This window comes from Furipterus horrens, unplaced genomic scaffold, assembly GCF_987537825.1.
Source record: "Furipterus horrens unplaced genomic scaffold, mFurHor1.1.pri manual_scaffold_1, whole genome shotgun sequence".
Classification (NCBI taxonomy): Eukaryota; Metazoa; Chordata; class Mammalia; order Chiroptera; family Furipteridae; genus Furipterus; species Furipterus horrens.
Genome location: NW_028327171.1, coordinates 196,884,725 through 197,138,997, shown reverse-complemented (window position 1 = coordinate 197,138,997; position 254,273 = coordinate 196,884,725). Strand labels below are relative to the sequence as shown.

The 254,273-nt window shown below is 36.8% G+C and overlaps 1 long non-coding RNA gene and 1 other non-coding gene across 3 annotated transcripts; one reads left to right on the top strand and one right to left on the bottom strand.

Annotated features, from left to right (window-relative positions):
* Positions 1–25,435: 25,435 nt before the first annotated feature.
* LOC150022593 (uncharacterized) lies at positions 25,436–190,687 on the bottom strand. Of its 2 annotated transcripts, none has more exons than XR_016509642.1 (4): positions 190,412–190,687; positions 125,499–125,548; positions 60,455–60,525; positions 25,436–25,506 (listed from the first exon to the last, which is right to left on the bottom strand). It is a non-coding gene; the product is annotated as an uncharacterized LOC150022593 (long non-coding RNA). The 2 variants fall into 2 exon arrangements; XR_016509640.1 differs by having other exon boundaries at positions 60,455–60,522.
* On the top strand, positions 37,292–37,387 carry LOC150022594 (small nucleolar RNA SNORD16). Its single transcript, XR_016513617.1, has one exon. It is a non-coding gene; the product is annotated as a small nucleolar RNA SNORD16 (small nucleolar RNA).
* Positions 190,688–254,273: the final 63,586 nt, after the last annotated feature.

The window sequence follows — 254,273 nt, the reverse complement described above, 5'->3', positions numbered from 1 at the left end:
TTAGCCTTTCCCCTGAAGAGGTATGCCGCAAGGCAGCGGAGGTTTTTTGGAGTCAGAGTTTTCCTTCTCTGATGTGCCCTGACTGGAAGATCGAACCAGCGACACTTAGCTCGCAGGCCGACGCTCAATCCACTGAGCCAAACCAGCCAGGGGAATATTATACTATTATTTTTACCCAACTCTCTCTGAAAACTGTTAATGTGGGATTAAAGAGGATAAGAAAGCTGATAGAGGCAACCCCCTCCAAATCTATGAGAGCGAACTATGAGGTACAAAGAACCTCAGCATTCCATTCTTGTAATGAGAAAGACTCTCCTCTCTCCATATCGCAAAAGATCACAAATTCTAACTGCTGAAGAGCTGGAGATCTGCCACACAATCTTCTGATTTGATAAAGCAAGTAAGAACCTTCCAAAACTTTTTCCTCTCCCCCTCCAAAAAGCCTAGCTTGCTACTGGGAGCAAGGAATTCCTGAGTAAGTTTTACAAAAACACTAAGTCCAAGACATTGATTTAGAATTTATAATAAATTACAATGAAATCTGATCTATTAGGGCTAAACAGAAATGCCAATATAAATGAGGATACAGTTACTTTTAATATGGATTTTTTTTAAGTCCAAAAAGTTTAAATTTCTATTGATATCAGAATGAGACATTTCATTTGACTTTACCATATCATGGTTATTTTGCTGCGTATTATAGGGCCCCAGTATTCTTCCCCAAAAGATATATGGTTGGGAAAAATTGTAAGAGAAGATCTTGTGCCACTAAATTGAACTTCAATCTTTGCTATGCTTAATAATCAAACAATTTTCTTTTGGTATTTGAAAGTTCTCTAAGGATAGAGTTATTTCTTCTTTCATCAGAATTCCAGCTTTTAAAATTCAAGTTCTTAAAATTCCAGCTTTTCCCTTCAATAAGCCTCCTCTCAATCTAATGCCCCTTTCTAAGAGTTGTTGAATCACTGCACAATGTTACACTTTAATTAATTTTACTGATGAGCAATTTCATAAGATGTAAGATTCTTTAATGTTTGGCAATCTGACATTAACCTCTGATTCCAATGACATGAGCCAAACCATATGACTTGGCATTGATCAGATTTTTAACTTGAATATTCAACCTGTATGATCTTATACCATCATAATAAAACTGCTATGACCAGAATGAAAACAGTAGTTCCACAGATTAAACTCCAAGTCTAAATGGTATACAGATTAATTCTTTGTCTATTTAAAATCTATAAAATTCCTCAGTTTTCTTTTCAGGTAGATTTAATGTATACATGTTTAATATTGTAAAGTAAAATTAGTTCTTTTCCCATATTGATTAGAAGGTTTTAGTACCGTGAATCAGGAGCCTTACAAATAGTTAAATCTCTTAGATAATTCTAGTTAAGAAATACCACAAAAGAGAAGAAAGCAAACAAGTAAAAGAGTGAAAGAAACAACAAGTACAAAAAGAAAGAACAGAATAAAGGAAATATCCAGTTCAACAGAAAATATGGCTATCAGGTCAAAACTCAATTCATGGTTTGGGACAGATATATTCTAATTTTCAATTACTTACTAAAAAATTTCTTATCTAAGATGATAATTTGTAGCTTATTGATAGTTCTGTCAATCAGTACTATTATTGTTTATAAGATTTCTAGAATACTAATTATTAGTAGTATTTTTAGAATACTAATTAGATTTCTATTATATTGAGATTCTCTTGTATTTAAATGCACCTTCCTTAAATTTTTTTCAAACCTAAAACTATAACGCTCCATGTTTCAGAACTCTATAATTTCACTTGAGTACCTGCTCAAGTAAATAAGTTCATACTTTTTTGTGTTTAAGAACAAATTTGGACTTGCCTAGAGGCAACACAAAATAGTACCTCCAAATCTGCAAGACAACTCTTGAAAACATTGTCCTTTGTGATATGATTGTCCCTTGCATGAGATGTATACAATAAATTATTCTGTGTTAGAATTCAGAAATAAGTTAAAATGTATTTTGCTGATTTTTAATATTTCTTAGATAAGCCAGTAGTAATACAGCTGTTCCCATATTTTCCCTTAATTACTAGAGACCTAACTGTAGTATTTATCTCATTCTAAGTTTTTTAAAAAATTATTTATTTGTTTGTTGTTTTGTTTATTTATTTATTTTTAGAGAGGGGAAAGGAGAAAGAGAAGGAGAGAAACATAACTCTTTGGTTGCCTCTCACTTGCGCCCCCATCTGGGGATCTGACGTGCAACCGAGTCATGATTCCTGACTGGGAATCGAACCAGTGACACCTGGCTCGCAGGCCGACGCTCAATCCACTGAGCCATAGCAGCCAGGTCATTCTAAGTCTTTAGTACTGCATTCTGTTACTTATCTTATATATAATTTAATTGCAAAGCATCAAGATTTTTCTCAAAGCAGGCAGAGTATATATTATAAATAACTATACCTACTGCCTTCTAACATTTTACTTTAGAGTATCATTCTTTGAGAAAATTATATATTATTTAGCATATAACTACTTTCATGTTTTAAGCCCTGGCTGGTTTGGCTCAGTGGATTGAGCATCGGCCTGCGAGCTAAGTGTCGCTGGTTCGATCTTCCAGTCAGGGCACATCAGAGAAGGAAAACTCTGACTCCAAAAAACCTCCGCTGCCTTGCGGCATACCTCTTCAGGGGAAAGGCTAAGGGAGTAAACCCCGACAGAAAATCCGGAGCCGGAGTCCCTAAGGCGGTTTGACGTTGTAGTCAACACCGGCAACTCCTGCGGCGCACCTGAAGCCAAGCTGTATTGACTCCGTCTTTCCCTTGGACCCTTCAGCTGCGAAGAGAGGGGGGGTCTGCTGCATGGGCAACAGCAGACCCTCCATATCACCCTGCCCAGGCTCTGTAGCTTCAGCTTCACTGGAGGGGACACTCCAGCGTCATCGCAAGATGTCGATTCAACATGGGAGGAGACAGATACCGTGTCACTCCCGAGTCGGACTGCACAGCCATTCTCGGCGGTGCAGATAGACTCTTAAGAAGCTACACCATCGTCTCTCGAGACGGACGGCTGCCGCCGCCGCCGCCGCCGCCGACGACTTTCATGTTTTATATCTCTCTCTCTCTCTCTCTCTCTCTTTCTATATATATATATATGTATATATATATATATATATATAAAATAAAATACAAAACAGGCATCAATCTTTTCCACACAAAGCATTTTATAAAACTTCACATAATATTCTAGATCTTTCAAATAAGTTATAGATTAACAAACCCTAATAAAAACATAATTTCTTGAAAAACTAACATCACTTAGTTTTTTTAAAAAAGTATTACTCCTTTATCCATCTTCCCTAGAAGACTTCTAATTTACCATCCAAGCAAATGTTTCTAAAAAACAAATGTAACTTTAAAATGACAACTGACTTTTTGAAGGTGGCCAAATAACACACTTCTGTTGGTTTTCCCTAAAGGTTATAAAATCATATGTGCACATTAAAATTTAATGTGCTTTAAGTCTAGTTAAAAAAGAGAAGCTCTGACAGTTCCTGCATTTCCTGTTCTTTAAATCAAGTAATGAGGAGACATACTTGTTGAAGTGTACCAAACAGAAGTTCCTGAGCACATGTGCCCTGAGGGCTTGTAGATCCAAAAAAAAAAAATTAATAAGGTACAGCTGTCACATTTCCTTCATTATTCAAAGGGAAGAAATAAGTAAGCAGAAATACTCAGAAGAAAATGTCCCCGACAGCTCTGCTGTTCTTTGAGCTACTAAAGAATTTGTTTTCTCAGGGCAAATCCAGGGCTGAGGGTGTAAAATGGAAATATATGTTATTGAAAGTAAACCGTTTTCTAATTTTCTGTCTACTTAAAGTTTTCATTTTTTCCTTCAGCATATGAAAAGGCTTATGCAAAAGTAAGATGCACATGATAGTACTACACAAACTGACTGAAGCACCATGTAGCTATAAGGTGGGTTTCAAATATTTGTTGAATGTTGAATGACTAATTGACCAAGCGCCTTCCTCCAGATAAGCACAGGGAAAAGATTCTGTTGGCTATAAATGCTTGGCCAACACTAGCTCCATCAGTGAGAGGAGGATGGTTTGAAACCTAAATTTCAGGCATAGTAGGAGAACTGGGCCTGAAGTTATAACTCCATTAGGAGCACATGAAGAACACCACCAAGTAGAACAAACTACTAGACCTGAACAAAACTTAGTATACATAATACAGAGCATGTGACATGCAGATGTAAAGATACCTTTAAGATAAACTATTTCATCTTATCTCAGAAAAGGTTTTAAAATCTTTAAACTGGAAACACTCCTTGGTGATCATTCACTTCCAGTATATCTTAAAGTGTTTTCAGCCAATTACCTCCAACATCAATCTAATAAATCAGAATTTCTGGGTAAGGGCCTTGGAAATTGGTATTTTAAAAAGTTCACCAGGTGATTCTGAGACACTCAAGTTTGAAGACTCATGCTTTGTAAGCCTGCTGCACAGGACTTCAGAAAAGAATGGAGTGACAGAAATCCACACGTAAAACACTCTTGTAGAAGACTTGGCATCTTTAAAGGGATGAAGCAATGATCTTTTGATACACCATATAATCATTCTTACAAATAGAAACTGAACCTTTTACTTCCTCAGACCAGGATATTTATGAAGAGGCAGTGGACTGCAATCATGGGATGAACTGCTTTAATTCAGTTCCCTGGGAATATGCCAGTTCTCTGTTGTATCCAATCCTATTCAAAGGAGGCAGACATATCTCAGAAGAAGGTATAAAATTACCCATTGTCCATGGTATAATCCTACTTTATGTTGTGAAAACAATGATTAACCTTTGCTCAGTCTATCCACATCTTCAAATTCTTTAGAATATTTATTTTAAATACTCCTTGGTATTTATTAATAGTTTATGACAAAAGTATACTTGTTTAAAGTATCAAATCAAGTTACAATTTTTTTTTTACCTGTTAGATCATCTTGGGGATGGAGGTGGGTAATAGATAGGGTGTGAATGTGTGACAGATAATTCTGAGCCAGTAAAGCTCTCAAAGAAGTAAATCAGTGATTTCACATCTGGATAATTGAGACGTGCTGAAAAGTGTCATTTAGGAGAATGGAAATTTTTCTCTCGGGATTCCCCACTAACTGCAAACTTCATTGTTTTTCTTTGGATTATAATATTAGAAAGACCACAAAGCACAGAAAGAATCCCTGATTATAGTTATTATGAAGCAGCTTTAAATACCCTTAAAAATTGGCAAAAGGAGGAAAAATAATGGCTTGAAAAAACTAAAAAACACACTGTGTGCCCGATAGGCATGTCTCCATTTTCACAATGCGCTGGGCACCGACAGTTCTAGAATGTTTTCTATGACATGTTTTGCCCTGTCATCATGTAATGTGCCAGTTCAATAAAAACACTGGGATCATAATTTTGTTCTGCTACACATGCAAAGACTAACAAAGAGTAAAACAGCCAGTTATATAAGACAATTAATGACATGAATATTATTTCCCTTTTCCAAGTAAGCTTGATTATGTCTATTATTACTATCCTATGTATACCAGTACTAAAAATTAGAAACTTTTGTTTTAGTCCTTAACAATAGTGGAAGTATTGTAGAATCTATATATTTACTTATCAAGGCTGACAAATTTCTAAGCTTAAATAGTTGTTGACTATAACTAACTATAATGCTATATTCCTTCTCTTTGTCCTCTATGCAAAACTAAGACAAAAGTGCTTGATCACAGGATAAAGTTAAGCTAAAAATCCAGGTATTTGTTCCATGCCTTCTCTGTTCTTTTCAAGTTGATTGTAAACAAACTGTAAGAACGACTCATTCTCCGTCAAGCCTCATGACTAATAAGCAATTCATATGAAGAGAGTTGGTGGGTGAATAATTAGTTTTGAAAATGATGGACACACAGTACACAGCAAGCCAGTGTTAGGTGGTTGGTAGAATTATATAATACAAATAAAGCACAATTCCAGGCAAGCTGGAAGCACTCAAAAGTGCTACCCATTATTGGTAATTTTATGACGTTTATTTGAACACTTTTAGAGATAGGAGTCAGTGCATGGTTTGCCCCATACTGAACAACTGAGGCCAGAAAGAGTAAATTACTTGACCAAGTTAGACATTTCCAGGCAGATCTGGAATAAGACACCAAACCCACTAACATCCATTCATTGCTTGCTCTTTTACGAAGCAGGGAGACTGGTGGGGATGGGGCTGGTACTAGAAAGAGAACCCAATCCATTGTCCTTTACAAGATTACAAAGGGTCCTAATATTTGAGAGGGGGGGGATAGTTAATTTTTATGAACCAGGGGTATGGACTTGGGGGGGATTGCTGGGGGAGGGGGGTGCTGGGTGGAGGGGAACAAGGGGGAGAAAATTGGAACTGTTGTAACAATATAATCAATAAAAAACATTAAAAAAAAAAAAAAAAAAAAAAGAGAACCCAATCCAGATTAGGATTGGAACTCCATAAACCTGTTCCATTAATAACAATCTACCATTTTAAATGGGTAAGGTGCTTTATGAGACAGCTGTGTATGATTTCTGAGCCCTTTTTCACATTATCCAAAAGGGCTAATAAACACCCTGTACACATATCAGAAATAAGTATGTAAAATGCTCTAATGCTTTAGGCTCTGATGTTATTTAACTAAGGACCTGAACTTGGGTACTGAAGCTATAGTAGAATAAGTAATATTGAATAGATAACAAGAAAATCAGGGTTGAATCCTGGGGTCTCCCACTTCCTAGATATACAAACTTAAACACGACACTAAATATGAGTGTTAGTTTTATAAACATGTAACTCACTACTGAGCTATTTAACTGATACATTTTAACCCACAACCTATATACAGTAGTCCCTCTCTATATCGTGGTTCACTTATCACCATCTCACTGTATCGCGGGATTTTAAAAAATATTATATTTAATTATTTATTGCAGATTTTTCACTATATCATGGGATTTTGCGGTACTGTATACGTATGTTGTTAGTTACGTAGGTTTAAGAGTGTAAAATAAACGTAAGATTCCTACTTCGTGGGGGGGGATGTCTAGAACGTAATACCCGTGATAAGTGAGGGAATACTGTATTTCTTTTACTATATAAGGAGACCTTTAATCATAATAACTTTAATAAAATTTTTCTTAAATAAGTATAAGTTTAAGCATCAAGACAAAAAGCTTGAAAGGGAAATTGTAATTTGGATTTTGACAATTGATTTTTTTTTAAACTTTTCCAGTTTTGACTCCAGACATGTCAGATTTTGTCGCATGTCACATAACAGAACACCGTAGAAGTAAATAGACTTCAGGTACAAATCTGAGGAATTTTCTATAAAATTACAAATATTAAAAAAAAATTTGGTCATCATAATTTAATGGCCCACCATCAAATGAAAATTCTTAGTCCCAGACTCCTGCGATCCACATTATAGGGAAGGTACTGGCTGGGCATTAAAGTGATATAATCTAAAAATGATAGTCAGTACTTGAGGACAAGATGCTTTAGAGATTTCTTTGTAAAAGGTGAGAACCAGGCTATGACCCAGGTGAACTTGGAGGCTATACTATATATCACAAAATAAGATGCTAGAATTAGAAACAAACAAAACCCAGGAAGTTGAAGAAAATGGTGGGATGGAGAATAAGTCAAGGATATATACAGCATACATTTAAAAACTACTTTAGGTTTTCCATGAATGGAATCTGCTTTTAGCTATTTAAGAGAGAAGGAAGAATGAAGTCCTAGGGAATTATAAACAAAATAATATTTTGACCTGTTTCCTGCCACTTTACCTGATCTGTACATTCCCTTTGTCTTTTGATGAACAATTCTCTCTCCACAAATGTAAGCCACGTGACCAAAGCTCTGCCTCTTCACATGTTCAGATTAAAAAATCTTATTTCAAACACGGTAAGTGTATATAGACTTACAACATAATCAGTCATAGCATTTGATTTCTGTATTTCTTTGAACTTAATGCACTCTTTGTGAGCAGAGCGAGAGGCTGAATGTCTGTCTGGTCCTGAACATTATAAAATCAATGGGATACTGGCCTACATGACTGCTAAAATGCCTTCCAACTCTAAGATTACAAATCTTAATTCATTTATTGTTTGATAAATGTCTCCAAAACATTAATGAAAAGGCTCTATGTATCATAGGGAATGCACTGGGGACACAAGAAAAAATATACAGATTTTATGCTGAAGGAGCTCCCAGACAAACCAATAGCAAAAATATAGTGTGGTACACGCCGTGATGCAGATAAGGACAGGGAGCTATGGAGGCACAGGAACAGCTCTTACCACACAGGGAAGTCAATCAATACTTCCTGGATGAGGTAATATCTGAGTTGGGTTTAAAGGACAAGTAGTGATTAATCAAAAAAGGAAGGGAAACTCCATAGAAAGAGCGAGCGTGAATGACCACCTCCTGTGCTACTTTCACGTGGACCGGGCAACACCTTCCAGGAATAGTATACCATCGTGAGTACTCATTCATCATCCCAAAACTCCAGTTTTCACTCTGTGCTAGGCACTGCTTCCTATTGTCTGATTTCCTCAGAAGACTGTGCGCTCTTAGAGGAAGAGCTAGATTCATTTCACCTCCAGCAGCCAGTGCAGTGTGTGGCAAGAACAGACTCAACAGCAAGTCTTTACTAAATAAATGAATAAGGAACATGTGAAAAGCTCAAGATTGTCCACTATGGGCCAGAAGTGACGTGGGACATGGGGACATGAGGCTGACAGACAGGCAAGGGTGGAATAGTAAAGGGAGGTAGTAATCCATGCCTAGCGGCACAGTCAAGTTTATTTTTTAGAACGATTGCTCCAGCAACGGTACTATTAAAAGTGAATTGGAAGGAAACATGACTAAATATGAAAGCACCTCTTAGTTGCATGAAGAAAGAAACAGGGAGACCTGGACTATGTAGTGTGATTAGGATTCAAACTAGGCTAGACTCTATGTTCAAAAACTTAATTAACTAAAACAAAGCCTAACCCTTTTCTTTGAACAGACTGCCATATAACATTTCTCTTTTTATTTTATCTATCCGTCGGCAGCCGTCCGTCTCGAGAGACGATGGTGTAGCTTCTTAAGAGTCTATCTGCACCGCCGAGAATGGCTGTGCAGTCCGACTCGGGAGTGACACGGTATCTGTCTCCTCCCATGTTGAATCGACATCTTGCGATGACGCTGGAGTGTCCTCTCCAGTGAAGCTGAAGCTACAGAGCCTGGGCAGGGTGATATGGAGGGTCTGCTGTTGCCCATGCAGCAGACCCCCCTCTCTTCGCAGCTGAAGGGTCCAAGGGAAAGACGGAGTCAATACAGCTTGGCTTCAGGTGCGCCGCAGGAGTTGCCGGTGTTGACTACAACGTCAAACCGCCTTAGGGACTCCGGCTCCGGATTTTCTGTCGGGGTTTACTCCCTTAGCCTTTCCCCTGAAGAGGTATGCCGCAAGGCAGCGGAGGTTTTTTGGAGTCAGAGTTTTCCTTCTCTGATGTGCCCTGACTGGAAGATCGAACCAGCGACACTTAGCTCGCAGGCCGACGCTCAATCCACTGAGCCAAACCAGCCAGGGTCTATTTTATCTATAATGTACTACTAACATACCTTAATTTCCATCTGTTCATTGTGAGAAAGGGGGTGATAAAGTATGAGGTTTTATATATTTTGACAGGTATTTACTTCATTATTTTCTTGAGTTCAGTGTGTGGTGCAGTCACGTGCCATATTCTGAAGAGCAAATTTCATTAAAACTATATGGTGTTAGAGAATATTTTACTTTACTTTTGATGAACCAGGTAAGACGAAAAGTTTTTGTTTTGTTCTATGTTTGTTCAGTGTGAGACCCATGAGGTTCTTTTAGATGCCCTTTTTCTTTTGAGATATGACATCAGATTACAGAGATACTTGAACCTGGTCAGATCTGCATTTGTCAAATGAGATGTGGTGGCAAGAAATGGAGAATGTTGAGATAAAGGCAGATAGCCCAAATGTCTTAGAATTGGACTTTTCCTTAAGAGGCGCTACAGGCACTCCTCGATGCAGAAAGAGGTCGCTTCCCAATTAACCAATCGTAAATTGCAAGTATCATACGTCAAAATGCATTTAATACATTTAACCTACTGGACATCATAGCTTAGCCTGGCTGACATTAAATATGTGCAGAACACCATAGACCAGAAACGCTGGCAACACGGAACAGTACAGAGTATCCGCTGTTTGTCTTTGTGATTGCGTGCCTGAGTGGGAGCTGCAGCTCACAATCAGGGCCTAGCATCATGAGAGAGTATCATGCCACATATTGCTAACCTGGGAAAAGATCAAAATTCAAAATTCCAAGTATGGTTCCTAGTGAATGCATATATATCGTTTTCATACCATCATAAATTTGATAAATTGTTAGTTGGGAACCGTTTGTATTTATACATTGTTTTAACAAGCATGTATCGAGCCTTCATTTAATTTCAGATCATTATCAATGATTTATTTATTTATTATGCTTTCTAAAATTTTTTCAACAAACGTTTATTAAATACTAGCTTTAAACCAAGAATTCTGATAGGCACTAGGAATACAATGATGATTAAGATACAGATTCTGGCCACAAATAGCTCACACTTTCCTGAGAAAGACAAGATGTGTTTGAGAAAAGCAAGATAACATGTAAATGCAGTAACAGAGTAAACCACAGGTGTTATATGAATACAAACCTTCTGAATCATATATATTTTTAAAGTAAAAAAAAAAAAGGATGGATGCCAAATATTTGCATTACATCCATTTTTAAATATACTAAACAATACATGTATGGGGAGTGCAAAATCTAGTTAATTAAATACTAATTTTCTTCTAGAGAAAGATAAAATATGAGTCATGTAAAAGTAAAGTTTGAGAAAACAGATCAATTTCCTTTTCGGACATAGGGCAGGCTGTGTGCTATGCTGTGCTGTGCCACTGCCGGCTGTAATGGTGACTCAGGGGAATTCTGAGTCAAGTTGAAAGTAGTCTTATTCGCTCCATCAGTTGAGTTAGGCCAAAAAGGAAACAAGCAGAATTCTTATCATTTGGAATTCCCTCATAACTCAGGTCTATTCAATTGGATCAGTCTTCACATACTGTTTACCTTATTTCATTGAGCAGATACATCTTTGTGTACCCTGGAGTGAATTCTAGAAATCAAGTCAAGTTTTTATGGCTTGCTACTTAAATGCTGCTAAACTTTGAGCATGATATTTTGTGGCACGAATTTGCTAAATTCTCCAGGCTTGAAATACTTACTGATCTGAGAGAGATAGAGAGTAGGGGCGGGGTGTAGAGGAGGGGGGATGGGGGAGAGAGAGAGAGAGAGACATCAATTTGTTGTTTCATTATTTATGCATTCATTGGTTGATTCTTGTATATGTCCTGGCCAGAGATCAAACAAGCAAACTTGATATATGGGGACAATAATCTAACCAACTGAGCTACTGGGCTAGGGCCTGAAATATATACAATTATTCTGTTTTTGAGATGGTAAAAAATTGAGCTGGAAAAAATATTCAGGTAAACAAATACCCACAGTGATTAAGTTTTCTACAGAGACAAATATTCCAATCTAATATGTAAAAGACAATGAAAGTACAGGCACAGATGTGATAATATTATATGGTGGGCCCATAGGTAAAAATATTTTGATATAAAAATAGACCTATAGACAAGAAGGCAAATAGATGCTGCCAAGAGCAAATAAAAACATGATTTGAAATGTCAAAAATGTTGAATAAATTAATTAAAAAAAAAAACATTTATAGGAAGGCCAAAAAATTTGAAGAGGCATATTATTTTTTTAAATATATTTGCTTCTTTGATTTTTTATTTTATATTAGCTAAATGAGGAGGTATATCAAGGTAAGGAAATTCTGAAAATTCATGTTAGGAAGTTCAGAGCTGTGTTATGTAAAAAAAATGTGGACTGAAGATGGGATCATGAAAGAGTATCCTAGATAACTACTTTTCCCCAAGAAAATGACCATAAACAACTGCCATTGACCTTTGTATGAGATCCTATTTCCAGTGAGCACTTGGGTTGAGAATTTCTAAGCAGCAAGATTTAATTTCACCTTTATTACCTTTTTCTCTGTTTCATCTTCGAAAAATACACTAGAATAAACTGATAACATCAAGACTATATCAAGTCTCTGGTATTTTAATCACAGAGGCAAAGGAAAATATACTTTCAGTTGAATATAGTGTTTCTTGGTAAACTCAGGACAGTGCAAATTATGAGGTATAGCTACATCTCCTTTGAGTCACCCTAGACCTTAAGTATAAAGGATACCAATTTTCTTAGGAAAGAATAAAAGTCTTTTCAGAAATAATTTATAAGCAAGCTAGGGACTTAACTAAAGAAAAGAAAAAGTGAGACAGTGTCTTAAGCATGAGCACAAGAGAAAAATGTGAGATTAGAAAATTTTATCTTCCGGTGGTGAAATATGACATTTAATGAACACTTATAATGTGTTGGGCATGTTTCTAGATGCTGAGGATATGTAAATACTAGAAAGATTCAGTTTTTGGTTTTAAGAAGTTATTGAGAGATGCCAACAGGTGACAATATTATAAATGCTTCAGTGGAGGTATAAAGGGATTCTATATAAGTTTCTAAGAAATAAAAAAAATTCATAAGAAACTTCAAGGGCAAGAGTTGCTTACAATCTTGAAGGGCATAAACGGTGGACAAAAGCATGATTACACACACACACACACACACACACACACACACACACAGAGTTACACAAAGGCATGCGGGTATAAAAGAACTGGAAACATCAAGAATGCCCAAAACAGGAGCAGAGGAAAATGCTGCAGAGAGGCAGGTATCCAGATGATGAAGTATCTTGTTTGTCAGGCTGTGTAATATAAATTTTATCATTATTAATAGCATACCACTGAGAAACACTGGGCACATGAATGACAAGATGAGCCAGAGAAAGAACTGTAGAAGGTTATGATCAGAAACAGCAAAAGTAGACAAATGGTCAATAATGCAATAATCGATGAGAAAGCATATTAAGAATTTGAATTAAGGTGGTAGTAGTGGGATTGGTGATGGTGGAAAAATATAAGCCATTTATTTTGAGACACAGGGACAAATTCCTATCCTCATAAAAGCTGCATTTTAATGAGGTAATTATACAGAAACTGAGCACCTAATTAAAATATATAAAATATTTAATATGAGACTATTAATTTTATATTTAATATTAAATTATTGAACTTAATGTTTGGTATTCAATATACTTAGTATAAAATTTAAAATGAGAAGGCTATAGCAAGGCATGAGAAAGGCACTATTTTCAAGGAGTTGAGCCCAGAAAAGAGACTTAAATGGCGCAGAGGGTGCTAGCTAAGCAAAGAGCTGGGGTAAGAAAGTTACAGGAAGGAAAGCTGCTGGGGAGGGAATGAGCTCTGTGTGTCTGAGGCTGACTTGCAGTAAGATATAGGAAGAGTGCCGTGAAAGGTGTGCAAAGCCAGGCCGTGGAGAATGTGGTCAAGAGTTTGGACTTATTTCTAAGTAGGATGGAAAAGGGGGCAATAGGGATATGCTGGTCAAGGATATAAACTTCCAGTTATAATACCAGTAAATTCTGGGGATCAGTGTACAGACTGGTGATTGTAGTTAATAAGACTGCATTATAGACTTGTAAGTTGGCAATGGAGTAGATCTAAACGTCCTCACCATAACAAAGTAATGGTAAGTATGTGACATGACGGAGGTGATAGCTAATGCTATGGTGGTGATCATTTTGCAATATCTAAGTGCATGAAATCAACACCCTGTACATCTGAAACATACACAATGTTATATGTCAAGTATATCTCAATGAAGCTGGAATAATGTCTAATGAGAAATCCTGTCAGGATTTTGAGCAGGGTGGTAATAACTGTTGAAAGACCATATGGTTGCTGTGTGAAAAACAGAGCACCGGGGGGCAAGGCTGGAAGCAGAGTTCAGACAGGCTTCTCCAGGTGTCAGCAGAGAGATGAAGGCAGCTCTGACCACAGGCGTGCTGAGAGGATTAGAAATCAGTGGACTCTGAATGCCAGAAACTATAGTTACAGCATAAGCTTGTCGTGACTTAAAACCATTGTGAGAAATATCAGTTAGAAGAGTTTCCTATATATTTTCTATGCACTAATATTTTAAACAGTGTATTACAGTGACTCAGCTCTGCAGTAAGAAAATTACATACAAATTATACACCAGTATGTACTTCCCTACAGAGCTTCATTGAAGAACTAATTTTCCTGCCCTCATGTTCCCTTCAAGTAACACATTTGCAGTGCTTTTATATTTAAATGATCTGTAGATATGTGTGTATGAATATATTATATATGTGTGTATGTATAGGATATTATATTACCTTCTATTACTATATTTCTCAACTCCTCTTGATTTAAAAAGTTCCCTTTAGAATTCTCAGGTTCCAAAAACAAGACCCACTCCAGTTGCAAACATATGCCAGAAGGGAATAGACAAGCCAAAGCAGAAAGGTCACACACTGCTTCCCAGAAGCAGGAATCTTCTACTGCCCCAGCAGTCTCTCTAGGACAAAGGTCTTGCTGATTGTTTTTGGCACTTCACTCTTGATTCAGGATTGATTATTACCAGATCTTTCCTAGAGTCCTGTTCAAAATAGTTTTAAATGACTCAGGCTTTGACACCCCCTCACTGAAGTATTTGCTTTAGTGAGTTCTAAATTTCACTTACAGAGACACAACTGTCTCAGAGTCAAACTGCCTTCTGTAGCAATTACTAAGCATGTGATAGGACTGGAGTCCTTGGAATTCATTATGAAAAAGTGCAAGGGGTGGGTGAGGAAAAAAAGAGTAAAAAAAATTAACCGCAAGAAATTATCAATAGTGGTTCAAGTAAGTCCTGGTACCTACTTCTCAGGAAGAAAGATCTGCCAGAGGCAGTGAAAGGTATCAGACTCCAGGTTCGGCTATGATGGATTTTTTCTCATTGCCTTTCATTCTGTTCAAATAGGCTGACACATCAAACTGCCTTTTCTTATGCAGAAAAGGCCAGTTTTACTGGGGGTTATTCATTTTAAAATGCTCTCAGATGCCATGAGAACTTGAATATATTGCTACTCCCTCTCAAAGGGAAAGGATTTTAACCTGCAAGGAAAAACCGGCAAGCAGACACTCACTGCAATGCAGTATTTTCATGAAAACCCAAGCCTTCTGCTGTCACAGGAAACTGAAACTCAGTGACAGAATGATTTAGCAAAAAAGTTGATTTTGTAGACTATTTGGCTGATATAATGGCTTTGAGTCAACACTGACACAATATTCTAGACGTATAAAATAATAAGAGGTACTGCTACTCTCCATGGAAATAGCAATGTTTACCATCATCCGAACAAACAGTACAGATACAGCAAATACATGATGCAAGGTCTACATATGATTATTTGTGAGTTTATCGAAAACCACAATTCTTTTTTTTTTTTTTTTTTTTTTGGTTTTTCAATTACAGTTGTCCCCTTTTCCCCTAATTTCTCTCCCCCACCCAACCCACCCCCTCTCCCGCAATCATATCCCTCCCCGTTGTCCATGTCCATGAGTCTTTTATACACGTTCTTTGACTAAACCCTTCCCTTACTTATCCCCCTTCTCTCCCTCTCCCCTTCCCCCTATTGACTGCTATTCTGCTCTTTGTTCTATTTAGTTCCTTTGTTTGTGTTGTTCTTTAGTTTCCTGTATTGGGTGATATCATATGGTATTTTGCTTTCTTTGCCTGGCTTATTTCACTAAGCATAATTCTCTCTAGTTCCACCCATGTTGTTGCAAATGGCAGGAGTTCCTTCTTTCTTTCTGCTGCATAGTATTCCATTGTGTAAATGTACCACAGTTTTTTGATCCACTCATCTACAGATGGGCACTTAGGTTGTTTCCAGCACTTAGCTATTGTAAACAGGGCTGCAATGAACATAGGAGTGCATAGGTTCTTTTGAATTGGTGTTTCAAGATTCTTCGGGTATAATCCTAGTAGTGGAGTCGCTGGTTCAAAAGGCAGTTCCATTTTTAATCTTTTGAGGTAATTCCATACTGTTCTCCATAGTGGCTGCACCAGTCTGCATTCCCACCAACAGTGCAGTAGGGTTCCCGTTTCTCCACATCCTCGCCAGCACTTGTTGCTTGTTGATTTGTTGATGATGGCCATTCTGACTGTTGTAAAATGGTATCTCATTGTGGTTTTTATTTGCATCTCCCTGATGGCTAATGATGTTGAGCATTTTTTCATGTGTCTATGGACCTTCTGTATGTCCTCTTCGGAGAAGTGTTTGTTCAGGTCCCTTGCCCATTTTTTAATTGGGTTGTTTGTTTTCTTGATGTTGAGTCGTATCAGCTCTTTATATATTTTGGAAATCAGTCCCCTGTCTGTGATGTCATTGGCAAATATGTTTTCCCATATGGTCGGTTTCCTTTTCATCTTGCTGATGTTTTCTTTTGCTGAGCAGAAACTCTTCAGTTTGATGTAATCCCATTTATTTATTTTTTCCTTTATTTCTCTTGCTTTAGGAGATGTATCCGTGAAGAGATTGTTACGTGAGATATCTGATATTTTCTTGCCTATGTTTTCCTCTAGGACTTTTATGGTGTCACGGCTTACATTTAAGTCTTTGATCCATCTTGAGTTTATTCTCGTGTGTGGTGTAAGTTGGTGGTCTAGTTTCATTTTTTTGCAGGTCCCTATCCAGTTCTCCCAGCACCATTTGTTAAAGAGGCTCTTCTCACTCCATTTTATGTTCTTTCCTCCTTTATCAAAGATTAGTTGACCATAGAGGCCTGGGTTTATTTCTGGACTCTCTATTCTGTTCCACTGATCTATATGTCTGTTCTTATGCCAGTACCATACTGTTTTGATTACAGTGGCTTTGTAGTATTGTTTGATATCTGGTGTTGTGATTCCTCCTGCTGTGTTCTTCTGTCTCAAGATTGCTTTTGCTATTCGGGGTCTTTTTTGGTTCCATATGAATTTATGGAGTATTTGTTCTAGGTCTGTGAAATATGTCATTGGTATTTTAATAGGGATTGCATTGAATCTGTAAATTGCTTTGGGTAGTATGGCCATTTTGATGATGTTGATTCTTCCCATCCAACAACATGGTATTTGCTTCCATTTATTTGTTTCTTCCTTAATTTCTTTCTTCAATGTTATGTAATTTTCAGAGTACAGGTCTTTTATCTCTTTGGTTAAGTTTACTCCTAGGTACTTTATTTTTCTTGTTACTATAGTAAATGGTATTTTCTTTTTTGTCTCTGTCTCTGCTATTTTATTGTTGGTGTACAGAAATGCCTTAGATTTCTGTATATTTATTTTGTACCCTGCGATTTTGCCAAATTCACTTATTATATCGAGTAGTCTTTTAGTGGAGTTTATAGGATTTTCTAGGTATACTATCATGTCATCTGCATATAATGAAAGTTTTACTTCCTCTTTCCCAATTTGGATGCCTTTTATTTCTTTTTCTTGTCTGATTGCTGTGTCTAGGACTTCCAACACTTTGTTGAAAAGGAGTGGAGAGAGTGGACAACCTTGTCTAGTTCCTGAGTTCAGGGGGAATGCTTTCAGTTTTTGTCCGTTGAGTATGATGTTGGCCTCAGGCTTCTCATATATAGCCTTAATTATGTTAAGATATGCTCCCTTTATTCCCATTTTGTTGAGTGTTTTCATCATAAATGGTGTTGTACGAAAACCACAATTCTTTTAAAATCTTTGCAAAAGTAGCAAATGTGCAATTTTCTTCAATATTTAAACTTAACTTATTTTTCTTTAAAAGGGCATGTACTTCAGTTCAAAATGAGTTTAGCTCATTCTAATTCATGTCTTTTTATAACGAATTTTAGAAATTTATTAAAGTATAAATACTTTTTCCCCCTAAGGAAGATCTCTGCATCTATTAATTAATGAATTGATTAATTTAGCAAGAAATTACTGATGAAAACTACAAGCAGTAATAGGAACTATATATTTTTGTCATTATCCGTTTGGACATAATGCTTATTTCTATAAGGAGGGTTTTAAAAATGTCTTATTTCAGTGTTATTATAACAATTAACTTTGATAAACTGATGTATCAAATACATTCACTATTTTAACCTGGCAATAAAATTATAATTCACAGTTTTATATCTATGGTGTGACTGGTATCTACTCTGCCAGGACTTGCACTATTTGATCCAAACGCTCCAATGTATTAATTCTGTAGACAGATGCATAACAGAGGCTGCTAGCTGTTTACCAAAACCTCTTTCCTCTTTTTCCCAAGCACATAGCAGGAGTACCTCTCCTAACCTCCCTTCCTTGTGGTTGGGTGTGGTCATGCGACCCAGCTCCAACCAACGGATGTGAACAGAAGTGATATGTCCGCCTCTAGGCTTGGCTCACATACAACTCTCATATGCTCCTCACTGGTCTTTGCCCTTCAACCAACTGAATGGAGCCAGAGACAAGGTAAAACCACAAGTGCAAGAGTTCAGGATCCCTGGTTGACCATGAAGAGAGTAGACAGCTTGCCTCCTACCCCAAACACTCACTCAGGACTATTCAATGAGCCAGAAATAAAGTTATGACACATTTCTGGATCTATCTGTATCAGCAACTAGCCAGTCCTCACTAATATACCTAGTTTGAAGAAAAGTGTAATGACATTTTTTAAAAAATGATGAGACTAACAGAAGTCATAGATTTAAATTTAAAAAAATGTAAGTAACTACCCCCAATGAACTGCCTACACACTACGTCCTGACAGCAGTTAGAACAGCCTGCGGTTGTGGGAGTGGGAGACGTGAGATGCAAAGAGGAAAGGGCATTTCCTGCAGCTCCTCTTAAATCACCCTCTTCATGCCCCTCTTGTTGTCTGGTATGGATGCAGCAAAGATGGCCCAGCATTCCGGCTGGTCCTCTTGTCACCCCTGCTTTGTGGCCAAGACAGATTTTGTAATCACTTTCAGGGAAGGTAGGGACTGTGTGATGTTTGGCAAGGACAAAGTGGAAACTCTGCCTTTCTTGAGAAGGTAGAAACCAGAAGCCTTTCCAAGGCCAACTTTCAGCCTTCCGAGTCCCTCTCCAACCTCCCTCATTGTCTTCACTTTTCTTTGGAGAAATAGGTGGCCCTCATTTTTATTAATATTAATCTCTCTATTTGTTCTTTAGCATATCTTTTCCTGCCTCCTCCAAAGCTTTGTTTCCTGAAACATCCCCTTGTGGTCTCACAGCGCCAGCTTCTTCCTTCCCTTACTTTCCGACTATAAACACACTTTTTTTTCCTATCCAGAACAAACACACAACCACACACACAAAAGAAAAAAAAATAAAACAACCACCACTATAAAACTTACTTTGTAATTCTGCTACCTAGGGCTACAGCTCATTTATTTTTCACCTCTGTAATTCCTCATTTATTTACCACTTACACTTTCAATCTATGTACTAATTATTTATTATTATCAACTATTAACATTTTTAAAAAATACTGTTTTCCTCTCAAATCTAATAACATGGTTCTGGAGGCACAAATATGGAAAAGACAAAACTTTTGCCTCTGAGGACTTCATAGAGCTGAGGAGAAAGAGATGAAAATAATTACAGACCAAAATGATGTTTTGGTCATCTAGGGATGGATGTTTAAAAGATTATGAAAGCCCCTTCTCCCCAAAGATACAATGAATACCATTTGGGGGGCTGGACAAGGAAGCTTCCTAGAAGAAGTGACATTTGAATTGAGCAGACACAGGCTTTTGTAAATCAGACATGGGGGAGACGGGTATTTAGGTAGAAGTTGCAGATATAACAAGACAATGGTAATGAGAAAAACATGGCATACAAAGAGAAATAATTAAGCTTACGAAGCAAAAAGGAGTCTTCTGTGGTTAGAATGAAGGAAAAGCCCATTGAATAACCGGGAGGGCTTTGAGGTTGTCCAGAAATGGTTGCTTGGAGCCCTGTTTTTGAAAGTCCTTAAATGAGTCTGAACCTTTGAACTACGGGGAAATTGTAAGTAGCACTAAGGAATGATCTGCTGTATATTAAAAATCACATGGTGCCAGCATGTCGGAGAGTTGGGTTATAAAGGAGTCAGGATAAAGTATACTCTCCACAGGCCACTGAAACATACAGGTAAATATACTGGAGACCTAGGCTGAAGGTGGAAGAGTGCCCAGCCCTTGGGTTATAAGGTACCTCAGTAACCATATAATTTTCCATCTTCTACTTAAGCAAAAAGCAGATTTCTACTGGCCTCAATGCCTTCCCCAAATTGATTAAGATAAGGTGTACAGAATTTTCTGAAAGCAAACATCCAGCCAAATTTGACTTTTAAGACTTCCCATAGTAAGCACCCCCCCTCTTTAAGTGACTTATATTTGTGGCCAATAAAAGAACTAAAGGCATAATAACTATACCTGGACTACCACTCAGTTATTCTAAGGATTAGAAAACCTTAAGCTCATCAGCACCGAATTTTTATCTTTTTCTATCTCCATTTGGCCAAACTGTTAAAAGGCAAGACTTAATAACAGCACCCTTCTAACAAGAACTACAGCCTTTTGCAGCAGGTGGTGCCCACCTCTGCCTACAGATTTGCAGCCTAAACAATCTGCTCGGAATTGCCAAGAAATCAGTAGAATGTGCTTCTGACTCAGCCAGTTAAGTAGGAGGACTGTTATTGTTATTTTAACTCCTGCTGGAGTATGTGGGCAATTCTCCTTCTTTCTGTCTCTAGTTTACCATGAGACATCCCTCTTCCAAACCTCACCCCTGGAATAGGGAGCCAGAACAGTTTGAGGTCTGGGTACGACTACCAGCTGATAGTACAGATTAGGATAGACTTTCATAAAGAAACCATCTGATATCCTAATTTACCAGAGTTTATTTTTAGAATGTTAAATCTGCCTTTAAAATTATTCACATAGAGTGCCATGGACCAGAACTGATTGCTGATGAGATAGTAATCAGCACAAGTCAAGGTACTTATTTTCGGCAAGCATGGTGAAAATACCAGGTTTTCTTTCTCTCTTCCTTAATCGTTGGGGTTTTGTGCTCCTACTGTTTGTCTTTCTCTTGCCAAATATTCTCAACATTGTGAACACTCATCAAGTACTGTTCCTAAGGAATATTGTAAAAATAAAAACAAAAAGCCCTGGCTAGTGTGGCTCAGTAGATTGAGCACCAGCCTGTGAACCAAAGGGTTGTTGGGTCGAAGCCCTGTTATGGCACATGCCTGGGTTGTGAGCCAGGTCCCCAGTTGGGGGCGCGCAAGAGACAACCACACATTGATGTTTCTCTCCCTTTCTTTCTCCCTCCCTACCCCTCTCTCTAACAATAAATAAAATCTTTAAAAAGATAAAAATAAAACAAAAAACATCTTATTTTATAGAAATTGTCTTAAAGGCTAAACTTCATTCCTCTATGAATGATGTAAAATATAAATCTATTCTGAAAATAAAACAAAACTTAAGCAACATCAAGTTGTAGTGAATTTTATTGCAGGAATAATATTTTTTTTGTTCTTTTAAAAGGGTTTTCTCATTTCTACCTCACTAATTTGTCTCTAATTTGTGTTTTTGGTACTATAAATTAAATTCAAGGTTACATACTAGTAGAATAAAGTTTTGTCATGATACTATAAAATCATATGTCAAAAACACCCACAAAAGCTTTTCAGCATTTCAGAATCGCTACACTCTATTAAGACAAATTGAACGAATCTTTGGAAAGGCAACAACCATCACTGATGTACATTAAGGATATTGTGTGTACTTAGCATCATTTCCAGTTGGCTTTGCGTACCTATTCAGTCCAGCAAGCAAGGGTCCACCAAGATAAAGACACTACTCTAGACACAGCTCAGAACATCATAGTCTCTGCTCTCAGCGGGAGGAGAGAATATTGAGATGATGTCGGGGAGGCAGAGGATGGTTTAAATAGCACTTTGCTGGTCACAGTAGGGGCGTGGGCATCATTCTGACTGTTATGGATAGCCATTGTGAATTTTGAACAAGTGTCCTACCAATGCATTAAGATCTATTAGAGATTACACAAGGTGAACAACAGATTAGAGATCAGCATGACTGAACACAGGAGGCTACTGCAGTCATTAGGGTGAGAGAGTGGCTTTCAATCATTTAGGTAGAGATAATGAGAAACATCAAATTCTGGACAGGCTTGACTTTCGTACTATTATCTGCTAGGCTTAAGGAAGTTAAATAATATGTCCCCAGCCGATGGTGGAGACTGGAATGAAACTAGCTGTCTGGGCTTTTTACTACACTGTAATGTTTACATGGGGCTCTTGTGTGAAAGAGATGCTGATATATCAATCTTTACATTTAGAATTTAATGTATTATGCTTGAAATTTTTAATTCTAAATTTTATAGAATAATTAGCAACATTAGCAAATGACTACGGAGACTTGATCTGTTACAAAGCATTTTCATTCCTGTTACTCCATTCAATTTAATCTAATTGGCATGGTTAGATGATTGCAAATCTAAACAATGTCAGGATAACAAAGCAAAATGTAGATATCTAATAACATAGTCTCATTTATGGTATCACTGAATGAATCGTTGTGTTCCCAATAGTCTGTTTTCTCACTCTAGGTAGATATTGTGTCTTCTTTGCTTTTCTAACATCAGTCTCCTCAACTTACATCAAAGAATCCAAGGAAATTTTGGTGGAATGAATTAAACTGCTATGTTTCTGTCAAATAGTCTAGGTGTTCCCAATCCTTTCCCTGGTAGGCAGTATAGCTTTGGAGTCAGAGAGCAATGACTTTGACTTCAGGTCCTGCAATTACTATATGATCTTGCATAAGTTACCTGACATATTTGGGCTTCGATTTCCTCACCTGCAAAATTGCAATGCACTTCTGACCTGTGATGCTTACATAATATCTTGCTTTATCCATATTTGCCCAGCAAAGGTTAGTTTATCTCTTTTTTCCTCCCCCAATTTTACCAGAGTAGTAATTTACTCCCTTTAGAAAATAAAAACAATTGTGAGAGATTCTGTATCTATAAATCTTACTACTATTTACTGACATTTCTTTTACCTTAAATTCTAGAATTAACTGTGTTAAAAAATTTAGAAAAATATTTTTTAAAAGGGTTCCTCATGGTTCTTGAAAGGAATATGAGCAATCAACCTGAAGTAAATAAGACTTAATTCTTTTAAGTATCTTTTCATTTCAAAGCTAGCCAGTATTTCCTATATGGTGAAAATAGATTTCGATTATTGTGTTATGACAAAATCACTGAATCAAGAGTCCCATTAGTTAGCAAGATCCTAACAGCCAATAAAAAAGCATTTCTCTAAGGAGCAAAAACAAAACATAAACCAAATTGGCATGATATCACATATTAAGAACTTTGGGTTTCTTATACACAAATCCTAAAGATGCTTTGATAGCCATGCTTAAACCATTTTAACATTAAATCTTCAAAATGATGAAAGCTATTTACAAGTAATATTAAATAATTCATGTAAGCTTTTAAAATGTAAGTGACTATATGGCATATTGTTCAAACACATGTCATTAAAGTATAGAACACACAAAGTAAAGGTAATGTCATCTTCAGGACTGTGCACTTTTTAGAGAGAAAGGAAAGGGAGCAGAGTGAGCTTTTGCTCTTTCTGTGGTGATTTATTTCTTTAGAAGAGATTTGACCATACATGGTAATCACTTCATAAAGTATATAAATGTCTAATCACTATGTTTTGAACCTGAAAATAATATAATACAATATATCAACTATAATAAAAAATAAATTTTAAAAAGATTTGAACAAAGCTGACTGTTAGGATTGGCTGAGTCCATGAGCTTGATACTTAGTATAATAAATTTTCTATATTTCTCTTTGAAATTTTGTAAATTTTTTGATTAAAAATAACATAATAAATAAAAACAGTAAAGCAAATATTGTCATGGTTGATTAAGATGGGATATTCTGTACCTCTAATAAAAAGAAATTAAATTGAAATGCATCCTTCATTCCCTACAATAAAAAATTATCCATTTCTCTTCTTTCTGTAATATTATTCTGCCTTTATTATAGGAATTTTGAGTTTAAAGAAAGATGTAAAATAAAGGAAAATATTCTTTATGCTTGTAAACTGAGCTAAGTGTATACATTTCTTTAGTTAGTCATACAACAATGATAAAGTAACAAATACAAACCTAAAATAAACGTTTGCCTGTGATGGCTTTTTCAGTAAGTGCATTATATATTATTTCTTCCATAAATTCAGATAGAACCAACTCAAAACAGGTGAATCTGATTGCTAGACTTTTCTACCACAACATGAAACCACTGTTACAGTAACAGCTGGGGCTGGTGTTCTTTCCAGCATCTGCTGCTCCTGACCTGTGTATACAACCTTGGGTGAACTATATTTACCAGCTTCCTCTCCCTTGGCCGCTTGCCCTTGATATGTACAATGGGAGTGATTCTCTGTTATTTACTCAGGGTTGTTGTAAGGTTTAAATGATTTAACTTGTACAAAGTAAGTCACACAGTAAATGTTGAGAAAATACTATTGGTATTGTTAGCCATAATAGTATGACAGACTTAGTTCAATCCTCATTTCAGAAAAAAACTATTTTCATTCATTTACTATTAAATCATTCAAAACATTAAGTGCTATTTTAATGATCTAACTCTATTAACTGTAGGATTCATGTGTACAAGGAGGGAGCCCCCTAAAAAAAATGAAATGATCTGCCTCAGAGTGGGTTCCTTGTAGCACAGGCTTCCTCACTAGGTGAGTGTTCTAGGAACCCATCTGTATCAGTGTACGAGCTGGCGTTGGTCTGAGAACTATGTTTGGCTTCAGTGGATTTTTTTTTGAAGACTCAACACAATTGTCCATTTCATGGTAGGTGATTTACAAGTGTACCTGCCCACACCAAGCTGAGTGTTCAGCAGTTTTTGACCAAAAAACAGCAAGACCTCATGCCCTGGCCCTCCCTATTCACCCGATCTCGCCCCAAGCAACTTTTTTTGTTTCCCCAGATGAAAAAAGTCCATAAAGAAAAAAGTTTTGAGGATGTGAAAGAGGTGAAACAAAAACCAGCAGAAGCACTAAAAGGCCTCAAAATTGACATGCTCAAAAACTGTTTTGAGCAGTGGAAAAAATTTCCCAATAGGTGTACCGCATCAAATGGGGAGTACTTTAAAGGTGATTGAAGTTTAAACATGTAAGAATAAATACACAATTTTTATAAGTAAAAACTTAATATTTATTTAATATAGATTTTTAAAAAAGATTGTTAACAGTTATTTTTCAAAATTGTGGGCAATTTTTCATATAGAGAGGATGAAACTTACCTATTCAAGGAAGTAGTAAAATGGAAATTTTGTTATGTTGTGTTCTCAAAGGGTTAATAATAGGTTCTGGCTTCTTCCTGTAAAAAAAACAATAGGAAATCAATAACTTACTCTCTGATCCATGTACATTAATTATATCATGTAAATAAATACCAAATTCAACCCGTGTCTTTCTCTTTTCATATTGGATAACTGTGAGTCCATGAGATAAATGTCATGGTGGTTCTTTATAGCCATAACACTGAGTGTTTACAATCTGCGAGGCACTCTTTCAGGTACTTGGAATAGAGCGATAAAAATGCTAATTGTTGCATACTTTTTCTCACTTTTCAGCTTCACTCCAGTGAAGTCATAAGTATTATAACCAAGAAAAATTAAAATTTTAAATTGCTTAAATTGTTTTCAGCTAATAAGTAGCAGGAATTTGTATTCTCTCCCAAGAGAATATATTCTTCCTGGTAAATTGTTAATTATACCCAGTAAACTTTAAATGACTGGGCTGCTAGCCCAGTGTGTACTGACTCTCCCTAGCACAGAATGGAGAGGTCTTTTTTTTTTAATGAATTAAATTTTCTCTATAGGTACGAAACTTATTTTGACATTCAGAATCCTAAAAATCATTCTGAATTAGTACTTCTGCTTAGAAATTCCACTAGACCAATACAGAACACATCTTATTAATATGGTACCTAGAAAAACACACAATTACTGGGAGGCACTGGGCTTTTTTTGTACTTCATAAGCCATTCAGGTGTTATCATCTTAATCTACACAGGACAAACCATACATAATTGTCCTAAATGCAAGGGGCACAATTGAGACCTGTTTTGAAGTCCTGCTGTCTAATAGTAGGTCTCTAAATCTACATATCCCCTTGTGTTTTCACCAGGGCTTGTGCAATTTCAGCCCATGTAGGGCAGACACCATCATATCCTCTAGGAAGATGTTACTTTACAAGAAGGAGCCCTACGACTCAAAATGTGACTGATAGCTATTAATTCTTCTTCAAGACCCAGGAGGAAATGTTAACTTGGTAAGGCAATAGCAGGTTACTCAGTTCTCCTCCATGACTTTTCCAAGAACAATGTGTGTATGGATATGAGCAGACAAGGGTCTGATTCAAAAATAACAAACATTGACTGCCTCAGGTCCTCTATTAAGTCCTTTTACATGTAATTAGCTTATTTAATCTCTAAGCAGTCACACACGATGTGCAGCAGAGAATAAGTCTGTTAATACATATTAAAGGTAGAAAGGCTTAACATTTTTGAAAAATAAAAATATTCTGTAAGGCAAGAAGAAACACAGTAAAATTCTCCATTCCCTAAAATAGTTTGATAGCTATTTTAGAAAAACTACTTGGCCCTCTGAACACAGGTTTTTTGTTCATTTGTTTTGTTTTTCCCACTTAGTCCAGCTCAGTGGTCCTCGAATTTGGAATATATTTATAAATGACATTATAAATTTATCAATTTACATGACATATTTACATGATATTATTATACATAACAAGAATACTTAAAAATTTTTAAGAATAGTTTTTATTAAAAGCAAATTAAACCTTATAGGTTGATTTTAAAACAAATAAAATGGTGGACCTTGGTTCTAATAAAAAGAGTCTTTGGGTACTTAACCAACGAGTACTGAATAAAATATCATGCTTTATATCCTCTTTAAATTCTTTGTTTTTCTTAAATACCTTAATATGTATATTTTTGCACTTCATTTTCATGGTTTTATAGCATACATGTGTTTAAGTGTGCAAGTACAGATTACATATGTATGCATGTATCATTTACCCTAGTAAAAATAAGAAAAAAGAAAGGAATTCTATATAACAGAAGTCAGCAAACAGTGGACCATACACCAGCTCCATCTTCCCGCTGTCTGTTTTTCTAAACACAGTTTGTCAGCACGCAAACCATGTCCGTCCACTTCATGTTGCCTGTGGCTGCATTCTAGATACACTGCCAGAGTGAGGAGCGGTGACAGGGACTGTATGGCCCTTTATGTTCATGCGTGACGCAGAATATTTACTCTCTGGCCCTCTACAAAACATTCACTGATACCTATTAACAAAGAACATGTCCCTCATTTGAGTAAAATTAAAAACAATATTTAAAGGTAATATCCTATTGTTTACATTCTTTCCAAAATTAACTTTATAATTATATATGAATGAAAGTAAAATTTCGGCCTTAAACACGTAAAGGCTAATTTCATTCCCACAGAATTTAAAAATTATTGGGCAAAGAATGAAATGAAAATAGAGAGTACCAATCAGTCATAAAAATAATGACCTATTTACCCATCATCCTGACTCTGTCAGATAAACTAAACACTGAGATGCTTGAAGTTGCTGGAATCCTGAACAGCTGAAGGCCACCCTTCACCTCATGGGCTAGCATCAGCCTCCTCGATGAGCTCTCAAATAAACGACCGCATTGTTCTTTACCTCCTCTATCAATCTGCTCTAAGAGATTTTGAACAGTTTGTGTGATTCAGTGCACTTGTCCAGGATAACAAGATTTCAGCTACTGAGAAATGAAATGCCAGTACTCACGGGAAACTACCCACCATCCAAGCAGTCTTTAAATAGAACAGTGGCCAACATAAAATAATGTAGTGTAATGTGCTACTGTACCACTTCTAGTCCCTAATAGGTTTAGACAAATTTCATTATCACTACTTATTTGTTAGTAGCTGAAAGGCACAGTGAGCCAAAAATACTGATAGTTGAACAGAGAGATATTCCCTTCTTGGAGTTTCTTTGTAGGAGAATGTTATGTTTCCTGCCAAAGAAACATACTTCAAACTATACAGTTGAAAGAATAAAGGACAGTTAACAAACTCCATATTCAAAACATAGGATCTCAAGTTGACCAAAGAGAATCTAGTAAACAGTAAGAGTGTTCCCTTTCATCCTCAGAACAGCTATTTCAGGCTATTACAGAGGACTAGCAGATTGGGTTAAGCCGATTTAGTAAAAATAATCCAGTCTTGTTCGAAGCATCTCAACATAGTTCAAGGCTGTAAAAAGGGATGCAAATAGGTGAAGGATAAAGGACTGAATTAATCAGAAAATTCAGGTTTAAGTCTCAGAGTCTTTAAGGTTTATGTCTTGTTCATACAAATCCTGATAGGAGTAGGGTCATTTTCCAGCCCACCTTTCTTTCCCCCATGCAGTCGCCCAGCAATCAGGGTATTTTTTTTCTTGTGGCTCAGCTCAGGGCCTCCAGGATTACTGCAGGAAGGAAGACACCCAGAGGGTTGTGTGTAAGCTGTCTAAGTATACACATCACCACCTCCCATAGCTGCCTGCACTGAACCAACCACATGGCTCTGCTTAAAGGCAAAGGATGGAGAAAGATGTAGAATAAATGGAGATTTGTTCAGCAATAAAAATCTCTATTGCGAGAGTGAAAGAGGCACGCGATGTCCAGTGGCTACTTTAGGGTCATATTTAGGTTCATTACTTTTTGAAGAGTGAAAAGAAATAATGCTCAGAAACATCAGCTAAAAACTTTTTATGTATGTATGTATGTATTATTTTTAGAGAGAGGGGAAGAAAGGGAGAAAGAGAGAGAGAGAAACATCGATGTGCAAGAGAAACATTGATCATTTGCCTCTTGTATGTGCCCCAACTGGGCACCAGGCCTGTAACTCCCGTATGTGCCCTGACCAGGAATGGAACCAGGGAACTTTCGCTTTGTAGGATGATGCACAACCAACTGAGCACACCACTCAGGGCTAAAAACTTACTTTGCTAAATTGTTAATACATAATGACTCTGAAGATATATAAGTATAAATAAATATTTTATTTTACAAATGAATTGGCACTGCAATATAAAGAACTTTGCACAGAAAGGGGCTACCTGCATCAGTGTTATTTATATGTTACACTGCCGTTTTCTGCTCAGATTCAGAATATATATGAAGAAATAACACATCTTTGCTTGACAGATTTCCATCTGTTCATTGGTTTCTAACAAATTTTCATACAAACTCACCACTTTTAAAATGGGAGAATAAGTTAATGCAGATATGCAGGTTCATGTAGGGTGAGCAGAAGAACTAAGGACGGGCAGAATAAGGAAGTCACAAAACTTAATTTAAAAAACTGAATTTCTAGGCTAAGCCTTAAGGGCTTCTATACCATGACTGGACCCTACTTTTCCAACTTTGTCCCTGACCTCTACCACCACAAACTGTCCCATGTTTTTTGACAAGTTGTTTTGTAGCCCTATTGCCCGTTTCATTTCATCTTCATATTTATCTTCTCTCCTTCTGCAAAGTCCTCTTCTTTCCCTTTTTCTCCTCTTCCTCTTTCCCGTCTCCCCCTCCCCCCATCTTCCTCCTCCTGCTTTGTCAGCTTCTAGTTGAACTGAAGCTCTTTTCTCAATGACGTCTCACCAATTACCTCTAGAAATGTCTCTCTCTGTCCACTTGTGTATAACTTTTGTTTTTATCATGTATTTGGCATTCACATGAACTACCATGTGTTATTAATTAAGGTTCATTGAAATGGAAAGAAATACACACCCATGACCTTTTTTACTATTTTATTTCAATCCTAGAAGCCACTGGTGTCTATCAAATACATGAATCTTTTATATTCCATCGCACTTAGAATTCAAAATGAATACAAATGAAAGACAGAAAATATTAAGCCACATAAGAGTCTATAATGCACTTCCAATAAGCCTGCCATATTATCAAATTTTCTCTAGAAGTATGAGTAATTTATACTACCATCACTGTCTAATTCCCTGTACTAACATTAGTACTGTGTATTATTTGTTTCTTTAATGTCCGCCCCATCCCAGCTAATCTGTAAACTCTAGAAGGGCAAGGCCATTTTCTTTTGGGTTTACTGCTGCATTCCCTGTCTGATAGCACTTGTTCAATAACTATTCATCAAATGAATCAAAAATTGAGGTATGTACTACAGAACATGGAAAAGTGCGCTGATGCTTTAACTGTGTGTACATGAATTCCTTTGTTCCAAGCAATGAAATCATCTTAACTACCTGGCTTACTATTTCCCTGACTTGAAAGTTGGTGTGAGATTTCCCTTATAGAGGTCCTGCAAGAATAAACAAAATCATCTGTAGAAAAGCGCTCTGACAATTATGGAAAACTGTGATGTGTCAATACCAGTCTTCAAATAGTATTCTTGAACCACTTGGCACTACTCTATATCCCCATGAGGAGACTATGTATTATTGACTTGAGCAGAGTTCATGCCAATACATGGTTTCTTAGCTTCGATTCTTCTCTTTAGTTTTGTTTAGCAGCAAAATACCTTTTGTAAGTTCTCAGGACATAGAGTGTCTTTGAGAAGGATTGTGCCAGAAAAAGAGAGCATCTCATTCACTCAGAGCCCCAAGGATACCTGCTGGGAGCCATCTGTGAACCTGCAGTAGCACACAGAGATTTCACCTAGAAGGCATTAGGCTGAACCGGGGTGACGGAGCACCAGGCTCTCTTTGAGGTCAATGTGAGCACTCAAACTCCAGCTGTGGTCCAAGGAAGCAAGCAGCTGACTGATGCTGTTCTTCACCTGGGTTCCCACACTCCCTGAGGAATACATTCCTGCTTCCTGACTGCTGGATAATTGGAAAAGGCACGCATATAGAAAAGAGAACCCCACCGGGGAGAGGAAAGTACATGCTGTGTTGCAGTCATCTGACCGGAAAAATGAAATTCTAGCAAATCTACTTTTAGCCTGAAGAGCTAAAAGCTCTAGAAGCAGAGGGATTTTATCAACTCACTGGGGAGCAGTTTACAATTAAGGGTGAGCTCCAGCTGATTCAGGTCCTTCATCTTTAACTGGGTATTGTTGAAAAGACAACGTATGATAACTTAATTAGCACGGTGGGGACTAAGTTGGCACCTACCCCTCCTCCTGGTAATGCTAATTTGAAATATCTCTGCTCCTCCCCAAGTTATTTTCTTTACAGTGGCAGCCAACATTTTATTACTAAAGAAATTGCCGGTAATGACCCATTTTAAGAAGTGGAGGTTTCTTAGTTGAGTGAGAACATCACTAGCTGGCTGAGAGGATAGTCAAAGTAAAAGCTAGCCTTGAAATATATCTAAATCCACTATTTTAGCACTCCCAGGTGCTCTGGAAATTCCATAACAATATATATGCATGCATGATACAATAATTCTCCCTTCAGTGGCTTAGAAATATTAAGACACACAAGAATATATCATTAAGATTTCACCAAACAAAAAGGGAGGACTTGGCATAGACCTACTGGTAACAACAACAACAAAAAAAAATAGCCTGCCTCCATATAAACAGGAGGCAAAGGAGGAGGCAGCTGTCTGCTGGGGAGCTCTTTAAAATGTTTTTCCTCTCTTCTATTATTCTGTCGGTGGCCATGAAATTCCCCTCCTGTGTGCTCTTTCCAGAATGGTGCTTTATGATTATGCTTTATTTAATTGGCTTAGATTTAAGCAAACAGACCCCACTGGGATTCAGGGCAGTGGGAGTGGAGGAAGGAGGAGTGCAGGTACCAACACAGGCGGGGCACAGGGAGGGAGCCTGAAGCCAGCGGCCAGAGGACCCAGAGCGCTGCATGTTCTTCCACAGGCGTTTCTCTAAAGCTCCTAGTGGCCACTTAACATCTATAATCAAGCCGCATGTGTCTGATTTATATAAAAACACATGAAAATAAGATTAAAGTCTAACCTTAAAAAAAAAAAAAAAGCCCAGCAAGTAAGCCAAGGAGGTTGCAAACATTCCAGCTGCTCTAATTACTGTTGTGCCAAAGGCATGTAAGGGCTGCTGACGCCTTGCTTGGGCTCCTCCGGCCTCCCCTGGGCTCCCCTGGGACAATGTCAGCCACATTTGGTATTTGCAGACACAAAAGTTTGCTTCAGAGGTAAGGTTTGACCTTCATACTCAGAGAATGGTTTTTACAGCTACTCTGGGCCAATGAACAGTCAACAGTCTTTAAACAGAATTACTGCAACTTAAAAAATGTAAAATTTTTAAAAATTGTGACTCCCAGTAATTACATACAAAAAATTCCATTTGGGGTCTTAAAGTGATCTAATTTCACCTCTGGGGCTACGCTCCCTCACTCCCAGGATCGCCCCTGTCTGTCTGTCTGGGATCTCCCGGTGGCGAGGCCGACAGCCAGCTCCCCAGCTGTCCCCTGCTTCTAACGACTTGCATTATTTCACCTTTCGCGGGGTCTTCGACATCATGGTTTTAGAAGCACCTTCTCTGTGAGGGAGCACAGATCCTGCAGGTCAGTGGTTTTGCTTTGCTTTGCTTAATGAATGTATGATTTTAGTTCTCCGTCTCACATCTTTCCTATTGTTAAAGCAATGCCAAGTAGACTCAATCAGATAAAAGCAAACTCATGTAGCTAAAGAAAAAAAATAGTGAAAAAGAAGGGACTGGAAGCCATTTCTGACTTTTTCTTTGCCTCACGTCTCAGGGGCTCTATCTAGTTAGCACGAACCGCCTAAGCTCTCCCTCTGCATAGCAAGTCTGCTTCAGGCCCTTACACTACTCCTTTGGAAGTCCTCTGGTGACTGGGAGACTGGGTGGGGATGGGATGATGACACTCTGGTCTAACAGAAGTTCATCTTACCAATACCTCTGGAAACTGATTGGAAGCCATTCCAGTAAGGTATAGATTCATGAGATCCGGATATATCTTTAAAATAACACTAAAATTGGGAATATGGATTTCTACTAAACTGTTCATAGGAAAACACATATAACTCTGCTGCTAGACCAAAAGATAAGAACCTTTAACTGTCAGAAGACAGTTATAAGCTCCTGTGTCCTTAAATAAGACTCTCTGAAACTTGTTCTGATATGATGTTTTCCATGCCTTAAAGGAGCCCATGCACTATAATCACAAAAGACAGCTACCATTCATGTCTCACCATGTTCTCAAATACAGTATTGGCTCTGGGTAGCATCATCTAATCGTCTCTGAAGTTTCAGTGTAAGTATACATGTCAATTTAACAGTTCATTCATTTAACAAATTACTTGCTATAGTTGCCTGCTGAAAGCACAGTCCGTTTCCAATGGGGACCACAAGGAATAGCATTTATGCCATTAGATGGCAGCTGAAAAGCTCAGTCACAACAGACCCGGGGGAAATTTCTGGTTTCCAATTTCCCAGAGAATTTGTTTTGAGCATTAGACAAATGAGCAGTCATACCTCTTAAATAATTAATGAAATAGTTAAGATCCTTTTGCTCAAAAAGAAATAATCTGTTAAGATTGTTTAAAATAAATTATTGTTATTATAATTAAGCCTCCTTAATAGTTAAATTTCTTGATATGATGACTGCATAACAGAAATGCAAACATTTAAAACATACAACTAGAGTAATAACTATAAAATGAGTTTTATTGTCATTTGCAAAACTGCAAGAATTGTTTATATTTTACTGGCAAAAGGTTTAACCTGTTTTCAAGTAAAAACCTATAAAATAGAGATGGTTGCCAGGATGTTTTTTAATTGAGAAAGTTTATTCTTAGTGCCCAGTGACATATTGAATGAAATGAAGCATAATTCAAATGATAGAGCACACATACCCCCTCTCTCTGCTAGGCAAAATTCTTGTAAAAACTCGTGTTTTTAAAAAGTCCAATAGACCTGTCTTCCAGTCCCTTTACAGTTACTCAGAGCTTTTTTCTTTTTTGGTGGAAGAGGAGAGGAATAATGATACAGATTGGGAGATTTGGGGGTCATTTTTTGGTTGTCCTCTACATTCTTGACTTGTTAAATTGTTAACAACTGGAAGCAATTTTCTCAGTCACACCATTCCTGCCTGCAAAGTGTTACCTCCTGAAGCTTTTTAAAGAAAAGCGTCAGACAGTTGTGCTTAGCAAAAGAGGCTCATCTATTATCCTTTGCTCATGACCATGGATGCTGACTGACGCTGTTAGACTCATGTATAATGAATATTTGTTACAATGGGGAACCACGATAGTGGTTATTGTAAGAGGCTGCTGAACAAAGAGACAGAAAGATTTCGGAGCCAACCAGACCTCTGTGTAGCAAGTTATTTAATTTCATAGGGCCATAATTTCTTCAGCTATAAATTATGGATCATAATATTAACTTCCTTATAGAACAATTTTCCACTGAGCTAAACCACTTAGCTCAGTGGATTGAGCGTCGGCCTGCGAGCTAAGTGTCGCTGGTTCGATCTTCCAGTCAGGGCACATCAGAGAAGGAAAACTCTGACTCCAAAAAACCTCCGCTGCCTTGCGGCATACCTCTTCAGTGGAAGGGCTAAGGGAGTAAACCCCGACAGAAAATCCGGAGCCGGAGTCCCTAAGGCGGTTTGACGTTGTAGTCAACACCGGCAACTCCTGCGGCGCACCTGAACCCAAGCTGTATCGACTCCGTCTTTCCCTTGGACCCTTCAGCTGCGAAGAGAGGGGGGGTCTGCTGCATGGGCAACAGCAGACCCTCCATATTACCCTGCCCAGGCTCTGTAGCTTCAGTGTCATCGCAAGATGTCGATTCAACACGGGAGGAGACAGATACCGTGTCACTCCCGAGTCGGACTGCACAGCCATTCTCGGCGATGCAGATAGACTCTTGAGAAGCTACACCATCGTCTCTCGAGACGGACGGCTGCCGACGACGACGATAGAACAATTTTAAGGAACACGAATAGGTTAGACGAAGCTTCTTACCTGGGTCTGACAAACATTCAGTATTTGTTACATGGTACTAATATTATTATACAACTCTACAAATTGGGTATGGATGCTCTGTCAAAAATATTCAACAGAGAAAAATTGTTGTCATTTATTATGTTCTATAGCACTTTCCAGACATGGGCAGACATCATAATCATCTGGGATTTTGGTTAAAAATTCAGAGTCCTGGATTCCAATCCAGGGATTCTGATTGTAGAGGTCTGGAGTGGGTCTTGGAATCTACTTCTTCACAAGCACTCAATATGATCCCTAAGAGGGTGATCTGAGGATCATAGCTACAGAAATAACTGCACTGTAATATATAATTAATCCTATTGGTGTAATCGTGATTATTTTGACTGTCACTATATTATTTTTTACAAAACAAGAAAATTATTCTCAAGATACTTGCTAAGTGATAGCTGTTAGTTTAAATGTTGTTGTTTTAACTGCATAGGTTTAAACCTCCATAAGTGATACAGAATAAGCCCAAATATTTTTCCCAGTGAGTTATGGATTGTTTCTCTTCTCAGAAACCCTGGTTTTTAGCTGTGTGTGTGTATGCGTGTTAGACTCTTTATAAAACTTAATGCAAGTATGCTTTTGATTCATTCCCATGAAGCCTTGACCTTTATTTGTACAAAGCTGGATCCCACTCATATATTGCTTGGGCGCCAAAGAACCTCAAGTTAAAATCATTTGGGCTAAAGAATTGGGTATTCACCATTTGCAGTTTAGAGAACTATTTTTAACATGGTGATTGTGCAATGAAAAAAAGCCACCTTTACCTGTATTTATTTACTAGTTCTCAAATAGCTTTGATTGCTTCTTCTGTAGGAGGGCTGGAAAGACTAGTTCTTTACAAAATTGAATAGGAGAATTCTAATAAGGAGTTGTTTATTCTGTGAAAATAAGACAGGTTTCTACTTTAGAGAGCAAGGAATTCAGTAAAAGCAAACTTTAAATGCCACAGATTCTATCTACCACAAATTTTGGCAAAAAAGATATACATTTCCCTTCAAGTTGTACCTTATTTAATGTATCTAAGCCCTGAGAGAGAAATGTAAGGCAATGCACATTTTCTTTATGCTTATATTACCCCTGGGATTAAAATACTTAAAAAAATCCAATGTTCTAAAAAAAAGACAAAAACCATTTTCTTTTCCTGAAAGACTCCATCTTACCTGGCTTTATTTATCCCTCCAGCCTCATTCTATACCATGCTCCCCTTACCCTCCACTCTCCTGTTACGCTGGTCCCCTGGTAGTTAGCCCCCCCTTATATGATATGATCCTATAGCCACAGGGCCTTTGCATGTGCTTTTGATCCACCTGGGATACTCTTCTCCACCCCTTTTGCCTATGACTGACTTACTAGATCACAGTTAAATGTTCCTCCCTGACAAAATCAATTCCTGAATCTCTCCTTTATGACCTTTTCCATAGTTCTAATTTTGCCTTTATTTATGTGATTATCTGATTAAAAGCTTATTTCCCACTAGATTGTGAGCTTCATAAAAACAAGGACCATAATTGTTGCTACCAAGACCATTAGAACTCTGTGCTCTATGACTATTAATTAAACTATATAAAAGAATGAATGAATGTTTACATCATATTGTATCAACCATTCTTCTGCAATATCATAAGAAATTCGATAATTGTCTAGTTAAAATAAAGTTCTAGAAACACATTGTTGAGCTTCAGTTTCACATGCATATGAGGATGTTTGAGAAAAAAATCACTGCATTCCTCAACGGTTTTAAAAATCAGTGATTCAATAACCCAAATGTTTACCAACTAATAAAAAGATTAATAAAAAATGGCATATTTATTTGGTGAAATGTTTTTCAGTTATAAAAAGCAATAAAGTAATGATACTTGCTACAACATAGATGAACCCTGGAAATAATTATGCTGAGTGAAAGTAGCCTTTCACAAAAGGCCACATATTGTATTACTTCATTTATATGAACTCTACAGAAGAGGCAAATCCTTAGAGATAGAAACTAAGTTGGTTGCCTATAGTTCATATACTGTGAAAATGGGGAGTGACTGCTAATGGGTATGGGATTTCTTTTCGGGGTGGGTAGGTGATGAAAATATTCTGAAATTAGTTGAAATGGCTGCCTTTGTGAATATATTAAAAATCACTGAATTATTGCAATGATGTCGTAATTTGCGTCCTATTCTGTTCTCAGTGACAGCTGCCTGCTGTCAGTAAGCTGGTTCAGAAGGGTGACAAAAATTCTTGAAAAAAAAAAATCACTGAATTGTATCTGGCAAAGGGTGAATTTTGTATATGCATTCTATCTCAATATAGATGAAACTAAAAACAAAACAAAACAAAAAAACAAACAAAAGAAAACAATGACCTAGTGACTATGTCAACTAATTCATGGTGTTAATACTAAAATCTAAATTAATTTGATAAATATTAATTTTTTATAGAACTTTACATTTTCAAAAGGATTAAGGCTAAGCAGTGGGAAAACCTTCCTATAATGGACCAGAATAATTCAGAATATTTACTCTGAATATCTCTTTATTTGTTGCTATATATTAGACACTAAATTATACAGTCAGTTGTGGGTGGCAGAGTTAAGACTGAAATCAAGTATTCAATATTATTTCTACTGCATCATTGCTGTGCAAAAGGGAAGTCATTCAACATAAAAGCTAAGGAGCAACCACTGAATTTTTAAATAAGATTAGCACAGATCTCTCAAGAAACATTTTCAGCCAGTGGTAGGGTAAAAAAGAAATCTAGTAAAATGCTAAGAAGAAAATGGGACAGGTAAAAAATGGAGCAACGAGTGGAGTGTATATGTTAGGCAGATTGCAAAGGGAATAAAAAGGTGACAGCTAGAAATAAAAACAGGCTTACGCAGTTAAATAGAAGGGCACCAGAATGATCAGGATCCAGCGGTGGAGCTCGCCCTCTGCATACGGCAGCTGCATGGTATTACACTGAAGACTTGGAAGGGGGGGAATAATTTATCATTTCTAAATATGTTTGGTATGGATTGACTCTGGGATCAAATTTTGTATTATCTCTTCTCTAATTCATCTTAGTCAATAAAACAGTTGTTTCTCCCTGTATGTATCTCTTAAGAACCTGGAAAAAAGGCATTAAATATTCAGAACATCCCTCAACTTTTGAAAATGTTTTAAATGTCAAATTGTATCCAATATTTATATAGTTTCTAACTATTTGAAAGTAGAATGCCACCTACTTAGAAATGCACCTTGGATATGCATAGTGTAACATAGGGAATGTTGGTGAGAGGATGAGTTTTGCGATTATTATTTTATTATATTACCTGGCAGATACTATTAGTTTTTCTGATCATTAAAAATAAAAATAAAACTTCAAAATATTTAAGGTTAATAAATATTTCTGCTAGAGTTCAATATGAATACAACAATAAATGATATATTAATATCCTAATGCTGTAAGTTTACTGTTGTGTCCTCTTAAAATAAAATATCAGTCCTTCTTTACCATGCTAACTTGAGTGAACATTTGGCTTTTTGATGTTATTATTTCTCCTTTAAAAGGCAATTTAATTATGCAGTTACTCAGCTTCAAAAAAGATAGCCTCATAAATGCAAAAGCAAATGACTCATAGACATGATCTCAACTATCAAATGTCATAATTATTAAATCAAAGTGATGTCATCAAACCAAAGGAAGTGATTTGTACAGATTTTCCTGAAGCTTCTCCAGATATGCCCAACTTAATAGACAGATGCTAATTAACAAGTGTCTGATTAGATTGGGTTCACAAAGTGAATCTACTATATTTTTTAACATCTGTTTCCTTATTTTTTCTTCACATATTAGTGCCAAGAGGAACATCCTGCCCTTTCACCGTGTCTGAAAACTAAATCGGTAACAATTCATTTCTTTTATAGTTTTTTCCATGGACATGTATTTTGAAAGTCTTCAAGCCATTTTCTGAAAGAGCCACAAATCAAAACCACTGAACAACTTATTATTAATAATTTTCTGTGGTGCTGTCAAGCAAATGGATGCTCCCTAAAAGAGAAGGCTTGATATATGATTTTGAGTGAGAAGAGTATTTTATAAATTTGGAAAATTTCTTTTTATAAAATGTGTCCACTTGGACACCCATCCATTCCCTGGTTAACATTAGCTTCTGTCCCCTCTCAAAAAATCAAGGTCTTTGCTCGTTAGTTAATTCCCAAATGACTGTCTAAACATGTTAATATCTGGCAACACAACACATATATGATACCATTTAACTGCAAATTGAAATAATAAGTCTTGCAAAAGATGCAGGTTCTTTTTGAAAGAGCATGAAATCAATGTTGGAGAATGCTCACGTAACAGAAAAATGAAGATCTGGTATGGTTAGACCAGTTACCTATAGAGCAGGGAAAATCCATAAGGATGAGGATATAATAGTCACTTTATTCATATGGTACAATGTTATAAAGGAATTGGAAATATAGATTAAGCCCTTGAATTTTTACAAAAACAGCCTTTTTAAGGAGCATGTTGAAGAAGTCAAATGTGGCATAAAGGATGTAGAACAGTTCTCTACAAAATTTGTGGGTAACTTATTCTCAAAAAAAACAAAGGACACTTGATTCATTCCTTTTTCTTAGAATTGGCATATAGTTGCAACTATAATGTAAATATTTCTATGATGTGCATCTATTATAAAATTATTTTATAACATTTAATTTTTTCAAACTAAAGATTGCTTCACACTTTTCACTCCACTTTTAATGAAATTTTATCTGTATTTGCAGAAGAGTCACTTTAAATGTTTCCTTCTATGAGACCAATTATTGTCAGATGACGTCTTCTTGTACATGTTTAATGAAAAAGATCTAATTTTAAATGAATCTATTTCCATGTGCTGCCTAAAAGTAATACAAACTAAGATACTAAATTGAGTCTCATCAAAATATTTTGTGGGAAGACTACTAATGAATAACAGCTAGAAGAAACTGCATTTTTAAAAGTGTTTTCTTAGAATAGTCCAATTACTGCTATCCATAGATTTTCCTCTCAGAGAGTATTCATTCACTTCTGCATTCATTGAGAGAGAGAGAGAGAGAGAGAGAGAAAGATACACAATTAGTGGGAAATTCTTGACTAAGTTTAAAATCCCGATCTCTCTGATTATATAGAATATGCCATAAGCATATCATCTCACTCAGCTCCTGATGTTTTTAGGACTTCTGTGGGGAAGCCGTTAGATGTAGGGGTTTATTTCAGTCTGCGGAAGCATTCTGTTTGGGGATTTGCTGACACCAACACTTTGTCTTTCCTGTCCCCTTACACAACATGCCCGGAAAACTAGAATTCTTAGTTTTTATTTTTTACAGCAGGATAATTATTTGTTACTTTCGCTTAAGTAATAAAAGAGCCTACCAGTGTCCTTCCAACAAACAAGGCGCATGTGAACAGGGTTACAGGCCTGCCTGTCCGCACGATATGGAAACATCGCAACTGTTCTGCATGAAACAGGCTGCCATTGCAAGTACTCCAATGACATACCCAAGACAAGTTTATGAAAATCCTTTACAAAAAGCTGCCAACACGAAGCCAGAGAGTCAGTCACATGCAGGAAGATCTCCCCTCTCTTAGTTCCAATTCTGTCTCGTTAAAATGAATATTGGTTAAGTTTCTTAAGGCCAGGAGCCAAAACCTCTTTGCTACCGTTTATGGTTATGTAGATACAGCACTGAACTCCCTGGGTGACAGTCATTTTTGTTAACTCAAGGACCAAACTACCAAATTAGCTCATCTGGATTAGGGCCGATTAAGACAGGGATTTGTATAGCGTTCTTGGTGCAAGGACACAGGGCACAGACAACGAATACCTCAGTGTCTGCTAGGAATACTCAAGGGAACCTATGATAAAAGAAATTGCAATTATGCTAAAAGTCTGTTTGTCTTGCTTGCTCTCTACCCTAAGCTACAGCCTCCTTCTGGTGCCTCTCCTTCACGCTGGACAGAGCAGGAAACCACAGAGGTAAATCAGCGCAAACTGGTGAATGCACAGGATTTGTAAAACAAAATCTTCCAGCAGACCACGTGACCTGCCACAGCTCAGCAAAGCAAAACCCTTAGTTCACAGGAATGTGTAACACGTCCCCCCGGGGCAATTACACATTCCTCTGATCAGAAAAGCAGGACATCTGTGGCTTTACCTTGGCACTATACAAACTTTATTAAATCTGTGTTTTTGCCCCTTGAGTCCACACAACTCTTTGATGGTTAGATAACTTTGAAACTAATAATGGTAAGTGTGGGTCGTTCCACTGATGGAAACATCAGGACAGTTAACTAAAATAAAGGGTTCTCTTACAGCATGATAGTTATTCCAAAGATTGAGATTCTGTCATAGACATGTAAAACTGGCTATTCTAGTATGTGGCCAAAAATGGAGGCTACAAAGAGATAAGAAGAGATTAAATAGGGATTGAAGTGGGAGTAACTCTTCTTCCCACTTATTTATTAAAACTGAGCCAAAGGAGCTGCCTGCCAAAGCAGAATAGCTTTGAAAATGCACCCTTCAATGTTTACTCTGTGCCTTTCCTCTGCTGCATATAAAAGCTTCACAGAACATCACTAGAGAGGATATTGTTCCTGTGCATCCTGCCCCTTGCTTGTGCTAAGGCCAGCTTTCAAGTTTCTATATCCAATGAGAAAATAACTACGAAGACACACTGTGGGTGCTAAAGCTCTCCCTGTTGATGATCAATTAGTGAAAAGGTCTTCGTAAGCATTCATCATGGGCAACATGCTAGGTTAAAAAAAAAATGGCCACGCTATATTCCAATTTCCACACTGTATTTTAGCCTTAAATAAACCAAGGGGTTTATTTTTCCCCAAAACTTCTAGGCTTCAAGTCTGTTTGAACAGAGAATTCTATTCAACCAACCGTTTTGTCCCCAAGCTTGAAGGCAGCTTGTCTCTGGAGTTAAATGAGAAAATGGCTATCCATAGCTAGTGATCAGCTTTCTTAAGGATGTCTTATCTTTCTTTGATTTTAAGGTTAATCAGTTTCTGTCATAAATAGGTTCAGTTCAAGCTCCTGATTTTTGAACTTGAGATGTCTGCATAAATCATTAACCTCCCTCTTAGGGTTCCCAGAGAGACGTGGTCACCAGAGTATTTCTCACCAGCTGCTTCCTATTTCCAGAAAACGGGGCAAATTATGAGCCATTTTAAGGTTTGGTAGTAAATTTCCAAAGTGTAATATTTACTTTAGAGAAGTGGCATCAAGCCCCATTCTTCATGCTTACAAAAAAATCCCACTGGAGACTGAGTCCGGTTTTTTGGCTTGCTCAGAATCCACTACGGTTCTTCCAAGAACCTAAGTCTTCTTGGTCTTCTTCATGAATTATTGGGAGAGCTGCTTCCTGTTCTATGAGTTCATTAAAAAAGATTCCCCGTGTGAGTACGTACTTTTATTGGTACTGGGTATTAATTATTAATACCAGTAGTAGAAGTTTAGGGTTTATTTCTGTATTCATCTCTAATTTATACTGTCTCTTCAAAGTGCTGGGATTCTGATCCAGGGGGTTTACAAAAGGTTCCATCCTTCTGACAACTAAGGGAAGTCAAGATGGCTCCGGGCCTGGCTGAAGGAGCGCATGTGAAATAAAGAGCTAACAGTGTTCAGCAGCATTTAATTTATCACTGAACAGGCAGCCCACTGCCCCTTTGCATTCTTTGATAATTCTATCTAAAAGTACCTGAAGAAAAAAATTTCCTAGTGGTTTTTTAGATTTGTTTTAAGTCAATGATATCTTAACCTCAATTGTCAATGAAATCTGGCAGCTTTTATTTTTTTAACTGAGAGTTGATTTGTTTCATTTGGGGAGAATATAAAAAGAAGATAAATACCTGATACCTGTTTGAGAAGGTAATGCATATCGATCAATCTTCTTTTCATACTAGATAAAATTCAAAAGATGAATAAATAGTTTAGAAAAGCCAGACTTTCAAATGCTTGAGCCAGATGTTTGGGAGAGTTTTCACGCAAAGCGTTTGTGAAAAGAGTGATTTATGATGCTGAACCTTAAATCTTGGATGAGTTTATGCATGTCACAAAGGTAAACAACCTTCTCCTTAAATGTCATTAAGCAGAGTCTGTTTTACAATTTAATTTTAGTTTATAGAAACAAAGTGTACATCTTTGAAAATTAAGATTTTATAAGCACTGCTACTTCAAAAGAGACTTAGATGCTTAATATCCATTATTTTTTCCTTATATACAGGTCCTACGTAGCAGAAAGTCACATTGCTAGCCAAGTGTGATTTAACCTTCCAGAACTGATTTGAAGTAAACTCAGAAATCATTATTGATGAATCCCAGAATTAATCTGCATTTTTATCATTTACATACATGGTTAGTTATTAGTGACACAAAGGGAAAAAACATTGAAGAAAAACTCCCAAGAGCATACCTTTATAGTATATTAACTTCCAAACTCACTGTATTTTGAACATAGTTCATAAAAATTCTCTTTATAAATTAACGGCTCTTTATCTTTCTATAAAGCAATGTTTTACATGTCAAAGATTATTATCTATCTTATGAAAATAAATAGAATTTCCCCCTCTAGATTCAAAATTTCATTTTCCTGATGCATGAAACATGGTTAGAGTTACACCTAAAAAGGAAATAATTTTTCATGTAAGACACAAAAATGAATGAAATACCTCTAAATGAAAATGTTCTGAAGATAAAATTCTACATTATTACGACTGAAAAAAGAAAGAAAAAAACTAAAAAAGATTAATAAACTACCTTTGACTAGTGCTTGTCACTAAATACAAATACAAATAAAAATAATTGGAACACCAGCCGCCATTTATTGACCATATCTAAGTACTGATTTGTAGCAGCGTTAGACTTTTATTATCTAACTTGTAGATACAAAGTATACGACATGAAAAATTAAGACTAAGTCCTTCACAATCTTGCTAAGTACTTCACAATCAATATGACATTTATTCCTCCCAACTCAGCAATATGCATTACTGAAATTACGGTGAGAAATCTATCCCAATAGAGTAACTGGCCAAGAGCACATAGCCGTCAGCGGGAGAAGCCTCAACCTGAACTGACCTGAGCATCAGCCTCACAACAGGCCTGCTTAGTCATAGAAAACTCAAGCATGAACCTGTGCAGGTAGGTCAAGCCTCACCTTAACCTGCAGGAAAGGTTGCATAGTCCGATTCCTGGCCCAACTGACAGAGTTCTGCAGAGAGGGAGCAAGAGCATGGCAGCACTCGGACCAAGGGAAGCCTGCAAACTCCAGGCTGCCGCCTCCAGGCTCAGGCAGGGTGCCCTGGCTCCACCCGCCATAAAAGGAGGTGTGCCACTCTTAACTCTGCAACAGGGACCGACAGAGAGCTCCTGCGAAAGACAACATCTATAAGGCAAGAGGCGGGGAGCAGAAAATAATTGCTCTCAAATTTACCTTTCTTTGAATAAGGCAAAATGGACCATTACAACTTTGGGGACTGGAAGGGATTTTGATAGAAGTTAGAAGGGGGAGAAAAAGTCCTCTATCTGGAAAATGTTCTGGTGGTGGACAACCCTCGAAGCAGACTACAGAGAAGATAAATCTTACTAAGCCAGCTGGGGGGACTGAGAACAGCTGGTGGCTTTGGAGGCACAAGTAGCTAGGAAAGGCTCAGAAAAATCTACATTGCAGATAAGCCTCCTGGGAGACAGCTGAACTCTTAACATCTCCGCAAACCAGTTTCTCTCCTGAGAGCAGAGTGGCCGCAGGTGGTGTAATTTAGAATGTGAATAATTTCCAAGCCTTTCTGGTGACCTTGGGTGATTTAACACAATTCCATCTTTTATCTTGCTGCTTTTCACCAGTCAATGTGTGTGTGGGAGGGGTGCGGGGGGGGGGGGATGGAGAGGGCAGAAATCACGAATGGGACACAATAAACAAAATTGTGTAGTATCTTTAACGCTTCCTTTATAGGTTTATCTACCTTTCATTTAGTGTTAGGCTTGATTTTTATTCAACTTGGAGGACCCAGCTTCAAAACAACATAAAGAAAGAACTGAACACCTACCTTGACTATTAAGAAGGGGGTGGAGAAATATAAATTTGGAAAGTCATAATAATCACTACCAATTATAGAGCTTCTGCTATGTAAATGATCTGCATTGAGGTTGATCTTATTCCTGTTCTGTACAACTGAGGCTTTATAAAGTCCCAATTTTTCACAGCTGATAAGGGCCAGAAACTAGATTTGAACCCAAGGATATCTAACTTCAAAGAATGCACTTACTCCACTACATTATAGCCCAGTGTCTGTTGAATGCCTTTTATGTGCCAAATATTCTGCTTACAAAAGGCAATAATGGCCAGAGCCTCCAGAAATTCCTCCTTCCTTGGGATAAAGACAATTATAATAAATAAGTTTATAAATAGAGGCCGTTATTTTTAAAAATTTGCTAAAAAGACTTCATATTTTCTAGAATGTGTTCCCAAATAGTAATTTAGGATTCTACTAAAAAACACACACACACACTGTAATTAAAATCTACTGTATGATGACAAGAAAAGTAACTGTGGGGGATAAGAGATGACAAAGTGGAGCACAGGATTTTAAAGGCAATGACAGTTCTCTGTAGGATATCATATATGTCATTATACATTTGTCAAACTCATTGAGTGAACACCCACAGTGAGCCCTAAGGTAAACTATGTACTTTGGATGATTGTGATCTGTCAATGCTCATCCCTGATGAAAAATGTACCATTTTGGTGACAGATGCTGATGATAGGGGAGGTTATGCATGTGTGGGGGACAGGAATATGTGGGAAGTTTCTGTATCTCCCTCTCAATTTTGTTATAAACCTAAAACTGCTCTAAAAATAATGTCTTTTAAAAAGGGGTGTATAGCACAAGAGCAGAATGGACTTCTTGGATACCTCTGACAATCCAATATGGGGTCACTGTTGGCCATGACAGTTATGTCAAATTTTATGTCAAGACTGAGGTCACAGGGTCTAACAAGAATGCCCTTAGAAGGGGCCCCAAAACCCAAAACTACAAGTCTGGACGTTTGGATAAGGACTCTGTCTGGACACTGATATGAGTGGGACCTATGGCCCTGGTAGGCTGTAAGAACTCAAAGCTCTGACCACATGACATCTGAGCTTAGCTGTTCTGTGGGTCACACTTGCAGCCCTGCCGGATTTCCATTCCATACGATGCATGCCACCACTGCAGCCATCTGCTTGAGACCAACACCTGCTTCTCCATCTGCAGATGCCAGTGACCAGGACTTCTTGCCAGACACTCTCTCTGCTCACTTTTGTCATGGAAGCTCCTTACCCTCCACCATGTGTAACCTGCATGAAACCTATTGGCTTATTAGAGAGGTCTCCCCTAATAAGTCTGGCACTGTGGAAAGACACAAACATGTGTGAGCGACTCCTTTTGGGGACACTACCTTGTTCACAAGGGGGAAAATAGAAAAGTAAATACCTAATTAAAGGGAGTGCACATACATGGTTTGATGATCTAGAAGGTGGATAAAATTTTGATAAATGGAACTTCGGTTGAGATGCCAGTTAGGTATGCTTTTTAGGGAAAGAGAACAGAATAAAAAATCAATCCATCAGTCAGTCAACATCTTTTTTGAGCAACTACTCTGTACTAGTCCCTGCAGTAGGTTTTGGAGTTCCAGTTAGAAATAGGGCAAATACTCATGAAGGTTCCGGTCTCATGGGACAGACTTGCATGAAGCTGATAAACAGTGAGACAAGTGCAGAGTGCTATGGAATATGTAACAGCAGGCCTATTTTAGACCAGAGTCTGAGAGAAGGCTTAACCATGAAATCTGAGACCTAACCAATGAGCAGGACTTGAGTAAGTGGAGGGGCAGGGGAGGTGGGAGTGGGGTGGGAAGAGTAGTGTAGAGAGTGCTCCAGGCAAAGAGAAAAAAAAAAATATGTGCAAGAGCCCCAAGACAATAAACTTAAAATGGTCCTAGAGAGTGACAGAAGCCCAATCATGAATGGCCATGAAGCACAATTTATAGATTACCGACTTTGTGCATGTTACGGAAAGTATTGAAAGATTTTAAACACACGAATATCATAATTAGATTGTATTTTTAAAAGACTGAGCAAGAGTTGATGCAGGAAGCTGTGTGATTTTCAAGATCACAGATGATGAGAGATTAACAGGATCCTTGGGGATAGAGAAATAAATGAATTAGAAAAATGTTTAGAAAGTAGAACTGACAGGACTTGGTAATTGATTAGACTAGTATATTTTAGGTAAAAATTTTAATATCAATGTTACTTATATAAATAACAATGATAGTTAATAAAATGACATTTCGGAGCCTTTGAAAGTGTATATAAAGTTATAAAGTTGTTATACAAATGATGAGGGTAGATTGTAATGAAAAAATCCCAATAACAGTGACTTCAACACAACAGAAATTCATTATAAGATTATCTCATACTCAAAATGGCTGCTGAAGATCCAGCCATTTAGTCTAAATTCCCAACAGCAGAAAGATGTAGTAATGATGACAAGTAGTTGACCTAAGTTTCACACACAACCTGTATTCATACCTTACTGGCCAGAATTAGTCAAATGGTCACATCTACTTGCAAAGGAGGCTGGAATTTTAGATCTCATTCTAAGTTGCCATGGGCCCATGAATACCCAAAAAGCAGGGATCCCATTATTACTGGGGGAGAAAGATATCATTGATATTGGGGACAAAAGTAATCTGCATATTAATTATGAGCTAAGGCCTTAGGTATAAATTGCAAAAAAAAAACAAACCCAACAACTTATAAATTGTACCAGGCCTTTACAACAACATAAGATTAGAACCCAATGAAATGCACTCACTTTGAAGTAACACCACCCATTTGCCTAAGACTCTGAGTACACACATTTTTTAACCTCAGTTACCATCTAGATGGGCTCAGTAAGTCCAACAGTTTCTCTATCAATAAACATGGTTTTACACTGCTACAAAGCAGCCCCAGCTACACCAGTCGTTAAGTATAGTTGTTCATTATTTCATTTTCTTTATTTTTAATAGCAACCATAAAAAGCCAAACTAATGCTTTTTATTTACATTCCTTAGTATGAGGGCTTGAGTTTAAATTATGTTATGTTACTAGATCCATTAACATTTAACTAGGTCTGGTAATTTAACCTCTACAAACATTCAACTTTAGAATGTAATAACTTGGTGCAGAAGACTTGAATTACTAGCAGTCAGTGAGTGCTATATGCATTACTCAGCACACAGTCACACTGATTTATTTTACACTTTGTCTCATTGATGTGTTTTCAGTTTGTTTCTAAGACTAAAGGCTACCAATAAGATACTGGGTTTGAATAATTTAGGGAAAATACTCTTGGCATCCACAAATGATCCCCAGTGTGTTGAAGTCAAAGGCCAGTGTGACTCCTAACTTTCCTTTCAACGTTTCTTTAACTTTTATAATTGAGCCACTTTCCTGTTATTCTCATTTTCTTTATGTTCATTTTACTGGGTGTTTCACATCCCAAACTCACAATAGAACAGAAACCTTTAATTAAAGTAAGTCATATAAAATCAATAATAGTATTGTGGCAGCTAATTAGTCACATTAAATTATACTGATTATTAACATAAATATTCACATTCTTAATTTTGCCAAGCAAAGTATTACACATTAAGTCATATATTCTATCAGTTAAATTAATATACATTCACTTTTTTTACTCTGATAGTATATTAACTATATACTTGGTCTCCTTATCTTATTATTTCTACTCTGGGTCTTTATATTGCATATAGTTTCTGTTATCTGTACTTAGGGTTACCTTGTAATCCTACTGGGTAGGAAAGTAGTTTTCCTGCAACTATGGCTAATCTCTAGGTTTGCATTTATTTGTTACTCTGGTCTAATGTATAAAGACATCCTATATTTACATTCTATTCTTTTAATTTTTATTTTTTTATTGTTTTTCTCTTAGAGTTGTCCCATCCCCCCCCCCCATTGCTCTCTCCTGCCCCTCCCACCTCCCCCTTCTCCCATAGTCGATCCTCACCTTTTTGTCCATGTCCATGGGTCATTTATACTAGTTCCTTGACTAGACCCTCCCCCATATTTCCCCTCTTTTCCCCTTCCCTGCTCCCCTCTCATCAGTGTCAGTCTGTTCCTTGTTTACATGCCTCTGTTTCTATTTTGCTCATTTGTTTGTTTTGTTCATTAAGTTCCTGTATTAGGTGAGATCATACTAGCCATCAGAAAGATACAAATTAAAACTATAATGGGATATCAGTTCACACCTGTCAGAATGGCCATCATTAAACAAATCAACAAACAACAAGTGCTGGAGAGGATGTGGAGAAAAGGGAACCGTGGTGCACAGTTGGTTGGAATGCAAACTGGTGCAGCCACTGTGGAAAACAGTATAGAATTACCTCAAAAAACTAAAAATAGAACTGCCTTTTGATCCAGTGATTCCACTGCAAGGATTATACCCGAAGAATCCTGAAACACCATCTCAGAAGAACCTATGCACCTCTATGTTCATAGCAGCTCTATTAACAATAGCCAAGTGCTGGAAACAACCTAAATACCCATCAGTAGATGAGTGGATCAAAAAAAACTGTGGTACATTTACACAATGGAATACTATGCAGCAGAAAGAAAGAAGGAACTTCTACCTTTTGCAACAACATGGATGGAACTGGAGAGTATTATGTTTAGTGAAATAAGCCAGGCAGCAAAAGACAAATACATTCTATTTTTGAGCTTACAATATGTATTTAGATGTGTACAATCACAGAGGAAACTTACAACAGCTATCTATGATCCTTAGTCTAGTTCTTTATTCATCAAAACAAAGAAATAAACAAACACAAACAAACAAACAAACAGAAAAACCCTCCAAATCAATCTGAAGAACACCAGGAGCTGAACAAGAAAAATACCTGGAAAAAAACAGAAGACTTGGAGGACATAGAAATAGTCTAGGGAACGACAGAGAATTTAGGACTCTTAGAATATTGCGTACTTCAAAAATAAACTTCCTTCCAAAAAATAAAATTATGGAAAAATATGAGCCACAGAATAAGAATTCCTAGAAACTAACACATGATTTCTTAAATAAGTAATTCATTAAACTGAAAAAACAGAATCAGTAGGACCAAAGGCAAATAATTCATCTGAGAAGAAGAAGAAGAAAAAAAACTCTTAGCATGTAGAAAAAATGTGGGGGATTTAAAAAATATGTGAGAGAAGAGACATGACAATCAATCCGGGAAGTCCAACATTTACCTACAGTAATCCTCTCAATATAGAATAGAGGTGGGGATAGCAAGAAAAATCAAAGGAAACAGAGAAAAGTTTCCCTCAGTTCAAAAGATATAATCTAAAGTGGTCAGATTACCGAATGGGATAAATGATAAGACTTTTATCTAGGCACACCCTTTTCATATTGCACATAACTCCGAAAACCTACTAGACAGAAAAAAAATCAAGGTTATTCACTGAAGAATGAGAATCTGACTGAGATCAGATTTTTTTATCAATAAGACTGGATGCTTAAAATAAAATGATATTCGAATGAACTATAAAGAACAAAACTGAAAATGGAGGCAGAAAGGGAGAGACAGATGTGGTGTGCAAAATTCCTCGTTTTTATTGTAGGAAGTCAACAGATCATTTTTAAAGTTTAGAAACAACTACTGTTTAAAATCAAAATGGCAATCCGGAGATCTCTTAGAGAGCAGCAATTATTAAAATAGTTTTCACTGGGATATGAGATTGAGATGGATTTAAGGAAAAAGATTTGTATTTTATTTTGGTCCCTTTGGCTTTTTTTTTTTTTTTTTTTGGTACCACGTGCAGCTACCAATTTCCACGTGCAGCTACCAATTTAATTAAACAGTAATAAAATCACCATTCATTCAAAAAAAGATTTCAAGGCTCTGGAGAAATACCAAAAGTAGCAGACAAACCAAAGTTACCACACTTTTAGACTTTACATTCTTGTGGGAGAAGATAGAAAAAAAACCCAACACACACACACAAAACTTTGCCACTATTGACGTTTTGAGCCAGATAATTCTTTGTTGCAAAGATTGTCCACTGTAGGATCCTTGGCAGCATCCTTGGTCTCTACTTATTCGATGTTGGTTGCTCTTGCCCAGTATGATCATCAAAAATGTCTCCAGATGTTTCCAAATGACCCCTGGCAGAGGGGGCAAGCTGCCCCTGGTTAAGAACAACTGGTATAGGGCTTCACTTTAGGGCCAGACACCCTGGGTTTTACCTCAAGCACCACCAATTATTAGCTCTTTATCTTTGAGGAATATATTTCACATCACTAAACCTCATTTCCTCTTCTGTAAAATGGGGCTAAAAAACTATTTTGCAGGGTTTTATCCTCCACTTCCTCCTCCTTCCCCTCTTTCTTTTTAAAGAACCACATGAGAAAATGTATGTACTTGGCACATAATATGCATTACATAAATAAGAACTAATATTATTTTAATTTTAATTGTAGTAACAATGATGAGGAAGAAAAGGAGAGAAGTCTGTGGAGTAAAGGGTGTTCACCAAGGGTTAGTGAGGGATAAGAAGTTTTTGTAGTCCTTGAAAGTTTGGGTAAGGGGTCTGGTTAATGCTCCAGAATGGCACTCTCCAATAAAACATTGTGACTATGGAAAGGTAATATAATATGAAATGTTCTATAGAATGTAATGTTCTATGAAAATAACATGGCTATAAGTACGGCTAGTATGACCAAGAAAGTGAAACAGTAATTATTTTTTGTTTTGAACAACTTAAGTAGTTGCACAGGGTTAGGTGCTACCATATTTACTGGCCAGCACAGCTCAAGAGAGAAAACAAGAGCCACTGAAGGGAGAAAAATGGAAACTACAAAGAAGGGTGTTACAGTTTGTCTGGGAGATTAATGGGCTGATGGTGTTCAGGGGAAAGAAACCAAGTAAAAGCATTTCTGTAACCCTGACATGTTATAATGAGTCTGGATGAGGGTGGTAGGAAGGAGAATTTAGGGAAGAGGTGGACCAGCCAAACAAGAATGTCCTCAGTGGACCCATTCTCTGCCTTGAGCCACCTAACCTCAACCCAAACCCTACTCAATGGTCTCTGAGGATGTTAATTTCTTTATATATGCTACCCTTCCGTCTATACCTGAGATCAGAACTAGGATTCACAGCTTCCAGCTCAAAGTTCTTCTTTATATGCTTTTATAATTATACTAATAGGCAGATCACAATGCCTGCTTTATAAAATGTTTCTCCATAAAAATCTGACTTCCTGGAGCTATAATGACTTTCTTTGCTATCTTGGGCTCTCACTGAGTTATTTACCCCTTGCTTAAAATTCTGTGAAACTTAGAACTAAATAGTGGATTCTTATTATTAATCTACCCTCCTTCAAATGCTTTTAAGTCAGTGAGACTACACTTTCTATGATATATTTAGCCTATCTCTTTTGCATATTGAAAAGTTTAAAACTATTTCAGTAGTAACTATTATTTTCACTAGTATTTACTGAGCTCCATGCCACACTATTTTAGGACTCTAAATGCTGGAATCTTTTGAGAGAGCAGGGCAATCCTCTCAGTGAAGGTCATGGCTACCTTAGAATGGGTTCTTTAATTTAGCAATCAAGTACCTTATTCAAATTGTACAGATTTAAGACAATATATTCATTTATCTGCTTTGACTGCATAGTAGTTGAAAGCAAAAAGCTTTGGAGTCAAAAGAAAGATATGAGCCCCAGGTTTACCATTTTTTAGTGGGGTGATTTGGATGGACCATTTGTAGTCTTCTAACCTTAGTTTTCTCATCCGTAATAAATATAACAAAATCTGCCATTCCCATACCAGCCATCATTGTGAGCTTTGGGATGTCATGTATTAGAAAATGCTTTCTATCACCTAAAAAATGGTACAGAATGTTTGTTTGTTTTTTCCTTAAAGTATAAATACAACTTAACTGGTCACGTTGTTCTAAAAACGTTATAATCCAAAGTCCACATCCTAGTTCTTTTTGTGAGCATAATATACAATGCAGAACTAAAAATGCTCGCACACATTAAGCTATATATTACATTTATTATTTCCCTTGATCTACTGGACTATCCACCACCTTGTAGAGGAAAAGTACAGCAGTCTGACCAGAGTTATTTATATGCATCACACTGGCCCATGAGTTCTAAGCAGGATTTTCAAAATTTTTTCATTGTTAGATCTCAAGTACCAAGGTAACCTTGTAAACTCAATAATATCAAGTCTTTCTGTCCCCACTGTTTAAAGTATAGGCGGTCTAGTTTTGTTTTGTTTTTTTGAGATTATAGAATATCACAAATTCACTGCAATATGCTCAAAATCATGCTAACAAGTTGCTTTTAGGCAATGTGTGAAAAGAATTTTAATGCCTCTGTGTTGCATCTTATTCTGTATATATAACTATGAAATCTTACCATGAGAAAATCCTACAATAAGCAAGAAAATATTTTTAAAGAAAACTAAATATAAACATTGTTAACCTTGGAAGTAAAATATAAGATCTTCCTGGAAAAAAAAAATCATTTCCTAAGTTCTTACACAACATAAAGAAATATATTTTGGTTTTAATGTGTTAAATGAAGTAGCTTTGTTTTAACAATTGCCAGATGTGGATCAAGGTACTTCTGGCTGCTTCAAATGGTCATAATCCAGAGTCATTAACACCAGGAGAGAATCTGAAGAAAGGTTAATTCAAACCATCCGAGGCAGACTCAAAGGAAATATACATCACACACACACACACACACACACACACACACACACACATGACTGGCTTAGACTTTTTTTTTTAGAGACAGGGATAATTTGTGTCAGAAAGACCAGAAGTTATCCTGTGCTAATCTCAGACTCTTAACTATTGAACATAGGGCTAAAGAGAATAGGCATGGTATCAAAATTCTGGAAATTTTACCAGTTTCAGTTCGACAGTACAAAGGAGACAGGCATGATCCACTACAGAAAAACTCAAGTCACACACTCACACACACTCACACACAACACTCATTTTCTCAGCTTCAATTTGGCAGATGCAACAAGGGCATTCTCTACGTAGACAACATCGGGAGTACTCAGATGCCTACGACATGATTTCTCTCCTCAAGGACATTTTCTAAATGTTCTCCTTGAAGAAGTATGGTTATCAATTTAAACTGACTTCTGCTCACATAAACTAATTTGATATTTCACTGGCATTTTACATTTAAAGTTCCTAACGACACTGCTCATGCCTACTTGGCTGTTTAAACAAACACCAAATGATAAAATGACTGCGATAAGGTCCAGAGATCCAGACCTGGACGTAGAAGCAGCCCTTTAAACAAAGGATAAATACTAGTAAGTACAAGAGCATCACAGATGTTTCATATGCACTTAAGCTGTTTTTCCTTGATGGATGAGTAAGCCGTATTTATTGAACTTTTTATTTTTTTATTTTACAGCTGCAAAGTGTGGTGTAGGAGGAATCAAACAGGTAAATGTTTCCAAGTTCCTGTAACTACCAAGGAGCGTTAAAGTTACAGCCTGGCAGCGGAGGCAGAAAGACAACCGCCTTCCAGACAGAATCTGCCAAGACTTTTTGTGAACACTTGGCCCTTGCGAACACTCTAACTGTCTATAAACATGTGCATCTTTCCTTCAGAAGAAAGCAGGTGCTGTCATCAACCAAAACAGTCCTCCAAAAAGAAACAATTCTGTTAAAAAAAAAAAAAATGCATTCCTTAAATCAGAGACTGTCCTCCAAAGTTCCCCATGGCTTTAAGCTGAGATCCCCAAAACTTGTATTAAGATGTTAGTGGCCAGAAGACAACACATGGAGACCCAGAAGCCTCGCTACTAAGCACAGAGGAACGTGACAGATGTCAAGTGCTAGGGGGACAGATAATTCAGTAGGGCAGTACTATGCTAACACCCAGGCAGAGAGGAGTCCAAAGAAAAGTCCAAAGAAATCATGAAGCAGGGAACAGAATTGGAGTTAAGAAACTGGGAGAGAATTATGTGCAATTGCATTCCTAAACCCGAGCCACAAGGACTCGTTATATGGCATAATAAGCATTGAGTGTTGGCAGGATGAATGAAATGTCAGTAGCTCCTTAGGGCTGGTTTAATGGATCTTTCATAAAACAACTGGCTGGAATTGAAACAACTCAGAAGAGAAACAATTCTCTCTCTCACCATCAAAGAGGTTGAAAAGTATGTAGTACTCACTGCTGCAGGAAGAGAAGGGCTCAGATTTGACTTGCTTGTAACAACATCTCCAGTCATTTTTAATTTTTATCTGAACATTCACCTCTCAACCTCTAATCCAGTGGTTCTCAACCTTCCTAATGTTGCGACCCTTTAATACAGTTCCTCATGTTGTGGTGACCCCCAAGCGTAACTAAAGCCTGGTGATTAATCACAAAAAGAATATGTAATTATATATGTGTTTTCCGATGGTCTTAGGTGAACCCTGTGAAAGGGTCGTTTGACCCCCCAAGGGGTCGCGACCCACAGGTTGAGAACCGCTGCTCTAATGACAGCCTGGTCCACAGACAGCAGCAGCAACATCACCTGGGAGCTTGTTAAAGAATCTCAGGCCTGTCCTCAGACCAACTGATTCTGAATCTGCATCTTAGAAAGATCTCAGTGGGCTCCTCTCTGCTGTCAAGTTTGGAAAGCTTATCTCCCAGCATCTCTTCTTACCCCCTTATCATCCATTCTCTGCACAACTGCCTGAGTAATCTTTTAATTAATCTGTTTACCCATTTATTATTGCCCCCCTCTAGAAGGAAAGTTCCACAAGGGCAGGAACAGGGCTTGGGATGTACCCCACTAATTCAGCCAGCATTTATTGTCTACTACCTATGGAGCAGTCTGCTAGAGACCCGGGATACAAAAATAAAAAAGGGCTTCTTTCCTCAAGTAGCTTTTAGCTACCTTTCCCCATTCACTTTTCCACTTATCAAATTCATACATTAGAGTCGCCATTGAGTCCTTCTGCTTTTCATTGCTCCTACCAATCAAGAACTGGCTCTTCTCCATATATAAGTTTAAGCTCAAAGACTTCTCTCATTGTCATGACCTCTTGTTTCATGTTCACAATCAACAGTCTCTTTGAGCCTTTGTTTTTTCCTGAATTATCCTATGACAGCTTTCAAAGTGATGTTTTCTTCCGCAAGCTCACACAACTCTAATTTAGCCCACACAGCTATAAAAAAGTCATCTGAAAATGCAGCTGAGATAATAATTTTATTCAATATACACTCAATAGCTTCCTATTGAATACTGAAAAAAACTCCTCAACTTGACATGTAAGGTCCCTTGTCAATGTATTAGATTGAACTGAATAAAATTTTAATATTATAGTTCAAAAAGAGAATATTATCCATTTCATATGGTGCAACGTAATCGTATTCATGTACCTTTCCACCCTTATTGTCTAAGAATCCCCCTCTGTCCTGCACTCTAGAATACAAATGAGGTCGGTCTACACTTCCCAAGCATGTTCACTTCCTCTGGTTCCTTTGCTAATGTTTGTTCTTCTTGGAGCTCCTCCATGCATTATCTCTCCCTTGAATACTTCTATTCATCCCTAAGATCCATCTCAGAAGACTCATCCTCTATGATGTATTTCCTGTTCAGTCCCCTCTCAGTTGTCAGTAACCCTGCCATGCAATGAAGTCCCTTAAGAAATTATTCATGTGTCTCTTACAGTCCACCAGTGAGCATGGGAGCTACTTCCTCTCTTATTCAGCTGTACCCATTGAGCTCCAAAACTGTTTTGCTATATATATTCCTTTGCAAGCAGAACATCTTAATACATATTTGTGCGATTGTTAGTGCCCTCGGGTTGTTTTCTGGGTTACTAAGTTTTACTTAAGTTTGAATGTGGAATTTTCTCCCTGTTCATGATACTGTTCCCTGCTTGTTTATTATTTTAGTCATTTGTAACGTCTTTTGTCATTATTTAAATTACAAAAAAAAAAATAAATAAAACCTTTGCAAAATATGCTATCTGTTATGCTATTTAGCACCTGAATTCTCTGGCTAATTTTCTTATATAAATTACACGGTTCAATAATGTAACTTTATTGTAATCATATAGGAGATACTTTATTAATTCATTTATTTTAAAACTTCCTCATTTATTTCTCACATTACCCCTTAAAGAAGAAAGTTCCTCGGGTCACATAGAAAATATATATTAAAAATATGCCAGAGCTTGAATTAAAGTGAAGTATTTGAAAATATATTTACCTATTTGTTATGTATATAAAAATAAGAATCTACAAGCATACCATTTTAACCTTATTGCAGCAACATACATATCATGTGCATAGATGAAACATTAAAACAATGACTATGAGCCAGTCAGTAGAAGAAAATGCCATGTGTTGTGGTTAATATGAAGGACTCTGGGCCAGTCTTCTTTTGGCTGCCCAGCTGGAATCCCAGTTCATTCCTTGGTAAAATGGACACCATGACTTACTTCCCAGGATTGTGGTGAGAGGGAAAATGAGGTGACATGTACTAAGGGCTTAGAATATTATCTGGTACATTGTCAACAAGAATTATAATTTTATTAATAGAGATAATAACAAAAAGAAAGAATAGATTCTTCTAAAGCTATTACAATTCTAGAAGTTTCTTTATAGATTCCTTAAATATATATGTATAAGATGATGTCATACTTAAGTAGCCATAATGAGCACGAACATGTTTAAGGAGACTATGACATCATTTCTAGTGTTACATTTAGAAAGAGAGCGAGAGGACAGGCCTCCTCCCCTCTGCTGCAGCAAAATCTTGGCTGAAGCCATGGAGAGCAGTAAACAATGTCAAGCCCGGGATATTTAGGAAGTGTCCATAAAGCAAAACTCATGCTGCAGTTTGGCCTCTTTCCCCAACTGATGAAAGTGAAAGGGAAATTGCAAAAATTCGTTCTATCTTAACCTAAAACCAGAAAAATTCTTTTCCATAGACCGTGGAGAAACTTTACATGTGGTTTGCCTGCTTTTCTACCTAGTGTTATCTAATTAGATAGCATAAATTAGGGATTTATAATGAACATTTTGGGTAACAAAAAATGTGTTAAATGTCTGTTTTGCAGTGCATAATCTCATGAGAAACAAGAACAAAAAAGTAATGTGGGAAAGTGCAGATTTTCCCATCAAATTTATTATCCATCAGATACTTAAATAAATACCTATTGAACTACTGTGGTTAAGACATGCTATATGCTGAAGGTACAAGTGAAAAATCAATAAAGGAATTTAGTGCCAAAACTAATGCCCAGAGAGACATTGTTGGTTAGAAAAACCGTGATCCAGATCCCTGACTCTCTTAAGAGTCCAGTGTTCAAACTCTATTCTGATTTGACAACATAAAAGACTATTTGAATAAACTCTGGTTTATTACACAAAATCTGTCAACAGACATTTAGATGAATTTTTAACTGGTGCTAGAAAACATAGGGACCAAGAGACTATTGGTAAGGCAACGTGCCACTTTTCTAGTTCTAGTTCTTCTTGACAATATAGTGAAGACTGTTTTTTCTGGGTTTTTTTTTTTTTTTTTTGGTGGGTAAATAATAACTTCATCCTTTTCCAATTCATCTAAATACCCAAATCATCTAATGATTTCCTAAATGAGTCTGAAGATTTGGATACAGATTCTCATATGAAATATGTACTGTATGTATTTAGTTAAGACAGGAAAACGGCAAAAAAGAGAGGATTGTTAACCAAACATAAAATATTTTCACTCACTGTGAGTAAAACTCCAAAATAGTATGGTCCTAAGGGTTTTACAATATTCAGGAGAAAGAGCGAGTCCTGTTTGGGGATTTCATACGTGATTTCACTGAGTAATCTCTGAGAAGACGGTGCAATGTAGTTCCTGTATCTCTGAATACATGAAATGAACCTAGTAGTCTATTAGATTTTGTTCAATATCTGCAATAATGCAATTTCCTTTTTTGAGAGCACAGTGATTTATTTTAACAAATTCATTTTCTTGGGCAAAAAATAGTCTATGATGCTGCCTACACTTCGGAAGGGTGGTGACAGTGACAGCTGCCCCTTTCCCCTCTCCCACAATAACCACCCACAGAAGCAAGGCTTTTACAAAGTGTTTGTGAAATGAATAAATTAAGTTTCCATAATTAGACATTGCCAAGAAAATTAAGCAAGGACAATGCATTAGTCTCTAACTGCTGCAATTATTCATGCTCACAGGTGTAAACTCACTTCTTATAATTCAGTATCTATAGTTGAACATTAGCTATTTTTTAAATATAGTTAAAAAAAAACCCTAACCTGACTGCGTAAAATATTTTAGACAGATAGTCTTAGGAGAAAACATTATGTGAATGCCAAGGAAAGGCTTAAATGACGTTATTGATCTTCTTGGCAATTCAGAAAATGTCTTCCATTTTTTTAAAGCCAAATTACAAATAAAGGTTTTATTGACATGAGTATACATTAAAGTAAAAGATAATCTTAAAGAATTTTTTTTAAAAACGTAATACCCATACCTGCCATCTCTAATTAATATACATCCTGATACTGAATTTGAAAATTAATATTTTCCCATAAGGCATAAGGCCCTAGTTCAATGGATTAAACTGCTTTCACGGCAAGGCAAGACGAAGGATTACTTTCTCATGCTGTCAATGCAAAATAAAGTGTATGTAAAACCAGTTCTTTTAATAACTAAAAACATCAGCCTTTGAATATATCTGTTTCTAAAGCATCCGTGAAGAAGCTACAATCTTTTATTTGCAAAACCCAACAATACTGAGTCATTCCTGGGTTTTCTTCTCTAGCACTCATTCTACCTGGGAAGGGCAAGCCATTTCATTCAGCTACTTAAAAGAAATCACTTCTTAGCAGGATTTCCTCACATAAAACCAATACTTGGTAATTTTCCTTAAATTCAAATTATTGAATTTTTATTAACATAGAGAATTTTGTACACTTAGCCATTATGAAAAAAATCAACGTAAGTCAGACATAGTAATATCTGTTAATAACTTACAAGACAGGCAAAAGACACAATTCTTTAAATGTCTAATAAAATAGCCTTGGATAAGAGCATTCTCTGCCCAGGAAATCATACATTCTATAAACAATGATCAATGCAGGCTTAAGGATAAAAGACCAGCCACAGAGAGATTATTTCAAATAAAAACATTCCAATTTCTCCTTCATTTTCCTTCATTTAAACATCCAAACGAAACATGTGGTACCTTTTAATTTTCTGAATGAGTGTTTCCCAATCAATGTTTCCTCGGTCAGAGACAACAAACTGAAGAATCTACTGAAACAAAACAAAAGGAAAAAAAATACATATATAGATAGATCTGTTAACTACGTATTGAAAATTAAAACTTACCAGTAAGCAAATGCATTCTTTATATCCAGACAATAAATCTAATTTCTTGAGATCTGTAGTGCAAACAATGCAGTACTTGAATTTTTAAGAAGCTCGGTAATGAATTTTAAAGCATTTTACTTTGAGATTACAGAAAGCAGATCCCTTGGAAAACATATTAAAAATAAAATAAAAATTACCACCCACCCCCCGTCCCCCGCCCCAAACCATTACCAGTGCTTATGCCGCGATACCACCCAAGGCTAGCCCTTCAGGACTGCTGCAGAATCCTTCTCCGGGAGCATTATCTCACAGGCTGGCTCTAGCCCTGGCTCTCTAGCTCCAGACAGACTGCAGTCTGCAAGCCACCAGCTCCTGCCTGCGTGTATCAGGGAAAGGGGAGCTGCGAATTAGTAAAAGTCCCCGCAGTGGCGAAAAGGAAAATAAGGCGAGTGGGAGAGGGAGAGAGAGCTCACTAGCCTCAGAATTTTCGAGAATGATGACAAGCCACCCAGCTCCGCCATCATTCAGTGACAATAAGGTGCAGCCCTGGCTTATGATTCAGTGGTTTGCCGTAGGGGCTTCTGGTACCAAATGCCTGATGGGCATTTTAATTGCCTCCATCCAAGTGTGTCCCCAGGAGTCCAGTCTATAAGCATCATCTGGTCTCCTTTGTGCTAGCGCCACACACACACACACACACACACACACACACACACACACACACACACACACACACACACACAGTTTAAGCAGAGAGGCAGTTTTCCGGCATATAGGATTACAAATAAGTTAGGCTCTACAAACTGGATGCGAGTAAATGACAGTTTATGGGAATTTTTATTATCTGCATCAATGACAGCAGTTTCTTTAATGTTTTGTCATTGGCAGATAACTACAATATTTTAAAACTGAGTATTGCATATTGTTTATTTATATTCCAAAATAAATAACCATGCTCATTAGAAAAATGTGTATAGTTACGTATATTTTCTTAGGAAAAAAATCAGTCCCCTTGTAATTGTGATAATTACGCACATGGAAATGTCTTCCTTACAAGGGAGAATGCAGCAAAAAACAGAGTATTAGAAAACCGAGGTTGATCTGTAATTTCTGTGGGCAATCAATTTTATTCTGTTTACACACAAAAGGAAAAGAAGGTGGCAACCAGTTTTAGCCCTGGGACCTGGGACTTTACAGTCCCTGAGGGCCAAGGCAGGGAATTGAATCTCTGGCATAATCAGTATCCCCTTTCTGTTAACAACTGAAATTAAACAGTTGAATATCCCTGTTTTACAGTGCCCCTTATGTAGGGAGGTTATATGTGAAATAAGTCTCTGTATTTATTTCCTGGTCAAAATGAATGGGGAAAATGTTAATAAATTAATTAATCTGTGCAGCATTGTTAGCTCCCTGCATCAGTGAATAAAAGCAAATTCAATGTGTACCAAAAGGGCCAGCTGTGAGAAAGGTTGCTGGGAGGGTGCATCACCATGGTTACTAGAAACAAAAAAGATGGAGAAAAATAAGGAGATGATAGAAAAAAGATATAGCGGAGTCAATTTAGAGACCTTTGATATGCTTCATTCCTTTTCTTCTGGAAAGAATTCTCAGATTTATATTACATTTCAAATGTATTAGAATAAATTTGCATTCTCCATTAGCCACCTTTTTTCTCCTTGTTTTAGTCATTAGCTAACTTTGCTTTCATAAATATTCAAATTGTGGTTCTTTTGTAGGAGATAGATTCTGCTTCTCCAGGTCTGTACATATTCTGGATTCATGACCACTCAAGTCTATACCACACCCTTTGTTTCACCGGAGAGAAAGCTGAGGCCCAGAGAATCTGACCAAGGCCACAAAGCTGAGTGGAGATCCAGCAGAGACACTATCCCAGGTTCCTGACTCAGGCCTCCTACTTTTTTTCTATCACTAAGTGGCTTTCTTTCCATGCTCTCTCTCACCCTGTTTGCAAACAAAACAAATTCTAGAAATATCTTCTGTCTTTGATATTGCAATCTTTCTTTTACTTGCTAAAGCAGATCTTCCTCTCTAAGTGCTTCGTACTCATTCTGGGAACTAGCTTTGTTTAGTGTCTGTGCGGAATGTACAAGAGGTCTGAAGAATGTGGGGTGATTATGTCACTGCTTTTCTGTCATTTCCAGTCTGGCAATCAGATGTATCAAGCATGACTGCCCTTCTGTGACCCGATTCTGTTGAACCTGAACTTAATGATCATATAGTAGGCATTATATCATCCCGGGCATCATTCTTTCTGCAAGCATGAAACTGGGCAATTGCATCAGAAAAGATGAAATACTGCTATTTGCAACGACATGGATGAATCTGGAGAATATCATGCTAAGTGAAGCAAGTCAGATGGAAAATGTCAAGAAACCATATGATTTCACTCATGTGTAGAATATAAAACTGAAATCAACAAACAAAAACTCATAGACTCAGACAACTGTGTGGTGGTTATTTGAGGGGGAAAAGGGGATGGGGAAGAGGTAGGAAGAGTAAAGGGGATCAAATATACAGTGATGGGGGGAGACTTGACTTTGAATGGTGCACACAATGCAATATACAGATGATGTATTATAGAATTGCACACTTGAAACTATATAATTTTAATAATCGATGTCACCACAATTAATTTAATAAAATTTAAAAAAAAAAATCAGACAAATGAATTGAGTTGGCCTCCCAAGGTTCCCCCTAGTTATAAATAATGTGAACCTTCCTAGGGTTACCCAAAACAATGAAGCCAGAAAATTAGAAGCCCAGGTAAAAATTTTTTTAAATCATTCATAAACCACCACTGGGGGGTGCAATATTTGTTAAAATCTTCTTGAGCTACTCAATAAAAATTACAACTAGGATTTTGACCTTGATGTTTTACTGTTTTTGTTTCCTTTCTAAAGTATTTTTCGATATTCAATTCTTATGACTCATCTCCAGGTCAGGCCATATTTCCTCTTTTTATGTCTCAAACACAGTTGTTGCCACCACTACTATTCTCGGCCCCCAGCTATAGAACAAATCAATCGCATTTTTAGATATGACTACCCTAGGTAACAATTACAAAAGATTTCAGGTTTCAGTGAATCTGAATGCTGGTTAGAATATCCCTCTCCTGTAAACATGTCCCTTTAAATAGATAATTCTGTTAAATTTCTATTTTTCTTAAGTGATTTTAAACACTAAGCTTATTTTTCAAAGCAAATGGTTTGTTTTAATATACTGTCATCTGTTGCTCACTTCTAAGCACAAAAAAATGATGCATATGACTGTCATTTCTTAAAACATGAGTCACATTTTATTAAGATCTCATAAAGCACACATACTAGTTCTGGTGAGTCTAAAAAAATAGCACAACTTCCAAAAGTATTTAATAGTCTTGGGAGCCATTTAACATGTGGGATACCTAGTTCATTCAATGAGAATGTGTTGGCATATTCTTTTTTCTTTTTCCCATTTGTTAGTGATGAACTATTACTTTAACATCTCCATTGTAAAATAACCATAATATGTAAAATATAATTCCTGCCTTTAAGCACGTTATATCCTAAGAACATAAGATGATAGATAACTGAGACTTTCATGATTTTTTTGGATTATTCATATTTATGCATGAGAGTAAACTGTAGTCTTTTCTTACTCTTTCTCTCTGACAATATTCTAGATGTTGGCTTAGCACGATTCATCAGCTCATTTGCCCAGTTTTGATGACCCACCGACATATATTTCAGACATCTGATAGGTTCTAGGAATTGGGATAAAAGGAAACAAAACTTCTTCCATTGGGAAACTTTCAGTTGTAGTGGCGGGAACATAGAAGTGAACAGAAATGAACTTCGCACTTCTTGTTCTCACTTTGCTGAGACACAAGGTCTCCGCTCCTCCGTTGAGAGCTGCTTCCTCTCAGATCCTGGTCTGTAAGAATCTGATTTAACTATGTCCCCGAATTCAGTTAGCTTACTCTGGTGGCTCTTCCGGAAGAGCTTGTATTCATCCCCTAAATGCATTGGTCTGTGTGTCTGCATATCACTCTTTAAACACTTTAGGAGCACATGATGGAGGTCTATCTCTTTTACCTCCACGAAGCCTCTGGCCACACATCACCTTCCCAGCCAGGGCCTCGTGGACTACCACGGGGAGAACTGCATCCATGTCCCTTCCACGGCCCCGCACCCCTGCTCCATTTCCCCTTTGTCCCATCGCACTTACCACTTAGTATCGTACTGTATCGTATTTATTATGTGTTCATGCCTCACTCTGCTAGTTCCATAAAGGAAGACATCTTTACATGTTGGGGACACCGATGTATCCAAAGCACCTAAAACAGTGCCTGGAAATTACAAGCACTCAAAAATATTTTTTAAAGGAAAGAATGTGAAAATTATATTAGTCAATGAATTGGAGTGTTTAAGCACAAGGGAAGTTTCTGTACTCCATACTGATTTCCGTGTTTTATATGTGGGGTGCGGCAAAAGTGGGTTCACAGTACGCAAAACACAAACTTTATTCTTGTATTGTATTTATTAATTATTGTATTGTTTTTCCATACAAACAACTGTAAACCTACTTCTGTCCCACCTTGCATTAGTCTGAACTGTATGAGGCTGAAATTCTATTACCTTTTACCTACAAAATGGTAACTTCATATGGTTTAGCCTAATACCTGAAGAAACTATAAAGGATGTAAAACTGAGTGGGAAGAGTTATATAAAATGTGTCAATCTCCATGCAAGGCAAGTGTTTAATGGCAGCTGATTAAACTATGATAAGTTTCAAATTCAATTTATGGCACCTTCCAGAATATTACAAATTATTAGAAGCACAGCTCCAAAAGCTATTGATTTTTTAAAAGCCATTATGCTCTATAATTCATTTAAAGATCTAGAAATCTCTTAAGAATTATTTCTTGAATTCCTTTAAAAATTCAATAATAGGCCTTTAAATATCATTCATTTTAAATTTGTATGAGAAAATGAATTCAACATAATATCATCAATGAAAGAAACATGCTCCAGAGGTTCCCTGATTACTGAAATAAATAATAACTGTCCAGGAATGAAAAGAAAATCACCCAGATAATAAATTTATGTAAATTATTCATGTGGTTTTCTTTTGTTTTTCATAGCAAAGTACAAACTTAACCACACACCATCGACAAAGCTAAATTATTCATGATAAAAATAATGTTGAAAAACTCAAGTAAATAATTTTGAAAGTGATAATGAACAAATTTATTAGCAAAGGACAAAAATCCAACCCCTCCCAAAAAATTCCTGGAATCACTTGCCTCGTGCCCCAAATTTCTCTTGACATGGTTGAAGAAGACAGACTACATTCATTAGCTTATTGTGTACTTTATATTTGATTTACTTTTACTAGATTTTCTGTGCTACTGAGCTGGACTATTTATTTATTTAAAGTTTCAAAATAGATCGGTATTATCCAGGCCCCAAATCCTACAATTATTTGCCTTTATATCTATTTTAACTGGCTTTTACACATCTAACACAGTAAAAAATATTTTAAGCCAAAATATTCAGTGTCTCCATGGAACTTAGATGAGAAATGAACCAGAAATAAGTAACTTTATAAAGGAGCAAAGAGCATACTGACGCAGGGGCCACCTGTTGTCATCTTTGACATCTTCGCTGTGATTCTGACTTAACTTGGCCTGGAGGGGGAAGAATGAACGTATTCTAACCAAGCAGGATGAGGAATAAAGCAAGATACCTGGACCACTTTCCGACTGCTCTTGAATCATGCTTTAATGCTTCTGAGTCATACTCAGAGTCTGGCTTCCCAATTTCATTTAAATCTTAGTGTGGTGATTGTCTCTAAAGATCAGTTCCAGTCTTCTCCAAATTTAAGGACAAAATATATTTCACCTTATTTTTGGATATAACTCAAATTATTTTTGGATTATGAACCATTTTGTACCTCAGAGAGATTCATCAGTGTTTTTATTTCATTTATCAAGGTGAAGCCAGAAAGATGATGTAAATGGAGAGAGAGGGAGAGCGGGGAGAGAGGTTTTTCTTTTTGTCAGTTCTCAAAATAAACTTTGACTGCAATTTAGTGAAATAGCTAGCACAGAGGCCACATTTAGGCTTTGTATGCCATTAACGATCTAGGCTTAGACTATGATATTAACCAAAGTTCTGTTCTCACATACTTTCACCAGAGTAAACTAAACCAAACTTCCTTTTTAAAAGTTCTTTTTTAAACAGTGTCACTGAACTGCAATTATGAAAAATAATTGCTACTCCAACTCATCAAATCATAATCTCATTATGCTTGAAGAATCATGTTGAGAATAAAAAGCTACCCAGATGTTGGTAAGGAAACTCTAATTGAAGACCAAATGAAACATTGCTGGTGGGGGTGTACATTAGTATGAACACCTTTGAAAACTGTGTGGCAATACCTAGTAAAGCTAAATGTACCTGCACCCTATGAACCAGCAATTCCACTTCTATACCCAAGAGAACTGAGTACATGTGTCCACCTGAACACATTTACAAAATGTTCTCAGTAGCTTTATTCATAATTCCAAAAGATTGGAATCTATTCAAATGCTCATAAACAGTAGAATGGACTGTGGTATATTCATTATAATATATTACTACACAGAAAAACAAAGAGTGAATGAAAAACAATTACTGTTACAAGCAACTATACAGATGACTCTCACAGGCATAATGAGTGAAAGAAGCAGGCACAAGAGTGCACACTGTATTATTCCATATATATGAAGTTCAAGAACAGATGAACCTAATATTCAGAGACAGAAGTCAGAGGAATGACAGGAATGTTTACCTCTTTGGGATCAAGATGGAGGATGGTACTGACTAGGAAGAAGTATATGTCTTTTTGACATGGGACATATAATTAAGATAATAATTATATAAATAATATAATTATGGTATGTTATAGTTCAGTAATTAATAGTAATAATATAATATTATGGTGCCATTGATTTAGAAACTCTATTCAAAACAAATATTTGGATCTGTAGTGAATATTATTCCAAAGAGTTCTGGTATGAACACACATCTTGCAAATGTGACATGTAACTATGGCTACATACATGAAGGCCTCATGATGATTATGAATTTGCTAAATAAACAAATTGTAAGGAGATATTTTCCTTAGAAGGGAGAGAACATTTTACATGGGCTTTTAATAAATAGGCAACTGTGAAGTAAGATATGTCTCTTGAGAATACCTTAACACATGAAAGTACTTATTTGTAGCTACACTTACTGAACCACAAAAGGATGGTGCAATACTGTTCCTTTCACACAAACCCCCTGCCCGTTGGTGTGGACCATAATCATCAGTTTATTTCAGCAATCATCTGCTTCTCTTCCTCCAATGCAAATCTTACACTTTCTTTTGGTCCATTTAAAGTTCTGCCCACTTTTATAAGGACTTCTAGAACTCCCCCAGTGCACCGTGTCACAAAGCTCTTTCCCTTCTCAGAGTGACCATAATACCAAAAAGAAAAAAAAATCATCATGATACTATGATGCCTAACATTATATATGGCCTGGGACTGGTCTTTAGTTCATATTCAGTTATTTATTTTTAATATTGACCCATTAAAGAAGCATAAAAATGATTTCATATAAATAAGTAAATACCTATAATGTGTCTGCCTCTCTGAACACAGTATTTTATTCAACAACTCTGAGAGTTATGAACATCCATTTCACAGTTGAGAAAATAGGCCTGGTTAGGTTTAGCTATTGCCAAGAACACACAGCTGAAAAGTGGTGGAGCAGAAATTCAATCCCTGGACTTATGAGGTAATTAGTTTGTAATTCAGCCTAACACTTCTAAGGTATCAGAAGAAGTGATAAATTAAATAGAATTAAGAATGTTCCATTTTTCTTGGACAGGTTCTTTAAACAGACTACTTATTACTCTAGGTATGCATGAAAGAGATAGTATTAGAAATAAAATTTTTTACTTTCAGAATTACTTCAGAGTCCATCAGCTCATATTTAAATGATGTGTGTGTGTGAACACAAGCATTCCCATAATTGAGGAAGACATTGTTTTACTTACTATCTAGCTGGTCTACTTTTGGCTGAGAACACAGTCATAGTTGTTGAGTTATATGCTTACGTGTTCTTAAAGAACTTGGTTGTTTGACAATTTGTGTTTATTGTGTACGCTTTTTAAACATTTGTTGAAATTAACCCATGTCTTAGAAGTATAGATTATACATAGTAAATCACTACCTTTGTTTTATAATGTCAAGTTGGAAATAATCAAATATCATGAGGAACCTTAAAGGTTACAACAGAAAACATTATGTCAATACCATATTATATAATGCATATTTTGTTTGAATTAATTTATATTTATTTATAGTTAAATTCTGGATGTAGGACACTTTTCTTCCAAATAACTCCATACCCACCACCAAATCTTTTCTCAAATTTTGTCTTCTCCATGAGGCTTAACCTGACCATCTTATTTAATATTGCAATCTATAGTTTCCACCCCTAATCTCCTTTAACTTATTTTACACAATAATTATTGTTTTCTAATGTACTATATAATTTGCTTATTTATTTTGTTTGTTCTTTATTGTTTGCCTTTCCCCATTCACTTTTACTTTCAATGAAGGCAAAATTTTGTTTTGTTCACCAATATATTCTAGATACCTAGAATTAAGCCTGGCGCACAATAAATATTCACTGAAATCTCACATGCCCGAATGAATAACTGAAATTATAACACTAAAATTCATATAAAAAGCATGAGTTCTCCCTTTATAAAATTCTGAATTCTGAGCTCAAACAGCTGAATAAATTAAATTTCAGAAATCACCAGGCAAAACACTTGTTATAAGCATTTCATTTAATTTGAGTCTTGGTTGACTATTTAAATATACAACTTTTAAGCTTTCTATGTTCAACATATTTATAGCCATTTGAGACATCTTCCCCTTTCTTAGGCTTTTAAAAAGTTATTTATGTGCTTACTTTTTTTTATAAAATTCTTCTAGCAATTCTTCCTACATGTTTATGAATCCTTAGTTATAACTTGCATGTCTATTTGTATTCTTCCAATCAACTATAAGTAATATAAAATGCTTTCTTTCACTATTAGATATAGAACCAGCCTATAAGAAAAACATCTTTACATGAGCAATGGGCAGATCCTAATGGAAAATTAGGAGAATTAGAGTGAAGGAATTCTCATTCAATACAATTTTCATTTCCTAGTCAGTCATCTTCAGAAGTCACGAATTTCTTGGCTGATCTTCCTGGACTCAGAAAATGAACCTTCATTTTATCGAATGTCTCCACAAATTGGAACATGACAACTTAATGAAAGACTAGATAATGGCACAAAATTAAATGTTACATTGCATGACATTAGATTTAAATTTCTAATTTCTTTTTGAAAAATGCTGTTAGTTTGTTTACCGCTTTTCAAGCTTAGAAGATGAAGTGATCTCAATATTCTCCACCTTTGTTCATTCCTTCAGCACTCATTAATGTCATAGAACCGGAAAGTGCGCAGCACTCCAGAGGGTGCCTCATGCCATTCCATGTGAATTAGGTAGTCTTAACCTTAGCATTACCAGATTATCCTGAAAAGGCTGAAATTCTGCAATCTCACCCAGCATTTTCTTTCAATGTAATGTTTCTAATTCAAATCATAAAACATCTACTGCAATGACTTAATGAATGCAATGTCATATATGGAAAACTTTCTAAAAGTTTGTGAATAGCTGAAATCCACATATAACATAGTTATGACACCCACACTTATTTTGTCTGCTGTGTAGGGCAGGTATATCCTTTGGTGATAGCCACTAAAAATTACATATGAAGTTTCTTAGTCCCTATTGTTCCAGTTCCTCTAATCCTTGTACCAGGGGTGCATCAAAGATGGGGGAGAGGTTTAGCTAGGCAGATATTTACTTATAGATATTTTAAATAAAACAGTCTGTCCAAAGTACAACACACTTTGAATATTTAGCTCATGTTCTGTGATACACCTTAATGTGCACTGAAGTCCTAAACCCTCCTATTGATAAAAACCAAAGAATACAGATGATGGATATGAAATCTCTGGTGTGAAAAGAAAGGTGACATGTGATGGAGAATGGGAGCACTTCGGTGTTTCACTCTATCACATCAGATTTCTAAGCTACAAAGGCTCTAGATAAAAGACACATTGGCTGTTAAATTAAAAGGAAATATTACACATGATTAATGTCTATATGAATATTCTTTCTCAATAGTACCATCTAATTATCTAGAAAAAGGTCATGCCTTAAGTTGCATTATAGTATTTATGTAATTTTTCATATTTTTGTGGCTCTTTTCCTTTTTTGCTTCTAAAACTAACATGTAATCGAAGAAATAACAGTGTTTTATATAATAGTTGGAAAAATAATTCAAAAATTTTTTTCTAGACATTGCCCATCTATTGTGACTCATATTTCAAATGGATTGTGAAGATAAGCTCTTTGCAAAATGTAGCCATTGTAAGTATCGGGCCAATGAATTTGTCTGGGAAAGAAACTTCCACTCTAAGGCCACTAGCTTCTTCTTAGACTGCCACATTCTTTGTGTGCTTTTTATTATCTTCTTATCGCATAGATACTAATAGCCTGGCAGCAGATCCCCCACCCCCGGACAAGATGCCAACAGGAGGAAGCATTACTCTGAGCACGAGCAAAGCTAGTGAGACAACTGGGTAGGGGAGAAAGCCCTCCTACCCCCTTCTGGTACCTGATTGGGGTTGGGGCCAGGGGAAGGCAGGCACGTGCACCATAGAGGTAAAGATGACAGCGGGGGAGGTGCTGTGTGGAAGAAACCTGTTAGTCCAGCCTAGGAAAAGAAGGGATTGGTTGGAGGCTGGACCCTCCTGAGCAGGTAGAAGTTTGGGCTAAGAAAAGCACCTGGCCCAGCCCACTTAGGAAACTAATATAAACCCAGGGGAAGGACGGAATGCTCTCTCTATTGCCCACCTGGCAGAATGTACTGGCTGGTGTGTTTGTGGGACTTCTGATCCTGGAAGCCAAGTGGCCAATGGTCGCACTGGACCCATATGCGGGTTCTGAGGAGCGAGAGCCTGAGGCCTGCTTGGATGACCACTTAGTGGCCACCTATGACTCTCAAGGGACAGTACTTAGGAGATGAATCTGGATGCTGCCTTTGATTTTGGTCTGGTTGAGGATGGCTGGGCTTTCCCCTGGGTTTCGGGAAGGGATGGGCTTTTGAGACAAGAGCCTGCCATTCTCCCAGATGTGTGCAGCATTTAAATAAAGACCTCTTTCCCTTCTCACCAACCTCTGCCTCCAGAATTTGCCTATTGGTGGCGGCAGGCAGCTTAACCGCCACTTTGGTTCGGTAACACCATTCCCTAGGCTTTGCTTGTCTCTTTCCAACTCTTCCTTTTCCTTTTTTACTGCACCATCATGAGAAGCATGGTCAAGGAAACAGAAAAATATTTAAGAAATCATTTAGACAGACTTTCTTCTACAAAGGTCTTAGGTTTTATGTCAGTAGATGGGGAACTGCATGAGTTTTATACCAGTTTCTCTTCCTACAATACTTGGTAGACTCTTTTTGCACTGATGCACAATAAATAATGTTAATTTGTTTTATGGATGTTGACTTAGAAAAAATGGAATTGGAAATAGGGAGAAAAATATTCTGTTACTGTGGTCTTTGTATCTATTTATTTTAAATACAGTAGAATTAAAAAAAACAAAGAAAAGGGAGTAGAATTCTAAGCTTACAGATGCCTTCTGTTAAAAGGCCTGTGAGCACGTAGGTGCCATATTAAAAAATAGCAGAAGGTACCTCAATGACAGGTTTTTCTAGGTGGTAAGAGCTGCTTATAAATGTCTTATAATTTCATATTTTAATTTGGAGGTGCTCAAAATGTATGATTGATTAGCTAATGAGAAAAAGGGGACATAAAGCTTGTGTAAAATGCACAAAGAATGCATAAAAAGAAACCTTGAGAAATTGGCAGTCAGGACATCCAGTTAAAAGCCAAGGGCAATGAAAGAATATTTTATTTTACAACAGAGAAACACTTTTTTTCTAATAGGGGGTGATGAGTGAAGGTGTAAAAAAGGATAGAAACACTAAAATTGGCCCAGAGCTATTTGTGCATCAGCTGAAGAAAAGCAGTAAATGAAAACTGATGGCAGGTGGTAGGAGGTTTAAGACACTCGAATCAGAAGGAAAAGTAAGCACATGGGAGGACAGAAAGGAGCTGGAGGATCAAGAGCTTTGGAAGCAAACAGGGTTTCATTTATAAACCAGTGAGCCAATCTGACAGGTGAGGCGGGCTGAGGCACTTGAAAGATCTTATTCAGTGGCTGGCATTACTGAATGCCCAGCTGGGGCGGAACAAGAGGAGTTTTAAACAGAGACATTGTTCCACAGAAATCTTAAGTTTCATGTGCCCTCCAATACGGCCTTATAAACCTTGAAGAGCGTCAATATTCACCAACCACCTGCAATCAGCGCTACTGCAGAATTTGCTAGACACAGCAAGTCCTTGACAGGGAATATTTCAATCTGGATGGCTGGCCCTCTGCTCAGAACTTATGTGTATTGATGATATGCAAATCAGCTCAGTTCAGTTCAGTCCCATCAACAGCATAAATTAAGTGCATCTATCATGAGGATTATCTTGGAAAGAGAGAATGTCAACCTCAATATGCCCATGGCCTGGAGGTGAACAGTCAGCAGCCTCTGAGTGAGGGAAAGTGAAAAACGGACAAAGAGTATTTCATCCTTAGTGACTGACTGGCTGCAGTCCTTCCTTAGGTTAAATACTTGGTGACTTACACAAAATATCTTGGCTCAGAATAATTTTCTTTTTAACCTGTAGCATAGGACACTTGTTTTTACCAGTGAAGATGGACTTGTGACTTTCTGTCACACATTCTAAGTAGCTTACAGTTAGTAAATAAAAGAGCTAAAGGACGCAGGGAGAAAGATCACAAAATTGTATGACAAATATGAGAAAAAAAATGGGCGATTAGGATGCACTCGATGCTGATATTTTTAAGAATTATAAGTCACATCTGAAAATAGCTGATTAAAGGAAATCCAGATATAACTCATTCTACAATGTAATTTGAAGACATTTTTAAATGAGTTTGTACTTTCTCCCAATAGATGCTATCCAGCCTGCTTATTAAGACACCATCAGTGAAAAATAATTTTTAAAGCCTGGATTTGATAACATAAAGGAAAATGGTGAGTGTATTCTTGTGTCCTGATTACAAGTAAACTCACTGGTCAAGTGGTGAGACTAGGTGAGGTGGTCGAAGTTATTTTTCATGATAGGAGCTGAAGACAACTGAGGTGCTCACAGTGAGGGGTGTGGACAAGGCCAAGGTGGCAGGAGGAGTCCTGGAGTCCTGCACAATTGTTAGGAGCTTTGAATTAAGTCAACATATGTATGTATTAAGTGAAAAAGGCATACAAAGAATGACATCTCTCCCAAGGACAGATACGCATCAAGCATATTACAATGAGGATATGTAGAAGTTGGGGAAATGGAAATACAGGTCAGAGATAAAAGAAAATAATTAAAATAACGTGAAGCAAAAAAAGGAACTTTCATATTCTGTTGATCATGCTCCAGCCCCAAAAGAAGAATATAAAGAACTCAATTCTTTGCACCTCTGGTTTAGAACATTACTGCCACCGCCACCAACACCACCACCAACAAAAGATTATGAAATGAGACCCAGAAAAGTTATGAACTGACCCCTGCCATCACTGCCCCAGTACCACCTATAGGAGAAAGATGGAAGGCGGAGGCGGGGCCCTGTCCCTTACTATTTCTAATAAACTCCAGGGAGCTGTTCCAAAATGCTTCGCTTCAGCTCTGCGTGATTCAGTTCAGATGGCCAGGAGTGGCCCACGAGGCTGCTGCACGGTTACTGAGCATCCCAGCTGATTGTGGTGCCACTGGTTCATGGAATACACTTTGAGGAAACTACTAAGGTGGATTTAAAAACTGGATTAAATTGTTCACTCACCAAATGCAAAGGTATTCACCTCTTATGCCAACGAAGCCAACAGGGGTTCCAAAAAAGAGCGGTAAGGGGATCAAACTATTCATGAATATGAATTTGTGCCAGAAACAGGTACTGTGAATTGCTACAATGTCTTTATGATGAAAGATTATATTAAAATTAAAAATTTATTTTAAAACATGACTTATTTTGTTTCCTTTTATTTTTCTGCTGCTTGTTTTTCCTTTTCTATTGCCCACTTCTTCATTAGCTACAATTAGTAATAACAGGTTATTATCTAGAAAAAACAAATTGCTCTAATCAAGGACATTTTCAGATTAACTGACTTTTCATTTCACATTTACTGTTAAGAGCCATATAAAGATGCAAGCAGGATTCCAAGGCTGTATTTATGACATATACTTTAAGTTAAATCTACAAATGCTGATCATAAAATTATAAAATTGTCTCTACCATTCTTGACGTAGTTCATGACCTAGTACAAGTTTTGTACTTGATGCTTGTGAACTGGAAGCCATGGAATAAAGATGACTCTTTTCTCTGCAAAGCAACTATAAGGTGATTTAGTTTCAGTAAGGAGTCTGAGGAATTCCACTAAGAGCTAGTGAAGGACTATTTTGCGATGGGATGAGGAGGTCAGCAGGGTGGGCAGGTGTCTTTAACCCTAAACTGGATTAGGTTGGCCTCTGAAGAAGGATTGTTTCCATGGGCCTCTAGATAATAAAGAAAAACTTTTATCAGGAGCTTACTAAGGAATAGGCACTTTTTTGAGCATTCATTTATATTAGCTCCTTTAATCTGCACAGCAGCTCTGTGAGGTAGTTACTATTGCTATCCTCATATTATAAAGAAGGAACCAGCATACAGGTGGATTGAACCACTGGCTATGAACTCAGTTAATAAGTGGCTGCAGGTATACTTTTAAAACTGCATTCTAAAAGAAATACTAGACATTTTACTACTCTATATTTTTACAATATGTATTTTATATGTCATCTGAGGTGTTCCTGTAACAGGGAGATGGTTAAAGGCCTTCGAGAGATTAACGTTCAGCATCCCAGTCCTCTGCTGGCAATTCTGACAATAGGGCTGCATCAGTAATACACACAATATGAATAATCTGGTACCTGGGGAGCAATGGAATACCTAAAGACAATTTTTGGCAACTTATTTCTTAGTCTTTTAATTTTCTGAGATGTGTGCATAACATTAAAAATTCTATTTTTTAAAATGAAACCTGTCCTAAACTTTTAACAACTGCCTTATATCTTAAGGCTGGTTGAGGAACCAAGAAACAAAGACCTCTGTGTTTTGGCATCTGAGCCAGTGTAGAATCACTGCTGGTCTTCTGAGGCAGTGATTTCAGTTTTTTGGTGCTTCATATAGATGCTGTTTGCATCAACCCTTTTTTGAACATGGAGACTCCTCCAGTGCATAGATACCTTTGAGGATCATGTGCACTGGCTGAAAGAGGAAAGTGATATTTTATTCCTTTAAATTATAAGATGCCAAGGAGCGATCAATAAATTAGTGGTACTTCAGGCCTTGGACATTATGATACATTTCAAAATACAATCTTCAGAATCACATCATTTGTTGATGGTTGCTTTAAAGTTAAAGTATACTTTCTTAAAAACATTTCTAGTTACTCAGCAAAGTTATTTGATATTTTCATTTTGGAAAGTTCATTGCAGCTTTGTTACTTTGGGGAAGCATCTGCTCATTCTTCATGATTCTGAAGTATAAAGGAATTCCTTAATTTTCTCAAGTTTACACCTTCATTGTATCTTGCCATGGTCATTATCAAACCAAATGACATTTCATTGTTCATACTAAAGTCTGTCCCACCCGAGCGAGCCACTGGGGACAAGTACAGTGATCCTTCACTAATCACGGGTATTACGTTCTAGACCCCCCCGCAAAAGGTGAAAATCCGTGAAGTAGGAACCTTACATTTATTTTAGTATTTACTGTACAGTACCACAAAATCCTGTGATATAGCAAAAAAATTCATGATAAATAATTAAATATAATATTTTTAAAAATCCCTCGATACAGTGAGGCCACATAAAGTAGCACCTTATAAAGAAGATCCTTTTATTACTTCTATTTTATAGGTGGGTAAGTTGGGACACAGAGGTTAAGTCACCTCCCCAAAGACAAACTGTTAGTAAACTGAAGAGCTTTTATGAACCAATCTAGTATGAGTTTCTCCAAGAGCCTAAGCATCTCTGCACGTAATTTTGAATTTTTTATTGGAGTAGCCCATTCTTTTCAGTTTTGAAAAATGAGGAATTTTTGACACAGTTGAAACAGCACTACCAAACCAAATCACTTTCCTCACTTAGCCCAGCCTGCCCAACAAACACACAGACATTCAACATCCCTTCATCTGACTTATATATAAAACCAAAAACAGAGAAATAAAGGACATTTCAACATAGAGTATACAATCCATGTCCTCTGTTCTTCTCCAGGTTACCCTGGTTTCCTATGCAAATAAGACTTGGAAAACCACTGGGTCTCTGTGAGTGTGTCTTCCTTACTCCATCCTCAGCCCTCCCTTTGCCATCATAGTCAGTCCTAGCAAAGATAAAAGAATAAAAAATTGCTGTGTCCTGGACATCTGGGCCATTTTGCTTTCCTTCCCTACAATTAATGAGATGCTAAGCATCACCTGGTTACTGATTGCTATCCTCTGTCCAATTTATCACAGTCTATGGTCTCATAGGGGAATGTTATTTAAAAGTTTTAATTTAAGAGTATGAAGAGATGCAGCACAAGCAGGAGAGTGTCAAAATTAAATTAAGTGGCATCTCAAAGATTAAATTATAGTCAAATAGCTATGCTCTTTATTTGTAATAAAGTCCCAGGAAGCAAAACCCACAATTCATTTGCCCACAAAGAAACTAAAAAATGCTCCCACATTAACTCCTTCAATTAAATCCTCCACTAGGGAAAATAAAAGAAGTCCATGCTTACTTTTTTTTAAATCCCAGAATTCTTAAAGTTATACTGTTCATTTAGCACCTACTTAATAAATGTAAAAAAGGTAAAAACAGAAAAAAACACACATTTCATAATTTTTCAGATATTTCCCTTTTAAAAACATTTACAATTGATTAACAAAATAAAATAGTTCATTCTTTCTTATCTGAACTATTAAGTAATAAGCAACTTTGGGAAAAATTGAGAATATAGTCCACAGTCTTATCTTTTGTACTATTTATTGTCTTAGAGTCATATGACAGGATTCATACAGTCTTGAGACAAAGATAGCTGATTTTTCCCCTCCTCCCCACGAGTCCTGTGTCTTCCACTTACTCTCTAAACACAGAGAGACTCATAATGATGCTGTTCTTCAGCATTGCTCCCAACCAGCTGAATGCTTCTTTGACAACACTAGCAACAATGATAGTATAGTTCATTTTGCCCTGGAAGCAATGAGAACCCAGTCTTGGTTTCTAAATACCACTTACAAACCACATAAAAACTTCTTGGAAAGAAGTGGGTGACCTCAGGTCTGGAACAGGGCAAGCACAGAGTGCCTGGAATCTTGTTGTACCAGAAAGCAGGGAAGTGCTGCAGGGTTAATGGGGTTGGCCAAAAAGACACCACTACTGTCACAGAGGGTTTACCAGTGGCCAAATTTGAGACAATTTATGCATCAAATATAATATTATGACAGTAGATTATAAGACACTGGAGAAAACAAAATATGTTCAGTTCTGTAAGAAACTTGCAAGCTGCCTTCCAAAGTGACTATACCATTCTGCACTCCCCAGTGATGAGGGCTCATGTTGCTTCAGTATTGTGTTGTCAGTGTTCCAGATTTTGGCATTCTAACAGGTATGCAGTGAAATTTCATTGTTGTTTTAATTTGTATTCTTCCAATGACATATGATAGGGACCATCTGTGTATATATTTTGGAGAGGTCTCTGTTAAAATCTTAGGCCCATTTTTTAATCAGATTGCTTATTTTCTTATTTTTGAATTAATAGTTTTTTTTGTATGTTTTGGATAATAGTCCTTTATCAGACATGTCTTTTGAAAATATTTTTATCCAGCCCCTGACTTGCCGTCTCATTCACCTGACATTGTATTCCACAGAGCTTAATATTGTTTTGGCTCTTCTGGGTCATTTGCCTCTCCATGTGAACTCCAGAATCAGTTTGTCAATATCCACGAAATAAGTTGCTGAGATTTTGATTGTAATTTATTGAATCTATAGATCAAGCTGGGAAGAGCTGACATCTTGACAATACTAAGTCTTCCTATCTAAGCACATGAAATATCTCTCCATTTATTTAGAGCTCTGATTTTGTTCACCTGTGTTTTGCAGTTTTCCTTGTATAGCTCTTGCACATATTTTGTTCGTTTTATATCTATTTCATTTTTTGAATGTTAATGCAAATAGTTTGTATTTTATTTCCAAACTCCACTTCTTCATTCCTAGTATATAGAAAACCAATTGGATTTTGTATATTAACTTAGAATCTTACTACCATGCTACTAGTCCAGTCAGATTTTTTTGTTGATTCTTTTGAAATTTCTACATAAATAATAAAATCTGTAAACAAAGACAGATTTATTTTTCTTCCCAACTGTACGACTTTTCTTCTTGTTTCTTTACTTTTCTTTTCTTGTTATATGAGCCAGAACCTTCAGCACAATGATGAAAAGAAGTGGTGAGAACATCCTTGCCTTGTAGCTGACTTTAGTGGGAAAGCTTCAAGTTCCTCACCGTTAAGCATGGTGTTAGCTGTATGCTTTTCATAGATAGTCTTCATCAAGTTGAGGATATTATATTATTTTTAATAGTTTAAAAGAAAGGAAAATATCTTTTGTTAAACTAGAAGATGGAAGAGATATTCACTTCCTCATCTGGAAGGCCTCAGTAACAGTGCCTACAGCTCCTTTATTGATCTGAATAATCTATAATTCTAATCTACATGTATAGCGACTAACTCTGTATCCCCTTAGGAGAAAGGATGAGCATTACACTTATATCCTTCTTTGCACTGCTTAATTTTTTTTTAATCTCAGCATTAGAGGCATAATTTTGTTTTATATCTGGCTTATACTGATTGCATTTACCTTTAAGAATTTTTGGAAAGCATGCTAAAACATTTGTGGGCTATATTAATGTGGGATACAACTACTATACATAGGCTATAGTAGTTGTATGTTAGGTTATCTGCAGCTAAAATATTTATTTCTGTTTTGATTATTTCTTCCATTGTGTTTACCTATTTTAAAATAAATCAGATTACATTGGCGTGTGTGCAGTATGCATGGGGGGTAGAGGGACTATGTATCAGGTTGAGACGTGGTGCCATTTTTGGTTTCTATGTTTCTCTCTAAGCAGTAGAGGGCAGAATTATTGTACTTACTATGTGCCAGACAGTGTGCTCAGCACTTTATAAGACTCACATAATATTTACAAATTTAGGAAGCAGGTGCTATTATTATCTCCATTTCACGGATACTGAAACTGAAGCACATAAAGTTAAGTACATTGCCCAAAAAAACAATAAATAGTAGAACCACAAATCACCAAAAGAAAACATTCTTTAAATCCACTTTCTCTTTCCAATTTCTTCTCAAGCAGAAAACCTAGCTTCCCCAAAACTAACACCGTCAGTAGAACAGTTAGAAGACAACCGCTAAACCTGGCCTGCTTACAACGGACATGTGTTAGACTTCAGAAGTTGAGGCTGTGCCTAGATTGTTTATTTTGTTCTTGAGTGAAGAACGTGAGAGGAAGGTCGGCATTCCCCAGCTTATGGAAAATATTACATATTACTTGGGTTTCCTCACAGGCCCACAGAAATCTACTTAACCCATAATGTGGTTGAATCATAGTACATATCTGAGATGACAGTACTTTGGGGGAACACTATGACTGGAAAACTCGAACAGCTTCACAAATGCTGAATGAAAGAATAAAAGAGAGAAATTTGGGTTGAAAGTATAAAAATAAAGCTGAGTTTCTGTTTTACTCATCTGTAGTGAAAATTTACAGATAGGAGTCTTTGTTATCAGTAAATTAAAATCTTTTTGTAGTTTTCAATGCTAATTTACCTCACCCACAGTCCAGCTATAAGCCCTCACCTCAGTAGGAAGCCCATTCAGGTCTTCCCAGAATTTTCCATAATACAAAACTGCCTAGCTCTCAGTCCATTAAAACTCTCCCCCACAACAGATTCTACCTGGAGGATTAAGATAAACAAACAAAAAAACAAACAAACAAATAAATAAATAACTGAACTGAGTGGATGTTTGCAAGCATCTTAGCTTTCTGAGAATATATGCATTTATTAAAGGGAAATAAATCTTTATCAGATGTGTTCTATCAAATGAACCTCCACGATGGAATTCTACAAAATAACATAGAATCCAACAAAAAAAACAGATATAAGATCATAAAATTGAGGATAATCATGAGTATGATTAACACTCTTTTTCTGTCTTCCTGTACAAAATATCTGTATATTCTAGGTATTTAGTTAGGAGCCCTGTGAACCGGGACTGTGTAACTGTATCTGTGCATTCAAAGGCTAACCTTAAATTCTTTCTGACACTTTAAATCATTTCTGAAAAAAGGCAAAGAATAAGTAAACAGGTAGGTAAATAATTGTGTGTGTATATATATGTGTCCATATTGGCACTCTGTAGTTCAGTGTGTCCATGAGATTTACCAGGGACAACCAAAACACACAGTCCCAATTTTACTATATACAATGGATCAAGCAAACGTCAAATAAGTTTCTGGGAGATCAATCTATCTATCCATACACACACATATATAATTATCAATTATTGCTCACTTTAATATTTAAATCCTATGGCCTTAGTTTACTTGCTATTAAAAATAATCTAAAATTGAACCATAAATATGACTTTAGACTTTCCTTCTTCACTCTGCTACCCAGTATTCATACTAACTGATGATGGTTATACCTGTCTGGATCTTGCAGCCTTGGGGAGAGGGACAGAGCTAGAACGTAAGACACTTGTGGTCAGAGTGGTGGCCTTATTTGGGAGGCAACAGTATAAGAGCATAAGATTCCTCACGGAGACAACCTGACTACCAACTAAGGGTCTCGTGGGGAGAATTCAGATTTAAATACCCAAAGACTGAATTTAAATGCTCCATTAGACTAGAATTATGTATTGAGGTATAAGTCAAAGAGCCAAAAGATCATCACCTGGATAGAGCCATACACTTTTGTCCATGCTTTTGTTGTCACTAAGTTCTACTGTGAAGCAGGTACCTTGAAGCTGTCACCTTGCACACACAACCATCTGACCCCAGGTCCGTGGTGAGTGCTTTGGACCTGGCTCCTACCTGCTCACAAGAGCCAGTCATGTGCATCTCTTGCCAACTCTGTAGTCAATGACATCTTGATGGCAGTTTGAATTGTCAACAGGGGACATATTTATTTACACACAGAAATCTGACTATCAATCAGGGCTGTTTTCTTTCTGCATTACCTCCCTCCCCTTGAGAGCCAGCACACAACTAGAATATTTGAGACTCCTCCTCTTTTGACATAATTTTTACATGTCTTTAGGCAGGGATCACATTTCCAAATACCTCACTTAAGGATGAGGACAAAGTAATTAAAGGTGGTAGGGACAGTCCAAAAATAAGAGTACTAGAGGCATAAAAATAGGAAAAATTACTTGAAATGACTTGTTGCACTTCAGCTGAGTAGCTTTCCGATGACTTTAATCATCACTATTGAGGAGTGGGACTAATAACAGCAACAGAGCACTCACAATGTATTGTTCACCAAGCTTTTTCCTGCATGTTATCTCATACATTCTTCATGAACACCTTGTAAAGGTGTTGGGTCTAAGAATTGCTTTATTCCCATTGATACATTCAAAAGTCAAACATCAGGTTTCTGGAGAAGACAACACCAGGACCCATGTTACATGGTTTCCAGTATTGGTCTCTGCTCACTCAACCTCTTAAAAACAAATGCACACGTGATTGGGTTTTGGGCTTTTTTGTTTGTTTGGTTTTGTATGTTTTAACTTTGCTTTTGTGATGACTCTACTCTCTCACAGTGTTAGAGTCTCAAAAGTCTTCCAAGTTAATTTTAATTTTAGGTAATTTTAAAAGCAAGTTTTAGTCACACCCATAGGACTTTTAAAAGAAGAGATTATATAGGGGAAAAATGACAGCAGGGACACACGACTGCAAAAAAAGTAGGTTCGAGCCGGTGGATTGTATACTTCACTCTATATTCTGATGTTATTAAGAGCATAAATTCAACGTTATTTAAATATATTATGTTCCTGGTACTGTGCTAAGTCTGTCCCTAAATCCCAACATTTAAAAATAGAAGAAGTAGGTGGAATGGCTTCAGGAAGTCGTTATGAGTGAAGTTTGCAAGTGGCCTGGGAGACATTGTTCAGAGTAGGTTAGGGCCTGACAACTTTACAGTGAGTTAGAATCAGTAAAAACAGCTATGTCTGTCTATAAGGAAACCTGATTTCATTATAAATATTTTATTTATAAAAGTTCCTAGCTGATTTCATAGTGGGGAAAAAATTTTAGAATATATGCTCTTAATAAACTCTTATGCAACTTTTTGCCTCCTGTGCCATGATTCTATAGCAAGTAATTCATCATATCCAAAAGTGTATTTATTCACTTTGAGCCATTTAATCTAACTGGCGGCATGGTATACTGAGTGGTATGTGGCTTTGAAATGAGTCAAGTTTAAAATTGAGTTCTGTAATTTGCTAGCTATAAAGCCTTGGGGAAATTAAGTAGCCTAGACTTAACAAATCCCTAATTCACAAGATCATTATGTGAAATAAATAATTTGATGTGTACAAAGTAACAGCACATTTTACCCACCCAATAAAGTTAGTCCCCTTTCTTTCTTAATAGGCCTCACCATGCTCTGGTTTTCCTAGAAAGCAAATCATTTATGAATTCCACAGAGAGAGCCTTTCAGTTCATGTAAATTTGCTCAGGCTTCCTCTACCAGACTGCCAGTCTTTAAAATAGAAATTCTTACTTAAATTGGAAAAAAAAATTTTGAAAATAAATACCATATGCATTTTGCCTACATTAACTCTGCCTATAATAAATTATCAAAATGTTTTCTAAGATCGAACAAGTACTCAGAATTCTTTGGGCTCTATGCAAGGATCAGATAAGCACATTTAAGAATTAAACACTTTTGAATAATTATGACATTTACCTTATCAAGGGAACACAATGAGCTTCCCAGAAAAAGTATGCAATATAAAAGAATATTTTAAGTGATGATAATTTATGCATGCTACATTTTAAAGCAACTAAATGGCAAATGATAAATTAAACTGGTAAAAGTAATTTATCCAAAATAAAGACCGAGGAAGAAGTGCACCATCAGAATAACACCTTTTTTTTTTTAACTTGGTTGATGCTTTCTAACAGATACCTATACAAAATCTGTTTCTATGTAATAACAGGTAAGTCCCTCTTTTTGTAGGCCTCAATTTTCCATTAATTAAAAAGGATGAATTGTATTTTTTTCTACTTAGCCCTTTAACTTTGTACCCAATCAAACCTTTACTTCCTATCTGAATAGAGAGTTAGTGGCATGGCAACATGGAATCCTGTGCAGGATGTTCCTTACGGTGTCTGAAACTGCATGGCATTGACATGATATACCTCCTGATTATGAGAATGCTATGGGAAGGGATAAAAGAAAGTATCGGGGGGGAACTTCCTCATATGTCTAAGACATTCTACCTACATTAAAATCCCTCATTCAAGCTACATACACAATTTAGCATTTGTTTTGGGGAAACTGAGATAACTCAACTTGGTGAAGTTTTAGTACTTAATTATATTAAATCAAGCAGAAGTACATTATGAGAACTGTGACAAGTAGGAAGTGTTTCCAGAATTATTTTATCCATGATAAAACCTTCTGAATATTACAACTGTTAGAGCCTTTTAGATAATTGCAATAACTAACCTTGATTATTTATTGATCACCTAAAAATTCCCTCCTGTGACATTTCCTCAAGGTTCTAACTATATCTGATTAACTCTGGCTTAGAAATTAAGAAATACTATCCAGGAGTCTGTTTCATATTCATCATCAATATTTCAGAAGTATTGTTTAAGGTTCAGAGAAAATGTCAAGTGTAGAGATTAGAATCAGAGAAAGACATCTTGTGGAAGAATATGCAACAAACTTCTGATATCTCTGAATCTTGAAATTCACTTTCCTAACTGGACCTAATAACACAATTTTAATGCAGCCTTTAGTAACAGTCTACTGCTGACATTTAGAGTAAATATTACTTTATAAAGTAGGACATATTTTATTTCTTCAATCATAAACATATGGACTCTCTTAACATTCCTTTTCTCCATCAAACAGATATTGTGAACAGCTTTAATATTTTGAGTATGGTTTGATAGTCTCAGAGGAGAAGAGGGAGACAGTAGAGGCTGTTTGTAAATACGGCATTTTATTAAGTACCTAATTCAAATAGCAATCACATTTTAAACGTTGCTAATGTAAAATACAAAGCTGACTAATTCACCACTACAATTTCCACTGCATTTGACAATAACTGAGTTAACCTACAGTTTGTTTCCTTTCTCTAAACCATTAAAAGCTCATTTTAAAAAATTATGGGAAGATCTACAAACAGATTACGTTGGAACTTTGTGTTATAATGAATCAGCATCTTTTCTGGCATTTGAAGTAACATAAAATCAAAAGTTATTAAAAAGTGCCCTGGTAGCCTTCTCTGCATAATGTCAACAGACGAAATATGCAATTAAGATGAGTTCGCTTTGCCCACCACCAATTGTAAAGAAGCATAAAACCTGTAGTTCCCAAAAGGTCAGAAAGAGAAGCTAAATACATGGAAGCTGCTTTTAAAGTGTTCAACAAGGCAGAAACTGAAACGGATGTGCCACAAACCGATATCCATTACCACAAAGTGATTGCTAAATCCTCTTGTAAAATAGCTCTCAGCTGGCCTATTCAGCATCGTCCCATTATAGCTAAAAAGAGCATCCAACTTGTGATTGTTACCGTGAAAATAGCAGGCAGCAGAATATACAGTAGCTGCAGAGAAGAAAACAATATGCTTCAAGAAATTTTCTGACAGATTTAAATCTCTATCAGTTCTTATAAAGGCCTAAGAAATAGAAATATCTCTTTAAAAAGTATTTTTTTACAGACATTCAGTATGGTGATTTATCCATATACTATAGATTTCTAATTATCCCATAAAGACAATGAAAATGGATTTTCAGAAATAATAATGCAGTTCTTGAGAGGATTCCAATGAACACTTGGTTGATCAACAGAAGGTGGAAGCCACCAGAGCCAACCAGTTTTGCAGCAGCATTTTCCTGCCCGAGACTTTTCTCTGAAGCTCGCAGTGAAACTTATGCAAATCTGTTCTGGGGAATAGACTTTGGTTTTCTTGCTGGTGGAAGAAAGTAGCAGCAGACACTCCAGCCTCTTTCCTTGCCCAGTGTTTGGGTTGGAGAAATGGTCTGGTTCTGGCTAATAAAATATAAGAGAAAATCTCTTGGAGGGAGCCTTTCCTCCTAAGTCAAAACACAAATCTCTGGGAGGAGAAAGCCAAAAGGCTTTTACTATTCTTTTATTTTACTGCCTGGAACAGAAACTATCTTTGAAGGTGTAGCAGCCATCTTGAAACCATGAGGCAGAGTATGACTGAAAAAAACTAAGCATTCTAAAAATATAGAAAGATGTAAAAAGATGTACATACACTAAAGCTAATAGTATCACTGAACAATTGATTGTTATTTTGATGGATGTTTCTGACTTTTGTACTTACATCATTTCTGTATTTTGTACTTATATCATTTCTATGACATCTGGAAAAGCTTCTCTCCAAATATGCCAAAATAATTTATAAAGTTATGTATGGATCCAGCCAAAAGAATAAGCTCTACTATTTGTTTAGCAATGTGTATATATATATATCGTTCGTTCGTTCGGCAGCCGTCCGTCTCGAGAGACGATGGTGTAGCTTCTTAAGAGTCTATCTGCACCGCCGAGAATGGCTGTGCAGTCCGACTCGGGAGTGACACGGTATCTGTCTCCTCCCGTGTTGAATCGACATCTTGCGATGACGCTGGAGTGTCCTCTCCAGTGAAGCTGAAGCTACAGAGCCTGGGCAGGGTGATATGGAGGGTCTGCTGTTGCCCATGCAGCAGACCCCCCCCTTTCTTCGCAGCTGAAGGGTCCAAGGGAAAGACGGAGTCTATACAGCTTGGCTTCAGGTGCGCCGCAGGAGTTGCCGGTGTTGACTACAACGTCAAACCGCCTTAGGGACTCCGGCTCCGGATTTTCTGTCGGGGTTTACTCCCTTAGCCTTTCCCCTGAAGAGGTATGCCGCAAGGCAGCGGAGGTTTTTTGGAGTCAGAGTTTTCCTTCTCTGATGTGCCCTGACTGGAAGATCGAACCAGCGACACTTAGCTCGCAGGCTGACGCTCAATCTACTGAGCCAAACCAGCCAGGAAGGTATATATATATATATATATGATAATATATATGTGATAATATATATAAATATATATAAATGTATATAAATATATGATTGTATATATAAATATATATAAATATATGATTATATATATATATATATATATATATATATATATATGGGCTAAATGGTCTGGTAAGTAGCAGCAAGCAGAGGACAAATTTAAAAATGCAAAGCCTTTCTAAGAAAGCTGTCATCTTGTTTGTCCCTCTGAATACAAACCAATTGTACCTAGATTAAAACATGAAGTTCCTGCAACTCTTCACTATCCCTACCAAAGCTAAGTGATTTGTTCCTTATAGGACTGCCTTAGAAATTTTTATTACTATAAGGTATACTCATTTGGTTAAGCTACTCAGGAAATATTTTCCTGTTGATGCTTGGATCTCGAGTCTGATTTAGTTTGGAATGTTGAGTAATTTACATGTCTAGATGAACTGAAGCTATTGGGACATTGTGTCCAGATAATAAACAGCAGTCAATTTATTTATGGTGCTTTATTGAAAAAAGCACTATATAAGGCTTAACTGTTTGAGTAAAAAAAAAAAATAAATGGGTAAAGTTCTTCTTTCTTTTCTTTCTTCCATTTAAAGACTATTGCACAATGAATATCATTTTTGGTAAAAAGACCAACTACATTGTCGTATTATAAGTGTGAGAGAATTCTAGCCTTTCAAGCACATTCATGAGTTTGGTTCTATGGAATAAAACTGATAGAAATTACTGCAACAACTAATCCTAATTTTAAGTTCACTGTGCTAAGTGTTTTATATGGATTTCTCATTTAATCCTTATGCCATTCTTATACCTACTATGAAGTTAGTGATTTTATTTTTCCCATTTAACAAAAGGAACTTAGGCAAAGAGAGGTTAAGTAACATGTTTCAAGACACACAGCAAATAAGTGGTACAGTAGTCACAGGTGATGTGACTACAGAATCTTCAATATTAATGTAAAATACAGCTATTTTTGTTACCACACCACTTACTTCTTTAGGATGTTTGGGCTTTAAAATCTGCTGTTGTTTTTAAAGCATTGCTAACAAGTTGATTATTTGGAGCTCACTTACCTTGAAAGTGGTGATGACTAAAATTTACAATGTGTGAGGAACTTAAGAACTGAGTGTAGGAGGTGGTCTGGGCACTTTTACATTGATAAAACAAACAGATCGCTTTTAGGTCAAATGAATGGTTAGTGAGGGAAGGATGGCTCTGGGTGAAGACTGGGAGGGGGGAAAATAGAGTGCCAGCCCTCTACGCTCTTGCTCCAGAGCCGCCTTTGCTCACTGGTAATTGCTTCTGGAAGCATATTTCATTACATGATCTCCACACTGGTCAACATGAGCATTTTACAGGGAAGGATGCAGTTATGCCCATTTATAGTATCTAAAAAAAAGGCTATGTAGCACATACATAATTGGAGTAATTTTCTCAGTTGGATAAGTAAAATGAGTATTTCAAATACTTTATTTCAAAGCACGTATCAAATTTAAAGTTTTTTTCTCAATATGTTGACTCACCGGAAAGTCATGTGTGCTCCACGTTTGAAGCACTAGCCTCTGGACTACCGAACTCCATAATTTCATGTTATAGTCAATCTTTCTCTCTTACTCAAAGACCAGACCAGTGAAAAATAAAAGGAGGAGAGTTTTAGTTACTTAATTCTTCTAAAATCAGCATTATTTGGAAAATTGTTATATAATAATGTCATAGATAATGCCTTCTAATTTGGGGCAATCGCATGGATTTGCAAGCCAAGCATATCATATTCTTTATCTCATTTTAAACAAAGTATGTTCTTTTGAGACTCAGACAAACGCTGTATTTCTGCATTCCTAGGTGAAGGTCAACTAACTCTGAAAGCCCGACAGCTCCAGGATCAGTGCCTGACACATTTCATATCGTCTCACTCACTTTTCACAGGTAGCCTTTGTGATATGCATTATGGATGAAGCAACTGGGGTTTAAAGAGATGAAAAAACTGTATAAGCAGTGAGGGGCAGACCCTGTTGAAATCTGGCTTTCTATGACTCTATAGATCAACCATGTTTTTGTCTAGGACAACACTGATAATACATAATTGTATAATCATTTGACTTTTAGATGTAGCGTTAAAGATATTGTCACATAGAAATAGATGCATATGCGCATATAAAGATAGTCATACATACATATATTTCATTGTGTAACTCAATATATGTATACCAATATATTTATACTGTATACATACAGGGTGGGGCAAATGTGGTTTTACAGTCATGAGTATGTAAAACACAGTTTATTCTTATAATATTATTTATTAATTATTTTATTATTTTCCATATGAACAACTATAAAACTATTTTTGCCCCACCTTGTACAGTGTGTACCTACCTGTATAAATATACATATAAAGATATATGCACAAGTACATGTGTATATATTCAAATACCTATACACACATAAATGAACATGACTATAAATTAAACTTGTTAAATATTATCTGGTGTTATAAGTGGATTTAATTAAGTACTATTCACTTCCTCACATTCAACTCATAATTTATAAAACATAACTATTCAGTTTTAATGTCACAAGAAGTTCCTGAACTTCATCTAGTTTCTTTTTAAAAAGAATAGATTAGGGGGGAAAACCTAAAATATTCCCCTCAGCCCAAACTAAGTATAATGGGCAAAAGGGTTTTGGACAGGTGAGATGTGCCTGGTACACCTTTCTCCAAAGAAGCTCTTCTTTTCCCTAATGTGGGACATTAAAAAATTAATATCTGCCTTTTGCCATCTAGTGGTTATGGATTGATGTCTTTTAACCCTGTTGCCAAATCTGTTGCTCCCAGAATAAAACAAGGATGCCAGCCTGTTAAACCAAGTACGCCATTGTCCGGGGAGAGCCAACCGACCTGGAGTCTGCACGGTCCTTCCCCATATGGGAAGGCCACTCTCCCCCCCACACCCCCACTCTTATTAGGGATTTCTGGACCCAAGGGTAGGTAGGACGACGACCATGTCCAGCTTGAAGCAGCTAGAGGAGCTCGAGACCTTCGCCCATTGTCCTTTATAAGATTATAAAGGGTCTTAAGTCTACGAGGGAGGGATTGTTATTTTTTATTGTAAAAATAATAATTAATTATTTATTTATTTAAAAAAGAAGAAGAAGAAGAATACATGAAAGGGTGAAGCGGGAGAACTTGTATACACGACCCATGGGCATGGACCTGGGGGGGATTGCTGCGGGAGGGGGGTGCTGGACGGAGGGGAGCAAAGGGGAAAAAATTGAAACTATTGTAACAATATAATCAATAAAATATACTTAAAAATAAATAAATAAAAAGAATAAATTAGGAGTTTAAATTATAAAAATAAATTAAAATAAAAATGCAGGAATTTGTGTGCTATAAACAAGCTATAAGTTTTAATTTGATTTTTAAAAATAATCTTTTACTCCTATAGGAGAAATGCCATGATTGATTTAAATAGAAAACAAACTCTCAGGTTAATAGGATACTAGTCATGTCTCTTGACTAATAATGTTACAATACTGCCAGCTGCATTGTTACCATAATATTGTTGTTACCAAGTCAACTGGTATTTAATATTTATTTCAAGCTCTACACTATAAAAATAAAAAACCCAAAGAAGCATTAACAAAAAATGGTTTTACCTGGACTTTACTAGGATTTGTGTCTCTGATTTAAAGACCTCATAGTGCACGTTAGGTAAGTTTACAAAAGCGGATTCCTTTCCAAAGGTGGATTTCATCTAAGAGGATACTATTGGCAGAATCTACTAAATCCCTAAGACATAGACAGATCGTAAAGTGTAAATTAAGGTTTAGCACATTGCAGGAAATTCACAACTACCTTCAGTAATTGGTAGAGTATAAATAAACAGTTCACTGTCAGATTCCCCCCACCCACCCTAAAAGGAAAACTCATACCATTATCCCCTAGCTGAAACCCCCTAAAAAATGAAGAGCAGGATTTTTCTCTAAAAAGTGGCAAAAATAGTCTGGATTTTATTTCATCTCTTTCCCTTTTCACTGCTCAAGTTCTGTTAGTTTAATGAGCAGTGAAATGGCCAGAAGAATATTCCGGTTTGATAAAGGCTGATGCAATCTAGACACAGAGTATTCACATCCTGAATAATGAAGTACGCACTGTAATTGTATTTGAAAGTACACATAACATCTGCTCCAATCGCCATAAAAACATCTGACCACATACAGAATTAAACCACATTTTTCAGTTAGTGTATTTTTTAAAAAATGGATGCGGAATCTACGGGTAAGAGGTACATGATTTTGATTTCACGCCTCCACCTATCCCTAGTAATGCCATGGTTTCTCAAAAGATAATAGATAATGTATGTGTTTTCAAGAATTATCTCTTTTGATTCTCTAAAAGAAAATCCACTTACTAGAAGAGGTGCTGAGGCTCCAGGGATGAATGAGTTGTTCAAGGTTACATCCCCCTCCACTGGCCTACGCAGTGATATGGGACATCGACAGAAGAAAGAAGGAACCAGCTCCAAAAGGTATAAAATAATAGCAATTATGTTAAAGCCCTGGGGCTTCTTCTATAACTAAAACCATCCCATGTGTAGCCCCTTCTTCCATAGTCAAGGTGAAAAACTATCCCTCTCCCTTCCCCCCTGCAGTAACACTCCTCCCAATGCCATTTTATTACTTTCAGTTTTCAGGGTTGTCTTAATATTGCTGGGATAGAAGACCCCCCAAAAAAAATAAAAAAGAAAGAGTGAAAAAAAGAATACAGACTGAAGGCTCTTCGAGGGGCCTCATATATTTATCACACAACTACTATTTTTAAACAATTATGAAGTAAAGCTTGATGCCACATTTTCATGAAGTTTAAAAACTATCAGTGCTCTGCTTTCTACAGAGAAACTAAGAGAAAAGAGGTATTATTTTAAACTACCATAAAGTCTTTAAAATATATGTGTGCCATGTAAAGAAACTTGGAACAGGCCTAAACTATAGGAGCAGATGCAAAATAGCTTTAAATGTTTTTTTCCAAATCTTGTTTTACCCACCATGTTAGATTAAGTCAGCAGTAATTAGGTACAGAGAGGAGTTGTGATCCAACGATATTTGTGAATACTATCCTCCCTTACATAATTAATATGTACAAGTATACTTCTATCTAGCCCCCTGGCTGGTTTGGCTCAGTGGATTGAGCGTTGGCCTGCGAGCTAAGTGTCGCTGGTTCGATCTTCCAGTCAGGGCACATCAGAGAAGGAAAACTCTGATTCCAAAAAACCTCCGCTGCCTTGCGGCATACCTCTTCAGGGGAAAGGCTAAGGAGAAGGGAAACTCTGACTCCAAACCTCCACTGCCTTGCGGCATACCTCCTCAGGGGAAAGGCTAAGGGAGTAAACCCCGACAGAAAATCCGGAGCCGGAGTCCCTAAGGCGGTTTGACGTTGTAGTCAACACCGGCAACTCCTGCGGCGCACCTGAAGCCAAGCTGTATTGACTCTGTCTTTCCCCTTGGATCCTTCAGCTGCGAAGAGAGGGGGGGTCTGCTGCATGGGCAACAGCTGGCCCTCCATATCACCCTGCCCAGGCTTTGTAGCTTCACTGGAGAGGACACTCCAGCGTCATCGCAAGATGTCGACTTAACACGGGAGGAGACAGTTACTGGTTATAAGCTCATCCGATTGGCGAAGGAAATGAGCGCCAGGGGTCTCCTCTGACGGTGGGAGAGGTCATTGCACCTCACTGGACAGCTACCGCCCGCCTCAAGCTGGGCAGCCCCCAGCCAATTAGGTGCCGTCTCGCCATGGCTCACCTGCCCCACTGGGTGCGTGGGGATCAGAGAGGCGTCTCTTGAAAAGTGGGCCACAAAACACTCGCACCAGGCAATTCCAAGCAAACAACAAGAAAGAAGCCTTCAGCTCTTCGCCTCGCTAGCTGGAACATCAGGACCATGTGTCCTGGACTTACTGCAGACCTTCCGTGGATCAATGGTGCCAGGAAAACCGCCGTCATCGACAGGGAACTGGCACGACTAAACATCGACATTGCGGCTCTACAGGAGACCCGGTTGGCCGACAGCGGAACTATCAGAGAAACCAACTACACCTTCTACTGGCAAGGGAAGTCTCCGGACCAACCAAGACAGCACGGTGTTGGGTTCGCTGTGAAGAACACGCTTGTTAACTCCATAGAGCCACCCACAGGAGGCACAGAGAGATTACTTACCCTCCAATTGTCAACAACTTTCGGCCCAGTCAGCATTCTTAGCGCGTATGCCCCAGCCCTCTGCGCCACCACTGAAGAGAAAGAACAGTTCTACCATGCACTGGACGAAGCGTTATCCAAGATCCCCAGAAGTAACGCTCTTTATCTCCTTGGAGACTTCAACGCAAGAGTAGGAGCCGACCACATGGCCTGGCCCACCTGCCTCGGAAACTTTGGGAGAGGAAAGATCAATGAGAATGGTCAGTGACTGCTTGAGCTTTTGTGTCACCACGGCCTGTGCGTGACAAACACATTCTTCAAGTGCAAAGAGATCCACCAGGTGTCATGGAGGCACCCCCGCTCCCGCCACTGGCACCAGCTTGACGTCGTCATCACCAGAAGAACGGATATTGGCAGCACCCTCCTCACCCGCAGCTACCACAGTGCAGACTGCGACACGGACCATGCCCTCGTGGTAAGCAAGGTGCACATAACGCCGAAGAGGTTGCACCACTACAAGATGAAGGGTCGCCCACGCATCAACACCAGTTGTGCCAGCAACCCAGTTAAGACACAGCAATTCATCAACAGGATGGAAGATGCACTCGGCGAGGGAATGGCGGCAGATGACATTATCGAATCCAATTGGCCACGTCTCCGCGACGCCATATACAACTCCGCCATTATTGCTTACGGGAAGAAAGAGCGGAAGAACGCTGACTGGTACGAGGCTCACTGGGAAGAAATGGAACCCGTGATCAAGGCTAAGAGGAAGGCCCTACTGGCTTACAAGGCCACGCCCACTCCCAGTACACTTCAAGCTCTACGGGCTGCCAGGAACAAAGTCCAGAAGACCGCCCGCCACTGTGCCAACACCTATTGGCTAAACCTGTGCAGAAGCATCCAGGAAGCCGCCGATATAGGCAACGCACGAGGAATGTATGAGGGTATCAAGAAGGCAACAGGCCCAATCCCCTCCAAGATCGCCCCCCTTAAGTCCAAGACAGGTGAGGTCATCACTGACCAGGAACAGCAAATGCGGCGGTGGACCGAGCACTACCTCGAGCTGTACGCGACGAGGAACACCGTAACAGACACTGCTCTTAACGCCATCCCAGACCTACCAGTCATGGAGGAGCTAGACACCCCACCTACTGCGGCAGAGCTCGGCAAAGCCATCGACCGCCTCGCTTGCGGGAAAGCACCAGGAAGCGACGGAATCCCTCCAGAAATCCTAAAGAGCGGGAAACCAGTCCTGCTACAGCCGCTCCACCATCTACTCTGTTGCTGCTGGAAGGAGGGTTACATCCCCCAGGATATGAGAGACGCCAACATTATCACCATGTACAAGAACAAAGGAGACCTCAGCGACTGCAACAACTACCGGGGCATCTCTCTCCTCAGCGTCGTCGGCAAAGTATTCGCCCGGGTCGCTCTTGCCCGCCTGCAGTCCCTTGCTTCCCGCGTCTACCCAGAGTCCCAGTGTGGCTTCAGAGCTGGCCGATCAACAGTGGACATGATCTTCTCCCTACGTCAGCTGCAGGAGAAGTGTCATGAGCAGCATAAACCACTCTACCTCGCCTTTATCGACCTCACGAAGGCGTTTGATCTGGTCAGTCGAAGCGGACTCTTCAGCTTGCTACGGAAGATTGGCTGTCCACCACATCTGCTTGCTGTGGTCATGTCCTTTCACGACAACATGCACAGCACGGTGTCCTACAACGGCGCAACCTCTGAGGCCTTCCCAGTCAGCAGCGGAGTAAAGCAGGGCTGCGTCCTCACGCCTACGCTGTTCGGAATCTTCTTCTCCATGCTCCTCCAATACGCCTTTAAGGACTGCAGTGAGGGTGTCTTCATTCACACCAGATCCGATGGCAAGCTCTACAACCTGGCCCGTCTACGAGCCAAGACCAAAGTCAAAGAGGTGCTCATCCGTGAGATGCTCTTTGCCGACGACGCAGCCTTGACATCACACTCCGAAGAGGGACTCCAGCAGCTAGTCACTAGCCTTTCCCATGCATGCAAGGAGTTCGGACTAGCCATCAGCCTGACGAAGACGAACGTTATGGCTCAAGGCACGGGGACTCCCCCATGCATCACCATCGACGGGTACACCCTGGAGGTTGTCAACGACTTCACTTACCTCGGGTCCACCATCTCGAGCTCTCTGTCAGCTGACTTGGAGGTCAACCGGAGAATCGCCAGGGCAGCCACAGTTATGGCCAAACTGAACCGGCGAGTGTGGAACAATTCCAGCCTCACTGAGAAAACCAGACTGCGCATCTACCAAGCCTGCGTACTCAGCACTCTCCTCTATGGCAGCGAGACGTGGACCACCTATGCAAGGCACGAAAGGAAACTCAACAGCTTCCACATGAGGTGCCTGCGACGCGTCCTGCATGTCGCTTGGCAGGATAAGGTTCCCAACACCGAGGTGCTGAAGCGAGCCAACATGAGCAGTTTGCATGCAGTTCTTAGTGAGAGACGCCTCAGGTGGCTCGGCCATGTCAAAAGAATGGATGCCGGCCGTATTCCCAAAGACCTCCTCTACGGCGAGCTAGCAGAAGGCCAGAGGATGACAGGGCGCCCAAAACTGCAGTTCAAAGACATCTGCAAAAAGGATATGACACAATGCTCAATCAATCTCAACACATGGGAAGTTCAAGCAGACGACCGCCTAGCCTGGAGGCTCGCGGTCAGGCAAGGTACGTCACGCGCAGAGGCTGTGCGCAACGAGGAGGCAGTCCAGAAAAGATCGAGGCGGAAGCAGCGTCAACAGCAGCAACAACAGCCATCTGCCTTCACCTGTAACAAGTGCGGCAGGGATTGTCACTCCCGAGTCGGACTGCACAGCCATTCTCGGCGGTGCAGATAGACTCTCAAGAAGCTACGCCATCGTCTCTCGAGACGGACGGCTGCCGATGATGACTTCTATCTACCACCGAATAAGACTTACAGTTTTTGTTCATTAAATGACAATAAATATATGTTGCATCTTTATTTATTACTGAATGTATTTTATGTCTATAATTTATAGATATTGAGATTTTATTTCAAAATATATGTCTAAAATAGCAAAATAATCCATCCAAACTAATTGACCCTACATTGTGAGTTCCAGGTTCACTTTTAAGTAAAAGAGTAAATAAAGTGAACCATATTAAAGAAGGGTGAAGTGAAAATACCCCAGGCATTGAAATTACACCAACATGGATAGGAATCCTGGCTTAATGAGTTATAAATTGTATGCTCTTGGTCAAGCTGTTTAATCTCTCTGGGCCTCAGCTACCTCATGGTAAAATTATAGGACGTACCTTGTAGAACTGTAGAGAAGAAATGACAGTATGTATATAAAAGTACAGAGTTTCTGCCCAGAGATTTCAATCAATAAATGGTAGTTATAATAGGTAATTAAGACTTCATAACTTTTGGAAAGCACAGACTTCTGCTTACTGTATCCTCTACTCTAAGTTTCTTAAGTTACAAAAAATCTTTATTCAAAAAATCCCTAACACATTTTGAATTAAAGTGAAGATAAGGTGAAGGGTTACTTTTTTTCTAATATAAACTAACATCCTCCATGCCAAATTATAAATCTGAATACTAATGCATAAAGTTTATTTAAATAATAAATCACTAAAAGAAATGACAAAAAAATTCAATATAATTGAATTAATTTACAACTGCAGAGGCTCATGAGTAATTTAACAAGGTAACTAGAAGCATAATTAAGAAAAAATTCTGGTTATTTCTGTACTGAGACTATATTTAGATAAAATGGCTAAATAAAGCAAAAAGCTTCATCTAATCTTCATAAAAATCATATTGTATGATTTTTCTAGATAATGCATTTTAGAAACAAGTGATAGGTCTGTGTATATTGTGTACTATTTCTGTATGTTTATTAGCTTTGCTTCCTTGTATTTCAAGGGCTTTGAGGGCAATGATATTGTTCATGTGCCTGTTCTATAGCCCTCGGCATTATCTAGCACAGTATCGAGTAACCAGCAGTCATTGCATTACGGAATTAATTGTTGATTGGCTTGTAATTAAGCCAAGTTATTTTTAAAGTCTGAAATAAACTTGGGGTGATACTAAAAGAGAGAAGACTCCCTTGGTGATATTCTTAAATATACTACTTGTTTCCTTCACCTGCCTCAGATTGGGCCTTTAATGCACTTTATCAGAAAGCTGCTTTACTGACCAATATGAGCTTAACTTCCTTTCCCTTCTGTTGCTCAGAGAGGTATCAAAAGCAATAAAATAATAATATGGACCATATTTAATAACTGGCATTATGCCAAATACACAGCATATGATAGCAGCTGGCTCATCAGATTAAGTAACTTGCTCAAAGTCACAGTTGGTGGATTCAATTTGGTCTGCCTCACTTGAGCACTAGTACAGAATATTTTGATCATGAACACAGATCATCAACCCAAACCTGTTTGTCAATTTTTGCTGAGGGGACTTTGACCTTTTGGATTTGTGACTGTGAATATTTCTCTGTTGGCTTTACATGTGGTTAATACAACTTATGATTTTTAGAGGAAGGAAGGAAGAACTCAGTGGAGTAGGTTGATATTTTGCATTCATGACCTTTGTAGTGACAGACGTTACCATTAAAAGCAGTGTTAGTGAATTTCCTACCACGACTTTGACATTTTTGATATTTTATATCATTGGCTCACATGCCAAGAAGTTCTTCACATCCTTTTCAGCAAAATTATTATTTTTTTTAAAGTGTATTTAATGCTTGCTTTTTTTTTTGAAGCAGTTGAAATAAAACATGATTCAATACAAAAACAGACTAATCAGTGAGTCAAAGCAAAAGGGCAGAACAGTACCTGTCTTTTTCTCTGCCTGTGAGTTTGGGGTGAATTGGTAATGAATTGGTTTTGGAGAAACATGGTACACATTGGAAAAGATGAATGTCAATGCCCAGTATGCTTTGAGTTAAAATGTATACTAAATTTCCACAGTATCTCCCTCTGCCTATGCAGTTAGTAAAAGTGAAATTGAGGTGCTGAAAAAACATGTATTTCTTTCCCAGCACAGATCACAACTATTTAGTGCAATCTATTGTTGAATCGTTAATGTTTGCTCAATAAGAAGGAAGTTAACTAACTCTTAAATAGATATGTTAGCAGAGCTAACAAAGAATATCATTGTTGTTACTAAGTTACTTATGAAAAAATAATCAGTGGTTTCCTTTCTAAAGAATCAGGTATATTTTAGTAGCCTAATTAATTTTTAATTCAAGACCATACCTGTACAACTGCTTTTTTTGACAAAACATTAAAATATCTTTTCTATGTGATCCTGTTGGTTAATGTAGAAAGCAATATAATTTTGGTAACTGATGATATTCTGGAATGAAAACTTAAATTTTCAATTAGATCTTGTGTTCATTTGATCTGCTGATCATACAGTTGCACAGGGTCATTATCACGTGGGGAGTTACCTTAAAATATATGGATTGTTCTATTCTTACATAGTGCTAAGTATAAAAAATCTAGAGTAAATAACTTAGTATTAACCCAACAGTGTTTCTTAATAACGTGAATGTAGTCTGTACGTAGTGAATTGTTGGGTCTAATTAATTCTATATTCACCTCACTCCTTCTGATTCAGCTTCATGTGATCTTATTTATGACATGAATCAGAATATCTGAACTGATCACTTAAAGTAGCTAGTATTTTCTGCAGAAAAATTAGTATCTCAATTCTGAGTATCTAAGAAAAACAATATATTAGCCTCTATGCTGAGGTGATCTTTTGATTATTAAATACAGAAGCAATTTCATGATCTTATTTTTCCTGAGGGCTCTATTTCCCCTTATGGCTCTTCTCCCTAAAGCATACCCAAATATCGGGACTTAATTTTAGGACTATAGATGTCATTGGTTGTCTTTTTAAAGGGTTTTGTAATCTTTATCATTGTCATTGACTTGCTCTGAAAAAAAATCACTTATTGTGAATATTATTTAAATGGCTATTATAATTATAATTAATTATATGTATTAAAATAAACATAATATCAAGTAAATGTTAAATGTTTTTAATTTAAAATTTTAACCATGTGTTTTTCTATGTCTGAAATGAAGAACTAGTGCAAATTTGTTATTGACAAACTTCAAGAAGACATTTGTTTTCTTGCCTAGACCACACTAAAGTTGGGTTAGTTTAGAATAGTGGATTTGACCCGGAATCAGTCCCTGACAGTGAGCTCAGAGGACACTAAAAACATGCAATAACTACTTTCTGCAATTATTGGCTTGAGAAAAAAGTTAGTGAAAACTTTTTTAGAAGTAAAAAAGCTAAATTTTTAAGCTTTCCCATTTATTTATATAATACATTCCTGGGTATTTTTCTATTAAAATTTTAATTAAAGGCTAAAGCCCCTTATCAGGTCAAGATTTCAACATTTGCTAAGACCCTTTGATTCTAATAACAGTATATTTTTATGTTCATGTCTTTCATGAAACTGATGTCTAGGATCACAGTACCAAGTAAAGTAAGACATCTAATGAATTTAGGGATACATGAAGGAATTTCAAAATATTTCCTCTTCACATCATCGGTCTACTGTATTCACTATTTACTCTTGGGTCAGTATTGTTTGAACATTTAAAGGGGAAAACCCTACAATACACATGCCCCCACTGTTGCAAGTTGAGCTCAGAGTATTTGCAAGCAATTAATAAACATATTCAATGCAAATACAAGGTCGGTACATCCAGATAGAATGAAATGGGAACAAAGGGTGAAGACAAAGACTTCTATCCTGGATAGGCAGCTGCTCAGACTTTTCCTGGGTTTATGAAAAAATTACCATATTTTAAAAATTCCTTAGATGAAAAAGAGACTAAATTTATGCCACGGAGTGACACTACATTAGCTTCATATTGTGACAGGTAAACATTTTCCTTATAAAAATGTGCTTGAAGAATGTAATTTTTAAGTTAATATAATCAATAATATTGACTGTCTTAATAATACCAAACATTCTTTGAACAGATATCAAAATATGATTCCACAGCTATTTCAGAAGAGAAGCTCAACAATTCTGACACATGAAAAGTATAAAATATTCCCAAGTTACTACTGTGAACCCAAACATATTGGAATCAGAACCACCTTATGGCCCAGTCAAAGGTCTCAATGATATGTTGTCTATTTTAGAAGCTCTGGATCCATTATAAATAATCAGTCTGTAAAAGAGCTCATTTAGAGCTAGAGCAGAAGCATTTCATTAGTTGGTGTTAAGTGACAAGTCTAATACTTCCCCAATATGATCTTAAATCATCAGCATCTTTTTGCACCTGAATCCACGACTGGCTCTATAACTGCATTTCAAACTCTGAATTTGCCAAGAGAATCCATGTTTTCAACTGCCTGGTGTCCCTGATGTCAGCTCAAACTCAAAATGAAGCACTGTAATATATCCATTAAAGTCTTTGGCAGGGAATAAACAGCTGAAACAATAATTATGAAAATGTGAAAATCGTTTTTGCCTGTGTACTTTATATTTGCAATGACATAAATAATTGAGATATACTTGAAACCACCTAGTTTGGTTTACAGCACAGATTAGGTGATTAACAAATCTTTAGGAGAATAATTTCAGAATTCAGTTGTGTCAACCTGAGACAGTGCTCAAATAAAAAACAAATAAAATGCCAACTTATTAGAATTTATTTCATTTTACTCTCTGAGCTCTTTCATTTAAGAAAAATTTTAAAAAAGCTAATTTTCTGGGCTTTTTTTTTTTTTTTTAGAAAATGTATTCTAGTTGCACAAATGTATGATGAATGAATAAAACACAGATTTACAACAATAATCCCAGTTCAGTTACTATTATTCATCAGTTTACAGAGAAAAGAAAATGAGGAACAAAGAATAAGTAAAAATTAAATTATATCAGCTTCTGTTATTTTAATTAATTTTGTTTAATTTGGTATAACTGAAAATACCTACAAAGCAATACATACAACATAGTAATACATATGACACATACAACTGTGATGTGTATGTATACTACATACATTCAATGATACAACTAAGAAAACCTAAAAAGTAATACTAAAATAATACATCACTTACCAACAGTCTTACTCTGCTTTGCAATTTTAGGAATGGAGTATAAAACTATAAACCTCCCAAAATTATACTGACCATTCTGCTTTCTCATTATTTGCTTCACTACTTTCTTTTTACTCTAATTCAAAGCCATTGATTAGTTTCCTTTGCAATAAAACAGACTTTACAAATTATAGGGAAGACGGCACTGAACCAAATGTGCATGCCTTTACGATGCATTTACGATGGTGAAAAGGACCCAAGGAGGACACGGGCATTCTGAAAGTGTCCAGAGCATTCCTGAAGCTTGGCAAGAACCAAAGTACCTCTCTACAACGCTGCAAAGCTCAGGTCAATAAAACTTCCTTGGAAATGTTATGCGTATCCATTAAACTGTTCAAGGATGAATAAGGAGTCATATTTTACTGGCATTGGGGGTGAGATCCCTTAGAAAAAATGGAACACAAAGAACAATAGGGTACATGTTACCACCTGGAGGAACTCAGAAAATATTATGCTAAGTGAAGGAAGTCAGTCACAAAAATCTACATAGTATACAATTCCATTCATATGAAAATCCAGAATAGGGAAATCTATAGGACAGAAAGTAGATTAATGGTGGCATAGGTCTGGTGATGAGGGCAGGATGGGGAGATGATAGCTAAAGGCTTCAGGATTTCTTTTTGACATAATAAAAACGTCCTAAAGTTGACTGTGGTCATGGTTTCATACACCTGTGAATAAATTATAAATCATTGACTTGTATACTTAAAACAGGTAAAGTGAATGGTAAGTGGATTATACCCCCCCAAAAGCTATTAAAAAATAAAATGCAAATATTCAATTTAATAGAATACGCAAGTATTTTATTCAACAAAATGCAAGGCAGGGTATATGACCTTGTGACATCATGGACACTTCTTCATGTCACTACAGATTAGCTTTAACACCTTTACTATTTCAGAGCTGTAATTCACTAAATATTAAATGGTAACTTTTTAGAACTTGTGGCAATTAAGAAAGATAATCTTGTTATATAATCCTATGTTCTACCTGAATAAAGCTGAGATCCAGCTCCAAAAAAATAAATAAATAAATAAAGTTGACAAAAAATCAAGAGCCCAGAATACTTCAAAGTCAAGAGATAGTTTTAATATTTGACATATTTATAGATCAGATTTTTATAAAGTAATTTTGCAGGGTTAAAAAATGTTACCCGCTGGTTCGATTCCCAGTCAGGGCACATAACAAGGTTGCACGTCAGGTCCCCAGTTGGGGGCACGAGTGAGAGGTAACCACACAGTGATGTTTCTCTCCCTCTCTTTCTCCTTTCCCCTCACTCTAAAAATAAATAAATAAATAAATAAATAAATAAATAAACAAACCAATACATTTAAAAAAAAATGTCACCTTTGTACATTAATTTGAGGATCTCCAGAAAATATCTCCCTACACACACACACAACAGTTTATTCCAGAAGATTAGAATCCCACCATAAGGCCCAGGCAAAAGACTCACAGGCCACGTGGTAATTAAAGAGTAAGAACAATGGAGTCAGACAATCCCTGGGCTGGAATTCCCATTCCTCCATTTATCCAAGTGGCCTTAGGCAAAGCCACCAACTTCTCCAGGCCTCTGACTCCTTATCAGTAAAATGGAGATCCTAACAGTAGCTGACTTGTTGTAAGGACCAAATGCGATAACACCAGGAAATAGATTAGCCAGTGCTGGACACATACTCAAGAAACGTTAACAGTTATTGATGGCAAACTAACAAAAGGTCTCACATCGGTTACTTGCAGAGCCCAGAAATAATCACATTGGCCTTGCTTCAAGGTGGAAGTTGAACACATTTTGGCAGGTTATCTTGGTATTTGCATAGCCCCTTGGGGCAGCCAGGCAGCCAGGCAGCCAGGCAGCTAGGCAGCTAGCTAGCCCTTTACAACCCAAGTCTCTTGGGATCCCCTACTCCCTTCTGCCAGCATCAGCTCCCATTCCCCCCAGCTGGGCCAGGTCCCTACTTCCCCCACCCTTGTATTAATAGAATTCCGAAGGAGAACTCTCTTACCTGGATCAGCTGCTTTCACCCAGTCTCACCCCAGTCCTCTCTTATCTACTACTGGAGGGTGGCATTACATTGATTTCCCAAACAGAAACCAACTTCAGTCCTCATTGATGGCCCAGAACAACGAAGAACCTTTTCCTAATCTCAACTGGAACTGCGCCCTGACAATCAGGCCTTTGTTTTAAAAGACTGCATCCTATTAACAAAACAATTCCTCATGACTTAGAAATTTTTCAGACAAAAGAAGCTTGAAGGAAATTTGCCAAAATGTGTACTGTAGCATCTGGGTGGTACAGTCATGGGCTCTATGTTTATTTCTGGTACTTTATACTGTTCTATACTTTCTAAAATTTCCACAGTGAAAACAGACCAAATAGATTCAAAAATACATTTGACCAGAGAAGTGGGATCAGTAGCGAAGAATAACGTGGAGGTAAACGGGCACTCATTTTTAAGACTTGGTTTTTAAGTTGTAAAAGGGGGGCACTAAGCACAAAAGGCAGCGTGGAACCTTGAAGGGCAAAGCAGTCTGAAAGGGAAAGTGGTGTGTGGGGAAGGGTGAGAGGTGGGCAATCTTCAGTGTTTTCTTGAGGTGACCAGAGAGCAGGTTAAGCCTAGTTTTTAAGACACATTAAAATCACCACTCATTTCATTAGTGAAAATTTCATCAAATTTATTGGTCAATTAAAACACGTTACCAACTGAGTGAAAACAGCAGATGTAAAGAGCCTTTAGATCTAGTCCACATCTGCTTTGGTGTAAAGAAATTGAATGTCATTTATTTTGTGACTCAAAATTCCAGGGAGCCAGCTGAAAATGCAGATAGAAGATTTAGAGATAAAGCACGAAAACAGAGCCACCCAGACAAGGCCAGAATCAGGTTTAAGAAGCTGTGAGTTGGTGTATATGGGCATTGTGACAGGGTTTAGAGGGCATGCTGGGGACTTCAGAGGTTCTCAAGCTGAACCAGGCCTAGTCAGCTCTAAGCCTTGAGACCACGAGGAAATTATTTAACATGACCAAACTTCAGTTGTACGATCTTTATAATGGGGAAATAATACTATCTAGTTCCTAGAACTATTATGAAGATTCAGTACAATAACATATGTTAAGTGCTCAACACTCAGTAAAAGCAAATGAGTGATGATAATGAAGAGCCTATAGGAAATAAGAAAACCCTAGACCTTAATAGAGTTGAAGTCATACCAAGGGCTCCTACTTTCCCACTACCTAGAGGAAGGAAACCACCAATATGAATATTTTAGAAAGGAATGTCACTGTTTGAAATCACTTCTTCTCAGTAAGATCCTTCCCTATAAGCCTAAGATTGGTGATCAGAGTAACCTTATTTGGTTAATGCCCAAAACTTTTTGTACCTGAGTAATGAAATACAAATTTAGCATTAAAACCATAAAGAGAAACTGTCTGTAAAGACCGTTTAAACCAATAATTCATATATTACAAATCTAATTATTCAAATTTCAGAATTTAGTTAAGATAACTCAAATCTAAAAAACCATTTTAAACCATAAGAACAAGTAAATCATATTCACCAACCAATAAACATTTCAAGAGTATTGAAGGAAAGTTTTATTTAATTTCTGTCTCAGTATTCTGAAGGCTAATCTACAAAAATGTGGCAAGCATATATTTATTTTAAAACTTATTTCATGAAAGTCTGTTTCAGGCTCATAAAAGGAGTATTTACTTTTTTTTTTTTTTTACTATTAGAGTATTTTTCTTTTTTTACTATTAGCATTCAAATGCATCACTAAACATGCTGTCCTAAATTAAGTGGCTTTAAAAGCCATGCTATTGAATGACAAGAAGAAAAAATTTGAAAGCGGAAGAGCAGATGTTTCTGAAGAGCTGGACATAGAATCAAGGCAAAATAAGTCCACAACCAGAGGAGACTCAGGTGCATTAAGAACTTAGAAACAAAGAGACAGACGTTGTCTTTTCTTTCCTATTAACTTGTTCCTGTCTCTCTTTTGTTTTCTTATAAAGAAAAAAAGAAACCCACTTGGAATTTTCCACTTATTATGTCACCTAATTTGCTCAATCAAAATTTAGCCATTACTTGACTTTGATCAGAAATTAAACACAGGGAAGTGACTAGATGACTTTGGATAGTCTACAAATGAAAAAATTTTCACAGCATCACAAAAATAGCAAATTCACTATTTGATTCATTCAATCTGTAGCTACAGTAAAATCCATGAGAAGGTGGATCTAAAACGAGTTGAAGCAAATCAAACACAGTGCCAGCGGCAATGAAAAACTACTAGGGTACAGAAAAATATGGAAGGAGAGACATATTTTGTAATCATATAGACATGCATTAAATTCCACCTCCATTTCTTATTATCTATGAGATTTTGAGCAACTTAATTCTTCTAGAAAGCAGATTCTCAAACTATAAAAGAGGCTGAATAGCTATAATACTGGATGGTTATGAAGAAAAAAAAGATGATATAGATCAGAAACCTAGCACACTGCCTGAAATTTTATACATGTTTTCCTCCTTAGCAACACAAATTACTAGGATTTATGATTTAATTCAAGCTGAGAAAAATACTCAGCTTCATAAATAACAGGCAACTTTAAAATCTCAAATTATACAATTTACAAGAGATATTTAATTTTCTAACGATATTTGTCCTGTCTATAATCATGCAACTGAACAGTGAGCATTCACTGCATCTCTAATAATCTCTACTTCTTCCCCTGATTAACAACATAAATAGTGCTAATGCTAGTGTGGCAGAGACCACAAATTGCCCTCCATGATCCATTCTCTTCCTCCCGTTCAGCAAAAGAATCCTCAAATGTGAGTTGGGCACATGTTAATTCTGAATAAAGGCCACATTTCATCTCGACAGCAAAGTGTGACCAAATAAATGCTGTTCCATGGGACTGAGAAGTGTGTTTGACTAGGAGAAAATAGTGCACCCAGTGAACACACGCCCTTTCTCCCTCCCGCTCTCCTGAATGCCTGGGTGGGAGCTGAAGCAGCTGCCTTGAATACAAAATGGAAGTTGTATGTCAAGTATGACAAGGCAAAAACGAAGAGGGCATCTGGGTCCTTGAGGATGACGGGACACTATGCCACACTTGCACTGGCATGCATTGGCATAAGTTCCTGTCATTTCAGGGCTTGTCATTCTCCCCTGGAGCTAGTCAAAATTAAATACACCTAAGAAAAACAATGCTCTCAACACTCATAAAATTATTAGGTTAGTTTCCCTCTGAGGGTCACTAATGGAAAATAAAAAGTTAGGCCATCTGTAATCCGAACAAATTACTTTGGCAATTGAGAAGTGAGTAACTGGTCTAGTATAGATAGGAGTACAATTGAAGTTGATGGTTAAAGGGAGAAATAAATGGCTTATAGTTACTTAGTAACATATTTTTGCTCAAAGTATGTATTACTGGAACATTTTTCATGTTGCTAATACCCTTTAGAAATTGATGACTCTGCTTGCCTCCTACTTATTTCAAAAGGAAATATACTTTTAGAACAATTAAAAAAGGATTGTAGGGGACCCTTTGTCATTTATAAAATTGGACACACTAATAAATATCTTGAAGAGCTATTTTAATAGACTTACCGCAATGTCCATGATTTTCATAGACGTATGCTTTTTCTCCCCCACACCAGGCAATGTCCCTCATCCCATGGGTGCGTTTACTGTCCCTTTATAGCGCACACATGCAATTGCGAAAAGTTTACTTCTTCAGTTTTGTCACTTGACTACAAGTTGGTTTGGAGTGAATGCTCTGCTAATGAAATATAATCTTGGTAACAACAGGGTTTCAGTCTTTCAAAACTTGCTTATTTTCCTTCAAATGCAATGTCCTTGTTGCTCTAACATTGCAGGCTAGGAAGTTTTGGTCTTCTCTCCACCCTGACACCTGCTGCTGTTCCATCCACATCACCGCTTCCCTAGCTGGGACTCTCCATTTTGAAGGACAAACAGCACCTTCTTATTCTTATTTCACACACAAGGAATCTTAAGGAAGCGTAATTAATTGGTCTTCCCTAGAAAGAGAGGCTAGAGATGTGATTCTGCTTTTAAAAGTGGTTTTGTTTTTAAATGACTGAGAACTATATACAGGTATCTGTAGATCCTAAGATAACATGGGTTCAGCTACCTTTTCAGTTCCTTTTCAGAGGGACAGCCCTAATCCTAGTGTTCTTTTAGCCACAGTGAGAGGGCTGGGGGCTGGAAGCCACGCCTGCAAAGAACTGAACTGCCAGTATGTTAACCAAATTATAATCAAATTAAGAGTGATATGTGGCATCATAAATATCTTTCCATAAAGGATAGAGCTGGTCTTAATTTTAAAAATACAATAATGTATTATTGTTTTATAAATTAAAACAGATTTAGTACATAAATATTTTTAATTGGAAATTATTTCTTTTCTTACTAAAACAAATTCCAGGGGGAGAAATATACATACATACATATATATGTATATATATATATATGCGTGTGTGTGTGTGTAACAGTTCTTGTTCTAAAGTATTTTATTTTTTAGGCTTAGACCCAATTAGTTATTTTGAATATCTTCCCTGAAGAACTATGGCTCACCTCCAGCAGATTATGGGGTTGAATTTACATATGCCATGGAACTGGGGAAAAGGGCTGGAGAATGGAGGAGGTAGGCATACAAAAAGGAGATTGGAATCATAGTCCAGTTTTCCAGAATCTTGACTTTGAATATTTTCTAGGGGAAAAAAAAAGATGGCTCCTACACTGCAAAATTCTATGAGAGCACATAATTTAACAGAGTCTGTCCACCATTCCATAATTTAGTAAATACATCTTAAGCCCTTGTATTAACCTAGATAGAAAATTTAGTATAATGAGCCCCTAAAGAAATAAACCCAGAGAAATTGCAGGGTTTATGAAAAGTTAAAAACACAGTCAGGAATGCAATCTGTGTCCTATCACTGATTCTCAGATGTCAGCACCAAAATCACTTAGAAGGTCTGACAAAGGGTTGTTGGGCTGCATGCGCATTTGATTGAGTAGGTCTGGGGCAGGGACCCAATATTTACAATTCTAACAAGTTCCCAGGTGATGCTGATGCTGCTGGTCTTGGGAATACACTTTGCAAACCACAGTCCCACATCAAGGAAGACCATCAGGAAATCAAAGAGGGAGCTCAACCTTCATCTCTAAGAGAGCACTGCCACATATGGTGGTGTCACACTAAGCACCTGAGAAAGATCTAGAAAAGGTGGTTCCTTAGTCAAGTAGGTAACTTCACTGTAGTAAAGAAAGTTACTATTAAGGATGAGAAGTGGGAAAAAGATAAGAGTGGCAGAGTGCATGTGTGTGATGGGGAAAGACCAAAGACCAGGGAACATCAGTAGATGCATAAAGATCGCAACTAGATTTATCCATTCAACAAATATTTATTGAGCATCTGCTATGTGCCAAAAAACTGGACTGGAGGTTAGTGACTCATTAGTGATCAAATAGGGAATGTTCCTGCTCTCATGAACATTCTAGTTAGGAGAAATAAAGAATAAATAATTACACAAATAAACGTAAAACCTATCAGATATATCTGTAAGTGCTAGGGAGAAAAAAGATGGGCAGGGTTGGTTGGAGTCAAGTGTCCGTTTTTCACACAGGGTAACGTGGGAAGGATGCCTACCAGATATCAGACATAAGAGCTGCCGCAAGAAACTGAGAGAACTCCAACCTGTAACTTTAGTAATTATTGATTCCCCAGATGCCAGGATTAGTATAAAGAACTCCAGATAATGAGGGTGTAGAATTCGTGAGAGCCTTCCCGCTTAGTGGTCCAATGCATTCACATATTCACAGATCTAGTTTAAACAGGTCTGGCAGAGAAAAAAGTATTTGTTGCTTTTGTGATGGGTCAGCTTTGCAGGTTCCAAAGTACATCCACACATAGATGTGCTGTAAAGGATCAGGCTTAGGGAACAGTTTTGCATATTCTACATTTCAGGTCTCACATGAAGTCTTTCCAACACACAATAACCATGATCAGAAAACAGGAATACTGCCTGATGCGGTTTAAGTTCTTACTGTAGCTACACTTCTTTCTTTCACTTCCAGGATGACAGAAACAGGACTCGGGTCAGCCATTTCTGAACAGACCTAGCACAGACAGTTCAATTAAAAGACAAGTTCTAGAAATTCCTAGTGTCCTCTTGGTTTTTCTTCAACATACAGTACAGAAGCAGAAAAACAGAACAATTTGCTCCCAGGGAAAGTCTTTGCCTTTTTATAAAGTTAGACACGCTTACATTCTGAACTGTAAATGTTCATGCATCCTATACAAATAACTATAGAGCGGAGTGCTCTAAACGCACACACACACACACACACACACACACAAAGAAGGAAAAGAAGACTGAAAAGTGTCTCAAATACTCACTCCTGTGCCTCTCTTGTATTCATATGTGAACATTCATTTGCATAAATTTTGAATTGCATTTCCTTCCATTGCAGAATTTTCCTGCACTTGCACAGTGAAATACAGTTTTCACCTTTGTATGTTGTTATTATTTAATCTCTTAGTTTTCTGCATTCTTATGAAGTCACTTCCTAGACTCCTGGTTTTCCATCTTAAAATACAGCTGCACCAAGCTGACTGCTATGCTCAAAAGCACAGGTCTTAAGAAAGAGTGATTGGGCATTCCCAATCCACTGATGGTTGAAAATAGTTTTTAAACTATCAGATCTTTTTTAAAAGTCCATGATATTTTTAATTATGTAGACATATATTTTCTGCACTGCTTTTGAACGTTGAAAACATCAAAATCATGACATGACATGAGAAAAGTTCCCTTTTGCGAAATGAAAAACACAAAAATTCTTCTACTCAGAAAAAAAAAGAAGAATGTAATGGAGAAAATCAATACAAAAATAGAATTGGCTGGAGACCAGCAACCACAAGAAAAGAAATACTCCACAGGAAATGGAACTAATCAGTTACTCTAGTGAAGACTTTTTTCCCAGACTTTCTTTGGGAGGAAGAAAAAATTGAAATTAATTTAGAAACCAAGAGTTTGAACAAAGCAACATATGTAGTCTTGAATTATACAGAATTTCATGGGAATATTTGTTTTCTGAAGCGAGAACAGTTAGTGGAATTTTCAAAATTAATCTTAAGATTCTCCTGGTAGCCTGATGAAACTAATTATAAGGGTTGAAGCTTTTCTGGTGAAAGATCTATATAATTATGCTATGATACCCTTTCCAGAGGCATACTTATCTTTGTCCCTCACCCAAGGCACTCCAGGCGTCAGTCCATTCGGGAAAGGGCTTGCTGTGGCAGAACCCTCCTCAGCTCAGCAAGTCACTGCCTACCAATCAGCTTTCCATGAATTAATAGTCATACACACACTGGCAGATTTTATAATATTAAAGCTACTTCTTTGTGTTGTTCTCTCATCATAACTTATATATCTGGTTATTTTAGTATCAAATATACCAATTGTTCTTTAGCTGTCTTATGCCCAAGAAATGCCATTTTAAATAAGAATATGGAATACTGATTCCTGTATTTTTAAGAATGGATTTAGAAATAATTGTCTTTTTCTTTTCTTTTTCTTTTTTTTTTTTTTTTGCTAGGGGTTTTTTGAAAATCAGTGTCAGCAAACTTGCCAAAAATTCTGAGATTCTAAGTTTTTAAAAAAATTAGTAGCTAATTTATTTAATGAAGTCATTAAAAGTTTGATAGCCTCTGGGCATATTTGCAAGGATGGCAGATTCAGTGCTGTAAAAAAAGAAAAATAATCTTTAAATAATTTCCAATGTCATATTTTAATTTAGTGTGTGGTGGCAAGAAAAAATGTCACCCAGAAACTCAGACCCCATCCTGACACTCAGAGCTGATAAATCATAGTATTTAAAAACTAAAATATACTTTCATTAGAAACCATATGACTAATCACTGCTTAATTTATGTATAAGAAAACCCTTGTCTCCCATGTTGAAACTCCTTATTCAAGGTCACACAGCTGCTTAGTAGAAGAGGCAAGAATTGAACCCAGGTCTCTGGACCCCAAGGGACATTGATGGTCACTCATTATTATCAATAGGTAAGAAGAGCTCTAGTTAGTAACAGAACAACACAACAGGTAATGAATTGGGAATAAAATGACTGGAACTTTTTCACACCCTCGTTTTAACCCACAAAAGCTTATTCACATGCAAGTTAGTGAAGGCTTTAAGACATTTTATAACCACCATTTCACAACGCTCAGGCATGACACAGAAGGATTCGATGAGAGCAGCAGATAAAAGGTTTCTGCTTCAAAGTATTTTGTGAAATGTTTCTTTTATCCAGTCAACATAAGAACGGAAGGTGATCAATGTGGACTTTATGCAAGATACTGCCAACTACATTACATGTTACCTCACTACTTCCTTTGATTACCATGGTATCAATTTTTATCTCATTTTTTGAGGCTGCCAACACAGCAACTGTCATAGCTTGTAAGTGCTGGAACCAGCATATGAACCCCGTTCTATAAGATTCCACAGTCTAAACTTGCATCCAACAAATTATATTGCTTAACTCTTGACAGCCCCTCTGACCTGCCTACCTCCTCATCATTTTCCAGTAAAATATATATTTCTTTTAAAAAATGAGTCTAAAGAGCTGTTTCTGCTTAAGAAAAAGATCATATTCCTAAAATCAGAAATAAGCCTTAAAATTGATTCTAATATAAAGACAAATAAATAAGAAATAGGACTTTCAAAATGAAAACCTGTATGCCTCAAGCATCTAAAATGCCCTCAAGGTTTCCATGCCAACCTCCCTAGAATACTAAAATAAGCCGTGAAACAACATTTACTCACACCGCATTATGGAGGCTTTCACTATGTTAAACGGTTTCCCTGTACTTTTTTAACAAGCGCAACTAAATTTTTAATGTTCAGCAAATGGGAGAAAGACACAAGTCATTGGTGAAGTCAGCAATGCCATGTCTGTTTCCCTAATTAAGAGAAGCCTTAAAAAATGGATTTGAAGGGGACTTGTCATTTCCATTAACTTGCCTTTTATGTGTATCCAGTTAGTCATAGCTCTTCAAAACAACAGTTTATAAACGTTATGCTTAAAATATAAACAGCATTAAGTGCTTAACACTGAATCTGAAGAAGACGAATCTGGAAATCTAGGGCACTTCCATCCTTGCTCCAGACCATCTGGCAAAAGAAAACTGAATAATAAAAAGCTAAATAGAGCTAAACAGGTCTCATTCTTCTCATCCCATTTGAAGAGGTTTCCTTCTATTTACCAAGTTCTTTAAGGGCATGTACCTTGCAGCACGATGGACTGTAGCATGTAATATGGGTCTCCAGGGGGGAAGGACAAGAGACAGCTGCAGGTCAGGAGAGGCAGGAAGGGAGACCCAGCTTGTAGGTTCCGCCTCCAATGGGCAGAAGGCCCAGGCAGATGGCGGCCCAGGCAGAGTGGTTAGAAAGGAGACGCCCAGGATAACAATAAGGAAGGGCACACAGGGCACTGGGAATCATCAAAACTGCAACCCAGCAATGGCAACAGGAGTAACCGTGACAGGAACCAACTTGTAATGAGTACAAAAATTATACCAGGAAGGATGCAAGGTTCCAGAAAGACAGTAATGAGAAGGTATATATGGTCTCTACCTTCAAGGAACTTGCACCTGATTAATAAGAAAAATGAATGTTGATTTAGGAATGCAGATAAAGGGAAATGCCATGGTAGACCAGAGCTAGGTGGTTATGGGAGGGCAGAGTTGAGACATTTGGCCCAGTGGAGGGAAGGCTTCCCTGAGAAACTGCTGTCGGAGCAGGTATCCAACAGGGAAAAACAGAGAGAGAGGTGGGAGAGAGAGAGAGAGAGAGAGAGAGAGAGAGAGAGAGAGAGAGAGAGAGAGAGAGAGAGAGAGAGGAGATGGCAAGATGTGAGGCTGAAGAACTATTTGCTGATACTAATTTAAGGTGAATACAAATATTGATATTTAATTTGTGCCTTACCAGGCTTTACATAGCACGCAATGTCATATCTAAAGACAGATTCAAGCAACCATAGGCAAACAGGAAAAGACAACTGTAAATTTATTAGAGTTGTAACCACTCATTTCATCACCCATAATTGTGGGCTGTACCTAGTTGATGTCTCTTTAGTTTATTGCTCTGTTTCCTGTCCATAAATTGTAGTATGTTAGAATGAAACACTTATTTCTGAAGGGGAAGTATCAACTAAAAGGTTCCCTGAATGAGGAAGATTTAAGTTTTGACCAAAGGTACACAGACAAAAAATAATAATAACCTTTAATAAGACCTTAATTAATAATTTTAATAACAATTTCCTGGATTGAGGTCTTAGGCCATGCCCCTCTCATCAGAAGAGACCTATAACTGCAAGCCTCTTACACATATGAATAATTTTGAAACTTATTTTATATATTGATTTGAACCCTTAATCAGTGACTCCAAATCTTACGATGCTATTCATAGTACTTTCAATTTACTTTGAAAAGTATTTGTCACAAACATTTCTTGAAACATCATATACGATAGGGCAATATTTTTCTCAGTCTGAGGTTGATGATTCACCAACCTACTCCAATGACATGATTTAACATCATTCATCCCTCTCACTTCTTCCAGCTCCCTTTCCTTCCTCTGCCTTTACAGTTCAAAATGCTGTTTTGTAGCCAATGCCATCATCTTTGCTCTGGCCATGTTTATGATGCTCCTCACTTCTGCTTTGACTCAGCAGTGAGTGAGTGGCCACGCCTTTCTGCTCTGATTAGCTCTTCAAGTCTATGTTACTCTCTTCTCTTGATATCTTCTCTCATCTCACAAATGAGATCCAATTGGTGAAATAAATGGAGCCCCACCATTTCTACCAAAACTGGTAGCAATGATGTTGCATGAGCTGTCTGGTTGCTCTAGCATGAGGAGTATCTTACACAGGGTCTTGTTACTTCTCTGAAAGTGAGCAGAAAAAAATATCCTTATTTGAATTATATTTATAAAGACAATATTTTCTGAACAAAAAGTCTAAATATATGATCTGTCAAAATATGTTTGTTTGTGATTTATGGTTTTACTAATATGAAGTCTTATAAAGCTGAACTGAACCACATTATCAAATATTTAATCTATCATTTATTGAAAAAATAATATCATGGGGGCTCTGGTACTCATGAAAACAATAACTACTGAATAAGAATAAAGAATAAACAATAACTATTGAGTTTAGTATGTGAAGCTTCTTTAAAATATGCTGTAGAACAGAATAAATGAAACAAATTCTTGATCTCGAAATCCCAATTTCCTGGCTTATGAGGCCAGGAAGATCATGAATGTGTTTCCAATGCTATCTTTGCAAGGCAGAGTCCCAGTTGACAGTGTTCCAATATGTCAAAGCCTTTTTACTGTTCTTTCTCTGAAAAGTTAGAAGGACAAGCAGGTATCAATCATTACAGCAAAAGCAGTTTCTTTTTAATATTAAAATTAAGCAAGGCAAAGCATTAAAACAGACAGGTGAAGTGGGAGAAAAAGGTTATGATCCAATCACACATCCTTTATTCCTGAAGAATGAGTTGTATCCTCTCTTAGCCATGAAAGAGGTGGGGGCGGGGGGAGTGAGGGGACTTAACAGGTACTGTCATGAAATGGCTTTTAAAAGCCATCAATTGATGCATTTTTAAATTGTTAATAGATGAGGAGAAATCATTGGTATACTCCACATTATATTTAGGGGCACCAGATAAATGTGGTGTAAAATTCACACATATACTTCAAAGGTTGCTTGAGTTACCACCTAAATAAGAGAAAGCTAGCCCGCAGCTGTCATGTCCCCTTCTAACACGCTTGTTGGCACACTGTAGTGTTCACAAAAGCATTTGTCTAATTAATAAATAATTTACTACATGTCATTTTACACAGAATGGAAATAAGCTTAGCCTGACTCAATGCTGAAATAGGAAATTATAAGAAGCTCTAAACCTGACTTTGGAGGTATGTTGGCATAATGAGGGATTTTGAAAAGACAATACAATGCATTATCTTTAATCTCACTGTCATTAATCAACATTAACTCAATCAGACAGTACTGAATACAGTCACATAGCCCAACACGCAATTTAGCATGAATAGGGTTTTGCTTAAAGGTTACTGCATGATATGGGCCAGGTTAAAAATAAATCCAATAATACACATGAAATTTAAAACCGCGAGACCTGTATAGTCTGAGAAGTATAAGCAATAGGGATGAAGGTAAACAATACTGCAAAATCTATCCTATGAAACTCTAAGCTCTGAGAAATAAATGGCCTTATGAAAGGGAAAATAACTTGCCTTGTTATAGGGTGACTCTGAAGGCCATTGGTTGTCTGAATAATTTTCCCTTAACTACCCACCCTTATAATTGAAAGTTAGGCCTTCACCTCCAAATTAATAAAACAAAACAAAATAATATAAAACAATACTTCTGCGGGAAAGATTGAGCCCTTGTGACAGTCTTTTCTCTTTGCACAGAGAACTAACATTTGTGTAGGTAAAGGCTGCTGCTTCATTATTAGTCATTATTAGAGTTTTTTCCATATCCTTCTTTAGAATGCTAATTTTAGTCATACACACAAAAATGTGAGTTTTTAAACTGTTCCTACTAAATTGACAGAGAACTTTTAAGAAGAAAATCTGTGTGGGAAAAAGAATGCCTTTGTTAGACCACATAGGTTTTGGCTTGTATATGTGGGGGAGCAGAAACTCTTCTCCACCCTTATATGTTTTGCCAGCCAGTCTAATAAACAAATCACCATGAGACAGAGTAACAAGTGAAAATAACCAAATTTAATTACAAATATACATACAGAAACCCCACATGGGGGGAGAGTCAGAGATCCCACATATAGGAGAGGCTCAGAGACAGAAAATGAGGTATATATGACATTCTGTGCTAAGGATGAGGTAAGGCCCTGTTGGGCTTCAAAGAAAAGGAAGGAAGGTCATCTGCAGGATAAGAAAGGCAGATGTTCAGTAATTAGAAGCTTGCCCTGCCCTGTAGATAGGTCATAAAAAGTTATTTCTGCTGATAACTTTTATTATAGGCAAGGCCCCTAATTTAAATTCTTTAAGACAGAGGTAAAGATTTTTTTTGAGCCCCCATCGCCATCTTGGGGAGACCTGTTCTCAACCCCTTTATACACATATTAAGAAATGAATCACTGGCTGTCTTACAGGGAAGCCTGCCTTTAGTAATCTATTTATCATCAGCAGATGCTCACTCTAGGTGCAACCTAAGTGATGACTCCCAGACAGCTCATAATTGCAGTAATTAGGGTCATGTGACCTCCAGCTTGTCTTGCTTTGAAAAGAAAAGCAGATGGCCAAACATTAGCATTTGAATGAGCACTTAGGTCCTCCAGTTGGGGAAGTTTACCTAAATGCACCAGAAAGCTGTGAATGTCCAATCTGACACCACTTAAAAAGGTAGTTTAAGTTGTTTTCATATAGTCCATTCTGCTCTCCACCAAAGCTCACCTTCCCTTACAAAAGCCAAGCCTGAGAAGTACTACCCTGCTAATTTCCCCAGCAATCCGGTGACTATGAATGTGTGGGAGGAGTGATAACTTCACTAAAACTCTCCAGTTTTTTTGTTCCCTTTAGAATATACAGCAGTATATCTGAAGACTTGAAACTATATATTGGCTACTTTTCTTACGAAAAGATGACATTATTCATTGTAAAGGCAACTAAATACAAATTAAAAGTAAGAGGCTTCATTTTTCCTGTGGAAAATATGGTTAGAAACTTTACCCCTCTCCTTTTTTCTTTTAGAATTTCTTTCACTGCCCTTTTCAAGGGTAGGTGGATCTTTATAATGTTTAGTTTAAGCCTGGGGCCACTCTCACACTTCAGACTGTTCCCTCAAGGGCCTAGAGCCTTCTTTTTTAAATGCAAACATAGAAGGAGATAGCTCTCTATCTTCCCATTCCTGTGGGAGAGGTAAGAGTCAAACTTCTTGGGTTCCTTGCTCCAAGCTGTAAAACAACTTCCTGTCATGAGATAAGAGAGGTTTGTCTCTCCTCTGGAGAAGGCCAATTAGCTTGGGTCACCACAAATGCCAGGGAAATTCAATCCTCTTACTTGAGGACCAGTTGTTCTTTATCTTGACAGCATATATGTAATGCGTTGTATGGGCTTGGCTAGGTAAAAGGGTAAATTGCTTTTGGTCTTTGCAATCTCTTAGCAGATAACCTATAATAAGCATCACATTCTAATTAATGCTTATTCAATAACATGTGTTCTTTCTCTAATATCTTTGTGGAGAGTATTTTTGGGTTTGGAGTTTTTGTTTTTAATTATATTTTCCCAATTTCAATTCCAATTAACTCTTTTCCTCATAGTGGATCCCTCGAGATAATATAACAAATAATTTAAACAGTAAAATTCCAAATTTGCCATGTGAAGTTTAATAAAGAGATATGGTATTTATTAATACCAAAATAAAATAAATTCAGATAGCATGAATGCCAGTTGGAACATTTGGTTCCGCATGTCAAGATATGATGGTTTTCCTTTCTTTTCACAAAACCTAACACAAAAACATAATTTAATAGAAGCTTTCAGAACAGACACCCACATGAATATTTCTCTACGTAACTATTCTTTGTGCCCAAGAAGAGCATAAAAAATCTCATGATGGATTGGAGTTTTGCTTGTAGTTTAAAAAAATAGACACACATAAAAGTAGTTATACAAATATTTGTGGAAAGAAATATATGGAAGACTGAGACAAAAGAAGAGAGAGAAGGGGCAGAATCTAGGTTCAAACCTGTACTGCACCTTGTTTCAGTTCTCCTAACTTCCCAGTCCCCAATCCTTTTTCTGTGCCTTCGCTTCCATAGACCCCTGTCAAGAAATCCACTTCTTTCTCTCCCACATTCCATTATGCTATTTAAATTCAATTCGCCTTTAAACCCAGCTGAAATTCCCTTTTTAACATGAGGTCTTTGTAAATAACAGTGGATTATAACTTCTCTGGATCTCTCTAGAAAGTATGTCTATATTTAGTCTTTGATTATATCACCATGTATTAGCTACTCTCTATATGCATTGGTTTTCCCTTTCTTCAACTTGACTTCAAGCTTGGAGGACAAAGAAAACATTCTTAATATTTCTGAAGAAGCCATAGAACCTAGCACTCAAGTGAACTATAAGTGCATGCTCAATACTTGATGTATCAGTAACTGCTGTTTCATTGAACCTGCAGCTTCTCAAGTAGGCTTTCTTCAAATACACAAAGATTTCAATATGAGAGTACACAGATGTACACCCGTCATTTACAAACACTCTCATTTATAAATTCCTATTAAAACTATGATACTGAAGAAAACAACCTGGTTCCCAAAAGCCTAGACGAGGTAAAAATGGTACTCATCTGCGCTGTTTTACTTTTTATTTTTCCTTTCCTTTTGAAAAATTTTCCAAAACCTTTTCTTTGACTATCAGGCATTTATCTGTGACTAGAATTGTTTTTACATGAATGCTTCTCTTCCTTGGGCACACTTCTTGCTTACCCCTGCCTCTCACGACGCTCCCACCCTGTGAAGTGACGTACTTCCAGGTGGGGCCACCTTAGCTAAGTGGCTCCTGAATCCAACAAAATGATACAATCCTGACTAGGTGAGCGGGACACCATTCATGGCAGTGTCAAATGATGAAATAATGAAGTAAGAATCAAGATGATAATAAGTACAAGGGGTCTTCTCTGAGATAAATAATGAACTGGTAAACATATCTCTGAGCAAATCCTGATGTAGAAGTGATGAAGATACTATGTTTAGTCCAAAGACAAGCCATTTACCTGAGAAAACTTTCTGAAAGTAAAACCTAATCCAGTCACACTTCTATTTTTATCTCTCCCATTGGCATTTTACTTTATATTATGGTGACAAAACACATTACATTTCTAAAAGTTTTCTGCATCTTGTTTATCAGTGAATAATGGACTTTTGTATCTCTTTATATATGTGTAATAAATCAGAGCTTCTATGTTTTCTAAACACAAAGTTAAAACAACTTTTGCCACTAGGTCTCATCCTCCTGCAACTAAGCACCTCAGTAATAACTAACAAGAAAGTTTACTAAAATTGCCCAGATATAGGATAATTAGAAAATTATCAAATGTTTATTCAGTCCCTACATGTAAAAGGAACACAGCAATTCCAGGCATAATGGGGGAAGTGGAATGATGTTTGGTAGAGGGAAATAAAAACTAGGTAACTTCTCTAGGAAAATTATATTTATAGTTCATGTACGGTTACTGAAGTTCCATAAGACATTTTAAGGCAACTTAAGTAGTTATTCACATGTAATATGTAGTTTTTATGTTGTGCTTACTTGTATGAAACAGAAGAAAAGGTGACTGCATGCCTCCTATATAATAACCTTGCCTTAATATATAATTCCTTTTTGGTCATTAATTCCACCCAGTCGTACATAGCTGTTTGTATATGCTTCACACTTACTACTAATAGTAAAATATTTACACCTTTATTTCCAAATAATAAATAGGTAGAAAACCCCAAGGTTAAACTAAGTACAAAGGTCCTCTCCCTGTGACATGATTGTCAGATGGTCTGTATTAGGTCTTTGAATCCCTAAGAGATAATGGAGTGTCTAAGTGAAATTTTAAAGTGTTTGCATCAATAAAGTTGCCTGTCAAGTTAAACATCCTGCTCGCTGACCCGTTTTTCCATATTTCCAAACTTATTTAAAATCACAATTAGAGGAGGAAATCCTTGTAATTTTACTTTTCCTATAGTTTCAGAAATGAAGCCCTCTGTTCCCCCATGGAGATATCTAAGTTTTCTATCCCTGTTGTTTAATTTATTCTCTTTTATAGGGCTGACATTTCCTATAGGTGGCTTAAGATCCCTTAAATGGCAATATAGTTGTTTTTTAAAAAGTGGGCTAGTTTATTCTTGTACCTTAGTCTTGTACCTAGAGAACTAGTTATTTCTGCCAAGGCACTGATACATGGCAACAGATTTAAGGACAAGACTGAAAAAGTAATTTCCACTTATAAGTGAAACATCTTTAGTCAAAAGATACCAAGTTCACTCTTATTTATCACTCTGAGGATTAATACTTACAATATGAAGCTATCACTTAATGGTTTAAACTTGCATATTATAAGCAAGTGATTACATTTGGGTAAATGTGTGTTTTTGTACTTATTTTTATCCCAAAATAGACTGTTCTATATTTTCAAGAACTATTATATTTCACAAAAGAATAGTCTGTTGTAAAAATTGTGTCTGGTTCAGTAACTAATTTTCTCTAGTCATAAAATGAGAATAATAGTTTTTAAGTTCCAAATACCTATTTATATTCTAAAAATTAGTCAATGTACTTGCTCTATTTTTGAACTACAAATTTGATTAGAGAAAGATGTGGGTAGATATACAATATAGATATAGATGCATGTATATAATGGATTAAGTGTTTTTTATTCAGCTTTTCACTAATTTGATTTAAAATAGTGGGAGAAAAAGTAAACACAGAAAAGACTCTAAAGTAACATAAGCTGATGGTCATAAGACACTGAATAATATGGAATGAAGTCAAATTCACTTTGGTTTGTTATGACAAGTGGTTTTTCGCTAACATTTTTAATATTGCTAAATAACTGAAAGGAATTAGTTCGGAAAAGGAACTGACTTTACCTTCTTTAACAGGAATGGCCTATCAAGTATGGACCAAAGACTTTATATGGTTCATTGCCAAAACTATCTAACACCAGCATGCACATCTATGTTTCCATCTAACATATATGTAATTATATGTTAGATTTTCAATTCTTAGATGAATAACTGATGAAACTTAATGAGTCTCATGTAGAAAAGCTGAGAAACAACAAAGCATATAGCCTTTTAATAATACAAAGTTCTTACTGTGCAATAAGTAGGCCATAAAAGAAATAAAGGATTTCTAAATGAATGGTCCTCTTAAATATAATAAAATGCACTTAAGTTTTTATATCCTCTAAACTGCTCTAATAAGATATTGGCTCTAAAGAAAGTCATGTTCTTTAATGATGTGAATTGTCTACAAAAAGATTCCCCCGTGCTATTCTTTGGCATGGCAATCTTTCAGATGAATTTAGGAAAAGAATAAAATTAGCTGGTCAGTGAATTAAATCCACAGGATTAATTTCTTAAGCATGGGGTTTGTATGAAAACATCCAGGCACTTGTCTGTTGTAGCCATTTGATACTACAAACATTTAGTTAAGAAACAAAGAATCAGCTGTAAAACTTTTTTCACACATGGGAAAAACAGATCGTTTACTTGTTAAACTATTTCTGCTGGGCTGTATTGTACTATTTGTCCTCTGTGGCATGGCATCAACGAGCCAATTTCCTCAATATGTCATGACTCTGTCAAAATAAAGAGCAATTCTGAAGACATATATTCCTGAGGTATTCCATTGGGTCATAGGAGGAGACTGAGAAGCGATAGTGAGTTTGCCATTGCCTCCCCCTCCCCCCACTTCTCCCTCCTCCCCACATCTCCCATTCCAAATTATGGTGTGATCATATTTTGTTTTTGTAATGTCTGTAATGGGAAAAGATTAATTTTTATAAAAAGAAGAAAATAAGTATTTACGACGATTCAGATTTCAGAGAACTGCACAGTTTGAGAAAGCGAATTCTCTTGGTACTAACTGGTCTTTCCAGTTTGAAATGTGATTCTAGCAGCTTTGTATCTCTCCTTAAAGTGGTAAACGTAGAATTAGGCATTCTACAAATATTTCCAGAATCTCCAAGTCACTTTGTCACATGCCAATCTAATAATTACAATTCTGGATATGTTTTCATCCATAAGTATATGACTGTTACATTATGCTAAATGTAGAAATAAAGTAGATTAACAGAACAATCACTTTTCTTATACCTTCATACCTCTATATTTTAAATCTTCCAAGTAAACCTAATGATTATTATTACTGCTTCAAATGTCTTTTGGGTGATTTGTTTATCCTTTTTGCTCAACTGTGCGCATCACCAGGGGAGGGAATAGTAGTGGTTAATAATTGTTATAATATACATACACTTAAATATACGAGGTCCGTCCAAAAAAGTCCAGCCATTGTTAACATAACGAGACTGGTTTGTGCGGCATCTATGTAACCTGGCAACGAAGGTGAGTGGACTGGGATGTGCGTGTGTGAACAATGACGACTTCACTGTACTAGTCAGCAAGATGGTAGACGCTGTTGAGTGAACATTTGTACTGTGTGGCCATTGCATTCAAAATGACTGAGCGAGTAGAGCAATAAATCTGCATCAGATTTTGCTTTAAGCTTGAACATTCCTCTGCGGAAACTATTCAGATGATTCAGAGGGCCGCAGCTATGGGCAACTGGTGATTGGCAGCTTCACCATGACAACACACCCACTCATGCATCATATCTCATGCAGAGTTTTCTGGTGAAACATCAAATCACCCTGGTGACTCAGCCTCCCTACAGCCCAGATTTGGTGCCCTGTGACTTCTGGCTTTTCCCAAAACTCAAATCACCTTTGAAAGGGAAGAGATTTTAGACTGTTGATGAGATTCAGGAGAATATGATGGGGCAGCTGATAGGGATTAGAACTGTGTGAGGTCCCAAGTTGCCTACTGTGAGAGGGACTGAGGCAGCATTGTCCTATGTACAATGTTTCTTATATCTTCTTCAATAAATGTCTATTTTTCATATTATATGGCTGGATACATTCCGGACAGACCTCATACACACATATATATTTAGTTTACAGATATGTAATAAAATTGTTCACTGTCATTCCTAATCTTTATAATTCACACAATAAGCATTTCCTGGGAGTCTACTTCAAGGCCCTACCAGAGCAGGAGGAACAAGGGTGAAGACCCTGGTTGCTATGAGCTGCTAGGGGAGATAAGACATATACAGAAATAATTATAACATTAAAAAGTATAAACAAATGCTATGAGAGATGTGTGCAGCAAAATGAAGCAAGTTAGTAGGAAAAGGGAGCTTCTCCCTGAGGCGGCACTGAAGGATGACTATATAGGTGCTCAAAGACTTCCTTGTTTTGATTATGGAAAACTTAAAACACTGAAGCTTACTAGTAAGACATAAGAGTATCTTCTCTCCCCAATCCTGATTATATAATAGTATTAGCACTTCTACTTTTTTATTAAGTGAAAGACTGCTTAATTGTGCAATGTGCTGCTTAGTTTCTTAACAGTCTCTTTCTTTAATAAAGATATATCACTCAGCAGAGCATAGAGAAATTACTCAAAGTACGGTCACATTCCCACAAAAATAAACCTCTCCATATGGAAGATGGGTAGAGGATCAGACACAAAAAATGTTTTTGGTGTTACTTTTACAGCTATTTTTTACTTAACCGAATCTTTTTTTCTTTTTATGTTTCTTTTTAGTTCTTTTCTTTCTTAAAAGTGGCCAAAATGAGATGAGATTTCAACTTGCTACGTTGACCATATCAACAATAAAACAAAAACCAAAAAAGATGACAAAATACAATTTACTTTTAATTAAAATGAAATATTAATGATCCAAACTTAACTCTGTGCATTGAAAAATGTTTCTGATTCAAAGATTTATACTTTTCCAAAGATCTCATCCTATTTGTAACTTCTGCTTAACAGATGGGTAGGGGCCGGCTGAGAAAAATAACAGCAGAAAGTTCAAAAAGTTTTACAGTAAATTCCATGTTTAAATGTTTACACATAATACATTGAGGAATGAATATAAAAGGAAGCCAGGCTAAGTGTCTTCAATAAATTCAATACCAAACTATATGAACACAAAATAATACGGGTTACAAATGGAGAGTTTTAATTATCACTTATGTAAACATTTTACTTTTTTCCATATTAAGTTGGTAATTATCAATAAGTATGATTTCAACATGTTATATATGCTACAATCCATACAGATTTAAAGAAAGAAGAGCAAAATATAGTTTGTGTATGAAAAAGAGAAATAGTGTGTGTGTGTGTGTGTACGTGTGTTTGTTGTATTTAGGTAGAAGAGCAAGGGCATAATTAAGGCTACAAAAGGTGTGTATTTACCATGTGCCCAATATGTGCTAGACAGTGATTAATGTAAGCATACATGAAGAGTCAATGCTCTCCTTTATGTTAAATTATTCATCAAAAGCCTATACAAAACAATTAGCAGCTCCTGGCACTTTGCTTTTTTAGGAGACACAAAAATTCTCATTTCAATCAGGGTTTATTTTGTTTTAAAATCTGAATACATGTTTCAGAGAAGAAGATGGAAAGGGTAAATGGAATTCTAAGCCCCCTGGTGTGAGGCCCTCTCCGACTCTGTTATTACACTCAACTCAGTTAAGGTGCTTTGGGGTCTCCCCTAAAACCAATTAATGAGAAAATGGAACAAAAGAATGGCATCTTAAAACTCAGCTAATGAATTGAAATTTGCAATTAATAAGAAATTTTTCAACTCTACCATCCTCAGGAAATCTGACTACCAAATCGTGGGCTTCAAAAGTGTTTTCCCGCCAATTCAAAAAGCTGACCATTCTTTAAAATGTGAGCTAGTCTTACTAAGAAATCATTCTTTTAATATGTGTGGCTATTAAATGAATGAATTTGAACTGGATCTTTTATTTAACTAAAATTCAGCTAATAAGACAGGTCAGATAATGGTAACAATCAATAACCAACAACACTGCAGTACTACAAAACAAAACGAAACAAACATACAAACCAGAAAAAAACCATCTCAGGAAAACACATTTGTAAGTGCCCAAGTCTGAAATGTATCCAGTTCTCACTACTTCAGCTTTCAAACACACTCTGCAGAACTGCTCTGATCCAGCCTTCCAAAGGTCCTCAATGCCTCTGTTTTTTTATTTATAATCAATATAAACACATCACCAACCTGAATTTCAGCCAGCAGTCACAGGATGCCTTGGATCAGATCAATAAAGTCTGAAAGATAAACAGAAAAAGATCCCATAAAGTAAAGCAATTGAATAATTTAGTTTTTTATTTTCCTCAGGAGGAAGATAAAGTTACTTGGTTCCCTGCACCATAAAACTGACTGGTAGACAACATTCATTTACAAGGGGGTGTTATGTAGTTACAAAACTTTAAATGTAAAATTATTTTCTAGATTTCACTTAAAAGCATATATTAGATGACCACATTAGGTCCTATTTTTATCTTCCGCAATTTTTATTTATTTACAGTAGAGAGATTTTCATGCTTATACTCTAAAATGTCAACCAAAAAATTTTTTAAGTAAACTCTGTATGCACTGTACTAATGTTACAGAAGAGGGGTGTCCAAAAGCCCCCAGAGCTTGCGGCTGGGAGATGGGGAGAAGGAAGCAGCTTTCAGAATGCAAATGGCTTTAATGTATCCAAGGCCCGGGAAGATGGGAGGGGTCTTGGACTGTGGGATGGTATGGAAAAGAGCACACAGAGCCTGCGTGAGGTTCTGTGAATGGTCAGAACTGGGGACCATGCAGACTGCGTCACAGGATGCAGTCAGGGATTTAAAAATAGGCGGCAGACATTTTAATGGGACTGACCATGTGGTTTTGAGGAGGGGACCGACCATGCAGTTTTGAGAAGTTCTCCATGCGGATTACAAAGGAGGGTACACCATGCTGCTTTAAGAAGGGAAAACTCCACTCAGCTTACAAGGAGGCTGGGAATTCACGCAGTTCTGGATTAAAAGCTGGCGGGCACCACAACGCAGAAAAGCCTTCCCAGTCAGAATTGAATGATTGGCAGCTACCGGTAAAGCTGAACACATGTGTCTAGGAAGTAGGGGAAACGGTTTCTCTAACTTTTCTAAAACTAGCCTGGTTTAGTAGGGGGAGGAAGAAATATGTGTTTATGGGTATTTTAAGGAACATAAGACCTAGCGGCAGAAATCCGCAAATAATCTAAATCTATATAACTATTAAATAAACAATTTTTTTCTTTTCACTAAACTCTGGTGTTATAATTCTGGCTGCGGGCAATTGGGCCCCTAACTAAATAGCCCATGGGTGCTAGCTTTCAATTGGAGCAGCCCAGGAGTTCTGTAATACTAACATTTCTCTTGAAAGATGTTTAATTAAAATATTACAGGTGATGCATTCGGATCCTTAATCTGAATTAATATCCACAGACGGTCTGTAGATTTTTAGTCCAGAATCTGTTTAAAGGCAAAAAAAATAAAAAAGTCACCTGAGACAATTTCAATGGCAACCTTGAACGTCCCATTGCTTCTTTATACCTAAGCTTTGGCACTAAATTATGCTGAGAAGCACATTATCAAATGGAAATAACAAAGGTGGTAAACCCAGGACAAAAGCAAACTCCAAACTGCCTTGCCAAAAAAGTCAGCCTGTCTTTTGGTTAGTTAGTAAGAAAATAACTTTAATATGACATGGAGTAAGATTCTTAATTTGTTGTAGCGCATCTATGGCTAAGTCTCCAATTAAAAAAACCTAAGTTAGCTTCTAGAAGTGTGTTTGTGAATTAACTGTCTGGAAGTTAAAATATGTTCCACATGACACTGTTAGAAATGGTTCATTATTAGACTCCTAGTTTAAGCCCTTCTCAGAGAAGGAAAACTCTGACTCCAAAAAACCTCCGCTGCCTTGCGGCATACCTCTTCAGGGGAAAGGCTAAGGGAGTAAACCCCGACAGAAAATCCGGAGCCGGAGTCCCTAAGGCGGTTTGACGTTGTAGTCAACACCGGCAACTCCTGCGGCGCACCTGAAGCCAAGCTGTATTGACTCCGTCTTTCCCTTGGATCCTTCAGCTGCGAAGAGAGGGGGGGTCTGCTGCATGGGCAACAGCAGACCCTCCATATCACCCTGCCCAGGCTCTGTAGCTTCAGCTTCACTGGAGAGGACACTCCAGCGACATCGCAAGATGTCGATTCAACACGGGAGGAGACAGATACCGTGTCACTCCCGAGTCGGACTGCACAGCCATTCTCGGTGGTGCAGATAGACTCTTAAGAAGCTACACCATCGTCTCTCGAGACGGACGGCTGCTGCCGAGTTTAAGCCCAAAAGCTAAATTAACCTATAAAGGTAATTATTTAATGAATAGTCTAAAATAATATTCATATATTCCAATGAAATGACAGGTTATTAGCATGACTGTACTAATCATTTGACTATGTATATGTATATCAAAGCATTATGCTGTATACCTTCAATATATATAATTTTTATTAAAATATAAACAGCACTAGTAAACAAAAAATGATTAGAAATGAAATTGTTGATTTTTAATCTTAAGACAGGTGCTTAAGAAAAGTGAACTTTATCATAAAACAATGAAAGGATAGGTGGATAAAATTGTGGAGATTAAAAAAAAGGATTTGGGGACATTTTGAGGGACTTTCAAGATTAATGGTGTTAGGGGGTGCTCCTGTCAAGATGGCAGCATAGGCAGACATGGCTCACCTCTTTGCATAACCACATCAATATTACAACTAAATATAGAACAACAATCACTCAAAACCATCAGAAATCAAGCTGACTGAAAGTCTGACAACTGTAGAATTAAAGAAACCACATCCATCCAGACTAGTAGGACGGGTGCAGATGCAGAACAGGCTGGTCCCTCACCTACATGTGGTGTATAAAAATTCAGGAGCGATATCCTGGGAGCAGAAAGTCCTAGCCCCAAACCAGGCCCCCCAGCCCAGGGCTCCAGTGCCAGGAAGATAAGTCCCCACAACTTCTGGCTGCAAAAACCAGTGGGAATCGAATCAGTGAAAGAAACTCCTGGAGCCCCAAGCAGTTCCTCTTAAGGAACACACACAGACTCACCTCCTCAGACTCCCTCCCTCTGAGCTGCAGCACCGGGGTAGCAGCTTGAAAGACATCAATGGTACACAGGGAGAAACTGAAGTGTCTGGCAACAAGGTGAGCAGAGGCCATTGTCTCTTTTCTAAACCCTCCTTCCACAAAGCCACAGAGCTGGCAAGCTAGTGACATATCTGAGACTCCATCAACCTGGCAAACACCTTGGAGATCCCCAGAGGCTCCGTCCCACCCAACTTATGGGCCCACCCAAGCTGCTTTTCCATATGAATGGTTGGTCTTGGCTGCTGCTTCACAACTTCCTAAATCCTATCAAACGAGCCACAGCTGGCCTCAGTGAGCTCCAGGCCTGGCACTACCAGCAGCCAACCTAGATTCACAGCTTGGCTTCACCTGGGAATCTCCAAGCCCAGCTCAAGCAACAGCCATCTCAGGTTGCTTTATAGCTCAGGCAGGATAGCCCCTGGCAAAACACAGGTAGGGACTGACATTGGCCTGCATAACCCAGGAAACCCCAGGACCAGCACACCCAGTGAACAGCTACAGATAATGTCAGAGCACCACCACCCTGTCCCTGCATAGCTGATCCTCTACAGAAGGGTGAAGGTTGGTGGTCAGAGATCACAGCCAGTCCTCGCAGCTGACTGGACTGGGTAAATTCTTCCCATTGATCTGCCAACAGCAGCCAAGGTTCAACTACAAAGGAAGGTGTACTCAGCCCACACAAAGGGCACACCTCGAGTATCAGCTTGGGTGACCAGAGAGGCTGTGTCACTGGACCCAACAGGACACCTACTACTTTAGGCCATATTGCCAAGACAAGGAGTCAAAGCAGCTCTACCTAATACACAGAAACAAGCACAGGAAGGCTGCCAAATTGAGGAGGCAAAGAAATATGGCCCAAATGAAAAAACAGAACAAAACCCCAGAAAAAGAACCAGGTGAAATGGAGATATCCAACCTATCAGATGCAGAGTTCAAAACATTAGTGATAAGGATGCTCAGAGCAATGACTCAGTATAGCCACAAAATAAAGGAAGAAGTGAAGATTATACAAAGTGAAATAAAGAAAAATATACAGGGAACCAACAGTGATGGGAAGGAAGCAGGGATTCAAATCAATGATTTGGAACAAAAGGAAAAAAATAAACATTCACACAAAACAGAAAGAAGAAACAAGAATCGGAAAAAAAACAAGGAGAGGATTAGAAATCTCTGGGACAACTTTAAACATACCAACATCCAAATCATAAGGGTGCTGGAAGAAGAAGAGGAAGTGCAAGAAATTGAAAACTTATTTGAAAAAATAATGAAAGAAAATTTCCCTAATTTGGTGTAGGAAATAGACATATAAGTCCAGGAAGCACAGAGAATCCCAAACAAGTTGGACCTAAAGAGGACCACACCAAGACACTCATAATTAAGATGCCAAAGGTTAAAGATAAAGAGATAATCTTAAAAACAGATAGAGAAAAGAAGAGAGTTACCTACAAAGGAGTTCCCATAAGACTATCTGATTTCTCAAAAGTAACTTTGCAGGCAAGAAGTATTCAAAGTGATGAAAGTGTAGGTCCTTACCTACAACCAAGAGTATTCTATCCAGCAAAGATATCATTCAGAATGGAAGGACAGATAAAGTGCTTCCCAGACAAAATAAAGCTAAAGAAATTCATCATCACCAAGCCATTACTGAATGAAATGTTAGAGGGACTTACCTAAGAAGATCAAAACTATGACCATTAAAATGACAACAAACTTACAACTATTAACAACTGAATCTAAAAAAACAACAACAACAACAACAAAAACAAACTGAGCAAACAACTTGAACAAGAACAGAATCATAGGTATGGGGATCACTTAGAGGGTTATCAGCTGGGAGGGGGGAGGGGGGAAAAGGAGGAAATGGTGCAGGGATCAAGAAGCAGAATTTGTAGGAACAAAATAAGGGGGAGTTAAGAATAGTATAGAAATGGGTGAAAGTAAAGAAATTACAAGCATGACCCATGGACATGAACTAAGGGGGGGGAGATTGTTGGAGGGAAGGGGGGTACTAGGCAGATGGGGATGAAAGGAAAATAGCTGGGACAACTGTAACAGCATAATCAATAAAATATATTTTTTAAAAAGATTAATGATGCTAATATGTCTACTTTCACTTCAAGCAGCTGACATTATTTCACTCCGATACAAATTTTTTTTTCTACAAAGCCAACAGTTCCCAAACTATGTACCAGACAGAGTACCCCAGGACGCCACAGTGTATTCACAGAATGATGAAATATTTTCAATATATGAAAAACACAGCAACATCCACCAGGCACCACACCAATTACTAGCCTAAAGCAGTTCACAGTTTCAACATTAGACTATGACACATTCCCCTCAATGATGTCGTACTTTGCAAAACTGGATTTTAGTAGAGTTTATGATATAAAAGCAAACTCTGCATGAAAAGCAATATGAAATAAGAAATGAGGATGACAATGTCCAATCTGACTGTTAGGTTTGTGGATTGGGCAGTGCTCAATAGGCCACATATGCCATTACTAAATAATTATGGGACTCTAAGTATAAAATGAAAGGATTTTTCTTTAGGTTTGCATTTATGATTTTTTTCAAAAGCTTACTTGTTGTGAAGACATAAATACTTATTATGCTAACTAAATGAAACCGTGAAGTACTTCTTTTGGCATGGAGGTGTCACAAAAAAAATTACCAAGTTACCGAGAACGCCGTAAACTGGAAAAGTCTGGGACACTCTATTAAGCATAGTTTTTTGTTTTGTTTTATTTTGTTTCATTTTTTACTCCACAAATTTGAAGAAAATATAAAACAGGAGAGATTATTTTTCAAAGAGCTAGTAAAAGAGAAGGTTAAGAGAGATAAAAAAATTTTCCTAAGAGAAAAAATATTAGGAGAGCGAGAAGGACAGTGGTCCATCACAGCAAGTGACAGTGTGTGTGTGCTTACGTGGGCGCGTGCAAGTGCGCCACTGTGTGTGCAAGAGGTCACTACAGGAGTACATATGAACTGTCGCGGGCACCCTGCATATATGTATTGTGGGGTGGAAAGATAATTTTCCATCTAGCATTCTAAATTCTTCTGGCTGGACTAATAATGAAATTGCCATGAGACAGATTACTAGGAGAAATGACCAACTGTATTCTGTATGTACATACAGGGGTGCCCTGAGAATATGGGACCCAAGGACACACTGGGCACTTGAGGCTTATATGCCATTTTGGACTAAGGAGAGGGAGATAGGAGTATGGGATTTCAAAGGGAAAGTAGGCAAGTCAGAGGCAGATGATCAAAGCAGACATGTGAAAAACAAGTTCTTGCTGGACCACCCAGGACGGGGGACACAGAGAGGAGTCCAACAAAGAGTCGTGGCTTGCTTTCTCCCTGTCTGCCACACTTAGTTTATATTACACTAAGGTAATAGCTTCCGTCCTTTAGGCAGGTAAAAGGGGGGGAGGGGTCAAAGGTTCTTTCTGAGTCTTTTGTTTCTTAAAAATAACCAGCTTAAAATAATCAATATCTCCCATAAAGCATGCTTTGGGGAGGCAAACTCTGCTTCCCCTCATACATGTTAACCATGCTGATTATCACTCATCATTCCCCATGGAAAGGTGGTGCCTTAGTTGCCTGGCACCTTGGAGCGCACACACAGAACTGCGTGTTTGTTGGTGTGCGGTTTCAAACCTCAACTTACCAGGTGACTGCAGCCATTTCTTGTTCAGAGCTCTTGGGCGAACTAGATGAATGTCTTGCTATCTTCAAGATTCTGAGATTGGATTTTATCTTTTCTACATGCACTTTCAATATATACTTTCACAGTAGAAACAAAATAACTACTAGTGGAGTTTTTCAAAAGTCAGGCTTGACGTTTCATGTGATTGGGGAAACAATCCAACTTGTCCCCACCACTACCCCCCAACACAGCCCCACCTCCAAACGTCTAGTTGTTTTTTGTTTTGTTCAATTCAACATGAGTCCGATTCAAACTTTATTTAAAACAGTAATGCTATGTTAGATACGCAAACTTTGCATTTGGACCCATAGGCTTAGCAAGAGAAGAGCATCAGAGTGCTCACAGAAGAGCATTGCTAAGTATTTGCCAAATAACTAAAAGTGCTTAGTGTTGTACTTCTCTGGTGCTTTGTGAAATTTAAAGAAATAGTTGAAAATCTCCTTTTGGGCAGAATTAGGGGAAAAAAAAATTCCATCCTTGCCCCACCTGACTTGCATAAAAAAAATATTGAATGGAAACAAAGTTCTGAGGGAGAAGAGGTATTCATTTTGACTGGGTGGACTCAAGTTCTCTTGGGGGTTTTGCTTGTGTGCTTTTCTCATCTCAATGACAGCACTTCCATTTGCAGCACCAAGAGCAGCTGCTTTGCAAATAACTCTCTGGAACCCCCCACCGTCACACCCCCAACCCAGTTATTGAGCAAATAGGCACAGAATAGTGAAGATTTATGTAACCCTGAGGCTCAATCCTCACCATGAACATCTACCATTTCAAACACAGAGGTCAAGACTTCTTGTTTAGCATCTTGCTAAACAATGTGCTAAGCATGACTCAGATGAAATTCTTATCAATAAGATTCAGCATCTGCTCCTTGGCAGCTTAAATTATCAGCATTTTAAAAGCACCACTTTGCCATCCTCTGTCTCTTTATCCACACACACACACACACACACACACACACACACACACACACACAGAAATGTCAGAAAACAATCTTGAGAGTTAATTGCTAAAGCTTTTCTCCTTCTCTTTTTCCAATGAGACATGATCTCATACCTACGTATTATAAATCATATGGTGATGGTCAGATCAAATTATAAGCTCTATAACAAGCTTCAGTATGCCTGGTTTCACTTCACAAAAAATAAAAATTGAAAATATTAGACATATCTCAGCTATTAGGTTATCAAGGTCAATCGTCAATTAAAAAGCCACCTTTCACACTTCCTGTTCTTCTCTCATCTTAAAATGACATCCAAGTCTCAATTTACAGAAACTGGTACCACATGAGTAACAGAAAAGTTACAGCTTCAGTTTCAAGTTACGGATACAGATGTAGGGAATACTGCAGTTGTAAGGCAAATCAAAAGTCAATTCCATTTTAAAAATAACTTTGTGCTTTTGTCTACAATCTTTATATTTTTAAAATACATAGACGTTTTCTTTTTAATAGCATTGTTTAATATATCAGAACTCCTGAGTTCTTTGTCATCAAGAAGCTCACTCAGAATCTAGTGGGACACAAGCGATTATGAAAAGACATGACACAACACAGAACATGCCTGCTGTCACAAAGAAATACCAGTAAAAAGCTACCAGAGATCAAAGAGGAAGAAAAAAAAAAAAAGAAATCCTGTTACATAGATAAGGATTCGTAGAAGGTGCATTTGAGCTGGGTCTTGAAAGAGGCAAAGGATTTTGATCCCCCTGGATGGAAAGGGAAGGAGACCAACTCAGACAATGGACTCAGCAGAAACAAAGTAATGAAAGAAGCAAAGCCCAGGGGATGTTTGGAAAAACTCCTCCAGTCCTACCTGGCTAGAGTAACAGACAAGAGTAATCATTGGGTAAAAGGCTAGGCTGGGTCTGTATAGGGAGTATTGAACTTGAATGACAAGCTGAGGAGGTTATGTAATTAAATATGTTTAATTTTGTGCATTAAAGTGAACCACTGAAAAAGTTTTATATTCAACAACTGCATAATTAGGACATTTAATCTGGCAACACTGTGTAGATTGGATCAGAGATGAGAAGAGATTAAAGAAGAATAGACCTTCTCCTTCAGAAGTCTATGTGAATGGTAGGGACCGGGGCAATACAAAGAAGGACAAATGCTCTGACTACCACACAGGCCAATGTCTTAGTCCACCCCGGCTGCCATAACTAAATACCAGAGACTGGGTGACTTACACGATAGAAAAATATTTTGTCACAGTTCTGGAGGCTGAAAGTCTGAGGTCAGTGTGCCAGCTTGCCCTGGTTCCAGTAAGAGCCCTCTCTTCCTGGCTTCTGACTTGTAGGCATTCTTGCTGTGTCCCCACATGGTCACTGTCAAATTGGGGCCCCACATTTGTGACCTTATTTCATATTAATTACCTCCTAAAAACCTATCTCTAAGTATGATCACAGTTGGAGTTAGGGCTTCAACACAATCCAGTCCGTAGCAGTGTGTATCACCTACGGGGCTTAGGGATTGGTTGGTTATGAAAAGGCACAGGGCAGAGAAAAGGAGCCAAGAGAATGCTGAGGGTTTGAGGCAGCCTCCCAGGAAGGTGCCATTCTTAAAAACAGGAGAAGCTGAAGGAAGATCAGGTTGCTGAGCACGAATAGACAGTGACAGGCTTTTAAAATTTTTTTAATATAGTAAATTTTAGTTTCCTACAGGACACTAATGGGAAGGTATTCAGCAGGCAAGAAACCTATTCATGGAGCATATGACTTCATGTGATATGCAAAAGAGTGAAATCTTACTTAAAATTAAAACAAAATTAAAAGGAATGAAACTTGCGTTGATATAACTGAGCTATAATATATCAAGATAGAATCAGAAACGTATCTGTATATTCCAAATCATAGAATTAGGTTGTCTAGCCAGCCCACATTATTAAATATTTAATCACATTTTGCCTTGATAGACAGCTATAACACTGAAAGAGTACTGGCTGTGTGGAAGCCCACATTGTTCATGAATGCCATATTCTGCTTGCCCAGACTGTAGGCTGCTCTGTCTGGGTCAGTGACCCGGCAAATCCATGTTTGCATCTCAAGCACTTAATGTGGTATATGGCACAAAGTCAGGGATACATAAATGTGGAATGAGTCACCATGCCACCCCCCCGGAAAAAGAGGCTGAGTCATGGACACTCCAACTCACTTCACCTCTAGACTTTGTATTATTCATATAAAACCAAATCATCGGAAGCCAGGCACTAGGCATGCCTCTCAATAGAATGTTCTGTACTCTGACATATTTATTGTAGCTGCTCTAACAATGGTTAGAAATAGAGGTTAAGGCTAAGAGGACCAGTTCCATGCCGGGAAATCGTATCTAATTTACCCATCTATGTCACAACACAGGAAAAAGGAATAGGCGATGCAGGAACTAGAAATAATAATAAGTGCACGTTTAAAGTGACGAACTTCCAAATGCGTCAGTCATGGAATTTGTTTTATGAGAAACTACAGTACAGTAAGTCCCCACCTAATGTCCTCAAAAGGTTTTTGGAAAGTGCAACTCTAGACAAAAATAAATACCATTGCTTAACTGATATAAACAAGGGTTAAGATCCTAGGCCCTATTTCTGCTCAAAAATATATCACCAAACTTCTAAATAAAAACCCAAAACACTTCTAACATTAAGCAGTAAAATAAATATGAGGTATACATACATTTAAGACAGATGAATAAAACCAAGTAAAAAAATGATTTCCAACCCACTTATTCCAGTTCAGAGTCTCAGGTGGCCAGACTCAGGTGAGTCTCCAGGCAGCTCAGGGTACAAGGCAGGTACCAACCCTGGACAGGACGCCTTTCCATCATCAAAGGGCCACTGACACGCACTCACTCACAGGACAATGTAGACACTATTCACCCAACGTGCACATCTTTGGGAGGTGGGAAGAAACCATAGTATCGGTTTGAACAACACAAGCTGGAATTGCACAGGTCCACTTACATGTAGATTTTTTCAATAACTACACACAGTACTATAAATGTATCTTTTTAATAATTTTCTTAATAAGATTTTTCTCTGGCCTGTTTTATTGTAAGGATAGAGTATACAACACATATACAAAATATGTTAACTGTTTATGTTATTGGCAAGGTTCCCTCCCAGTTACAGTAGGCTATTATTTAAATTTTGGGGGATTCAAAATTTACCACAGATTTTTGACTGTTGCAGAGGTCAGTGCCTCTAACCCCCATGTTGTCAAGTGTCAACTGTATATATTTTTCGGGTTTTTTGTTTTTGTTTTTTTTTTTGTAAGTTAAGACACTGATGGTTTTTCCTCACAGGTATATTCTGGTATATTCAAATCCAGGCAGGAAAAATATGGGTAAGCAGGCTTTGAAAAAACTATAAAAAAACAAGCAACAAACTTTTTTTTGAAATGAAAACAGCCCATTCTCATTTCTCTAAGATTTTTATAGTGGTACAAATTGTGGAAGATGACAGTATTCATTTTTTTAAGAAATTTTTGCTGATGACTTGCGGCCAAGATGGAGGCTCTGTCTCCCTCCACAACTAAGAAGGACTATAACTACCACAAAACCATAAATAACCAGAAGTTCCAGAAAATAAAACTGCATGGAAGTTCAACAAGTGGCGCTCATCGGGTCGGGTAGAAGGGGCGAAACCGGGGCGGAGAGGTCAAGCTGTGCTGTCAGCAGCAGCAGTGGCAGCGCCAGTGGCGGGACTGCGAGAAATGCCAGGGGAGCAGTCCCGGCTGCAATTGAGACCCATCAGCTTGCGATTCTAAGGCTGGGGAAGGCAGACCCCCATGGCCTCTGACTGTGAGGCCCAGAGGGCATAGGGACGGAGGAAGAGGCTCTTGGTCTCTCATCTGAGAGTAACGGCAGGAATCCATCTTGGACCCCACCCCCACATAAAGCGCCACAGTGTGCTGAGAAGGGTCGCTGGGCTGTGATGAGTGCTCAGGGCTCTGCACCCGATAGCGTAGGAGGTGTGATAGCCCCGTCCAAGAAGGAAAGATAAACAAAAATGGTCAGCTGGCAGGAATAATGATTGAAATACCAGTCATGCAGCTGACCAAAAAGCAAATATGGGAATTAACCGATGAACAAATAGAAAATCTTTCTGAGGCTCAGTTCAGAGCTATAGTCATAAGGCAGCTCACAGAACTAATAAAAGATATTGAACAAGACAGGGAAGGAATGAAGGCTAGTCCTGCTGAAATGAATGAAAACACATATGAGACAAGTGGTGAGGGAAGGAAAACCAGGGATCAAATCAACAAATCGGAACACAGGGAAGGGACAGTCAACCAGTGCAGAAAGAGGAAACAAAAAGTGAGGAATATGAGGAGAGGCTCAGAAAGCTCTGGGACAGCTATAAGCGAACAAATATTAGAAATATAGGGTTGCCAGAAGGTGGAAAAGAACTAGAAATTGAAAAAGTATGTGAAAAAATAATGAAGAACTTCCCTAACTTGGGGAAGGAAACAGACTTACAGGTCCAGGAAGCATAGAGAGTTCCAGAAAAACTGGACCCAGGGAGAACCACACCAAGACACATTATAATCAAAATGTCAAAAATTAAAGATAAAGAGAGAATCTTAAAAGCAGCAAAAAAAAAAAAAGAGAAGAATTATGTACAAAGGGGTCCCAATTAGACTATCAGCTGATTTCTCAAAGGAGACCCCGCAGGCAAAAAGGGACTGGCAAGAAATATTCAAAGTAATGAAAATCAAAAACCTACAGCCATGAATACTTTATCCAGCGAAACTGTCATTCAGAATAGAAGGGCAGAGAAAGTGCTTCCAGGACAAAGTAAAACTGAAGTTCATTAGATCCAAACCACTGTTATATGAGATGTTAAAGGGACTGGTTTAGGAGAAAGAGGATCAAAACTATGAACATTAAAATGAAAACTGTATCATAACAACCAACAACAGAAGCTAGGGAATCGAAACAAAGGCAAACTAAGTAGGCAACAAGAGTGGGAAAAGAACTATAGGTGTGGGGAACATATTGGGGAGAGATCAGCAGAGTTGGGGAAGGGGGAAAAGGGAAGGAGATGATGCAGGACTTAAGAAGCATAGTAGGAGGGAGTGGAGTAGACAGAAAGAGGTTGAGAAGAACTATATGCACAACCAATGGGCATGGACTAAAAGGGGGGGACAACTGGAGGGAGAGGGGGTCACTGGGTGGAGGGGAGCAGAGGGAAAAGAAATTGGGACAACTGTAACAGCATAATCAATAAAACATATTTAAAAGAAATTTTTGCTGAAACCATTCAATGGCCCAAGGCAAAAAGGCCATTCATAGTCCCATCCTAGGTCCTTCTGGTTGTTTTCTTTTTCTTCTTTGTAATTTTTATTTTATCAATGTTAGGCATATAAATAGTTTAAGAAGTTAACTTCTGCAAGGGCTTGAGGAAACACAGCAGTGTAAGGAGTACGAGTTACTTGAGACCCACAACGGATACGAATAACACTGTTTATTTTGATAATGAGGTAGTACAGCTGAGTGATGTTGGCATCTGCAAAAGCCAATAAGCTTACGTCTTGCAGTATGGAAACCTATCTACTTATTGAAATCATTAGTCTTTAAAATCCAAGGTTTCCTTGGAAATGGTTTTATAGCAAAGTGAATGCATTATTATTTGTTCAAAACCTTTAACCGAGCATCGTCTCACTGATACTTGGATTTACAGCTGAGTTTTGAAATGGTGTGGCATACATGTGAGGCACCCGTCGAACAGGAACTGTTTCTTGGGTCTAACATCAGGATGTCTTTTAAGATGAATGCCACCACCTAGCTTTTTCTCCATTTGGGAAAGTACACATTCTCCTAGCCCTACCAAAAGGTTATTTTGTCAGCTCAGTGAAACCTGTAATTCAAAGAAAACACAGCTAAAGGCAATCCTTAAACAAAAGTAAATCTGTTCCCAAAGCTCCGATTTCCTGAAAACTCTACTAGGGCACTACCAAGACAAATTGAAGCATTCCACACATTTCTGGACCCACTTCTCTGAGTTAGAGACTTTTCTCCAGGTTGAATCCAGTGTATTTGACTCCTACATGTTGTTATAACTCATTTTCAGCATAATTTAAAAATTGCAAATCCCCAAAATTAGTATGAAATGACTGATCTCAGAACTGTTATAAAGAACATTTTCATCTATTTTAATATTCGTATTGTGTTTCATCTTACAACAATGGACCAAAAAAGAGGTCAGAATTTATACATAATAATGAGAAATCGTATATCTGGAACAAATGTAACTGCAGCAAAAGTTAGGGTTTCCTGTAAGTCTAAAAGCATTAATGTAGGAAACAGGTCTGCTGTTACCACATGTTAAATACTAAGTACTTTCTCAGACTCCATCATCCCTCGACCATACTAATCAAGGGTTAAAGCTTTACTTTTCCCCAAAGTAGTGATAGACCAAAAGGCATTATAGCAGAATGAAAACAGCTTAAATTAACTGTACATCTTTCCCCTATGATTCACATATAGGCAGTCCTATACTTACACATTTTTTTCAGCCATTTATTTAATATATAAGGAAAATATTACAAATGGTAGTTAAATTCCCAATCCTGTCAATTTAATCATTAGTATAACAACATTACTGCTGCACAGCTAAATGGAATATTGCGGTCTGATTGTGATCCCAGACACAACTTCATCATTATTTTCCTCTGATAATGTGTTTCCCAAGCACATGGGGTACACTCGGGAATTAGTTATTTACCCTTTTTACTAACGACTGTGGAATAACTGCTTCATGGGAAGCACTTTTCTAGAGACTGAGATAGAATGGTGGCCAATCAGTGCTCAACAAGGTTCCTGTCCTTTTGGAACTTCATTGCTCTCGTAAAACACAAATACATAAGAGGACTGCAAGGAGGAAAATACAGTGTGGTAAGGGGTGAGTGAGGGAATGGGGTTGGGAGCTTTCTCTGTCTCCAATCTCAGCAGCAAGAAAGAAGTAGAAGCTGAAATGACATTTATCAAAGCAAGAAAGCTCTTGAGCCGTTCACATGATGGCCTTCCAAAGGGGAACATTTCAACCAGCAGACCCCTCACCTACAACTATCCTTAAGTGAAAAAGTGTAAAGAAAATACATTCATGTGAGTTCTGAAAGTGCACAGAAAGTACAATTTTGGATCTCATGTGGGGTTTTAGCAGTAGTATTGGGGCCAACACTAAAACTAACATCTTACACTTGTAGGACTTGAAGTTCTTCCACATCTAGTCTTGCTTAATCCTGTAAACTAAGATACTTCTGTTGACCTAGATTCAGCTGGCTCTCAGGCACGACACCTGCTTCCCAGTGAAAGCTAATCTTTAGTAATGGGCTATCCTCAATTGTTAGCTTGCCAAAGGGTCAAATGTCATGCAAGGAAGAAAATAATCAAAAACAAAGGAAAACAAAATGACCTAATTTTTGGTATCACCATGCAATGAAATGTTTCCAAATAACATATGCTTCATTTCCAACCTTTTGACTTAATAATTAAAGAAGTTACAGAAGGTGGGTTTTATAATAATAAATGGATTAAATCCTCTTGCTCAGGCCAGGCACAAAATTATTCACAATCACCACTGATAGAATTCCTATTGGTATATAACACCTTCAACCAGTGAGCAGAGAAGGAAATAAGCTTTGACAGCTCTCAGGCAACACTGAAGAGCTGCCCCACTCCATGTGACTCACGTGAAGAGAGCGGGAACTGACCCCTAGAGCAGGTCACCTTGCCGCTCCTCAGAGCAATCAGCCACTGATGGACCTAGAGCCACGGCCGAGTAACTATATACAGTCTTTAGCAGTTAGAGAAAGTCAAAGGCCTCTCCCCGTCTGTAATGAGGAAGCCAATTACCAACCTCTGTTGTGTGTGTGACACGGTCACAGTCACGCTGCACAATTGCTATTGTGTTTCCCTCTGCCCGTTCCAATGTGCCTTTGGGACCTGAGCGAGAAGATTTAAGTTCTTTCACAAGAATGTCTTTTAACCAATAGCTGATGAGCGACATTTAAATAATTGAGGGGGAATCTTTTCTGGCCATCCCAAATCAAGAAGGCCAAGTTGCTACAAAGGCAGAGTGGAAACGTAAAAGAAGTATTTCCAGACTTGCAGTAATGTGTTCCCAAGTAAATGTACTGAGAAAGATAAAATGCAGCGTAAGGATGCATCAAAGAAACTACCTTGACTTCACGGTGGTGAAATGTGACGTACTGACCGCATAGGAGTAAACCCTCCCCGCTGGCAGACGGCAGCTGGGCCTTCTGCTGCCCTCAGGGGCGTCAGTTTGTTTGCACAGCCCACACAGATGGCACCCATAGGGTTAACATCATTTTCTTCCCAAATGTAAAAGAAATGTTCTTTATATCATACATCGGGAGATGAGAGGGTATAGGCTCCTTACTTTGACTTGGCAAAGAGAATCAAGCTTTAGGAGAGTAAAGGAATGTCCTAACGTGTCTGAATGGTCAGATACAGAATGAGGTCCAGGACCAAGTTTCCTGATAGGCTGATAACTTGGGAAAGGCTGAGGGAACTGGCAGAAAATGCTGCGTAATTAACCTTCTGGAAGGGCTCTGAGGCCTTGACAAAAATCTCTCCCAGCTGCCACGCACTTTCCCAGGATCCATGAATTCTATTAATCTTCCCCATGATAAAAAGATGGCTGAAAGTAAATGGAGTGTGCTCTCTGAAGGCAAAACACGCTGATGTGACTTGGAAATTTTTCAAAAAATAACTACAAACTCTGGCATTACCTTAAGGGGCATTGAACGGTGAATTATGACATTCTGGCCTCAAATTCAAAATGCATATTTTTCATGTATATAAACACCAACCATAATAGTTACACTGTACCAACAAAATACAATAATTGATTTCAATAAACTTTTTTTCAACCAAGAGTGAATGTGCCATCGAATCTTGGTATAAGTACTAGTAATAAAATCAACATTAAAACAAGGTACACTTTTCAATGCTGGAATTTTTTTCTTCTTTTAGATTTAGCTCAGTTTTCTTAAAAGAACATGCATTATATCTGGGAATTTAAAATATAAGCAAAAGATTTTTAAAATATTCTTTATATAATATTTTTCTCTATGGTCACAGTACAAAATTCAGGCATTAAGAAAAATATATGGGGATGTAATGTACAGCATGGGAAATAAGTCAATAATATCGTATTAACTTTGTAAAGTGGCAGATGGTAACGACTTATTGTGTTGACCATTCTGAAATTTGTACAAATGTTGAATCACTATGTTGCACACCTGAAACTAACACATTGTATGTCAATTACACTTCAATTAAAGAAAAAAATTCTACAAACAGAATTTCAGATAACGTTTACAGTCATTAACATAGCATTCATAATTTAGATTTAATAAAACCCCAAGGACACCTTCTTGACTTGATTTCTAAATACACTGCTTTGTGAACTTGTAACTTTGTGCTTCTGAAACTGAATCTTAAAATAAGAATAGCTAAAACCCACCTCTTAGCTGACAGGGCAACTGTATCAATAACAAGATAATATTAATAGGAATAACAAGATAATTATCACTTATTTAAGATGGTAATATATCCTTAAAAACAAGCTATGATTCTGTAAAGGTAAACAGTTCATTTTAATCAGGTCCTTACCTTTATTACTACAAACAATTTTTAATCTTATAGAAAAAAACTAAAATTTAAGACAGCTGATATGAGGAAAAGAGCTGAAACTATGCTATAATTTTTAAACCAGTTAGTGTTTCAATATATCTGACTCTCAGTTTTCTCATCTTTAAAATGGGGATAACAACACCTATTTCCCAGAGTTCTTTGAGAATTATATAAGATAAGGTATGTTCAGAGCATAACAGAAAATGGGGCATATAATAAAGGCTCAGTAAATGAATTTTCTTCATTCTATAACAAGTTTGTGCAAATCTGTTTCTCTCTTATGACTGATGCTTGTCCTTACTAATAATATATTAGCCTAAACACATATTGCCGCGTGTCAAATGAGAAAAAGTTTATCTAGTTTTTATTAAGATTCACTCTGATAGGCTAAAATGTACTAACACTAAAGTCAGTGAAACTGACATTGAATTTCTGATGGTGACATTTTACTTAATATAAGCCTTAACTTCCCATGATTACTATTTCTTAATCAGCACAACTAACTTATTGACACATTCAGTTATGCATATATTTCTATGTGTCTACACAATGCAGGGTTAGATGCTACGTGATATGAGAGATACAGGCATAGCCTGATTTCCAGGAGCTACACAGTCTAGTAAGAGCTAAGGCACACGAATAAGCTCTATAACAAAACCACAAATATTAGTTTTTAAGTACAAATAGATTGGGTGTTAACACTCACTGCACTGCTGTCTTTGAGATTTTGGTCAAATAACTTAACTCTAGCTTTTTAAGTATCATTCCCTTGTAATATGCTCTATTAAAAAAATTCCATGGTCACATAAGTTTACACATATGAATAAGAACACATTATTTTGAAAACAAACAGGATTCTTATATGTTAACTCGGAAAACACTGCAATATCATAAACTCCATATGAACAAGAAGTTCATGAAGCTAGCTGTCCTTTTATTTGTATATCATGAGATAATAAATATTTAATAACAAAGGTGAGGATAAGTTTAGAACTCAAATATATCCAAATTCTATGTTCTGAATAAAAATCTACTATCATTCTTCCCTTTATTTTAAAATCCTAAAGATAACCTGACTTCATAATTAAGGGACCCAAGTCAAGAAATTTCATATATGCATGCCCCCTTTCTTCTTCTGGAGTGAATTCACCTTTTTTGAAGAAGCCAATTTTACATGTTTCAGATGAGGTTGACTGTACACAATCTAATCCCACCCCAGCCTCAGCTATAAGACAGGTGAGGTCCATTCATGGACTCTGTTCTCTGGACACACTGATTGGCTGACAGCTGGGAAGTGGGCTGGGGTGAACACTGTGATGCTTTGCTGAAAGACTTCTGCCCCAGCTTTGGGAAGTGCTGTCAATAGCGGACGCTGGGTGTTGGGCCCCTTCAGAGATTGCCTCCCTTCCCTACGTGGCCCACATCCAATGATGTGAAGACCCAGCCATCTTCACCCACTGGGAGGCAGCGCTGAAAAGAATTCTTTCATTGGGGGATGCTATCACTGGGTTTGGCAGGGCAGGTCAATTTTTCCCTCTGCTCAATTCAGTTTCCTTCTCTTTTGCACAGACATTGAACCTCAAAATTAATCCTGTAAGTTAAACTCTGTCTCAGAGTTGTCCTCATAGAAACCCAATTTGTGACAAAGGTCAAAGGGGGTCTTTCCCAATCTGTGAATGCTGAATGAGAGACTGTCTCTTTTCTTCTGGGTTAATTATGTTTCACAATCACCTAAGCCTGAAGCTACCGTTACTTCTCTTTCACCATGGAGAGAAAGCCTCGGGATAAGGTCAGTACTTCAAGATGAAGCAGAGCACAGAGGATGGAGAGAGAATGAGGCAGGAAGGGATAAAGGGCTAGAAGGAGAGAGAAAGTGAGAGACAGAGACAGAGAGAGACAGAGAAAAAACACAGTATGTGAGAGCAAGAATAAGAACCAGACTGGTGTAATAATTACACTGGAAAAACCTGGGCGCTGTACCAGTAGCACTCTGGTTATTTTTATTTTTATTTTTACTTTAGTTTAAACTCATTTAAGTCTTTTCTTTTTCTATTTATAGGTGAAAGATCATGATCATTATGGATAAAAACTGATAGTAAATCTTATTACTAACCAAATAATTTGTTTTGATATATAATGCAGGTTCAGGTTTGGTCAATGCCTGGCCATGAAACACAACATAAGTACGTAAAAAAGAAAAAAAAGCTTTAGATTATTCAATTGCAAATTATTTTTTTAAGCAAATAATATGGGATTTCAACAACAAATAAAGCCATGCTAACTTGTAAGAATATATAAATATTACACCAGGTATCCATCCATAGACTCAGTCAGCAATTCAACACTATTCAAAATTAAATGTATAAGAACAAAAAGTAGCCTTGCCCAGGTGGCTCCGTCAGTTGGAGCATTTTCCCATATACCAAAAAGGCTGCGAGTTCGATCTCCAGTCAGGGCACATACCTAGGCTGCAGGTTTGATCTCTGTTTGGGGCTCATAGAGAGGTGGCCTGTCAATGTTTCTCTCTCACATCAATGGCACTCTTTGTCTCTCTCTGTCTCTCTCTCTTCCACACTCTCCAAAATCAATAAACATATCCTTAGGTGAGGATTAATTTTTAAAAAAGAACAAAAAGTATACCGAAGTCTTATTGTCCCTCCCTGTACAAACTATAATAGAATCTAGTAATTAACCTCCAAATAGAATAAAAGGTTCCACTTAATAAAGTTAATTGGCTATAGTAGTAAGTGGAGTCTACTAATCTAGAAGATATTATTATATGTTTTTTAAATTTTATTTTTATTGTTTTTCTATTAGAGTTGTCCCGTAACATTATTATATTCTAAAGTTCCATTTTTCTCTCTTTCTAAGAAAGACTCCCATCTTTGGCAGAACATTTTCACACTTTCCCTTTGATATATAGTGATCATCTACTGATTCTAAGTTTTATTTAACTACTCTTAGTTAGTGTTCATACTTCACTAAAAGCCTATCACTATTTCAATATGTATATTATTAAGTAAGAAATGGTGAGAAAAATTGTGAAAAATGTCAAATTCAGCTTCATCTCTCACACCTTAATTAAATTCATATGACTTATACAAGTAAAGCACTGGAAACAGCAGCAGGAATAAAACAGGTTCGTGGGTTCAGTAGTACAAAAATCATTTGTACTTCCTACTAGCAACTCAATTTTATTTTGATGTACTATTGGATAAAGGTTAAAATGTTCCATGATTGCACCTGCTAAGGCTGAGAGAAGTAATAATTTACCAAGTCTTTCCTAAATATTTAATTAACAAACTTACAAATGTATTTGGCTGCTTTTTGGGGTGGGGGTGATAGAATACTGAGAACTAAAATATTGTTTTATATAGTGCAAAGTGATGCTATTTTCCACCTCAAGCTAGAAATTACCACAATCACTGAATTTTTCTATAATTTGTTGGCTCCAAGCTCTTATTACTCATCCATGTATTATGCTTTTGGCTCAAAGAACTCTCTGAGATCAGCACTTTACTTTAAAAGACAGGAACTAATAAAGTAAATCTAAGTACCACATATTTGAGCTTCAGATTTTAAGCTCTTTCTGAGTGTCTAGTCCTAGACAATTGTCCAAGAAAATTATCTTTATTGACACAGTTCCTATATATTAAGCAAACTGTAAAATGACTTTAAAATATATTTAAAGAAGTAGTCTAAATGTCAATGTGGTTGCCATAATGAAGATTTATAGTATAATCTATAGCATTAATAATATTATTTCAGCAGATACCTATGCCAATTTCAATGAAAGCCCACAGAATTCCTTCTTTTGTTAATTATAATTAAATATAGAGCCTTATAAAAATGAGAGATGTAGGTCTTTTGCAAAACTGTTTCACGAAAATAGTAGCTTGCTTTTGTAACTTGAAAATGAATCAGCATCTTGTAGGACACCCAAAGTTAATACTACTTTTTTTCATTATACAGAACACTTTATTATCACTGCTTCTAAATAAATAAAACTGCTTAAGTGAAAGCAAGTCAGTAAGATTGTGTGACTGGGTAAACACTAGACACTTCTTTACAAAGTTGTCTCAAACCCTGAAGAGTCTAGAAAGCCTATTTAATTTCATCCCATTTACAGTGAGGAGGTCCAGTCAAAATATGGGCAATTCCCTTCAACTGAAGACAAATATCCCAGGACAATCATTAAAATAATTTAAATTTTGGTAAACCTACAAAAGAAATGGGAAACTTACCAACAAAATACAAATGTAGAACCTTACAGTGAGTTGAAGATAGCAGCCACTGCAAGTTGGTATTTTAATAATGTATGATAAACAGCAGCAGCAACTGAATTATTTACGCAGGCCTGCCTAACATGTTGGGGAAGTGAACCGTGCGACGAGAGAGACAGTGTAGTTATGAAGGGCTGAGTGCCCACGGCATAACCATCTCTGACTGTTCATGTTTCACATTCTGAGTTCTCAAGTGAGGTTTTTTAAGTTGATTTACAGATCCAGGAACGTTCTGAAGTCTTGGCAATACTAAACATTTGCTTTTAGATAAATATTTGTAAGCTAATACTCACTGAATATACCACGCTGGACACTCTTCTAGATACTTTAAATGTATTACCTCACATGATCCTTTTAATAAACTTAGGACATAGTTAATGCTATGTTCCACCCCTTTTCAAGATAAGGGTATTCAGCAGTAAAGGTCACATGAAAGGGGCATGATCAGGACTGGAATCAGTGCTGCTTGATTTCAGAAGGCAGGCTCCTAGCAACTGTAAACGATGTCCTTCCCTTATGAAGGTGACTATAGCAATAATGACATGTTTGCCATGATCTTTTTGTTCGTTTCTCCCCCACCTACCAGGTGCAAACCAGGCTCTATCTACTAAACTTCACTGTCAGTGGTACTTCCTTAATGCAAAAGAGTTAGACTAGCAAAATTTTTCAAGTCAAAACTGTCAGAGTGGACGGAGTGGTAAAGAAGAGAGGTGCAAGAGAAAGAAATCTAGATAGAGTCAGAGACAGACTTCAATAGCCATTTAAAATCCACTTTGCTTTGGTTAAAGAATAACCTAATGCTCTCTTTTCTGCCACTAGTACAACTGTAAAGGGTTTTAGACAGATAATAAGCTTTACATGCATGTAGCTGAAGCAATGGAAAGGAAAAAAAAAACGGTGTTTTATTTTTTATTTTCTTTATATTTTAACTGCATTTTTAAAGATAGAGCTATACTTCTGTATTGCAGTTTAATTTATTCATATTTAATTGTTTGGATTGTCCTCTTTTTAAAATACAACTTTTTATTCCAAAATAGTTTAAGCCTCCTGAGAAGCTGCAAAAATGGTACAGGTTATTCAGTACCTTTCACCCAGCAGCGCTCAATTTCATCATTCATTTTTCTGTACAAGAGAAAGTATATCGATCGCTTTCTTTGGTTCCAAATCTACCATCTGAAAAGCAGAGAAAATAATACCTGTGCAGAACACACGCCACTGGCCTGCAAGGTGGCTTCACTGCATGACTCTTGAAGAAGCTTTGAGCAGACCGAGTCAAACCCTGGCCTTGATTGTTAAACCTGCTGGCAACCTGCCTTCACACAGTATGGTCTTTGTCATGGGTGCCAACAAGACTTGGCCTCATTTAAAAAGAAAAATAGCTCAGTCTATCTTTGTGGTAAAGTTTTGAACACTTAACTGAATTCAATTAGGACAAAAAAAAAAAGATTTGCTTTAGTATATGCAGAATTTTTTTTTAATCTTTGTTTTAATTTTTCTCCCAAGAGCTCACTTTTCGCCAATGAGAAAAGACATTTAGTTTAGTATAAGAAAGATGAATTATAATGAAGAAAACTTAAAAGGCTTTGTATCAAGACAGAATACATTCAAGAGTAATATTTAGGTGATGGGTTAAGAGAACAGCTGGCACAATTAAGACATGAATGTGCAGCCTGGGGTTGAAAAGAAACTGAAGAGCATTTAATCATATGGACATGGTGTATTTTTCAAGAAATGAAACCTCCAATGTGGCTTTTCCCAGACTAGGGTTAGTGAAAAAGCGCTGAGACTGTTTTTATTACATTGGGCTCTCTGCCCAGCTTTAATCACCATTAGGGAAATGGGGCTCTGATCAGGGTAGTATGTTTCACTGTCAAGACAGCTTGTGGTAAACGGCAATGTATTTCCTCAATTACCTTCCTGAATTATAAGTAGAGCAGCATAAAAAAAAGAAAGAAAAAAAGAAAAGACTGTGGGGAGGACTACGGCAGGTTTGGCTGTTTTACCTCCTTGTGTAAATGCACCTCTTTCTTCAGCATGTGCTTCCCTGAGAAGGTCAATACCAAAGCAAGGGAAACCATCCTAAGTCAGAGGTCAACGGATCCTATTTCTAACTGACTGCGATCACTTTTAGATAGACAGGACTCTTGTTTCCAAAATTAGGACCTGCAGTTGTGTTCCTGTACAAGACCTCGGCCTAAAATTCGTAACAGTTTTTAAAGTATTTTCTAAATATTTGTTCATCTAAAGGATCTTTCTTCTATCTTGGAAGACAGGAAAATTTGTGTTTTAATATGATAAACTCTCACTATAATAAACTACATTCAACCTAGAAGGAAAAAAAATCCACTACTGAACTTGCCTTTTACTCTGAGGGAGAAAACAGAAATCTTTGTCTAATGAAAATTCAGTATATACTAACTTCACACTAATGCTCTCACAATTTTCTGAGAGACTCTTTGGAGAAGGCTCTAGAATACTGGCCCACTGTGACCCACCCTCTTCATGTTTCTTGTACTTGGTGTGATATGTTTATATGCCACACAAGTTGAGATAATGACATAGTGTTAAAGTAAAAAACTGTGTTAAAAGATGGGAAAATAAACAGATAATAAAGACTGATGCTTATTTATAACTGCAACATAAATAAAGGCTAAGAACTGTAATTCAAAAACTCTATTTTTTATCGGATATGCATAAAACCAGAAAGACGGTTGTGCTCATTTGAACACCACAATATTGATTTGACCTCTTAGTTGTACTTCACTATTTAACATAACTTCTCATTGTAAGTTTTGCAAGACTTTTCCTATCATATATATCCTTAGTCAAAATATGAATATATCTACTAAACATTTATTGCTAAATAAATGTTATGTCTGCCCTAATAATATAAAATATTGTGTTCTCAGGACAAGTGCATTTGAGTAAGAATGAAAGGAAGCACTTGACTTTTCAGTTTAATTACATACAATAGCTAAAATAAAGAATAAAATTTCATCCACAATTTGTATTTTTATGGAAAATAGATTTAAAAAGTTTTACAAATACATATTCTTAAGAACTGATTAGAAGGTGGGTTTACATTCACTGGCTTATGATTTGTCTGATATGTGTACATGTATAAAAACATAGCAGGGTGCTACTTCCTTTACTCAAACTTCATGACAAATGCAAATTGTTTCAGTGTAATAGATGGTGTTTAATGATATATAAATAAAAATCAACTTTTCAGTCTGCTGGACCAAGATAAGGAACAGAATTAAAATTCATTCCTCTTCATACACACAGAAAATTGTTTGGTAGGGAAAATATGCTTCCACCTCTATGAAGCATAATATAGTGAAAAGCCATCACTTGCAAAAAGTCTCTATTTTACATTATATTTGAAATGATTCATAATATGAGAGAGAGGATAAATCATGGCCAAACTGTATTCATAAATGCTATTGCTTAAACTGAGAAAATAACCTATGCTCTCCTCAAGCCTATTTTTTTTAAATATATGCATATAGGTAAGCTTCAAATAATAATTTCCAGGCATATTACTCACTGCATAGTAAAATATTAATTTTATTTGTCTGAAAATCACCCATGTCAAGCTTCAAGCAGTACTCCTTTGTCCTAATATTTTGTGATTTAGTTAAGTGGCTATTTTTTATATATATGCACATTAAATTTTTATAATAAAATACACATTTTGTAATAACATAATTTGTAATACATGTAACATGTAAGTTTTATAAAATATTTGTATTAACATAAACTGTATGCCTTCCCCATGTCTCTTTTTTATAATAATACTGATCTCCAAGTTGGAGAATACTGAATATAACAGAAAACCATTTTCCTATAGAAAACTTTTTTCCAGTAGAGTATGTATTGTTCCCGGGCTAATGGGATAATCAATTATTTTACAAGATACCTAATTGCTTTTCTACAACCTATATCACACAAATACATGAAACTCTCATGATTTTCCTTTCTAGCTAAGAAAAATATCCAACTGATAAAACACATGTGGCAAAGTCATTGTCTTTAGGCACTTACCACATTTGGCTCCACTGAATTGAATGACTTCCTAAAACTTATTAGATCAAAGTTAAGTACATCTCCACAGAACAAACCACAAATCAGCTGTAACCAAAATTGCTTTGGTTACATTCACCTCCTGGCAGAATGCCTGTATCTCAAACTCCCCTTGGGCTAACCACTAAAGGGTGCATCTAAGGTAATAAGTATTCATTTCTAAACTTGACCCCAGATTGGTTCATGTCAGAGAACACAATGAATCAGGTTTGTGAAGCATAAGTCAAGTACTGGGAGGTACATACTCAACTGGTGAAACCAAAGAGAAATAGTTCAAGGATTGCATAAATACAGCAAGCTAGAAATATTAATAATTCTCCTAGTGTAAGCTTAAGAGTGAATATGCAATAGTATTTTTTGAATAAATGCAAATAATTAAGATGTACACATTGCCAGTTATAAAAACAGTCGTGGGGATGTAAAATACAGAATAGGGAATATAGTCAATATATTGTAATAACTATACATGGTGTCAAATAGGTACTAAGCTTATCAGGTTTATTACATTGTAAGGCACATAAACACCTAATCACTACATTGTACACCTAAAACTAATATAATATTGTATGTTAACTGTAACTGAAATTTTAAAAAATATTTAAATAGGACAAAATAAAGAGATGTGACCCCCCCCAAAAAAAAAATAAAATAAAAAATACATGTTGTAAAATACCAGGATATAAATGTGTTCAGTCATTGTTTGAAAAGGTGCTTTTTAAAGAGTAATTTATAATTTAGTTTTATTCTATGACATATTCTCATCTATTTTTAGTTCCTCCATATCTAAGCTCTTTATTAAAAACATATATTAGTCTCATACACACTTCACAGGGCTCTGTTAAGAATTCTTGTAAACTTTTACTGTATAGGCCAAAACTGTTTTGCAAGAAGAGACAACTATACATTTCTATTGTGTCTCCATCTCTATCCCCAACTACAAAATTCAAAATTAAAATCGAGACTTTTCAGAGTGAATCATACTATGACGTTGTACCTTATAAAGACATGTTTAATTAATGCAAAATCCTCAAATATGTATGTTACTATAGCTCTCTCTACCACCTAAGCCTGGCATAGTCTCTTCACCCTCAAGTCCCTAACTCTGTAACAAAGGGCTTTTCATCAACTAATTAATCTACATTAAAATATTCAAAAGAGTGGAGGAAAAATGCATTTCTACTTTTAACTAAATCTAAACGTTGCTAAGTAGAAAGCTGTAGACCAGTTTTGATCATTTATTTTCTCAGGAAAGAATAATTGTGGAACACCAACAGTTTGCCAATCACTATATAATGTGGGATTCACAGATGAATGGAACATGGTTCCAGTGATATTAGCTGGTGGAGAGAGACCTGACCAAACACACACTACTGTATTAAGTGGGCAGTACAATAACAGTTGAGGTGGGGACAACATTTTGTGGCACCTTAACAGGAGTCTGACTTGAGCTGAGCCAGAGTGGCACCCTCATCCTGAAACTAACTTGCAAGCCTAGCCATCAAAAGTCTTAGTCTTCTGTTGGAAGAATCAGAAGAACGTACACACAACAAATATACAGGAGCCCCCTGTCCCTATTCATGGGAAGATGTTTCCAGACCCCCAGTGGATGCATGAAACCACAGAAAGTACCAAACTCTATACATGTCTTCCACCCACAACTTTAACGCTTTTTCCATCTTAACTAAGCACTTATCACACACTATGGAGAACTATCACCTTTTCATTTTTAGGAAACACTTTAAGGCTTCTTTTTCACATATTTGATTTTCCAGCATCATTATTCTTGCACTCGGGGGCCATTATTCAATAAAATAAGCATTATTTGAACATAAGCACAGTGGATCTGATAACCCAAGATGGCTACTTAGTTACTAACAGGCAGCTGAAGACACCTAACCAGAGATGATTCAAGTCCTGGTCAGGATGAAGAGGAATTGAGCAAGACTTCATCATGCCACTCAGAGGGGCAGGGTATTAAAATTTTATGAGTTGCTTATTTCTAGAAATTTCTATTGAAGATTTTCAGACCACTGTTGACTCTGAGTAACTGGAACTGTAGAAACTGAAACTGCAGATAAGGGGGGACTGCTTTATACATAAGTATCACCTAGAACCCCTGTGTATTGCCTAACAGTTGGTAATCTATTGATTTTTTTCCTCTAAAACAAGGTTAGACTAGATCTCTCAATTTCCTTCCAACTCAATCATCAGATTCTATTAAACAGTGTGAGTGTTTTATACAAATTCACAGCTGTCTGTCCTTGAATGTAAAACAATAAAAAAGCAATTTCAGTGATGACAATAACTTTTGAGTAGTCCTAACCATTCATTTCTATGACATAATCCTCTGCTTTTTTTTCCCTACTCCCTCAAGGTCTTAGGAGGCAAAGAGTCATTAGTAATTAGTGTTTAACTTCTCTTTCTTTCATCACAAAGAGGCATTTCAATGTTGAGGCCTCACTAAAGTAATTTGATGAATTGCTGTTTTCAACCTTTTGAAAACAGAAGGCAAGGACTGCAAGCTTTCGCTTTTCCTGAGATTCAGCTAGTCCTGAGTTTTAGGAGGGCAGCTTCGCAAGGCCCTCCCTCAGGGCTGGCTCTGCCCATTAGACCTCCAGTCAAAATGAAGCAGAAAGCCAAGAACCAGAGAATTCAACAACTTCTTGAATGTACTTTTTGGCGTGGCATTATATACCTGCAGCAATCCTACGGGACCCATTTTTTTCCTTAATAAACCTAGTTGCAGACTTAAATTCCCAGCAAATAGCCAAGGCACACCCTTGCTCCAAGGGGCATCAGTATTTATATCCCAAAGCACTCCAAATGAAAATTAAAAATCAATAGCTACATAGTATGTAGTTGCCTTCTTTTCATAACATACTCAATGTACTTACCTAATAGAAAATCATTAAGATGAAGTGGTTGGGGTGAGGGGACAATAAGGCAGTTGTCTTCGATACCCTTTCAGCCATAAAATTTGACCTATTCCTCTTTTTCCACATAGCAGTAAAAATGCAACCTCATTTGTACAAGCTTCTGCCAAGACTCATTAAAGCCAGAAAATGCTAATAATAGAGACCAAGTTTTTATGTTTTCAAGTTTATCATTAAAATGTCTCCTTATTTGGTATTTTAAAAAGTAAATTAACCCTTTACTCTTAAAGGATGAAAACCATTTTCAAGGTAGTACCATGTATCTAATGAAAGAAAGTGGGCTTTCCTTGTAGAATACTGGTCCCCCACCCCCTTTATCCTTTTATTAAATGGGGAGAGGGAGCAGGGGCATGAGGCCAATTTAACTTTTTTGGCATAAAGCTCCCACTGTCCTTAAAAATCTTTTAATAAATAACTTTGAGATACTAACCTCCTTCTAAAAGTCATCTAGAATTTTAGAACAAAAAGTCGTCAGAAATCATTTACTATCCCTCCCCTTCCATAGCAGCTCCTACTTTTATTTATTAATTCAATGGTTATTGCGCATATAAGGGTGACCAAAAACAGCCGGTTTCCACTCTGAAAAGGCTTATCATCTAGTAGGGGATGCAGGCATTAATAAAATAATAAATACTTTAAGATAGTTTTCAAATAATTTAAAACTAAAAAGGTCTTCTGAGGCAAAAGAACATAAAAGGGTCCAAATAAGAATTCCTTGAATGTGGAGGATAAATCAGAGTTAACCCGGCAACAGCATGAACCAGAAGAAAGTACACAGAGCCTAAAAGAGAGAAACAAGGCATATTCGGTGGCAAAGCCGAGGCTGGTGGGCATGATAAAACGAGAAAAGCAGGCAAGATCCAGACCATATGAACCATGGAAACCATGGAATGATTTGTATTTGTACCAGAAGACAAATTGGAAGCTGCTAAAGACACTTATCTGGGACATGAATACTAGTCGATCAGTGTTTTAACAAGGTCAGTCTACCTCAGCGATTTTCAACCGGTGTGCTGCAAGAATTTTTAAAGCATGTGATAACTGACCTCTTTTCCCATAGATGGTCAAATAAAAAAATGACAACAGCCAACACAACAATAGCTGTCTAGTGTGAATGCCATAAATAAATAGGTCATATGATAGAGTTGCATCTTATTGGTCATGTCCCTATAATAAGGTTGCATTTGATTGGTTAATTCTTGGTACCAGAAATCCTTATCTACAAGTAGAGGTTCTTGGAGCTTGAGAATAACATGGATGCCATCTGTACATTCAATCCGGTCAAAGAAAGAAATACAAACTAGTCAGAGAAACACAAAAACCATATGATTTCACTCATATGTGGAAACTCATGAACTGAACTGACAAGGAAAATGGGGACAGACGCATAGATGGAGAGCAGGATGACAGCTGGGGTGGGGTGAGCAAAAAGGAAAAAAGACTCAAGCACGTGGACAATAGTGTGGTGATTGCTGTGGGGAGGGAAGTACAAGGGGACAAAATGGTAATGGAAAAAAATACAATAAAGATTAAATCAAAAAATTCTAAAAGAACATGAAAATAAAATATCTATGAACACACACACACACAAAACAAACAAAAATAAAATGTCACTTTGGAGCAAAAAGGTTAGGTAATTACTATTAATATTTTGTTTATAAATAAATCAAAATTTTGTCAGATCAGCAAAAAATATATATTTTTTTGGTGTGCCGCAGAATTTTAATAATTAGTTTAAGTGTGCCAGAAGATGAAAAAGGTTGAAAATTGCTGGTCTCCTCCAATATAGAGGCAGCTGGGAAAATCAGAAGGTCACTGCAGTTTTCCAAAGCAAGGCTTTGTGTTCATTAAATAAAATAAATGGAGGAAGATGCTGTGCAAGTGCTTTGGGCCCTCAGGAAGGTGTTCCGTTTCAGTATTCACTTTCAGAATCCAGGCGTCTCAGTCTGAGGAGAAGATGGACTAGAGCATTGATGTAGCTACAGTGGGTGCCCCCAGCTAGCTTGGAGTTGAAAGCACATTGTGTCTGGTAACCATGATGGAGACCAAACAGCCGAGCAGGTAACCAGGGCTGAGGCTTAGAAACTGCCAGACTGAAAGGCAGGGCCTCTTCCTCATTAGGCTTTGTTATTGCCTACTGCAGTCCAGTGATGTTAGCTGTTTTAAGGTGGGAAACGCAGAAAAAGGAAGGGAAACCACGAAAGAAAAAAATGTTTTACTGACTTTCTTTCCTAAACAGGGCAGAAGAGAAATTTGCAAGGCGGGGAAAATGTATGTGTAATTACAGTCTAGCGCAAGCTCAAACTCCTAAAGAGGACACATTAATAATATGCCCAGGTTGATAAATATAGAAGAACACACTGCAGTATGTAAAATCTTCTTTTTTTTTTTTTTGCTTTTAAAGGAGTGCCAAAGGGCATTTCTCATCCACTGACAAGCTGTTTCCAATGATCACCTCCTCCTGCATAGCATTTGCCTCGCCCAAAGCATTGTTTGGATTTTCACTTCTTTCAATTACAAGTGTTTAAATTCAAACATGCCACACTCGTTTTGAACACTGAAGATCTGTTATATGAAAAAAACATGGATAACTTAGATCTGAAAGCAAACATATGTGTTTGATGTAGCAAACTACAATAAAACTGGCAGGCGGGGCTCCTGAGAACGTAGACCCACAGTGTAAGAGCAGCTCATAGTTTCTGAGCACTTACTACAAGCCACAGACTCTCACATTTACTCCTTCACTTAATAGTCACTACTTGCCAGTGAGAAAAGATTTAATTTTCCATTTTGCACTGACTTAGGGTTTCATAGCTAGAAAGTGGCAATGCTGGAATCAAATTTTAGTGTGTGCAGCTGAAAGGCAAATTGTTTTCACAAAACGAGTCTGCAAACATGAGTAACAGTTGCTTAGGCAATTCTTAGCTTGAGTAGGAACCAAGGCACTGAAGAGTGTGTGTGTGTGTGTGTGTGTGTGTGTGTGTGTGAGAGAGAGAGAGAGAGACAGACAGACAGAAAAGAAGATGAATGAGTGTGAAGGGAGGAACTAGCAGGTGCACTAGGAAAGCAGAAAAAAAATAGACTGAAATGAGGATATCACTGTTTTTTCTCTTCCTAAGAAGATGGAGAAGAAAAGAAGGTAGGGACCATAAGTCACCAACTAAAAGATAGTAAACTGTGCATACACTTACTTGAGTATGGTAAAAATAAAAAAAAAAAGAGTTGTGTTTTTTATTTAATGTGAAAGTTTGTATCATATCAGAAACACTTGTTGAGAACTAGGGATAATGAGCTTAGAGAAGGTGCCTCAGAGAAGGGGCATGGTATCTGTCTTCTCATCCACATTCGTCCCGTGGAAGAATATAAGACATACCATGGGTAGTTTAATGGAAGAACCTACCCAAATGAGTGAAAACTGTAAGAAGACACCCTATGGCTTGATTCTAAGCTCTTTCCAGCAATGAGGAAAACGTAATGAGCTGCCTTAAGAGATAATGAGTTCCTTAACATTGTAAGAATTCAAATCAGGGCTGAATGAGCTCAGGTCATAAATGTGTTTCAAAGAGATTCATGAGTATGGAACTGAACATGATGGTATCCAAAATGTCTTCAAACACGCAAGTTCTTATTAATAAGATCTGGTGCAGTCTGTGGCTCACAGTGTGGTCCTGATAGTTATCACTTTGGACATTATCCTGAAACATTCACAAGCAACATATCCTGCAAGTTCAAAGCAACAGAGAAATGCTCCCACACGTGGCAGCCCGGGCACTGGCATAGTCAGAAAGGCTCTAAGTCCCAGCCACACTGCTCGGCTGCCCTATGCCTCTGCTTCCTGTTTCCTCGCCTATTAAGTAAGGGTAATATGTACTCAGATCAGAGATATCCACATGGTTCAATTAGATACAATCTGTAAAACCCTTTGGCAAAGGCACCATATCATTATCTGTTGGTATAGTTTGTAAAAACACAAGAACCATAAAACCTCAGAGGCTGAGAGCTGAAGAAATAAACTGTTTTTAACTTTTATTTTGCAATTACAGTTGCCATTCACTATTACTTTATATTAGTTTCAGGTGTGCAGTATATTGATTACAAGAAAATTCTTTACAAGAATTTTGCCCTAATATTTCAAGTACTCACCTGGCACTATATATAGTTATTATAATGTTATTGACTATATTCTCTATGCTGTACTTTACATCCCCAGGACTATTTTGCAACTGCCGATTTGTACTTCTTAGTCCCTTCGCCTTTTTTCACCCAGTCCCCCAAGCCCCACCCCATAGCAACCATCAATTTGTTCTCTACATCTATAAATATATTTCTCCTTTGTTCAATTATTTTGTTCTTTATATTCCACATATGGGAAATCATATGGCATGTGTCTTTCTCTGATCTATTTCAATTAGCATAATACCCTCTAGGTCTATCCATGCTGTCACAAATGATAAAATTTCATTTTTATGGCCAAGTAATATTCCACTATATATATATGCCACTACTTTTTTATCCACTTGTCTACTGATGGGCACTTGGGCTGCTTCCATAATTTTGCTATTGTAAATAATGGTGCAATGAAGGTAGTGGTGCCTATATCTTTTCAAATTAGTGTTTTGGCTTTTTTCAGATATATATCCAGAAGTGGAATTGCTGGCTCATAAAGAATTCCATTCTCAATATTTTAAGGAATGTCCATACTGTTTTCCATAGTGGATGCATCAATCTGCATTCCCATCAACAATGCTTGAGGGTTCCCTTTTCTCCACACCCTCACCAGCACTTGTTTGTTGACTGATTGATAATGGCCATTCTGACAAACTCTGATGATGTATATAGAGTGCCTAGTGGGCTTCTGATAAATGTAGTTATTGACTGAACATTTATTACGAGCCAGGCGTTCTATTTGCTTGAGCAATCTTAACTACAACTCTATTGAGAAAGTAGTATTATTACTCCCATTTGACAGATAAGGAAACTAATCATAGTGAGGTTAAGTAAATTGCAAAGAGTCACCTTTCCTGAAATGTTATTTTATTTAAAAAAAAGCTAGTGTAAAATAAATGTTCAATATGGACTAAAGCTACAGTAGTCACCCTTTATCTGCAATTTTGCATTCTGTGATTTCAGTTACCCATGGTCAACCACAGTCCAAAAATATTAAATGGAAAATTCCAGAAATAAACAATTCATAACTTTTTAATTCTGTGCCATTCTGAGTAACATGGTGAAATCTTGTCCTCTCTAGCTTCATCCTGCCAGGAATGTGAATCATCCCTTTGTCCAGCATATTCACACTATTCGCTCCCTGCTTGCCAGTAATCACTTAGTATCTATCTAGGTTATCAGATCAACTGTCGAAGTATTTCAGTGCTTGTTTTCAAATAATCCTTATTTTACTTAATAATAGCCCCAAAGCCCAAGAGTAGTGATGTTGGCTTCCTTTAAGGGAGAAGGTATGCATATACAGAAAAAAAACACAGTATAAAGAAAGTCAGTACTACCTGCGGTTTCAGGCACCCACTAGGGGTCTTAAAATGTATCCCCTGTGGATAAGGGGGGACTACTGTACTTTGAAAAAAGGAACGTGAAGGGTATAGAAAATTATTTGCAGAGGAGCTCTTAAACAATAAGGAGCTAATACTAAAAATTTCATTTCACTGGATGGCAATGACAAGCATGAATAGCGGATAGAACCCAATTTTATTTTTAAATTTTACTTTACAAAAAACTGAGACAAAAATCTATAATACGTAGTATTCTTTGGAATCAATACCATTTCCTCAGAAGCGCTATGAAACTTTTATAGAAACCAGTCTGTTCACACGTTGATTTTTGAATTCATTACATGTTTTAGTGAGGAAATGCCCTTTATAGCCTAGAATAATTGCCAGCATTCTGATGATTTCAGCTACTTGTCCAATAGTCATAACTGGGTGTAAACATGAAAAAGACCTAGGCCTTAATCTCTGAATAGGCTCAGCTCCACATCATGCTGCTCTTGAAAAATAAAGCATAGACCATCGAGACACCTATTTTTTAATCCCACTCTGACACCACTGGAGTAGGGAAAGACAAAACTCTGAAGAACTGTCACATGTCTTAGACCTAATGGCATTTACGAACAGAACTATTATTTAGACTTACGTGGAAGCTACACACTACAATGTTGTGAACACCATATAAGAAAAATGAGATACAAGTATCCCTCTTTTCTAAAGTTCCCTTTACAACAGTTCACTTTTATGAAAGACCTACCTTAGGACCTGTTTTTACTAACTGAAACCAATGAGAAAAGGATTTCCACTTTTACAAGAAAATAGTGTTCCATGCTTGTTTTGCAGTGACAGGTTAGAGAAGCAGCTTGTACCCTGCGCAGTGACAGCGGCACCGCCCGGCACCTTCCCTGGGAACGACACTCAGCGTCTCAGCGTCGAGCACCCATACCTCTGAACTGTGTGGGCACCTGTGCTTCACCTTAATTTATTTGGTGCGCCTGTTAGCAAGCTGTGTCCTAAGGTAACTGCTTCTTCACTTTATAATATTTCAGGCTATGTATAGAGTTAAACGCCTAGTAGTTATACTTTGGAGTGGAAAAAGGTATTATTGCTCCTTGTAATAACTGAGATTATTAGAAGGAAAAGAATTTTAAAAACCAACTTTACTTTTCAACATACGCTCAGTTTAGACTCCTGCAATAAACTCTGGAGAAAGTAGACGGGAAAATGCATTTCCTGATTTTCATGCAATTTCGTATTTTGTGTGTCCCTTTCTTAAACTGATCGAGGTGACAAAAGTTATGTTAAATGAATGTATTCTGCCTTTTAAAATGTGAAGAAAATATTTATAGCAAAGGATACATTAGTCTACCCGAATGATAGATTACTCATCCACATTTTCTATTCTATTTTGAGTGTGCCATGACTGATTTAGCTTATTTTTCTCTCACTTCTTTTTAAGAGAAAGCATTTCTGAAATACATAACTCATATTTATTTTTCAAAGAAAAAAAATCTCTAAATCAATTAACCTTTCTAGACCTTAGTCCTAACTCTAAATTCTAATTATAAAAGAAAAGGGATCAGATTAAATATTCTCTAAGCCACTTTACAACTCTATGATTAGATTAATCCATAAATTTTGGAAATAACTAAAGTGCCCAAGAGCAAAATCGCCATAGTTCATTCTTATGATAAAATGCATGCAGCCTTGAAGAAAAATTTTATAACATGTCATGAAAAGAGTAGGGTATAGAACAGTATACAGTTATTCACACATACAATTATAATGATATATGTTTGAGTACACAATTTACTCACACTAATTAAAAAAACATATTTTGAAGAAAATGTTACAAATTATTTCAGCTGTAAGGAGAATAACACAGGCATTATTAATTTATGTCTATAAGGACCATATGTTATATTAGCAAATAGTTATATTTAAAAATCCATGTCTTTGTTAGCTCTAAATAAGCTATTTTTTTTTAACTGGACATTTTTATTAAAATATCAGTGATAAAAACAGGATAATTAATTGAATGCAGAATAGTTAATTGAATGCTGCATTAGAATAAAACAATCACTACTGGAATCAACCAATCGTGTATAATTTAATATTTGTAGAGAGACTTCTGTTTTCTAGTTCTTTCTTTCAGGAAAACAGACATGTGTCCTCCTTCAAGGTTCCCCAAACTCTCCCCACCCAAACAACAAATATTGTCTGATGTTACAAAAAAAGGGTCTGCCCATAATTATTTATTCAAATAGCATGATTTGAATAAATCTAAGTTATCTCATGTAAATTATTTTAAGTTATCACATGTAGGGTTTTTCTTTTAGTTTCTAGTTTTTTTAAATTTTTTCCTTTAAATATTTTATTTCTTACGTCATTACAGTTGTCCCAATTTGCCCCCTTTGCCCCCCTCCACCCATCCTGCCCCCCAACCTGTAGGGATTTTTACCACACTAATCCTACGTTAGGAAATCAATGGTTATAAATACCTAATGAAACACGTGTTATTTTCAAAGTATCCCTGTCATCTCAGAAAGAAGACTAAAATTAAAGCCAAATCATATGGGACAACAAAGTCCTATCTTGGTACTGACATGCAAAAATTAATGTATTTTAGTAGACCATTTCAATCATTTGTGAATTTTGAAATGGCATGGAGTACAGTCTCAAATTTCAGACTTGTGACTGTAGACAGGTCTGTTCATGATAAAAAAATATATATATACTGTCCCTTTGCCCTAGTCTCCCATTAAACATTCCCAAATCTGTGTTTGAGCACCTATCATATTCATCACATTGGGAATCGGATGTCCCAGAATGAAACCTTGGGAACCACCCTAAATGTAAGGAATGAGAGGGAGCTCGGAAGAAGCGATCCTGACATTGACATTTATTTACTTCACTGAATCTCCAATTTCTAATTGGACTCAGCCAAATAATAGTATTTCAAAGTTTCATTAAAGAGGCACCGACAAAAGTAAAAAAAAAAAAAAGGAACTAGACAACTATCAGAGATTACTTTAATTATTTCTTTTAGTAGCAGTTTTAAAAAGTGGCATTGCAGTAGGTGACCTATGAGGTGATCAAAGACTAAATCTAGTCCTGGTTTTGCCAAAAGTGTCTTTGCAATAACCCTGGTTTTACCCTCTACTCCTATGCAGTTGTGTTTGTCATTCTGGATTCCTGTGTCCTGATATGTGAAATATGGGGACTGGTTTTTTGGTGTATACATTTTTATGATTTTTCCTTTTAAATATGTCACAATGGCATCTCATTGGTGTATGGTATAATGATGATTACTAATTAACTAGGATGTCTTGCATTTATTTTTTAAAAATCCAAAAGGAAAGAACAGGTTAAAATTTACTCTCTCTTCAAAGAGAGACCAGAAAAATAAGAAAAATACTTTCAGGCATCTAGGGGCACAGGAAGTCAGACCTTTCCTTATAAAGGTACCATAAAGTGCGAAATGGACATCTCTAAAAAGACACATTTTGTGAGACAATAAAAGATAAGAAATGAAAGGAAGTTGGGTTTTATTATTTTCTAGGAAATAAATTAGACAAATTTTAAAAGTTCAAGGTGATGAGAGCCAGCTTATACTTAAAGACTCAGTGTAAAAACAACTTTCTCCATCCTTTCTTCCACCTCTCCCTGCCCTTCCTCCTTTTATCCCTTATCAAATAACCATGACGAGTTAAGACTCTGAGATTATAGAGATAAAAGACATATCTTTGCCTTTAAGTTGCTCATGTGTGTGCAAAAAAGCCAGTGTGCCAGGGTTTCACAGAAGAGCAGGCAACTAAACAGATAAGTAGAGACAAATTCTTCATTTAAAGCAGCTGGATTCATGAAAGCCACTACAATATGATTATTTACATCCAAAGATCTTAAAACTAAGTTAAGAGAAATTGTGTCAGAAAAAATAAATTAATTTCTTTAAAACATATTTGTTTACTAAGCCCAAGCAACTAAAGATATAACTCTAGCAAAATTATAAATCAATATCTGATAATCTCAAATTAGTAATAATTAGTAATTAGCAATAATAGGCAGATTATTGCTGGACGAGAACATCCAAAGTAAGAGGCATGGTGTGGTCTTCTAACTGGTCACTGATTTTTCTGATTTCACGACCAGCAGTTGACTACTTGGACCTATTGGACCACACTTCCTAGATTCTACTGAGCTCTCTCATACAAAATAGCATGCATGCTTTTAAAATTCTGTGGTGACCTTTTTGACTCAAATTGAGTTACCTAAGATTTTTTTCCAAACATCTGTCCCAATGTTTGGGGTCCGTGGCATTAAATCTTTCCATGTTAAGTCCATTGCAAAGCCCCATTCTGTATACACAAGACCTTCTACTTGAGGAAACCCCTGGACTGCAATTCCAAAGCCTGTTGTTGCTTGCTGCATTTTTCCTGATCTTTCCCAAGAAGGCCTCGTTGAAAAAGCCAACCATCCACCATTTGTTTCCCTTCTTTTTTCTATAACCAAACACCGATTTCCTCTTTTCTTTTCATTTATCCTTAACAAGAAAACCAGAATCAAATGTTTTGTGGTTGCCAAAAATTGAACCGAAGTAAAATTCACATCTGTTACCCGGACTTTCTATAAGGCAACTTGAGATAGGAAAGAAATTACAATCCAGTTTTGACAAGAGTAATCATTCATAAAATAAATAAGCCTAAGGTGCTACTGGGATACTGGGATGCTAAGGGCACCTAACACAGAGAGAGAATGGCAGACAAGGTCTTCTTCCAGGCGATACCTGGGTTAAATTCTAAGGATGGCAATAAGATGTGTAAGACTACTGAGAAGTATAAAATAAAAAAGATCGATGATCACGGGAGGAGGTTCAATGAAGCTAGAAAATGACAAGAAGAGGCCGGAAGAGTAGAGGATCATGAACCAACAATAAAAACATTAAGCTAAGAACCTATTAAACTAAAATCTTAAGCAGGGGAATTAAAGCAGTGACGTGCAATTAAACTGCCTGCAGTGATCCCAGATGAAATTACCTGAATCAGAGCTGTCCAAATAGAGCTTCTTGAGCTAATATGGCAGCCATTGGCTATCTATGGCTAGGAAGCACTTGAAATGATGAAATTGAGAAACAAACTCTAAATGTTATTTAATTTTAATTAATTGAAATTTCAATATTCACTTGAGGTTAATTTGAATAGCATAGATTTTTTTCCCACTTTGAACGATTATGAATAGTTTTCCAGTAGTAGTAGTAGTAATTAAATGTATTTAATAATTAGGTTTTCTGGACTATTACAATGAGGTTTTTTATTGTTTGTTTTTACTTTCCAGCAGAACTAGTTTATAGCTTTAATGTTTCCATTTTTTTTTCTAAATCACCCACTTAAACATCCTACTTACCACAACCAGATGAAAGAAAATCTGTTATAAATCAGTTACAAGAAGAAAAAAGAGAGTAAATATAAAGGGAGAAAAGAAATCACTCCTTCCCAGTTCACCCAGATCAGAGCTACTAAGAGAATGTTTTTCTCCTTCAGATCTAAGGGCCGGAGTCAGTCAGTTTATTGCACTGTAACAATATTCTAGGGCAAACTCACATCTCCATTATGAAACCAGTATCCACACCCAAAAGAACCAGTTTGATTTTTTTCACACCACCCACGTTGTTTTCCCCTGGAGAGGTAGAGCCTGATATAGACTGTCACTAAGAACAAGGTCACATATTAGGAATCTCCATACATTATGATGGCCAATTTCTTTCACTTATTTTTATCTGTCTCTCAGTTCATGGAACGTATCATATAATTCCAGAATTTACTGAGGAAACTATGCATAAATGTGTATGTGTGCAGGCACACACACAGTGAAATACCACACTTGAACTAGAAATAAGTTGCTCTACAAACACTGAGATACAATTTCTAAAAAGGAGAACTAGATGCTAAGTTGAGAAAATCTGGTTTACTTACTTGTATCTCCAAGTATTTGTTTTAATAAGTGAAGTCTAATTTGCAGAATATCAATTACTGTAGCAATACGTCCTGTTTGCCCATTGAAGTTATGGTTACTGGGCTAAGACCTGGATAGACTGTTCACAGAGATGGAAAGGTTTCAGGTATAAGAATAGAGGTCACTGAATAGTCAAATATAAGGATCTAAGATCTGTGGGACATACAGTGCAATCCTGTAGGCACAGGACTACAGGACTAGAAGTCCCAAACAGTGATCATCAGAGGTTTGCCAATGAATCCCAGCTATGTGACTGTCCTGTAGGATAGGACAAAAAACCTCAGAGGCAAGAGAGTCCAAAGAGCATCAGCAGAGCACTGGAGCAGAAACCAGGACATAAGAATCAAATTTAAAGAAGCCACATATGCAAGCTGTACAACAAAATCAGGATCTGCCTGGAAGACAGGATGATGTAATGTGATGACTAAAAAGATGCCCCTGTATGTTTCAATTTAGACCGGTTTTGGTCTAGAACATTAGAGTAGATACTAGAGGAGTATCTAGTGGTCCTGTAAAGCAAAGGAAGAAACTGCAGAGGAAAATATTGACAATAATAGCTAGCATTGGATGAGCACTTAGCACTGCCAGGCACTGTTCTGGGGCTTTCCATGTCTTACCTCATTTATTCATTGCTTAACATTAAAAAAACAACCCTGTGATTTTATCATCCCTATTTTACAGATGAGGAAACAGAGGCATAAGAGGTTAAGCAACTGACCCATGATTACAGATAATAAATAGTGGAACCATAATTTAAGTACAAGCAGTTTAACCTCATAATTCATGCTATTAATCACTACTTCATAAAGACTGGGAATGAAAGGGGCCAGAAAACTGGAATAGTAATAAAAATGTTTTATAGAAGTAGCATGAATTACACAAATTACAATGGATTGATTTAAATGCACTTGCCATTCAATCTTGTTCAATAATCATTGGTCACAAAACTTTAATCTTAATTATTCTAAGGCCTTTGATGTATCATATCATGTAATCTTCCCAACAGCCCTGTGTGATATGTGTATTATCCCTGCTTGATGTATGTGAAAACTAAAATATAAAAATGTCCAAAAATGTACCTAAAGCTACTCCAGATTCTATGTCCTTAAGCCACTATCCTCTACTGCTTCTCAGGCAGGTGAAGGGAGCGCTGTATGCATCATACACCTTTATGGGACTTCTGACAGCTTGTGTGATTTAGGGCCTAAGTGTCCAAATTTAGGATTATAGAGCAATACCCACATAAACTATTATCATGATGAGAAGTAAACGAAACAGACTTTGGGGGAAATTTGTGATCTGAAATATCTTCCAGCCTTCCCAAACTCCCATTTGCTTTATTACTCAAGCTCAGGGACGCATTCCCTTGGTTAATCCCAGCCATTTCTCAATGGGCAATATTAACCCACAGTGTGACTGAGTTCTAGTTACTGAAGGATTTTGCATGAACCATATTTTTTTGCACATCTATGAAACTTCCACTTTATTGTACAGATTTAGACCACACTGGTGCAAACGCACTTCTCTACAACTGCTCCAACATAGCTCTTTTGAAATTATTTCAGTCATCCATGATTTTACCAAAGACTAAAACAAACATAACCTTTCAAATTATTAACTTTTAGATGAAAAGGATAAGAAATAAAGTCAGTAGATGATGGTTGGGACTGGTCATTTCTAACAAGACACTTTGTAGGAATGTTTCTTCTAATATAACAGTTATAAATTAAGACCTTCAAAAAAACAAGGGCGGAGCCAAAGTACAACAAAAGAAGCCTCTGCAGCTAATGCCTCCCATAGTCCTAAGCCTCTGGCAGAGCAATGGAAAGCCTCTCTTCTGCAAGTTAAGTGGGTTTCTGATATTTCTATGTGGTTGAGCTTTCAGAGATAGACGCTCAAGGCATACCATCAACGTACATACCATCCTGGCTCTGGTCGCCTGAAGAGTTTAGTACCCATCCAAGTTCACAGGTGGTAACAGTCTGCTCTTTTGCATGGACCATGTTTTTATTGGCATTAATCTATATCTCTGTTTTCCTGTTTCCTTTGCTTCTAATATTATTTCTACCTATTTTTATAAAGTTTCATTCAACAGAGGGTATAGGTAGAATGCATCCTATCATCTAATAGAGGAGTAACTATACAATCTTTGATTTCATTGGGGGAGGTAATTTCCTTTTGGGTCCCCTGTGTTGCTTTCTCTGGATAATTTACATTTTTTCCATGACTCCACGAGTGAAATAAAGATTTTACTAACAGGTGGTTGCTCACTGGGGAACCTCATGTTCTGGGAGCTAATCCAAGCCCATTATAATGATTCTATTAAATGGGATTCCTGGCATTTTAACAGCAAGGACTTTTGTCAAAGAGAAAAATTTTACCTCTTCATCTTTATTATTATCCTAATGCTTAAGACACACTAATAACCAATAGCGGTTACAGAGTGTGACCTTTTTTAATTCAACAAAAGAACAAATTTGCCAGTCCCAACCAAATTAAAAAAAAAAAAAATTCCATGGAGATGACTTCTTTTACAGCTATAGTTCATTTAAATGGTTAAGATGAACATGTGTTGTGGCACATGGCTCATGACTCCTCTTGGAAAATCCTAACCCAAGAAGAAAGGGCAAAGGTGGTAAAGCAACTCAGGTCTCTCTGCACCCATAAGACACAACCTGGCATAATTCCTTCCCTAGCCCCTCCCCTTGCCCCAAAGCACTTCTCAGGCATCTTGTAGTTTTCTAAGACCTTTCATAAGCTGCACTCATTTGGGTCTTCTTAACAATCCTATGAAGTATACAGGGTGGATCGTCTCATCCTCTTCGGTGGACGAGAAACTGATGCTTGGATAGATGGAGCTTCAAAGTAGAAGATCTGGAGTTGAAACTTCTATACATGGACCATGAATTCAGTACTCCTTCCACTAGAGTATCCCACTCATTAAAAAAAAAAAAAATCTAAACACAGAATTTCTGGCAGCCTCGTCAGCTGGCTGTGTTATGTCACTTTTGCTTCCAAAAATGGATGATGACATAGGGGTCTCTGTGCACAGGTGCAATAGTTTCCTAATGGCTGGACGCTGTTCCCTAGCTGAGATACCTAGGTCAACAGCTACCTCTCTAGATGAAGTGATGAGTACGTTAGGATGGTTTTACAAGACCCAGTAAAGTGCAGACATATGAGCCAATTTCATGTAAATGCTACTCTGGGCAGCTGCCATAGACATACTACTCATGCTCTTCAAGATTGATTCTCTTGAAGACTCAAGTGTCCTCATCTGTAAAACCAAGAAAGTAATAGCTACCACTTCAAAACTGATTGTAGTGATTCAATAAAATAATACATGTAAAATATACTTTTATACAATAAAGCACTAAGTAAATATTAATTGTGGTTAAGACAGCCACTCACACACAGGGAAGAGTGCAAGGCACATGCTTAACCTTCAGTGTGGTATGTAAATAGTAGCTATCATCACATATTTAAATGTTGTATGTTACTAACATATTACATATTTTAAAGCAGATAGTTTTATTTTTGTCACACATGGAATTTATTAAGATATTCAGCACTCAGTGACTATATTGATGATTTTCTAACATTAACTTTAGATGAACAACCCTGCCTCACACCATGAAGACAAATATAAAAATCCTTTCTCTGATTTTAAGACTGAGCTTCTTCTCTCACTATCAGGCTGAACTACAGCATTGAAGCTTATCCTCTATTTTTCTTTTATTCCAGTAGAAGGGTGACTGTAGTCTCATCTGCGTATGTTAACAATGTCCACATTACTCATGTGAGAAACACTGATTTCATGATATGACACTCCATCGGAGTTTCCATTGGTTAAAAAAAAATTCATTGATATTTTAAAAGTTTAAATAAAAATTGTGGATAATAAGAGAATGTATGAAATATTTTTAAAGATTTTTATTTATTTATTTTTAGGGAGAAAGGGAGGAAGACAAACATGGATGTGCAAGAGAAACACTGATTGGTTGCCTCTCGCACACACCCAACTGGAGAGCTAACCTGCAACCCAGGCTTGTGCCCAGACTGGGGATCAAAGCCAGAGCTCAATCCACTGAGCCACACCAGCCACGATGGGAATGTATGGAATCTTTTATCTAGAAGACTTTCAATGTAAGATGAGCAAATAAATGTTTGAGATGATTTAGGTTTTATTTTTTGTTTTTGGAAAACAAATAAAATCAGTATAGGTATTTATATGTAAACCTAACCTTCTTCCAGCCTACCTTAACTGGCTTTGTTGGCGTTGTTGTTGGTGACAACTGTACATCCAATCTTAAAATATTCTGATATTAAGTAAACATTTGATATATTCTTAGGGGGAAAAATCTTGATTTTTAGCACACAAAATACGATTAGCAATGTGCCAAGCTATTATTATCATAGCCAGTTTGTCATTAATTTCTTAAACAAAAGCATAAACACAAGATGAATAATAGCTAATTATACATTATTAAAGCAGACAAATATCTGGGGGCTCAGATAGTTCACTAAAGAAACAATAACATCACTGCAATTATATTGTCATTCTGAGATTTAATAACAGAGTATAAAACAAAAAGACCATAAAGCGCACTTCTACTCTGTTTAAAACCCGTTTCTATACAAACTACAAAATTCATTTATTCATTATTCTATCTTCAAAATATAGAAAAGTAGGAGGAGATAGAGCATAAAAAATATTTTGTAGTAGTGAAATGTAGGAATTATGAGGGAAAAAAAGTTAAGGTTAAATATTCCTAATTTATTTTATAGTGGAGAAGAAAAATGAATAGATGTAAATTATTATTTATATACATGAAAGATCAACAGTGTGTGTAGAGAGGATGGTAACCAGTTAAGTATATCCTCTTTGATTAAGAAACAAAAGAATTGTATAAGGTTGCAGCAAAGGTGTTAGGTACGATGTGTTGGAACTTGCATAGAGGATCACTGGCTGGTATGGAGGTGTGTATACAAGCTAAGAAGTGAAGGGAGGGAGGAATATCATGACAGATGGGACTGTGTGCTTCAAGTACCAGACATATTGCAATTGAGGATACTAAAATTTGGATCAGCCCTTTAAAATGGTTTTATTCTAATCCAACTGATAAAGTTTCAATCTGAAGATGTACTTTTACAGAAATGTCATTACCAGAGATAGAGAACAATGGGATGAACAGAGATATGTCTCAAGGTATCATAAAGGGGTACTAAAATACTATGATTTTTTTTCTAGGTGTGTGAGAAAATACAAAATGTATAAGAAGGTCCTTAGATTAAAGAAAAGAAACTGACTTATGCTGAAAAAGGGAAAGGAGAGTTCTCAATAGAATGCCTTGCTAGAAAGGACCTGCCAGAGGACTAGATGAAAGGAAGTTTTATCTCCTTGAAGAAGCAGGGGAAACTAAATAGCTCCTAGAAATAGGTCTTTAGCCATTTGCATATAGGTCAGCTCTCCCCTCTGCTCTGTCTGCTTCTAGTGATCTCGGGTCCATCCCTCAAGGAGAAAAATACTTAAACTGTCACTTCATACGTTTCCTAACCCTAACCTCAAAGAAATGAGCAGGTTTACTCTGAACTCTAGACTTGCAAATAGACGTCTTTGGATTTCAAGATGCCCTCTGGGTCCTTAAGTATTTCCACAGCAGCTTAGTACTGCCTAAAATTACATTAACAATTGATTCAGTCTTTTTATTTAAAATTAGAGAGAGAGGGTTGAAAAGGTGAATGCTAAGCTGAGGTGTATGTCTCTAAAATTCAGCAATTCTAAAATACTGTGTGGTCAAATAACAAGGGAAACTATGAACTAATATCAGGTTCTTTCTGAGAGCACAGAGTGGATTAGATTGCAAGAGAAAAGCCAGCACCTAAAGATAAACTCTTTACTGAGTCTAAAATACAAAGTTTAGAATTGCAAAAAAAGTCTGAGAAAAAAAGATGCTGTTGGCAGAGCTATTCTTAGCCTGGTACAGCTGTGCCTACATACACCCAGAAGCAAGTTCGCTGAAGATCTGCATTAAACATTCCAAACTTGTTTAGCATGTGTATTTGTCAAGATCCAATTTAAAAAGTGTGGTTTTGATGTGGGGATCGTTTCCAGAAGTGTGGATCAAGTTAAGGAAACCAGTGAGGAATATTACAGCAAGGATTACAAAGATAAGAAGCTGTCACCATCCCCAGGGCTTGGGAGCAAGAGAAAGCAACAATGTAACCAGACTCCACAAAAGCTAGAGCTCTCCCAGCTGCTGATCACCTATTCTTGCTTCCCATTGGCTCAGACCAATAGGAAGCCAGGGGAAACAGGAATCTGATGGAGCAGACCCTATGGGTCCCAGTCTTCCCATCACCAGGAACAAGGAAGGTCAATGGAAATGAGGAGTAAATCAAGGATCTTTTGTAAACATTTTCCCCCTTTATCATGGTCCAACTTCATTTTAAAGAACCTTCAGTACCAAAGGCTCTACCATGACAGTATCAGTGAATAAGTAACTCAATTGTTCTGATTCAAATTATGTGGATTTGAATTATAACCCTTAGGTTACCAGTCCAGTAAATACTGTCTTACATAGCAGAGGAAATGAGAGGTAAAACTCAGTTTGCTAATAGCTTTGAAAAATAAAAATAAAACTCACAAGAGAAGAATTTAGAAATTCTAATAACTAGAGCTGAGTACAGTAGGCAATACAATTCAAATACTTTTCATGTGACTTACACTGCCCATTTTAATAAGCTACATTGAGGCGGTTCCTATTAAATTCTATTTTTTTAAATCATTGTAATGAGTCAAAAAAAAAAAAAATACCATAGAATAACAGGATTTCCCGATTAGCTATAGTCCTTAATCAAATGATTGCGCACTATTTACAAGATGCTCTTGGATGATCTGTAGATTACAGAGGTAAAAACACATGAAATTTATCTTTATTACAGATGTTCTGAAGATCATATATACTTGAACAAAGGCAAATAAAAATGTTTTAAATATTTAAGTACCAAGTGATATAGTAAAAATGTGTGGTCTCTATTACAATATAGAAAGTTAATGTTAAAAATTCTACTTATAATATTATCTTAAAGAGAAAAAATTAAAATGGAATGTTCCTAGTATTTGATGTGTCTTGGACACTGGAACCTTCGCTTGGTCTACATGTCGAATTACCAAGGCAGGCCACAGCCTCAGGTTCATGTAGAACTCTGGTCTGGGAAAAGAAGCCAGGCAGTTCCTCTGGTGTCCCACTGTGTTCCTATAGTTATTTACCTAGATCTCAGGTCCAGAAAGGGAAAGCAAGATGTGAGTAGTAGCAAGCTGAAGCTTAAAAAAAAAAATCATTGGCTTTAGAGGACCTAAGTAATCCTAAAATACCTAGAAGTACCTAGGCAGGTAAGATCTGAGGAAATATCTGCTATTCAACTGGCACTTTGAAGTTCTGTAAAATGAATACAACTCTGTATTTGAACTTAGCATGGACTAATTAAATCTCAACAGAGGGGCTAAAGGCTTTCAACTCTACTTACCTAGAGTGGCGGGACAGTGTGAAGTAGAAAGCTGTTTGACTCTTTTTGGTATTGGTGCCACAAAGAAAAAAACAATTCCCATGATTGGAGAAAACCAAAGTGTGTTGACTCAAACATGGGTGGAGAGCTAAGACAGCTGGAACCTCCTTTCCCTCATTTTAATATTGTAATTTTAGATGCTTTTGTTGTTGCCATAAAATTGTTTCCCTTGGCTCACTCGCATCTAGGTAGTTCTGTTCTAGGTTGACAGTGTCCATCAATAACTTTCTGTTGTAAATTTAAAGTGTGTTTCATTTTTATTCATTAAATATCTAACATTTCCAAAATAATATAATGTAGTAACTATTTTTTTAAAAAAGCAGGCTGGTGGTGGGGGCAAGGAGGGAAAATATAGCTATTCTTGGGATCTTTGTTTTTCGATAAAAAGGATAAAATATACGATGAAACATTAAAGTAAGTCAAAGAAGGAAAAAAAATCCCAGACAGATCCCTGGGCACAACTACAGAGAAACTGCTGAGTAAGAACGACATGAAACTACAGAAGCAGGCACGCTGCACCATGACCACGTTCAGCAATCTACTCAAGCTTCCTTCACTTTTGTAGCTGGGGATTTGTTAATCATTGAATAGAACTGTGTTAATAAAAAGTGAGAAACGATATAAAAAGTGACTTTTCTAAAATCAGTACTTTTTCTAAAATCAAGCTTGTAAACTATATGACAGCATTAAATTGAACAATTTTCAACAATTTCCCACAAATCCAAATATATCTACTATTTGGTTGTTTGGCAGCTTGCAGGTGAATATCGTGACGGAATACTGATTTTCTTTTCATGACATTTTGTTGTGTGTAGGAGACACAGGTACTTAGGTTATGATTGTCAAAAGACATGTGGCTTTTTGTTCATTTCATTTACAGCACGTTTTATGGTCTACAGACAAAAAAGAAAAGCACTGCTATGTTTCCTTGTTGAATTTAAGCTCACCTATTATTAAAACATGCTGCTTAATACCTCAATGCAAAATTGCTGCTATGAGTAATTTCTGTGGAAGGTGTGGGTGGCTGAATGGTTTGCCAAAACTAATTATTATTCCCAAGTTTAGTTGTGTTGGTAGAACGTGATTTTCTTGATCATACTTAGTAAATCATCACGGTTAAGATGTTACATAAAATGGCATCTTACTGCCTTAATGCGGACTATGTGCCCAGCAGCATTTTGTGTTCTGAGAAATTTTTGCTTTCTGGTAAGAAACAAGAGCACCCATTTCCTCTTGGCTCCACCCACATTTTTGCTACCTGTTTTAAATGTGTGGCAATTTCTGTGCTGAAAAACCTGTGCCATATAGCTTTAAGGATTAAAGAAAACCCAAACACTGAAACCACACCCTGTCAATCTATTCTAAAAAATGATTAGGATGTAGTTTTTAATTTCACGGGATATCACTATCACCATTGCCTAAGCAGAGATATTTACATTGTGTATTTCAAAATCAGTGTTAAAAAAAAATAAAGTGTGGACTAAATCTCTCTCTTGAAAGCTTAAAGACAATAATGATATTAGTGTCCCTACTGACCACTAGTTGTGTTAGAATAAAATTGTGTTTTATTGGTGATTTTTAAAATTTCTTGAATGGGGGAGCCGTTTAAGTCTAGCTCACTAAATACTATTGACAAGGTAACACAATCTGAATATTCTCAAAAATTATAGACTCAAATCTTAATTATCTCGAAATACTATTTTATGACTCCAAAGGCTTTAAAGCCATATAGTTCTTGGAAAATTTGCTGATGATAGAATCTGGCAAAAACAATACTGCATTGAAACTAAAATGATTAAGCACATCTTCAGAGTAATGCTGACTATCCATCCATCCATCCTCACAACAGCTTGACCTCTGATTTTTAAAATGTAATAACCAAATATTTTTTGAAGTGTGGAATTTTATAAATTTTTAAAATTAAATGTGAGCTATTTTTAAAAACGGCTCCCAATCAAAAAATCTTAATGCAGAAACTTCTTCACGTTTTTTCAAAGGATATTTGAATAGCAAACTAAGTCTCAATGATTACTCAGTTTGAAAAAAAAAATCATTATAATTAAATTCGAGGTTAAATAAATTACATATCCCTGCAGAAGTTACTGTAATAGAATTTGAATTATGCTTTAATTTTTATTTTCCCTTTAACAAACTATTTTAATTTTATTAAGCAGCAACCAAAAACTTAAGATTGTGATTTAAAGTATCGACCCAGTTCAAATTCTAATTTTAGACCAACAGCTCTGTTTCCCCATACGTAATTCTGACTGGCTGGATTTAATTGGAATATATGTTTATATTTGACCTGACAGCCCCACTAGATGTAATCCAAGACTTTTAATTACAAGATACTAATTAGTATTGCAAAATGTTCACTGTATATTATTTAGGAATAAATTATCAATTTTCTTATTCAATGAGACTGAGCAATATAATTAATCTTTGCAGAAAGACAAGAAATACTGAATGAGATAGATATATAAATTTCATATTTTAATCCCCAAGAAGGACTTAAAGTTGGAGGTTCTAATTTCCTTTATTTTCAAATAGCAATGATAAACCAATTTAGAAAGTGCTATGAGTCTTTGTTTTTTCTGAAAATGTACTGCATATTTACCAAACTGCAATGCTGTGCCTGACACTGTGCACTATTTTCACATAAGCCAGTTTCACAGGCAACTCTCACTGGGACCTGTTTAGGCAGGAACTACCTCAGGGAAGAAAATGCTGCTTAGAGCCCTTAGTTTACCTAGCGCTGGGGAGAAACATGAGACAATTGCTGTTTGGAGTGGATGGTGACGAGATAGGGAGCATGATAAAAATACTTGGTTATCCAAAGTACTTGACTAAAATTAGCTCCCTGGATGGAAACTCAATATAGTAGAAATGTACCCATTTAATCAAAGTGATCAATAGCAAACGCTAAACAGAATCATAAAGCAATGTTCAGTCCCACAAATAATTATTGAGTGTGTAGTATATGCCAGGCACTCTGCTAGGTACAGAGTTTGCAGAGGTGAACAGGATACCTCCTTCCTTCAAAAAGCATAAACATCGGAGAGAGAGACAGACAGAGAGACAGAGAGAAATACAAAAGCTGATCTGGTTTTTAAAAAAAGATAAGCAGTTAGACATGGAGAAAAAAAATCTACTGTGGGAAGAAGAATAGAGCAAATGGGTCAAGAATTACAGAAGCTTAGTAGTTCTGAGGGAGGTCAGAAATATAGACAGGGAGTGGAAGAAAATAAGATTGAAGAGAGAGCATACTTAACAGATTTCCAAGGCTTTCCAGGCAATGTTAAAAAAGTCTAGAAAGGAAGGATTTTGAACAAAAGAGTGAACTGGTTACATAGTTTAGAAATAGCACTAAAGTTCTAATAAAGACTGCGTTTACTGAGAAAAGACTATTTCAGACAAAAGGTGAAGAACTAATTCAGTGAGAGCAGAGATGGAAAAACACACACACAGACACATTAATACATACAGTTTTATTTCTTTGCTGGAATTTGATGTTTTTTATTACAGAACCTTGATGTCTGATGGCCATTTAATATTAAGATTAGAAGGTCATTTCAAATGACATTCATAACTGTATGAGTTACCTGTAGTCCTTCTGAAGCACTTATATTTAAACAAAAATACAATAAAACTAATTTATTTGTGAAAACCCTTGAATTTAAAAGCTACCATGGATTTTTTCCTATGGTTAATATAAAAAAGCTTAGCCAAGCTAATGCACAATCTTTCTGTTTTGTTCCCACTGACTGTCTGCATTGTATTCAGAGACCTCTGTCTTGATTCATAAAACCACATGAATTGAAATGCAACTCGTGCCAGCAACTGCAGCTCAATTTACAGTCCTGCTACGCTACTGAGGCGGTGACTTCCTAGGTTCCATGCACGGTCATCTTGTCATTTGGATTCAGTCCCAGCAGAAATGAAGGTCTGTTCCTCGATTAATTCAGCTGCCCAGAGTACTAGACAATCCATGGGCTGTGTCCACTTAGTTCTCGTAAATCACTTCCCTCGCAGCCTTTCAGTTCATCATTCGTGATTTGTGCACAGTAGAAAACCTTCCCAAACACTTTTCTTATGTGATTGCACTGGTCATTGTCTGAAAAAAGAAGGCTCTCATTGTTCCCTTTTGATAATTTACATTTTCATTCTAGTTCCACAACAGCTGGCCTCTGCTTTGAGAAACGACACAATAAATACTTGGGACACACCTCTTTCTTCTTCTTCCCTTCCTTTCCAAAGCCTCATGTCTTCCAAAGATCTTACATTTTAAGTAAAAGATGTTCTCAGATAATTTAAATGAATATTTGTAGGTCTGCAATTAACAAAATTTAAATTATTTATATGAAGTGTTTTATCCATAAATCTGATAAATTATTTTAAGACTTACAAAGAAACAAAATATGGTATCACGTATATTAGTGAATACAATATTTTACTGCCTTTGTGTTGCAGAACATTTTTTTCAAAAACAGTCCTTTTTCCTTTTTTTAGAATCCACACCAGCTACAGGAAGGGCAAGTATCTTCCAAGTGCAAATATTTGCATCCATCCTTTCCTAAAGCCTATCTCTCAGTCTTATCTTCCCAACAGCTCAGATTATTTGTGTCACTCATTTTAACACATAACCATATTATGACTTGGGTTTATACTAAGGCATTCTCCCAAGTGCTTTCGGACAGGTAAATTAGTGATAAGTGTTCATTTATAACCTGTTTAGTTATTCAAACGATGTGAGGCAGCTGTCTTTCCTAATTCTGTAACAAGCCACTGGAGAGTAAGGACAGTCCTGTTTGTTCCTTCTTACTGCTGACATGGCTCATGACAGTAGGGGGCTCATCACTGGTTCTTAATAAGCATTTGCTCAAGATAAAATGGGTGTGTTCACAAAGATGGAATTGTTTCTCTGAATGGTGCCTCCTAATTCCAACCTGTCTTTGTGACATTAAGCTTTTCCTAACAAGAAAACGTATCTCTTCAGCATTCCAATCACTGAAATCTTTGCTGGGTGAATAGCTAAAATGACAAACGGATTTGTGCATATATGAATTAATGCACTGCAGTTCCAATTAACAATAGAAAGTGAAGCAATCTTGGAGATCATTAAATATAGCCCCTCATGTTGTACGTTAGCAAACTGAGGCCCAGAGAGTCAAATGACTTTCCCAATGCCTCACAAAAAGGGTAGTATATGAGTAATAAAGCTTCCTGTGTCATAAACAAAGATTTTAGACAAATTGGATTTATTTATTTTCAATAGAGAAAGGGATGTTTTTGATTCCTTCAGATCTTTGCCCCCTCCAAAAAAACCCATCATTTACTTTTTTGATATACATGTAAGAACAAACAAGTCTCATTAAATTTGGGGGGGATTCTAAACTAGTTTCTCTAAAACCATTCATTCATTCAGAAAATATTTATTGGCTTTCCCTTCATCCACACAATTTTGGGGAATAGGTATATCTTGTAGATACTGTAAAAACAAGCAAATAAGCACATAAAAATTATATAGTGACTAAAGTACCATATTCTCTACTTTAAAAATGAGACTACTTAATTTTCAAAGATAAATATTTAAAATGTGAACTACTCTATGAAAATGTATACAACTTTCATACAATGATATAGAAATAGATCTAAACACAATGTAATAGAATAGTTTTTAATTTATCATGGTAGTTATTGCATAGGCTATAATAAACAATAACAAAAGTGAGTCTGTAAGATATTACTCTCATTTACAACCTCTTTAAAATACATTCAGTGTATTTCTCTTTTTTACTGAAATGACTTAACATTGACTTAGAGTTTTGAGAACTGCTCAGCTTTACGTCCAAAAGAGCTACAGTTACATAATTTCAAGCTGTTCAAGAATGGCTAACATTACCCGCAGATAATATATATTTACATTTGTTTACATCTGTCAGTACTGCCTTTTTCTGTGGCATATACAGCATTTTATTTACTTTCACTTCCTAAGAAAAAATAAATCATCCCCAAAATAGCTTTTTTTGGTACTTCCTTTATGAGTCCGTGTAGACAAGTTGCCTTTTGTAAATCCTACACACACACACACACACACACACACACACGGACTCTTGTTCAAAGGAATATAGGTTTGAATGAACGTGGACCTTAGCAATCACAGGTAGTTGTGGAATTAGGTAATCAAGTGTGAAGTCTTATAAATGACAGAACAGAGCAGCGATGTGGGCAGAAATAACAATGCAAAGTAAAGTTGAAGTTATACAAAGGGATCGCAGGATGATTCTCCTCTCTGATCTCCACTTCATCCTCTCTAACCTCAGAAATAGAGAAGAAACTTTAATAAACCTTCAGGGATGAGTCATCATAATGTTCATGTACAATTTCAAATCTTTAACTTTTAAATGTTATCAACTTAAGTAGTGACAGAGTAAAACTCAGTAAATTGCATTTGAGTGCAAAATGAATTTCTCATTAGAATTGGTATAGGTTTTCCCAAAAGGGGTCCATTTCTGTTCTATAATTTATAACTAATTGTATTGCATAGTTACCTCAAACTTGAAATATCATTTCTGTGTTAACTGCATTTTGTCTGTGGACACATGTACACCTAGATTTTATGAAGATGCTATGAAATAGCAAATCTGGCCAGAGATTTACAGCTTTCTGAGCAGACAACAGTGTCATCATAACATTGATTTTCACTCTATTTTGAGGTCTCTCTCATGAGTCCAGACCTGTCCTGAATAAGTGCCATTCTGTCTAGGACAACAGCACTTTTCCAGCAACAGCATTTTCCAGACATGCCTTGGTCTGAACCAGGGCTTCTCAGCTCATGGATGGAAGCAGGTTCTCCACGTACATAGCTGTCTAAGGTGCATAATAATCGGGGAGAGGCAACTGCAGTTGTTCAGTATCTTTTCCTCAACTTCTTTCTATAAAAAGGATGCTGAATAAATTCCGGTAAGTTATTCAATAAACTGGTATATTTTATCACAACAGAAAAAGTTATTTCAATTGCTGCAAAGTCTCCAGAAATTGCTCTTGTGTTTTTGTATATGAAAAATAACCCCATATAATACAGAAATGCCAAGCAAATATAACCTTGAAATAGTTATTTTAAGATAATAAAGAGGATGTTCTCAAGGTTAAATATGCATACTCAATTTACATTCTTCTGTTCAAACGTACTTTCCTAAACTGCTAATATCTACAATAAAATATGATTTTTCTTTCTTGCCATGGGAAATTCACATTGAATTTGCTTCAAGAAAATATGATGCCATTTTTCATTAGGACTAATTTAATACTAGTTAGCCTCTCTTGCTGATATTTGAGATACTTTGTATATTTCTCTAAAATAAAATTAGCACATAATCATGCCTCTTATGATTCCTGTAACTGTACCTGAGCAGTGATATCCATTGAAACCTGGCTCTACATATTTTGAAGGCCCACCACCCACAATTTTGTCTATGATCCAGTCTGACTGAAATGCAACTTGTTATCATTTCCAATTTTCTGAGACATTAAACCATACAGTGAAACAGTAATCTAAAACACAAGTACTGATAAAATGGAATAAAGTTCTAATTATCTAACCACCAGGGGATTTCTAACTTATCTTTTCCTTATATGGTATTCTTCTCTCAATTTTTCTTAACTTTTAAAGAAGAACATTGCCATTTCCCATGACACTCTCCTTGATTATGATAACAATCATTATCAAGTCATACTGAATTGATTAATATTTTTCAGGATAATGGTCACATGAAGAGCTCTCTTGTCCTTTATATCATTCCTATAAGAGTCAAACAAATAGTCTCAATTAATTTAATGAGAGTCAGAATTAGTCTATTTAATTCCAATGCATTAACAAGACCTAATATTAAAATCAGAAGGCAAAATCACATGGAGAATATATACAAAAAACAGAACAAAAAATTCAAAACTCTTAATTCATTACACCATGAATACCAGATTTCTCTATGGAGTGAGAAAACCTCATGTAGTATTCTGAAGAGAAAGAGAACAGTGTTTAAGTATCTGAATTTTAATGCCCAAAATATTTCCATGGTCTGGTATTCCTAAGAGACCAAACATCTGAGTTTTAGCAATTTCCTACCAGTCCACGGAGGTCTTGAGGGATAAAAAGTTGTTTGAAAGGCATTTGTGACAATAACCACAGAAAAGGTTCAGAACCCATCCCTTGTTTTTTAGGTATGAGGGTAATAGGTTTATTATGTTCTCCAACACCACATTCATACAAAAGGTACAGTGTAGTCCTGAGAAATAATTTCAATTGTGGAAACAATAACAAAAGCAATGCAATCTGTCCTCATTTATAACAGCAGAACATGGCTGAACTGCCACCCCCTTTACCCTTGCAAAGTAAGAATTCTCTGATCACAGGCTTTAATTGAAAGTGCATTTCCAATGAAAATATAAAATTTAGCTCTAATTATAGCTTACCTTGTTCTAAAAAAAAAGACAGGACAAGGGAAACCATAAGAAAAGCATGAAAAAGTCAGTGTATGAAATGTGTAATACAGGTTCTGCACAGTTACTTCAAGTGGGATACAATTTATTCTGAGGTTACTAGAGGTCAAGAAAAAAAATAAAACAAAACCAGCACCTACATGGGAAGACCAAGCCAGGGACTTAAGAAAAGGTCTCCAGTTTCTAATGTGCTCTGAATATGAGAAAAATCTAAAGCTTCCCTGCATAGGTCTTCTTAAAGGGAAATATATAACTATTATCCTTACACAGTCTTCATGTACTTATGATGTCTTGAAAATATGGTTATTATAATTTCAAAGACATTTTCTAGACTCATATTCAACCATGACAACATATGCCAGGTGTTGGTAAACTACAGTCCATAGGTCAAATGAGCCTGTCATCTGGTTTTGTAAATAAAGTTTTATTAGAACACTACAATACCTATTCGTTTACATATTGTTTATGGCTGCCTTCTTGCTACAAGAGCAGAGATGAGTAATTATGGAAAACTGTATATAGCCTACAAACCCTAAAAAATTTTTCTATCTGGTCTTTACAGTATAGCTTGCCAACCCCTACCATATGATAGTAGTTATAAAGGTATTAAACATGTTTAGAATGCAAATATTTAAAACATATAAATATCTAACAAAAATGTGTTTGTAATTTTTGCAAGAAAATCTGTGTTTATTAGATATACATGCACATTAATTTTCAATAACTGTATACAAAATTAATTTGTGAAGTCATGTAGTATATTTCTAATATGGCCTGGAAATCAGAGTTGTTGCACTAAAATTCATCTTTATTTCTTTGCCTTGTCCTCCAAAGCCAATGTCCTTTTAAAAATATGTGTTTTGCATGCATATGACATAACCCCAATAAGAACTCATATTATTCACTAACTACAGTTCTACATGGATTCTTGGCTCGCTCAAGTCTGTCTTCCTGAAGATGTCGAAGAGCTGGAATCCTTCGTTCAACCATCTCTATCAATGTTTCCCACCTCCATTCTTCGGTATTGATATTTTCTCAATTGTTTGTGAGAACATCTGCAACCATAGCTCTCAAACAAGACCCTTAATCTCTTACTCTGAAGAGGCTGAGCCTCTATACGACACCATATGAAGAAATTCTAGAGCTGCCACTAAGTCCTCTCAAATTTGTCTTACAAATATGTCACCACATTCCTCATGCCACTCCCCAAGTTAAAATCCTTCACTGACTGCAGTGAATTTATGATAAAATCTCAACTCCTAATCCCAGGATTTAAGGACCTCTAGAAATACAAGCCCATCCACCAACCCCACTGTTCTCCAAAAGAAATCATCCTTGGTAGGCAATCTGGCATGCCCTGCTCACTGTCACCTCAGTTCTTTTGCTCTTGTTATTGTCCTAACTGGGCACTTTTCCAAATGCAGCCACTTAGGCAGCATCCTCCATGTCCTGCTTCCCACAGGGAATGTTTAGCTTCTGCACAGGGTGATATAGCTCCCTCCACTGATATTGCTCCCTCCACTGAATCTGCATAGCACTTAGAGGACATACTATTCTTTCAAGAAAATCATGAGATTGGATCAGCTCGCTTGCTGAATTCTCAAGAGATTTAGGGCATTGCCTCTAAGAGACAAATATGTGTTACTCTGTTACTTAACGTATTCATACATTTCAGTACCTTGTCGGCTATTGCTTGGCACCTGGCCTTGTTTACAACTAAAGCTGTTGTGGGGAAACAGCCAAAGAACACATCCATATTGAAACTGGAATGATTCCTGTGAGCACTTTTCTCCAAGATTTATACTCTTCTGTTTAGATTTGTTTAAAAACAAACAGTCTCAGGTACAAAAAGGCTACAAGAGGTTAAAATTACTTGTACATATAATTTTCCATTATTTAAAAAAAATGGCATGCTTTAAGTTGTCTATGTTCAGATCAAGTTAACAAAAGTTTTATCTTATATCAATCATTTCTCTCTTGTGGTTTAACATTTTAGTGAATAAGATACAGATATAGCTACAGGGATTTAGGAGATATAATTAATTTTTGAAAGCCTTTATGAGATTTTCATAAAAGTTCTCCTTCCGCTATCTGAAAAATTAGGATACACTGCAAATCACATGAAAGTCAAGCTCCTTATCATGGTCAAGAGGAATGACGTGGCCTCGTACCTGCCTTCTGCTCTGATCTACTGTCCTGTACCCACTACCATGTTCATTAGACTCCAGTGCTACTGACCTTGTATTTGTTTTTCAAATACTCCAGGCTTCATCCTGCTTCAAGGGCACTGCTTTTGCTATTCCCTCAGTCTTGAAAATTCCTTCCCTGGATATTCCTGTCTGACTACTTACCATTATTCATGTCTCCAATGGCAGCCTATCCCATCCCAGACAAGCTCTATTGTATAGTGTTGTTTCCTATCCTTTATAGGATTTTCCCTGCCAGAAATGTCCACTCACTTATTGGTTTACTTGTTAATGCCAGTCTCTTGCTACTGGAATATACGCTCCATAAGGGCAGAAATGTATATGGTTTGTCTCAATATCTTACACAGTCAGAAAAGATTCTGCTGTATATTAGGGACCCAATAACTATTTTAAAATAAATAATTGAATGATTTATGAATCATATTAGAAATATTTAGGCTCACTAGGCTGATATTTAGGTGGAAAAAAACTAAGAGTGAATCCTTCCAAAGAATATCATTTACTAAAAGGTATTATCTTAATTCTTTATAGGTCACTTAAGATTTTTAGACTATCCAATTCAATAAGCCACATCTAAGAAGAAGAACATGGATTATCTTATTTTGAAAGATCTGCTTTCGTAAGTGTAGATTTCTGGTACAATGAAGGTGGCTTTTTTCCTGTATTTATGGCTCAAAACAAGGATATTTCAGGGGAAGACAACATGCACAGCACACTCTTTCCCAAGTGTGCATGATAACTATTTTAGAAATTCTGTTACATCTACTCAGTAACAAAACAGTACTCCAGTTCTGAGGGATGATGAAACATGTGCATCACAGGTTTAGAGCATAACACAGACATCAGAACATTATGTCTAACATCCTCTAACAGAAGAGTAACATTAGAGTTCCTTCATTCCCTAGACAGTGCCATAGTTTCAGTTTTCACTGACCAGGAACATGTTTCTCTTTAAATATTTAAGCATGGTTTCTGCTTAATTTCTTTCCTCCAAGATGCTCTTCATGCCTTTCAAATATTTGTCAACTGAAGACTCTATAAGGCCTAACGAGCCAGGGTGCAGGTAAAGCTCTACTGAACACAGTAACCAGGGAAACACCTAAATTGCTGTCTTCTTGGAAGAAACAAGAAGAAAAAAACAAAACAAAACAGAGATATGGGGCATGGCAGACAGAGAAACAGGAAGACTTACAAGGGTGGGAAAGTAAGAGGAAGCAGGCCCAGACACAAGAGGCCCACAGCTTTTCTAGCTTAGTTCCTTTTAGCTAAAAAAGTTAAAGCTGAGGGATACACAAAAGGAAAGCTATTTCTGAGAACATATCATGGTTCTGTAAGTCAGAAAAAAGCTTTAATCTGGCTATTTTTGTTGGATTCCCCTTGTACATAGAGCCAAGTTTAAACACAGATTCAGTCAATCTAGAGGCATCAGTAAGGATAGTTCAAGTTCAAAAAAAAAAAAATACAACCTCCTTTGCTTTCCAAGTACCTTGAGTCTGGGCACACATCCCCAAAGAGTTTAAACCTCTATCCTAAGAGATCCAAACCGCAGGAATGGCCCTGGAGCAAATGCCTTGTCGCCGTTCCCAGGATCAAGTTTAGTCTCACCCCTTTTGGTAGTGTAGCTGGCATGCAGCTAGTTGGAATGGTTTTAGAATTGAGTCCCTCCCTCTTTTATATTCATGTGAAAGTCACAGGTGAGTCACCTCACCCTACCTCTAGCTCAGGAACAGGAATATAATCAGAACTGGAACACAATCAAAGTGAAATGGTTTTTCACGGCCATCCCTACCCAAGAGCTGAACGTGCGCATAAATTTAAAAAAAAAAAAAAGGTAATAACTTTTCTCCTTGATTTAGAAAGGCCTTCTAGAGAAAGGAAGCATGATCAAAGACTGGAAATACCAAAAAAAAAATTATTCAAGGCTAGAGGAATTAAAAGTCAAGATCAAAGAAAGGACCAAGAAAGGGATGGAGACTTAAGAAGGAAAAGAAGGCAACATAAAACTGTATTTTGAACAAGAAATATAGATATAATAGAAAATAAATTTCATATAAAAATAGAAGGCTATATTTGCATTTCCTAACGATTAGTGATTTTTTTTTTGCCAATACAAATTAAAAAGAAGGAGCAAAGGAAGGAGGAGAAAAAGGTGAGAGGGAAGAAGGAAGAAAGAAGAAAGAAAAGAAGAGCAAAGATAAGTCAAGCTGTGTAATCTTACAAGTAAAACTGTTTTTTCTAAGATTAATATAACAAAAAGCAAAAAATATAGAGAAACATGGTGTGTTTTAATGAAAAACAAATTGTTTAAACTTTCTCAAAGTCCACAATATAAATTTAACAACTGACTAAAAGAGGAAATCCTGAGCTCTTTATTTTGCCTAAATTTCTACAGAATTTCACTAAAACATATAAGTAAAAATATCAGCTATAATACTACCTCCCAAAGGAAAGGTTATCTTTTTTGAAGAGGAAAAATTAAGTTCAAAGATTAGATTCAAAGTGTTTTTTTATTAAAAGTCAACTAATTGTACTCATATTGTTTTAAAACTCTTAATTCACCGCAGAATCACCTCCAATAAGCTTCCATAATAAATTTTACAAGGAAACACCTACAACCATTAGTTCAAAGTAATGGCAAGGAAGGGATATGGACAAAATATTACATTGAGGTAGAAAAACAAAACAGATGTCTTCTCCTTCAACCCATTTAGACAAAACTCATCTCCATCCTAAGTGGACAACTATTAACAGCCAAAAATCTGCATTTGTTCATCATCTCCCACTACCCCGACCCACGCACCCAAACTTTCTCACAGACCCTCCCCTTTGAGTTTAGCCCTCTCTGTACAACTTCTTACTTTGTAGCTCTTTACTTTGATGACTGGAATCAATTCTTGGGTATGATAATTCCTTGAGTATATCAAAAGCTGTTTCTCAAAAATACTCTGAATTGGAATTTTCATGTGGTAGCCAGCATTTAATGACATGTTCTACAGCTGATTGATTGGAGCATTTGAGAGATGGTTAGTGCTTGCAACATACACACCCAAAGAGAGTTACAGTTTATCATTCCCTGATTTAAATGTATATGTGTGAAATAAAGAAGGTAGGCATACCTTAGGACATTTATATAACTGACGCATAAAAGTTTGCCTTTGAGGCCCTGAAACACTGCCTCCGTGTCTGAGGACAGTCCCCGGCAGTGTGTGTCCTATCTATAATACAACAGCTACTCAGAGAATGGTACTTCCTATAAAACAAACAAATCCCTCCAACTTTATCAGTAAATTCCTTAAATTTTTAAATTCCTATTTTTACTTTGCTTTTTGTTATGTTAATAAACTTTTCAGAAAAATTAGTTTTACTTATAGGGTCACATAGCTTGAGAGAATTGAAGTAGCAAAAAGAACTAACATATCTAACAGAATCAGATATGACTCAAAGAGTGTAATAGCATATTTAACTCACGTATCAGAGATAAAGGAGTATATGACTATTTCAGAATGTTGTTAGGTTTATGCATTTACTAATGACTCACCCAAATGACTACTTTTAGCATTAAGGAGTATAGTATTGAGCTAGAGGTAGTTTTATCATCTACTGTAACAGTTATTTAAGATCCTTGATCTTAATCTGTCAAAAGGAAATTAAGTATTAAAAGAATTCATTAATCAGAGTAATCACCTTGAATAGTAGAATCCCCAGGTTGGTTTCCTATAGTCCGTCTCACATGGACATCAGTGAATAATTACATATTTTTATGGGTACATCTAAGCAATTATAATAATTATTTAATTTTAAAGTCCAACTGTACAACTAAAGTTCTCAAAATCACAGCAGTCTAGTCTTTTATCTAGTTGCTAGTAAAGTTCAACACAAAATATGTATTTTAAGAAAACAGGCAAAAATACACCAAGCAAGTATTTTTCTTCCTTCTTCGTTCTGATTTAGAAAACTTGCAAATTGATTTAAGTCAACAGTGGTCAAGGAATGAAATTATTCCTTCAGACTTAGAGGATTCTGTGCCAAGTTTCATTTCTGGCTGCATATTTTTGACCAAGTTCAAGAGCCCTGAAAAGAAATACATAAAAGAGAGAATATCCCTTTAACCTCAGGAAAGCAACATTCCTGGAGGCTGCTATGGGAAAAAAAAGGGGGGCTTCTGCCTAGAGATGGGTGTGCTCCTGGTGTTTGGTTTCCACTGAGAGGATGCCTGCTCTCTCAATGAATCTGAAGTAGCTACTATGATGAGGTAATGGCTGTTGCCAGTTTCACTGGGTCATACTCTCTCAGCACATTCCTTCTCCTTCTCCTCCCCGAGAAGGTGCTGTAAACAAGTCATCCCGAGAGAGCTGCTGCAGAAAATGAACAAATCCTAAATTTCAAGTTCCTGAGAACACTGCTCTGCTTTTGATAGTCTAGACATAACTAGAGCTTAAAGCAGCACAGAAGGCCAGAAAGGAACAGGTTATTTGACAAGAAGATGGCATAGGGGGTAGGGGGGAGATAAAGAGGAAAGAAACAAAGAAAATAAAAATTAATATAATCAAAATGTTATTTTCTTAATGAGTCTCAATTTTTAAATTGCTTAGAATGCCAGATTTAAGCAATTTTTTACTTATGAGCTTTAAAAAGTTTTCAGAAATTAAATATTAGAGCAAACAATGAAATACTATAAATTAAAATTAAGTAAACCAGGTACCACTGATCCTAAAGGCACAACAGCTCTGATAATATGCAAATCATGAATATAGATATGTCTGTAGATAAAATTACCAGAAATCATTGTTAAAATACACACATATATAATATTCTTTACTGAAAGAAAAAATGCTTTTCATCTTTTCTTGGTGGGACGATGCTTTCAGGCATGGGTGATTGAGAGACCCATGATTTACAAATTCATAAAATTTCTACCAAAATACATAGATGCCTATTACTCAGTTAAAGGGGCACTTGTGTCACATACAGGTTAAAGAATGTAACCTTCCTCTTAGGCATTCTAAAGAGTTTTTATTTATTTAATCTTCATTGTCCAAAGAAGTCATAATTACACACAGTAAAATGACAGGGTGACAGAACCATACTTTATACCCGTCCATACCTGCAACTCAAGCATGGGACATTTTGCATAACATGGCTCACATAAAAGGCTTTGTTCTCCATCGCCTCACTGCGGCTGCAAACCTCAATTTCACTTTGTCGTCACTGCCTCTCCCAGAGCGATCATTTTAAAATTAATACCTTTAACACTGAAGTCAGGTCCTTACCAACATTTATCAATCCCTCTGCCTCACACTCAAAATTATATACTACCAACAATATTTTTTGTTCTGCACTACAGATTTCATTTACACCGTATTTCCCAAACCCAGAAAGATAAATTTTAAAAGGTTTCTTTTACGTATTCACTCTCTTGTAATATCATGTATATAGAGTATAATATATGTGTATGTGGTGTGCAAAGTGCATGCGTGTGCATGAGTATGTATGTATATGCATTTAAACAAAAACCTGTCACATTGAGTCAGTTTTAAAGAGTCTATGTCCTCAGCATAATGCTGAGGACTTACAACAGATAGTACCCAGCAATGGTTACAAAAGGGCTTGTTGCTAATGAAAGCTTTTTTATTTTCTGACAAAATCCCGAAGCCCCAGCACCAGGCAGTATAAGTCAATTTCCAGTGATCAAGGATGTTTTCTTCTGACCCTATCCGCTTTACTACCCACCCCCAATCACCCACCCAAACACACACCTCCCCACTCCTCTTACACACTCTTTCTTTAAATGTCCATTCTTAAACAAAAGACGAAGTTGGGGAAGGAAGGCACCCACACTGCTGCCCAAAAGAGAACTTTTAAAAAGAATAAGGAAAAAACAGATGTACTGAAGATGCAGCTTTCCACCCCATTTTTTAAAAAGGAAGACTATATGGATGCTCAAGCACACCCATCCCGACCAGACATTGATTTTTCATTTTCCTAAAATTATAAATATTTATCAATCTTCCTTTCCAGCTGCTTCTGGAAGAATAACAGGAAAAATGATTTCAAATGGACCGGGCTGCCTAACTCATTCCTCTGTGTGCAGCCTCTGCAGCTGGATGGACAAAACAACCTCGAAATCCTTTTTTTCCCATTATCTTTTTAAAAGTCACGCCTCGCCTTTCTACAACTCGGAGAATATTAGCTCTCAGGACAAGTATCCCAACACGATGTAAATTTCCAGGTGTTTCACAGTGGTACCTACCAAGGTCGCACACTCTTCTGCTTATCTAGAGCCCGGGTAACAGCGCCCGGTTCCCTGCTCCGTAGTGACACCTGGACAGGCCGGGCCCGCAGCTTCCGTCAGGTGGGAGGCAGCTCGGCCAATCTGTGTCTGCTCCCGAGGCACAGCGGGCGAGACACCCCCTGGCCCATTTCCACCCCATTCCTGACTGAGGCTCCCTCCGCGCGGGGAACGAGGTGCCGGGGGCACCCTATATAGAACCAGAGGCGGGAGGGCTCTTACCTGGCGCTGAAACTGGATGCACTCGCGGCCGCTGCTGCCACCGCTCCCGGCCCAGAGGACCTAATGCCCTCCTGAGAAGGAGAGGAGCGGGAGATGGGGCGGGGGAAGAAGGAGGAGGAGGAAAAGATGGAGAAAGGAGCAGAGGGGAAGAAAAGAAAGAGGAGAAGGAGGAAGAGGAGGGGGAGGAAGATGCTGCTGCTGCCGCCGCTGCTGCTGCTGCTGCTGCCGCCGCTGCTGCCACCACCGTCGCCGGGACCGAGAGCCCGCGCAGCCCCAGCGTCCTGCCCAGTCTGAGCTCCGCCCCGGCTGCCCGCTCCCTGCGCAGCAACCCCGCCCCGCCCCGCCTCTCCCGTCCGCCCCTCTCCAGTCCCGCCCGACTCCGCCACCACCGCAGTGTCGCGGTCGGGAGCGCCGCTGCCACGCCCCCTGCCGCAGCGAGCCTGCCGCCGTGCGGGAACCGCGAGGGTGGCAGCCTCGGAGCGCCTGCCAAGCCGCGGCCTCTTGCGGTCTTGGGGGGCGGGCCCTTCTAGAGAATTTCCCCTCCACCATCGCCAGCAAAGGGAGACCAGCGCCCTCGAGACAGAGGCCCCCAGCGGACCCTCTTCACCCCTGTCCTTAGAGAAGTCAGCTTTTGAGTCCGCCACAGACACACCTCCTTTCCTTCCCCTATCACTCACTGTGGGGCGGGGGCTCCTGCCATCTCTCTGTGGACAAGACTCAGCGGCCTTGCGTCCACAAGGCTAACAACCACTGCACCCAGAAACGACAGAAAATTGAGGGAGCAGTACTAAAAGACCGATGGCTGAGGGTGTAGGGAATTCTGGACCTAGTTCCGTCACTAACCAGACTCATTCGTTCATTGATCTATTCAACAAATGTGAATTGTAATCTATTATGTGTCGGGTCTTGTTTTAGGCACTGTGGAAACATCTTGTAAATGAAACAGACCCACCCGCCAAAAAAAACAAAAACAAAAACCCTGCCTTCATGGACACTGCAGTCTAAAGAGCCAGATATACGATACAGGGACAGCTCACTTGAATGTCAATCTCAGCGTATGCATGTGTCAAATGGAGATGAATAAAATGTCAGCCCTGCCCCTCTGTTGTGTTTACTATGGTGATATAATTAGACAACAAGGAAGAGTCTGGGAAAAACGTGAAGAGTGATGTAAGTGTAATAGAGAGCACAGAAAATGTTGACTTTGAAATGCCGTCATTTAAGAAAATTATCTCTTAAAAACATTTGAAAGTGAACTGAGAAAAGGTGATTCTTTACCATGGAATGTTCAGACGAACAGCACTTTCAGTAAGAGAGGTGAGATGCGACTTAGAATTACTTCCAAATGAGTACTGATTTTATGGTTAAGCCAAGATGGTCAGGTGTGGCTTGCCCAGCGGCGACAGTGCTGGTGAAACAGCAGTAAAAATTTGGCTTTGTCCCTGAAATCAGCCATAGAATCATAGAACCATTGAACATTAGAGTTGATGTCTTAGGCATTTGGTCCAAATCCCTCAATTTTCACATAGAAAAAGGGACACAATGATGGGATTAGAGACTATAACAGAGCAAGATCTGAAACCTTGGCCATTAGTCACACCCTGCCTTATCCCACATCCCTGTGATACTTGCAGGGAGGTTGGAAGTATCAGGGCACACCCAAGGATCAGGGAGATTGGACGAGTTAGGGCTCTTCCTCAGAAGGAGGATTTAGGAGACTGTGGAATGATATATAGTGTATGGATGGAAGGAAAGAATAAGAGTCCTGCTAGAGTGTTAACAGTTGACATTCAAGACCTGCAGATACTGATTGAAAGAATCTCTCCAAACCTACATAGTCAATTATGAAGAGTTTCTCAATTTCTATCATTTTGGGCTACTTGACACAAGAAGCAGATTCCAGAAGGAAAGTGCTCCTTCTACCTTCCTTCACTTCAAACAGAATTTCCTGGGGCTGCATCAGCTCTGAGCATAACACAGTTACAACTTCAGGTAGTGAACACCCTCCTACCCATCCTCACTGTCTTCAAACCAAAATATTATTTCAGTTATTCTAGCTTTATAGTTAGTCTTGAAATCAGGTATTGCAGGTCCTACAGTCTTATTCTTCTTTTTCAAAATTCTTTTGAATTGTCTAGTCCTTTGCATTTCCATATAAATTATGGTGCCAACTCATCCATTTCTATGAAAAGGGTATTTTAAAATTAAAATTGTTTTCAATTTGTAGATCAATTTTTGGCAGAAATGCCATGTGAACAATATTGAGTCTCCTGATCTGTGAACATGGTTTAGATTTCTATTTATTTAGTCTTCTTGAGATTTCTTAATTGTTATTATCAGGATTTATTTCTCAGAGCAGTTTTATGTTCACGGAAAAATTTAATAGAAAGTAGAGTTCCCAATATATTTCCTTTCCCTCTGCCCCAGTTTCCCCTGTTATTAACATCTTTATGGATGTGGCACATTTGTTACAACTGGTGAACCAACCTTGAGGTATTTTTATTAATCAAGGCATAGTTTAATCTCACTCTTGGTGTGGCTTTGGGGGTTTTGATGAATGTATACTGTCATGTACCCACCATTACAGTTATTATACAAAATAGCTTTGCTGCCCCCCAAATCCCCTATGCTCTACTTATTCCTCCCCTGCTTCTTGTCTCCTCCCTGCCCAGGTATCATGTAGTTAAAATCACAGAGTGAATAGCCTTTCTTTCACTTAGCAGTAAGCATCTGAGATTTCTTCTTTTAATCACTGAATAATATTTGATTGTATGGATGTATCAGTTTATCTAATTACTTATTGAAAGACATCCTGATTGCTTGTAATTTTTGGCAGTTATGAATGAAACTGCTGTAAACATTCAACTTCAAGCTTTTGTGTGGACAAATGTTTTCAACCCATGTAGGTAAATACCTAGGGACACTGTTGCTAGATGTTATAGTAGGCTATTTTAAGCTTTGTAAGATACTTCCAAACTGTCTTTCAAAGTGGTTGTACCTTTCCACCAGCAATGAATGAAAATTTCTGTTGCTTCATATTCTTGACATCATTTGGTGTTGCCAGTGCTATGGATTTTAGCCTTCCTGATAAGTGTATATTTGTAACTAATTGCTGTTTTAATTTGCAATTCTCTAATGAAATATGATTATGAACATTTTTCTTCATTTCTTTATTTGCCACTGGTGTGCCGTCTTGATGAAGTGTCTATTCAAATCTTTGGTCCATTTTTAAAAATTGAGTTCTCTTATTATTTCAAGTTTTAAGTGTTCTTTTTTTTTTTTTTTTTTTTGTATATTTTGGATATAAGTCCCTTATTAGAGATGTTTCTTGCAAATATTTTCTCCCAGCCTGGGACTTATCTTTTCATTCATTTAATAATATCTTTCACAGAGCAGAATTTTTTAATTTTCATGAAGTTCACCTTATCAATTTTTATTTCATAGATCATACTTTTGGGGTCATAGTTAAAAACTCATTGTCAAACCCAAGATTACTAGGATTTTTTTCCTATATTATTTTAAAGTTTAACAATCTTGTGTTTTACATTGAATTTGTTTAGGCTGCTATGACAAAAATACAAAAAATTGGATGGTTTACAATCAACGGAAATTTATTTCTCACAGTTATGGAAGTAGAAAATCCAAGAGCATGGCACCAGCAGGTTCAGTAACTGGTGAGAGCCTGCTTGCTTGTGGGTGACAGCTTCTGATTGTGCCCTCACATGGCAGAAGGGGCAAGGGATCTTTCTTGGCCACTTTTATAAGATCACCAATCCTATTCATGAAGTCACCACCCTCATGACATAAAGCACCTCTCAAATCCCCTGACCTCAATATCATCACATTGGAAATTAGGTTTCAATATTTGAATTTTGGAGGAACACAAATATTCAGTCTATAGTAAGGTCTATGATTCATTTTGAGTTGATTTTTGTGAAAGGTGCATAGTCTGTGTCTAGATTCAAATGTAGATGTCTAGTAATTCTAGCACCATTTGCTGAAATGACTATCTTTTGTCCATTGTATTGCCTTTGCTTCTTCATTAAAAATTAATTGATTATATTTGTGTGAGTCTATTTTTGGTCTCCCTATTCTGTTCCACGGGTCTGTTTGTGTGTTCCTTGCCAATGTTACACTGTCTCGATTACTGTAGCTTTATAGCAAGTCTTGATATTAGGTAGTGTCAGTCTTCCAACTTGGTTCTTCTCCTTCAATACTGTGCTGGCTATTCTGGTTCTCTTTCCTTTCCATACAAACTTTAGGATGAGTTTGTCCATATCCACAAAGTAATTTGCTGGGATTTTTGACTGGGATTATATTGAATCTACAGATCAAGTCAGGAAGAACTGACATCTTGACAATATTAAGTTTTCCTACCCATTTATTTATATCTTCTTTGATTTCCTTAGTGAGAGGGTTTTTTTTAGTTTTACTCATATAGATATTACACATATTTTGTTATATTTATACCTAAATATTTTATTTCATTTTTGGTTCTAATGCAAATAGTATGTTTTTAATTTCAAATTCCAATTGCTCATTGGTGTGTATAGGAAACAAACTGACTTCTGTACATTAACTTTGTATCCTGCAACTTAGCAATAATCTCTTATTAATTCCAGGAAATTTTTTTGTCTATCTTTTGTCATTTTTTACATACACAATCACGTCACCTGCAAGCAAAGAGTGTTATTTACCCTTTCCCAATCTGTGTACTTTCTATTTCCTTTTCTTGTCTTATTGCACTAACTAGGACTTCCACTATGATATTAAAAGTAAAGGCGAGAGGGGACATCCTTTCCTTGTTTCCAACTTTGCCCATTTTATATAAATTATTGTCAAGTTTGAATTCACTGAGTTCTTTATCATTTTTTTTTAATGTTTAGGATCATTTTGTAACATTTAGTGATGCCCCTCCTTTCATTATTATTATTGATAATGTGTGGGTTTTTTTTTTATTTTTTAATAAGCCTATGTGAGAGAGAAGCTTATAAATTTTAATGATTTTCAAAGAGCCAGTTTTTAATTACATTACTTTTCTCAATCTTTTATTTTTTTCAATTTATTCTTTTCTGGACTTAACTTCAAATTTTCCTTTCTTATTCCTTCATTGTTTTTAATTTGTTGATTTTTTTAAAGCTTTCTAAGATAGAAGTTTATATCATTGAGTTTAAATATTTTTGTCTCCTAAAATAAACTAAAACTATAAACTTTGCTCTAGATCCTGCATTTCACAAATTTTGGTATGTTGAGTTTTCATATTTATAGAGTTCAATACACATTGTTATTTCCTTGGTGACTGTATAATTTGCACATATGCTTGGATTTGAAAGATATTAATTGATAAATTTCTAATTTAATTCCATTATGGTAGAAAACATGTTTTGTTTTATGGCCCAGTATAGGGTCTACCTTGGTTAATGTTTTATGTGGCCCCAAAACTGTACATCAAAAGTTGACTCAAAATCTATCAGAGACTTAAATGTAATAGATAAAATTATAAAACTAGAAGAACACATGGGAGAAAATCTTTGCGACTTGTGTTTAAGCAAGTAATTTTTAGATGTGTCAACAGAAGTTTGATCCAAAATGAAAAAAAAATTTTTTTTGATAAATTGACACCACTAAAAGTAAAAGCTTTTGCTCTTAAAAGATTTCATTAAGAAAAAATACAAGCCAAAGACTGAGAAAAAATTCTCCTAAGTCATTGTTGCAGGAGGACATCAAAGGACCCGAGTGCAGGTTGACTCTCAAGCTGGGCCCTGGTGATTAGAGGTTCCTCTCCCCTCCCCCATCCTTGAAATGTCTATTCTGCCCACCATTCCCACAGTGGGAGCTGTTTTCAGGGATTCATCCTTGAGAGAGCTACCTGTTCTTAAGACCATCTGGATGGTATATGTGACTGAACCCAGTTAAGGCTTATATATATAAACCTTTAAGATTCTGGCAGGCAGGTGTAGAGATCTACTTATGTTGTGGCTGCCCCACACAAGCTTTATCAATTTTCTTGCTTATTAAACCTGCCACCCACCAATCTGGAGTAACCTGCCACTTTCTTTGGTCTCTCCTTCCCCTCTCTGTATGGGGGCCAGTTTCAGATTTCACCAGGGAAGTTGCCAAGCTTCCCAACCAACAATCAGCAAGCCAGCCAGGAGACTGAAGAAATGGATCTTGGGAAAACGGCATCAACTTCTATGTGGGGAGGGGTTGGGCCATGTGTTAGATGCTTGTGGACTGCCATATGAGTACAAACTTTGTCTTTGCTGAAAGAGAAAATAATTGGTTTTTATAATACTGATTTTTTTCTAGTATCTTTCATATTGACTTTGTACTACTTCCTTTGAGTTTCATAAGGTATCCTTTTCCTAGCTTCTTGATTTAGAAGATAAGATTTTTTTTTCTAATATTTGTATTTAAGGCAATAACTAAGAATGGCTTTAGCAACATTTTGTAAATACATGTCATATTTCAATTATCATTCAGTTAAACTTATTTCCTATTTTCCATTGCTATTTCCTTCTTGACCGGTGGATTGTTTAGTACTGTTTTATTTTCAAACATTTTAGGCTTTTTTACATTATCATTTTGTTATTGATTTGTAGCTTTAAAAAATAATTTCTCTACTGTAGTCAAAAGCCATACTTTTTTATAACCTAAAACGTTTAATTTTGCCAAATAGCTCATTTGCACTTAAAATGATGTGTAATCTGTAGTTGTTCAAGTCACTATACATACATATAATTAAATTTCAATTTGTGTTTTTAATTTGCTGATTTCTTGTTAGCTTGTTTTATTAGTTTCTGAAGACTAGGTGTTGAAATCTCCCCATGTGATTATTTAATTTTTCTTTTTATTCTACCAATTTTTGGTTTACATATTTGAGGTTATACTAAACACATTCAGAATGGTCATATATTCTTGGTTGATTGACTATAATTATGAAATATTCCTCTTCTTATGGTAAGGTCTTAAAGCCCACTTTGTCTCATATTAGCACAGCTCCATCTACTTTCTTTTGGCTACTGTTCACATGGAAAATCCTCTTCTTTTCTCTTTTATTTCTTGTAAGTATTTTTATGTCCTTGTAAGTCATGAGAATTTTGTATGCAACATTGAGTTGGGTTTGTTCTATTTCCAGTCTGACAATTTTGATCTGTTATGTCTATTTCCATTTATTATAATTCATTTACTTTGAGGTTTAAATCTGCCACCTTATTACTTGTTTATTATTTTTCCATTCTGCTTTATGTTTCTTCCTTTATTCCCTTTACCTGGATTAATTAACTCTTTTTATTTCATATCACCGCTATTAGATCATTAGCTGAACATTCATGTGTACATTCATGTGTTTAGTGGTTATGCTAGTGATTACAACCTGCCTGAAACCTTTTACCACTTCCTGGAAATGCGAAAAACTTAGGACACTTTAATTCCAATTATATTCCTTCAACTCTTATGCAATTTTGACATATTTTATTTCTCTGGATATTTTAAACTCCAGAATACCTTATTATTGTTGTTCTTTTACATTACCAATAGTCATTTGGAGCTATTTGCATACATATCTATGTTTATAGTTTATCCAGTTCTTTTCATTCCTCTTGAGTGTAGAGACAGTCTACAATAAACTATTCTATAATTACTAGGAGCTGAAATCTCTAACATTCTATTTTCATCATTTAGTCTTGACTTTTTCTACGGAAAGTAGGTGTACTATGTATAGATTACCTTGCAGTAAACAAAAACCAAATCAAAGTACATTAAGCAGAAGAGAATTTAATACAGTAATAAAACACTAACGTTTTAGACTAGGTAGAATGTGGGGCTCAGGCTTGGCCTTCAAATTAGAAAATCACTTCTGGATTGGTCAGTTAGGAGAGCTCTTACCTCTGTCATAGCTACAAACCTCATAATCAGAAAGCTGCTGTTGTAGCTCATAAATGTAAGAACACTGCTCTAAATGAAATCCAGTTATCAGGGAACCACTTCTGCTCACATCACCACTGCCTATTGACGATCATGCAGCTAGTGGCAGACGCAGAAAAATCCAACATTTCCTCTGCTACACTGGTCAGCAGCAAGAGCCTAGTTACCAACTTTACTTCTTTCTAAACGGCAGGAAGTACTGATTATTACATTAAGTGAAATAAGTCATCAGAGAAAGACAAATGCCATATGATCTCACTTATATGTGGCATTTAATGAACAAAATAGAAAAAGAGTGATGGGTACATGGAGCAGACTGACAACTGTCAGAAGGGAGGAGGTTTGGGGGACTAAATGAAAGAAAGTAAAGGGATGTAGTATCGTATCGTATCGTATCGGCAGCCGTCCGTCTCGAGAGACGATGGTGTAGCTTCTTAAGTGTCTATCTGCACCGCCGAGAATGGTTGTGCAGTCCGACTCGGGAGTGACATGGTATCTGTCTCCTCCCGTGTTGAATCGACATCTTGCGATGACGCTGAAGCTACAGAGCCTGGGCAGGGTGATATGGAGGGTCTGCTGTTGCCCATGCAGCAGACCCCCCTCTCTTCGCAGCTGAAGGGTCCAAGGGAAAGACGGAGTCAATACAGCTTGGCTTCAGGTGCACCGCAGGAGTTGCCGGTGTTGACTACAACGTCAAACCGCCTTAGGGACTCCGGCTCCGGATTTTCTGTCGGGGTTTACTCCCTTAGCCTTTCCCCTGAAGAGGTATGCCGCAAGGCAGCGGAGGTTTTTTGGAGTCAGAGTTTTCCTTCTCTGATGTGCCCTGACTGGAAGATCGAACCAGCGACACTTAGCTCGCAGGCCGACGCTCAATCCACTGAGCCAAACCAGCCAGGGCTAAAAGGGATGTAGTATATATACACACACACATATATATATATATATCAGACAGACACAAATATAACATATACTTAACAGATTTATTTATAACATATACTTAACAGTGTGGTGAAGCCAGAGGGAGAGGGGGAGGGGGCAAAGGGGAGGATGAGGATGTAAAGAAACTTTGCTTGGAGTGTTGGGCATTTGATGGAGTGTGCAGATAACGTTTTATTGAGGTGTACACTTGAAACCTGTATGGTTTTGTGAACCAATGTCACTGCAATAAGTTCAATAAAAAAATAAAGGGCAGGAATTATTAAGAATAATCTCTAGAACACTATCTACAAGAGCTTGTGGCATGTGTCTGTTTCGTTTTTCTAAACTGCAGTGTGTTACGGCAGGATGAGGTTGGAATAAATGCTGTGTGTCAATTTATCATGTCTAAATTGATTAAACTGTAATGCGTAAGCAACTTGTTTTCCAAATATGAGTCATTATGATTTAGTTCTTCTCAATGCTCTGCATACTCAGCATTCCAAAAGAAGTCATTTACTAATGAGATATTATTATAGAGAATTAATAACCCTTCACTTTTGCAAAATAGCACCTGTTTTTGGTCTATCTGAAGGGTACACTCTCAGTGATCAAGGATATCCTGGCTGCCCCTCCCACTTTGCAAGGCGATGGACTAGTCCTCATAAACTGAGAACATATTCTTGTGAAGTGACATTGCTATGAAGATGTGTAAGATAAATACTCTAGCACAGGATACCATCAACTGTAGCTGCCGGAGAAACAGGGGAGGCCCTCCATGTCTTGTCAGGTGCTGGGAAGCCAACTGTAACAACACTGTCTGCCGCCCCATAGAGCTGTTCTTACCATTACTCAGAAATATGAGTACAATTGTGCTGGGAAAGGCACAGGGTCAACTGCTCCTGACACAGAAAGAAGCCAGTTTGCCCCAAGGCCAAAAAGGAATAATTCAGAGGTTTTGTATTTTTCCATCAACACACAACAGGACTTTTGTGCTGCATTTAACTAGCCCTAAGTTATGGTGATTATCACTGAGCATGCTCAGATTTGGGGCAATGTTAGTGAAGTTTCAACCCACCTCCAATTCTACAGAAAAAGATTCAAGCTCTGCAGCTGCTGCCTATTCATTTCCCTCATGCACAGTAATATTGGTAATACTTGAAAGTAAAAGAAATAAATACAAATATATACAAGTTTTTTAACACATTACAAACCTTTTATATTCTCTAACTTCTCAGACTTTCTTTCTTGCAAGTTCACCTAACCATGCACACAGACTCCCTACTCAAAACATCAATGCATATTTATAGGATGACCTCATACTCAAAGTAGCCAATATCATTAAGAAAAGCGTTTCCTGTTTGAGTGCCATTTTTCAAAAAGCATAATACTAGACAAGGTCATAAGACTAGGTTTTCAAATATGTAGATGCCAAATAATTTTGCAAATTGCTCTGGTACTCTGAGTAAGTCTTTGTGTTTTAATTAATGGGATTGAGAAATGCAGAGATAAATGTAGTTTGCCACAAGCTGAAGAGCACCAGAAGCCTCCTAGTGACATAGGCTGCCCCCACCAGTCCATTGCCATTTCATTGTAAAATTACTAGAGAAAAAGAGAAAAAACAATGTGATAACTATGCTATCTTCTAAAATATATTTTACATTTAAAGATATATTATTTCTCAAATTAAAGCAGTAAGATATAACACTAGTTTCTTGAACAATGAATCAAAATAGTTATATATCATTTGTTTTCATTCATCTCTTTTCACATGAAGAATTCAACACAACTGCCTGTTTAAAACTCAATAAATTAATTTTTATTTTAAATGTAATAGAATATACTCATACTTTACTATGGGGTAATTTTTATTATTTATACCAAACTAAAATCCAAATGAACATTAGAAATCTTGACAAAGCTGCACTTTAAAATGCACATTGTTTTCCCCTAGTTTTTCAAACTTCATAAAGAAAAGGTTCACAGAAAGTCAAAAATAATATTCCTGACATTGCTCTAAGTTGAGCTAATGAAATAGGTGAATGATGCTTTCTAATGATCAATTTCATGGAAATATGCTTTTTTTTAAGGTGAAGATGGTCGATGCCATGAGTGAGGAAGAATTTGAAAATTAATCTGCAGAATAAGGTCACAAAAATTGAGAAATGCATTACATGCAACAGTTGTTTCTTCTGTTAATAGATTGAGCTGATAAAAATCAGTTACTAAACTTTATCTTGATTGATATGTAATTTAATCCAAGTTTGTCATATTAAGACACAAAGTGAACATTGCTTGTGAAAATCTTAAAGACAGAAGGTCTTGAACTTTTCATGAGGCATTCTCAGTGCAAGGCTAACAAAGAACACCATGGGATTTCCTGTACAGTATTCCCTCACTTATCGTGGGTGTTACGCTCTAGACTCCCCCACCCCCACCCCCGTCAGCGATAGGTGAAAATCTGTGAAGTAGGAACCTTACGTTTATTTTAGTGTTTATATATTTTTAAGGCTTTATAAACCCTTCCACGCACTTATAAACCGTTCCCAGTTCCTTATTAACCTTTCCCACTCCCTTATTAATCTTTTCCACACTTTTATAAACACTACTTATGTTCTTAAACATATTCTACACTCTTAAACCTACGTAACTTTAACAACATACATATATAGTACCGCAAAATCCCACGATATAGTGAAAAATCCGCAATAAATAAGTAAATATAATATTTTTTTAAATGCTGCGATACAGTGAGGCCGCAATAAGTGAATCACGATATAGAGAAGGAGTACTGTACTACTACTTTCAGTGTGAGAATATAAGTAACAGTGGTGTTTGGGGGAGAAGTGTCAAGTCTGCCATCGTCAAAGTGTGAATTGGATATCATTCTCAACAAATTTCTTGCCCTTTAAACATACTGATATCCTCACTTAATATAATTCTCTTTTTTGATCACTTGAATTTTCATTTACCCCCTTAAAAGTTGGTTTTCTTTTTATGATTCTTTCTGAGAAGGACAGGGTGTTTTATTAGAGTGGCCCCTCCCTTGTATGTAAACATGTGCAAGTTTTTCTAACATTTACCAAATAATGCAACTTTTATGAAAAGCAATTCTTTCTTATGTTGACACAAGTTGGTGAGATGTTAGCTGTGTGGAGGTGATAGCACCAAAAAATATTCTCTGCTAAACTGGACCAAATAAAGTTTCATCATTTTTTTGAGGAATTATTGAGCTAAATGGCAGCCTAAAGCTTCTCATTATTTGAAAAATAAGAGAGAAGAATGGTTAAAATTTGCTCCATTAAAAATTTAGTTTATCAACCATATATTAAAAAATTAAGAAAGTAAACAATGTCAAATGAGTCATATATAAAAAGAAAAATCCCACTCTTCCTCACAGTTTTTATTTCTTTAAAGTATGCTCTAAAAATACCACAACTTTACCATTTATAACAATCAGTGAGCAGTTACTATTAATGCCTTGTTCAATGAAATTCAAAAAGCAATTAATATACATTGAATACAGGGCATTGTGTTGAGTGCCATGTAATATACAAAGTTAAACCAAATGAACAGTTATATTTTACAGAAAAAAAATGCTTTTCTTTGTATTGTATGCTTTATTCATACCATCATTTTATTATAGTCACAGTAGTCTAGTGAGTGTCACTTGTTTTATAAATGCCCATAGGCAGTCTCCTGATGGCTGACAAAGCAGAGTATATTAAATGATAGGTAGAAATAAATTGATTCTGCAAATCAAAAAACTAAATTGTTTATGCTTTTGTTATGAGCAAGTTGGCATAAAAATTGTTTTTTTATTGTTGATGATGCTCAGTGACACCAACAAACTCACTCTTTTTTCTCTACTAGATAATTATCTTCCAATGCAAATGCATGTATTATTCTCTGGTGTTTCTTCCTTCACACAGAAAGTTCTTCAAACTTGGCATTCTTAAATCTATTGCTATTTTCCCACTATCATTTCTTCATAACCAGGCATTCAAAACCCAGTGTTCTAATATGTCTTATTTCCCCATATGCCGTTTTAGAATGTGATTATCCTTATATCTCTCTCAAAATTATTTTCTCTTGTTATGAATATTTCTCCTTGCTAGGTCAACCACAGCATGATTTGATATCTCCTTGGCAACCATATGGTATTAGCATTTCTCAGTATCTTTTTTTTACTCCCACTCATCACATTTTCACTTTTTCTTTCTAACTGTTAATCCTTGAAATGTCTTCAGACCTAAACTTATCTTTGTTTTATCCAGTGTTAATTGTCCACATTATCATACATATTCTACATCTCCATCTTATTTTAAATATTTTTTAAAACACTTAATTTATTCATTTATTATTTTTAGAAAGAGGGGAAGGGAGGGAGAAAGAGAAGGAGAGAAACACCAATGTATGGTTGCCTCTCGCAAACCCCCAGTTGGAGACCTGGTTGAAGACTTGGCCCACAACCCAGGTATGTGCCCTGATTGGGAATCAAACCAACGACCATTTGGTTCGCAGGCCAGCACTCAATCTACTGAGCCACACCAACCAGAGCTACATCTCCACATTTTAATGGCATTAATTTTTTATTGTGAAACAGGGATCACATCTATTTAAGTCAAAGATGAATAAACTTCTGCCACAATTCCTTTGGCTGGGTTATTGGACTTTATAATTTCTAACTAAACTGGAAGATGGTTGAAGGTGATGCCTGATATTCTTATATCAAGGTTATATGACCTTTTTTGATATAAGACAGAAATTTAGAGAGTCTACTATGTTTTATGAGCCTGCCCTATCCCAGAATTGAGCCACTATCTCTAATCAAAATTTAGATTGTTGAGTGTTTAAAATCACAGAGAATTTTTAAGTTTAAGTTTAATACCAGTTCTGCCTCTTATCAGCTGTGTGATGTTGGACAAAATACACAAACTCTCTTACCTAAAGCAGGAAAATAGTCTTATCTTTATGAGTAATTGGAAGGATTGATTGAAATCATTTAACGTCCAGTAAATTATTAAGAACTTACTAGACATTAACATTTCATGAATAAGGCCTTCTAGCCACATGGGGTAATTTGAGGCCTACATTTTGAGTAGATTTAGCCCACAACCATTTACAGTTGATTTTCTAACTTAATCTTAGAACACCTTATAGAAAAACCAAGAAAGTACTTTGATTTGTTTTCTTGCCCATTTTAATGGTTTATTACACCCTAAAATGTACATGTTTTTCATTACCCTTTTTGTAGCTCAAGAAACAACTTTACTAAATACTTAATATTTCAATATCTTTTGCCTACAGAGAAAGGAAAAAAACACCATATACAGTGTCTGAGAGTAAGGATGTAGAAATACACCTTTCATCATAGTGATTTTTCATTAGTTTATCTTTATTTTTAGCTTCTGCTAAAAATTTTGCAATTTTCACAGGCACACAACAAAGAGAATTAAACATTATGCTGCAAGCTTTGCCTAGATAATTTCATGCACTGTTATGTTCTCTGTAGTCAGGAGTAATTCTTTCCTTCTCTGGGCCTTGGAACTTTCCACGTCAACATTACTTTACAGCTATGGCATAGACACATCATAACATGGAGGAGGGTGTGTGAATGAAGAGAACATGCCCTCACCCCCTTGACTTTTGTCTAGTTACTGACTTCTCACCCTTCTTCACTAAAGCCACCAATCCATCTCTTACCTTGCTGAGCCAAATGCAGCTGACACACTGTTAGATTTAATTTTATATTGGGTGTACGTATACTTTTCTTAAACTAATTGGTCCATTATTTTGAGGTATCAGTCTTCTAAAAGAATATGTCATCATCTATGTTAATTTTTCTTTTAGCTACACATAAATATATGACCTTGTGCTCTATATGTAGGTTTAACATGAGTGCAGCACAGTCACCTCCTTCAGTACTGACATCATCTCTTATATTTCTGTGTCCTTCCCTCTTCATTGGGTAATGCTTGTCAGTGTTCTCACAAAGGAATTGGTGCCAGAGTTATTTCTGGCTACTGTCCCAAGGCTGGAATGTTCTGGTGCTTTGTACATCTTATTCTGATCACCTACATGCAATGTATGTTGTTCATTTTCATTGAAGTTTCATCAGTTAAGGGTATAATGTTGTGATCTTAATTTTTTTCCTAACTCCTATCCTCAGTGTGAAGTTAAAATTTTATCAGGCATGTATCTTTCTGAAGCTAAGGCACCTTTATTTTTTTTATCTTATGTTTTCTTTCCTGAACTAAATATAAATGACTAGAAAACTACAAATATATATGCCTTTTGACCAGAAATTCCATCTACACTTAGGAGTACATATAAAAAATAAAAAAGATATTTTGTGTTAGAAATGTTCATTGTAGAAATGACAAAATTTAGAAGTAACTTAAGTGATTATACATGTGAATTGCTTAAATAAATTTTAGTAACATTACAATGAAATATTATGCAGCCATTAAAATGATTTAGAAAAAAAACCTCAAGTATGTATTAGGCACTGTGATAAATACTATATGCACAATCCCATTGAATTTGCAGATTGGTTCTATGAAGTAAGTAGTTTTATTATCTCCTTTGTAATTATAAGGAAATTAAATGTTAGAGAAGTTGAGTAAACTAAAGCAAAGAAATAGAAAGTAGCAGAATTTCCAGAATTTCTGACTTCAAAACCTAAGTTCTTGACTTACAGTCTGTCTTGAATTTTTAATACAGAAAAAATATTCATGGTATTTATAAGATTTATTATATGCTATAGAAAGTAATAAAGTGGGTCTTTTATTCATTTTATTTTAATTTTAATTATATTTTCTAAGCTTCACCTATTGTACAAATTAATGTATAAAATAATACATGGTGAAATAAAAGTATAACAAATATGTAAAAGGTATTAACACAAATTTGTATACAAATATAAAATACACAGATTTTCTTTATGGTCATGGATTTTTAATATTCTTTCCAAAAAAGATATTCTTTGTAATATGGTCAAAGGGCTCAGTGCCATGAATGTAGTTTTCCATTACATTTCTGTTCAATACTATAAATATTTATCATTCTTATTCATTATGTCTCTCATTTTATAACAATGAATTAGACACCTCTTTGGATGTACATCAAGTACACTTCCTACTTTATAGCCAACAAAGTAAAATGTTTCCTCCAGTGTTATTTTCTCTCAATCATAACTGGACTCAATAACCACCCTTTTTCCAAAATCTACTGTAATTTTCTACTAAGTACATTTTATAGGTTCGCTCTAACCAATATTAAAGGGCTGATAACATTTTTATTAAACATTACTATATGCATTTATTTAATTGAGATCATTCTTACAAAAGTGAATAGAAACAAACTAGAATTTTATCTTTCTTCCTTCAATATGGTTAAATACCTTATTCACTCAAATAACTTTAGTGATCCCCCTTCTTTTAATTACTGTCAATTAGCACATCTCTCTCATGTTTATGTATATATTATATGTTATATATGTGTTTATATTATATAAAACCTATGCTCCAATGAAATTAACAAGCATCTAACAAGAAAGAAGGATGGGGGAATTAACAATCAACAACCTATTAACATATCTCCTGCTAAAGACAGTCATAAATTAACCCAAAGTTTCCTTGTCATAGGAAGAACAGAATGCTATTGTGAGAGTCAAGAAGATGTTGATGAATAAGACCCTCATGGTAGTGGTAAAAATGGAGGTAAATGCATGGATTCCCGTGTGATTGGGGGATAGCACATGACAAGTTTGTAATAAATAATTCTTGAATGAGTAAATAAGCTAATTAATATAAAATTACTAAAATATTTGCCCTCAGGTAGCAAATAATCTAATTATGAAGATACACACACAAACTATTATATTAAAATTATTTTAATATTATTTTAACTGTGTGAATCTTAGATTAAATAAGCAAAAAATTTCATTCAATCCATTCATCCTCATATTTATGGGGAAAGATTAAAAAATATTTTATTTAAATATTGAAGAAAATTAAGATTAATATGAAGATTCTATGAGGGAGTTGCAATTGATACCCATAAGATCTGAGAGTGAAATGGAAAATAAGCATGTCTTAGCAGTACTTCAATATAACTTGATATGTATTTTAACTTCAGTGGTTTTACTATACCAAAGTTTTTTTTAAATAGTAATGGATTAAATTGTAATTAGGAGAGAAATATAGAAGCAAACAAAATAAAAGAGGATATAGAATCATGCTCTTTAGATTCACAAAAAATAATGACAACTTCTACTTCAAAATTACTATGTGTCAGACCCTGGGTAAAGCACTATATACATCATATCACTTAATAATGATATTTAACAAATATAACACATATAATAATTGACTAACAAGTTAAACTATTTTAAATATGTAATGTAATATATAAGCATAAATACTTACTTTAACAAGTGTTAATTTTTATCAGTGAATTTGTCCAATTGTATATTGGTATACAATGATGAAGAGTTTCATTTTAGAATAATACAATTTTTGAATCATCTGGCAAATGAATAACTATGAATAAATAGTTGATGAAACTTTAGTCCACTCATTTTTATAATATTAATTTAAAATATTTACTTTTTAAGAAATTTTATTGTATTTTTTATTACCATTTAGTCCCCTTATACCTCCCTCTTCTCTACAATCACCACACTGTTGTCTATGCCCATGAGTCCTTTTTCCTTTTAGCTCAATCCCTCCACCCCCCTACTGCCCCCCTTTAGCTATTATCCTGCTCTCTATCTATGAGTCTGCCTCTATTTTGCTTGTTAGTTTAGTTTGTTCATTAGATCCCAGTTATGAGTCAAATCATATGGTATGTATAAAGAACTTACAAATCTCAACATTAAAAAAACAAACAACCCCTACAGATGGCCAATAGACCTGTGAAAAAAGGCTCAAGGTCACTAATCATCAGAGAACTGCAAATTAAAACCACGATGCGGTACCATCTCACACCTGTCAGAATGGCCATCATCAATAAATCAACAAACAGCAAGTGCTGGCGAGGATGTGAAGAAAAAGGAACCCTACTGCACTGTTGGTTGGAATGCAGAATAGTACAGCCTCTGTGGAAAGCAGTATGGAGATACCTCAAAAAACTAAAAATGGATCTGCCTTTCAACACAGCTATCCCACGTCACAGACTGTATCTAAACGAATCCAAAACACTAATTCGAAAGAACATAAGCTTCCCTATGTTCATTGCAGCATTATTTACAGTTGCCAAGATATGGAAGCATCCCAAGTGTCCATCAGAAGATGAGTGGGTAAAACAACTACAGGACATTCACACAATGGAATACTATTTGGTTATAAGAAAGAAGAAAGTTTAACCCTTTGTGACAGTATGGATGGACCTGGAGGATATTATGCTAAGTGAAGCAAGCCAGTAAAATATTTACTTTTATTTACAAATGCCCACAAAAATGCTGAGGCAAAATTTTCAAATTACTTACTAAGTCTAAATAGAATAGTATCACTCTTCCTTTCTTAATATTTGTGGAGTTAACAGTAACAAAATTTAAGAAATGATCTATTGATCTATTTTGGTCATGAGCAAAATGCTTGTGGGGTAAGAATAGCTGCTGTTTTCCTACCAAGCTGCCATGAAACTAAACTGCCTATGGACAAATGCCATTATCTCAGAGAAACCTGAAATCTTGGATCACACACATGGTCAGACTATGAACTTGGCTATTTACAACAGTGAGGGCTGCTGGGAAAAGTCTCGTCTTTCCATCAGCTCTAAAACAATTTCCTCACCTGCTCTGCCACAGTCCAGGAAAAGTCCCAATTAGCACCCTGACTGGTGTGGCTCATTGAGCTGAGCATTATCCCACAGCCAGGAAGGTGACTGGTTCAATTCCCAGTAGGGCACATGCCTGTGTTGTGGGCCAGGTCCCCAACTAGGGGTGTGTGAGAAGCAACTGATTGACGTTTCTCTCACATATCAATGTTTTTCTCCGTCTCTTTCTCCCTTCCTCTAAAAATAAGTAAAATCTTTTTAAAAATCCCAATTAGCCATTCTCTGCAGTTAATTTATACGAGTTATTGAACGATATAGAAAAATGAAGTTTGTGGGAAAACAGTAGATTTGGAGTCAGCTGGTTTGCCTTGAACAAGTTACTCACCTCTCTTTCTCTCCTGTTGCAAAATGGGGAGAAGAATATCTTCCTTAAAGAGTTGTTCTATGAGAATTCAATGTAATTATGTAAGTATTTATACACTAGGGAATGCTGTATATGGAGACGTGAATTTACTTAATTTTTTCCACAGTGGAAGGCTCATAGGTTTGGGAGATGAGAGCCTGGCAAGGATTCAGGTAATACTGTGAGTAATACCACAGAGTAGAGAAAGGCAAGCAAAGTGCATTTCGATTGCTTCAGTACTTTGTAGGAGGTTAGCCATCAATGAATGCATTGTCATTTTGATAATCACATGATAAGTTGGAAATATATTAAAGGATGTAGAAATTCTGGCCTGTCCATCAGATTACAGGATGGCATTATTTATTCCCAGATGAGTTACTCATCCTGTTCCTAAAAACTTCAGAGAAAGAGCTTTCTGCCTTAGTAAAGTATCCCAGGGTTTGCCAGCCACAACCACGTAGATATCCTTCCAAGTACCTCACCGCATTCCTGGTGCAGTTGGCCTGACTGTGCCCTCAGTGGAGATGGAAAAATACAGATCAGACTACTTAAAAGAAATCCATTGTATGTGTGCAAAGAAAATGATGACACTGATGATTCACTTTGCAAAACCTTTAAAAATTTTTATATAGAAAATGTATTATTAAATAAAATAGCACTTCTGACATATCTATAATCAGGTATCAAAATTAAACAGACAGTATAACTGATCAAATAGAAATACAAATGTTGTGGTCCACAGTTGTATGGAAGACTGTTCTCCTTTGGGTTCTTAATGCTTGTAGTTACCAAAGGTTTAGATTGCTGAACTTACTTCTGAACACTTTTAATTAGCTTTTGCAATTGGAGAATTTAGAAAGGTAGAACCACAAGAACAGAATAGAGAGGAAGAAGGGAGAAAAGGAGGGGACCAGGAGGTCTTGTAAAATTGAGATTCATGCACAAACTGCAAAATTGAAAAATCTTGTGTCTGAATTATACTGAGATATACAAAAAAGCTACCTGACTCTGAATAGACTCCCCACACGCACACACACACAAAAATCAGAACAAACACGGGCTGGTTTAAACACAAGAAAGTTTATTGTATCTTATTGCTTTGTAACTATTAAGCAACATAAATATTAACAGTAGTTTGAAAATATTTTCAAAGAATTCCTACATTTATTATATGCATTAATTTCTTGTAATAATTACTAAAATGACAAGAATAATGATGTATAGTAGACTTTTATTATTATTCGAGCAGATTAAAATATGCTAGAGTGCACTGGGCAATTAAGTATGCAAAAAACTACTTACTTTGGAGGCAAATAAATATTTGGGAAAATTGATTGCTATCAAATAAATGAGCACTTTAGTACACTGAATGGTACCCTAAGGAATGCTTCTGAAATAATAAAGTCATAATTGCTAATAATTGTTGAGTGCTATGATATGTTAGGCACTAAGTGCTTTTCAAGTTTTAGTATATTTCTCACGAACAACTCTATGATGGAAGTATCATTTTGATTCCTATTTTACACATGTGGAAACTGAGGTCAGAGAGGGTATGGAGGTTGCCCGAAGTCAAAGAGCCGGAAAGGACAGATGCAGAAAAGGGAACCAGGTTGTCCACTCTTATGGGCTTATCCTCTTATCCACTGGGCAACACCTTCTCAAATAGTCAGCGGTGTGAGCAGCAAGTCCTGAGTTAATGTCATTCCTGCCACGTAAACTTAGAAAGTGCATTCAAACTTACATTTGCCAAAGGGGATTATGACTATGCACTAATTAGCACTAAAAACAGTTACGTGTTGTAATATGATGAATTACAAAACCTGATCTTCCTAAATCCCAACAGAGTGGTCTGTGCAGGAAAAAACACCATATCTTTTATTAGATTGTTTCAAAAAATGAAAATATTGTACAAGGCAAAAAAATGAATAAAAAAGGGTGTGGTGTGGGCCAGGCTTTTAGGACTTCAACTTTGCTCTTCTTCTTGATTCTTTTTTAAAAGATTTTACTTATTATTTTTAGAGAGGGGGAAGGGAGGGAGGAAGAAAGGGGGGTGGGCATCGATTGGTTGCTTCTTGCACACCCTCAACTGGAAACCTGGCCTACAACCCAGGCCTATGTATGCTCTGACCCAGGAGTCCAATGATGACCTTTACGGTTCGCAGGCTGGCATTCAACCCACTGAGCCACACCACCCAGGATTTATTGATCATTTCCTGAGAAAGTCAGTTTCCATGGGAGTCTTAAACGGCAGATAGTACATGGCGTCATATTTTTCAGTTGGTAACTTGAAGGCCTTTTGAGGTAATCCAGTTTAATCCAGTTATTTTTAAGAGGAAGAACCCAGGACTCAAGTAGTAATGCCAAGCAGTAAGCCAGAGTGATTAAAACCAAGGCTTTCTGAGTCCTTGTGCTGAACATTTCCAGAGAACTCACATAAATAGAACCACTGGAGGAGACCGGATCCATCTCTCAACCCCCATTACCTCCTGCTTTGTATTCTGAATACTCTATTAGCTCCAAGAAAGCAAAATGAAGAGAAAAGCTTTGGGATGGAATTGTGTTCCTCTCAAGAGGTGTCAGAAAGTCATGAAATCTGGGGAAGAATAAAACCCTTCTGCCGAGCAAAAGGTAATTTTTGCTATTGTGGATATGGTGGTCTGACATGACTAGTGACTCCCTGGGGCTATCTGATATTTCTTAAATAAAGAGTGTTTGGAATACCTTGCCTGGGATGGGTTGCCATGGAAACAGTGGATTCAGCGGTTGCAGTGGGTTAGTAAAAGATTTCATCTATTTCATACCCTTTAAAACACAGTTGGTACCGCTTCTCAAAACAGCAACTTTGCTCTAAAACATTTGATATTGACCACTGACTCTGATTCAGGAGGTCACCTTTTAAATGTCATTCTGCAATCAATGATACTAAAGAAATCTGGAAAAAAGTACTGTGAGGATTGCCAAACTGACAACAATCTCACCATAGAGCTTGAAGAAGCAATGCCTGTGTTTAAAAGCCTGGGAAGGATATCTAGCTCCTTCTCCCCATTTTCACTCTGTACCCTAAAAAAGTTAACCCTGGCTATATCTGATTCTGTGTCAGTGATAGAGTGTAGATAAGAAAGTACAGGAGGGAGGGAGGGAGAGAGAGAGAGGGGAAAAGAAGAAAGAAGAGAGAAAGGAGGAATGGGCCCAGGATGACTTGCAAATTGAAATGCACAATATCAAATGCAAAAAAGAAAAAAGAAGCAATGTTCACACTATATGAGAAGTGTGTTGTATCTGTCCAGTCCACCCTCTTTATTATGGGGTTGGTGGTACTTGACTCAATTCTTAGGCACTGCTGATGGTAACCATTTTGGGAAAAAATATTAGTGTTCTTAGTGAGTTTGAAAATGTATATCATCGCTGAGCCAGCAATGGCAGTCCCTGGAACTGAGTCTCAAAACATCCTTGCACATGTGCAACAGAACACATGATCAAGAATGTTCCTGGCTTCCCTAGGTGTAAGAACAAAAAGGCTGAAAACTTTACTGAATCTACCACATTAGCATGGATGATTCTTACAACCTAATGTTGAATAAAGAAGTAAATTATGAAAGGATGAATGTAGTAAGAAAGTAAAATCTTAAAAACTGAACAGTCTACTATGGAAGAAAAGATACACAAATAATACAATTATAAAAAAGAATAAGAGAATTATTAACACAAAATCCAGCATTGTCTTTATGTTTGGAGAAGAGAGAGAAATGTTTTAGTTGGGAGAATAGGATGCGTACTAGTAAAGTCCTACTTCTTTCTAAAAATAATTTAAATTATGCGCATCTTTACAGGCACTCAAAATTACTGTTGTAACAACAAAAATTGAAAAATAAAAAACCTTCTATCATTTTAGTCATTATTTTTATCTTTCTTGACAAAGAACATTATAGGTGAACATTGTTACCAAACATAATAATAGCATTTGTATAGAATTCTATAATATGAAGAATGTTCACAACATTTTAAGGTGGACTTGATTATTTCCTAATTGCAACCAAATAATAGATGCTCAGATGTGACATGTACAAGGAAACAGAGCTAGGAAATGAGTAAACTGAAACTCTGGTTTTCTGATGCAATAGCCTGATAATCTTTCTACTGTACCATTCCAAAAGCTCACACCCAGTCTTGCTGTCCCTATATAAGATACACTCTTTGATTAGAATCATTTGGCTGTTACTCTTTCACAGCTCATTGCTCAACATTCCCCATGTCAAACTCCATTTTCCTTCCTATTTTCACAATTCCTTTAAAATCTTGTGATCTCCCAGGTTCCCAAGATTTTTCACATCCTTGCCTATTTCCTCAGTGTCTGATGCTCTATCAAATCACAGCTCCCCCCTGCAATGTTCAGAAGTTTCTTTCATTGCTTTACCATTTCCTTCCTATTCATGCATCTACCTGCACCTTTATTTACTTCTCCCCAAAATTATTATCTACCAAAATATGTCTTCTTGTTCAGCTATGTGCATTTCAGTAGATGACTTTAAGTCATCAGAATGTCTCAAGATTAAGGATAATGAATTTTAATAAAATTAGGTTAGTGATGGAAAAGATCTCAGAGACCCAACAACCTTGCCTGAAGCTCCTTAAATTCCTCATCAGGCACCAGGGATATGTTTATGAGGTGTAGGGCTGAGCCACCAATATTCCTTTACCTCTGTCTTTAGGGCAACTGTTATTTTATCACTGATTATGAATATCACTCATTTACTGCTTAATAGTAAAGAATTTTTTACCCTTCTATACATCCTTTTATACTAAAATGGATAAAAAATAAACAGGGAGAAAATGCATATTTTTTAAAATGTTACCTAAATTTAGTCTCTGCCACAAATATATAGTATTTGGACAAAGAAAATGTTTTATAAGGTTCTTTAGGAGCCAGCATAAATATATGTAGATCATTTTATAGCTTCATTAAATGTTTTATATCTTCTATGTGAATAGCACAGTATTTAAAGAATGGAAAAGGAGCTTAATTATTGAATTTTGGTGAAAAAATTTTGAAGGTAAAGATAGTGAAAATAATTTTATCCTATATTTACCCTCATTCCAGAACGCTTTTGTTAGCAAAACTTTTTTATTACTGGAAAAAATAATAAACAAGCAATAATGACATCACATATTGAGAAATGTGCAAGTATAACACGAATGTGGGTCTAGTAATTTAATTATTTGATTTGTAGTGTTCATGGTGGTTTTAAACATTCCAGTAAGTTCTTTGGTCCTTTTCCCATTGAGCTCAGTTTATGGAGACTACAGACTTATTACAGGAATTCCCTGAATTTCTTAAATGTAATAAGAATTAGTGTGTAATAATTTTAGCTTAGGATATTTGTTACTTAAGAAAAGATAACTTATTTTTCTATTTACTAAATATATTAATTTGATTGTGAACCCTAAGCTACATGGAAGTTTTATACTTGACTCTTAACAGCCTCTTTTGAAGATGAAAGCCAGCTCACCTTGTTTTGTGGGTTCTAATTATGTCTTAATTTGTCATAGCCAGGCCACCATTTTTAACAAGTGAATAGACTCTCATTCATTTGGGAACATCTAAGGGTTAAAATCAGGATATGGAGCTATTTATGATATTTTATAATATTGAGATCTTCAACATTAGTCTCATGGCATTTAGCTATGATTTGTTTGCATCTATAGAAGTTTAATCAAACTATTCATGTCATATCTCTTACTGTTTTCCATAATTATGTTATTAGAAAAAAATTAGTCTGAGCCATACGTTTGTAGTTCCCAGGTAGTTGAGCTCTGAGTTGGGTTTCACTTTTGACAAAATGACAAGACCTTGAAGGAAAAACAAACAACAACACAATCTCTTCAAACGAGGAGCTTTCCTGCCTCTTCAGGATCCTTTGCTAGGGAACTCTGCTATTTTCCTCATCCTAAAGTAAGCACGTTGGCTAATCTTAGAAAAATTCCCTTACAGCATAACACTCTGACTCAATGGATGTGACTCAGGTGCCTGGCAGCCAGGTCTAGCCTTGAAACATCAGATGCAATTTCTTGGAAGTTGTTGCTAAATCTATTTACAAAGCCAAGCAGCTAAAGGTGCATCAGGGACTCATTTGTGCACTTGTCTTGAGTACCTATGTAAGCTCCTTTATCTGCAGTGAGCCTACAGAAATTACGTGGCAGAGGGTGAGCTGTGAAGTCCTTTCCTGTGGCAATAAACTGAAAAAGGGAAGAGCAAGTTATATATTTTTCTCACTCGTTCACTTCCTAACCATGCACATATAAAAACTCACAAAACACATACATGTGCATACACACACACTCAGAGGGAAAGAGTGTGGAAGGAGAGCAAGAGCATAAGTTTGTCATTTCAGTGAAGACTTGTCTAGGTATCAGGTAAAGTCTTTAGGGAAGAAGTTAGTGGAACTAGAAGAACTGGTCTCTCTCTCCACTGCTGAGATGGAGCAAAAGGGTGTGAGATGGGCATTAGCCAGAAAAGATTTTTAAAAAGGTGTGTGAGAGGTGTGTCATATCTCTCCAGTCCACCCTCTTTATTGTGAGGGTTGGTGGTGACTCAATTCCCATTTGGATGCCCCTAAAGGACTTGCCCATGAAGTCTGGGGTGAGGGAGTCTTTAATTGGGGGTTGGTGACTACTCTTTGACTGGAGTTTGTAAAACAGCAGGATGTTGAAGAGTAAAGGGAAGACAACTGGGACATAATTTCTAAGGGCAGAGTCCGTACCCCATGCCCCGTTGAGAGAGCAGCAGTCATTTCTGCTTCTCATACAGACTGAGGACAGGCAGAGACCTTGGTTTGAATCATGGGCCAGGTCACCAGTTCCCCAAGAAATTGCTCAGCAGTGTAAAAATACTCTTTTTCCAGTTTATGAGTTGGACGGTCATAATTAGGCATCCAAAGATCATTGAATGGTTTGCAAACTGGAACTTCAGACTCCCATGGATCCTTACAGCTGTCAACGGCTGGTCATCCTGGACACCAAGTTGAGAGGCAGGCAGGGCTGAGAGAATGTGGTGGTGCACCCAGCCCAATCCTCACAACCCCAGCCTTTGCCAGCTCTCTCTGTCAGACTCCTCCATCTCTCCACTAGGAATCAGAAATTCTTGACTTCTGAAAAACTAATGATAAGACCAGAAGGAAGAAGATAAAAAAATGAGAGAGAAGAAAACTTGGAAAGATGTATTAACTAATAACATTGGTGTTTGCCTGAATGACGTTTTCTCATATAGTTAAATTTTTAATAATCAAGCAGGAAAGGAAGCTCCCAACTTGTTTGCTTTATGAAGAACATTAGTCTGTCAACCTCTCACCTAAATTCCTGGTCAGAGATATTTTTTTTTGTTTAGCTCTATACAGTTTCTCCAAACTGGAAGAAGGAAAGTCTGTTGGTTGGTCCTGAATTTACAAGAATTTTTATAATAGTCACAGTAACCATATGCTGTGCTATAGCAACAATTAAACCCTAAAATCTCACTGGCTTGCTTCATGCAACAAAAGATTATTTATTGCTCAAATAGTTTGATGTAGATGGGGTACCCTTTCTTCATCTCAAAGGAAGGCCTTCTAGAACTTTGCTATTTAATAACGTGGCCACTAGCCACATAGGCTATGGAACATTTTAAACGTGTTTAGTCTGAACTGAAATGTTCTGCAAGTATAAAATACACACTGGATTTAGACTTAGTTTTTAAAAAAGGAATGTAAAGTACCTCAATAGTTATTTGTATATTGATTACACGTTGAAAGGATAATGTCTTGGATGTATTAGATTAATTAAAATGTACTATTTAATTAATTTTATCTATTTATTTTAATGGACCTATTAGGAAAGCTAATGATACCTATGTGGGTTGCAGCACATTTACTGCACAATACTGATCTGGGAATATGTGGACAAGAAGAAATGGAAGGAGTACAACAGTTCTTAATCACCTAGCCTGTAAATGACACACATTATGTTTATTCATGTTTGTTGCCCAGAACTAATCATGGGAAATGGATATTTTGTGAGTCCTCAGAGTCTCTGCCACTCATTTGTTTCTTTACTTTATGATTGCTTATTAGTCTTTTGCAGTATTACTCTTTTCCCATTCTCATTTGCTTTTATTTTTTAGAGCACTTTGAGATTCATAGCAAAATTCAGGGAAAGATACAGAGATCCTCATATGTTCCCTGCCCCCAAACTTACATAGCCTTCCCATTATCAACATTCCCTACCAGAGTGGTATATTTGTTACAATTGATGAACCTATATTGACACACCATAATCATGCAGAATCCATAGTTAACATTATGGTTCACTTTGGGGGCATTATATGGGTTTGGACAGAAGTATAATGACAAGTATTTATCATTATCCTATCATACAAAGTACTTTTACTGCCCTAAAAATTCTCTGTGCTCTGCTTATTTGTTCCTTTTCCCCACCTCCAACACCTGGCAACCACCAGTCCTTTCAGTGTCTTCATGACTTGCCTTCTCCAGAATGTTATACTGCATTCTTGGAATCATAAAGTATATGTAGCTTTTTCAGATTGGCTTCTTTCATTTACTAATATGTGTTTAAGATTCCTCCATAGCTCATCACGGCTTGATAGTTCACCTTTTTTTAATGCTGAATAATATTCCAATGTCTACATACACCAGTTTATTTATCCACTTAATGAAAGACATCTCAATTCCTTTCGAGTTTTGGCAATGATGAATAAAGCTGCTCTAAATATCTGTATGAGAGATTTTGTGAGGTCAGAAATTTTCAACTCCTTTGGGTAAATACCAAGGAGTATGATTTCTGGGTTATATGGTAAGAGTGTGTTTAGTTTTGTACAAAATCTCCTGTCTCCCAAAGTACCGTTCAGTTTTCTATTCCCAACAACAATGTATAATGAGAGTTTCTCTTGCTCCACACCCTTGTTAATATTTAGTGTTGTCAGTGTTCTGGATTTTGGTTATTCTAATAGAAGTATAGTGATATCTCATTGTTCTTTTTTTATTTTCATGTTTCTGAGAACATATGGTGTGGAGCATCTTTTCACATACTTATTTGCCATTTGTATATCTCCTTGGTGAGGTGTTGTTACAGAGCTGGGTGCCTCAAAATTTTCTAGAGCCTGCAGTTGGGGAATGGGGGAATGGGATAGCTTTCAAGATGTCTTTGCATATCTATGGTGGGCAGTTAATGTCTTAGTTATGCAAAGGCTTTGGTTCTTCCAAGGGCCCAAGGAGATCTAGGGGTTTTGACCACAGAAGTTGAGGAAAGAGCAAATAGGGCCTGTGAAATGTTCTGTGAATGGTCAGAACTGGTCACCCTGCCCACTACATCACAGGATGCAGTCAGGGATTTAAAAATAAGGCAGCAGGCATTTTGGCTAAGAGAACCATGTGGCTTTGGAATGGGAAGTGAGCGCTCCATGCAGTTTACAAGGAGGCTGGGAACTCCACATGGTTCTTCATTAAGAGCTGGCAAACACCGCTACACAGGCAAAACCTCCCCAATCAGGCTCGGATGATTGGGAGCTGCTGGTAAAACTGATAATGTTACTGTCAGTGTCTGTGAGTCTTCTGTCTATGCTCAGCCTCCTGGGATGAGTAGTTCAATTCGTCCTTGCCCTTTGCTAGAAATACCATGTAGATGAATTGTTGTAGAAAACAATGCTCAGTATATCATTAAATATATTTGTGTTAGTAAGCGTGGGCTGTCATGACAAAGTACCATAGACTGGGTGGCCTAAAAACCATAAATTTATTTTCTCACAATTCTGGAGTCCGGTGGTCCTAGATCACGATGCCAACATGGTCAAGTTCTGTTGAGGGCCCCTTCTTGGTTTGCATATGGCCACCTTCTTTGTGTGTGCTTACTGGGCCTTTCCTTAGTGTGTGTGCATGGAAAGAGACATATTTTTCTTTCCTCCTCTTCTTATAAGGCCATTGATCCTTTTGGCATTAGACTCCACCCTTATGGCCTCATTTAACCTTAATTAATTACCTTCTAAAATCCCTGTCTTTGCATACAGTCTCATTGGGAGTTAGGCTTCAACATATGAATGGAGGATGTATATAATTTAGTCTGCAGCAATTTTATTCTCCATCCAATTACACTATATTTAGGTCTTAAGAAGTACATGCCAAACTTTTCATAGTTAATCAACTTGAGATCATGGGGCAGATACTCACAGCATCCAATTTTGAAATTTCTCATATGGTTCATGTGTTTATTAGAGTTAAAAGAGATGAATACCATCAGAAACTATTAAAGAATTTAAATAATTAAAAGTGGCACTAGAACTAAACGGGGAGGGCAATAATCCTGACTAGTAACCCCCTACCAGATACATATCCTAGAAATTCGAGCTTAGAATGGGAGGACAGCAGCAGGGGAAACAAAATTTTATATGATGAGCCTTATTTTCATTTATTCTACTTCCTCTATTTATAAACTCAACGTTGTAAAACTTGTATATCTTATATTAGTAAGAAGGCCTCAATTATGTTGATATAAGGAACTTGAAAAGGAGAAGTGATTCAGAAAAGGAAGCAAGGAAGGCTCTGAGTACCACACAGAAAACAGATTACAGATCAAATTGGCCTACTATAAATATTAGGAGCCAAGGTAACTGCTTTAGTATAGCTCCAAAGTTTTCTTTGCAACTTTCTGCCTCGATGTTCCACTGCATGAGGCCCCATTACAGAGCTTCGGGCCTTATTGACTCATTATTGGAGTTAGTCAGGTGTGGAATGGGTTAGGAATTGCTGTAATATCCCATTATGTTCCCTGTTCTACTCATTATACAAGTCGGCCTAGGGCACTGTGCTGGATATAATGCTCTTCCTCAGTGTTGAAAGAGACAGCTTAATTCAGGGACCTTTAACAGCTCACAGGAAGAACATTTTAGAAATCAGGACACATATAAAGAAATGAAGTCTCAGCTGCTAAATAATTTCTGTCTCCAAATGCTAAGGTATAGTTCCAGTATTCAAGTTCAAATGCCTAGAGTGTTCAGGAGAGCTTGTAGTCACAGTGAAGCTTTTGAAGAACAGTTGTTATTGAGATCAATACAAAATTCATTTCACCTATAGGCTCTAGAGAAGCCCCTTTGCTTTCAGTCAGGGTTGCCAGGGACCTGGCACCAGACCTCTTAATTCTCTGGGGGATTGAACCGGGCCACATGGTAGGGTCTTCATATTTCTAACTCAACCTCTCAGGCTGCTTTCCTGACATCTGGTTTTATATTTCTCCATGGCAACCATACCTCTAACTCTATCTTCCTTTAATGAAGACTTAAAAATGCATGGAAAGCCCCAGAAACTGAAAATTCAAGGGAAAGGCAGCAAACAGTCATTTAGGTATAGGATTATAGAACATTAACTGAAGTTAGATTATTTTTACATTAAAAATTATATAACTACTCTGAAAAAAATTAGCAACTTGCTTTATACATACTGGATATTGTGGTAACTAAATGTTTAAATTCACTTTAGCGCTGCTCACACTTGCAATTAAATGGTTGTTTGGGACTTGTTTGCTTCATGACTGTCTCCCCCATAGATAGTTAAGTCCTTGAGGAAAGGGATCTAGTCTTTCTTGACTGTCATGTCATCCCTATGTTTAGTAGGAGTCATACCTAAAGATTCTTGATAAATTGTGGTTGTAAAAATGCATGACCCCGTGGCTTTTCTAACCATGGTGATCTGGTGAAAGTGACTGTTTTAGTCTCTTTCCTCATCTTTCTGTTACTGCTCATTTGTGCATTCAAGCCAGCGACTACTTTTACTTCTGTGTGACTGGGGCTTGAATGATTCTTGTGATCTGGAGTGAGGTCTATCAGGAAGTGGCACACTCATGGTTTGCAGAGCCTCTTTAGATTCTTAAACTTTTATGCCATGAGAGAAAGCCACGGGGTGTAGACGGAAGATCATTAGACTGGAAGCCAATGTCATCTTACTTTGCCAAACTATCTTAGGTTGTTATTTAGTTTCTCTGAACCTGCTTCTTCCTTGAAAGGAAATAAAATGGAAATGCCTGTTATACTTAGGGGGTTCTTTGAATCTAGAATGGGAAAAGAGCCATGGCCAGGCCTGGCATATAGGACAAATTCAATTCATGTTGAATCTGATCACCACACAAAAAAGCAGTTGTCAGTACAGTTTAGATGCATAAGCGAAGTGCTCTTCTCCAAAGCTGACCTCAACCGCAAGTTCTTCAGCCTTCCAGCTGGGCCTCTTATTACTTAGCTCACCCACTCACAGCTCCAGTGCACTGTCATAACATTTCTGCCCTTAGATTATTGTAGCAGCTTGTAACATGGAGAACGCTTAAGTCATCTTGCAGAAGTTTTAAGAAAAAGGGCCAGGAGTACATAATCTGTATTATGCGAGTGCTAGAAATTCCCCAATTTTATGATGAAAAGGACTTGCGAATCCCCTACATTTCTGCTCAGACTATCTTCCTGAGTTCAGAAAACTTAGAGAAATTGCCCCACAAGATTTACAAGGTCATGGTATACAAGAATTGTCAGGGAGAACTGAGTACCTGTCTTCCTTCTGCTTCTCAATTGCAGCCAAAGAACGAACCATGGGCAGAAGTCAGAGGATACAGCAATAGAAATCATGGGGAAGTGACCATGATGTATTTAAAAATATCAGCCTTTCAAATACCACTAAGAAACCATATCTTGTCTTTTTCAATTATAAAATAACAGATAAAGGAGTTTCTGGAATTCTCTACCTTGACCATTGTCTTTTCTGTAGTCCCTATGGACTTATTATTTTTCACATCTCAAACTATTATACATAATAAAAGGACTGTCTCAGGTGGACTCACATGGTGTCTGTTAGATGAATTAGTCTTATTTTGACTATACAAAATATATCAATATCCCTCAAAATTTGTTTATACCACTGTGATTCATATATTGTTAAAATAATTTTCTCTTTCACAAAATGCTGTCATAAGCCATTAAATTTTCCAGTGATTTTCAGTTATGGAATATGCAGCCCACACTCATTTTCAGTAGATGCCTGGTTCCTTAAGCTCTGCTAATATAATAACTTCATTTTAAGTCCTTCGTTAATTGTTTTATTTTCTCCACTAATCTTCTTGCTAACTGCTATCTGACCTTCATTAAGGAAATTAAAAACCTGCCCACCACCTTCTGGCATTTGGTCTCCTGGCTGTCCTTTGAATAATAGTAATTAACATCTGTGCAGAATAATTTTTATCCATAAATTTCTGAGGCATTAATTATTGTCATACCATTCCTCAGAGGTAAGTAATTCTATTTCTCACTCTTTGTGCACAGGAGAAACTGAGATACAGCTGCATTAAGTCATAAACCTCAGCTCATGCATACGAAGGTGAAGAATGGATCAGGACCTGGAGGAGACTGTAGCTTCTCTGTGCCTGGCACCCATGATCAGTTTCTCTGTCACTGTGCTTGCTGCTAGCATCACATACTAGAGTTTCCCATGTGGCCAAAAAAAAACACTGTCATCCTTGTAGTGGGGACCTTAAATAGAATCTCATAAGGAGGGACATATTCTTAGAAGTCAAGCTAGAAAATGAGCATATGTTTTCCCCATGGAGATTCTAGGGGAAATATGAAGCCCCCACCCCCACCCCCATTAAGACATGTGAAATGCAGTGAAGGCATATATGATGCTAGTCAACCACCTCTCTTCCTGTTAGCACCATTGTGCCCAATGGCTTGGTGAACATTACTCTTTCCCAAGACCTCTATCTTAGAATCTAATGTAGGGTTAAGGAGAAAAAAGTCACTGTTATACATTTCTATATCAAACCTTAAACCATAATAGATTTTACAAAGAGTATTAAAAATAAAATAGTTTAATATTATTTGGCTTTTAATGTATGAATGAACAGCTTCCCATATGATGCATATGAATTGGTCACAATCCAATTGTTAACAATGAGTATCGCTTTGGCTAAGCTTAATTTTTAAGCTAACATTCATTAATAAGACTTAGGAGGTTTACCATTCTGTATGTACATATGCTTGAATATTTGCTTAATTATCAGAAACACAATTTTTAAAAACATTTTCTTTTAATTAATTTGTAACTTATTTTTAACATTCTGATATTTTATATAAAAAGACAAAATGAAATGATATATTAGTCTTCTCCAAATTTTGCTCCCAAAGCAGATTTTTTTCCATTTCAAACAAAAATGGAAAGGTTTTTGGAGTAATTAACTGGCTTTTCTAGTTGCTTTTATGGAGTCACAAAGTTAGGAGCAATTAAATGCCCTTTTGGATTCTTCACACCCTTGTCTTTTCTCTGAAGTAAGGCAGAAGTGAGAATCCACATGCAGCACCTGCAAATCCACTGGTCAGTCTGTCTTGGTCTGGGTTTAACTGGGGAGAGAAGTAAGTATCGATTGCATGCATTTGATGTAACTGTAGGATCCAAGAGGTAGGCACTATTACCACTTCATATAAGAACATTTTCAGGTAAAATACTGATTTGTGTGATTTCTATACCTATACTTGGCCCATTTGGTCATGCAGCAATCCAGTGAGCTGGGTTATATACTATCTTCTACATTACCCTGTCCCCAAAATAAATCGAGGCATGAATTGGGGAGAGAAAGCATGGCACACTTCGGGAAGCAACTCGTGAAGGGAAGTCATCAGTTATATTTAAAGGCACTGAGTGTTGTTCATTCTGCTTCTGAAATAAGAACTGGAACTGTCACCATCCCTTCATTCTAATTGTAACATCTTAATCCTGGTCTTGTTTCAATTTCGTCTCCTTCTTGTTTAAATTAATGAACTGAACCAGTACTTATTTACATGGAAAATCTTTTAGAATGCAGTAGATCATGTCATTTACTCCCTTATTTGAACTTTCATAGCTCCTGGGGGCCTAAAGTAAGTGTAAAATTCCATAGATTGAATACATATTATGCACCATGTGGTTTCTATATGGTCTGCCATTTCCTACTGGAACCTTGGGGTTCATTCAGACCTACTGCACTGCTGATTTTATTTGCCTGAAAAAAATGTGTTCTGTACCCTGAGATATCATGATGCTCTCCTAGAAATATTCTTCTTCTCTTTATCAGCTAAATAAAATCTTACTCTTCAAGATGCTCCATCAGAGTTATTTTAGGAACACATTTCCTACCACTCTCCCACAAACAACAGTTAGTTGTTCCTACTCCTGTGCTTTAAATAAATCTCTCTTCACACATATCACATTGTACTGTAATTATGTTAAGGGAAGAATGATATCTTTTTCTTGAGAGGCACATGATAAGAACCCAATAAGTGTTTTTTGAACTATCATTTCATCTATCTTATGTTGTTCTGCCTATGTAAATAAGTGTTGAAATAAGCTTTATTACTGTCCTGTATTATTAGTTACTCTATTTAACCAAGTCTCAGTTGTATCATCTGGAAAAACCTGTGAAAATTATAATTATTCACTTCACAAGGATATTATTTAGATTAATTAGTAGACTCAAAGTGTTTGGGAAATGTAGGACATAGTGTTTAGGTGTTAAGTTCTATTACCTAAGATCAGCAGTATGGTTTCCTAAATGTCAGGAGCAAAGTTGGAGAGCATGCCACCACAGAAACTTTGTAAGAAGGTGTAAGCTCGCTGTGAAGTTTCCTTTTAAGTAATTTTGATTCTGAAGCTTCATACTGTTGGTTGGAAATTGAGTTTATAAGGATAGGAATAAGGGGGAAGTGAAGCATTCAATGTTTTGTAAGCACATATGTGACTGTATATTTATAGCCATATATATGTTATACAGATGTGCCATGTATGCACAAGTATATATAGTATAGATGAATAAAATCATGATGCCCATAAATCTAAATATTTTACCCACACAAATAGAGACAGATAAAGGCAGGTTATTTAGTTATTTTTGGTAAAGAGGAGGCTAAAGAAGGCTCTTTGGGTTACATTTCGAATTTATCAGCACTAAAATTTTGTGTCCTTTCCTTTCAAGCCTCAATACATAACTTTATGGCTTCAGAACCAACTGCACATTAGTAAATTCATTAGTTCTCAGTGGATTTTTTATTTACTGACTTAGTTGATTATTAGTTGAGACATGAATACCCATAGCAAATTTCTATAAGGCTTGAAGACCTATACAATTCTTGCATATATGCTTGAGACAAAGCCCTGTTCTGACATTAACAGATTTAGTGAATGGTTAGTTAGTTAGTTTAAAAAAGATGGTTTCAGATTTCCAGCCAACATGGAGGCATAGACAGACATGCTGCGTCTCCCTCCACAACTAAGAAGGAATACAACTACCTCAAAACTAGAAACAACCAGAAGTTCCAGAAAATCAAACTGCATGGAAATCCAACAAAGATATAAAGAAGAAATACTCATCCAGACAGGTAGGAGGGGCAGAGCTGGGGCGGAGAGGACGCAGTGTGGTGGTGGCAGCAGTGGTGGCAGCGGCAGGCCGGTGGAAAGCACAGTTACACATTTTAAAAAGTCATGAGCAACACCTGAGGAGCGTTCCCAGCTCCTCACTGGACCACAAAGCTCATGGTTCCAACACTGGGGAAAATCAAGCCTCATTGCTTCTGACGGTGCAGACCAGTGAGAGTTGGGGTGGAGGCAGGAACTGCCGGTCTCTCAACAGAGTCTACTTGTTTAAAGGGTCCCCACAGTCCTAGAACATCCACAGACCCATCCACTCTGGGAATGACAGCCAGGGCAACAGCTAGAGAGGCACCAGTCCCATATGGAAGTGGGAGAAGTGCCTGAAAATGGGGCAAGTGCTGGGCAAGCAGCATTGTTCCCTCTCGGACACCTCCCCCCACATACAGCACCACAATGTGGTGAAACAGGTCACCCCTTACAACGTAACAGGAGCAACAACTCTATCTAAGACACAGAGGCAAACAAACACAGGAGCCTGTCAAGATGAGGAGACAGAGAAGTATGGCCCAAAAGAGGGAATGTATCAAGGTTCCAGTGGAAGAACTAAATGATGAGGAGATAGCCAACCTAACAGATGCAGAATTCCAAACACTGGTAATGAAAATGCTCACAGGTTTGACAGATATGCTTGAGTACAGCAAACACATAAGAGAAGAAGAGAAGGCTATGCTAAGTAAAACGAAGGAAAATCCACACAAAACCAATGGTGAAGGGAAGGAAACAGGAGTTCAAATCAATGATTTGGAACATAAGGAAGAAAAAAACAGTCAACCAGTACAGAATGAGAAAATAAGAATTGAATAAAATGAAGAGAGGCTTGGGAACCTCTGGGACAAGTTTAAACGTGCCAATATCAGAATCATAGGGGTGCCAGAAGGAGAAGAGGAAGAGCAAGAAATTGAAAACTTATGTGAAAAATAATGGAGGAAAACTTCCCAAATTTTGTGAAGGAGATAGACATACAAGTCCAGGAAGCACAGAGAGTCCCAGGCAAGCTGAACCCAGAGGGGACCACATCACAACAAATCATCATTAAAATGCCAAAGGTTCAAGATAAAGAGAGAACCCTAAAAGCAGAAGAGAGAAGCAGAGAGTTGCTTACAAAGGGGTGCCTATAGGAGTATCAGCTGATTTCTCAAAAGACACTTTGTAGGCAAGAAGAGACTGGCAAGCAGTATTCAAGATGATGAAAAGCAAGGACCTACAACCAAGATTACTCTATCCAGCAAAGCTATCATTTAGAATGGAAGGGCAGAAGTGCTTCCCAGACAAGGTAAAGCTAAAAGAGTTCATCATCACCAAGCCATTATTATATGAAATGTTAAAGGGACTTACTTAAGAAAAAGAAAATCAAAACTGTGAACACTAAAATGACAACAAACTCACAACTATCAACAACTGAATCTAAAAAATAAAAACAAAATCCAACAAAGCAAACCAGAATAGGAACAGAATCATAGATATGGGGATCGTTTGGAGAGTTATCAGCTGGGAGGGAGAAGGGGGAGAAATGGGGAAATGGTACAGGGATTAAAAAGCATAATCGATTGGTACAAAATAGACAGGGGGAAGTTAAGAATAAGATAAGAAAGGGTGAAGCCAAAGAACTTATATGCATGACCCATGGACTTGAACTAAGGGGGAGTGGGATTACTGGAGGGAAGGAGGTAGTGGGCAGAGGGGAGCAAAGGGGAAAAAACATTGGAACTACTGTAACAACATAATCAATAAATATGCTTTTGTTAAAAAGAGGGTTTCATTGAGGAAGCTTAAAAATAACACATACTTAACTTTGTTTCCATTTAAATGGTTTATACATTTTACATTAATTGGTCAATCTTTTGATATTGTGCCAAGGTCTTTTTCTTTATTCTGGATTCCCTGCTGAATTTCATTTTCTTATCTAATCCACATATGAAACTTATTATGTACAATTTCCAGACTGAGTTTTCTTAAGGAGGAACAAGAATTTAAAGATATTTGTTGAAGCCAGTAGACTACAAATTTCTTTGATATATTTTATAATTTTCTCCTCAAATTTTTAGTTTTCTTGATACACCCAAATTGATAAATAACTTTGACAGATTTACATTTATGAAGTGAGTCATTTCAAAGCATCCAATTTAGTTTGCATATAATGACTCTTTCTACATGTACATTTCCATTAATTTATATACTGATGAATTTCAATATGCAGTTATGGCACCTAAGCCATAAGTACGTAAGTCTATATTTCATGAGCTCTTGTTGAGAAATTTTTATTCATTAAGTAAATTCACTTCTCTTAAATGCTAACTAGCTCCAGAAACTGTGCTATTTATGCTTCCATGACAATATGTGCTTTTCATATTGCATGTGACATTTGCTATAAAAATTAATTCACTCTTGATGTCATTCTCACAGCTGTCAGGGTCTAGGCCAAGGAGAATGCCAAGACTCTCTTTCACTCTGTGGTTTATAGACTTATAATTCTGACAAAATATACAATGAAGTGGTTAAGACAATATCAGATAAGTAGAATTGAATTATGTAGCTGCTAAATGTAAGGGCGATACTTGATGTGTGTGTAATGATGGGAGAGAGAGATTAAAATTCATGAACACCTGTGAAAGTACCTACACCTCTCCCATCTGGCTGGACTCAGTGGCTCTCACATCTTCTGAATAAAGGCCATTTCTATCCATTCAACTTTTGGCACTCTCCAGATCGACAAACGCTACTCTAAAACATTTCAGAAAGACTGTACATATTCCCATAGCAATGTAATCTTCCAGATAACTGCTATTTGTCCATAATTCATATTGCACTTATTATTGTACAGCATTTTATTACCAGGAAGATCAATTAATTTCAAATATTAATGCATTTTTATCATCTTCGTGACATAGGAAAGAAAAAGGAATACAAAACGGTAATGTGCCTTGCCCAGATTTTCAAACAAATAAGCAAACAAAACGGTATTCAAGGTTAGATAGTGTTTGATTGTTCATGGCTGCTGTTCTTAAATGACTAAGACTTGAGATGGAAGAAGGACCTACAGTCTTCTCTGCTATATGTTTGTATTCATTTCTGGCTTGACTGCTTTCCTTTTGTATTCTATAGTTGCATTGTCTTGAAAGAATACTAATATAATTGATGTCTCGCTTTAAACAAAACACACTCTATAGTGATTGCAACAACTTGTCTAGAATACACAGCTATGAGGGGCGACCCAAAAAAACTCAGAATTTATATATAAAGAATTGTGTATTTATTCTTACATGTTTAAGTTTCAGTCACCTTCAGAGTACTCTCCATTTGATGCAATACACCTATGGAGACTTTTTTCCAGTGCTCAGAACTGTTTTGAATTCATTGATTTTAATGCCTTTTAGTGCTTCTGCTGTTTTTTGTTTCACCTCTTCCATATGCACAAAACATTTCCTTTTGAGGATTTTTTTTTCATCTGGGGAAACAAAAAAGTCACTTGGTGTAAGGTTGGGTGAATAGGGGGGCTGGGACACAAGGGGTCATGCTGGTTTTGTTCAAAAACTGCTGAACACACAGTGTGGTGTGGGTGGGTGCACTCATATATCACCCATCATGAAATAGGCAGACACATTAAAAGAGTCTACAGAAAAATTCACTGAAGCCAAACACAGCTTCTCACAACAGCACCAGCTGGTACACTGATACAGATGGGTTCTTAGAATGCTCAGCCAATGAGGAAAGCTTGTACTACAAGGGTCCCACCCTCCAGAAGATAATTCTATTTTTGGGTCGCCCCCTGTTATAATGTTCTTAATGTTATACTCATAGATGAGACAAGAGAAACTGAAGAAAGGCACACTTTAAATATGGGTCTTTGCTTTGATTCAAGAAAGAAATGTCTCAGCAATTTAAATGTAAGAAAAATGTTCTAACCATGACTTGTGATCAACATGAAGCCATAGCTATGGATCACAAGTCTCTGATGCCACTTTTGTCAACAAGACTTACAGTTACAATTCCAATTGTTTGTGTCATTCCTGGGCCATGAATAAATGAGCTGAGGTTGCATTGTCTTGTCCAGTAGGTATAAGAAGTGAAAGTGCCTGAAAAAGCTCCAAGCGCATAAGGAGCAATCTCACCATCTAGTAAAGCCAGGTCACCCTGAGAAGGAACAGAGAATGTTGCTGTTATCCAGAGTTAAAACTACTTTATTATGATTAACATTTGAGGCTTTGAAATTTACTCTAGCCATTAGGAAGAACAAAAATGTCCTTATTAATTGCTTGCAATACAGTTTCTAAAACATAGCTGGTCTCCTCTTGACAAATGGTGTTTTACATGACAGACTGAAGTATTCCTTTCTTGTACGTATGTAAGATCCAAGGATGGCATAAAGCTTTATTAAATATTTAAAGCCACAGAACAGTACGCATGGAAAGCACTAGCCCTAGCAAAATTGCAAAGCAGTGAAGTTCATGTTTGAGCTTTATCACCTCTCTTTTTCTGTAGTCCCTTTCTTGGACCTCTCTTTTGGTGCCCAATAAATCAGTGGTGGGGTGGAAAGATCCCTGAGCTTGGAGTTAGAGGAGTCAAGTTTGCATCTTGCTAATCAAGATTACAGTGAGGCCTACTCTCTGAGAACATAGTAACAAAAAGTGTAAACCATTACATAGTCAAATACTGTCCTAGGTGATTTCATGCATTAACTCGTTTAATCCCTGAGAACACCTATGATGTAGGGACTCTTATTATCTCCATTTTACAGATGGGGAAACTGAGACACAGAGTGGATACCTCGCCTGAGTTCACACAGTTAGTAACAGCTGGCGCTAGGATATGGATTCAGGCAGTCTCGCTCAAGAGCCGTGACTCTCAGTACAATGCTCTTGGGGTTAAATGAAAGAAGACATATTAAAATATGAGCATGCAATAACCACGTATGGCAGAGACTGAAATGTCTACCTAATAGTCACTCAACTTTTCTTTCTTAACATGACTTGTAATTTTATTTGGGATATTTACAATGCCCAGTTAAAAGATGACACTTCCCAGCCACTGAGAATAAAGAAATGTTAGTAGAAATTGTTGGGTGAAAGTCTCAGAAAACCTCTTGGGGAGAGGAGCAGACAGTTGGCCTGTGTCGGCTCAGCCCATCACTTCTTCCTCTCCAGTTCCTTCCCAGATGTGATCGCTAGAGCTCCAGCTGCCACCTTGCTCCACAAAGAGGCGTTGAGGATGTCAGCCACCTTCTGAGGCTGGAAAAACAGAAATAGAGGACACTGGGGCCTTGATAACAAATGGAGCCATCAGCCCCACCATAGTTGCTTTACTTTGACTAATATTTTTAATGCAAATAGTTAATTTCTACCTTGTTAAAGCTATTTATTTCTAGTGTCTTAACATCAGTTGCTATTATTACTTGATTAAGAAGTGTTTACATTTTAAAAAGTTTTAGATCAATAGAAACAAATTTTTTTCACTGTATTGTCTTAGTGTCGACCCCTAAGGGTGTGGGAAGAAGTCATAAGGGATATTATGCATGCGTTTGCTACTCAGGGAACTTGTTTCTCTTCCTGTAGAGATGAAAACATAAAGCAACATTGAAATCCTGAATAACATCCTGTAGATTTGAAATAACCTCAAATGTTAGAGAAGAGAGCATCTTAAATGGCTGGAGCACCCAGGGAAAGATTCCTATAGATGGTGCGATATGAGTTCAGTATTGGAGGATGGACCAAGAAGGTCAGGAAGAGGGGTCAATCATTCTGAAAAAAGTGGCAGTACTAAGTATAATTGTTAAGTGTAGAATTGTTTTCATGGGGCTATGAAGAGAGTCGTGTGATTAGAATGGAGTGCTAAACAAAATAATATATATAAAAGTTCTTAGCACTGTGTTAGACACATATGTTCTTCTTTATTATATTTACCTTGCAATATTTCAAAAGCCATTTCATTTATATTCCAGATTCTAACTTCTCCCACCCTCAAAGTGATTTTGTTCCTAAAGTTTTTTTTAAGTATATTTTATTGATTATATTGTTACAATAGTTCCAGTTTTTCCCCTTTTGCTTCCCTCTGCCCAGTATCCCCCTTTCCCCAGCAATCCCACCATCCTTAGTTCATGTCCATGGGTCATGCATACAAATTCTCTGGCTTCACCCTTTCCTATATTATTCTTTTTTTTATTGATTAATTAATTTTTTATAATAATCCCTCCCTCTTAGACTCAAGACCCTTTATATTCTTATAAAGGACAATGGACGAAGGTCTCGTGCTCCTCTAGCTGCTTCAAGCTGGACATGATCATCATCCTACCTACTCTTGGGTCCAGAAATCCCTAATAAGAGTGGGGGTGTGGAGGGGAGGGTGGCCTTCCCACATGGGGAAGGATCTTGCAGACTCTATGTCAGTTGGCTGTCCCCGGACAACGGCGTGCTTGGTTTAACAGCTGGCACCCTTGTTGTACTCTCCGGTTCAATTTTGCTTGTTTGTTTGTGTTGTTCTTTAGTTTCCTGTATTAGGTGATATCATATGGTATTTTTCTTTCATTGCCTGGCTTATTTCACTAAGCATAATTCTCTCTAGTTCCATCCATGTTGTCCCAAATGGTAGAAGTACTCCATTGTGTAAATGTACCAGTTTTTGATCCACTCATCTACAGATGGGCACTTAGATTGTTTCCAGCACTTGGCTATTATAAATACTGCTGCTATGAACCTAGGGGTTCATAGGTTCTTTTGAATTGGTGTTTCAGGATTCTTCGGACATAATCCTAGCAATGAAATTGCTGGTTCAAAAGGCAGTTCCATTTTCAGTTTTTTGAGGAAATCGCATACTGTTTTCCACAGTGGCTGCACCAGTCTGCATTCCATCCAGCAGTGCACTAAGGTTCCTTTTTCTCTGCATCCTCCCCAGCACCTGTTGTTTGTTGATTTGTTGATGATGGCCATTCTGACCGGTGTGAGGTGGTATCTCATTGTGGTTTTTATTTGCATCTCTCTGATGGCTAGTGATGTTGAGGATTCTTTCATATGCCTATGACCCTCTGTATGTCCTCTTTGGAGAAGTGTTTGCCCATTTTTTAATTGGGTTGTCTGCCTTCTTGGTGTTGAGTTGTGTAAGTTCTTTATATATTTTGGAGATCAATCTCTGCTCTGAGGTATCATTGGCAAATATATTTTTCCATATGGTTGGTTCCCTTTTCATCTTGCTGATGTTTTCTTTTGCTGAGCAGAAACTCTATAGTTTAATGTAGTCCCATTTGTTTATTCTTTTCTTTATTTCCCTTGCCTTAGGAGACATATAAGTGAAAATATTGCTGCGTGGGATACCTGAAATTTTCTTGTCTATGTTTTACTCTAGGACTTTTAGGGGGTTACAGCTTACATTTAAGTCTTTGATCTATCTTGAGTTTATTCTGGTGTATCGTGTAAGTTGGTGGTCTAGTTTCATTTTTTTTGCATGTCCCTGTACAGTTCTCCCAATGCCATTTGTTGAAGAGGCTCTTTTCACTCCATTTTTTGTCCCTTACCCCTTTGTCAAATATTAGTTGATCATATAGACCTGGGTTTATTTCTGGGCTCTCTATTCTGTTCCATTGATTTATTTGTCTGTTCTTATGTCAGTACCAGACTGTTTTGATTACCGTGAACTCATAGTATAGTTTGGTATCAGGTATTGTGATAACTCCTACTGTGTTCTTCTTCCTCAAGATTGCTATGGTTATTCGGGGTCTTTTTTTGGTTCCATATGAATTTTTGAAGTATTTGTTCTAGGTCTCTGAAATAAGTCATTGGTATTTTAATAGGGATTGTATTGAATCTATAAATTGCTTTCGGTAGTATAGACATTTTAATGCTGTTGTTTCTTCCTACCCATGAACATGGTATATGCTTCCATTTATTTGTATCTTCCTTAATTTCTTTCTTCAGTGTTATGTAGTTTTCTGAGTACAGGTCTTTTATCTCCTTGGTTAAGATTATTCCTAGGTACTTTATTTTTCTTGTTGCTATAGTAAATGGATTTTTTTCTAGTTTCTATCTCTGATATTTTATTGTTGGTGTATAGAAATGCCTTCAATTTCTGAATATTGACTTTGTACCCTGCTATTTTGCCAAATTTGCTTATTAGGTCAAGTAGTTTTTTAGTGGAGTCTATAGGGTTTTCTATGAACACTATCATATCATCTGCAAATAATGACAGTTTTACTTCCTTATTTCCAATTTGGATGCCTTTTATTTCTCTTTCTTGTCTGATTGCTGTGGCTAGAACTTCCAAGGCTATGTTGAATAGGAGTGGGGAGAGTGGACAACATTGTCTTGTTTCTGACCTCAGAGGGAATGCTTTCAGTGTTTGCCCATTGAGTATGATGTTGGCTTCAGGTTTCTCATATATGGCCTTTATTATGTTGAGGTAAGCTCCCTCTATTCCCATTCTGCTGAGTGTTTTAATCATAAATGGTGTTGTACTTTATCAAATGCTTTTTCAGCATCCATTGATATGATCATGTGGGGTTTTTTCCTTTCATTTTGTTTATGTGGTGTATTACATTTATTGATTTGTAAATATTAAACCATCCTTGCATCCCTGGGATGAATCGCACTTGATCATGGTGTATGATCTTTCTAATGTGTTGCTGGATCTGGTTTGCCAATATTTTGTTGAGAATTTTAGCATCTATGTTCATCAGTGATATTGGCCTTTAGTTTTCTTTCTTCATTGTGTCTTGACCTGGTTTTGGAATTAGAGTAATAGTGGCTTCATAGAAAGAGTTTGGAGTCTTCCCTCTTCTTGGATTTTTTGGAATAGTCTGAGAAGGATAGGAGTTAGTTCTTTCTTAAATGTTTTGTAAAATTCACCTGTGAAGCCATCCAGTCCAGGGCTTTTGTGTGCTGGGAGTTTTTTGATTACTGCTTCAATTTCACTAGTTGTTATTGGTCTGTTCAGGCTTTCTGCTTCTTCTTGACTCAGTTTTGGAAGATTATATGTTCCAGAAATTTGTCCATTTAATCTAGGTTGACACATTTCTTGTGATAGAGTTGTTCATAATAATTTCTTACAATGCTTTGGATTTCTGTGGTATCGGTTGTGATTTCTCCTCTTTCATTTCTGATTTTATTTGGGTCCTCTCTTTTTTTCTTGATGAACCTGGTTAAAGGCTTGCCAATTTTGTTTATCTTTTCAAAGAACCAGCTCCTGGTTTCATTGGTCTTTTGAATTGTTTGCTTAGTCTCTATGTCATTTAATTCTGCTTTGACCTTGATGATTTCCTTCCTTCTACTCGCTCTGGGCTTTGTTTGTTGTTGTTCCTCTAATTCTTGTAGCTGTAGGGTTATATATTTTTTAGAGATTCTTCTATCCCTTTTAGGTAGGCCTGTATTGCTATGAAGTTTCCTCTTAGGACTGCTTTTGCTGTATCCCATAGGTTTTGTGTTGTTGTGTGTTTGTTATCATTTGTTTCCAGAAACTTTTTTATTTCTTCCTTGATGTTATTGTTGACCCATTTATTATTTAATAGCATGTTATTCATTTTCCATGAGTTTGAATGTTTTTGAGTTTTTTCCTTGAGGTTGATTTCCAGTTTCAAGTCATTGTGATCTGAGAAGATGTTTGATATAATTTCAATTTTCTTGAGGCTTTTTTTGTATCCTACCATGTGGTCTATCTTTGAAAACGTTCCATGTGCGCTTGTAAAGAATGTATATTTTGCTTCTTGAGGTGAAAAATTCTATATATATCAACTACGTCCATTTAATCCAGAGTGTTGTTCAATGCCTCAATATTCTTGATGTTTCTTTGCTTCGAAGATCTGTCCATTGTTGACAATGGGGTGTTAAGGCCCCATACTATGAGTGTGTTGCTGTCTATATCCTTCCTGAAGTCTTTCAAAATTTTCCTTACATATTTGGGTGCTCCTATGTTGGATGCATATATGTTGACAAGGGTTATATCTTCTTGGTAAATTTTCCCCTTAAGTATTATGAAATGCCCTTTTTGTCTCTTTTTATGGTCTTTGCTGTGAAATCTGCTTTGTCTGATATAAGTATTGCTACCCCAGCTTTTTTTTCATGTCCATTTGCTTGAAATATTTTCTTTCATCCCTTCACTTTCAGTCTGTGTAGATCTTTTGTTCTAAGGTGGGTCTCTTGTAGACAGCATGTATGTGGGTCATGCTTTCTAATCCATTTAGCTACCTTATGTCTTTTAATTGGTGCATTTAATCCATTTATATTTAAAGTTATTATTGATAGGTACTTATTCATTTTCATTTTCCCCATTTGTACTTGTGTTTCTCTCTGTCTCTCTGTTTCTTCATCTTCTTAAACAGACCCTTTAGCATCTCTTGCAATGGTGGTTTGGTGGAGATGTATTCTTTTTGCCTTCTTTTGTCTTGGAAACGTCTTATTGCACCTTCCATTTTGAATGAGAGCCTTGCTGGGTAGAGTATTCTTGGCTGTAGGCCTTTGTTTTTCATTGCTTGGAATATTTTTTGCCATTCCCTTCTGGCTTGTAGTGTTTCTGCTGAGAAATCTGGTGATAGTTTTATTGGAGCTCCCTTGCATGTTATTAGTTGTTTCTCTCTTGCTGCTTTTAGGATTCTCTCTTTGTCTTGAAATGTTGCCATTTTAATTATGATGTGTCTTGGAGTGGGCCTGTTGGAGTTCATCTTCATTGGGACCCTCTGTGCTTCCTGGACTTGCGTGACTCTTTCTCTCATTATGTTAGGGAAATTTTCTGTCATTAGTTTTTCAAAGAGGTTTTCTATCCCTTGCTCTTCTCCTTCTCCTTCTGGTATTCCTATGATATGGATATTATAACATTTCATGTTGTCCTGCAGCTCTCTTAAAACCTCTTTACTCTTTTTCAGTCTTTTTTCACTTTGTTGCACTGTCTGGAAATTTTTTTTCTATGTTGTCCTCCAGCTCACTGATCCGATCTTCTGCTTCCTCTAGCCTGCTTTTAATTCCTTTTACTGTGTTCTTCAGTTCAGAAATTGTATTCTTCATTTCCTCCTGGCTCTTATTGATAGCTTCTATGTTCTTTTTCATGGTGGTGTAATTCTCAGTAAGTTCCTTGGAGTTTCCCTGGAGTTCCTTGGAGTTTCCCTTGAGTTCTTTGTAGTTTTCTTTGACTTCGCTCACCTCATTGAGCTTCTCAATAATCCATGTTTTGAATTCCATGCCTGATAGTTTGCTTACCTCTATTTCATTTAGCATTCTTTCTGGGGATTCCTTCTTTCCTTTCTTTGGGGGCTTGTTTCTCTGTCTCCCCATTTTTGTGACTCTTCTTGTTCGTTGCTGCTTCTTAGATTGTACTGCTCTTTCTGGATCTGCCCCTGGTGGATTCAGATCATGTACCATTCTGGGCCTCGGCAGCCTTTTGGAGACTACCAGCAATCTACTGCCTTTGTCTGTCTCCTTTAGTTGTTAATCTGTTCAATCTGTGATCAGCAGTCAGCCTTAAGCACTGAGGGTGGGGCTAATGAATTCCTGTGGGCGGGGCTTTGGCTTTTCCTCAGGCTAATGCCACTTGGAGGGGACTGGTCTGCCTGCAGTATGGGGAATGAGTCAGCACTGGGACCCAGTCGGCTGCTCCCTCAATTCTCTCCTCAAAGCCACCTCCCCAAATTCTTCCAAGCATCTCCAGTCCTCTCTGCCCTCCCTCTGCTCGAGCCCAGGGTAAGTGGGTGCCAAAATATTTTCATATGTGATCCACTTAAGAGTTCTTTTTCTCCAGCTGTTTCTTTCAGGCCTGCGAAAAAACCTGTGGCTTTTCGCTTTTCACAGCTGGATGCTATTTTACTTTCTGCTTTGTTGCTGTAGGCTCAGAATCCCAGCTGAGAGTTTAGACCCTGTCCTTCTCAAGGGGAACTCATGGCTGCTGAGCTCTTTCTTAGTCCCTTCACCTGCCACTCGTGGTACCCCAGCCAGCCCTTCTGTGTCTCCGTACTTCCTACCGGTCATGTTGTGATGAAGCGGCCTTTTCTGTCTCTCTGTGGTTATAAGACTTCTCTCCAGCTAGTGTTCAGTTGGTTATTCCAGATGATTTCTCCACATTTAAGTTGTAATTCCCAACTGGTCTTGGGAGGAGGTTAGTGTAGCTTCCACTTACTCCTCTGTCATCTTGGACCTCTCCCCTAAAGTAATTTTTTTTAATAACAAATTAGTTCACATTTCTCTCATGCTTAAAATTACTAATTGAATTTCTGTTGGGTTTAGGTAATAGTCCAAACTCATTATTTAGGTTTTGTAAGTTGACGTTTATTTCATTCTGCAAGTCTTTACTCTCCCCATTCATTTCTTTTAATAAAAATGAACTACTTATGATCCAATGACATGTGATGATGTTTTCACAAATTTGTGCCTGTGCACATGCTGTGACTTCTATCTGGGATGTTCTTATCCGCATGTTTACCAAGCCAGCTCCTTTGTCTCCCAGTTCAGATATCACCTCTTGGCTCAAACTCAGATAAAGTAAACCTATCCTGTGTGTGTGTGTGTGTGTGTGTGTGTGTGTGTGTGTGTGTGTGTGATATGTATGTACAATTTAAAATACATTAAATTTTTTAAAGTCTAGAGGTTTTTCTAAGAAATGTTTACATTATGAATAAAAACAAAATACAGCCAAGTGCAGGAATACAAGATATTTTATTTTAAATTATTTAATTACAATAACTAAAGTGGCTGCAAATATGGTTCTAAACTTCTCAATAGCCAGAGAGGGAAAGAGATTTTTGAGATTCAGAATATCTATGAGATACATTTTAAAAAGCTAGATGCTCAAGAACTATATATCTTTCCATCATTTGGAAAGAAATTTCTACCAAGGATCTTCATAAAATGAGGTATTGGCTGATAAACTAATAAATGTTTTAGACTATATTCAGGATTGTGATTCAGCAAGTATATATTAATATGGCCATTCTGATTATTAAGATATTCAAAAATTTCTTTACTGATTGGTAAATAGCATGACTCTGAATACCTTTTCTCCACCAGTTCTTCGATGAACTCTCTCTCCTTATTCTTCACTTACCCTCACCATCCAGCCACCAAGGATGAAATATGCACAGCATTGGGGGTGGGAGGGAATGGAGTTGCAAGATCTGCTCCAACGCTCTGGATGAGCTGCTCCCAATGGTTGTGTACCTGCATCACCAGCTGGTCAATATGTTGGCTGTCATCCCTGAATCAAGACAGTACCTCTTGAGACATAGGTACTTAACTCCTACGTGGCACAGCCACTTGGATTTCTCACAGTACTTCCATGTGAATGTGTTGTAAATCAAGTTGCAAAAGAGTTGAGTAAATGAATGGCATTTCCTCAACCCAAGTGAATGCTGTAATGATGAAATACAATTTATTCAAAGAAAACCTAAGAGGACCAAAGAATGCATACTTCTTTGAATAGGGTAACTACTCATACTAGCAATGCTCCAAATAAAACTATTTATCTTAGTCAAAATTTTAGTAAGAATTAACAACAACAGGGGACTTCAGGCTTTGATTTTTGGTGAGACTGAGAGGGCAGCTATTTTGTCTTTCTAACCTAGGGAGAGGGTCACAGGCTTTGATCATGTGTCACATTGAGGAGATGGATGGACATTTCCAGTGAAACTGGAGAAGCCAATCAGCACAATTGTCTGGAGAGAGGACCACTCCATCTCAACACAGTGGTGGCAGCAGACTTCCTCAGAAGATAGTTCTGGGGCCCAAATATAACACAATGGGCCCCAGAGCCCATTCATACATCAAACTCATGGCCAGCTTTGCCACCATGGAAAATTAACAATGCATGTAAATTTCTCTCTTCATGATTATTTTTTTCTTCATTTTAAATAAACTTTCTTGATATAATTTACATACCATAAAAGGAACTGTTTTAGCTGTACAGTTCGATATGTTTTAATAAATATTATCATGGATGAAACCCATCCCCAATCAAGGTTTAGGATACTTTCATCACTGCAGTAAGTTAGTTACCACTTTTCAGTCAATATCCTACCTCCGTTGCTACTATAAGCCCCAGGTAACCATATTTGTGTTTTTTTATCATTATAGATTAGCCTTACTTATTCTAAAATTGTATATTAGTGGAATTGTTCAATTACTTTTTGATGTCTGTCTCATTCACTCAACATAAAATTTATGACAATAATCCATTTATAGTTGTTTTCACTGCTAAGTAGTATTCTATTATGTATATTTATTCATTCAACTGTTAATGGACATCAAAATTGTTTCTAGTTCTTAAAAAATGTACTCTTAAGGACCATGTTGCCATAGATATGTCCTTATAAACCTTTAACATTTTTTATTAAGATTTGTACACCTTTGTGAGAGCATATTTTATTTTTGCTTTTGGATTTTATTTTAACTTAAAAATAATTTCAGATTTACCAAAGCATTGCAATAGGACAGAAAGTTCCCATTTCCTCTTCACCCTTAATGTTAACATCTTTGGTAAAACTTTCAAAACTAAGAATTGATATTGATACAATACTACTAAGTAAACTGTAGACTTTATTCAAGGTTCCCAGTTTTCCTGCTGTCTTTTTTGTGTTCTAGAATGCAATCCAGGACACTGCATTACATTTAGTTGTCATGTCTGCTTAGTTCCTCAAACCTGTGACAGTTTTCCAGTCTTTTATGACCATGACATTTTTGAAGAGTAGTGGTCAGATATTTTGTAGAATGTCCTTCAGTTGGATTCATTCTTTTCTAATGACTGTCCTGAGAATATGAATTTTGAGGGAAAATATCACAGAAGGGATGTGCCCTTTTTAGTGTCTAGTGTCAGGGTTATATGACACCAATGCCTTATGATTGCTAATGTCAATCTTGGTTCAAGTGACACCTGCCAGATTTCTCCATAATAAAGTCATTATTTTTCTCTTTCCGTGTTCTAGTATATATGTATTGACTTATCTGTACTTATTAAATATGTATGTACACTTAAATATTAATGTAGAATAAAATTAATTCATACAGTATGCCCAATCTCAGTCCTCTACCACAGGATTCATTGTAACTTGCCCCTTTTGTTTATCTGTGTCTTTACATTTCTGAGTAGTGGTCTCTGACAGTGAGAAGCCTGGTTTTCATGATTTAAAATATAGTCACTTATTGGTTTCAATTCTAGTACACACACACAATAGTTTTAGAGTTGCTAAACTCCATGAGAAATGGATTTACTAATTAGAGTACTGTGTTTGTACCTTTCTTTTTTGTCTGTAACCTTAGAGTATCAAGTCAAAACACTATTTATTACCAAGCTACTTTAGTCAGCTTCCTTCCTCCCACAACAAAGACCACACATCACAGCTCTACTACGTACTAATTTTGTGGCTATGGAAAAATTACCTGACCTCTTGGACTCGATTCTGTCATTTGTAAAATGTAGAGTTTAACAGTAAGGACATGTTGTCTGTGAGTAGATGCCTGGAACACAATAAACACCAGATAAGTGTTTGCTACTCTTATATTATCACCCATTAGTCATTATCAAAGCAATAAATTGAGTTATAATAATTACACATATAATTTTGCATTATAGTTTATTTTTGCTTTGCCCTCTTAGGATTGTGAAATTTTTGAAAATAAAAATTAGGTATTTTGTTTATTTACACAGAGTTTTATATGATAAGTTCTTGAAAGATATTTACTGACGTTATTGAATAGTGGGTATTTGTTTAGCTAAATTTTAGTAAAACCAAACAAAATGAAATAGTAAATGCATATTAATGTGCTAATAAATGATAATAGTTCAATGTTATCTTTTCCTAGTCACAAGTTTGTGTTTTGGCATAATTCTTGAGAAAATACCTATTCACATATGCGTATTCTCTCTTTTAAAAACTTACAGAATAGTGTCCAAAATTCCATGTATGTGACCTCTCCTTTTAGTTTAACAGTTTTTTCCAATTGCTTTGGACCCAAAGTCTAACATGATGTGTCATAAGACCTAACCAGGTCTCTTTTATCTTTCAATCTTAAAAGAAAAGGCTTGAACAAGGTAGCGCTAAAGGAAGAGTAGCTCAGGAAATGGCCGAGTAAGAACAAGATCCCATTCGCTCTGAAATAAGGATGGTTATTTATCAATGATTAAAATGCAAACATTAAGTCATGATTTATCTTTAGGAGGAAGCGATGCCATTCTCTTTCATAATGACAGTTTTATTCTTCTGGTAGTTAATCTGTTTTGTTTTTTGCGTTCCTTTTGATTTCCACAAGTACTTTACATTAGAGATATATGAGGGTTTTTGGTTATCAGTCTTTATTCTGAATATTTAATGAGGAACTACTTTAGGCTAAATAAATACCAGAAGTAAAATAACAAATACATAAGTTTTACACTATTTTATTAAACTTTCAAGAAAGAATTTAGTTTGTCTAATAAATACTATTATATAACCAAAATGATTAATGTAATTTCTGCTGTTTGAGAAATTTTCATAATGTAATGCCAGAAAAGAAGTTAAGATTATTAGATAATATGAAACTGATTTCCCCAAATTTCCATAAAAACCTTATGAGGTCAGGTTCATATGCTTTATACGACTTTGTAGACTGTCCAATAGTATAAGTTTATATCAGGTATAGGATATTATATCTCTAAATTGAGGTAAAATTTACTCCCTTTCTAGAGAAAGAGACACAGTATTTGTATTTTTACTAGCATACCACAATATCCAAACACTTAGATTTCAATGGGAGCAAGAACTTTAAACTACTTAATAATGAACAATAAAAACTGCATTATTGTGTTACAGCCAAGATAATAAAATATTTTTAGTGAAGTTACAAACTAGTTGTTAATCTTTTTCTCATAAAATATTTATTACTTAATTATTCTAGTCGCTGTACTGAGCCAAACATTTAGAAAATATAAAGATCAATAAAATACCTTATTTGTGCACACACAGAATTAAAATATAGGGTTAAAATTGGAACAGATCAGATTAACAGTTTTGGAAATATGCAAATGAGAGACAATATTAAAATTATGTTACTTTTCAGTGAAATCAGCCGCAAACAGCAACTCAGTAAAAGACCTGCTCAGAAAAGGTCTTACACTTGGTCTAAAATGCCAGTATTATAATAAATTGTGATCATCTTAATATCAGCATGTTTCATGGGGAGACACAGCTAAAAATATTTAGGCAAACACACAAACATTTTTTTAAAACTAATAACAGTATAATTTTTAATGTCCCCTACAGTTTCCTTAATATCACAACATTAGTCTTTTCACATTTAAAGTATAAAAATTATTTAAATTTTTAGCCATTGGCAAATACACACATTTAGTATATTAGTACACATTGCTTTTTGTAATATTTCAACCACTTTAGCACCTTTAAGCTAATTAATATAACTTCAAAGCACAGCAAAGAATATCATGGTATTGTTTGCATTTCTTATGTAGCTGAATACATAGATTTGTTTTTACCTTAATGACTTTAGCATTGCTGAAAGTTGAACAGTTTTTCTTGAGTCAGGCAGAAGGTTTTGACACGTACATTTTAATGACTTAAAATGACCCAGTCAAATCAACCTCCTTGTTTAAAAATTTTCTTATCTGTTCTGCGATAATTGTCCATTTTAACTGCCTCATATTTCTCAATGTCAAAACAAAATTCAGCTTTGTCTACTTGCAGATTTATTCTTCTTGGGTTGGTTTTATAATGCAAATCACTATTGCTTTATAAGAACATATTTAAATATGGTAATTTCTCCAGTGATGAGTATTTATTTATAATCAATATATATATATCATAGATCTAGGTAGGTTCATTTTTCTCCCTTATACAAAAAGCTTTTGTTTCAAACATGTTAGCTGTGGGTTAATGGATATCAGAAAAGTAAAACAAGGAAGAGAAGCACATCGGTTCTCCTTGTTTGTTTATACAACATCCACATGTATTTTTAAGGAATGATGTGGCTCAGCCTACACACACAGGTAAATTTGTTGCTGCAGCCAAAAGGGTGTGTGAGTTCAGATGCAAACCCTAAATTATTTGAGCAGATTTGGCAACAGTTCTCTGAACAGCCACTGCACTAAATTGGTGTGTTCATTCTTCCAGTAAAAGAAGTCCCATGGAGTCTAGATCACTTCCAGTGAATCTATAGCTAAGAGCCTCAGGAGAAAGAATTATTTTGCTTCAACTAGAATAGAAAAAAATATTCATATTGCCTTGCAAGAGGCTATTTCTATTTTTCAAATTTTATTGTTTTTAAATTATGAAAGCAATACTGTTTATTGTAATAAATCCCAACAATCCTGAATAAAATGTTACAAAACTTCATCTACCTCCTACAAGTCTCCCTCTCCTCAAGGATGATCATTATTGGGTATCTTTCATGATTTTAGTGTATACAAACATTTCCAACATGGACACATTCCTAAACACATTGAAAGGAATGTATCATGCATAACCATGAAGTCTATCACATAGAGATCTACATTCTTCAGCATAGCTGCTTAATATTTCATTATGTGAACATCTCATTATTTATTCAATAACTCCTCTGTTGTAGGTTGCATAGATTGATTCATTTTCTATTTTCTGTAATAAAATCTACTGCCACAAATACTTCTATAGAGAAATCTTTGCAGATATGTACAATATTCTTAGAAGTAAAATCATTGCTGCAAAGAGTTGTGTGTTCAATATTTTGATAGAGTATAACAAATTGTTAATAAAAATATGACTGTATTCTTTGATATCTCATTCAATGTATTCATGATTCTATAAACTTTCACAAATGCCTGTCATTATAATTTCTTTTAATTTTATTTTGTACACTTAGATATTTAATCACCTGACATTTATTTCATGCATAGTGTCAGGTGTGACTCAAACATTGCTTTTCCCCAATTGATTATGAAGACGCAGAGTCATTTATGCACTGCTTATCCTTTCTCTAACAATTTTATTATAATATGTATTCTAAAATCTAATTCATATAATGTTAAGGTCCTTAGTTACAAACAGCAAAATTTCCCTGGGCTAATCTCTGCATAAAAGGAATTTGTTCCAGGATGACATATAGCTCACAGAACCATTGAGTTGCTGAAGAAAGATTAGCACCAAGATTCAAGGATACTCCCTGAACCACTGTGCCCAATTAGGCCAGACGCAGCCACAACCAAACACAGAACAATGTTAAATCAGCCACCACCCAAACCACTAAAATGGAAGCGTGCTGACTCACAGAGGTTATTCCCAACACTAAGTTTTGCATAGGTGCCATTCACAGCAGGAAGCTGATCCATAAGTATGCCTGACTTCTAGCTACAGGGAGGCTACAAATATTATATTTCTTTACATCTAAGATGCTAACAAACTGTTAAGCACATGACTGTTTAATGTACCTAATAAAAATAAAACATTGACCCTTAAACTCTGACAAAATATTTTCACTTACAATATTTATTTTTTGATTTTTGAAAAGAATACTTTGAATTTATTTAGACATATTTTTATTACATGTCCTTATAGATATGTGAAAAGGAACTTTAGGCAAAACTATTTGGTTAAGGTCTTCTAAAACTTCATTGAAGGAATCGGCCTCATTAAGATGGTCTTGATTTCAAACAGGGAAGTAGAGGCAAAGCTGATTCTCTAAGGGACTTTCTGAGAATGTAGAGAGCAGCATCAAGGGCAATTACGAGGTACCCCACTTCATCCAGAGTGATATTTTAAAAATAGGATTCCACCCAAGTGGCAAAATTCCCTGCTTTTTTCACCCACTTTTCATTCTATTAGTAAAAGGCTTACATCATGCCAATACTCCATTAAGTGGCATTAACAAAGTTTTCTATCCAGAATATGAATATTTTTCCATCCTTCAGATATACAGGTAACCCTCATATAACACGGTTGTTAGGTCCCTAACAAATGCCATGTTATATAAATCTATGTTATACGAAACAAAGAACTAGTACAGAAAAGGGGGTTAGATTTCAAAAATTTAAAAAACATACTATTATATTAAAAAATTATTGTTTTTTAATAATTTATTTTATTTTATTTTTATTTTTATTTTATTTTATTTATCTGTTTTTAGAGAGAGGAGAAAGGAGAAAGAGAGGGAGAGAAATATCAATGTGCGGTTGCCTCTCACGCACCCCCAACTGGGGACCTGGCATGTGACCTAGTCATGTACCCTGACTAGGAATCAAACCAGTGACACTTGGTTCACAGGCCGACGCTCAATCCACTGAGCCACAGCAGCCAGGTATATTTTTATAATTAAGAGAAATATCTTGATGAAAGCAATTTTCATCAATCCAGATACTAAGGGCCTTTTCCATCTTCTCAGTTAGTGCTGCTCTGGGACAAGATGTCATATTTGCGGAGACAGAACAACCAGCAGCAACAGAAGCTCTAATTTTATGTTCATTTTTCTGTATAGTCCAGATTGTTGCTTCATTTAAATCCAAGGCTTTGTGACATATGATACTTTTTCACCATTTTCAAGCCAATTCAAAATCAATAATTTTTGTTCCAGCAAGATGAAATCTTTTTTTAAGAAGCATTTAAAAAATTTTCTCCCAGGCATAGTTCAGGGCTACAAATTAATTCACAAAAATAAAAGCATAATTACCATTTCTTTCAAAAAGGTTAGATATTACTCACCCAAAGAAATTTTAATATATGTACGTGTAGTGTAGCAAAAAGAAAAACACAATTAAAGCTTTAAAGTGTAATTAATACTCCATGAACAAAATGGATTTAAAATTCTGATTTATTTTAAAATTCTACAGCAAATCTGATATGATGTATGTGCTTGAATGAAAAATTTTAAATGAGTTATCTTTTGCTCTTAAAAGCTTTTATCATGCTCAGTATTGTATGGGGATTTCCCTAATTTCGTGTTATACAGGAGTTTTCCCCAATTCTCTAACCATGTTAGAGCGAAACCATGTTAGAGAAGTACCGTGTTAAATGGGGGATACCTGTACAGCCAGGAGTCCAATTTAAGATCGTCGTTCCTTAGAGGGCTGCTCTGTTACCTCCTAATACACTAAGTATGGAATCTGTCATTTGTAATCTCTTGGTGGGAAAGGATAGCATCAGGAAAAAAAGCTCTTCATAGATGTGAAAACATGTGAAGAAAATATGTATGCAAATATGGATAAAATGCTCCAGAGTTATCAAATAAATAACAATGAATACCTCTGGGGATGATATTGAGTTAAGGGAAAGATGGAGAAGATTTGATGAGTCTTTCACTATTTACTTATTTAGTTTCTGTTTGGATTTAAAAAACAAAACAAAACAAAAACAAAATGCATGCATGCAATCCCTATGTAGCTAAAATATTAACATTTCTTTAAAGGTATAGATTAATATTACTAAGATATTGGCTGGGTCCTTCCTGCCCAGTGAAATCTAGGTAGGGTTGGCATAAAACTCCAATTCCATGGCCTATGGAATTGCTAATCTCCAGGTTCCAGGAACTTGCTCTTTCATGGTCCCTTGTACTTCTTCCTCTTTGCTATGTGCTAACTGTATAGTAGCAGGTGGGCTGAGACATACAGCTTAATAAACCCTAGGTTTCCTCTAAAGATTCATTTATATGAAAGCTATGAGGGCAATGCAGACTTTGTGAAGACTTTATGTGGAAAGTGAGGGAGGACTCGATACCACACAATCTAAAATGGTTATGTATCATTCTGTTTTCCAAAGACGCTTTTCACTGTTCTCTCACCCCACCTGTCTCTCTCCCCTTCCTCCTTCACACAGCTCCGGGACTCTTGAGACATCTCTTTCCTTTTCAAATTTTTGATTATCTTTCTATTTGCCTTAGTTAGAGAGCTCCTACTTCTGATTTTCATAGAAAAAATATTTCAAGGTTCTCTGCAGAATAATGTAATGATTTTCGAGAGCAGTTATTGTTATAGGTACCAGTTATTATTATCTGTCATGTTACACCTTCCTCCCTTGAAAGAAAAATAATATTTATAATTCTTAAACCTTTTCTGAGTCAAGGATCATTGCTTTTCCTTGTACTTAGAATTTTCTTGCCTGGTACTTTCTCCTTAACACAGGGAGTTATCTGTCAGCTTCTTCAAGCTTCTCAGAAAACACAGTGGCTCCAGCTGGTCTAGAAAGGAGCTTTGCTTCCCATCATTTCTGCATCTTGGCTGAGTCATACTTGCATGAATTCTAGATCTCCAATTTCTTCCCGTACAGAAGAGACAATTCAGTCTTATCCTGCACCAAGATGCTTCTGCAGTTACCACAATCAAACCAGATTTTCAAACTCAGTTCAACAGAACCTGCTTGTATGGCTCATTACAATCACCTCTAATTTAAAAGTATATGCAGGAGAATATTTAGATAAATATCATCTATAATTGAAAAACAAAAGATCCTGGACTAACACTTAATGTCAATCAATAGTGGAATAGATATACATATATTTCATTGAAATTGGCAGTGGGGTACAATATAGCAATGAAGAATCAATGATTCAGAGCTATATGCAGCAAACTGTACAAATATAACCATAACATTGAGTGGAAAACAAGTTATATGTGAATAGCCATAGTATAATTCCATTTATATAAAGGTCAAAAGCAAACACTTTAAACAAAATGAAAGCATACAACATTACAAATTACTATATTATTTATTACATATATTTGTAATATAAATATTATATATCATATTTTCTGTGTAATAATTTATTATTATATCAGGATGCTATTTATCTCTGAAAGGAGATAAGTAGTTAGCATTGGGAGGTATACTCAGGAGACTTCAAAGACATTTGTAATAATTTACTTCTTAAACTTGGTCATCAGGCAGAGTTTTGTATCCTTTTCTTTATGCATTATAAAATATTAAAAGTATTTGGTATACATTTATAAATCTCAACATATTGTAAAATAAAAACTAAAACTCTTGTGCTATATTAGTCTAATTCTGAGATTGGTTTCAGGTTTTGAAACACATTATTTGGGATATATTTAGGGAGGTAACTCAGGCAACAGTGTCGAGAGAAGTACTAGGTACTGGGGCAAGGAACCCAGTTTACTGTCACTTCTAATGAGATCATCTCTTTTTCTGTCATTTTAGAAAGAGAAACTATTTTGCTAACTAAATATGCTAGTCATAGTCTAGTACAACAGACTAATAAGGTGCCTTGATTCCTAGGAAGAGATTCACAACAGATGAGGACATGTAGGTTAGAGCATTGAATGAAAGGGACCGCTTAACACCCTGGAGAGTGATCTCTAAGAATAGGATGAATGCCAGGAGATAACAATCAGGTGATATTTCATCCTGGAAATTTCTTTGAAATAGGGAGATTTTTACAGCATCTTCCTCAGTTTTTGAAGGGAATCAAGCCTGCTAATAAGAACAACCGTTGGAGGAGAAACTGGCAGCTAATGAACGAGGCTGAAGACAGAGCTGTGGAACCTTAAAACAAGTTATCAGATTGCATCTGTCAAGAGAGGCACCTTTTTAGTGACATGTGCCTGCCCTGATCGCCCCAGAAGCAATCACACCAGCAACTAAATTCTGCCACGCAGAAAAGACACGTCCCTTTAACACGCACTCCACGCGCCAAAGCAAGCCACGGCAACACCTAACGTGGGGAAGGGTAGGGAGCCTAATTCTCCGGAAGTAGAGAAGAATGTGCGTAGGCACACATGACAGTGATGCCTACAGACCCGGCACCAAAGAGCATCTCCTTTTACATTTTAACTTATCAATCTGTGAATGATTCTATAAGAGACAAGGAAAAATCATATCCAATCTAATTCCAAGTAAAAATATCAACTGTAAACCCAGAAACTATGAAGAAATCTCTTGTCAAGTATCTGTCTTCATCCACTCAGTAGAAGAGATGAAATTAATGTGAAACCACTGGAAAAAGGAAACTATTAATTATATGAGCATTCATCACCCAGCTTTCGGGGAGTTTACGACTCTGGACAGTGTGTAGCAAAACAGCTTTTGCCCTTCAGCGAGTTTCCCCTTGGAGGAAAGGATAACCCTCCCACGCATCGCTTCAACAGACTTCATAGGTCACAGGCTGCTTGGGTTCTAAAACCAGTGAGGAAAATATGTTAGGAAGGAGAAAAGCGTATGGGAAATGGCAGAATATTATTTAAAACAGCAGCAAGAGATTAATTTTGAACGATTTTACCTAAACTACTTCTCCATCTTTTCTGTAGTTAGACATGTTAATGAGTTTTAAAAAATTAAAGTTACAAATCTTGTGATTAAAAACTTGTGGCTTTTCCACTGCTGTGACAAAAATTAGGGTAACATTTAGCTGGAAGAGATTTACATTCCATTTTATGCTTCTCTCTGCCTTTGAGAAACACCTTAGAATTGGCTAATTCAGATATTTTTAAAATGTATTTATTATATTTCTATTACAGTTGTCCCATTTTCTCCCATTGCTTTCCCCAACACCCTGGTATGTTTTAAAGTCACATTTTGAATAATTTTTCTCTATCTTTATTAACCATTTTTTCTTCCCTACATGCCCTTGGATATAAATAAGCTGAAATCCCATTACTTTATATCACCGGTTCTCAAAGATTTATATGCTTAAAATCCTCATAGATTAGTTGTTTTAGAAAGGGTCTTATTTCTGGATATTATCTCTGAGGTATTGACTTAAACCAGAGCTCCTGTTAGTCCTGAGGTTAGAATTCTGAATATGTTTCTCTCGTGAGAAACATTGTTGTTAGAAAGTGATCAATACCATTTCAGTATTTTTTCAAAATCTGCAATAAAATGGATGACTAGGAAACTGGCTGGTTACTCTCCACGGTGACACTCCAAGGAAGCTGTGTGTTGGTATTTGGTATGCCGTGACTTCCATCAAACTGTGCATAGTAGAGTTCCACCACGATTGAGATGCTGACCCAGCCCCTGTGGAGAGACAAGCAAGACATTGGCACTGACCTCAGGGAGCTCACAGTCTTTTAGGGGAGTACAGGCAAACACATCAGTTACAAAGGAGCAATAGATGCAAGGACGTGGCATTCGACTGAGCCTTGAAAGGAAGAGGAGCATTTGAACAGGCGGCTAAATGAATCAAACGCATTCTCATTAGCGGGGACAGTAATGACCTAGGCTTAGATAGAGAGCCGTGCAATCGTTTGTTTGCTAGAAAATGGCTCGTCATCCAGGTTGACTAGACTGTAATGCTGTCACAGTTTTTAAATGATTTGTTTGCAATCTAAAAATTTTTAAGTAAATAATATTTGGCGGGGCGGGTAGGAGGAAAAAACAGTTGACATTATTTTCTCCTTGGTAGTAACCATAATGAAGTGTAAAATAATCTTATTTTATTCTCAAGTTAATCCTTTAGTGAAAGGACAAGAAAATAAAATCATGCAGTAGTAGTGAGGGAGGAGAACGGAGACAAGCAAAAATAATCTTATTTTATTCTCAAGTTAATCTTTTAGTGAAAGGACAAGAAAGTAAAATCATGCAGTAGTAGTGAGGGAGGAGAACGGAGACAAGTAAATTGAATGAGAGAACTAAATGACTGCAAAGTGCTTGAAAAGAACATTCCCTAACTGTTGGGGTTAGTGTGATCCTCTTAGATTAAGCTTCGCATAAAAGAGCTACTTAGGAACTGGCAGCCACACAAAGGCAAAAGAAGAGATAGACCTGATTTTAGAACACAGTGGGCTCAAAAAGCTCCCAAGAAATTACTTAATGTACTCAAGCAAGTGTAATAGGTGATTTGCCAAGAATAGTATAGAAAAACATCATTTCCGTTTGTGATAATATGTCGTTATGTTCCAAAGCAATGCTTTGTTCCCGATTAGTGACTCAGAGAAATGAAAATCAGTTTGCATGAGGAATGTATTCCATCCATTCCTGTTCATTCCATGAGATGCCCCGTTTCTAATAAGAACTTCAATTATGACACATCACTCCTGTTTTTAATTTATTTTTGACAGTATTTTTAAAGGATTTCCAAAGTCAGAAAATGAATTACCTTTGCTTTTGCCAAGAACAGACTGCATTGCAGTAGGTTCTAGAGAAATTTAGTTTAAATGGTTTGGTTGAGAAAAAAAAAATGTTTCTCCAAAATGAGATAATGAGCTCTGAGAAATATAAAATAAATTTAAATCACTATTCTTGTGTAAGACAATAGCTCTGAGTGAAGATAGCATAACCTTCCATATTAATAATTAGGAATCTGTGCCATGTCACCAAAATGGAGTCTGGGATAAATTAATTTTGTTTATAAACTCCATTTAACCACCCAGTGTTTCTCCAGTTTAAGAGATTATGGTAAACAAAGTCCTAACTTCAGAGATTTTTTCAAGAAGTTCTGCATATTTGATAGAACTAATTACCTACTCCCCACCCACACCCACCCCTAAAAAGGCAAAAAGGAGCAAGATCTTTCATTGCATTTAAATAATGATTTTACTAAAAAATAAATTCCCACAGGATAGATTCAAGGAATCTATCTATTGCATTAAGCAAAGCAATCTTTAACATGGAAGCAGATACTACAGGAGAAGATGGGAATCTCTTCTCTATGTATTATGATAGCACAAGGTTGCAGGTATGCAGAAGCAAAATGTGTCCTGAACAGATATATGAAGTGCTCTAGCAAAGAGAATATGTCCTTTCTGTACAACTTGTACAGTAAGCTGGAACAAGTTCTGGAGCAATCTGTCCACATTGAACAAATTGCTCGGCTTTGAGCTACTCACCTAACTTCTCTGGATCTCACTTTACCCATCTGCAAACAAAGGGGTGAGACCAGATGCTCATTACTGAAAGCTTTAAAATGCAGAATATTGGGTTCCACCTAGACCTACTGAAATAGAATTAGTATTTAAGAAAAGTTGTGGACCACTCCTATATACCTTACATTTGAAAAGCGCTGGCTTAGATGATCTGTACCCAAAGTTGTACTTTTCTTTTAGGTCCTTCCTCTTCTCTGCAAACAAGGGAGGCAGCAGGCTTAAGGGAAAGGTCAACATCTTCCTGATTTTGGCCAGACAAATTTGGGTTGGAATCCTTGCTCTAACAGTTAGTTATTCTATAACTCGGGAAAACTGACTTCATTTTATTTATATAGTCACAGTTTTCTTATTTTCAATAGTGCATATTAATGTGTTCTTTACATGTTTTCTGTGTTAATTGATTACATCAAGAGTCTAAGACATAGTTGAGACTTAATAACTGGTAGCTGTAATTATTGCTACTATTCCTATCAATTCTACAACTTTGAATTTCTCTCCTTAACTCATGCCCAGCTAATAAAGTCTTACAGATCAATTTCTTCATCTGCTTCTGAGAGCTGTGGTTTCCTTCCAAAAGGAGATTCTAAGAGGCTATTGGTCATTGGAAAGGTTTCATCAAAATTGTCTTCCATTTGCCTCTCTTCTCCAGTTCCCTCTGGACTGTGGCAAGGCTATGGAGAAGCACCCACACCCTGCTCTCCACACTAGAATGGTCGGGAAGAACCATGATTCACTCCTGTGTTCAAATGCTTGACTCTGGGGCAGATCCTAGACCTACTTCCTCCACTGCTCATAAGGAAGTGAAATGTTTCCTGTCCCAGAAAGATATCTGATCTCCAGTGTAAGGTTTGAAACATATCAATCATTAGATAATGTTATTTGTAGATGAGCTGAAAGATGAGTTCAAATAGCCTCAATGCTTGCCACATACACAGCCATCTTGGGAAGAAAATGGCCCAGTAAGGTCTCTTCCCATCTCCACAGGCATTGCTGGTGCCATTTACTTATTAGGAAGAGGTACCCAGCCACTGCCCAGGCCACAGCAATTTCTTCTGGACTATTGCCTGCCCAAGAGCGGGCATCTCATAGCAAGAAAACAAATGGAGGCCCACATTCCCTGTCTCTGCATTATTTGAAGTAAGTAAATTGAAATTTAAGGTCAACAGTATTTAAATGCTTAACATTTTTAAGTCAAATTTTAAAATGTAATTACTTAATTATATTACTTTTATGAAGAATATAATTATCTACAATTCTGGTATTCAATATCTTTAGTTGTCAATGGGGAAAAAATAGTATTAGACTTCCTGTTGACATCTCTCTCTTTTTCTCTCTAAAATACTTAATATATACTATTTAATATCACAGTAGCCATTTGTAACTGTTGCAAATATCCCACTAGTTCATGAGTTCCTACAGACTGAGATAGAATAAAAGGAAGCAATAAAAAGGACCATCATTGTTCCTGGGAAACAATACTTAATTATGCAAAAATCAGAAATATAGTATCTGAGAAGAATGTTGTGACGAGTTACTAAATTAGTCTTTCCAGTTAACAAAGAGCTTTAATGGTTAGATTTCCCCCATACTCCGAAACAGTGTGTTTTTCCTACGTGAACAGCGTGGTAAGATTCACAAGTCT